The sequence below is a fragment of the Dermatophagoides farinae genome, chromosome 4, assembly GCF_024713945.1.
Source record: "Dermatophagoides farinae isolate YC_2012a chromosome 4, ASM2471394v1, whole genome shotgun sequence".
Taxonomy (NCBI): domain Eukaryota; kingdom Metazoa; phylum Arthropoda; class Arachnida; order Sarcoptiformes; family Pyroglyphidae; genus Dermatophagoides; species Dermatophagoides farinae.
Window position 1 is genome coordinate 505499 of NC_134680.1, and position 272108 is coordinate 777606.

Below are 272108 nucleotides of genomic sequence, written 5' to 3' on the forward strand. Positions count from 1 at the left end.
ATCGTCATCAATCAGAAAAAAAAATGAAAATTATTTCTCTCTCAGCAACACATTATTTTATTATTGTAAACAAAAAAAAAACGTGTTTGATGACGATCCGAATCTTTCGTTTTTTTCTTCTGCCTAGTAACAAAAACAACAACAACAACAACAACATTGACGACAGAAAAATGAAATATCAAGAAATCATTTTCTTCTTAAATAACCGAAATATGATTCTGATGATTCGGACTGAATTTCCCACACATAATTACCATATGCTGAATTTTATTGGGGAAAAAATAGATAGAGAAAATGTACTGAACAAAGGTCAGACCGATAAATAAATGAATGGATGAAAAAAAATTGAATTGAAATATTAATTTAATCGATCAAACCAACGCCCCCCCCCACAATCATTCATTCATTAACTGATCGAATCATCATCATCATAATCATCTTTCATGCTTCAGCATGAAATGAAGTAAAAAAAAACGCCCATCATTAATGAGTGAGAAAAAAAGAAAAAAAAATTCACTTGACAATGAAAAAATGTCAGCATTTTTCTCACACCACCATCAACAAAACACGCACACACACACACCACACGTTTAATTCTGAATTCAAATGTCAATCAATCAATCGTTTCTCATAATCATCATCATCACCATGAATGATTACATCTAACCTTGAAATGTGATCGTCATCATCACCTAAAATCAAATAAAATGATCAATCGATTGATCGATCGATTGATTGATTAAATAAATAAATGATTGACAACATACTACGGCAACTTCATACATAAAAAAAAAGAAATTATTTTGTAAAAAAAAATAAATAAATGAAATCATCATCATCATTCCAAATGGGAAAAAAAAACACGATTGTATCACCGAATGAAATCGGATATGTCATTGTACAACGATCGATCGATACATTACAATAATGAAAATAAATATTGAATATTGAATCTACAAGGTTAGTTGTTTTTGATTTTAAAATAAATAAATAAATAATCGAATCTAATCGATAAAATAAAATCAGATATATATTGCCATTAAATTGATTGATTTCATCATAATAATTTTTTTTGTTTAAATATAATAATAATAATAATAACGGAAATCAATCGATTTATCATTTCATTCGGTTTTTTATAAATATAAATTTTTTCTAGATACGGTCATGATAATCAAAGAGCAATAGAATGAGAATGAAGTTGATGAAATCAGTTCACTGGCATTTCTGAGGAAAAAAAATTTTTTCGTTCATTTCGTTCGTTTAGTGATTATTTTTGAAAAAACCTGTGTGAACACATCAATCGAAAGTCGATGTGATGTGATGCAACAATAAATTTTTAGAGAGAACGAAAGAGAGTGAGTTTCTCTCTTCTTTTTATTTTTAGGTTTCTATTTCTTCTTCATTTAGCATTTAGGATTTTTGAATTGCATCGATGATTCATTCATTCATTCATTCATTCAGCCATCCGGTTCATCGTCATTGAATGATTTCTATTTAAGAAAAAAAAATTCATTCATTCATTCATTCATGTATGTGTGTAATATATACATTGCGATCAAATGACATCACTGATTGATGATTAATGATGATTCTTTTTTTTCAATTTAAGATTCATAAGAATAAGAATGGTATGTATGAATGTGATGATGATGATGATGATTGGTGGCTGGAAAACAAACAAACAAACAACAAACAAAAATATTTTCATTTCAATGATCATCAAAGATTTGTATAAAAAAAAAAATGAAAATTCTAAATATAAAAGAATGGGAAAAAAAAACTTTTTTTTTTCACAATCGTAAACACACACTCACACACACACAGAGAGAAAGTACATGTGTAGCTTAAATTTCAAGAAAAAAATTTTTAAATTTAAATTTTCTTTCTTGTTTTTTCAACATTTCGTCATTGTAAATGAAATAGAGAAACACGCACACACACACACGCAGAGAATGATTTCATTCGACAAAAATTGAATCATCATATTCATATGGTTGGTTGGTTGGTTTGTTGTTTAAAACAAAACAAAAAACAACAACAACACCCATTTTCATATCATCTCAGAAATATGTAAAAAAAATGGAAAACTTTTTTTTTCCTTTATTTATTCTCAAAAATAAATCTTTTCACTACCGTAAAAGTTCTTCCACTGGTACCGGAAATCACTTGCTACAAGAAAAGAGCAACAACAACAACAACCAACTCCAGAGGAAAGTTTTTTTTTGCATTTTTAAAATTTTCCATCTACCACCACAACCACCACCACCCCTCTCCAAACAACTTTCTGACATAAAGTTTGATTTTCAAGCCGGATTATGATAATGATGGAGATGATTTTTAATATTAAAAAAAATCCAAGGAAATGAATATTTTTTTTTTTTGATTGAAAAATATAGAGAATATTTTGGGTTAAAAATTCCTCGATTTATTTTTTTTCTAATATTAAAAAATTCAGTTCCATTCGTTGAAAACAGAATCAGAATCTTTGAAATTGGAACGGCTACGTGTTTTTTCTACTTTTGTTGTTGTTGTTGTTGAAAATGTGGTAGTAGAGAATCAAGATCATTCACAATAACATCATCATCATTGTTAATTAAGATGGGCTAAAAGCGTCAAATTTTTACAACAAAACAGCTACATTTATATTTAACCAAGAAGAAAAAAAGTGCATGAAATTGACAATCCAAACAAAAACAAAACAGAACAGAACAGAACAGAAAGAAAAAAACAAACACAATACTTACCCATTAAACAAACGGTAAATTTCATTTGAAATCCATCATGCAAACAATACATATTCGTGTGTGGAGGATTCATTTTCGTTTTTTTTCTCTCGTCATCTTGATTTTAAATAGACGAAAAATAGAACACACACACACAAAGAGAGAAAGTGAAAGACACCTTTGGAGAATAAGAATAACATAATTTCATTTGAAAATTAAAATATTTTGTTTGTCCAAATAGATGTTTCCAGGAAAAAACTTGTTATTTTTACTTGGTAGAGAATGATTCAGAATCTAAAAATGGAAAATAAAGAAAAAGAGAAGAAAAAAATTAATCAACCCTCTCTCTCGCTCTCAATTTACCTTTAATGGTCCAGAGTTTTTGTCTTTAATTGGTGATTTAGTTTTTAAAGGTAGTAAGAAAAAATTACCAATTTCCAAGAAAAAAAACGCGATAATTGTAATAAGAAATTAATGTGAACACAAAACAGGCCATTTTCTCATGAATCCGATATATGAATTTTGGTTGATAATTTTGTTATTACGTTGTTATTACCCAAATTAATTTTGACAAAATTTGTGATATAAGAACCGAAAAAAAACGATTTCATTAGAAATTTGGCTGTAACCAATATATAAAGATTAATCGGTATTCTTTGGGTAAACTAGTTGGAAACAAAAAAAATTTGCTCACAAAAAGGATTCGAATGGTTTGTTATTGTTATTGTTTCGATATATCGGTGAGTAAACAATCGATATTTCGGTCTATCATTAAAAAAAAAATACGGGTGGCAATTCAATATTTACGACTATTTAATCTAGAATCGACATTTTTTTTCTCTTTTGGTTATTGATTCAATGTCAATAAGGATGACGACGACAACAACGACAACAACAACCACAGAGTATCATCTTGTGTTTTTTAAATGGCAAATTGATTGGAATTGTGAACTTAAAAAAATGAAATTTTTATCGGTTTTTTTTCTCTTTCTAACAGACTGGCTGGTTTTTTTTATCATTTGACATTTGTCGAAAATGAACCTCGTTCTTTTTCTGGAATCATTGATGTGAATGACGTGTGTGTGTGTGTGTAATAGCCAAATTGTTCATGATAATGATGATGCAAGATGTGCGAAATCCGAAATTTGCAATTTGTGAATGTACCTATGGAGTACAATTTTTGTTTTGTATACAAAGTGAAATGTTTTTTTTTCCTACTTGGATTCATTGAAAATTTTTTCTTTCGAGTTTTCTATTATCTATTTTATTTCCAGTCAACCGAGTTATTTTCCCCTTCTCTCTCTCTCTTTCTATCTATCTGGAATCTAAAATCCAAAAAGAAAAAGATAACCGTATTCCCTTACGTGATCCATTTCATCTTTCCAAGTAAGTTTTATTGATTTATACATTCAACAAGAATATTTATTTCTTTTTTTTCATTCATTTTCATACCAAAGAAAAAATTGTCAACAAAATATCCATCGATTCTCTCTTGAAATGAAATATATTTCTCCACAATAAATACCATTGGGAAATCAGAATTCTGATTCAATTGGCAAGAATTTTTTTTTCTTTTCTTTCGTTGTATTGATTCAATGATTTAATGCGGGTGACAACAACAACAACGACGACAACGACAACGACAAAATCTGTTTTCTTCATCCGATCTACAATCATCAACAAATAATTGGCCTAAATTATTTCTTGTCATTTTCGTTTGATTTGGTTTGGTATTTGGAATGACTAAATTGGTAGCCAAGGGCCAAATAACAATGATGAAATTAAAAACAGAAATACAGACGTTAATCCACAGGCAACACTATCATCATCATCATCATCAAACATTTCATCCGTCGCCATTAGCGCCTAATATGGCGCCCTAACAATGAATGAATCGGCTCTGTTTTTTTTATTGCCATATACAAAATATATATCAAATTGCCGGGTTCATCATCATTTTTTTTTTTTGGAAAATTTTGCAATATTGCTGCAATATATTGAACATTCATTTTTTTTTGTCTTGCAAGATTGCTTTTCGGAAATAAATGATGATAATGAAATGAATGATGTGTTTATTGATGATGATGATAATATCTAATAGCAAAATTGTACGATTGGCGTCAAAAAAAAATTTTTCTGTATATGTGTGTGCGAATATATAAGACAAAAATGGCAGAAGACAAACAGACAGACTGACTTGGCTATATTGTTCGATGATCATCATTACAAATATATAAACGTTGATTGTAGCTGCGGCTGCGGCTAATCGTCATTTGTACATTGGTTATATGGTGATGGTAGTAATGTTGGTATAGTTTATTATATTGCTGTCGTCAGTATTTTATCATCATCATCATCAGTTATTGCAGTCGTCGTAGTTGTCGTCGTCGCGAGATTATATAAATACCAGTGGAATAATTGTGAAAAATTTCAATTCATAATCCACACTCAATTTTTGCCATTTTTGTTGACTTTGTCGATTTTTTTCAATCTCTCTCTCTCTCTTTTTTTCTATTTTATTTTCACTTTTTTTTCTATCGATGTGTTTGCCGATATTTAGGAAAAAAAAATTTCAACAAAATAAAATTCAAAAATGGCGCCATCATCAACAAGAATATCCACTACAATGACCAAAATGACTGGTAATTCAAACGATGACGATATTCAACATGTCAAAATGAATGAAAAAACATTTAGAAATTATTCTTCATCACCATTATTATTGTTATCATCATCATCATCATCATTGAATCCAGAATTAATTCATCAACAGAATCATCTTGAAAAGCAAATAAATCAGAATCATCACCAATTTCAAACATTTCATCATCATCACCATCGTCATAATCATTGCCATCATAATTTATCAAAAAAATTATCAACAATTACCATGGCCATTTTAATGGCATTAATATTTGAAAATGCACCATTCATATCATCATCACCATTGCCACCATCATTAGCGCCATCTATAATGAGAGGTGTATATGTTACGCCTATATTTCATCATCATCAAAATGATCAATCAATGATAAATCAATTATTGATGAATGATGATGACGATGGCGGTGATAATAGAATTATTGGTTGGACAAATTATCCATCATCAGCAACAAATACAAATACATTCCATAATGATGATGATGGTGATGGTGATGATGATGATGATGATTTAGATGTAGATTTTGATGGCCTAAATAATTATAAAGAACAGCCATTAAAAACATCAACAACGACAACAACAAATCAGCAACAGTTATCACCACAAGCGGTGCAAAAAAGATCAATTCAAATGGAAAAGAAAAATAATAAAGAATCACTGTATGATTGGTAAGTGTTTGCTTATATAAAAGAATATTTAGGTCACACAATGATGATGATTCTGAGTTCAGTTTGATTGATTGATTGATTGATTGATATCAAACTGTGATTTGATTTAGATTCAAATGAATCCATCATCATTGACATTGTTCACAAACAAAAACAAAGCAAATGATGATTGTCGATTCTCTAAAAATAGAATTTTCATTTTATTCTACCGTCATTGATGACAAAGAAAACAAAAAAAAATGTGCGAAATGATATTTGATAATGAGATTCACTATTCGTAATTAATCAATTTTTATTTCCGATCAAAAAAAAAAAAAAAAAAAAATTCCGTATTCCGTATTCAAAAAAATTTTGCCACTTTTCTTTGTTTTGTAATCTGATATTCTTAATACAATGAGAGTGAAAATGAGATGTAGATGATGATTCTTTCAATTCTGGTAATTTGATCACATTGAAAATGTTTTTCCTATTTATTTTCAACTGCCTAGATATCGATTTTCATTTTTTCCAGTGTTTTTTTCGACTATTTCAATCCAACAAGTGACATCAAGTAAAAAAAAATCGGAAATTGAAAATCAAAACATTTCCATCATGATGACTACAAATAAACATTAGCAATCTATTTACCATAGACCATCGTATCGATTCAAGTGTTTGCTTTCTCTCTCTCTCTCTCTCTCATTTCATTTCATTTTTTTTTTTTTTGATTTGTTTTATTGTGGATAATAAAGTTTTGTTTCCATTCAATGATTTCAATTTATATTTGTCATTTTGTCGTCGTTGTTGTTGTTGTTGTTGTTGATTTCAATTTCAATTTCAAATCAAATGTCAAATGAACGCCAATACAAATATGAAATCAGAAAATGAAAATGTGATCAACACACACACACATACACACGCACACCACGCCTTTAATCTAATAATATTTCTGAAGAGATTCTGAAGATGATTATTCATTTCTTTGATTTGATTCTGGTGATAAAAAAAAAGTTTGTGTTTTCAAAATTTAAAGGAGTGGCCGCTATTGTTTTTGTTGTTTTTTCCTGGTTTTCTTTTTTCTCACTTTTTTTCTCTTGTTTCTGTTTGGTTTATTTGTCCATGATTGATTTAATTTTGTTTTTTTTTTTGATTTGTTTTTTTAATTTTCAGGCTGATTAAGAATAATAACAACCAGAATATCAAAAATGGCCGCATGAAACGTAGTGGTATCGCTGATCAACGTTTAGCTGAATTATTAGAATTGGCACGTTTAGATATGATAAGGAAATTAGTACGTGATAGTACAACACATCATTCATCAACATCGATTGATGAAGATGTTGCATATGGATTGATTGATCCACATGTTATGTAAGTGTTTTATTTGATCAATTTTCATGAATCTGAATCTCTGAATGATCTAATTTTCTGTTCTGATTTTTTTTCCAATTTCCTAAACAACAGTGGTCGAAGACGAAGACGTAGACATTATGCAGAATCGGTTGATGAACAAAAACATCGATCAACAACGCTGCCGAATGAACAATTGCAACGGAAAATCAATGATAATCGTCCAGTACGATTATTGTTATTATCACGTGAACAGCAGCAAAAAAATCTGATGAACCATGATCATCATCAACAACGGACAAATGAAGACAAGAATTGATGGAAAAATTTTTCGAATTTTTTGTTTTCGTCTTAAAAATGGATCAAATATTGAAATGAAAATTCGAATACCGATCAAAACATCATCACTATATTACGGAAAATCGATCACCACCATCATCATCAATCAATCAATCAATCATACAATGGATGGATCCAGAATTTCATCATCAACTAATCTAACTAAGCAACCGGATGAATAACGCCTACTTATTATCAAATAGTTGATTTTGGAAAGTAAAAAATGACAAAGTTTAACACAATCTACAAAATGTCATTTGGTTCATATATTCTGAACCAGAAAAAAAAATTTGAAAATTCACAAAAAAAAAATTCCTTTCCACCACCACCACCACCACCACACACACACACACATAGACACGAATCTTTTGCCATTTAACTCTTTGATATAATAACAAACAAACAAACAAACAAAGATAAACAACGCCAACGCCCATTAACATCATCATCATCATCATTATTATTATTATTATTACCATGATTGGCGAAAAATGTTCAAATCTACATCTAGTCACATCGAAATACGCGTGCACACATCATACATTACATACATTATTTTCATTATTGAAACAGTATTAATATATAGCAGCCACACTATATCTACCTGAAAAAAAAATATTCATTTTGATCAGATCAGATCTGTTGTTTGGATCTGATATTTTGATAAATTTTTTTTTTTTTTTTTGATATAAAAAGAAATTCTTTTTTCGTTCTCGTTGTCCCTAAAATTAATTTTGTTGTTGTTGTTGTTGATTGACCACTACTACTCTACTTTATTGATTTGATTTCAGTACACACATGCACACACACACACATTGATAAATCAATAGAAACCGGAAGCCAGCCACAGCTACACCACTGATTTGATTATCTCTCTCTGTATCTCTGTGTTTTGATTGTCTGTCTGTTTGTTTTTTTGTTTTTGTTTTTTTTTGCACTCAATCTATCTATTTTTCTCTTTTCACAAACTTGTTGTTTAAATTGAATAAATTTTCATTTTTTTTCCTTCAAAAATATCGATCATTATCAATTTGATTGGTTCTTTTGCTGCATCTTTTTTTGTTTTGTTTCCTGTTGGTCATTTATGTAATTCTCATGTTGATGGAAATTGAATTAGAGTTTCAATTTTTAATTAAAAAATTTTAATTAATTGAAATAAAAAAAAACAAAATTCCATAATTAACGGCAACCATTAAGTGTACAGAATAATCAGTACTCATTCTTCGGCCATTTGGGATCCATTTGTTGTCGTTGTTCCAGACACATAAAAAAAAATTTTTATTTTTTTATTTTTTTGAAAGAAAAAAATCTCAAGACTTTTTTTTTGTTTTATTCATTGAATATAATCCATTAGTCTAAGAAACTATAAATGAATTAGTAATAAGAAGCGAAACATACATTTGGCTTATTACCACCACCCACTAAACAGAATTTGTCAACCAAAAAAAAAAAAAAAAAAAAAAAAACAAAATTGAATTTTTTACTTGTGTGTAATGTTAATGGGCAACAAAAAAAAAAAAATTCTTTCATCGTCCTCGATGGATGCGTATGTTATATGGATGATGTGATGTGATTATCAATATTGATGAAAATTCAAGGGCTACTACTACTACTACTACTACTGCACTAGATAGATAGATAGATAGATTTTTTTTATTCTCGAATTCTGTCGTTTTTTTTAAAGGAAAAAACCTTGACATGAATCAACAGAATAATACAAAAAAATGTAGTACATTCTATTCAATATATAAAAATTCTGAATTAAAAATGAAACCCATGACGCCATCTATGGATTTTCACTGTGAAACAAAATTTTTTTAAAATTAAAATATAAAAATTTGCGGCAAAATTTTTGTGATACAAAATTTTTTTTTTTAATCACTGCATATGAATATGATTGATTGATGAAAAAAAATCGAACTTTTGGATGTGGACGATAATTGAGAAACGCACTAATGAACATTCTCATCATTCATGTCCGATGCCCGAAGCTTTGCTTTGCTTGTCGTTCTCGACATTTTTTTTCTCCAATTTTTAATTAAGAAAGTGAATGATGAACATCCGAATTACAAATAATATCAATAATTGATCTAGTTTTCGATGAAAATTTCAAAAAAAAAAATTCAGTGCAAGCAAAAAAAAAATCAACAACAACAACAAAAACTAAAGTGTAACCTACAGCAAAATGACCAACAGAAAGAAAAAAATCAGTCGTCCAAATTTAAAAATAAATCAAAATTCAAACAACAAAAAACGAAAAAAACTGCCCGAATCCGTTAACGTTGTAGATCCGGTTCATCAACAACACGGTCATAGATTATTTAACCATTCAAAGGCGACAAACAATTTTTTTTTGCGATGATGATTAATACACGAGTTAATAGATGAGAGATGGACTTACATGAACATTTACAAAATCGCAATACTATCGATATATTTTGAGGCTATAGTCACAACAGAACGGAACACCATGATTCTTTCTTTCTCTTTCATCATGATTATTGGCTGAAAGAAAGAAATGGCCAAAACAAACAGAGAAAAAAAAATTAATTATCACTACCACCACCACTAATGATATGTATTAACGACAACCAACAAACCAGAGCCAACCAACTAATCAACCTGCTACTAATACATCGCGTTAGAGACATTTATTATCTAGATAGATTTGTGGTAAACATTTATTATCATCATCATCATCATCAATGAAAGCTACAATTTATCGGTGAATAGTAGAAATAAAATAATCTTCTGTGGTGGTTCATCATTATCATCACATATATTTAAATCAACCGATCAAGCATGTAAATGAATGAGTGAACAAAAAAAAAATTTCATTTTACAACTGCTACTGGTTGATTTTTTGTTTTTTCTTTCTAATTCACAATTTTTTTTCCACTTTTCCATCAATTATATAGATCGATTGATTGATTGATTGATTAAATTGATTTAATTTTTTTTGTCGTTGTTGTTGTCAACTTTTTAATCTAATAATTTGCAAGTTCCTGTTTTGTCTATGTGTCTGTGTGCGGTTTAGTTTTAAGCTAATTTTAGCCGGTAGTGAAAAAAAAAGTTCATTTCATTTCATCACTACCGCTGTGTGTAAAATATTATAATCCACACACACACACACACACACCCACAGTCAAAGACAGACATTTAAATGATCCAAATGAATCGAATGTCAATCGATTTCCGTTTTTTCGATATTAAAATTGATTTAATTGTCACCATCATTAATGATAAACTAAAATTTTAAATTTTAAAAATTCACCGGAAGAAAAACACCACCTACTACTAATACCGTGGTAAAGTCAGTGATAATCAAATCCATCAGCGCTACTACCGTTACCTACACACACACACACACACACACACTGGGTGGATGATAATTGTTTCCGGCTAGTTTTGAAAAGTAAAGCAAAAAACAGAAAAAAACAGAGCAAAAAAAAAACAACCAATGCGTCTATTGATAATGACTACTTTTTTTTTAATTTTTCTTCTTCTGTTTTTTTATCTTGTTGAAATAAAGCATATATAAAACACGCAGACACACACACACACAGGAAGATAATTAGATTTAATTAGCTAGATCATAAAAAACGAAAACTTTTTTTTTTCTTTCCTCATTATTGTGCATATGATCCTGGAACGATTTTTTTTTTGCTTCTTCATTTCTCAATAAATAGGTAATTGCATTGAATTTTTATTTTTCTTCTATTGTATTTTTATGTATATAACGTGTATAATGGTAATATATACAAAAAAAAAAACAAACGGAAACGTGAACACGTGCATTTTCATTATTAAAATGAATGAATGATAAAGTTCAGATTATTTTGTGGTAGAAAAATTTTCAGACAATTATCAAATATATCAATATATTGAATGGTCATCTGTGTGTTTTTTTTTCTTGTTCCATGTTGACAACAAACAGATGTCCATTACATATATTATATTTGATTTTTGAATATATGAATGGTCAGTGGTATATAATTTTGTTGATATAGAATCACGTGAACAAACATACTATACTCAAGTACTACTCTTCTTCTCGGCTTCTCGCTACAAATTACAGGTGTGTTTAATCATTAAATCCTTAAATAGCTGCTGATATCGGATTTTCGTTTGTTTTTTGTTTTATTTTGCCCCTTTCGCAAATCAACGAAAATATGTAATTAGCATCTCTCTTTCTCTCTACACCAAAAAAAAAAAAACACATCACCAGGATGTCAAAATGAAAAAGAAAAAAAGAGATTATTTTTGGCCCAACGATAATAATTTGTATATGATGATGATGATGGTCATTTAACATCTCGATGGACTACGCCGCCGCCGCAAGGCTAAGCGCTACTGAATCTATTTTCAACTAAAGAAAATGTAAATGATAAAGGATATTCAAATCATCACACACCATATGCAATGGTCATCATTATCATCATCATCATCACATACGGTTATTATTAGTTACTGGAGATTAACACACGAGAAAGAAGAAAAAAATAATCCGAAAAATCATTGAATCGATCATCATAGGTGTTTTTGGGCTGTGGTTGATTTTTAAATTTTATTTTATTTTTTTTTCTCCAACGATGATCTGGAGGTGGTGGGTGGTTTGATGGATTCAGCACAGAAAAAAAAAATTTCTTCCCGGGAAATTTTTTTTCAATTTCCCGAAAAAGTTTTCCACTTTTTTTCTCAATCAGGATTTCAAAAAAAAAAAAATTTTTTTTGTTGTTGGTCAGATTTTAGATGAAATTGGATTTTTTTTTTTTTTTGAAAATAAAAAACGTACATACATTCAATCAATGAACAACGTATTTTTGTCAATCAAATGAAATTCGATCCACGATCAATGATGAACTGATCCAAATGATGATGGTGAAGGAAAATTTTGTACGATGAAATAGAAAAAATCATGGCAATAATTTTGATTCTCGTTAAACTTTCGACCTTTTCTGTTGATTTTTTTTTCTTTTCCGATTATATAATATTTGATCATCATCGTACTCATAGGTGAAAATTCCAAACATTTGTTACAGATTTTGTCACATATAAAAGATTTTGGCTAAATGAATTCGGCAAAAATGTAGTGATTCACAAGATGATCAATAATTGATTTTTTTTTGAGAAAGAAAAAATCGATTTTCAACAACGGTCAATCACAACATTTGAAACGACATACTTTACATTTGCCAGCCAATCTACTGTTTACTGTTTGACGTGTGGACTTGATTTGAATTTTTTGTTTTTCTTTCCATTGTTTTCATTTGTCGTTGTTGTCGTACAGTATAAAATACAAACAGATTTATGGCCATTGATGGATGATAATAGTACTTAAAAGTTAAATCAAAAGACAAAACAAGAATCGTATTCAAATGTTTTACATGATAAAAATATGACGGAAATGTGATTTTTTTTCCTATGCATAATTCGCGATAGTATCGATATTCTCGTACACACACACACACACACAAAAAAATCATGTTTTATCTTCATCTTTGTGATCAAGATAAAACGAATGAATGAATGACAGCTTCACTGGTTGATTATTATCACCATCAAATCAAATCAGAAAAAAATACTCATGTATTCATGGATCGATTTGATTCATTCGATCAAAAGAAAAAAAAATGATTACAATGAAAAAGAAAAAAAAAGAACATTTCCACCTAACCTCGAAAAAAAAAATTGGATACAAACAATCGATAGTATCGTTTCGATTGAATGTTGATTGTTTTTTGTTTTCTTTTTTTTTTCGGTGACCACAACAATTTTCGGACATTCAATTTTAAAACGAATATATACGACACAAATTATCTTTGTGTAGTTCATTCAAACAACAAAACAAATGGATGGATCAAGATATGTTCAATGTTTTTTTTTTATTTACTGTTTTTGTAATAATGAAAACGCACACAAAATTTCGTATATCCAAATCAAGTAAGAAAAAAAATCAATGTGATAAAAAAAATGATAAAAACAACCACTTGTTGTTGTTGTTGTTGTTTTGAGAATGTAAATGGAACGACAAAATCTTTGAGCACAAAAACAAAACAAAACAAAAAAAAGTAGATCGATCCAAACAACATTGGTCCAGTAGCAGCAGCAGCAGCAGCAGCATTTGTTCCAAATTTCAAATCGAACTCATAATGAAAAACGAGAAAAAAAAACATTCGTGATATTGAGACATAATCATCATCATCATCATAACAACGACAACAAGTCATGCAATGTCAGTGATCCAGTTTTTCTTATTCATGTCCGATGATGATGATAAACATTTAGACTTTTCAAAACAAAAAAAAAATTGACCATTCAAATAAAATGATAAAGAACGACCCGTTATGATTTTTGTTTTGATGATGATGATGATGATGATGAAAAACGAAATTAAACGGTAATCATTTTCAGAGATATGTGAAAAACAAATTTGATGATAATAAAGATTTTCTTGTTTTGCCACAGATTATTACAAATTATTGAATCAATAAAAAAAAGGTGAAACTTGATATTGATCGATCGATCCATTAGATAGGACCGGCCATGTTATAAAAACGCATTCACATGTAATAATGACGATGACGATAACGATGAATAAAATTGAATCGATAAAAAAAATGGAACCAAACAAATTCAAGGTTTTTGTGAAACCTATATAAATCAGACAATATCGATCAATAAAAGAAAACAAAGAAAAAATGTTCCGTAATCCAAAAATCCGGTAAATCAAATTATATATGATAATGATGGTGATAATCGACCAATTTACAATCCTTTACAATCAATGAGTGTGTGTGTGTGTATGTACGATTAATGTTATCATTATCCAGAGATAATCGTTTTGGATCAATATAATCATTATCATTGAATGGCAGCCACGATCATCTAGATATAATTGAAATGAAAGAAAAAAAATAAATAATTAGATAATCTGATTGAACAAAAAAAAAAATAAATAAATAACGGTAACATGACCTGCATATAATTCACGAAACACGACACGATGCCTACAATACAGAGATAAATCTTTGATCCGGTCAAGTAATCGATACCATATATCGGGTTTATATTGGATTTTAATTCAATTTTTGTTTTTCCGCTTGTCCATCCATTTTTTTTTTATTATTGTCATTGTGATCATACACCGAAACACGATTAGCTTGAAGCATTGAAAAAAAAAAAAATTTTCCCCTTATCATTCGGCTTTGTTTATTCAATCGTTATCGTTATCGTTGTTGTTGTTGTTGTTCCAGAAAAACATTTTCAAATAATAATTATTATGATGATGATCGATAAATAAGAGAAAATGATTTTGATCTAATTTTTTTTTTTTGAATTAAATGAAAAAAATTTTCCGCTTGTCGGTCGATTGATTGGTGTTTTTGGTCGGTCGGTCGGTCGATCGTTTCGGTTTTTTACTTTGCATCAACATCATCATCATCATTAATTGAGATTAGTGAACATCACTTTCCTTGTTCATATGACATGTCTCTTTAACAAAAAAAAAAGAAAAAATTTTTTTTGATCTTCATTTTTTTTTGTTTCACAAGAAATTTTGCTCACCAATTGAATTTGACAATTTTTCAAAACATTCGAAATGGAATGATGATGATAAAACAGTGGCGGCTATGTCGACACTGTTGTTGGTAATTGTGTATAGTGAAGAGATTTTTTCGAACGCGAATACGTTCATTCACTGCTTGTCATCCAATTTTTTTTTTTTTTTTTTGGTTTTCTCTTCATTTTCGCTACTTTTTTTTGTATTCATCGAATTTCTTTGATTTCTCCAACAACAACAACAACAACAACGACAAAAAAGTTTTCATTTTCATTTTGCATTTTCATTCTTCGTTTTCCACATTTGAGAACCATTTCAACATTTCGCACCTTTTTGATTTCACTCTCAAATTTCAATCTTCAATCTCTTATATGCACATTAAATCATCAGGTGCATATAAAAAGCTTGATGATATAGATTTTGTTCCCCAATATATTTTTTTTTCTTCTCCACCGTCTTTCAACGTCAAAGACGACAAAAACTTTGTCGTTTTTCTCTTTGTTTTGTGTGTGTGTGTTTTTTTGGTTTTTGGTTTTTGTTTTTCATTCGAAACAACCAACCACAACATTGTGTTCGATCTGTGTTTGGGTGCAGGTGTGTTTGTCTGTCTGTGTGTTTATCAATTTTTTTTTGTCGATTCTGGATTCATAATTTATATCCAGATTTTTCTTTGTTGTTATCGAATATTTGTCCTTATTTATCTGTAAGTAGAGCCTTTCTTTTCAATGTCAAAGTTTGTTATGAAAGTTCAAATTTTTAAATTTAATTTAATTCAATTATGATGACCATTTTTTTTCGTTGAAACTATGTTAATGGATTTTTTTTTTGTTTCTCCAACAGATTCGATTCGAATCATTCGTGTGAACCACGACCACACACATACACACACACACAAACAAATGTTCAAACACACTACAATAGTTCATCATTCGTAATCATCAAGTGATTATCATCATTATCGTGAATTTCGTTTTTCATTTTTTTTTATTGCTGTGAATGTGACAAAATCGAATGACGAAAAACAATTTTTGTATTTGGAAATGTTGACGAAATATCTATCTATTATAACGATTAAAACATAAAGTCCTTGATCTTATTTTAATTTTTGTCATCAGAAAATTTATTTAATTTTAATTCAATCCTTTTCTGTTTCATTCATCATTATGGTAAGTAATTTTTTTCCCACTTTATATTTATGTAATTCTGTAAATGACACATTTTTTCTTTCTTACAATCTCCATATCATAATCAATCAGGCTTCAAAACAGAACATAATCATCATTTTGATGATTGTTTCATTGATTAATCTATCCATTGCTATTAATAATCATAATAATGATGAAACATCAACTATTCCATCATCATCATCGACGACAACAACAAAAACAACGATAATGAATGATGGACATCAACATCAACACAATCATGATCATGATCATCAACATCATCATCATCATAATCATCATCAATCTGATCAGATAGCAAGTTCATCAGATCAGGTGATGGATGAAACAAGTAATGATAAAAGTCGTGAATCATCATCGGTAACTAAACCACAACAACGAACCGGATCGGTTCAACCGATGGCTGAAGCATTAAGATCTGGATCAAATAATAATCACAATAATAACGTTGTTGAATCAACAAATTCACAACGTTTATTACAATTATTACGATCAACTGAACCTGGTCAATTTATACCAATAACAAATCGTGAAGTTGGTGAAGGACATGTTACAATGATTGGTTACACAACACCTATTGTTAAAGTAGGTGATCCAATACCAATTGAACAATATCTACGTGAACAACGACTGATACATGATCGTAATCAACAACAACAACCACATCAACAATCAATACAAACGGTATCGTCGAATGTACCACAATTAATACCGGCATCACCAACATCACAAGAAGAATTTGCACGGATTCTACAACGTTTAAGTCAAAATATTCATAATCCAAATTATGTCCAAAACAGTAGTCCATTGGTAACAGAATCATCATTGACTAATTCAGCACAAGAATCAACAGATATTCCACTTCGATTAGTATTTACACCTAATCCATCAGTTCCACAACAACGGCAACAATTTGTTGATGCTCGTGGAACATTATTCACATTGAATGATGTCAATGGCATTGCATCTGGCACACAATCTCAAATTCAACCGGTCACTCGACCCGAACAAGCCAACACAATTGATGCTACAAGTAAATTATTGAATATTCAAGATGGTAATTCAATTATTGTTGATAATACTGCAAACGGATTTCAAAGTGGTATTCCCGATTTTTGTAAGTTTTTGTTGTTTGAATATTTTGAATTTTTTTTTGAAAATTCTTTTATTTTTTTTCATACATAGTGATTAGAGGAGCTGCACAATTGGATGCTCAACTTGCACAACATGAACAACAATTGACTGCTTCTAGTGGATCTCAACAACAACAACAACAACAATTATCATTACAATTACAACAACATCCTGTTGAACAACAACAGCAACAACAACAATTTGTACAACCATTGGAAAAACCACGCCCATTTGTTGTAATGAAACCAGGTTTTCGTAATAATCAAAAATTATTACATCAAATTCAAATTGAACATCAACAACAACAGCAACCTCAAACTAACGGAATATCATCATCACAATCAACATCGGAATCGGAAAATCCATTTTTACGATTCAATCCATTGATTGGTGGTCAATTGTTACGTGCACCACATCATCATCATGGTGTTCAAATTCAAACACAATCACATGTAAATCCTGTACCTGGTTCGTCACCAGCATTTTTTCAACATTTTTCCGCTCAACTACCTGTTGGGCAACCACTTTTCCATCCAATTCAAGCTGTTAGTCGTGTAACTGGTGGTAATGTTGGATCATCACAAAACTTGGGTCAAGCACATTCATCATTCCTAAGATCGGCTACACAAAGTTTTCCTCCATTAACACCTTCAGGTGGTTTCCTTAGTACTGGTTCACAACAACAATCTCCATCATCATCAACATCATTAATCCAGCATTCAGCACCGCAGCCATCAACATCATCGTTTCTAACAGGTAGTAATACTGTATCACAATCAATGCCACAACCATTTCATGTTGCCAAGAAACAAACTGTACAAGTGGAAACAGTAGAAGGACCACCATCATCAACGGTAGATACAAAAGCTGAATTGCAAAATCAAATTAAACATATATTAGCATCATCACCGAATCTATCGGAAGATTCACGTGCAAGACATCGTGAAGCCATTTTTAAAGCTGTTCATTCGTTAGTTGAACCAACTGATTCATCATCAAGTCATCATCATCAACAACCACAACATCAATCAACCGATTCATCGTCATTATCATCACCAGTCCCAAGATCACCATCATCCAATATCGATTCAACGAATCGTTTTTCAGGTTTCGAACCATTTCATCCAAAATCGACGCCATTCAATTTTCCAGTTTCACAAACACAATCGCTTTCTGGAGCACCACAACGATTAAGTTCGACTAGTCGTCAACTTGGTGTTACGCCATCTACATTAGCTGTATTAGGTGGTCCTAGTCCAGGATCATCATCATCATCTGCACAGTTTCAACAAGCTGCAAATGTTGGCCAAATTCGTCGACCATCACAAATTCAAATGGAACAATTTACATTGCCACCAATACAACCATCGGGTAAATTACCATTGAATTTACTCTCAAGATATCCATCATTATTACCTGGATTTCAACCACCGATGCTTTCATCACAAGCCGATACCGGTAAACAAGATCAAACGAATGAACAAAAAATTCAGACTCAGATTCAAGCCTTCCTTCAACAACATGATCCACAGCGACTACAATTGACGCAACAACAACAATCACAACAGCCAACTTTATCACAAGAATTTCCCGGTGGTTCATTCATCATTAATCAACCAATGTTTGGCCAACCACAATCACAACAAGAACATTTGAATTCAAATCAACGATTTCAACAACAACAAAATGGTCAACATATGGCCAAGATTCGTTTGGCACCAGGACTTATGTTAAGCTCTGATGATTCAACATCATCATCTTCTGGTCAATCGAATAGTCAACGACAAATACATACACAAGAAGGTGGTATTACTATTACACGTGGTAAACCGATTCCAATTCCACCGGAAGCAAATAGAATTTCAGTGGCTACACCAACCGATAATAATGAGAATAATAATCTAAGATTCCATGTTAATAGTATGCAGGCTAGCCAACAACAACCACATCATAATCATCAATTCCATAATCATCATCCACATCATAATCGATTTCAAACATTTCAATCAGAAGCCAGTATGATGACACCAAAATTAAGTACTCGTGAATTTTCTGAATGGTGGAAAGAACGTGCAGTGGCTCCATCCGATATTGCATCATTGACAATGTTGACACAATTGCCTGCTTAATTAGATAGGAAATGTATTTGTTTGTTTACGTGTAGGTGTTGCGGACAATCAATTATTATCATTAACAACAACATTATACTGGATTATAATGTGAGTGGATCACTAAAAGAATCGAATCGATTTTTTTTTCCCGATGAAAGTAAACATCAACATAGACGACCACTATCGTATAGATATATAGATATGATGAATGAAATTTCAACTTTTTGTTTTTTTTTTTTGCTCTTGATTTTTTTCTCTCTCTTTCTTTATCTATTATTAATTTTGGCCCTCATTATTATTATTATCATTATTTGTTATTGGCCATTTCGATTTTAAATTGAAAATAAAAAAAAAATGTACTGTATAATTTCATTACCTAAATGATATAAAAATGGTTTATTTGTTTCATTTGAACACATACACATTTTGAAAAGTTTTCAATCATCATCATCATCTTTAACAAATACCGCCGGTAATTATAAATTAAAACACGAAAAAAAACCCACAGCAGTCCAGCAGTTATGTTTAGAAATGTTTTTATTTATCAAAAAAAAAAAAAAAAAAATTTAATTTAATTGAAATTAAAATCAAAAGTTTTAAGAACGAGGTCATCATCCATGCATTGATCCATCCATCCATCCATCCATCCATCAAAACTCATTTGGATAATAAACAAAACAGAACAGAAAAAATGGCCAAAAGTGACTAGCGGTGATGATGATGATTATTATTAGGATGATTATCAGCAATGTATCAAAGCAAATGATGATGATGATGATTAAGTTTGAAGAGAACCATTGAGTTGAGAAAAAAAAGAAAGACAAAAAAAAATTAACATGAATGTTAAAATTAAAAGACACACACACACATATTGGAACAACAACATATGAAAAACACAGACAGATAAACAAAACAAAAAAAAAAGAAGATGAAGAAACAAATATACTGTGACGAAATAGTAATGGTGTTTTGTAAAATTTGTAAAACTAACTAGAGAGAGATAAAGAGAGAGATAACTAAAAATAATTTCCGATTTTTGATTGAGCATCATCATTATCGACAAAAAAAATTGTTTCAAATCATTTTTTTCATCATCATCATCGGAAATTATTTGGGTTATCATCAGTCTTTTTTTTTTTGATTTATATAAATTGTTTATATTATAATAAAACGAAATTGTAATGGACGTTTTATGTTTGATTTGTTAATCACCTAAAAAAAATATCATTGGTCAGTTTTATGTGTGTGTGTGTGGGTGTGTGTGAAAGAATCAAAACAAAAAGGAACCGGGTATTTTGCTTACCAGATAATTTCGGACTGTATTTTCTGTGTATATGTATGTGAAAATATAAAAATTATAAAATTTTTTTTTGTTTTGATGAGCAACAACAAAATAAAATTGATATATATATATAAATGTATAATAAAATGATGACAAATGAGAATGAATTGTATGATGATGATGGTGATGATGATGATGATGATGACTATTTTGACTGACAATCAATTTATTTTTTTTGATGACAAAAACACATTTTTTAAATTAAGAAAAAAAACTAAATAAAATGGCATTAATAGAATGCTGAACACATTGTCAAATATCACAAACATTGAAACGGAACAAACATCAAAATGTTTTGTGTGTGTGTGTGTGTGTGTGTGTGTGTAAACTATAGAAAAAAAAGAAAAGTCAACAAGAAAATGAAATCATAATTTATCGTAATATACACAGTAGTAGTGTGTCAGATCAATCATCAGAATCTTCACGTTCAGTAATAGATGGTGATGATGATAATGATGAACTTCTTTGTCTTCTTCGTTTTTGTCCAATACTGTTGGTATCAATCAATTGAGTATTTGGCCGATCATTAGATAGTTCTTCTGATTTGTTATCATCCACTATTCCACATGGATATTGTTTGAGTGTGATTAATGAATTAGGTTTATCAATTCGTAATTTTCTTGCCCTTTTTTTACCGATGTTTAAATTTAATTGATTTCCATCAACCGTATGTCCACCATTTTGTTGTTGTTGTATACAATTATTTGATGTCAAAACTTTTTTCACTATTTTCGTTGTAGTAATCGGTGGTGTTTCAATTGTTGTTGAAGAAACTGTATTCGAATCATTCATCAATAATTGTTGTTGATCATAATCATCATTATCAGTATCATCATCATCATCATTATCATCATGATTATTGATATGATTTGAGTATGAATGATATTGATCCTCCTGTTGCTGTTCGAATGATGATTCCTTTTCAAGTGGACAATTTGATTTAACAATTAATGATTCATCATTTTCAATCTTGGATTTTTTAACACAATTTCTAATTAATTTAAAATTTGGATAATGTGTAAATTGAAGAATATCGGAATTTGGATCTTTGAAAAAAATGGAAAAATTACTTTTTAAAAAAAGAAAAATAAATTATGTTGAACACAACCACATACTTTTTTTACAAGTATAATTGGTACCAATATCTAATCGAAATAGATGATTTTTTTGTTTTACAATAAATTGATTTGAATTTTCCAATTTAATCCGCACGCCATCCAACATTAAATGATGTTCTATTTTATTTTTTACATGAAAAATCAAATCAGTTTTAAATACTTTTAGTTGATCAGTATTATCATTCTGGTGATGATTTATGGATTGTGATTTTTTCGATTCCAGTGGCAATACATTTGATGCATGAACAAAAAGACGATCCTCGATTATAGCATCGAATAATAAAAAACCGGATTCATGTTTTGCTATCTATATCATCAGTGAAAAAAAAACCAAATGATTAAAACATTGAAAAAATTCTTTTCAAATTTACCTTCTTAAATTGTTCGCTTAATATGGAACCAAATTGAAATGATTTATAAGTGACATGAATAGTCAACTCTAATGGTTGTTGTTTTTCGTTTTTAAATTCAATAGACGATACAGTATTATTATTATTATTATGATAATTAAAATTATAACGTCCATTTCTTGCATTATCGAATATTCGTCGTAAATCAGCTTTTGTACAAGTGAATCCAATTGTGGCATAAATTTTTTCCATATTATTTGAATTCATAATTTTACCACTAGGAACATATAATAATGACACAACAAATGGATCACAATTCATTTGTGTATAATCAATGAGTTGATCATTGAATCTGGTTCTATTGGGTAAAATTTGTAAAAATTTCGAACGTTCTTCTGGATGTGTAGCCAAATATTTGTAAACATCATTTTTAATATTCATTCGATTAAATTGTTTATCACAAATTTCTATTGAATTTTATGCAAATGAGAAACAACAAAAACAGAGAAAAATTATTCACAAATCACAAATGAATAGTGGTGTTCAAAAAATATTCTTACCAATTTCAATGACAATTTCAATTATTTCCTGATATTGTAGAAAAACTGTTTCAAATTCCAATTCAATACCCTCATTCGGCGTGTGTACGTAATCGGCAATAATTGTATCTTTTGAATTCAAACATCGGCGTGATTCAACACCGGTTATAATTCGTGTAGTGAATTGAGCGTTTATCATATTGACGCTATCAGCGTAATGATTTTCATTAAAATCAAAAGCATTATGGCTTTGTGGGATTTTTTCTAATTTTGTTGATGAATATAATGCCAACATTGATGATAATTTACTTGTACCATCATAATTGTATTGGCAAAAATTGGAATCAAATGTTTTGAATTTGTACAGTTGATTTTTTTGACAAAATGGGTCAAAAAAACCACGTTTTAAATCATAAATTACCGATGAATTAAAATAAAGAATTAGAATCTAAAAATGAATTTTTCGTATAAAAAAATTAATGATTTTTGTGAATATAAAAATGGTATATATACTATTCACTCACATCAGCTGAACATCGATCAATTAATGACAATGATCCACATGCGCCGAAATAATATGTTTCAAAGATAATATGCAATGTACGATGATATGTGTGGGTACATTCCAATGGTCGACATTTCAAATTTCTGGATGATATCTTATCATCATCATTCTTTGGATCATTAAAACGACAAAATTGAAAAGATGATAAATGCCATTTAATAGACATGACAATTTGTAAATTTTCTCCACAATTGTCCGTCCATTCGAACGAACCGATCCATGGACGTTCATAATGGACATGAAGATTATCATCATTAGAATGTATGCTAAAAAAATTAGCATTTTGATGATAAAGGGACCATTCTCGTGCGATTCTATCAGTCTTTTCTTCATTATCCAGCACTGTTATGTGAATGATGAAATCATTTATCATTTCTATATATTTTATGAATAGCAAAATAGATGAACAACTTACCAAGTTTCACTTTTGTCATATATCGTGATATAGCATTGCCATTATACCTATGTTTTTTACCTCTTTCTATACGAAAACAATTTTGTTTATCAAATACGGTGACAAGTATATCACGCGTAAAATCATTGGTGGAAATTTTGTAATTATCAATGGTCATGGAGTAACGATAAAAATCATTGATTTCTTGCATTTTCTTGAAACAAACAAACAAGCAAAAAAAATTTCGATATTGGATGAACACAGAGAAATTTGTAGGCAGGAGATTGGAAGTTTGTTTTGTTTTTTTTTTTTTTTTTTGGATCAGGCAAAATCATGAAATTCGATTTTCAAAAAACATTTCATTCATCTTTTTCGTTTTCAGCGTAATGGTAAAATTAGTGTATAGAATTTTTCGTTTTTATAAACATTTTTTTTAGAGACTAAAATACGTTTCTCCACAATTGAAATAATAATAGAATAGAATTTCGAATTGATGATGCTGATGAAAACCATGCATGTGTGTGTATGCGGCTAAAACAATGAAAATCGAAAAGTGTTACAATTAACAAATTGCATTTAATTCGTATACATACCAAAATGATGAACAAGAAAATTTGAACAAAATTTAAAATCAAAAGAAAAAAAAAGTCGAACAAAACAAATACTTGGCTTGATTTTTGGTTTACACTAAAAAAAAAACAAGCGCCCAAAACATCGAAACCTGGCTCACGTTCGACAACGATTTCGATACAATCGATTGTTTTCGATATGAAAAAAAATTATTCAAAAAATTTTTTTTTTAATTTTATTTTCATCACATCAGATTAAAAATTATAAATCAAACGATAACTAATGAAAAGAATGAATGTAAATAATAATAAAAACAACATGATCATGGTAAATATGATAAATTTTGAACATTTCAAATCGATTGTTGCTCGATGTTGTTTTCGTTTTTCGTTGCAGGCGGCCACCATAATCGGTAATGATTCATTCAATTTGGAATTTGTTTTCGTCGCAATCATATTATTCACCGATGTTGTGGTAGTAAAAATTTCCGAATTTTTTCCAAATGTTGTTGATTCAGATGATCGTTGTTGTTGTTGTTGTCGATTACCATCATCATTCAGAATCTGTACAGCAGGTAATGATGAAAAATTATCCGTTATCTTTGCTGCTGTTGGTGCTGTTGATGCTGCGGATATTGTATGATAAACATGATTTGTCTGTACATCCTCGATGGACGAATCAAAACTTTGATAATATTGATGAAAATATTCCAATTTATCAGCCATCGATTTATATGATGATTTTCGTCCATTATCAATTTCGATTGATTTATTATCATCATGATGATTCTGATTATTACCACCATTACGACTGCCACCACCACCATGATGATAATAATCATCATCATCATCAAATAAAACATATTTTGAACGGCTTGAATTCGGTTGCCAGAATTTTATTTTTGGCCACATTTTCAAATCGATTCATTCAATTCGAACGAATTGTTGTAATGATGAAAATGAAAATGAAAAAAAAATGAAATCATTTTTTGTCCATCTGTCCATCATCATCATCATCATCATTGTACGTGATATCAAACGAATTTTTCTTGTCAAATCAAGCAGCATCCATAACGAATTTAAAAAAAAAAACAAAAACATACTACACACTGGTATGACAATTTGAAGTATTTTTTTCCATTTTTGATGACTGAAAACTTTTTTTTTTTTCGTTTACCAAACAGGTATATGATGTGTCCATCATACTATATATACTGTAGTAAATTGATTGAAAGCCACAGATTTTTTTTTCATGGTAATGGTAATGGTGTGTGGTGTACAACAACAAAAAAATGAAAAGTTTGGTGATATTCTATTTTTCAAACAAACAAACAAAAAATTTTGACATTTATTTTTTATTTCATTTCATTTTTTTGTGAAAAGGAACAGAATTTTTTTTTTTACAAATCTGGCCATTCGATCATATTGTTGGATGATATCGATGTGTAAATGATCTCACAAATTTTGCTAATGGATCATTGGATTTAATCCATAATTTTAATCGACTAATTCGTTCATTATTTTCAATCATTTCCATATTCTGTTTCGAATTATTGGCCATATTGTAGAACATTTCATTCAGCCATCCAAATCGTTTAATGATTGCATCCAAAATTTTTTTCGGCAATTGCATTATCATATTCAAAAAATTCATTATTTGACCATTATTATCGGATGTTGGTACATCATCATCAGCATCAACCAATAATGATGATGATGGTGATAATGTCATCATAATGATTACGATGAAAATTGGATGAAAATGTTTGAAAATCATTATCGATTGATTGATTGATTGTTGGATGGATTCGATCGTTTCGACTGAATGATGTCTTCAATCAGACTGCCAAGATATGGATGCGATTAATTTATTCATAGCAAAAAAAAATCAACGATTTTTCGATGAACCAAACAAATGGTAAAGGTTTTTTTTTATGTCATTCGTTATGGATCAGAATTTGGTATTCATATCGTTCGACATCTGATAATTGAATCATTTTTCATCGTTGAGTTTTATGGATCAACAACAATCAGATGAATAGTTTCACCCATTGAACCAAGAATCTGAATGTCAAGATCAATGCAATTTTTTTATTTTCAAAGACAAATCATCATTTATTATTTATTTAATTTCGCAAATATTCAGATAATTGAATTTAAAAACAAAAGACAAAAATTCAATTAATTTCCAATTGATTGGCTGCTGGGTGGATCATTGACGATTCGGTCTAAAATGTATTCCATTTTCATCTCTATAAACTATAAAACTGAATTTTTTTTGATTTTCCGGTTCCAGTAGTACTAGCCCTGAAAACAAAATTGATTATTGTGAATGAAAAAAATTCATCACACACACACACACATACCTGATGGACAGTCATTTTGTAATCGTTGTTGCATATTATCCAAATAACGGATAAATCCTTTACAAATACTATTTCCTAAATCTTTTTGACAATTTTGTTCATCCATTTCATGTTGTACTGATTCAATTGTATTACGTATATGTTGACATTGTTCTGGATTCAAATTTGAAAGTGAATATGGTTGCCGTTGTTGTTTAATTGGTCCAATATTAATATGGAAAATTTTTTTATCTTTATCATATGTGATGAATGGTTCTAATGATGATGATAATGATGGATCATGAACAATTTTTTCAATTTCATCGATTGAAAATTCCGTTAATGGATCATTGACAATATGGTGAATTTCATCGATTGATAAATCATGAACAATTTTTTTGATAACTTTAACAGATAATTCTGATTGATTATCATTGATAATTTTTTCAATTTCATCAATTGATAAACCAGATAAATTGTTGACAATTTTTTTAATCTCTCCAATTGGCAATTCCGATATAGCGTCGATAATGTTATTGATTTCATCGATTGATAATTCAGATAATCTGCCATTTTCGGTTACATGGCTAAATTATTATGTTTGTGAATAAAAAAAAATGAATATGAATTTTCCATGTTTTTTTTCTAAAAAAAAAAAATTGAAAATTTACCGAGAAATAACCAAAGATGGTAAATTAAATATCAAAACGATTGCAGTGGCAAACAAAATCGTTGATTTAGAAATGAAGTACATGATTGATTGATTGGAAATTTGTTATTCACCAAGGGATGATGATGATTGTTGATTTGATTGACAAAAAAAAATATTTAAAAATGATCACCAATTTATATATGAATGAAAATGTGTTCAATATATTTAAATTCGAATATTTTGGTTTCATAAATGTCACGACATTTTTGAATGTCACACTATATAATGTTTTGTTTTTGAATAAAAGAAAAAAAATGTCAACAGTCATCAATTTTGATTATTAATCGAAAAAAAAAAAAAAAAAAAAAAAAAAAAACAAACAAACGAAAAATGAAACATTCGTCTATCCTATGTATATTCCATTTCGGGAGTAGTTTGACCCATTGGTCCAACGAGAGGCACCCACACACACACGCACACGTTATATATGAAAGGTTATGTCACAACAAACACACACACATTTGTTCCTGTGATTTGTGCTCGATGAGTGTGTATGTTGATGAAATTAATTTTTTTACTTATACATTTCCATTTTTTCTTTATGTTCAAATGAAAAAAACGAACTCATTAAATTACTCATTAAATACCGAAATAAATAAATCATTTGATTTTGCTCCATTATTAATAATAATGGCTTTGATACTTGTGAATGTTGTTGTTGATTGTTCACTAAACTTGCTGTCCGAGATGTATTTGTTTGATTGATCATTGATAAATGTATATAATAAATAAATCATTCAATTCTGAATTTTAATTTGATCATTGCATGTGGAATGCAACAAAAAGATTTTGTCCGAACTTTACTTTATTAAGGTAGTTTAGGTTAGGGGGATGAACTGCACCGGTGGATTGTCGAACGAATATTGACGAATCAAAAATGAGTAGTTTAATTTAATTTAGTTTAGTTTAGGTTAGGTTAGGTTAGGTGGTCTCGGTTCATTAGTTTTCTCCAAACCTCACCGAAGGTGAGGTTTGGAGAAAACTATTGTATTGACAAACAATCTAGAATAGAGATCAAAGTCTAAAATACTATAAATCGGTTCATCGGTTGAATGTATATGTATTTTATGTTCGAATACGATTCATTTTGCGCCAATTAATTTCGCTGTTTTTGTTTTTTTTTGGCTATTTTCAGTATTTGGCTATTTTCTGCCTTGGCTATTTTCAGTATTTTGATATTTTTAGGGTTTGGCTATTTTCAGCCTTGGCTATTTTCTGCTTCGGCTATTTTCAGATTTGGCTGTTTTCAGTATTTGGCTATTTTCAGTATTTGGCTATTTTCAGTCTTGGCTATTTTCATTTTGGCTATTTTAACCCACAATCATTTAAAATACAAATACAAGAAATAAGAAAAATTCCTATTAAATGAAATGCAATCAAATCATCGATTGATAATGTGTACCCAAATAAACAAAACAAAAAAAAGATCCAAATTAAAGAATTTTACACTAATCATTATTATTGGATTATTGACTAGGTTTAATCGATCATAATCCAAAAATTTTTTTTGTTGTTGATTTTTGAGTAATTTTTTTCACCATTTTGCAAAACAATTTATATACCCGACAATAGTCGCCAATTGTCTCATAAGTTACTTGCTCAATTCATTTTTTTTGTGAATCAAATCAACAACAAACGACAATAAAGCGAAAAAAAATGACAAAATTTTTTACCGTTTTGGCTGTAATGGCCACAATTCTACTTCCAGCTACCATTAATTCATTACCAAAACATTCAAATGATCAAGTTTGTACTAGTGAACCATTGGTTGAATTGAAAAATGGTGGCCGTGTTCGCGGTCTTTGTAAAACCGGTTTAAATGGACGTGAATTGCATACATATCTATCGATTCGTTATGCAAAGGCTAATCGTTTTGCTCATTCCGTTGCCGAAGGACCATGGGATGAAGTTTATGAAGCCACCCATCAACGTGAAGCATGTCCACAAGAAGATCCAACTGTTAAACATTCGGAAGATTGTCTTTATCTTAATGTTATTCAACCAATTGACAGTGGAGATAAGTTGAAACCAGTCATGGTTTGGATCTATGGTGGTGGATTCAATCTTGGATCTATTCATGGTGTTGCCAGTATCATATATGATGGTTCAGTTATTGCATCATTAGGTGATGTTGTTTATGTCAACATGAATTATCGTTTAGGTCCATTCGGTTTCTTATATAGTGGCACAGATGAGGCACCAGGTAATCAAGGTGTTCATGATGTAATAATGGCATTGCGATGGGTTCATGATAATATCGAAAAATTCGGTGGTGATCCAAACCGAGTGACAATCTTTGGCGAATCAGCTGGTTCATTTATGTCTTCGATGTTGATTTTATCACCAATGGCTAAAGGTCTATTTCAACGTGCCATAATGCAATCTGGTGCTGTAAGTGATCTGAAAAATTTGTCACCGGAATATTCATTAGAAAAAACACGAGAATTTGCAAGAAAATGTGGCTGTAATCAAGATGATGCTGATGAAATGGTTGAATGTTTGAAACGAATGCCAAGAGCAAAATTAACTTTGCACGCTGGAGGTTTAAATTTTATAGCCATGTTCACAGGTAGACAATTAGTCATAATGCGGAATGATAAAGCTGGTATTTTGCCAGATCTGCCATCAAAAATTATTCGAAAAGGTCAATATAATCCTGTGGATCTTATGTTTGGTTTTGTTCATGATGAAGTTGCTGAAATACTCGTCCTATTGGATTTGGAATTACTAAATCCACTGAAATTATATACACGTCACCATCTTAAAAAGAAATTATATCCAATAATTAGAAAATTCACATTGGATGGACACGAAGAAGAATTATTCAAATATTATTTTAAAGATGAACATCGTGCCCTGATAAAAAGTGATACAGTAAGACGTAAAATGACCGATATGTTTTCCGATCCAGTTATGAACTGTCCAACTTATCTATTTGGACAAAGATTAGCAATGGCAATGGCTAAAAATTCGTCAGCTACAAACCGTAATCGTTTCTATTCATTCCGTTTCGATCATCATTCACCATTTATGGCATTTATTGGTTGTGAAAAATGGATGGGTGTATGTCATGCCATGGATTTACCATTCACATTTGGTTTACCCATACGAAAAGATATTGTTAAATTGGCTTTCACTAATAAAGATCGTCATATTAGTGAAAATGTTGTCCGTGCTTGGACACGATTTGCACATACTGGTAATCCTGAACAAATGGGTGATGTTGAATGGCCCGAATTCTTTGGTGATAATGGTAAAACGATGCGTCAAATGGCAATTGATCTTAAACCTCATGTTTTTGAAAATGAATATCGTGATCGATGTGAAAATTTTTGGATTAATCTTCTATTACCACAATAATTTTAAACAATAAATCACAATCAAGTCGAAATAGTTTCGAATCATACAACAACAATATTTACAACCCATATGGTTAGCCAATTTTTTTTTCTAATTTTCCATTCATTTATCTGTTATTATGTGAATTTGTTTTTTTTCTGTTTATTTTTTCTCTTGTTTTTCACAAATCAATCAATATAACATTCAATCAATCGATTTTTTTTTATAAGTTTCGATTGATAATCTCTTTACATTGTTCTTGTTTCAATTTTCTTTTTACATTAAATCTTAGTCGTTTTAAATGTTTACATTCAACAGTATGTTTTCGGTCATTATCATAACATCTCATTATATTCACCAATTCATTGAATGTACGTTTTGTAGATTTCAATCCAACACATTTAGCGATACAGGTATCAAGATCATTTAATTTATCCACTGCTTCTTCAAGGATTTCAACGAATATTCTTCCTTGTAGCAATTCAAAGAGCTTACGGTCGAGTACTTCCAATTTCTCTGTTGTTCTAAATTATAATCAAAACAACAACAACAGCAACAAAAAATGGTGAAATTAAGAAAAAAAATGAAAAGTTTTTTTTCATACTCAAAAAAAATTTACCTAGAAATAACCAATGATGGATAATTAACAATCAAAATGATTGATATGGCAAACAAAATCGTTGATTTAGAGATGAAGTACATGATTGATTGATTGATTGGAAATTGTTTTTTTTAAATTTTTCGTTGAAAAATAATGAAAAATTTCCATGATATTTGATCATTTTATATAGGGATCATTGTGTATCATTTGCATCATATAAAAAAAATTGTCAAATGTCACCCAGAATTCAATGGCCAAAAATTTGAATCTAAATATCATCAATATGCCATTCGACATTAACACATGAACCTTGTGTGTGTGTGTGTTTGTGTGTGCAAAATTTTGACATTATGGCTGTTATTAACAAAACCCTTATTGATTTCTTTTCATTCAAATGTGCCAATTTTTGCATGGCTCTTTCACGGGTAAGTTTGCATTTGTTTTCTTTTTTTTTGACAGTAAAATAAATTTTTCTAATAAACAAATTTATAGGTCCAGATGATTATTGTTTGATTTTAAATTTTAATGAAACAAAAACAAAACAAAAAAACAGAGAAAAATTAAAATCAACAACTGAGATAATTCATCCACAATAAAATCATCATTATTATCATCATCATCAATGATAACAAACAACAGCCACCACTATTAATCGTCTTCATTAATATTATTGACAACTTCTTCACAATTTTCATGTTTCATTTCTCGTTTTATATTATCAATACGTCGTTGTAAATGTTTACATTCAACAGTATCTTTTCGTCCTTCTTTATAACATCTCATGAAATTCATCAATTCTTCTAATGCATTTGCTGCCCATTTATATGCAACACATTTGGCTATACTGGGTTTCAATTCATTTACTTTGTCCAATGTTTCTTCTAGAATTTCAACAAATTCTCTTCCTTCTTCCAATTCTTCGATATTATGAAATGCTTTATCAAAGGCATCGATGTCAAAATTTTCTTCTGGTCTAAAAAAAAATGTGAAAAAATAAAGAAAGAAAATGGAAAAAGGAATTTTTCATTAGTTGAAATTTGAAAAAAAAAATTTCATATTGAAAATTTACTCAGTAAACTGTGAAAAAACCGATGATGGATGATTAGCAATCAAAATGATTGCTGCTGCTGCTGCAAACAAAATTGCTGATTTAGAGATGATATACATGATTGATTGAAGACTGATTGATTGATAGATTTTTCGTTGAAAAAAAGTTTCCAGAATAATTTTTGTTTTGTTTCAAAATTGATCAATTTATATAGGTTTTTTTTTCTCTGTCTCTTTACATTGTGTATCATTTGCATCAGGAAAAAAAATTGTCAAATGTCAACCAGGATTTGAATCTCCATGGCAAAAATTTAAATATCATTCAAATGCCATTCGACATTATCACATGAACCGTGTGTGTGTATGTGTTGAAAACTAAAAACGACCAAATCGATTTTTGATTATTGGCAAATGTTTGACATTTATTAACAACCCCTTATTGATTTTTTTGAAAAATTTCCATCCCAAAATGCCAATTTTTGGCATGACTGTTTCACGGGTAAGTTTTCATTTTTTTCTCTCTGTTTGATTTTAAATTTCAATCAAAAAAAAAAACAAAAAAAAATCGGAAAAAACAAAATTCATCATCAGCTGATTGTGTATCTAGATTTTTGTTTTGTTTCATTCGCATGTCCTATTTACATTCAGATTTATAGTCAACCAGAATTTTTTTCCAATATCAAAATCTAAATTTGAAACATCACCATCACCATCATCAGAACAAAAAAAAATCATTCTTATCGATTAGCAAAAACAAATTTATTGAATTTTTTTTTTTTTTTGACGAAAGACACAAGACACAAAACAAATTCAACATTGAAAAATTAATAACAAAGAAAAAAAAATTCATTCAACATTCAAAAAAACACCATGTTTATGGACAGTTGGCATATTTTAATTCTCTTTTCAGATTATCCACCAATCGTTGTAAATGTTTACATTCAAATGAATCTTTTCGTTCTGCTTTATGACATCTAATTATATTCATTGCGGCTTCTGTTGCCATCAATTTTGCTTTCAATGCTGCACATCTAACCAAAACATGATCATCATCAATTTCAAGCAAACGAATTGTTTCCGCTATGATTTTAGCAATTTGTGCATTTAATTTACCAGTATTTTTAAATATGTTCAATACATCATCAAAACCAAAATCATCTTCATTTTCAACAATCGGATGTTCGGTCGTTGGTCTAATGGGGTAAAATCATCGTGATAAAGAAAGAAAATTAAAATTTTTTCATATCAAAAAAAAAAATTTCGAAAAAAATTACCCAGAAATAACCGTTGATGGATAATTAGCTATCAAAATGATTGCTGCAAAGAAAATCACTGATTTAGAGACGAAATACATGATTGATTGGTTGTTTTTTTTTTTGGTTGTTTTGAAAAATGATGAAACATTTCCATGTTAATTGATCAATTTATATAGAAATTTTTCCTTTTTTTCTCTCTCTCTCTCTATCTGTATTGTGTATCATTATCATCACTTGTATCAGATAATTGTTAAATGTCAACCATAATTTGAATCTAAATGCCAGAATCTGAATCTAAATATCAACATCGCCTTTAACATAATCACATGAACCCTCTGTGTGTGTGTGTGTGTGGATGGGTGGGTGTGTAGAAAATAAAAAATCTAAATAATGGGCAAAATGTCATTTAAAAATGGCGACCATTTTCCAAGGTCAGTACACTGAAAAAATGTGTTTAACATCAACATCATCATCATGAAAGAAATTTTCACCACCCAGTATGCATGTGTACAATGTTCAAAAAAATTTAAAATTGGCGCCTTTTTATTTTCAGTTTTTAAAAGTGCTGCCATCTTTTAACTGAAAAAATGAACCTTTAGTAAGTATTTTAATTTTTTTTTTCTCAGAAAATTTTTAATTATTTTAAATCATTTAAAAAATTTGAAAGAACAAAAAATTGATCAGAATTTTATTTTCAATCAATCAATTACAATAATAATGATAATCTAATATCGTCATATGTTCATTGTCGACGTCGTATTGGCATTGGCATTGGTGGTTGTCGTTGTTGTGGATGATAAACATTTACATTACGATTCATAATGACAGCATTTCTTCGTTGTTGTTGCTGTTGACGACGATCCAATTCCATTAAAAATTTCAACATTTCAAATGTAAACACTTTCATTGATGGATCAGAATTTTCATTATGGATTACAATTTCTATTTGTTTTGGTTTTGATTGACATGATGATGGTGGTGGTGGTGGTGTTGGTGGTGGTGGTGTCTGTAGTGTTGGTGTTGTCGGTGGTGGTGTTAAATTCGGTTTCGGTGTTGTTTGATGTAGCTTTTTCGTCACTACTTGTTGTTTCTTTGTATCCATTGGTATCATGGTAGAATGGCTATACAATGGTAATCGTGTTGATCGTAATGATTCATCATCATCATCATCAATTGTTGGTGCGACACTGGAATCTTTTCGAAAATATTCAGTTTCCTCATTCTTTGATCCATAACGTTTATAATGGATATATGTAGGAGGTTGATTGTTCTTTACATCTTTAATACGAATATTAAAATCAATATAATGTTGCTGTTGTTGTTCTGGTTTTTCAATTCGTTTTTGTTTGTTTTTCATCGTATTAATAATATCATCAACTAAATCTTCTTCAACATTTTCTGATCTATGACGATAATAATCATCATCATCATCATCGTCATCGTCATCATAATAATCATCGTCATCATCATCAATTGATCGATATTTCGTTGGAAATCGTTGCATTGACCAGGCCATTTCCATCATCATCATCATGGTTATGGACATTAATAATAATTGTATGATGATTATTCGGGACATTTTTGTCATCTTCATTAGTGTGTTTTTTTTCAAACTTGATCAGATGAATCGGTTGTTTTTTTTTGTTGAATATGGATGATTGTTATTGATCGATGATGATGATTATGATGTTTATAATATGTTTTTTTTTTGCTCAAAGTTTTATAATGTTTGATTTGATTTGATATTTTAGCTGTGTAGGTTTTTCAAATGTCCAATGATGATGATGATAATGGCAATGATGATATGGATCAAAGTGGATACCTTTCATATTTGCATGCTTTTTTTCCACATCAGATCCATCAGGATTTAGTTCATTTCATCATCATCATGGATCAATGATTGGAGTTGATTTCATTTTTTTTTAAAAATCAAAATTCCGAACAGAAAAAAAACCACAAACCTTTGACATTTGTTTGCCAAAAGTTGAAAAAAAAACAGAAAAAACATTTCAATTTCAAATTTTCTTTATTTTTAGTTTATGAATTGAGAAAAAAAAATTTAATCAAAATTCAAATTTTCAATATAATCATCATCAGGAATTTGATATTGTGGTTTTTGTTTTTTACAATCACCAAAACCATCACCACAACCACTAATTTGATATTGTGGTTTTTGTTTTTTACAATCACCAAAACCATCACCACAACCACTAAGTTGATATTGTGGTTTTTGTTTTTTACAATCACCATAACCATCACCACAACCACTAAGTTGATATTGTGGTTTTTGTTTTTTACAATCACCATAACCATCACCACAGCCACTATTTTGATTAACATTTTGCCTACGATATCGGCAATTTGGACAATCATTCTTCCTTGGTGGTGGTGGTGGTGGTGATGATGATGATGGATAGATTCGATTGATATTTACATTCGATATTTTCAATTTTGGTTGCATTCGATAATCATTTCGTTGTTGTTGTTGTTGCTGTTGTTGTCGTCGTCGTTGTCGCATGATCCATTGTATCATTTGATACGTTAATCGTTTCATATATCTGGATTCATGATTTATGATTTTAATTTTGATTAAATCATTAGAATTACTTCCAGATACATATGGAGGTGGTGTTGGTGGTCTTTTTACTTTAAACGATATTATTTTTATCGGAAATGCTGCTGTTGCCGATGAATTTTCGATTTTTTCACCATTATCATTTCGATTCTTAGAAATTGTCGATTCTTTGTCAAATTTTATTGTAAAAGATCGATGATCATTATCATCATTCAGTGCCATAGCCATAGTGATCAATGATAATGACAAGAACATTAATACTAGTGGTGATGATCGTTTCATATTGGATAAAAATTGAAAAATCTTCCTGAAAAATTAAAAAAAAGTCGTAAAGTCTGAAAAAAATCAAACAGTTTTATAACTGGGAAATTATCAATGAATTTTACCATTTAACGAATGTTTTTTTTGTCATGGATCGATTATAATCTGTGATATATTTTTTTGGTGACATTTATTTTGATAATAATCATCAATCAGGAACTTTGACATTTTTTCTCCAATCAATCAATCGATTGAGTGATTGATTGATGATGACTATGTTATCATAACAACGGATATTATATTGATTGATTATTTATTGATTTGTGAAAAACAAGAGAAAAAATAAACACAAAAAAACAGATTAACATAATAACAGATAAGTGAATGGAAAATTGGCTGATCATATTGGTTGTAAATATTGTTGTTGCATGATTCGAAACTATTTCGACTTGATTGTGATTATTTTTATTAATTATTGTGGGAATAGATATTTATTCCAAAATTTTTCACAACGATCACGATATTGATTTTCAATAACACCATTTTCAACGTTAATTGCCATTTGACGCATTGTTTCACCATCATCGCCAATGAATTCTGGCCATTCAACATCACCCATTTGTTCAGGATTACCAGTATGTGCAAATCGTGTCCAAGCACGGACAACATTTTCACTAATATGACGATCTTTATTAGTGAAAGCCAATTTAACAATATCTTTTCGTATGGGTAAACCAAATGTGAATGGTATATCCATGCCATGACATACACCCATCCATTTTTCACAGCCAACAAATACCATAAATGGTGAATGATGATCAAAACGGAATGAATAGAAACGATTACGGTTTGTAGCTGTCGAATTTTTAGCCATTGCCATTGCTAATGTTTGTCCAAATAGATAATTTGGACAGATCATAACTGGATCGGAAAGCATATCGATCATTCTACGTCTTAATGAATCAGTTTTTACCATGGCATGATGTTCATCTTTGAAATAATATTCGAATAATTCTTCTTCATGTCCATTGAATGAAAATTCTTTGATTATTGGAAATAATTTCTCTTTAATATGTTCACGTGTATATGATTTCAATGGATTTAATATTTCAAAATCCAATAGCATGAGTATTTCAGCAAGTTCATCGTGAACAAAACCAAACATAAGATCCACAGGATTATAATGGCCTTTTCGAATAATTTCTGATGGCCGACTTGGTACAACACCAGCTTTATCATTCCACATTACGATTGGTTGTTTACCTTCAAACATGGCTGGAAAATTCATACCATCACCTTTCCAAGTTAATTTTGATGGTGGTAATCGTTTCAAACATTCAACCATTTCATCAGCATCATCTTGATTACAGCCACATTTTCGTGAAAATATTTGTGTTTTTTCTAATGAATAGTCTGGTGAAAATTGTTTCAGTTCATTTAAAGCACCAGATTGCATTATAGCACGTTGAAATAAGCCTTTAGCCATTGGTGACATTATCAGCATCGAAACAAAAAATGAACCAGCTGATTCGCCAAAGACTGTCACTCGGTTTGGATCACCACCAAATTTTTCGATATTATCATGAACCCATCGCAATGCCATTATTACATCATGAACACCTTGATTACCTGGTGCCTCATCTGTACCACTATATAGGAAACCGAATGGACCTAAACGATAATTCATATCAACATAAACAACATCACCTAATGATGTAATAACTGAACCATCATATAGGAGACTGGCAACACCATCAATAGATCCAAGACTGAATCCACCACCATAGATCCATACCATAACTGGTTTCAATTTATCTTCACTGTCAATTGGTTGAACAACATTAAGATAAAGACAATCTTCTGAATGTTTAACAGTTGGATCTTCTTGTGGACATGCTTCACGTTGATAGGTGGCTTCATAAACTTCATCCCATGGTCCTTCGGCAACGGAATGAGCAAAACGATTAGCCTTTGCATAACGAATCGATAGATATGTGTGCAATTCACGTCCATGTAAACCGGTTTTGCAAAGACCACGAACACGGCCACCATTTTTCAATTCAACCAATGGTTCACTAGTACAAACTTGATGTTCATCATTATCATCAGCATTTGAATGTTTTGGTAATGAATTAATGGTAGCTGGAAGTAGAATTGTGGCCATTACAGCCATAACGATGAAAAATTTTGTCATTTTTTTCGCTTTATTGTTGATTTGAATCACAAATTTATAATTTTCTATGTTGATTTTTTTTCCTGGTTATTTGCTGACTTTCAATCACAAGAAAAAAAAATGAATTAAGCAAATAACTTATGAGACAATCGGTGACTATTGTCGGATATATTTATATGATGAATTTTTTTTTTAAAATTTTTATCACCAACTGGCTTTTTTAAATTGTCACAAAATAATAAATTACCCTCATTATTTATTGATTGGTTGTTTTGCAAAATGGAAAAAAACTCAAAATGAACCAGGATTTTGGATTATGATCGATAAAACATAGTCAATGGTTTATCCATTATTAATAATGAAGATTAGTGTAAAATTCTTTCATTTTGATCATTTTTTTTTCTTAATTTGGGTACATCATCATCAATCGATGACTTTTGATTGCATTTCATTAAATTGGAATTTCTCTTTATATTGTAATTAGAGTTTGAATGGCCGAAAAGATTAAATAATGCGCAATTTGTGTTAATATATCAATCAATCAAACAATCAATCAAAAAGAAATCAACTAATCAACTACTGTGGATTATCACATTATCGATTGATTGATTCAACCTTGAGAAAATGCGTGCGTGCGTGCTTGTGTGAGTACCTCGCTTGTTGGAACCATTCATTCCAATGGGTCAAAAATCATCTTTTTGGTTTAATTTAATGAAAATTTTATCATCATTTGGTTTAAAATTTTATTTTTATTTTTTTTAATATCATCAAAAAATATATGCAAATGTTTGATACAAATGTTTTTTGTTTTGTTTTCGGTGCTGAGTGAGTGATGTAGACAAAAAAAAAAGACAATGACCAAATGGATTTGAGTGAATGCGATCAGGTGTACAGGAGAGATTATTATCATTATGTTTTTTTCGTCAGTTTTAAATTTTTTCAATCATGAATCAATCAAGGTTTCGTTTTTAATATCTAAAAACAAAAGAATCAAAAAAAAAAAAAAAAATATTAACCCATTTGATAATTTTCATTTAAAAAATTAATTGTATTTACTTACCCGCCGCCATGTCCACCACCGTAACCACCACCACCACCACCATATTTTTCTTGGCCATATCCACCATGATAGCTTTCATAATGTGGAATTTTAATTGGATATGGTACTTTAACATAAACTGGATATGGAATTTTCACTGGAATCTTTACTGGTATAGCTACCGGTACTTTTACTGGCACTTCAATAGTTTTCACTTCTGGTTTTTGTTTGACCATAATTGGCATTGGTACATGGTATGGTACTTCTTTGATAATTTTCATCGGTACTGATACATGATGATGTACAACTTCTGGTTCATCTTTGCCTAATAAATCATCAAGCATATTGGCCATTGTTTGTTGTAGAATTATGGCCAATACTAATAATGATTGTAATTGATATATTCGATTGTTGAAATGCATTTTTTTTGGTTGTTTTTGTTTTTCGGTCAATATGTCGATATTACAAAATGAAACACACGGAACAAAACAAACGAATTGAATGGGATGATTTGAAATGGATGATTGAAGTGAAAATAAAAATCTTGAAGTTTATATACTATGTTTGTGTTTCCATCATTCAGCATTAAAAAAGAAAAAACATTTGAAGAAAGAAAAAAAAAGGAAAAACAAACTGGATCCACAATTTATTAATGATGACGATAACGATGACGACGATGATGATGATGATGATGATAATGGCCGGCCCATATTAGAAAAAAAATTAGAACAAATTAAATCTGTCCGAAAAAAAGAAGTGAAAGAGAGAGAGAAATTTATTTACAACAATCCGAAAAAAAAATTTCTTACCATGTAATCATCAAATGTAATACAACAATGTCATCATGAGAAATGCCTCCAATTATGGTACACGAATGGATCATTAATGGGGAAAAAAAATCGTGAATCATGAATGAAATAATGGAACGCACAAACACACACACAATGAAAACAGATTGATTTTTTGATTATCATCATTATCATCAGTGATTGTTGTTGTTGTTGTCTGAAAAATTATTTTTGCCATTGAAATGATACAGGCATACAATGTCAAGGCCAAAGATTGTTTGTCTGTTATTCAATTTTTATTATTATTATTTAATCTCTCTTCGGTGGTGATTCCGGCAAAAACAAAAAAATAAAAAACACGGTCCATTATCAAATTGTATGGGCCAACCCATCACCATTTAGTATTAAAAAAAAAATCAAATTTCAATCGAATTTGATCCAATTTCAGCATTTTTCGTTGTTTTCAAATTATTGAAATTTTTTTTTATTTGTTCTTGTTTCATTTTTGCTCCAGGCTAACAAAATAAAACTAGAAAATAAAGTGAAAAAAAAACGAACACAAACGCGCGCGCGTTCCAATTTTCATCATTTGTTGTTTATCTTTATAATCAGTGAAAATGCAAATGGTGTGTGAATAGCCTGTGTGTGTGTAAATAGTTATTTTCGAACGTTCCAATAATCCCTCCAATAATAATAACGAGTAAAAGGTCAAACATTTTAAATTTTTTTTTTTAAACAAGAGATGAAAAAATTCTATCGATTTAATCAGAAAAATTGATGAAATCAATTTTCCAATTCCTCAACATCGAAACAGTTTTTTTTTGTTTATTTCAAACAAAATTGTGAATTATGATCATCTTTGTGAAAAGTTTGATAATTATCAAGATCAAGATCAAGATACATTCATGTCCCAAATCATCATCAGCCATGACATTATAACATACTTAAATTGTAAGTGTGTTTGTTAAATTCAAATAATGAGACAAATTATGATTTGTATTTTTTTTTTTAATTTTAAATTTAGAAATTTTAAAATGTAAATGTATAACCAACTTTATGCCAAAAACAAGATCTAAATATTGATGTATATTGTTCATATGATGGCTGGTCATGACAAAATGATTCAAATCTATTGATTGTTGATTGTTTCAATTCCATTGCATATGTATTGTTACAACCTCGTGCAACATCTATTTCACATTGTAATGTATACCATACGAAACAACAAAATCCAAGTGAATTAATATACTAAATAATTATTGTGGTGATATGGTATGTATAGACACGAAATGAGAAAATCAATAAATCGATAAAAAAAATCCAGAAATGAATCATTACTTACAAAATCATCGATTTTTGTACCATAATATCGTAGTGCTTTTATTTCACAATAATCAAATGCTTCTTTCTGTTCCAATGTACATTCAACGGGTGGCCCGTAAACAGGTTTATATGGATAACGTCCACAATCAATTTGATCAATAATCAGCATCATCGATAATATTACTATGGACAACATTTTTTATTCCGGTTTTTGGCAACCACCACCACCACCACAAAAGTGGTTTCTGTCTGGGCAATTTCAAGTAAGAATCAAATTTTTTTTTTGTTTGAAAAAATTTTTATTTAATTATTCTAATGATGATTGTTTTGTTTTAGTTTATTTGTTGTTGTTTAATTGAATGAATGAATTTAATTACATATTGCATCTTTTCCTAATCTAAAATAACGATATGGAATACTGGCCAAACCACCACTAACAGTTAAAAACCATTTCCATATAGTTGCCAATATTTCTGGACAACTATATTCGGTGATTAGAATCACTATAGTGCCTAAACCGCTCCAATACCAGAAATTTTTTGAATTTGCTGTATCAAACATGAAACATTTGGTAAAAAATTTATTCAAACGATATTCATCCAATGTTAAAATCGGTTGACAAAATGATCCAAAATCATTATTCATTTTATAATTTAAATAATATGCAAATGTTTCATTACATTCATGTGCCACAAGTAATTCACATTCACATTGTGCCCAAACAAAACAGCAAAATTTCTCTGTTATTTCATACTTGGATAAATTATTGAAAAAATCATAATCAAAATCAACAAGAAAAAAACTTACAAATTCATCAACATAAATATTGAATCTTTGTTCCATTTGTTCTTGGCAATCATTAAATTTTCTTATATGTGATGGATTACATTCTTCGGGTAAACCATTACTATCTAATAATGATTTATATTGATATACACGACAAGAAATCTGATCAATGTTCATCATCATCATCATCATCATCAATAGCCATAATATCCAGATTGAATTGAAGATTTTCATGATTCTGTTACATTGTAATTCTACTACTCTATTTGTGATTTTATATACATCCAAAATGGAATTTCGAATGCTGAGGAGGTAATAATTTCGAATTTTTTTTCTTTTGAAAAAAATATTTTTATTTAATTAATTTTTTGAATTTTGGATATTTTTTTTTAGGACTGTTGATGCAAACAACAATCTATTCTCTAATGTCATGTAAATATCTTTCATAATTTACATGATAATTAACTAATGGATCCGGTTGTTTAAAACTAAGAAACATGCCAGTAACCTGTGTAAAGATACAAAATCCACACATTGGACCCATCCATATGCCGAAACCGATGGTCAATAAAATGGCAGCTATAATTACTCCACCAAATATCATTAAATCAGTGTTATTATAATAACAAAACCATGAAAATTGTCCATAACCATTTTGTTCACAAAACGGTTTAAACATGTCGATTGATGTTGCCTCCAATAACCTGGTGAAATTGGCCGCATTCGTATTGGATTTTACACAGACTTTAGCAATTTTAATTTCACATGATAACTGTTTCCAAACAAAACAACAAAATTTTTGTGATATTGTATACTATTAACCACCACCAGCATCCATCCATTCGTCGAGATAGAAAAAAATGTTCAACAAAAACACATGATATATAAACAAACAGGAAGAAAAAAAAATACATCATACATACATAATCTTCAACTTTTGTTTTCCAATAATCAGCGGCAAATATTGTACAACTATAGAATAAATTTATTACTTCCAATTCTTTACATAAATGTTCAGGTAATTCTAATATTGGTTTATATGGATAAAATTTTAAAATACTTTCATCAGCACCGGCCACTATTTTAACAGCAATGGCCATCATTAACATAAATGTTGTTGTTGATTTTTTGAAGATAAACATATCAGCATTATTTTTTTTTTCAAAAAAATTTTTCTTTCTTTTTATATTCAATTTTCTAATTATTATTATTTATTCATTCATTTATTTTTTTTATTATTATTACCACTACCACTACCACTATTGTTCTGGATAAATAATTTTCTTACCAACATTAATCATTTCAAATATTAGACCATCTGAATCTGGATGTGGTTCCCAATATTTTTCATTGAAAAATGTATTATAATATTGTGCACCAATATTGTAGAAAAATAGACCAGTACAAAACAATGTAATTGGTCCCATTGGTGTTAAATAGGCAACAATAGCCAATATAACAATGGCAGCCAATGCAAGTATCCATGTTTGTTTGGTTGCAAAACAATAAATATCATCATATTTGATTGGTTTACAAAAATCGCCAAACATTTTTTTAGTTGCATTCATTAAATTATTACCATAATGGGATTTTTTTTTCGTACATCTTTCAACTATATATAATTCACATTTCAATTGTGACCAAACAAAACAACAAAAATCTGATGTTGACATATACTTTTGTGTATTTATAAATATAAAAAAAAAACAAGAATCAAAAATCAAAATTTATCAAATGTATAACACACATACTTACATAATCATCGACAGTGATACGCCAACGTTTTCTTTGTTCTTCTTCACAACGATCAAATTCAGCACGAAATGCTGGCTGTTGACAATCATTATCGGGTAAACCATATACAGGTTTATATGGATATAATTGTAATTGTTTATATATACTAATTGGTTTCGTATTGTTTACATGTTTCGATGCAAACGATCTGAGTTCAATCCATGCTTTAATTATGCTCATTACATCAATTGATTCAATACCATTTGGTAAAATTAAAATTGATAGTAAAAATATATTTTGTAATGATGATGATAACATAAACAATAACAACAAAGACGATGATTGTGTTGAAATAGTCGCCATTCGATTAATCATGTTTTTTTTTTTGATAAATTTTCAATTTGCTCATGACTTTTATATGCAAAAAAAAACAAACAAAAAATGCTAATTTGATTTGAATGAATTTATTTTTATTTCCACATATATTCAATTAAATAATTTTGTTTCAATTAAACGTATCATATATGATTCTGAACAAGTATTATGAACAAATTGACCGATACAAAAAGCAAAAAAAGATACATTTGGAAGCATGATTACAACAGTTCCCATGGATAAAATGGATATTAATAAAAAATAACCTGCATATTGTTGATTCGAACAAAGTATATCATCATATTGGATTGGTTTACAAAAATCGCCAAACATTTTGATGGTTGTATTTTTCAATTGATCACTATAACGTAATGTGGATTTTTTTTTATTACATTTTTCAATCACTTTTAATTCACATGATAATTGTGACCAAACAAAACAACAAAATTCTTTTGTTGATATCAACTAGACCATATATATGTGTGTGTTTGGTGAAAAACAAACAAACAAAAAAAAATTATCATACATAACACACACACAAAACACATTCACTTACATAATCATCGAGTTTAATATTCCAACGTTTTCTTTGTTGCTCTTCACAATGATTAAATTCAACACGAAATTCTGGTTGTAAACAATCATCATATGGTAAACCATATACTGGTTTATATGGATGTAATTGTAATTCTTTTAATAATTTTATTGTTTTTTTCGATTCAATTTTGGATGGAAAAAAAATTAAAAACGATATTAAAAGTAAAAACAGCGACGACCACGACAACGATAATGATTGTGTTGTTGAAATAGTCGTCATTCGATTCATCACGGCTATATTGGTCATTTTGGTTTTCTCCATACATTGGTATTTAAAGTGGTTGGTTGTTTCGAATCAAACAAAATTGGTCAAATGTTTTTTTTTTAATTAAATTTTTTTTTATTTATTAAAAATTTTACAAAAATGAATTGGACAACACACCCATTCACCCACCTACACATGCATGAATATCGAAGCAAAAAAAAAAATTTTTCATTTGTTTGTTAATTTGTTACCGGAAATTAAATTAAATTAGATTAAAACATTCATTTCGCTATAATCGATTTGGAATCGATAAATTTATTTTATTACCACTTAAATTATTTGTCATTTTCGTTGATGTCGATACTAACAATGGTTTTGTTGTCGCTGTTGTTGTCGATAATACACCCGATACAAATCGATTATAACGGATACCTTGTGGCAATAATTCAAAATCACCAATAGGTTGATGATATTGACGATCCGGTAAACAGATTGCCATTAAAAATCCACGATCCATACCAGATTCTTGAAGATTTTCCACAGAAAATGTTGGATTATTCAATAGATTTTCTTTATTCATTCGTTTTAAACCAGATTCCAGGGCGAATGATGCACTTTGATCATATGTACGTAATGTACTACGTATAATGGTTATTTTGGTTTTTGTTGCTGAATTTTCCTGTTGCTGCTGCTGGTGTTGTGGACCAAATAATCGTCTTAATAATTGTTTCAGACCATAGATTACATTCGGTAAAATTGGTCCATTAAAATCCAGCGTTGTTATCGTTCGATTATTTGAATCCATTCCAATGTCGGAAGCAGCAGCGTTCACCGTTTTATGACGAACGATAATTGGACGTAAACATGCTCCATGAAATGCAACAGGTGCCAATATCGTCGGTGGAATACCAGCCAAAGGACCAGAAGTGGAAATACAAATCTTTCGTTGATTAATAAACAAACCTAACAATAATTGTAAATTTGCGATACCATTCACACGTATAAGACTTCGAACTTTGCCTTGAGCACTTTGATCTTCGATTTGTTTTTTTCTTCGATGTTTACCACTACCAGCACCACCACCACCATCCTCTGAACTTGTCATTAATCGACGTCTTCTTAATGATGATGTTTCCAAACTTGGAAAATCTTGTTGACTAAGTCCTAAACTTTCTAACCATAGATTCGAAGATTCTTCATCTTTTTCATCATTATCATTTATATCTTCATCATCATCATCATCATCGCTACTAAAATCTTCCATTTCAATACCTGAAGATGATGTAGATGTTTTGGAATTTTCATCATTTCGATTCCCAATGGTAGTCGATGATGATGATTGATTCATATCATAAAATGGCATTTCAAACGGGATTCCTTCTGTTTCAAGTAAACGTCTAAAACCAATCGTCGTTGGTGTGATTAATGCATGTGCATCATTTGCATTGGTTATGCCGGATGCACGAAATAATATGGTGAAATTATTGGCACAAAGATAAAAATATGGACAATATTTTGTTTTTAGTAATTTAAATAATGAATGAAGAGCTATACAAAAATCTGAATATAATGAATCAGCAATTGAACCTGTTGGTGATATTTGAAACATTGGCGGTTTCATTGATGATACATGAGAGCCTGGTTTCAATTCTGGTTGTCGTGGAAATAGACGCATCCATGATAAATGTGGATATTGCCATACTAAACAATTACGTTGAAGTTCAGAACAGAAATTCTGTTCCGTTTTTGTAGAATCAATAATACTATTATCAATCATTGATTGTTGATCATTATTATTGTTTGATGTACCACGAACAAATTGATTTAAACCATTAGATTCATCTAATGAATTAAATGTACCATTAAATGGTATTGAACGATTAAAAACAATTTTCATTCGTGTTTTTAGACTCCAATCAATTTGTGGTGAACATAATGGATAAAAATCCGAAACAATAACATTCTTCTGTTGATGTTGTTGAAATGAAGGAAATGATATCTGTGCATTTTCATCATTGAAATCCAATACACGTGTGAATGTATTTTTCTTATTATTTCCATTCGATACCTGTGATAATGAACGTCGAACAACCGGGAATGAAATCTGTGAATTATTATTACTACAACGCCGTGGTGAACGCAATAATTTTTTCATCAATGGTGAAAAAGTTCTTTGTTTTGGTGATTTAGTTGATGATGATGATGATGAGGACGAATTGTTGTTGGTGGTAGATTGCTGTTGTAAACATTTTAATGGTGAATAAATTTTCTCCACTGTTTCAATTGGTAATTTACATCTTCGTAAAGCAGCTGTAGCTTTGCTTGGTGAAAAATTTTTCTTTACATTTGTATTCCGTTGCTGTTGCAATCGTCGACGAAATAATTCTGATGGTTTCATAAATTTTGGTGATGATCGTGGCGATGATAATGAATCGGATCGTGGACGTTTTTTTGTCGGTGTTTTCAATGGAGATTTGTCCATGTTTTTTTTTTATTCAGAAATTTCTATTGCAAAACAAAGAAAAAAAATACAGAAAATCATAAAATGGCAATTCTCAGCATATTCTACTTACTCAAACATCAATAAATAAATGAGATCAATTTTGGCTAGATGATCCAGAGAATCAAACTAGGATTCTTTGGATCACTTTGAATGACCACAGCTGAGAAAGCAAGGGGTCAGAAAACTTGTCGAATAAATTTTTGGAGCGCGCTCAAAACACACACACACACACACGAAACTGCTCACACACACAAGTACAGAAAAAAAAACCGTTGATATTCATTTATACGCATGCGCAGTGATTTTATTGCCATCACTTAACCATAAACAGTTGGCTAGCGGTATAAATAAATGAGTGTGTGTGTGTGTGTGTGTGTATGAAACGGCAAATGTAAAAATTCAAATCAATTTTTGAACGAAAAAAATGGCGCCAAAAAAAAACATTCGAAAATTATTTTATTGAAAAAAAATCGAAAAAAAAATCCAAGATAAAATCGACGATATGAACTGAAATTTGATATATTTTTTTTATCGATCATTTTGATAAATCAATAAAACAAACAAACAACGCAAACACACACACATGTTCATTATCATATCATACGAATCAGAATCATTTTTTTTTGTAACTTTCACCATTTTTTCCCTTTTTTTGGTCAGGCTACAAAAGAAAAAAAAGGGGAAAAAAATTTTGCTGAAACAACTACAACGCACAGCATACATTGATTGATGATATGATCAATTTCGATGGATGATAATGTTGATGATTTCAAAAAAAAAAAAAAAAATAAAAAAAATTATTAAAAATATCCAATTACACAGGATGAATGATTGATAAAAAAAATTCATTTTTCAACAAGAAAAACATTACCATCATATATTTGCACATTTTTCGACGAAAGAAAAAAGGCCCATGGTCATGTAATTTTTTTTTCGAAAATTCAAAAACATTTCATTTACAAATTGTGGTAAAATGATGGCCAATAAATCTACTACTTTGGAATCGACAAAATCATCATCATCATCATCATCATCGTCATCGTCATCAACAAAATCTGTGCATTGGATTTATCAAAAATTCTGGTTATTCACAATATTCTGGCTGATTATCGTTATGATTATTGTGATTATAAGCACATCGTTTTATGTTTATTATGGTATTCAAGAAAAAAATGATGATTCCACCACCATTGCCACCACAGCGATTGAATGGCTATTTTTTGGTGATGATAAAAATTGTACAACAACAACAACAACAAATCTCAATCAACAACAACAACAACAACAACAACATAGTGGTACGAAATCAAAACAAAAAGATGGACGTTGGGCATTAATGTTTGATGAATTTGTTGAATCAATCAAATGTTTGGGCAATTTGATTGAAGATTCAAGGCAAAGTATGTGATTGGAAAATTGGAAATTGGCCCAACCAAAAAAAAAAAAAAAAAATTTAATTTTTTTTTTCTCATCAAACCCAAACCCAAACCCCTCTCTCCAAAAAAATATATGCAGATCAAGCTGAATCATGTTGTCGTTATGATGCATTCAAACAGGTGCTTGTTGAACGTGCAATCATACGCTGTCCAAGGCTAGAATCGGAACCAGAAAAAATTTTACATCTATTCACACCATTAAATCGTTATATGAATCATAAATGTAAAGATGTTGATACCGATACATTTGCATGTCAAATGATGTCATTGGTCATGACGAATTGATGATTTTTGATTATCGAAATTTTTTTTTTCATTCCATCCATTTATTTATTTGTTTTGAATGATGGTCCTTTCACAAACAATGTGTGTAATATTTGACTTTTTTTTTGATCAAAAATTTGTGCGAAAAAAAGTAATAAAAAAAAAATTGAAAACAAATGTATCCATTTCACTGGTGATTAGAAGGATAATGTACGTTTTTTTTCATTTCTGTATTGTTGGAACAAATATTTGTCGACACAAACAAAATTCAACAATTTTTTTTTTGTTTGTTTGAAATTGAAATTTGACCCAAGAAATCCTATGATTTTTTTTATGTAATACACCGACTATTCCGATGAAGAAATTTGATCATCAAACATTTCGTCATGTTTTTCAGGTTTTTTGTTTTGTTTTTGTTTTTTGTCAATCAAGTTCAAAGTATCATTTTGGATCAGGATATTTCCGTGGTATTTTCTTTTTTTTTCGAGTCAACAATTTTTTTTTTGATCCATTAATCGTGACACATCAATAGCCCGATAACAAATCAAATACAAATCAACTGTGCTGAGTACGACCAACCAACCAACCTATAGCAACCACAATGGTGGCAATAGTGTTTTCGAATGTTTTAGTTGGCTGGACAAATGAATGAAAAAAAAACATTCGAATTTGAGAAAAAAAAAATCATCATCAATTGTCGTCGTCGTCGTCATCGTTCAATGTCAATCAAAACGGTAATCATAATTCACTTTGAAAGGAAAACAAAAACAATTTTTTTTTTCGTTCGTTGGCAAATATTTATGCATCATTGTCGTCGTGGTCCGAACTGGCTAAAACACTAATTATTCAAATTGTTTCGTCCATTTTTTTTCCTCGTTCATCATCATTCATTTTATTATATATACCTATAGTATGGTTTTCACATGTAAGTTTTTTAAAAGGAAATTGTAATGAATTTTTGTTTTCAAAATTCTTTTATTTCATTGATGATGTGATTAGGTAATTGAGATGAACTATCTGGCAAATGAACAAACAAACAAACAAACACAGTGGTTTTTTTTTCTTTTTTATTTCATCAATCAATTTTTTTTCTAAATGATCATTCAATACAATTGAAGAGATTGGTATAATGTGGAAAAAATCAATATACACTGTGCTCATTGATGATTATATCCATGGTGATAATCAAATCAAATTATCAATGATATTAATCAACATACAAACATCAGCCACAAATTTTTAAATGTCAACATTTGAGCATATCAACAGTCTAATTTATTTTTTTTTTTGTTTAAAATAGCAACCAGTGTGTTTGCCTGTGTGTGTGTGTGTATGTGTGGATAAGGTGTTTTGTTTTGTTTGATTTTTATCAATTATTTCTTGTGGAAAGTATTATATCTCGTCGTATATTATGTTCAGATTTTTTTTTTGTTGTTGGATAGTGAACTTTTTTTTTTTTTTTGATTTTCAATCATCATTTTAAAGAAATGCCAACAACAACAGCAACCACATGTGTGATCTGAATGATGTGAAATTTGATACCATACATTGAATGTAGGTATATCGGTTTTTTTGTTGTCGTTGTTGATTTAAATCAGATTCTTTGAAATCATAAATAAACAAACAAACCAGTGATTCTTTTCTTGATTTTGATCCCAAAATCAAAAGTTTTTTGTCTTCAATCATAATCATCATTCTGCTGATGCAATTAAATTTTTTTTTTCTTCACACAAGGTTCATGTAATCAGTGGTTTTTTTTATAATTCTGAATAACATCTCGAATTTCACATTCGAATATTTTTGTGATTTCATCAAACAAGAACAAGTAAATCATTTCAAATCACTGAAATCAATTTTTAATCATTATCATTTTTTTTGTAATATTTAGCTGATATTAATCTTTTTTTTTCTTGTTACAGGCGTCATCTTGACTATTACTAAAAAATACATCGGGTGTTGTATGGTAGTGGTGGTGGTGGTGGTATTGATTCTCTATTGATTTATTGAAAATTTATACACTAACTCACTCTTATCATCATCATCATTGCATATATATTTCTTATATTTCCATTATCCAAAAATGATAACATCATTGTCATATGAACAAATGAATGGATGATGAATACTGCACATTAACAAATCAATAGAAAGTTTTCGATATAGATAGATAGATGGCAAGAAATCATCATCATACTTAAATATATTCCAACAATCATCAAATAGATAAGATTGTAAATCATCCAACATTTACAATCCACACATAGCAGACTACCAGTACGGTTGGGACCCAAAACAATATTATTGCAAAGAACAAAGAAAATCTGTTGATTGGATTGTTTGAAAAGAGCAAAAAAGAAAATTATTTGGCAAAAAATTGACAAAAAAAATCAAATTTTCTATTCATTACAGTTCATTCTGATTTTATATATAATAACATTTACAAATTAACAAGAGTTGTTCATTTGCAACGTATAGAAAAATGTCAAGAATTATTCCAAATCAACAATCATCAATTTTCATCATTATTTCATTGTTTTTGTTGTTGGCTTTATCATCAATAACCGAAGCCAAACAAAAAGATGGAAAATTTGCCACAATATTGGATGAATATCATTCAACAATTAAATGTGTGATAAATATTGCTGAAGAAACCATTCCAGGTATGTTCTTCTCGAGATGATATAATGATGATGATGTTAATTGATATTTTCTATTTTTATATTATGAATCAAGAATTGGATGATTATGTTGCATGTTGTGGATTTTGGGCCATAAATGATTGGCTACAGAATAAGGTAAGCGAAGAATGTGAAGAAGATAACGTGAAACAAGTACAACATATTAGTGGCCTGGTTGAACCACAAATTCGTCAACATTGTACAGCATATGAACGTGGATCATTCACATGTCGAATGTTGATCATAATGCCAATCGTGATGGTCGTTTTGTTTATATTGTTTGTCATTTCATTCTGTATTTGTGCACATGTATCGTTATTTAAATGGATCCAAGTACGACGTAAATATCGTCGTGTTGTAAATCTTAATCTACAATCTGATGAACCATTTGTATCGGCAAAAATGATGAATGAAAAAACCAAAGGCAATGGACAGACAATGAACAGCAGTAGCAATGATTATGGTCATCATCATCATCAATCATCACGATTTAAAAATCAACCATAGAAAAAAAACGAAAAAAATGCATGTTTTATGTTTTTTTTTTCGATTGTAAATAATTATTAGCTTAATTTAATTTTTATTAGGCTCAAATATAAATTTTTGGAATAAAATTTTTCAAAATGAATAAATAAGAACCGTAATGTTTGCGCATATATATGATTTATATCGAATCTGTAATCTAATAATTTGATTTTAATCAAATTTGGTTGCATCAAAATTAAAAGCCGATGGTAGTTGTGAAACATTTGATGTTATTTGTGTCACAAACTTGCCTCTACCATAGGTTAATGTAATTGGTTGTTCCGTCATATTTTGCTGTTGTTGTGGTACCATCGATGATGATGATGGTGATTTTCCCGAAATTTTACTTATGGTTTTTTTTGATGGGCTGGTGATTTTGAGTTTCGATCCTGGTTTACCTCCCACCGTCGTCGTTGATCGTTTTGGTGATAATGATGATGGTGGTGAATTTCCGAAAATTTTACTCTTTATGATTTTTTTTGGTTTCGTTCGTCTAAATAATTTTCGATATCGTTGTTTACCCGTTGGTGGTTCTTCTGGTATTGTCGACAATGATGGTTTCCATCCACGTATTTCCGGTACATGATGTCTATTAATTTTGCTATAAATCGATAGCTCTATCTGTTTTAATGGCTCCTTCACTTTTGGTACTTTCGGTAATACTGGATTCCAATTTAGCGGAATTTCAGGTAATGATAAAAATTCTTCATATTCAGCTTCTGTCAACATTCTTGGTTGATCGGATTCGGAAAATTGTGGAATTGTTTCAGGAACAGATTCTAAGGCTGTAGTCATAGCCATCATTTCCACCGTTGGCGGTGATAGAGGCCTAGTCACCATTTCCACCGTTGGTTCAACAATTGTTGTCGCATGCGGTGATGGAGGCCTAGTCACCATTTCCACCGTTGGTTCAACAATTGTTGTCGCATGCGGTGATGGAGGCCTAGTCACCATTTCCACCGTTGGTTCAACAATTGTTGTCGCATGCGGCGATGGCGGCCTAGTCACCATTTCCACCGTTGGTTCAACAATTGTTGTCGCATGCGGTGATGGCGGCCTAGGCACCATTTCCACCGTTGGTTCAACAATTGTTGTCACATGCGGTGATGGCGGCCTAGGCACCATTTCCACCGTTGGTTTCACCAATGTTGCCGCCGATGTTGTTGGTTTTGGAATATTCTCAATGGTATTTGTACTATATAAAGTTTGTTTCAAACTAAATGTGACCAATGACAGAATAATATAATTTAAAAAATCAATTTGAATTTTCATTCTTACGTCGTTCCATGAACACTTTCCGCTCCTCCTACAGTGGTGATTGTTGGTTTTACAATTGTTGCCGATGGCGGCCTAGCCACCACCATTTCCACCATCGGTTTCACCACTGTTTTCGTCGATGATGTTAGTTTTGGAATATTCTCCATTCTATGCAAAGTTGGTTTCAAACTAAATTTGACCAGCAGCACAACAGAATAATAAAACAGATGAAAATCAATTTCATTTTTTTTTTTTTGCTATTCTTACGTCGTCGTTCCATGAACACCTTTCGTTCCTAGTTCTATTACGGTGGTGGGCATTGCTGTTTTCGTTATTACCGGCGGCTTAGCTATATTCATCGCTGTTGTTGTTGATTCAACAACTGTCGTCGTCGTCGTCGATGATGGTGGTGGTGGTGGTGGTAGTTGTTTTAACGTTTTGACAGGAAAACCGATTTTTTCCAAATTTTTTCCACCCACTATATTACTACTATTAAAACGTTTTGTTATGCATCCAATTATACAACCAACAATCATCATCAGGATAAGAGCGATTGCAACAATAATACAAATGTCTTTTCTATCTTCGGTAAACCAACAGAAAAAACTTGAACGGCCAAAACTTTTTGATTGACAAATTTGTTCAAACATTTGTAATGTTTTCTGTTCAATCAATTCACTATATTGTTGTTGTTGACATTTTCTTGCCACCGGTATTTCACATTCCATTTGTTGCCACACAAAACAGCAGAATTTTTGTGTTGGATAAAACTAATGATGATGAAGAAATCAATTTGTTGAAAGAATATATCATATACACACACACACACACACACACACATAGACACAATTCTTACATATTCATCCAATGTAATTAGCCACGATTGTTTTGCATAATTTTCACATTCATAAAATTCTTTCCGTAATTCATGTGCACAATTCAAATGATCAGGTAAACCATATATTGGTTTGTATGGAAATCCAGTCATATTAGTGGCCACAGAATAATCACCACCAACATGTATAACAATTGGAATTTGATGCATAGCCACCATCATTAAGGTATTAAACATTAGCCATAATAATATTGTGGTAGACATGGTTTCAAAAAAAAAAAAAAAAAAAAAAAAATTTTGACATTTTTTTCCATACTAAAATCCACAAGAATTTATACATGTTGTGAGAATGAAAAAAATTTTTTTTTTTAATTTTAATTAAATTTAGCCGTTTTTTTTATAATTTTGTTCGTAAGTAGGGTACCGGTGGTCTGTAATTTATACACAAAAAAATGTAATAATTTGATTTTATGATTGTCTTCGTGTTCTTATAATGTCTACATTGGCCAATGATGATAACGATGATGTTGAATGTGATGGCATTGATGATGATAATGATGATGATGGTGGTGGTGGTTGTTGTTGCAAATCTCTTGCAATCATTCGCATAACATCCATTAATATCATCTGATCAATGGTTACATTATTGGATTTTAATGATGATGATGATGATGATTGTAAATGATGAAATTTTGGCACCAATGATGATGCTGATGATTGTAATATCTGTAATGGTTTAGAATCAGAATCCAAATCATCCGTATCGTCATTTTGTGTTGTGAAACCATTTGAATACTGAAAATTAAAAAAAAACAAAATATTTCACATTTAGATATTATTCATTCATATCCATAATCAACATACCTCAAGTGAAGAAAATACTTTACGATCAACAAAACTATTTGATGGTCTCTCCAAATTATGATCATGACCATGAGTATGATTAAATTGTTTCAATAATAATGGTGGTGTCATTGTAGTCATCATTGGTAATTGTTGTGGTGGTGCCATAGTAGTAGTCGATGTTGTCGTAGTGGTCATCGTTGTAGCCGTTGTCGTGGTCATTGAATCAACTGGACGAATACGCAGAATATCTTCGCTACCGAAACCGATATCCGGTAATAAAAGATGACCATTATTATTGAATTTATTCCTTGATTTTGATTTCATTGTCAATGATGGCCATGATATACGTTGATTATATTTATTTTGGCCATTAGAAGTTACAATCGGTACAAATCCACCAGATTGTAGTAACACAGATTTTGATGGCGATTGATTCGAAATAGACATTGATGATTTTATCGGTTTCATCGTTGTGGTCGTCGTCGTTGTTGCTGTTGTTGATGATGATGATGATGATGCAGATGATTTTCGTACCGGTGATAATGATTGTGGACGATATAATTTTGCTTGTGAAGTACTAATTGTCGTACGAACATTATTATTGTTATTATTATTATTATTATTGGGAAATCGAACACCAAATTTTTTCATTACAAGATTTGGATTTGTTGATGATTGATGAAAATTGAGAAATGGTGAATTGTATGGATTGGTAACACCAGGTGGCAATACTGGCACTGATATTGGAAATGTCATTCGATGATTGGAATCATAATTACTACCACCACCAACAACACCATTTTTGCTATTTTCCATGAATGGATCGAATAAATTATCAAAATTTTGCAACATAAATGTTCCAGGTGATGCAACAGCAGCCGATGACATTAGTGGACTTATATTATTGGTACGTTCAATTTCAAAATCTGGAACAGCCATCTGTGGAATAGAAGCCGGGTATACGACATTGAATTTTGGACGAAGTTTTAAAATTGGTGAAGAACTTCGCAATGGTTTCATGTTGGTGGCCGTAGCGATAGGTTTTGTTGATTGAAACATAAGATTTTGTAATCGATTTTTCACTGGTTTAATTATCATTGTAGCACCTGACATATCAGCTTTTGCTTTTGGCAAAATAATATGATCAACCAATGGTAGAGCAACTTGAACTCTAGATGGTGATGATGAACTAGAAGCTAATGGCATCGATTTCGATTCTGATGTTGTTGGTTCATTTGGACATCGATCTACAATGTGAATCTTCCAACCCATAAATCGATGAAGATAACATTGATAATAAATAAGATCAGGTGTATTTTGATCCGGTGTGAATTGAAGACGAGCAGATTGACCTTCAGTATCACAATCAAGAGCAAGAGTTTTTCGAAAATCTTCAAATGTTGGATACGTATTATCAATATCATTGATATTTGTTTCCGATGTAAGGTGCCATTTACAGCTACGACCTTCTGCTATTGGATATATTGTACCGTTCGGTGTGATACCAACACCAGCCATTACACGTTCCAATCGTCGTTCATCGGGTGTTTTATATTCAAATCCACCTTCATCACTGGTAGTCAAATAAAGTGGATGTCTTCGGGCATTATTTTCATGATCATTACCGCCTTCCACCCAGAAAGTATATGTAGTTCCACGTTTCAATACCAATTCAGGTATCATCAATCCATTAATATACCAGGCAACACCCCAACCTTTATGGCCGGTTCTTGCTTGATAACCACGTTTTGGTCCACCTACTGGACCCATTTGTGCCCAAAGAATACCATCCTTTGGACATATAATTTTCGGTATTGTCCATGGTTTTAATTGCACATTTGTAGATTCATGTCGAGTTGTGTCTACAGTTGTTGCATTCAAAACGGATAATGGTGATAGAGTAGCAGAAGTTGTAAACGAATCAGCCGTTGTAACATTGGATGATTCCGATATCATTCTTGCATCTCTCGTATGACTCGCCGATGATGATGTTTGATTGGAATTTGATGCAGCAGCAATCAACTGTTGCCATTTACGTTGTTGCATTAATGCCTGATCTGGACTTGGACAATTCCATTTTGGTGAACGAGCAAAATCTAAATATCGATTACCATATTGGTGATTAGTATGATATGATAATTCATTACGAGAATTCAATGGTCCATATGCCCATATAATAGCTTGTTGACCATCGGAATAAATGTGTTGATCAAGTCGTTCATCTACACCAAGCTGTGGCCGTTTAACGGTAATCATACGAAATCCATTAATAACTGCTGCATGTAATAATGTAATACTGTCAGTGGCACCTGGATGATTCAAGTCCGGACAAACACCATGTTGTCCAACACATGGTTCTTTGGCACTGATATAATAATCTTTAGCATGTCCTTTACCGGATGCATCGATCCAGGCAACTAAAGAATCGGCACCAATCATCAATGATCGACTATCATCACGTGGCCAACCTATCGACATGTATTCATTGGGTAACATACGACCAACTAATTGTATGACAATATCATCGCCATCCAGGATCCAACGCATTTCGAAACCACGAAGATCATCGAAAACTTCACAATTCAATTTAGCTTCTGGTTTCAAACCTAACATTGCCGGCGATGGTGGTACACGTACATGTTGTGGTATATGAACATGACCAAAATCCACCTGAAAATCTTCACACCAAATGCCTAACCAATCAAAATCGTAGACGGTTTTTGTATCTGGTAACATTAACATGACAGTTTCACCATGATAAGCACGTAATGGCCGTACAGAGCCCTTTTCATCTTTCAATCGTAAACCTTGTGGTGATTGACGTGGTCCACGAGTTGCCCACCAATAGGCTGCTGGACCAAGGCCGTCATACCAAAAATTCGGTATCAATATGGTTTGTGCATCAACAATAGTTATCGGTGATGAACGAACTCCGTGTGCTAATGTATTCAGGCCAGGCAGTTCTAATGGTCGCGGTAGATCCACATCTACTGGTATGGTTACATGACCCATTGATAGATGATTATTTCGATTCCATACGGAAAACCAACGTATCTCTCGAATTGTACGACCATCAGGCAGTTTAAGAATCAAATCTTTATTCTGATAATTGCCCAATTGATTGTAACTAAATTGAAAAAAAATATTAATTTTAAGAAATCGATTACAATCAACAGAACAGAAAAAAAAATTATCAATCATTACATACGTTCCTTTATCATCGGCAACAGTAAAACCGGTACCATCAGGTAAAAGTGTTGATCCAGCTTGAAAATAACTATATGGATTACGTGTACCATCAAAATTGAAACCTTTGATAAATATGGTATTCTCATCCGATGCATATACATGACCTGTGGCAGCACCAGGCGATAATGGTCCTAATGGTGTACCATAATATTTATCTGTTACCAATTGGCCACCATTATTTGATGATGATTGACAATGGACAACTAGAAATTCAGAAAAAAAAATTTATAAAAAAAGCTCAGTATCATCAAAATAGTTAAATGGTCTAGTTTAGTATAGTTAATAAAATTTCTCAAAATGTCCTTGGTATATAGTCTCATTTGGAACAAATGTGATGGACATGATGAAATATTATTATTACAAAAACAAAAAAAAAATAGATGATGATGATAATTGTCATAATCATCATCATCATCATTATCATCATCCATTTTAATCACCCAAATTATCATAATCATCATAATGATAATTGTTATTCGAATGAATTAAAAATGGTCCACAACCATTGTATTTAGATAACCACTACTAAAGAAGATTCTGTATATATAAAAATAAAACGCACACACACACAACAAAACCAAAAAAAACATATGAAGCAATTTCCGATGAAAAAACCCAAAAAAAAAGTGTTGCATATATTTTTACCATTATTATTGATGAATACGCCCATAAAATGGAAATAGATTAATAATAACGATAATACAGATGATGATGATAATGGCAACGGTGGTGGTGGTGGTGGTGGCCACAAACAAAACTTTTGTTTTTGTTTTTGTTGTCCATAAATTATTGTTGTTGTTGTTGTTTTTGTTGTTTGTCTTTTATTCATATTTTTGATGATTATTTGTATGATGATTGATATAACAGAAACAATTGACAATAACAATGGTTTTTGATGATTGAATGTAATCGATAACGATGATGATGATGATCTAATGGATGTGGAAATGAATTTTAATGGTTTCATTGTTACTAAATTCAACAATAATAAAGATGATGATGATGATGATGATGATGATAAATGATTGTCCATTTGTCGTTGTGGTCGTCGTCGTAGTGTTTTTTTTTATTGTTTTTGCTGTATATAGATTATCATGTCAGCATCATCCGAATCTCATCATTTCGGTTTGATGATGATGATTATTATTATTTTGATGTCTCATTTATTAATGAATTTTCGAATAAAAGAGAAATCGATACTATTTTCATTTGAAAAATTTCCCAATGTTTCCCAGGGTTTCTTTTCAATGATGACGTTATGATGGCGATATGTAAACAATTGTCTCTTGGATATTTTCACAATTTTTCCGTTATTTTTGTTTTCAATTTTGTTGATAATAATCTCCCACCATCATTGACACACAGGTTAATGATGTTATATCACAAATCAACACGAACCAACAAAAAAAAGTGTTTAATTTTCTCACTCTATTGTCGTTGATCGTTGAGCACAACAACAACAAATTTTCTTTACTTTTTCATCATCAAATTCACTTCCTATGTTTTTTTTTTGTTCATTAAACGATGATGATGATGATGGTGGTGGTGGTGATAAATATCGTTTAAATTAATTGAATTCCATCATCATTATTATAGATTGCGATTCAATTGTTTCCATTCAAATTGTAATGGTGATTGAACAGAAACAAATGGTGGTTATATCGACCAAAAAATAAACAGTAGCGTGTCTGTTTCGTAGATCGATTGTTGTCATTTTATATTCATATAATAATAACCATATGAATTTAATGACGACGATGATTATGATGATGATGAAAAGAAATCCAGGAAATCTTATAAAGTAAACAAAACAAAACGAAAGAAAAAAAAATGAAAACACAGGTGTAATTATATTAATATAATGGATTCAAATTGTTTAAATTTCATCTTTTTTTTCCTGTATAAATAAATAAATAAAAAAAATGAAAATGAAATTATCACCTGATGATGAATGCCAAACACAAAGCAAAATGGATCAAAATAGTTGTTGAAATGATTTTAGGCAAGCAATAGGTGACAATAGTCAAATTCGAATGATGATCATGATGATAAACAACAACGACAAGAAACACACTAGATCACTAGAATGATCACAATGAACTAAATGATCCATCAAACAGAAAAAAAATCACTACAGTGATCATCATTCATTCATTACTTCTTCATTTTACAGATTTTTTTTTCTCTCTCTCTCACAATGTGTCTTCTTTTTTTCACGTAAATCCAATGTAAATTATCCAAATCCATGCCATCATAAACAGTTGTTGTGATTGAAACCAGCTTCTCTTTATTCATTAGATTTTCATTCATAATCTTTCTCTTTCGTTTCGGCCATGTTTTACAATCCTTCAATTTTTATGATTCAGAAAAAAAACAAAGTACAGTACACACACACAAAAAAAAATTGAAATGTAATGAATACGAATGTGAGAACTGACGATACAAATCAATTCATTTCAAGTAATGTTTTTGTTTTTTTTTCTTTTGCTGTTCCAAATTTGATTGATTGAAATTTTAAATTACAACAAAAAAAAAATTCTTTTGATGATAATTATCATAAAAGTGAATGGCGAATATATTGCGATTATGAGAAAAAAAACAATCGATTGTTTTGAGGATAATGAAAACATTCGAATTTTTTTTTTGTTAAATCTAAAGCCGGTATGCATGAATGAATGAATGAATGACTGGACAATCAATTATCATTTTTTTTCTTCTTTTTTTCGAAGGCTTTTTGTACTTGACCCCAATTTATCATCATCATCATCAAGATCAACAAAAACCACACGGTTTTGTCTAAGTGAAAAAAACAACAACAACAATCATAATATAGTAACGTGAGATGAAGATCTTTATAATACGAATGAACAACATGAATAATTTGTATATATGAATGAATAATTTATCATTTAAAGCTTAATATTAACATTTCTGTTATAGTTTTGTTGTTACAGATCGTTGAACATGGTGTGCCGGATGGATTCACTGTAATTCGTGTGTGTGTGTGTTTGAAGGGTTAAAAAATCAGAAAAACTGAAAAAACGAGGTTCATGATTCGATAATAAGTGGGCAGATTATTTAATTCATCAAACCCTTTGATTCATTTTGTCAAATGCATGAAATGATGATGATGATGAAAGTTTTCATGATTAAATATCGGATGATCAAAAATGAAAAAAAATGACAAGATTGAAAAATGTCAATGGCAGACCAGTATATGAATATAAATTATCTGAAGCGGAAGAAATTGAAACAACAACAACAACGACGACGACGATGACCAGAAAAATTAAATTAAATTTGTTTGAACAAGACAAAATTCAACACACAAAACATCATCCGATTTATTGATGATCATCATTGAAAAATGAAAAAAAAACATTCGAAAATCTAAAAATAGAAATGAAAAACAAGATTTAATCATCGAAAATCTTTTCAGTTACTCAATGTGTAAGTGTGTGTGTGTGTTGTTTTCAAGATAACTAGGTTGACCTTGTTCATCAATTGGTTTTCTTTTTTTTTCATCTGCCTGCTTGATGTTGTGGTGGTCAATGTTTTTTTTTTTTACTGTTAAGCATGCTGCATGTTTGTTTAGACAATTATTATCAAAAACATCATTATTATTGGCTGATGTCCATTCATTTAAATTGACATTTTTCTACTTCTTCTTCTTCTGTCATGACAAATCACGATTTCTTTGCAAATACAATATGCGAAGAAACAAGAAAAAAAAACCAGATAGATTCGAATCGAATCATTTGATTCACGATTCGATCGATTGATGATTTGATACGAAGAAAAAAAAATGGATGATGATGATGAGCAAATTGGATTTTGTTAGGTTTTCTTTTCAACTTTTTAGAGAGAAAAAAATTTTTTTTTTTCACAAGTGAATGCTATGTGTGTGTGACATTTGATCATTTCTGGATGAAAATCAATTTTAATCAAATTTTAATCAAATCTGGCGAAAAGATAAGATCTACACACACACAGTGTGGAAAAAAAATCGATGGAAACCTGCCACTACTACTACCACGACAACGACGACGACGACGACGATGAAATTTAAATTACAAAAAAAAAAAACAGTAACAAAAATCAGAAAAAATTTGGCCAATCCATCCACATTGTGTTTGATTCAAAATCGGTAAGTGGTAGAGGCAGATCACGAAATTAGCCCCGATCAAAAAAAAAAAAAAGAAAAATTTTGTTCAAATCAACGATAATAATAATAATAATAATGGCTTGCCGGTAATAATAATTCGATTATCGATGAATAAACCGATAAATTGTATATCGAACCAAAATAAAAAAAAAGTGGCACAAACCTAGAATACCTGGTTTCAATGACCAACAAACAAAAATGTCATTCAATGGCCAAAATGAAAATCACGAAATTAACCTTCGAAAATATGAAGCAAAAGAAAATTAATGGTAAAAAAAATAAATCTAATCCAAATAGATCCAGGTCGATTTTTCTTTCTTCATAGTCTTGCAACAGCAGCAGCAGCAGCAACAAATGACAATAAAGATAAGAATCTGAAATTTTGATGAAAATGAAAAACATTCAGACATTTTCAGCAATTTAGAATTTGTGGAAATTGAAATTTTTTGTCCAACAGAAAACAAAACAAAATTGCATAATTTTGTTTTGTGTATAATTAATACTGAAAATCATGCATCATCATCATCATCATCGTTTGAAAATGATCTTGTTACGTTAAATATTGCTGTTGTTGTTGTTGTTGTTGTTTGTGTTAGTTAAATTTTGTATATATGCATCCCCAAATGAATGAATGGATGATGATGAGCTGTTTTTTTTTCAACAACAACAGCAACAACAACAAATGTTTCAAAATCATCATCATCATAATTATGATGTTGAATAACAACCTGTACGCATACACACATGCACACACACACACACTTGTTGATTAGTGGTGATCATGTACGCCTCCGAATTTGTATGTGAATGGATGATGATGATGATGAAAAGGTCAAAATGTTTTTTTTTGTTTTTTGTTTTTTTTTGAATTTTTAGAATTTCAAATTTTTTTTTTCTCTCTCTCTGTATGTGTGTGTGTACGAGTGTGTTCAAAGATTTTTTTTTTTTTACTGATTGCTTTCCATATGTGTAATGATGAATGAATGAATATTCAGATCAACAACAACAACAACAACAACAAAAAAACTGTTGCACTTTACTGATGATTACCACCATCACCACCACCACCACCACCACTACCACCAACGCACGCACACACACAATGAATGAACACGTTGAATTGAATTGATTCTAAATTTAACCTTCAATAATAATAAAATGTTGATGATGATGATGATGATGACCAACCATTATTCATCATCAGTAATGACCATTAGATATTGAATAAGTAGATGAAATATGGGTGTGTGTGAATAATGATATAGCACACACACACACACATTATGTGATTTATTCATAATCAAATTTTCTCTATGACTAATTTCTCAATCATAATCTAATCAATGATGATGAAAAAATGGTGGTGGTGGTGGTGGTGGCAATTTTTGTTGTTGTTGTTTTTTTTCACTGGAAATAAATAGAAATTAACCAAAAATGAAAGGAAATTACAAATTACAAATTATTATTGATTTCTGTATGCAACAAGTTTGTGTAAATTTTGAAATGAAAAAAAAGATGAGTCAATGTGGAGAATCAACAAAAAAAAAAGTAGAGCGAATCGGAATTTTATCATCCGAAACGAACACTAATCACTAATTCAAATTGAAACGACCAAAGATATCTAGATCATCATTATTTTATCACCGAGTGAATGTGAGTCTGGTGATCGACCAACCGAATGAATGACCAAATGATTTTCGGATTTGAATAATTTTTCCATTTTATTTTATTTTATTTTTTTTGTTGCAAAAATAAAAAAAAAATTTTTTTTCCTCTTCCACTGAAATAAAACTTTGAAAACTTTTTTGCGTTAATTATCCGGTTCAATTTCAAAGAATCTGATTTTTTTTTTCGTTTTTGTTTGTTTGTTAAGGATTAGAATTGATAACCTGATTTACTTTTGTGTGTGTGTGTGTGTGTTCATTGTTTTTTTTTCATTCAAATGATTTTTTTGTATTTTGTTGTTTTTTTTCCACTTCTTTTTTGTGCACAGGAAATCAGGCAATGGATTGAGGATTTCATCAGGAAAAACAAAACGTTGGCCACCACCACCACCACCATCAGCAGCAGCAAAATGTCAACAAAACAGAATAGAAAACGACGAATATCAATCAATAACGAAACCGGAAATGTGCATTTCACACACACACACACACAGAGAGAGAGAGAGAGTGAGAATGGCCAAGGACATTACATAAGAATCAATATAGATAAATACATTTCAATTTCAATTTCCTTCTCACCAATTTAGTGTGATTATCGTTTGTCATTTTTGAATCAAATGACGAACAATATCAATCGTCGTCAAAATTATTATTATTATTGATTATAAGTCTCTCGATTTTTATGCAACACATGTGAACACATCCGCCATATATATATAAAAGTGTATAAAATTCTTGTTCATGTTCATATCAATGTTTCATTCGCTTGATGTTGATGTGTTCAATTTGATTTAACATTGTGAATAATAATGATGACGATGGTGGTGGTGAAGAAACCATCAATTTTCGTACTGTTTGTGGCCACATTGGCTATTTTCTTCATTCCAAATGGTCAATGTCAATATGGTAGCGCCAAAAATAAAGGTGTTGTGGGTGAGTTTGTTTGTTTTTTGGGATTTATTTTTGTTGTTGTTGTTGTGAAAAAATTCTTTAAACATTTCCTTTCTCTTATTTTTTTTTATCTACAGTGGAAACTAGCTATCAAAAACCAGTGATCGAAACAAGTAATTATGAAGAAGAACCAATATGGAAAGAGGAACCAGAATATCAACCGGAAATTATTAAAGAAGAAAAACCAAGTTATACACCAAAAGAGGTGATTGTTAGCAAAGGTAGCGGTAGTGGATACGGTAGCGGTGGTGGTGGTGGTGGATCGAGCAAAAGTGCTGCCATACGTGAAGAACCAATTTGGCAAGAAGAACAACCAAGTTATTCACCAAAAGAAGTTGTTGTAAGTCGTGGATCCAGTAGTGGATATGGTGCTTCGGGCAAAAGCGCTGCCATTTGGAATGAACAACCAAAACAAGAAGTATGGAAAGAAGATTATCATCAACAACCAAAAGTGATAACAAAAATAGTCAAAGAACCAGTAGTTATAACGAAAGTTGTGAAAGAACCGGTAGTAGTGACAAAAGTGGTTAAACAACCAATAGTTAAAGTGATTCGGGTTGTGGAAAAAGTACCCGTCTATAAACAACCTGTTTATCATAAAGTTTGGGTGAAAAAAAACTTATGGCGGTGGTGGTGGATATAATCATGGTGGTGGATATAGTCATGGCGGTGGATATAATCACGGTGGTGGCGGATATAACCGTCAATGGCGTAGACGTCGAAGTATATCGAGAAATGTTGATAATCATCCCATTCAAAAACGTAAATCTAAATGGCGTGAATATAAAAAACAAATTAAACAAGCTAAATATGGAGCAAAACAAGAAAAACGTGAAAAATGGCGTCAATTTAAAAAAGGTGACTTTGGTGGTGGATATGAACAGCCAAAACATCATGGTTATGAACAACCAAAACATCACGGGTATGAACAACCAAAACACCATGGTTATGAACAACCAAAACACCATGGTTATGAGCAGCCAAAACATCATGGTTATGAACAACCAAAACATCACGGGTATGAACAACCAAAACATCATGGTTATGAACAACCGGAACATCATCATCAAAGTTATGGCTATGGACATCGTGCTCGTCGTAGTTATAATGATGTTAATTACTATGATGATGATGATCAATATATTAACGATCAATATCAATCATCATGGACTAAAGAACAAAAATACTATGATGAAGAACCAAAAATCGTACAAAAAGAAGAGAAAATTGTACAAAAAGAACCGGAAATAACAAAAATCTATGATAACGATGAAGAAATATCAAAATTACCAATTGGACAACCAGAATTGACACCAGAAATTAAAGATTACAATGCAAATCAACAAGTTTCCATTATAAAAGATGAAAATGTTTATCAATCACCAGTGGATGAACATAAAAATGGTTACAACGAACCACAATCACAACAAGAAGAGAAAATTATTGAACAAACCGTAAAACAAGAAGAAAAATATGTACCAGAAGAAGAATATACATCAAAAGTTATTGAATCAAAACCAGAAATAATCAAACAACCAGATCAAGAATCTTATCAAGAAGAGGAAAAAAAAATAATTGAATATGAACCAAAAGAAGAATCAATTAAACCGGTAATAGTGACGGAAAAGGTAAGTCAAGATCATTGTAAAAATTTAAATCTCAAATGATTTTTTTTCTTGGTTTCAATCCGTAGAAAATAATTCAAACGAAAAAAACAACGAAAATAATCACAACACCTGTATGTAACAGTATAATGGACAACATATTGGAACATTTACAACCAGAATTCATGCAACACATGTCCAGTTATGTGATAAATAATGTTGAACCAATACGTTTAGGACGTTGGGGTCGAGTACAATTACATGATGGACATTTCAATCATATGGGCCCGATTTGTCGTGGTAATGATTTCCGGTCAACAACGTTGGGCAATGATAAATATATGATCGAAGGAACCATTCAAGTGCCGGAACCAAAATGTGAATTTGAAGCCTGATGCAGGAATGTATAATCGTTTACGTTTTCCGTAATCAATGTATACGATTGGCGGCCAAAGATGCAACGTTTCATGTGGCAATGTTTTTGGATAAAAAACGCAATACCGTTCATGTTGCCGAATTGGAACCACTGGAATTGAATGATTTCCATATGGAAGATGAACGTGGCCAAACCGCTAAAAATGGTGGCATGCGTTGGCCATTCAAACGCATTAGTCAATGGCAACTGGAACCACATCGACAGCAATTTATGCAAATGTTAACACATGAATTGTGTGATAAATTTCGTGAAATGATTCATCGTCCTGAAGTGGCCAAAGAAATTATTGAATATGTTTAGTAGTAGACCAAAAAAAAAACCATTGATCCCTGGGTAACCAGATAAACAAATAAAAAAAATCGATATTTCAAATTGATTGACTGCGCAAGCATGCACAATAATAAATTCTGCATTTGTATTCTGCAGTGTAATTAATCAATCAATCAATTTTTTTCCGGGCTCATGTTAATAATCAGAAGAAAAAAAAAGACTTCCATACACGACCAGAAACAAGAATCATTAATGATCCTTAATTATTATTATTCGAGAGCAAAATGAGAAACATAAACAACTTGAATAGAAATTGTTCATCGAAAATTGATCTTTTATTATTGATTTGGATGACTTTTTCCAGTTCAATAATGATGATGATACGATAATGATGTGATTTTTATTGGCCATTTCTTTGACGACGATGATGATGATGATGGCAAATTATTAATTATGAAAACTTATTCCGAATTGTTTGTTTGTCGATGATTTCGAGAATATTCTTTTTTTTTCTTTCGTAGACCAAACAAATATCTATGGAAATGGAATGAATTGATTTATTCCACATATATATTGATCATCACTATTCTGGTGGTGGTGGTGGATCGGTTCGATCGATTTTTCTCTTCTCATCATCATCATCGTCATTCTGATTTTTGATTATTTTGAATTTCGATTTGGATTCACTCGATGATCCGGAAACGAAAAAAAAATAACAAAAACTAAACAGAAAAAAAGCAAATACGCCCCCTCGAAACACACACACGGACGGAATATTTTTTTTTGGTTCCTAAACCAACTAATGGTTGGAAAAAAAAATAGTAAACCAAACCAGAATAACCATGTGACTAATGGACCATATCGAATAACATATGTCGAGCACATATCATGACCATCATCATCATCATCATCATCATGTCATGAACTGTTATTTTGTCGTAAAAAAAACAAAAATAATTAATGTGTATCTGATTATGAATTTTTCGAGCTAATGAGCTAACTACACATGTGTATGTAATCATAATGATGATGATGATGATAATGGGAATAAAATTGGTATTTTCATAAAATTTGATTTTTTTCCAGGAAAAATTTTTTTTTTTATTTCTCCTGGTTTGCCTGTAGATCAATATGATTGATTGATTGATTGATTGTCGATGATGAGTTTTTTTGAAAAATATGGATCAATGAGGAGGAGATGAAGATGAAAAGGGATGGACATTGTGTGTGTGTGTGTGTGTGTGTCCAAACAAATAATTTGATTTTTTTTGGTGGTTTTTCTGGTTATCCAAACAACAACAACAACAAAAACAAGCGAGCACACGTTTTAATATTATTCTCGTGAATGAATCTCGTAAAACGAAAAAAAAAAAAATTTCCCATTCAACAATCTAATCACGTTCTATTGACAACGAAAATAGAGAGCGAGGGAGAGAGAGAAGGAGTAAAAAAAATAAATACCTCGTGATTGGGATGATTGTCATCAACCGAACCAAAATGATGATGATGATGATCGGAGACAATATTTGTTATGAATTTTTTTTTTTTTTTTTTTTTTTGATAATCGAGAACAAAGAAAAAAAATTACAAGAGAGAGAGAAACTATTCATTATGTAACAAAAAAAAAAGAAGAAAAGAAAAACCAAAACAAACTACTGGCCGATTCTGATCTATCTATATCGATAGAATTCTGTTGAACACGAACAAGAGAGAGAGAGAGAAATAATTATCGAAAAAAAAAGAAAATTTCCAAAAAGATTTCCAAAAAAAAAAAAAAAGTTTTTTGTTTTCCTGAACTTTTTTTTCGGTTTTTTTCGTTGTTTTTTTTTTAATCCAAATCTTTCTCATTTGTTTGGTCTCATTCTATCGTGGACAATTTGATTATAATTTTCATGAAATTGTAATTTCTGTAACAAACACGCATACACATACACACACACACACACACACGATAAATCACAATTAATTGGACATATCATCACCGTATCATTATCGTGTAGTGATCGAAATAAACATTTTGATTCTCCCTGTGTGTGTCTGTCTGTTTTGCAATCAAGATGTTTAATTATAAAACAACAGTAAAGAATCAAAAAAAAAATTGACCGAAAAGAGGATTAACAAAACAAAAGTTTTGACTATTCATTGATGCTGGAACAGGAAAAAAAGCGAATCTGAAAATCCACACACACACACACACACTAATCATTCGAGGTCAGATTTCTGGTATACATCAGGAATATATTTTGGTTCCATGACTTTATTTTCTACATTCCCATCCATACAGTATTATTGTTGTTGTTGTAGTCGTTGTTATTATTATTATTATTAGAGTTTATCAATCATCAATCTCGATTATCGAGTATCGTGCCTGGTTACACAATTTCTAGGTCTGGGTTTTCGTTTTTGTTTCTCCAGACTGGATCCAGGGTCTGTGTTTGTGTTTGTGTGTGTGTGTGTGTGTGTGTTTGAATTGTTTTTTATTTCTGTTGATATAAACCAGATGATTTAGGTTTTTTTTTCTTCTTTCTTTGATCATCGTTGTTGTTTTTAATAATAGTAATTGAATATCGTTTTTTTTTGGTTCCTGAAACAAATCGGCATAATCATTCAATGATGATGTAATGTAATTCATGAACCTTAAAATAAAGGATTAATAACTGAATTTCCGTATTCTTTCTCTCCTGATCTAATGTCAATTATTATTATTATTATTATCTAGGCCACGCCTTATCATAACTATCAACCTATGCTACTACCACCTGTAGACATAGAATATTCACTAATTCTGGATGGGTGGAGCTTACCTTTTTTCAGTGTGTGTGTGTGTGTGTGTATGTAATTTGAAATTGATACCATTATTATTCGTTAGATAAAGAATCCAGCCAAGAATAAAAAACGAAAAAGAATGAAAAAAAAATAGAAACAAAACAAAGAAACTGCAAAAAAAAAAGAATTTGGCGCGCACGTACGCCCATCAAACAAAAAAATAACACCAGGAAAAAAAAACAACCGAAACTGATGTACGAAACAAACAAACTAATGATGATGGTCTATATGTGTGTGTGTTTAGTTTCATTCGGAAAAGAAACCAGTGCATACCACATTGAATTTTATGTCCAGACAAAAAAATCATTGACCACCAACGATAAACAACTTGATGATTTTTATATCAAAAAAAGAAGGAAAAAAATGGCTCAATCATTCTTAAGAATCAGAATCAATCAAAATTATAGACATCGTGATCATTGTTCATCATCAATGAAAAATGACCAGAATTTGATCCAATTGATCAATTGTTGCCTATCACTATACTGGATAATGACGACAATTATTTTGATTATAATGCCTATTTATATGATTGATGGTCATCATTTAATCCAATCATCATCATCATCATCATCATCATCATCGTTTGTTTTAGTAGATAATCAAACATCTATGGAATGTACATTGGCAAATTTTCAACAATGCATTTCCGGTTTATGGTCCACTAGCAATAATAATAATAATAATAATGATGGTAATGGTGATTTAGCATTTCCAATAACATCGGAACAATTAAAATTAACATGTGAAGATCTGAAAAAACGTGTCCGCTGTTTAGATAGCCATTCGGAACGTTGTTTTACACATGAAATGATGCAAGTGTTTGGCCATATTGTTACGAATGCAAAACAATTTGTACATGATCTATGTGATGATAAAAAAGTACAAGCAGGTAAGTGTGAATTTGATCCAGAAACAAGATTCATCATGCTGATGTTTTTTTTTCCTCATCATCATTAGAATATTTAATACATGCAAAATGTTTTCGTAACATTTCATTGGATGAACAAAAATGTGCACATGAATATCGTGATGCTATTGCATTGCCACCGATTCAATCACAGCCAGTTCATTCACCACCATCACAATATCGACTATCGATTGTCGATTTAATCGATTCAAATTCATTGAAACCAAATCGACTATATCGACAAAAACGGCAATTACAAATGAAAGAAATTATAATGCGGCGAACATGTTGGTAAGTTTTGTTTTGTTTTGTTTTTTTTTTTTTGATTTTTCGTTTCCGTTATTTTTTTTTCTCTCTCTCTCTCTCTCTCTCTATGCTCAAAATGGTTTTGATATTTACATTGTGTACATATGATTCAGAGATTCTGAATTGTGATTCTTTTTATTTCTTTTTTTCTTTGTTCATACAATGAAATCGATCATAATTTGCATTGATGTTTGCATTCTGACATTTTTTTTTTTTTTTTTTGTTTTTATTTGATTTATATTCTTTTGGGGCTCGTTGTTTAGGTCAAATTGTTCCATAGTCATCATCATTGTTATTATGTTTTCAAGTTAAATAAACATTGAGAAAACCAAACCAGAATCTGGTTCTTTTTTTGGATTCTGATTTTTTTTTATCCACTACTCCAATGCTGCTGTTATTCGAGATTGTTAGATCAAAATTTGTTCCCGAAATTTGGTGGTTGGTTGGTTGGTTGGTTTTTTTTTGTTTATATTTTCTTTTGTTTTGTTTGTTTGTTGATTTATCTTATTGGATTCTAGGTTCTGGATTCTGGATTCTGGATTCTGGATTCCGGGTTCTGAGTTCTAGATTCCTGATGATTCTGGTTTCCATCAACCATACAAACATTTTATTCTTTGAATTTAAATTTTCAGAAAATCCAGAAACAAAAAAATTTTTTCTGATTGATTTACTCGTTTTTGTTTTTTCTCTCACTGCTGTTTTTTTTCTGTTTTCATCAAAGGTGTAGAAAGAAACAAACAAAAAAAAATTCGTAGTGAAACTCAACTCGTTTTCACACACTCACACACATCATGGTAGTTTCTAAGTGTCCATTGTCCATAATTTGATTTGCTAAGCAAAAAAAAAAAAAAAACAGCCTCAATGATTAGTGTGTTTGTCCAGCTAGCTAGCTAGCTAGCACACACACAATTAGATTTAGGTTTCTCTTTTTTTTCGCAAACATCTCTGAAGAATTATCCAACAATACGAATAAATAAATAAATAAAAAAAAACACAGTGAGAAAATCAAATTGCCTGAAGCCCTTGAGATAACCAAAAGACGACGACGACGACGGCTGAACAAAAAAAAACCTTGTAAATAAATGTGATAAATATCCACATAAGAGCCATGGATGTGTTTAAATTGTGTCCAAAACAAACAAACAAACAAACAAATTGGTTAACCCAAAAAAAAAATCGAATGTTTGATTCTTATATTGTAGTTGTTGTCGTTGTTTTTCTTTTGTCCAGGATGGATATATCATTGGAAACCTGTATGGTGGTGGTGGTGGTTTATTTTCATTTAACTAACACACACACACACAAAAACAAAAAACAAAAAACAAAACAAAAGCCAAAATCGAAAGCTAAACCCAAGTGACTGCTAGGCTAATCTAATTGTAAATTGCAAGAATCCTGGATCGTAATGGTGGTGGTGGTATCACTTTTTTTTTCTTTTGGATCGACACACACACACACATATTGTACCCATGAGAATTTTGCATCTCTGGTTAGCTGAATTTTCTGTTTTTTTTTTTTTTTGTTGATTTTGTTTCTGTTGATTAATCTAATTAAATTTGGTTGATTTTTTTTTCGTTGTTTTTGTTGCAAATGGATTGTGTTGGTTGTGAATGATTTGCCGGAATGTTTTTTTTGTTTTGTTTTGTTTTGCAATGGAATCATTTGAAAAATTTCAATTTAAGAAATTTTTCACAAAACAAAAACCAAAACTATATGAAAAATATTTAACCCTTTAACTTACACACACAGGGGAATAAAGAGAAAAAAAAATTAATTTTAACACTTTTTCAGTTCCCAAAAGAGCTAACCATTGTGTCTATGAATGATGATGATCATTAATGCGTTGAGAGAGAAAAAAAAATAAATAAATAACTTTTTCTTCTGGTGTTGATTTACATAATTTTTTCATTTTCTCTCACACCTTTCTATCACTTCTGAATCCAAAAATTCCTCATTCATTCATTCATCATTTTTAATTTTATCCATCAAAATCACAATACAAAAGTGCCCTACAAGAATTAGTACTATGTAAACGACTTCATGTACGTGAACAATGTGGTCAATCGGCATCGATATTTATGCGTGATCATTTACCACGTATAACAAATCCAGTATTGGAACAACATTGTCAAGCATATACATATGGACCAGGTACTTGTGATGAAGCATTATATGGTATACGTGGTCGTATTATAAATACAGGCAATGATGATGATGACGATGGTGATGATGATGGTGATGGTAAAAATAAAAATCAAAATAATGCCCATCAACAACAAACAACAAAATTTATTAGACCATCACATAAATCTGAATCAACTTCTTCCGGTACAACAATCATTTTACAAAGACTTAAACAACAACAACAGCAGCAGCGGCAGCAGCAGCAACAACAGCAACAGAATCGTTTAATGAAAATGAATGAACAGAATTTACAATCATCAAATGCATCGATTAATTTGTTGAAAAATAATTTATTCATCATCATCATGACAATGGCAATGGGAATGATTTTTTTATTTATTCAATGAACGAATCATTTATTCATTTATCGTCGTTTTTTATATTTGTAATATATAGCACCGGAAATGGCACCAATAACCAATGTAATTGGTATAAATAGCCACCATTTACTACTACTATTATTAGAATTATCACCAATAAAATTTTTTTGTAAATCATAACCATATTGTTGACAAATTTTTTCAGTCTTTGAATCTAAATTATCGAAATTTTCATTTTCATTATGATCAAAATATGGTACATGATGACAAATTTGATCACTTGCCCAACGGAATATTCGACGTGACCATTCAATCAATTTTGATTGTCCAGTTTGATCACAATAATCATGGGATTCTTTTACAATACATTCAATAAAATTATATTCAGCACAGCAAAATATTTCACGATCAATATTATCGGTAAATTTTTTCGACAAATCTTTTTTAGTTTGTTTACGACAATATTCAATATGATTATCACCATTGGCGCCATCTTTTGTATGATTTTTCAAAAAATCTATACAGGTTTTGATTTGTTTATCATCCGCATACGGTAAAAATAATTCCAATTCATGATGATGATCATCGTGATGTAATGCATAATAGGATAAATTTTGACAATGTTCTTGCCAATCAATTTTATATGCAGGATCTTTGCAGAAATATTTGGATAAATAATCACGAAATTCATGAACATATTCAACAAGATGTTCAAATGTTTTTTGTGGACAAAATCTTTGTCCTTGTTGTTCATAACAATGGATTTCATCATATGCTTGGCAACAACTTTCCCATACTGTTGTATAATTGGTATGCAAACGAATTGGATCATAATCAATCAATGCACCGGTTCGACACCATTGTATAAGATTAGCACCGGTCAATGTGTCGATACAATCACGTGCAAATTCATCTGGTTTCACTTCGGATGTTGATTGTGATAATAATGTTGATAATAACAGCAACAAAAAGTGAAAGTGAAAATTTTTCATTTTTTTCCGATTTTTTGTTTTGATTTTATTCACTGCAAAAAAAAAAACACTGGAAAATGGAAATACTTATTCTCATATGCTGCTCTGGTTTTTATACATTTTTTCAATCATCATTGATTCATCATCGATTGATTGGTTATCGATTTTTCAAAAAAAAAAAAAAAAAAACAAAGGCCATTGTTTTTTTTTTTGGTTCCATCCGGAAAAAAAACAAAAAGGATGGGCGTTTTTTCCATCGGTAATTTATTGTTTGCATTTCTGTTGATTAGAGAAACACAGAGATTACTACACTGGAAAAAAAAATTTCCACAAAAATAAAAAAAAAATTACCTGCAAATAATAAATGATGATGATCGTAATAATAGCCACAGGTATCAAAAATTATACAAAAAAAAATTGTTAACATGAATGATGATGGCCTTGAATTAATTAAATCGATGATTGCAAATCACATAAATTGTGTGTACAAAATTTGTGATTCCACAACTAACAAACCAAAACTTGTTAGTCAAGTTATTAGGTGTTGATGATCATTTTTTTTTTTTTTGAATAATTTGATTCTTTGAAAATCGAGAAAAAAAATTCATGGATTTTCCAATTTTGAAATCACCGAAATTCTCACACCATCATTGGCTATAAAAACGGGGCCATACATTCATTCATTTATTCATTCAATTTTCGAGATTTTCATCATCATCATCACCGTCATAATGAAATTATTGATACCATCGATGGCCATTTTGGCCATTATATCGGCCATTTTCATGACCATTATTGGCCAACAAACTGTCGATTGTGGTGGCTATCATGGTGGTTATGGCTATGTTCAACCTATTTATTATCCAGTACATGGTAAAGGTAAATATAAATCCAAAATCAAGATTAAATCAAAATCAAAAGGACGATATTATTATGGCTAAAAAAACAAAACAAAACAATCAATAAATCGATCAATCAATCAATCAAATTACGTGTAATAATTATGCATTTTGTTTGTTTGTAACGAAAATTTTCTAAAATTCAAATTAAATAAAATAAAAATTTTGTTCACCAATCACTATAAATTTAATCAATAAATAAATGTCAATGTTCCATTTTTGTTTATTTTGCGTTTGTTTTTCTGGGTAAAAAAAAAAAATTTTTTCTTCATCTGTACAACAACAACAAAAAAAAACATGACTGATAATGAAATGGATGGCAAGAAAAACAAAACATCCACAATATCAATACGAGCACCATCACCACCACCATTACTACCACCGCCCATATCAATATCACGGCCAACCGCAACCACAACGGCGACGACATCTACCACTATGGATCAATCTACAGTAGCACGAACCATCAATGATAATGATAATGTGATGATAGTAAAACCAAAAAGTCAACAAATAAAAATAAAAATCGATGTTTACCGTAGTCCATCATCATCGAAATCATCATCAAAATCACCATCATCATCACGAAGATCATCACGTAGTAAGAAACAAAAATCACCAATATCAACAGTACAAATACGTCCATTAGTAGCGGCAATAGCAAATGCTATCAACTGTGATGAACCAGCATCATCAGTTGAATTGGAATCGAAAATTTTGGAAAAACAAAAACCACCACCACAACCACCAACGTTACAACTGCAACAATTGAAACCGAAATCATCACCACCGAAAAAGCCACAAACGATGACGATAAAATCAGTCCCACCATTGATGCAACAACAACAACAACCGGCACCATCGACAAAATCACCACCTAAATTTCAGCCAATAGTAATACCAAAACAACCGCAACAGCAGTCGCAACCGCAACCGCAACAACAGCAACTGTTATGTAAAAATTGTCGTAAAATTTTGACAAATGGCGATCTTGATACATTGAATGATGGTGGAACAACATCGGATTTGAATCAAAGTACGATTCATTCATTTTTTCAGCCACCAATTCGACGATCACGATTTTCTCGTGGCCGTCGTCGTGGTTATGGTCGCAGAGGTCGCGGTGGTCGCCGTAGTGTTCGTCGTCAAACATATCGTCGATCACTTTATTATTCAACATCAATAAAACAACAAAGACCACCACCACTACCAAGACAATTAAGATCATCGATATCGATTCGAAGAAATCAACAACAACAACAAGGTCGTCGTAGTCGTCGATTATCAAGCTGGACAATGGCCAATCGATTAGTACGTGATAATAGACAAAGAAGTTTAACATTGTAAACACAACAACAGCAACAATTTTTTTTTATTTAAAATTTATTTTTTTTAAATAATAATGCAAATATATGTGTGTGTGTGGGTGGGTTGTTGTGTATGTATGTGTGATTGATTGATTGATTGATTGATTGTAAAATAAAATTTATAATTTAAATTTTTTTCAACAATCACCCCCTCCCACACACACATACAGCGCATGCGTGTGTGGGCGTTTCATTCACGTTTTATAAATGATGATAATGATGGTGTGTATTTTTTTTTTCGTTTTGCCATTCGTTTCATTTCATTTCATTCATTCATTCATCGGCTTCAGCTTCTTCTACTTCCAATTTATGTCCACCTTTTTTGGCCCAATCTGGTTGATCTTTTGTCTATGGTTGTGTATTTGGATTTAAAAACAAACAACAACAACAACAACAACAGAGAAAAAACTTACATCTTTATCATCATCAACGGTAAATTTAGTGGATTGTACACGTTTCAAATTCTGTCGGAAATCTTGATCAGCTTTAGCGGCAACTTTGGCCATTTTTTCCAGTTTGGCATCATATTTAGAAACCTTTTTCAATGCTGGTTTAAGGCTTTTTTTTCATTCAAAAACAGCAAAAAAAATGAATATTTGAAAATTGGCAGAAGCAAAAACAGAAAAAACAAACAAACTTACAATTTACCACGCATATCGCTTACTTGTACCTGTAATTCATTGATTAGATAATCTTTTTGTCTTACATCATATTCAAGATCATATTTGTTATATTCCAATTTTGAAATACGATCATGATATTCTTGACAAACTTTTTTCATTGCATCTACATTATTTTATATGATGGAATTGAGAAACGAATGATTCAGTAAAAAACAATTTCACTTACCTGCATTCATGCCATCCAAATTTTTTGGCTGACCACAACGTTTCGATAACATTTCACGACGTTCAGCTGCACGTCTTTCCTGTTCACGTTTGACAGCTTCGGCAGCATTTTTACGTAATAATGTCTAATTGATTTATTGATTAAAATGATCTGATGATGATGATGATTGATCAGAAAACAATAATAAACTTACACGTAATTTACGTTTACGTTCCGGTGTCATAAAACCTTTTTTTCCTTTTTTTGCACGTGCCGCCTCTTCAAGACGTGCACGTACTTCAGCTTTTTTACGTTCCTTTTCTTCGGCTTTACGTCTTTCTTCCTGTGGAATTTGTTAAGAAAAAAAATTGATTGATTTATTGATTGAAATCAATGTTGGTTATTTAAAAACAAAGAAAAAAATTTTTTTTTAAGCATTGAAACAAAATGGGATTGGTACACTACTTCAGAAAGACGTTTACGAGCTTCAGCTTGATCACGTCGTCTACGTTCCATAAATGGATCAATATTAGTAGACTTATAGGATTTTTTTAATTGGATCGGTGGACATTGGGATTGATTCAGGAATCCATACAAATGGACAAATGGATACAATTCATGGTTCAATGGAAACAAACAAACAAACAAACAGACAAAGATTAAGAAGGAATGGCAAAAAAAATGCCACTTACCTCGGTTAGATTGGCCATTTTTGTTGTTGTTGTTGTGACCGGAAAAAAACCAATTCTATAAAACACCACAAATGAACAGAATTAAATATTGAGAATTATTTTCAATCACTAATTACAGGATTCTTTATAGAATCACACAAGCTTATTTGGAATCATTTGTGTGTGATTATAACTTACAAACACTTGAATCTTAAGACGACAAAAGAAGAAGAAAAAGAAGAAAAAAAGGGAAAGAATCTAATCTAGGTCAACATATCACATCATTCATTTGGCTTGAAATTCTGATTTATTTTTTGTCATGAATTTTGCTACTTTATTTTTTTCTCTGCCTGTTTGTCATCTTTTCACAACCAGAGAGAGAGAGAAAAAAAATGTGAAATTTTCTTCTTCTTCGTTTTTTTTTTGTTTTCATTGAATCGAAATTTTTTACTGATGAGAATTTAGGCTTTTTTTTCGCTTGCTTGCTTCATGGTGATATGACGCTAACCAATCTTGTTCATTCATTCATTCATTTAATCTAAAACATGAACAAGATTGTCGTTTTGACTTTTACTTTTTTTGTCTGTCGTGTGTTTAAAGGAATCATGAGAGAGGACTTGGCCATGATGGAAATTCAAATAACGAGAGAGAAAGAGAAAGAAGCGAATAAACAACAAGCAGAATTCTGGCATTATTCCAGTATTGAACACAACAGTAAGCGATAAACAACAACATTATCATAAATATCAAAAAAAAAGTGGAGAATAAAAAAAAAGAGTCAAGAATAACACACAAAGAGCAAAACATTTGTTGTTGTTGTTGTTGTTGTTGTTAACATTTCTGCGACACACACACATACAAAAATTCAATTCTAAATCTAAAAAGAACCGGAAGTTTTTTTTTGTTGTTTTCAATGAAAATCAATGTTCAACAATGAATTGAATAATAATGGGAAATGGCTAACTATGTGTATCGATTGATTCGTTTTGATTTTGAATATCAATTTTGATCGATTCATTTATTTTTTTTTTTTGTTTTACACTCAATGATTATCTATTAATTGTCACACACACACACACATACGAACACAAGGCTTTGGGAAATGTGATGCCAAGATATCATCATCATCATTAACGGTGGATTGATGTTGATGATGATAATGAATATATGGATATAGAATGTAGGTGTAAGTGTAACTAAACAACCATAGAATTCTGTAGAATGTGTTTTATTCTAGTTTCTTCTTTCATAAATATTACACACATATTTATATTTTAGAAATTAGAGATTTATACAGACAATGTCATCATATACTTATTGACATTGAATTAGATGATTATTTCTCTCTCTCTCTCTCTCTCTGTGTATGTGTGTGTATTATATATTCAAATTAAGATTATGATTAATGGTATTCTGTGCCCGTGTGTGTGTGTGTGTTCATTGATGCATTCTTAAAAAAAAAATTCAAAAAAGTGACAATCACGAACAATAGATGGCGCTTTTGTTTTTTCAAAATATGCAAAACAAAATTCATTCGAAATTTTGGCCATAAACACAAAATGTGCATGTGTGTGTGTGTTTGTATACGAATCAATTTGATCATCATCATCAATCAATTTACATAAATGTGGGTGTGTTGTTGTTGTTCATCATAATTTAGCATATATATATGTGGCCGATAGAAAAAAAATTTTGTTTGTTTACAAATTTTCAAAATTCTTTTCTTGTTTTTTTTTGAAATCTCAGCATTTTTTTTTCTGTTCACTCAGAATAAACAATCTTTATGTGAACGTTATGATGAGCAAAATTATATATTTACAAACAAACAAACAAACAAAAAAATGAAATTTTTGGCAAATCGAATGAATGGCGAAACGGAAATCAAAACATTATTGATTTATGAAGGTGTGAAAATAAAACGATGACTTACCCCACAGAAAAAAATGAACGTTGAAAGTTCAAAAAAATTTGATATTGATCGAACCAACAAAAACACGAATCGACACTGAATGAATATATGGATCGTTTTGAAAAAAAACAAAACAAAAAACAATACAAGACAAGACAAAAACCGATTTGTTGCTCGTTTGCTTGCGATGATGACGATGATTATGATGATGAATGATGGTGATCAAATGATGGTAAATGGTAAATCAAATCAAAATCGAATACTAAAAAATACAAAACAAAATAGCAATGAATCAAAAGAAGAAAACAATAAAAAAAACAATAAAAAATTATTGTCCAATTTCGATGAATCGAATCGAGTAGAACACAAACGAACGAAAATAAAAAAAAAGAATTTTTTACTGACAACAAAATGTCACTAGTAACAAGCTGTGAATTGAAAAAGAGACAAGATCATGAATGAAGCGTTGAGAAGAAGAAGAAGAAGAAAGGACGAAGTAGAATAACAAAAAAAAAAATGAAATGAAATGAAAAATTCGTCACAATTTTAACAGGCACGAAACGAAAAATATTGCAATGATGATGATGATGATGATTGAATGAATGAATCGGATAAATATCGATGATCAAAACCAACATATATATATATATTGCACACACACAAACAAACACACAAACACACACAGAATAATGTTGATTTTTTTGTGTGTTTTTTTTTTAACGGAATAGAACGGAAATGGAAATTGTCACCATTTATCATTCATTCATTTGAAAGAGTCACTGTGTGTGTTATGTTGTGTTGTGTTGTGTTGGTCGAAATTCTTTTGGCGGGCGTTTTATTTTTTTTTATTTTTATTTTTTTCGATAGAAACACAACAGAATTATAGAATCTATAGTCATATCATCATCATCATCATCATAACTAAATATAGTTCGATATACAATACATACATACACACATGCATACATTTAGGGTATAAATAGAATCGAATCTTGTAGATTTTGTGTGGATTCTTTCTTTCTTTTTTTTCCTACACAAAAGTAGGTGTGTACATCGTTTTGATGATACAAATAACTATTACAAACCGCTACAACAAAACAGAATTTGATACATGATTATTCATTGTGGATTCATGTGGATTCATGTGGTTTATGATAAGGGAAATTTTTTTTTTGCGTTTTCTTGATTCTCGATTTTTTTTTCGTCGTATCAGTAGCGGTAGTAGTAATAGTAGTAGTAGCGGTAGTAGCGGTAGTGTTGCCACTTATAAAGAATTTTAATTTTAGAATTTTGCAAGAAAAATTGTTGTTGTTGTCGTCGTCGTCGTTTTCAGTGTAGATATTTCCATCGAAAAAAACAAACCCAAACCATCAACAGAGAATGATGATGATGATGATGAATAAATAAAAATCAGATTGGAATGAAGATTTGCAATCAAGATTCTTTCGTTTTTCTTTCTATTTTTTGTGCTGTTTTGTTTTGTTTTGTTTTGTTTCATTACAGAACAAAACGAAAAAAAACAAACAAACAAAGATAACCGACGATAATCGTTGTCATTGAATTTTTTTCTTTCATCAACATGGAAAAATTTTCGAAAATTTTTCAACCATTCCATAATAGATGGCAGTAGCTGTTGCGGAAAAGATTTATTTATTTACAACGGAAATGGTGGAAAAAATTTTTTGTTTTTTTTTTCTCTCTCTCTCCACAATAATGACGTTCATTGACATAATCAATGAATCGATCAATTCGTGACCATTTTCATTTTATTCTTATTGATTAATAATAATCGATCTGAATTGATTTGATTACACTTGGATAAAAGTCATTGAGTGAGTCGATGATGATGATGAAAAACATTGTCACAAACAAGATTGTTGCCGTCGTTGTTGTTGTTGTTGTTATCGTCGTTTTCGTTTGATTAGGTCCATTGATTATAGATAATAATAATAATGGTTAATCTATTGATGATAATTGGTAAATCCGACTATAATTTAAAATTTTCAAAATTTTATTTTTAAACATTTATTGACCTTCAAAGAATTTCTAATTTTTTTTTTTGATTGTTGCAAAAATTATCTTCTTCTAGAAATCTCTAAACAAAACAACATTAAAAACAATGGATGGATGTTTACCGTTTGTTTTTTTATTTTAATACTCTTTTTCCTTTAATTTGATGAATTTGATTTTACACAGTTTACACTCTAAACAAACACGCACACAGGTACACACGACACACATCCGATCCGATCATATCGATGATGAGATTCGGACAATTTTTTTTTTGTTTCATTCCATTGAAAATGGCTCATTCATTCATTTTTTGTTCACACTAAATCAATAAAATTTAAATGATTACCATCATCATCATCAATCTGATTCATTGTTGATAGATAAAATTTTCAATCAATTTAGCCATGACCTTACAAAAATCATCATCATCATCATCATCATAAAAACGGATGAAAAAAAAGACGACAACCTGTTTATATTTATTTATTCATTATAATCGATCGATTGTTCACTGACGTTATGATTAAACAACAATTTAACACGTCGTCGTCGTCGTTTGTCATTGAATTATTATTATTTTTTTTCTCTCCAAGAAAAAAAAGGAAAAGAAACAAAAAAAAAAAAAAAAAAATCATCATCACCATTATCATAATCTTTTCATAGCCAATGATAATGTCCATGTCACAATCGATCAAGAAAATGAAAAATTCGGCAATATTTATTGATTGATTTTCTTCTGTTTGTTGTTGTTGTTGTTGTTGTTATTATTGCCTATCTCTATGAAATTGTTAATTTCAACATTTTTTGTTTGTTTGTTCGTCTTTAAAAAAAACACCAAGGTAACCATTGCTGTATTTATGTGAAAGAGAGAATAAATCTTTGGAAAGAAAGAAAAAACAAATTTTTTTAAAAAAAAAATCTCGTTTCCACTTACTTATGGTTACTTGCGCCCCCTTTTTCAAGATGGGCGCAACAACAACAACAACAACGACGACGACAACAACAACGACAACAACAAGTGTCTGGATTGTTTAGGTTTTTTTTTTTGATTGCCCATCGATGACGTCAAAGAACCAGCTTTTTTTTCTTCATTAACTTCAGTACATAAGGATAAAACGAATTTTTCTCCATTATAAATCCAGATTTATACAGGCAGACAGATTTTTTTCGTTTTCATTCTTCTCTCTCTTCTGTGTGTGTGTATGGACACTTGTTGATAGATTGTTGATTCGGCTCTTTCTCTTTTTTTCTGCTGTTGTTGCCAAGCTGTTTATTTGAATTTGAATCTTGTTAAAAAGCGAAAGTTTTTTCCAATTTTCAAGCCAGTTGTTGTTTCACATTGTGTCGTTGTCGTCGTTGTCGTTGATCTGGCTAGATTTTTCCTTCTTCTTCTTCGTGTTTTTTTTTAATAATTTGTGATTTGTGGCTCATCCAAAGAATTTTTCTTGTGTGTGTGTGTGTGTGTCCTGAATCAACATATTGATCATAATAATTTCATTTGTTAATTTTGTGATCATCAACGATTTAATTTTATCTGGCAAAAAAAAATCGAACATAATGGTCAAATATCTCATTATCGGTATTGCCACCATGGCATTTGGTAGGTGAAACAAAAAACAAAAAAAAAATTTCAGAACAAATTTCGTTTTCGTTTATTTTGGGCCAAAGTTTTTTTCCTATTTCACTTGAAGAACAACAACAACAACAACAACAAAACGAGAATAAGAACATGGCCTATTGAAAAAGCAGGTTTTTTCTTGTTTGCAACAAAAAAAAAAAAAAACAGAAACAGAAACAGAAACAGAAACTAGGTTAATTTTTGTGTGATAAAATCAAAAAAAAAATCGACCAACCGACTAGCAAACATACAGACAGATAGATAAATAGATAGATAGATAGCAACTACTTTCCTGAATAAGTTTTTTTTTCAGCAAAAAAAAACTTTCATTTTTACTTGGCTTTTTTTTGAGTGTTAAATTTTTTTTTTAGATCAAAATTTTACCATAGATCTTACTGTGGATGAAACTTGTCAATATAATTTACAGGTCAAACAAGGTCGAAATTTTTTTTTTTCAAATTTTTAATATATACGTCTCTGTGTGTGTGTGTGTGTGTGTGTATGTATGATTCATCCATCCTTTACGTTCAAAAAATTTAACCACATCTAATCCTCCCCCATACACACACATATAGATATTGAATGATTGTGATTGAGATTGAGACATGGAAAACATTTCTATACACACAAACTTTAGTGTATACAAGGAAATGAATAAAATAGTCAAATAAAACAACAACAAGGTCAAGTGTTTGTTTTGTACGTACTTTGAGAAGAAAATTTTTTTTTGTCAAAACAAAATCAAATCTTTGGCCGACACAATCCAGATGATGAGTTGGAATTTTTGTTTTGTTTTGTTTTGTTTTGTTCGGGGAAAAAAATCAGCAAGATTTTTTATCAATCAAGCAGATTTTTTTTTTTGTTGCCATTGTCTTTGCATTCGATATGGCCGATTGATTCGAATAATTGATTTCGATAATAATAATAATAATAATGATTGTCCTCGAAGAAATTGATTGCCGTAATAAATTTTTTAAAAAAATGTTGACAAAATAAATCACAATTTATCACACAACAAGGTTTATTCAGAACATATAACATAATTTCTTGCTCAATGTTTAAAAAAAAAAATATTAATCATTCGAATTCTATTTCAACAGCTGTGGTGATATATGCTCAAAATAGTTGCCATCTACGTGAACTCGATCTTTGTGTTGCATCCGGTCTGGCATCTGGCCAAAATTTGCCTACAACAATTGCCGAAATTAATAAACAATGTCAAGGATTAAAAGAAATGAATGATTGTATTGGAAATTATTCTCGCCGCTGTTCAACAAAATCGATGAGAGAATTTTTACGTTCCATTACAACACAAGGTGATGTACAATCATGGCATCAGAATTTCTGTGAAAAAGATAATTCCGATGAACGGCAACAATATTTAAAACATGCAACATGTTTAAATCAAGCACAAAAAGAAGCCCGTACTTGTATGCGTGATTTGACCGTTGCATTGGATCGTGCCATCAATAATGATGTTGAGAAACGTATACCGGAAATGTGCTGTGCAGTACGTCGTATGCGTAAATGTAATGATGATATTGTTGAAAATAAATGCGGTAAAGAAGGTAAAAAATATATGAATCAAATGGTACAATCGATTGCCGGCACACGATTACCGGAGATTGCATGTCGTGATTTTGATCCAACAAGTAAAAAATGTACATCAATATTACCGGCACCTGGTACAAAACCAGGCAATACACGTTCCAATTCAGTGTTATCACGATTGTTGAATACATATTCAGCATTGTAAAACGAACAACCAAACAACCAAACACACACACACTGACACACACACACACACATTGAAAAACATGATTCATGTTTCAAAAAAAAAACAAATTAATTCTGTTTCAGTTTATGTTTTTGTTTCAAGAAAAAAAAAATTGATTCTTTACAAATGAACGTTACAACAAATTCAACGCAACAATAACATCATCATAATCATAATCATCATCATCAGCAGCAGCAGCAATTTTTACAGATTCTTTCCATTGTTCATCATATCATCATCATCATCAAACACACATACACACACACACACACACACGATATATTCGATTTGATTTGATCATATCTTTCATTCTCATTTACTATTTCACTAATATGTGCTCTATCTATTTGCGCGCGCTTATGTTTTAATTATTATTATTATTATTATGTTAATTTGTCATTATGAAATCTTCATATAATTAATTATTCATCATTTTTTGATTTAATAATTAAAAATATAAAAATTAAAAAAAATAATTTGAATAAACTTTTTGTACGCCATCTGGTGGAGAAAAAAGTTAAATTTAAAAAAAAAAATTTTAAACACAATAGATGGCGTTAAGTGTTAATTAATTTTAGAAAAAAAATGCTTGGAAAAAAAACGATTATAAAACGACGTGTGGATGGATGGAGAATTTTTTTTAAAATAATTTTTTTTCTTGTAAATTGAAAATTTTGTTTTTGATTATATTTGAATGAATATAACATTCAAACAATTTCAATAAACAATTTTCATCTACACTGAATCGAAAGACAACGTGCAAAAAAAAAAAACAAAAATCGAACCTCAAATTTTGTTTCCTTTTCATAAATTACGTTCTGTTATAAACAATTGATGGATAATAATCTTAATATTAATAATTTGCCAAATGGTGATGATGGTGAATATAATGATATAATCAATGAAGGACAAAATATCACCATATCATTTTATGATGATAATGATGAAAAAAATTTTCAACATTTTCATCGTGAATTATTCATACTATCAATATTTAATGCACATTATATTTCATGGATTAGAAATCAAGATTGTCATCAAGATTTCGATGAACGTATTGCATCAATATTGGTTCAAGTGGTTGATATTTATCGTTTACATTTACAAGATATAAGATTATTACAATGGTTAGATGATTGTGATGAAAATCGTTCACAATTTTTAAGTTGGCTTTTTCATCATTCTATTGAGAGTTCATTTTATTTGGAACGTGAATTACAGCTGAAAATTGATGATATTACCATTGATCAAGGTTATGGTGAATTTGATCGCTCAAAACGTTTTCTTATCTATGCCGATTATGATGATGTTGATGGTAGTGGAGGAAATCGGAATAAAACTGAACATCTGGGCCATTATCTTGGTCATTTGGATTTTGTCAAAAATTCTAGTTGTAAACTTCGAATTCCGGTAAGTTTTTCTTTTTTTTCTAGTGAGATTGAAAAATTTCCCATCAATTAATTGATTCAAATTATTATTTTTAGGCAATAGCAAATTTTTCACATAGGGAAATGTTTATCAATCTGGTTCTTGTCGATCATCATTGTGATGATGATGATGATCATGAAAATTATTTACTGATGATGAAATTATCTGAAACACTTGTTTCCGGTTACAAGGGTTGGTCACAAAAATTCAAGTTTGAACAATTCTCACAACGACGACAACAAAAAGAAAATGAATCATCAATCATTGAATTTAAATTGTCGGCAGATTGGTCAATATGGCCAGAATCGATTAATGAAAATTTCATCGATAATTACGCTGCATTGTCGATGGGTGAATTTCTTTCAAGTTTATTTTTACGTATGAATGGTGAATATAATTGGAAGTTTTTTCGTCCATTTTTCATTGGTCGTTTTATACGATCATTTCAAGAAGAATTTGAACGATTCAGCCATCATCAGATGACAAATGCCGTGTTTGATATTGAAGAAAGTGGTATGTAGGATTTTTTTTCTTGAAATTCCAAAATTTTTTTAATTCATTTTTTTTGTTTACAGTACGAAAAACTATAGCAACATTGATGTTGGTGATTGATGAACCAGATGATCAACTATTATTATTCAATAGTGTTTATCGCCATTTTCATTCGAAATTCACAAAACCATTGAACGTAACGGATTTTTTGACATTTATTGGAATTTTTTCAAAATTCCATCATGAAGATCAACTTGAATTTCTGAAAATTTTTGAAGAATTCATTCTTACCAATTCTGTTGAAATGATTATTAGTGATGATCATCGCGGAATTTATCGTTTATTAGCCCTGTTATCTAATCATAGTGGTCAATATGAAACAAAACAATTGAAAAAGATTCTGGCACCATTTCTTATTCGTTTATTAATTTCATTAACATCATCATCATCATCATCATCAACATTGTTATTTAAAAGTATGGCCAACAACAACTACGAAGGAAAATTGAAACGTTATACCAAGATCTTACATCGTCTGATACATAAGACAATATCATTATTGATGCAATGTATTGATTATATGAAACCATATAATTGGTCTATATTATCAATAATGGATGAACCAATGTCATCTATACGCAATGTATTGAATGAAATGATTGACATGTTTTTATTGGCCCAGATTAATCGTAATGATGATTATGATGATGATGATGAAGTTGAAGTTGAAGAAAAACCATTTACATTTGAAAATGATATCGAAACATATCGATTATTATTTATCATTTATATTCGTTTAATTAACGATAATATTTTGGATCGCCAAAAACATTTATTACCATTATTGACTACGAAAAGAATACGTCTTTATTATTATCTTTGCCGTCGTTCCATTCAATATCAATCTACAGAATTAATGAATGAATAAGTGAATGAAAAGATGGTACAACAGGTTTTTTTGATTGTTTTTTTTTACTAAATAAAAATTTTATTGCAATTAAGCGATTGTATAGAAATTGTTTCCACTATATTGTTGTGATGCACCTTTCCATGGTATGATACGAAAACCGATCGGTGTACCATTCCATTGATCATAGACACGGATTCCGGCTTTTTCACATCGAACAAATATGGCTGTATGTTGATGTAAATGTGGTTCATCATAATGATGATTTGGACCCAAAAATGTGGCAATAGCTGTATAGGCTGGAATTTTTGAACAATTATCTTTCACATGTACACCACGACGCCATGAACTTGTAAGACCAATTTGTTTATTACCAGGTTGTCGATGACAATTTGTTTGCACTAATGCTGCACATTCTTGATCACGTCCAATCCAATGTCCAACATGTTTTGATGGATTCTTACAAGGAACATATGCATAACTGGTGGTTGCTACCACCACCAATATTGTTGTGATGGAAAGAATAGTAAATCGAATTGAAAACATTTTTTTTGTTGATTGATCAATTACAAACACTAAATTACACACACAGGTAGGCAATTGCTTATAAATGAAATGTTTTGATCAATTGAAAATCGAATGATCCACTAATCACTTAAAAATCATTATTATCATTAAGTATCAATTTAATTTTTAATCAAGTCACAAGGTTAATCGATCAAATGATGATACGTTTGCGTTTGACAACAAGTGGTTTTCGAAATTTAAATTAAAAATAAATTGTCACAATGTATTTTTACAACAAAAAAAAATTTCAATCAACAGGAAACAAAGCGGTAAATGCATTTTTAATCTCTTGAATCATATCCGTTGTAGTTGTACTACGTGCATGTTTTTGAAATGCTAAACGTGCACAACGTCTTGTTAGCATTGATGAGGCCAAACATGCTAAAATGGTTGGCGAATAATTCTGATATATTGATGATAATGTATCAGATATTTGATTCGATTCAAATGCTTTATGGCTCCAATGTGTAAATGTACCTAATGCACCGGATAATAAATCACCTTGACCACCACAACGACGATAGCTACCTGGTTCACGACATGTATAGGTGATCCGGCCATTCGACACAATATCTTCGGGACCTTTTCGTAATATTGTAATATGACCAAGTGTTCGAGCCAATAATTCAACAGCTGATCGTGCATTATCATCACCGGTAACGGTTTTGTCTGATGATTGTTTTGGATCCGATCGAAATACGGCAGTGTAAAGTCGATCAAATTCAGCTACATTCGGTGTCAATATTGCCGCAGTATAGCCACGAACAATTTCTGGACATTTTGATATGAAATATAAGGCATCAGCATCCAAAACGATTGGCATATTTCGTTCTTTAACCTGTGCGATCACCGTACCAACGTTTGATAATATTTGATCATTACGACCTAAACCAGGACCAATAACCAGTACATGTAATTTAGGTAGAATTTCATTGAAATCATTCAAGAAATTTGGTTGATCCAAAATTGGATAGACAATCAATTCTGGACTATAGGATTTTATTACAGATGCTGAATCTGAATTACAAAAAACATATGATAAATCAGCACCGGTTTTCATTGAACTTATTGCAGAAAAATATGGTGCACCAGTATATTCACGTGAACCACCAATCAATCCAATACGGCCAGCTTGTCCTTTATGAAATTCTGGTCTTAACGGTGGAATGATTGAACAAATCATTTGACGAAATTCACTAAATTCTTCATCATTATCGGCTTCAACTTTTGCTTTTTCATCAACAGTTAACTGTTCATCTTGATGATTCAATTGTTGTTGCTGTGGCTGTTGATTATCATCAGACATTTTTTTTAATCAAGATCAAAAATTTCTACCAATTTCAAAATAATGAAAATTCAATTTTTTTTTGTTTACATTTTTCCCAAAAACACAACAATGGGACTTTTGCTGTCAAAATAGACACAAACAAAATATTCAATAAAATATTCGAAAAGATTTCCCACAAGAGAAAATAGTGAAAAGGTGTTTGGACGGAAATCTGGATTTGAAAAACAATGTTTCGAATCGATTTTTGTTAACATTATTTTTCTTTCTAACCAACCATTACCATTACCATTTTCAACCGATGACTTTTCTCATTTCTATTTTGCGTGACCATTATTTTCTGTTTTTGTTTGTTTGTTTTGCTGTCTTAATTGACATATAATAATAATAATAATATAATATAATTCAAATTAAATATAATGAACTATTTGACAGTTTTATGAGACGGAATAGAAAAAAATGAAAATAAAAATGAAGAAGATTAAGTGCATAATAATTCCAGGTAATGTAATATGTAATAATTTAATTATTCTTTTATGCAGAATAAAAGGTGAACCTTTATTATTATTATTATCTTGTACTTGTATGAATAGAATTTCCGTCAAAATTCGATCATTTTTCATGTTTGAATGACCACAAATATCAACATCGTATTCATATACAACAACAACTACATATATTGTGGTTACAACATCTGAAAAGATTGAAAACAAAACTGAAACTAAAACTGATCATTTAATTTCAAACAAACCAAACGAACAATAAGTTTTGATCTGTGAAACAAAAAAAAATGTTTCTTGATTATGAATCCCGTTTATGGAAACGTTTGATGAAGAATAAATATTATCGTCGTTTCCATAATCATGTATTCTATCTATATTATTATGATGATTATATTCGTCGAAATTATTGTCGACAACAAATGGATACGGCAACAATCAATTCATCATCGAATAGAAGGAAGAAAATAAATGATAATGATGATTATGATCAATTGAAATTGATTGATTATAATCAAATTGATTATGATAGCAACGTACCGTTACGACGATCATTTTGGAATTGTATCGTACCAGGCATAATATCATTGATACAAACATTTGGTGCTGGCCTTTATGCTTTATCACCAAGTTATTTTCAACAATACTCGTTTATCGGTACATTTGCTCGTTTTAATCCACCAGAAGGTCGTGAATATTTTCTGACCGCATGGGCTATAGCGGCAATTTCCGTTGTCATCATGATGTTCATCTGTATACCAACACGAGCACGACAATTTCGTTTTGTTCGCATACTTTTTCTGAATAAAAATGATCGCCATCGTTTAACAAATGAGGAATTTGAACAATTTGAACGATCACGTGATCGTATATTATCGGCTGTTCGTAGTTTTATACTTACACTCGTTTTGGTTTTTCCATTTGGTTTCCTGCCAACGATCATACAGCTAGAAGCATATAAAATTTCAATGTTTTGGACCGTTATCTGGTTCATCATAATCAATACAAATACCTGGTATCTTTTCATGAGTAAGTGATTCCATCAAATTTTTAAAGATTTTCTCATTTTTTTCATTTTTTCCATTCATAGCACAATTTTATTTTCCAATTTTCCTCTTTATGATTCAATTTTATTTCCGTATGCGTTTGCGTAATCTACAGAAACGATTGTTGCGTTTACAACAACGTTTCCATCGTTATAATCATTTTGATTCGGATTCTGGCGGCAATGTTAGATTGAATCAACAATCAAAAATCTGGCGTCGTCAAATAAATAATGAATTTCTACGTATAAATCGCCTTTATGTTGAATTGCGTCGTGAAATTTATTCAAATAGTAATCAATTAAGACGATTTGTCACGACAATATTCCTTGATCTTAGCATGCAATCAACATATCTTATATCAATAGTTTTATTCACTAGAGTAGCACCAGCAATAACATGGGTTATAATGCAAATCACTACAGGTATAACAACAATGTTGTTAATATTTCTTTTTAGTTGTTCAATGTTGGAATTTGAAGATCGTAAATTTTTCAATCAAAAACAAAAATGTCTCAATATTGGCAATGTAAAACGGAATATTTTTACCAGCAAAAATTCTATTAAGGTGAATATATTAAATCCAATTGATTGATTAACATTCGATTCTATATAAATCTATTTCTACCTAGCTTGACACACCAATCGAACAAACAGTTGGTTTTACAATTATACATGATATTACCATTAATTCCGAGTTATCCGTCACTGTTTTGTTAATATTAGCACGTTTTTCTTCTTGATTGCACCACAAATTCGTTGATCATTATAAGGCCAGAGAGAGGACGACGTGAAGTATTTTTGGCAATACTAAATAAGAACGGGACAAAAAAGTCAGAATCAATAAAGTAGATTTTTTAAAAAAAAAATTAATGGCAAAATTAATACACCCACCCGCACACTGTTCCACTCACATACAAATCAAACAGTGTTACAACAGGCATTAAACACTTGAAAAAATTAATCCAAATAAAAAATGAATGAATGAAATAAAATTTTCCATTGAATAGCGTGTGCTTTTTAATTAAAAATAGTCGTCATCATTTTGATAATATGAAATAAAATCATCATCAAGGACAATGGGAATTATGTTGTTTGGTCGACAATTTTTTTTTGTTTCAAAAATAGATTTTGTATATGGATTACAATCTTCAGATAAAAATCAGCGTCAAGAGTCACAACATCTTCATGAAAAGACAAAAAAAAGAGAAAAAATCTTCATGATTTTTTTTCGTTTATGTTTGGAAAGATTTGACGCGATAAATATCGAAAATGAATTACATTCTGGACGTGGAATCCCGTTTATGGAAACGTTTTATGCAAAATGCATATTATCGCCGATTACATAATCATATATTCTATCTATATTATTATGATGATCGTATTCGTCGAAATTATCGTCGACAACAAATGGATACGGCAACAATCAATTCATCATCGAATGGAAGGAAGAAAATGAATGATAATGATGATTATGAACAATTGAAATCGATTGATTATAATCAAATTGATTATGATAGCAATGTACCGTTACGACGATCATTTTGGAATTGTATCGTACCAGGTATAATGTCAACGATTCAAACACTCGGTGCTGGCCTTTATGCTCTATCACCAAGTTATTTTCAACAATACTCATTTATCGGTACATTCGCTCGTTTCAATCCACCAGAAGGTCGTGAATATTTTCTGACCGCATGGGCAATATCGGCATTTTCCGTCGTCATCATGATGCTCTGTATACCAACACGAGTACGACAATTTCGTTTTGTTCGCATACTTTTTTTGAATAATAATGATCGCCATCGTTTAACAAATGAAGAATTTGAACAATTTGAACGATCACGTGATCGTATACTATCGGCTGTTCGTAGTTTTATGTGTGTGGTCATTTTGATTTTTCCATTCGGTTTCATACCGACGATCATACAGCTAGAAGCGTATAAAATTTCAATGTTTTGGACAGTTTTCTGGTTCATCATAATCAATACAAATATCTGGTATCTTTTCATGAGTAAGTACGACGACAATGATTCCATTAAATTTTCCCTACTTTCCATTTTTTCCATTTATAGCGCAATATTATTTCCCAATTTTCATCGTTATGATTCAATATTATTTCCGTATGCGTTTACGTAATCTACAGAAACGTTTGTTACGTTTACAGCAATGTTTTCATCGTTATAATCATTTGGATTTGGATTCTGGTGGCAATGTTAGATTGAATCAGCAAGCAAAAATCTGGCGTCGTCAAATAAATAATGAATTTCTACGTATAAATCGCCTTTATGTTGAATTGCGTCGTGAAATTTATTCAAATAGTAATCAATTAAGACGATTTGTTACGACAATATTCACTGATCTTAGTATGCAATCAACATATCTTATATCGGTAGTTTTATTCACTAAAATAGCACCAGCAATAACATTGGTTATAATGCAAATCACTACAGGTATAACAACAATGTTGTTAATATTTCTTTTTAGTTGTTCAATGTTGGAATTTGAAGATCGTAAATTTTTCAATCAAAAACAAAAATGTCTCAATATTGGCAATGTAAAACGGAATATTTTTACCAGCAAAAATTCTATTAAGGTGAATATATTAAATCCAATTGATTGATTAACATTCTAATCTATATAAATCTATTTCTACCTAGCTTGACACACCAATCGAACAAACAGTTGGTTTTACAATTATACATGATATTACCATTAATTCCGAGTTATCCGTCACTGTTTTGGTTAATATTAGTACATTTTTCTTTTTGCTTGCATCACGAATTCGTTGATCATTACAAGGCCAGAGATGAGGACGACGTGAAGTATTTTTGGCATTACTAAATAATAACGGGACAAAAAAGAATCAATAAAATAGATTTGAAAAAAAAAATGAAAAAAAAAAATTTAATGACAAAATTAATACCCCACATACAAATCAAATAGTGTTACAATAGGCATTAAACATTTGAAAATAATAATTAATCCAGATAAAAAATGAATGAATAAATTGAAATAAAATTTTTCATTGAATTGCGTGTCCATTTTCGTTAAAATAGTTGTCATCGTTTTGATATATATGAAATAAAATCATCAAAAAAAAAAAAAATGGCAATTATGTTGTTTGGTTGACAATTTTTCTTTTTTTTTCAGTGGTGTTTGTGTTGTACACTATAAATCGATCGATGATGGTCTCACAACATGTAATTAACATTTGAAATGGATTTTTTTGTTTGTTTGTTTGTTGGTTTCAAAAATGGATTTTTTTTTGTTTGTTTGTATATGGATGAAACACAATCTTCAGATGAAAATTAGCGTCAAGAGCCAAGAACATCTTCATGAAAAGACAAAAACGAGAAAGAATCTTCGTTTTTGTTTGGAAAGATTTGATGCTATAAATATCGAAAATGAATTACATTCTGGATGTAGAATCACGTTTATGGAAACGATTTATGCGCAATAAATATTATCGTCATATTCATAATCATGTATTCTATCTATATTATTATGATGATCATATTCGTCGAAATTATCGTCGTCGACAACAACAACAACAACAATCACGGCCATCGAATTTTGATCATTGGGAATCAATGGATTATGAACAGATTGATTTCGACAACAACATTCGGTTACGTCGATCATTTTGGAATGTTATCATACCAGGTTTGATGTCCACAATACAAACAATCGGTGCTGGCCTATATGTATTATCGCCTGGTTATTTTCAACAATTTTCATTTTTCAACACTTTTGCACGATTCAATACACCAGAAGGACGGATATATTTTCTTACTGCATGGGCAATATCAGCAGGTTCAGTAGTCATAATGTTATTTTATTGTCTACCAACACGTTTAGAACAATTTCAATTTCTTCGTATACTTCGTATGAATTCTGGTAATAATCATCGATTGAATGCTAAAGAATTCGAACACTATGAACGAACACGTGATCGTACATTTTCAGCTATACGTAGTTTTATGTCCATTTTTGGACTACTATTTCCATTCGGTTTCATACCAATAATGATTGAACAAGAAGCATATAAAATTTCATTATTTTGGACCATTTTCTGGTTCATCATAATCAATATGAATCAATGTTATCTATCAACAGCTCAATATTTTAGTCCAATATTTATTACATTACTACAATATTATTTCCGATTACGGCAACGTAATCTACAGAAACGTTTACTACGTTTACAGCGACGTTTTCATATAAAACAAAATATAATCAACAACAACAACAAGATATGGATACGGAAAATAAATAATGATATTGTTCGCATTAATCGTTTATATGATGAATTACGACAGGAAATTCATTCGGCCAGCAATCAATCACGTAGATTTGTAACGGCAATATTTTTCGATCTTTGTTTACAGGCAACATATCTGATATCGGTGGCCATATTCACATTGGTTGCACCGGCCATAAAATTGGCCATATTGCAGATTACCATTGGCATTATAACAATGTTGGCAACATTTTTATATAGTTCATCAATGATTGAACATGAAGATTGGAAATTTTATTGTCTAAAACAAAAATGTCTTAATCATTTTAGTAATTCTAAACAGAATATTGTCACCATCAAGAATTTGATCAAGGTTTGTCAATAATAATTTATGGCAAAACGAAAAAATTTCTAAAAAAAAAAAATTTTCTTCCACACCATAGCTTGGTACACCGATCGAACGATCATTTGGTTTCACATTGATACATGATATTGTCATTAGTTCGCATTTATCCGTCACTGTTTTGATTAATATTAGCACATTTTTCTTTTTGCTTGCATCACAATTTCGTTGATAGAATGAGAAAAGAGCTAGAAATTAATTAATTTGATAATTTAAATAAATTGAACAATCAAATGATAAATTGTGTGAATTTTAATCGAGTTAAAAAAATTTGTGCAATACAAATCGGTTTTGATTCAATCATTTTCTTTGTCAACATTTTGTTGTTGTTGTTGTTGTTGTTTCATATCGGCGGTGGTCGTTTGTTCAACAACAAAATTGACCAAATCGTTAAAACCATCGTCAGTGATGACCGTTGCATCACAATGATGATCAAACAATGAAGATAACGATGTTCCAATTGGTTGTTCTGCTTGTTGTTTATATGTTTGTAATATTTGTAGCTTTTCTTCTTCACTCAACCTGAAATCTGATTCTTGTGTCTCGTTTTCGTCATCGCCATAATCATCAGCTAATCGGATATTAACGGATAATAATCATCATCATCATTCCATTGAGATGACTGGTCCTGCTGCTGCTGTTGTTCTTGACTTATTCTCGAATCAGTTGGTTATGTAATTTCTTTGTTTCCATGTGTCATATTTGTTTTTTTTTTGTAAAAAAAATAGTAAGAATTAATTGAAAACGAGAATAGTGATCTTTTGAACGACAAAATCATATGACCATGATCAATTTCTTAGAAATGATTATGATGAAACAAATTTGTTTTACATTTTGTTTTGAGCCAAAAAAAAAACAAACAGACGAGATTGTTTATCACTACATGATTGTGATTAAATTAAAATTGATTGAAGTGAATTATGTAAAGACAGTGGTGATCAACGTCATTTTATAGCATTGCATTGCACAAACCAACTCCCAAAATTGTAGATAATAATTTGGTTGATAATAACATTAATCACACGGAGATGAAATGTTTACACACATAAACACCCAATGGTTTTATTACTTTCATATATAAATCGTGTAATAACAAGTGTGGAATATCATCTTTCTTTTTAGAATTTCATTCAAAAATCATTATCTGAATATTTTGAAAAAAATGCCCGGCGGTGATTGGATTCCGGTCCTGTCACAGATGAAATCTTTTGTTCAGGTTATGACCGGTGATGTGGAAGGCGCCCGTCAAACTCAGGAAAATTTTTCTCGTGAATGTCCTATCGTTTCGCAAGCAAGATCTGTAGTAGAATTGGCTAGTGGTAATGAAGAAGCAGCTATAGAAACTCAAAGTCGATGTCTTACTACTATGAACGATTTTGTTGATGGTGTACCTATCGTTGGTCATGTCAAAGGTTAGTGTGGTTTGACGTTCCTCTAATTTATTCTCTTAATTCAACATTTTTTTTTGTCTCACAATAGGTGGAATTCAACATTTGACTGGCGATCATGAAGGAGGCGATCGAGCATTGAATGCTGCATCAAGAATTTCGGTAAATCGAAAACCACAACAGGTAAAAAAAAAATTCAAAATGGGTGTTTTTAATAAAGAAAATTTTCTATTTTAGTGATGGGGGAGCCAGAGCTGTTGCTGCCGTAACCACCGAAGGTTTAAAACTTGATAATAATGTATTTTACATTTTGTTTTGAGCAAAAAAAAAAATCAAACAGACGAGATTATTTATGTCTGCATGCTTGTAGTAGTTAAATTAATAAGCTTGATTAAAGTGAATTATTATTATGAGAAACAAAAACAAAACTTGATAATAATTCGGTTTGCTATAGCAGCATCAATCACACAGCGAATGGAATGTTGTTTACTGCAACAATTGATTTAAGGACCGTCATTTATGAACGGCCACACATATGACTTAAAAACAACACTCAAACAAATCATACCACAGATGAAACAAACAAATAAACAAACAAACGTTCTGTTCTGAAACGGACACATAACGAATTTTTTTCATTCCTTTTTTTTGAGTAAATAAAATATTCTGGCAAAAAGATGCCCGGCTATGATTGGATACCTGTCGTGTCACAGGTGAAATCGCTTGTTCAGGTTATCACCGGTGATGTGGAAGGTGCCCGTCAAACTCAAGAAAATTTTTCTCGTGAATGTCCTATCGTTTCGCAAACAAGATCGGCAATAGAATTGGCTAGTGGTGATAAAGAAACAGCTAAAAAAACTCAATATCAATGTCTTGGTACTATGAGTAATTTTGTCGATTTTTTACCTATCGTTGGTCATTTCAAAGGTTAGTGGTTTGATGTTCCTCTAATTTATTCTCTTAATTCAACATTTTTTTTTGTCTCACAATAGGTGGAATTCAACATTTGACTGGCGATCATGAAGAAGGCAATCATGCATTGAAAGCTGCCACAAGAACTTCGGTAATGATGGGAGCTGGAGCTGTTGCTACCATATTCACCGGAGGTTTAACGGCCATACTTGCTGGAATTGCTGTTGGTGCAGCATTCGACAGTTCCGATAGTATAATCCATAATGAACCAAGAGGATTGTTTGCAGCAGTAGATAAAGCTGTAAATAAACCAACAGGTGGAAATGTTTTCGATGCAGCAATGGGTGTTGTTGGCTATGGTATGGCTGGCTATAGTGGTAGTAAAATTGGAACAAAAATGCCAGATAATAACCAAGTGGTTGAATTGGGATCTAAAATGGCAGCCGATATTCATAAATTAAATGCTGTCATTGGCCTAGCCCTTACTTTTGGCAAAGAGATCACATCTTTGAATTCAAAAATTAACAAAATCACATGGAAAAAAAGCTAAAAATATGGAGACAATATAGTCAAAACTGAAATTTTTGTTGTTTTTTTTATTCTCATTTTTCATTTTTATCAATTAAAAAATTTTCAATAATAAATCAATACAAATCAATGTAAAGTGTTATTTTGTGGAAATGAAATGAAGAACAAAAATAAACAAAAAGAAAAATAAATGAAAAAAAAATGGAAATCAAAATCTTCAGAACAATAATAATGAGAATGATGATGATGAAAAAAAAAAATGTTAGAATTTCAGAAATAATCGTTGTGGTTGTTGTTGTTGTTGTTTTGTTTTTTTTTTCACAAAAATGATAGATAAATTTTACGATCATTTAAATATTGTTTATCCAATGTACGAATTGCATGTTCAACATCGGCACGTGAATGAAATTGTATTTGAGCTTCTTGTAGCTGTTGTTGTTGTTGTTGTTGTATGTCCAAATCTTTTGAATCATTAGACGATGATTGATGATTATGATGATGATCATCATCTTTTATCGATGGACGAATCTTTATTCGATTCGGTGTTATATGATAATCATTGAAAAATCTACATAAATCATCTACATTTGTTTTATGTGATAAATTTTTCATTATCAATGTTAATGATTTATCAAATACAAGTAATGGTGATTGATTTGTTCTAGGTCCTGGTCCACGACGACCACCACCGAATTTTCCGCCACCTGATTTTGATGATGATGATGATGGTGGTGGTGGTGGTTGTAGCATTGATGGTTGTTGTCTTGGTGGCGGTACACTTGAACGTACAATTTCATATGCAACTGGACGTATATTGATACGTTCACCTAATAAACGTGATCCACTCATATCTAATGCACGATTTTGATCATCTTTCGTAAGGAATTCAACAAACGCTTCACCAGCATTCATTTTATCCGTTGTTAACATTATATGTACGGCATATGTATCGATATTGGATTTGGCAAAAAATTGTTTCAAATCCGGTGTACTAACATGTTTTCCAAGACCACGAACCAATACACAATATGTAAGTGGACCCTGTTGTTGTTGTTGTTGTCGTTGATTGTGATGATTATAATGGTTACTACTTCCACTACCACCATATGATGGTGGTGGTGGTGGTCCATTTCCTGCTCCTCTGCCACCACCATTATTACCACGCATAAATTTTGGCGGTGGTGGTGCACTTGGCAAATGATAAGTTGGTCCAAATTGTTCATACAATAACCACGGTATTAATTCAATATAACGATGTCCCATATTACGCATATTATAGCTCATTGCATGATCAACATCTTGACGATCATGAAATTCAACAAATGCATTACCAGTAGGTTTTGATCGGTTATCGAATTCAATTTCAATATGAAATAATTTGATTGGATCAAAAAAATGTGCAACATCTTTTGTTGTACAATTGGCAAATGGTAATCCTTTCATGAATAGAGCATTTTCTTTAAAACGTGGTTGATATTTACCACGATGATGATTGGAATGATGATGATGATGATGAGATGATGATTGTGATGAGGATGGCGGTGGTGGTGGTGGACCCATTCCACCATTAAATTGTGATGACGGTTGTGGAGGTGGTGGTGGTGGACCACGATTAAATGAACCAATTTCTTCTGAAGGATTTCTATAATAATTATTATTATCTCGATATGGATCAGATTGTGGTGGTAATGGACGTTGTCCACCTGTTGAATTCAATGGTGGATTAGCAATCAATGGTGGTTGTTGTAATAATGGACCAGTGTTTGATTGATTTGTCATCGATGGACCATTACCATTGCCGTTATTATTATTATTATTACCAATATCATCCAATGGTTGAACTTGTATACGACGATCACATAGATAACGATTATTATATGTTAATGCTTGTTCCCATTCTTTTGGTGAACCAAAACGTACCAATGCAATGCCTGTTGGAAATCCTTTTGAATCATAAAATATTTTGATATTATCTTCATCAAGAAATAATGGTTGAAAAAATTTTATCAAATCTATCGATTTTACATTGAATGGTAAATCATTCAATTGTAATGTAAACATTTGATGTTGTTGTGGTGGTGGTGGTTGTGGTTGCTGTTGTTGTGGTTGTGGCTGCCGAATTGATTGTGGTATCATCATTGTTGATTGTTGTTGTTGTGGTGGTGGTGGTAGTTGACCATATGCAGATGATTGAGGCATCGGTGGTTGATGAATCGAATCCATTTTTCGGTTATTATAATCAACGACAGATGTTTGTCGATAATTATTATTATTATTCCCATTATTATTATCATTCCATCCTCCTTGTTGTTGTTGTTGTCCTATTCCTGTTATTATTCCATCTCGATCACCATCAATTGTATTTGTATTGTTTGATACACCTGGCATAATATTTGGTTGTTGTCTATATGATGATCCATATGAAGATTCTTGTTGCTGTTGTTGTGATAATTGTTGTGTATAATTTGTTGTTGTTGAATATCGTGGATCTAAATTATTATTATTATTATTATTGTTATTGGATCCAATTAATGTTTGTGGCTGTGATGATGGTTGTAATGATCGCATCAATCCAGTTTGCATTGTATTTGCTGATGATGATTCTAATGTATTGGATTTTATTTGATCAGAAGAATAACGTTGTTGATGACCAATTTCCGAACGATTTATTGATGGTGGACTACGGCTACGACTACGACTACGTCTACGATATGATTGTAATTCTTGACGATCATTTTGTCGATGATGACCATAAGTTGATGGTGGTTGTGGTGGACCACGATGATAATCAATTGTTGATTGTGATGATTGAGATAATTGTTGTGATTGCATGGATGATGGTGGTGGCGGATATCTAGCTATTTGTGATTGAACACCAACACCACCAGCAGCCATCATTACGGTCATAGATCCAGGATAATAACCACCAGTTGGATTAGATAATGGTTGTGGCGGTTGTTGATGTTGTACTGTAGTAGCCGGATATTGTGGTTGTTGTTGTTGTGTTGGATAATTATTACCCGGATGTAATGGTTGTTGTTGTTGTTGATGCTGCTGTTGTTGTGGTATGGGTGGTTGTAATTGTTTTTGTGATACAAGTTGCGGTGGTTGTTGTTGTTGTTGTTGTTGCATTGGCATATTTGAACCAATATTTCCAACAGAACCGGAAATCATTTGTGGCTTTGTTGGTGTTACTGATGCTACTGCTACTGCTACTGATGATAATGCTGTTTGTGGCATAATCGATATTGTTTGATTACGTGCAGCATCAATAACACGTTGCATTTCATTTCTTGAGCTTAATAATAATTTAATTCTTGATCCTTTTATAATATTACCATTACGTTCCATTGCTTGTCGTGCATCTTCATCATTAGCAAATGCAATGAATGCATCACCATTTTCACCACCAACAATATGTACACCACCATCGGGTATTTGTAATCCTTGAAAAAATCTTCGTATATCCAATGAATTTGCTTCCAATGGTAGATTCTGTAATCGTATTATGATCGACATTTTTTTTTTTTTTTTTTTAGTTTCGTTTCGAAAAAATTATTCCATACAAAATGATAATGTGTCCTTCCAATATGTAATATGTTTCAGAAAAAAATTTTTCCAAATCGTTATCGTTGGTTTGTTAGTGTGTGTGTGTGTGTCTGTGTCAATAATAATGAGAAAAAAAATCGGTTTTACAAATTTGGATTGTTTGCGTGCGTGTGTGTGTATGTGTGAAAAAAAAATCAAAAATTTTCCAATTTCAATTATGATTGAATTCGATTCGATCGATAGTGAAGCCAATTGGATCCAAAAAAAAAAAAAATAAAAAAATTTCTTTCCTTCTGTCTTGTTCGATAATTTTTGTTTTTAAAACAATCGATTCTCCTTGGTTGATTAATAATAGAATGTTTTCCAAATTTTGTACGTTTCAAAAACAAAACAAAAAATGATTGAAATCCATAAAAGAAAAGAAAGAAATTTCCATGAAAAATTATTAATTAATGATAAGAATTATAAATGAAAAAATTCCAAACCGCGATCAATGGTGAAATAAAAATTTTTTCTTGTTCATTCATCCATTATCATTATCTATATGTAAATGTAAATGGCAATAATTTTTGTTCCTTTATAATGATAGGATAGGATTTTCCATAAATTATGTATAATCAGATGAAATTATTTGATGATTTTGTTTTCAAGGTGTTCAAAATTAACCAACAACACGGGGATACAGATGTCAATCAATCAATCAATTATTTGAAGATGAAAAAAAAATCAAAGCTCAAAAAAAAAAATATTTCACATGGATGAAAATTCGTTGAATGAACACATGAACAACACAAATGACCATTCATTCACATGGAAAATGTTTGTTCTTTGTTTGTTTGTTTTTCGGTCCAAATCCAAGTTTTCGATATTTTTCTATTCTTTTTTCTATGTTCCTCTCTTGTTTTCTGTCCCGTATATTTTTAATAACCAATATAATCTCAAAGCCAATAATACCCGATAATAATAGTCGATAATGATAATGATGATGAGGATGAGTTCTTTTTCCGAAAGAATCGTTTTTACCACAAGAGAAAAAAAAATTGTAGAAATTCAATTTGATGATGATTTGTTAGAAAACAAAAATGTGAAATAATAACAACAAAAAAATGAGTCAAACAATGAAATGAGTCACAAAGTGAGCGAATGCGCACACAAAAAAAATCGTTCGACCATAATCGATACAATCGATTGTTTTTATTTATTATTTATTTTTTTTTATAACCACCTTTTTTTCTGTTTTCAAATTCAACATTTTTTTGAGTTTTATGTTTTGATGAAGAAAAATAACATGTCTACAAATTCATCTACAACGTTGATGATTGTTATCGGTAATCTACCTACGGATACAAATGTTGATGAAATACGTTCATTTTTATCGTCAATTAATGTTCAAATTCAATCAAATTGTGTTGGTGGTGGTGGTATACGAATAATTCCATCCATAGCTGCTAATAATGATGATCATGATTCATCATCATCATCATCAAAACAACAACAAATGAATGCCTATATAAATGTGGTTAGTGAACAAGATATCATAATGGCCACTGAACAATGTGATAAAAAATTATTTCGAAACAAATATCCATTATCGATACGACGAACAATGAAAAAAGAAATCAATCAAAATATATCACATTATATACGTGAAAATCTACATATGACATGTGAATGGATTGATTGTAATATGAAATTTCATGATCGATCATTATTTTTTAAACATATCAATGAAACACATGTACCAACATTTTGGTCAAATCTAAATAACGGTAATGGCAATGGCATTGATAATGATGATGATGAAAATAAATCCAAATGTAAATGGCATGGCTGTTATGATAATAATGAATTCATGGATTGTGAACATTTTCGGCTACATTTAAGTTTACATGGATTTCATAATCAATTGATGAATATTGGACAGCTTATAATGAATATTACCGTACCACGGTTAACATGTTATATGGATAATCCAGCACGTAATGTAATAACGGAAACATGTCAAAAATTCATTTGCGGTTGGAACGGATGCAATGCCGATTTTATGGATGGTGAAACATTTTTTCAACACGTTGATTATCATGCCATTGAAGATGTTCCGATACCAATAATGGCGAAAGAGAAATTGAAAAATGTTCGTTTCGCACGTTGCCAATGGATGGATTGTCAAGCAGCATTCAAACAAAAATTTTATCTAAAAATGCATCTACATTCACATACACAACGTAAAGTGGTTGCATGTCCAGTTTGTGGTGAATTATTCTCAACACGTATGGCATTTATTAATCATTGTTATCGCCAGGAAACACCGACAATTATTACGGCAACAACAACAACAACAACAAATCAATCATTATCATCAACATCGATAATATGTGATAAAAGTAATGATGATGACCAAGAAGATTTTGTTGCAGTTGATTGTTTGGAAGATGATGATGAACATATTCTTACTATTGATGAAAATCATCGTGGTCAATCATCGATTGTGATACGACTAGCACCTAATATTAATCTACAAACTACAAATGATCCATCCACCACCAATGCCACATCATCATCATCATCAAAATCCACTAATATGGATGAAATGAGTGAATCAATTTTATTGGTAAATTTTCCAATTACCAATAATCAACAACAACAACAACAGCAAGAAGAAGAAATTATACGTGATTATCAATGTAAACATTGTACAAAATCATTTCATACATTAACATTGTTACGTGAACATGAAAATAAACATCTCAGAAAACATCATTGTCCATTTTGTAAATATAAAGCATGTCATAAATCACATCTGAAAGAACATATTCTATTTCGCCATTCGGATAAATATGATTATCAATGTCAATTTTGTAATCAATATTTTAAAAGCCGCCGTTTTCTACAAAGACATATTGAATCGCATAAAAGTGAGAAAAAAATTCATCATTGTACATTTTGTGAACAAAAATTCACCACATTCTATACAATGAAACGACATATACGTATGAAACATTTGTTGGAAGAAATTATTTTTGAATGCCATTTATGTACGAAAAAATATAATCGTGGTAATAATTTATCCAGACATTTAATAGGTAAACATTGTTTGAAAGTAGCTAATGGTTGGACTGGTTTCGAATATGTGAAACAATCATCAACAATAATCAATGTTGATGATCATCAACAGCAACAGGATAAGGATCAATTATCGACAACGACAACAACAACATCGACCAAAAGGGATGTATATCGTATAAATCCATTGAGTTGTATTGAATAATCGATAGTGGGCATTCGAAGAAGAAAAAAAATTCAAATGTCAATCATAAACAGCGATCATACATGATTACAAGACACATGATACTATTACGATGATAATTCCATCAATTATTTTCATAGACCACATGGATTGATTGAAATGTAACACTGATTGATATTGCGGATTATGATTAAGTAATAAATGATGATTGTTTGATAACCTCCCATGGTTGTTTTTTTTTCGATTGATCTGATTGATTGATTTGATTTTTCAAGTACTCTGTTTTGATCTCTGTGTGACATGGATTTTTTTTTAGATTTTCCAAATTGATATTATTGGCACCTGGCGACAACGACAACAACAATGTAACATTTAAAATGATGAACTGATTTCATTTCTGGTATACATTATTATGGTGAGCATTATTACCTTGGTTACACACTGATAATTAATTTTTTTTTGTAATCGATCGCAATTCGATATCATCGCCAATTTTTATTTTGCTATAAATAGGCCAAATCATCAATCCTAGGATCTCAATCCAAATTGAACATTTCTTTTTCTACTGCAAAAAAAACTGAAATCAAAATCAAAATCCAAAAAAATGAACATGAAAATTGCTACCATTTTGATTGTCACCTTGTTCGTTGCCATCACAGTGGCCGATCCAATTCAACGTAAGTTGTCAATTTTTTTTCGTCTTCTTTGATTCTTGAACACAAACATTTCTAACTTCTTGATTGTTTTTGGTCATTTTTAGAAACCTGTCATGATAATGAAGAATGGAAAGAATGTGGAACAAAATGTCCGGATACATGTCTGAATCGTGATATTAAAAATCGTGCCTGCATTAAAATGTGTGTTACCGGTTGTTTCTGTCGCGATGGTTTCATTCGTTTAGGTTATGATATGACCGGCGGTATTGGCCATTGTGTACCAGTGGATTATTGTGATCTGATACCACGAAAATAGATTGTTGTTGTTGATGATGATGATGATGATCCGAGAATTTTCAAAAATAAAAATTTTTTTATGAAAAAAAACAAACATGAAAATGAATGATTTATTGTCATTGAGATTACTTACTTCTTGTCGTTATTTTTTTTTTGTCAGATGTGGATTATCATCATCTGATGTAAACGGGGGTATTTAAAATTGTCGCCAAATTATGTATAAAAATCGTCGGTAATTTTATTTTTCTGACGGCAATGTTGATGGTTTTTTTTCGCAATTTTTACATTTAGAAAAAGTAAAACAATGAAAATGATCAAATTATTATTCATTGTAATGATCATCATATTGATCATCATTATTGATTGTCATTCTGTAATTGGTAAATTTTAACTTGAAAAATTTTGAATTTTCTTTATTTATAAAAAAAAAATTTTCATCATTACAGCTTCATCGAATGTCAGCAGCAGCAGCAGCAGCAGCTACAATTCTGATGAAAAATCAAACAAATCGAATGTTATTCCGTATACATCATTCACAAATGACAAGACAACGGTAATGAAATCGAACGAAAGTGAATATTATTCACATACAATATCGATCAATGATGATGATGATGATGGTGTGTCAGAAGAATTTTTGACACCTAAAGCACAAGGTTTTTGGGGTTGGATTTCGGATTGTATTGTAAAAGGATGGAATTGGTTAATTGATAAAGTGAAAAAATTAATTAATAAAATGTGATTATTTTAATCAATAATGATGATGATGATGATTTTGATGATGACTAAAAAATAATAAATGATCCTGTAATTCATGAACAATTTGTTTTAAATCATAATCATTTGTTGATCGGATATTATATTGTATAAAATGTATCCAACGGCGACATAATGGACATTTTTTATGTCTCATACGTGTCCATTCTTGGATACAATCCCAACAGAATGTATGATGACAATCATAAACAATTGCTTTGTTGATTATATTACCAAAACATATGCAACAATTGTCCGGTTGTTGTTGTTGTTGTTGTTGCGATATTTGGCGACTATTTTCATTCAATTCATGTCTTTGACCATTATTATTACTGTTGTTGTCAATATTCATTTTTTGCTGCTGCTGCTGTCGATTCATAATCAAAAAAATTTTTTTTTTTTCATTCAATTGGCCCACACATTTTGACAACATTTATAATCCACATTGTATTGTATTGTTTTTCACATTAATTTAATTCCATTTTTCAAGAAAAAAAAACGCTAAAAATAACAGCAACAATAGCAACATTTGGATTGTTGTAAAATGGGTGGCAAGAAACGAAAATTGATGGTAATTAATGGGAAATAAATAAACAAACAAACAAAAACCTGTCAAATTTTATGGTCATCATCAATGATGGACGGATTATCCCAAAATGTGACATAAATGGTGTAATATCTGTTAAACCACAACAATAAAACAACAATATGTATAAAAGCCAATGTCAATGGTACAAATAATCATTCATTTAGTTGTTATATATCGAAAACCTTGACATTGTTTTGTTGTTTGTTACCTGTTTCAGTTTTTTTTCTGGCCCAAAAATGAAAATTTTTTCATCATTTATTTTGATTGCTTTTTTGGCCACAAACACCGTAAACGTTAATGGTGGTCGTATTGTTTTGAAAACAAACAACGGTAATTGAAATCTGATTTATTTTTTCCTTGTCTAATTAATTTGTTTATCATTGTCATTTATTAATTATTAGCATCATCATCATCATCATCATCACAATCGATTGTTCATCATAAACATGATGATCATGATGTTCATTCAATTAAATCGAATGTTATACCGGACATGTCAATGTATACAACATTATCATTATCTAATTATGACAATAATCGATACAATGAAAAGCCTGAATATCGTATTCCTGGATTACAAAATGGTTCGAAAATCAATCATCAAAAATTAAACGAATCATCATCATTTGAAAATCGTCTATTTGGCAATGGACATGGACATTATATTACAATTGGTAATGTATCGGTACCAGAGGAATTTTTCTCACCAGAAGCACAAGGTCTCTGGGATTGGATTAAAAAAGGATGGAATTGGCTAACTGGTGGTGGTGGTGGTGATGATAATAAATCTCAAAAAATTGAAAATCACATCCATAACGATAATAAAAACATTATACAAAACAATAATAACAAAGATCAAGGTGGCAATAATAATGGACAAGATAATAATGGTCATAATCTAATCAATAGCAATCAAATTCCATTTATCAATAATATTATCAACATTAGTTTGGCAAAAAAATGAAACAAAAAAAAAAATCTCCATTGAAAACACACCCAAACACAAAAATGATCAAAAAAAAAAAATTTAAAAACATACATCCTATATGAATGGATCTAATCTATTGAATGAAAAAGAAAAAAAAATAAAGACAGCAGTTGTTGTTGTTGTTGTTTAAAGCAGCAGCAGCAGCAAAACAATTTGTTCGAATTTTATTTATCGGCTCAGTATGATGATGATGATTAGCGTGTGTATTTTTTTTTTCTTTTACAATAATTTTTTCATTTTTTCAAAGAAAAAACGCTATTCTAAATTCGAATTTTATGGTTAATAATTTATCATTTGACTTTTAAAACAACCTGAATTGACCTACGAGATTCACTGTTCTGTTCTGTTTGTTGAATGAACATATATATTATATATTCTCTAATTTTATTGTCGTCATCATCATTTTTTTTTCTTCATTTGATGATTATAAATTCCGTGTAAAAATTATATGATTGATTTGAGATTTTTTTTTTTTTGGTTTTTGCTGCTAACCACTTTTTGATCATTATCTTTTATCAACATAGTAACAAGTTATTGTTTCTTTGGGAGTTTTTTTTTTTTTGGTTTTGTTCCATTTTTTTTTTAATATTTAATGATGCTGCTCATGACGGCACATCAGTGGTCTAAAAAACGGACTATTTCATCGCCATAAATCTGGACATTGATTGATTTTATGATACGAGAAAAAAAAATAAATTCGAAAAAATGAAGATTGAACAATCCATTCAAAAACTTAATATTAATAGTACAAATTCAACGACAACAATGACGACGATGGCATCGTCTACATCACCACCATCAACATCGTCATTATATACATATAATGATGTAACATCACAACAACAACAGCAACAACCAATTCATTGGAATCCGAATCCATTTCAACAACAACATTGGCAAACAACAAATCTAGTTCCAACACATTATCCACCTCTTCAACATCAGAATAATTTTCAAGCACAATCATTTTTTATTCAACATCAAGGAATTTTTCCACAATCACCACCAATACCACCGCCACCGCCGCCAACATTTTTGATTGGTACAATGCCCATGATTAATCATCAATCGATTGTGCCACCATCATCATCATCATCATCACAGCATCATCATCAGCAACAACAACAACAACAATCAGCATTTAATAATCAATTTTATGATAAAAATTATCCAGAAATGCCTATGGTGAATAATTCGAATTATGAATTGCAACAACAATTATCGAATTTTTCAATTAACAATAATTATAATATGAATGATGATGATCATATACAACGGCCACAGCAACAACAGCATTCGCAACAATTTAATCGATCCACAGCAACAACAACAACAACAACAAATGAATTGTTGAATAATAAATCAATGGATCAAAAGCGATTACCAACAAATAATAATAGTCGTAAACCTAATTGGACAAAAATAAATGTAAATGATTTATTTGAAATGTCTAAACCAAATTTTAGAAATAATAGAAGATTATTAAATGATGATCATCATCATGCATTATTGCCAACACCATCAACGGCGACTACGGCTACGAATAGTATACATCATCAATATTTTAATAATACAAACACATCTGGTGGTGATTTTGGTGGCGGTACTAATAATGATCGTAAAAATGTGAATAAAAATCGTCAAAAAAGATTGTTTATGAATAAAGATGATGAAAATCGATTGAAATTTAACAATGAAGAACCACGACGACAACAACAACAACAACAGCAAGAACAACAAGAAGAACAATTGAAACGTTTAAAATTAAATCGATTAGAAGATAAACATTTGGAGAATATTTTAGCAAAATTTGGTCATGATCTAATTGAAACTGAATGTCATATACAACGAATAATTTCATCATATTCACAGCGTACATGTACATATCTTTATTCAATTATTTGGATATATTTTGAACATCTTGAACAACGATTAAATTTTCATCATGATAATAATGATCCAAATACATTATCATATACAGACTTATTAGATGGCCGTCAATATCAATATACGGATTTTTGTTCATATGGAAAAAGATTTCAAATTTTTCTTAACCATTCAAATTGGTTTAAACCAATTGAATTGGAACAATTTCTATGTCTTATAAAACATTATGAAAAATTACATCCAAAAGATATATTGGAATTTCGTCAATATTTGTTGCATCTACGATTACAATTACAACGAAATAATAGAAATAATAATAATAATAATTACTTTAATCGTTCAATAAAATTAAATTATTCGATTGATTATCGTTCGGTTACATATGAAACATTTGATCAAAGGTAAGTGAAATTATCGATTTTTGTTTGTTCTATTGATAATAATAATTCTTCCATTTCTTCAGAATGCTTTATAACAACGTGATTCAATTGAATGGTTTCAAAGAAAAATTCAATGAATTTAATTCCACATATTCATTATCGAAAGAATCACGTTCACATATGATGAAATTTGTACAAATGTTTGAACAAATGCTGTACACTCATTTTGAACAATTTCGACCTCGTGTACATACATTTGGATCCATTTCCAATGGCCTCGGTACATCGAATTCGGATTTTGATCTTTTCATACAATTTGAAAAGATCAATGCAGATATATTGGATTTTCATACATCAATGATGGCATTAGAAGTGATTGAAAAGCTGATGAAAATTGAATTTGGTCTACAATTACGTAATGATCAATCAACAATCATACATAGTCGTCGTTGTCCAATAATTAAATTGAATTTTCATCAATGTTTACGACATTTGAAATTGGAAATGCCTAGGCAGCAGCAAATGAGAATGGAATTTACAAAATGTGATATAAGTATAGTTTCAATGTATGGTGTACATAATAGCCGTTTATTGAATTTTTTCACCCGATATGATCGACGTTTCTATGAGCTAACAATGGCATTGAAATATTGGGCCAAAACCAATGAATTGATATCGACACATATGTTCTCCACATATGCATTCACAATGTTGATTGTATTTTTTCTACAGCAACAAGATCCACCAATTCTGCCTACCGTTGGTTATTTGAATCGTTTGGCTAAAAAATCGAAAAATTCCAAAAAACAAATCCTTCATAGATGGGATTTTAATTTCTATGATGATGATATCGAATTGATTGGTAGAAGCAAAAATCGAAAATCGACGCCATCATTGTTTGTTGAATTTTTCAAGTAAGTTTCTCTCATCATTGAATGTTTACAATTAATTATGATTAAAATTTCCAAATATCAAGGTATTACAATGAATTCAATTTTTTCCTAAACGCCATAAGACCACGGCAAGGTGTTCACATCAATAAATACAAATTAGCCGCAGAAAAAGAAATAAATAATTTCCACACGTTCAATATGTCATCATTTTTTTGTATTGAAGATCCATTTGTTTTGGATCATAATGTTGCATATAATGTACGAACAAGGAATGTACATCGATTTTTTGTTTGTCTAAAAACGGTTGCTGATCGTATTGATGAAAATAATTGTCTGGATATATTGTTGGAGAAACAATTATCATGGGATCAGAATCCAGATATATTTCCACCATGTAATCTATATCGATATGAATTAATATTGAATGAAGATGATTGTCAATATGAATTACGACAACGAAAAAAATCATTAAAAACATTTAATGATGTGGATCAAATGTGGCAATTGATAATGAAATTTTTCCATCATATCATTGATCAATTATTGACAAATTATTTTTTCATGCCAACATTCACATTGAATTTATCACAACATGATCATATGATTAGCTGTCATCCACATTGGCCAACATTGGACAAAATTATTCATTCACAACATTGGCAACAATTAAGTCAATTTGTACAGAGTAAAACACCTGGATCAATCGATTTGTTAAGATGTTTTCGTAAACGATTCCGTAAAGAACTAAATGAATTTGAAAATCAAAGAGCCAACAACAACACCATAAACAATTCTGATGATGATAATGATGACAATGAAGAATGGTTCAATATTTCATATTCATATCGTCCAGGTGATTCAAATAATTTTGCCAATTTCAATGTACAAGCTGTACGTTCATCAACATTTGCCGTACTGGATGTGGTTATTGCAACATTACAAACATTTTTTCATGCTATTGATCGTTCAGATCCAATGGAAACATTTGGACAATGTTATCATAGATTTCTATTGAATGCAGACGATGATTAATTGGGACTTATATATATATATATATATATTTTTTTTGTTCAATTTTGCTCACTAAACACACAAACATTGACACACACACACACACGACTGAATGAATCTGCATGAAAATTAATTTATTATATATATCATTCATATGTTCAAAATGTTGTGATTTTTAATTGTATGAATTGTATGGATTTTTTTTTAATTAATAAAAATTAATATACGAAAAAAAACCATTATCGTCGATAACGATAACGTTTAAAATGGAACCATAATTGTAGAATATTATTCTGAAATTGACAACGAAAACCACTTTTATATGAATAATTCCATTCTCTGTTGACAATTTTAAAACAAATATCTTCATATGGTGGACCGGCCGTAAAACGAATATAAGCAAATTCTGGATTATCTTTACAAGTAATGATTTTATATGACGGTGTTGTGGATTTATCAATCAAATCTGGATAGAAAATGTTGAATTTATAACCTTGTACAACTTTTGGCGGCGGATTGTCCACATCATAATGTGTTTGATTATATTTATTCCATTCAAATCCGGTATGTACACGATTAAAATAACGTGGTTTTCGTGGACGATATTTTTCAGCCCAACTATATTTTTCTTTCATCAATAATTGATGATGTTGATTTGTTGCCACAATCGAATTCGATGATGTAATTGGTTCTTCTTCCACTGAAAATATAGCTTCATCATCACCCATACCTTTACGTGCTTCACGAACAAATGATTCTTCAGCTTTTGTTAATTTACGATCATTATGGTCATAATTTGTCATAGCTTGTGGTGGCAGCGTGATATTGGATTTTTGTTTACCATCAAACGCTACCAATGGTATAGGAAATGCGGCTAATTTTCGTAATGTTTCCGTACGTTTTTCTTGAAGATCATGTTCAAAATCTTCGGCAGACATCAGTATAAAATCGGAATTTATATCAATCAATGGGAATTTTCTCGGGCTATAACCACCGGATTCATAATCTTGAATACATTTTTGTCGTAGTTCAGCTTTCGATAAGAATTCCATTTCATCTTTTTCATTACGATTCATCGTTGATGTGGTCGTTGCTGCAGCTGTCGACGACGTTGACGTTGATGGTATCATCATTTCATCTTCTTGATTCGTTTCAATCATATCCATTGAATCCAATGGCAATGGCTGTAAATGTTTAATATCTTTTTGATGTTGAGCAATAAGTGATTTTCGTTTCTTGAGATTTTCATCATGAAATTCACGTAGACGAGCTCTTGCAATCTGTGCTTTTAGTCGTGATAAAAGTGTTTCCCAATAACCAATATCGATACCTTCTTCACGTGATGCAATTTTCTTTTCAATTTGTATTTGTAATGTTTTCAATTGTTGTGGTGATTTTCCTTTCAAAATGCGAGCAATATCAGCCGATACCGATGGATTGATACCTTCACGTCTTCGTTCCTGTTGATCCATATTCGCTAATTTCAATTTGGTCAATTCATCATCGACAATAATTTGTAAATCTTTCCAATATTCGGCATTCACTTTGGAACCACTATCTAGTTCTAGATAGATTTTTATATCTTCCACTAGATCTTCCATTTCACGAATTCTTAATCCATTCAATGTATTATATGGTTCAGCAAGATATGTTGATAGATATCGAATCTTATCCTGTAAATCTTCTTCTTCTTCATCACGTCGTTGTTGTTGTAGCCGCATACGGCTTGAATCACTACTTGCTTCTTCATCGGCAATTCTTTCCAGTTCAGATTTTTGTTCCATTGTTTGATTCTCACCGAACACATTGATATATTGTGCAAGAATATCGATTGGTTTAGCACGACCTTCTTTGATTCGAAGTTTTGAACGTAAACGAGCCTGTTTTAAATGAAAATAATCTTCTTGTTTTGCCCATTCTTTAAATTGTTCGGCTTCTTTGTCTCGTTGTTGTTTGGATAATTCTTCCATTCGTAATTCACGTTCATGTTCACGTTCTAGACGACGTTTTTTCACCTTTTCCAATTCTTGACGATTTTTTATCATTTTCTCTTTATTCACTGCATCAATCTCTTGTTCATCGATACGTTTCATGCCCATTTTTTCATATTTCTTTTTCCAAACAAAAGTTTCATGTAGATTTGAATCACCGAATGGATTATCTTCATTCGTATAGCCCATATATTCATCATCCCAGCCCATTAAACGTTTACGGCGACGTTCTTTTTCCTCTTTTTTTGCTAATCGTCTTTGACGTTTTTGTTCAGGCGTTTCAAGAGCTTTAATCATTTCTTTTTGTCGTCGACGTTCATCATCATTGAATCGATGATTTGATTTTTCATTATCGGCCATTTTTTTGGTTTCTCTGATAAAAATTCCAGATGATTTAAACCGATTCAAATAAAAAACAAATAAAAATTTCGCTCAAAATTCATGCCAATCAATGTAAACATTCGGTAATGAAAAAAATAACGCCATCTTTTATTAACAAATGGAAATAATCATTTCATTATCATTGAAAAAACATCCAGGCTCGTCTTTTTGGGTTTTTGGCATCAACCATCAACAAACACCAATGAGAAATAAACACAGTGTGTAAATTATAATAATTGAAATGAAACTAAAAAAAAAATTTCCTGATTTTTCCGTTCATCACGAGAGAAAGAGAGAAAAAAAAGATAAACATTGTTCGAGAGTTATTTTTTTTTGAAGAAGCAACAAACAAAAATCAAAGATCAAAGTGGATACACTGGTCAAACTGGATACAAAATCCTCAGTCTCGAATCATTTCATTCATCATCAATCAACAACAAGAAAAACAGAACACAACAATTCTTTGAAAAATTCAATCAGTTTTCCATTCAAAATAGTTTGTTTTTGTGTGTGTGATTAGATTCTGTTTTTTTTTCTGCGTGCACATTTTTTTTTCTTATTTGTTTGTTTGCTCGATTTTCATTATCATCATCACCATCATCACCATCATCGAAAAAAATTGCCCTGATTATTTTTCTGGTTGCTCTTCACTGTGTTATTTTTTTCTGTTTATTAAGGATATATATGCTCTTCTTCAGGCATCCTTTTTATAAACAGAACAAAAAAAAACCTCCTCCCACACTTTACCATTTTTGAGTTTGTGTGTGTGTATGTTGCGTATCCATCCAGTTATATTATTCTTGATTCTTGTTCTGTTATTTCAATTCGTTTCATTATCTGGGCCATACATTTTTTTTTTCTTTCCCAAATCATCCATATTTCTTCCCTCTCTCTCCTGATTAAAATTGATCCATTTTTTTTTTGCTTTGGTTGTGTTTCAGTTCATTTTTTGCTTTTGCGTTCATTTTAAGGTTCGAGAATTTTTTTTTTTTTTTGCTTTCGAATAAATTCGTCTAGCAGCATTATCACATTGTGTGTGTGTGTTGGTTGTGTTCCAGAAATATTGTATGTCTGTATTTCAGGATCTGACATCATCATCATCACCATCGCTGCTCTTTTCATATCTGTGTCTATGTTATTACAACGAAATTCTGGATTCTTCTTTGTGTGTGTGTGTGTTTTTTTTAATTCTTTGATTCAATTTCAGAATTTTTCAATTATTATAAATAAATTCAATAATTATGATTATTATAATTTGCTCAATTTGTGAAAAAGAAAACTTTTTTGACATCTAAAAACAATAACTAAATAAAAAAAAACACGAGCAAGAATCCATCAACACTTCATCGTCAATCGATTATCATTCAAACCAAACAACAACAACAACAACAACAACAACAATGGATCGACGTAAAGATTTTTTTTACAAAATTCTTTATGAACGTCCATTTTATGGTACAAATCCGGTTGCCCTTTATAATTCAGCTAAAAGTAAGTGTATCAAAGTAATTTGTTGATTCCATGATTTGATTCATCATTTTTTTTTCATTTTAGATAGTAAATATTTACTACAACGTTTTCGTTGCCTACATAGTCTTAATGCTCATAATGGATGTGTAAGTGAAATTTCTTTAATTCTTGAATTGATTTTGATATAATCGATAAAATATTAAATCTAGGTAAATACAATATCTTGGAATAGTAATGGTCGTTTTATATTATCCGGATCGGATGATCTTCATTTATCCATAACGAATGCATTTACTGGCGAAATTAAAACAAAAATTCGTACTGGCCATATGACGAATATTTTCAGCGCAAAATATCTACCCGGTACTGATGATATGAAAATTGTTTCTTGTTCTGGTGATGGTGTTATTATCTATACGGATTTAAATCGCCCTGAAACAACGTATCAAAATATTTTCGATTGTCAAGATGAAAGTGTTTATGATATTGTTACCGTACCGAATGATCCACATACATTTTTAACATGTAGTCATGATAATACTGTACGTTGGTATGATTTACGTGTAAAACAATCATGTCAAAAACATCGTATTGGTCACAGGCAAAAATGTCGTGATGATGTTCTTGTTAATTGTGATTATCCTGTCACCGCTATTGCTATTAATCATTTGTTGCCATGGCAGCTAGCTGTTGGTTGTTCTGATTCTATAATACGTATTTATGATCGTCGAATGTTGACAACGAAATCATTGCGTGGTACTTGTCCATCAACGGCAGAACAAAATGCATCGATTGTAGCCAAATTCACTTATGATGGTTTAACAGATTTCAATCGTATTACATCGCTAGCATATAGTCGAAATTGTCAACAATTATTAGCATCATATTCAAATGATAATCTTTATTTATTCAATTTATATGAAGTACGTGATACGATAAACATTGGTAATGAATCCGATATGATAAATGATCGTCCAAGACGTTTACAGCCACCATATAAACGTTTTCGTTTACGTGGTGATTGGTCCGATACTGGACCTAGTGCTCTAACAACAGAAGAATTACGTAATAATGATAGTCCTCAACAACAATCATCCGATACAACGGTAACAGCAGCAACACAGCAACAGTCACAAAATCAAACATCATCAAGATCGACAACAAATTCTTCGATTCATGGTGATGGTAGTGGACAATCATCATCATCAACAGCAACGACAACAACAACAACACCACCACCACCACCACCACCAAATCGAAGTAATGATCGATTACGACAATTGAATACAATTTTAAGCATTTTATTTCGTAATTCACTTCGTAATGATATTTTAAATGAAAATGTTGAGGAAACATCATCATCATCATCAACAACAATGACAACGGCAACAACAACAACAACAACAACGACGACCACAGTCAATAATATGTCAACACAGGCGACAAATAATTCATCACCATCATCATCATTGTCATCAAATGATAGTCATCAAAATACACCAAATACTACTGTACGTGAACAGCGAACAAATCATAATCAGAATAATAATCAAAATGATAATCAAGATAATAATTCTGAAAGTTCGTCAGATAATTCATTGAATTATTTTATACAAATATTTGATGATGATATTGACTATCCATATTATTCAAATCGTGAACAAAATAATAATGTTGATAATGATGATGATCCAATGAATAATGATGGCAATGATAATTCAACAACAATGATCGATGGTGATGGTGATGGTGGTGTTCATGATCATGATCATAATCATAATGAAGATGATGATGATTTTGATTCCGATACAACATCTGATAGTGTATTTTTTCACGATATTTCATCAATTGGTTCGAATTCAACAACCACAACAGCACGACAAAGAAGTCGTAGTTCATCATCAAATGATTCACGGCAATCATCACGTCGTAAAATTCGAAATAATACTATTAATGGTAATAATAGGCCAAAGATGAACAACAATATGATTGGTGATCAGAATAACCGTATAACAGGGCTGACATCATTTGATAATAAACGTACACGAACATATAAGATAAAGAATTTTAAAAAATTTACTGGACATCGAAATTCTCGTACTGTGGTTTGTATTTGGATTTTTATGTTGTATTTTTAATAAAATCTTTCTTCGTTTGTATTGTAGATAAAAAAAGCCACCTTTTGGGGTGATAATTACATCATCAGCGGTAGTGATTGTGGCCATATATTTTTCTGGTCAATTGAAACTGGTGAAGTTGTTATGGTGCTAGAAGGTGATCAACATGTCGTCAATTGTTTACAGCCACATCCTAATGATCCAAGTAAATGATTATATTGCTTGTTTATATATTGATTGGTGATTTTTTAATGAATTTTTTCGTTTTCTTTGATTTTTAGTTTTAGCATCCAGTGGTATTGATTATGATATAAAAATCTGGGGTGCTGATTCGGATGACAATCTGTTTGATTTGGAAAAAACTAAAAAAGTAATTTTTTTTTCTATCAAATTTCCATCAATAGCCGATAACATTGATTTTGTTTTTTTTTGTTTTCATCATTACAGCTTATAAATCGTAATAAATATCTGTTACAAGAATCACGTGATACGGTTACTGTTCCTGCACGTTTCGTATTGAGCCTTTTTTCATCTATGCGTAAGTTTCCAAAAACAAAACAAAAAAATTAACCATATCATTCTGTAAATTCTTACATTTTTTTCTCCAAAAATTAAGAACAACGACAACAACGTTTTCGTGATCGACAACAACAACAGCAGCAGCAAAACAGCAATAACAGCAATAATAATCGTAATCAATCATCATCATCATCGACTGATCGTTTGGATAGTGGATGGATCAGTGATGGTGGTGGTGGTAATAGTCGTTTGAATAATAATCGAAATAATGATATCGATATGGATGATTCTTGTTGATTTTTTTGTTGTATCGATATATGTGGATTCTTTATTTAAATTCTGTGATTCAACACACATATATATACACACAAACCACTCACAAATTCACCATTTATGGATATATTTATGAAAATTCATTTCACTATCTCTATCTCTTTCTCCCCCTGTATCACACAGACATGAAAAAAAAATTTGAAAACCAAAAACAAAAATCAACAGAATCATATTTGGGTTTTGGAAATGAATAATATGAATAAATAAATAAATGTTTTATTTTATTTTTTAAAATAATTCATCATTTGAAAAACAATTTAAAATTTTTTTTTTTGATTTTTAAAAAACAAGACCAACACACCAAAAATAAAAACAGATGGATACATTTGTCAACAAAAATACATTCATATTTTGATTTGATTAAGATTTTCATGGCTTTCGTGGATGAATGATGATCAAATTTTCAAATTGGCCTTACTTGAATACTGGCTTGAATCACTGGAATTGGAGTTTGTCAATACACTACATGTTGTATTTTTTTCAACAATTTCATCATCTAAATTGAGTTTATAAATTTGATGAAATTGACTCGAATGATTACTAATGGTTGATGATGATACCAATGAATTTGGTTCAGAATTTTTTCCATCACCAAAATTAACATGATTTTCAACACCACCATTAACATAGATTTCATTACCGGATGCATTTTTTTTCATAAATCGTCGTTTTCGCATTACTAGCCATGCAATTGTTAATGGTATTGGTGTCATTATTGATGCAGCTACTGGTACGGCTGATGCTAAATCTGCATCCGGTTGTCCCAATGATAAACCCAAAACAACAATTGATACGCCGGTATTCTGTACACCAGTTTCGATGGCAATAGTAAGCATATCTTCCAATGGTTTACGAAACATGTATGCTAATATGAAACCAAAAAACATTCCACACCAAACATTAATGGCAGCAGCAACCAACATTTGCCAGGTCATTAATTTAAACATGTAGAAATTTGCATATGTTCCAAATACGATAATAAATATGATCATTATACCAGAAAATGGTGCCAATATTCGACGTGATACCTATATATCATAAAAACAATGGTAAATCTATATGAAACCAAAATTTTAAAAAAAACAATGAAACTTACAGCAGCAACTCGTGGTAAAAATTGTTTTATAAGAAGACCAATACCCAGAAAGATAACCATCGTGAATAATGTTGTGAATATATTTCGAAAAGGTGGCGATGTCGATGTTCCTTCGAATATACTACGACCAATTGTATATAGCCAAAATGGCATCAATCCAATCGATAACATTGTGGATAAAAATGTCATCGTTATACTTAGATTAAGATTACCATTCACTAATACGGTCCACATATTGCTTGCACCACCACCTGGACTACAGCCAAAAATAAAAATACCCAATTTTAAATAGGTTTCTTCAAACAATAATGTAGCCAATGCAAATGATATCTGAAACAGAAACAAAAGATTATTAATGATTTTGAATTGTCAGAAAAAAAATCAACATACCAATGGCATACAAAAATATTGTGAAAATAATCCAATAGCTGGTGCAATAGGTCGTCGTAGAACATCGGAAACGGCTTGCAAATCTAATGCACAACCCATATTAATATAAGATATCGAAACAACAATAGCAACGGAATAGATGAAAATTTTCGAAATAAGATCTTTATCTCGAATAATCGATATAATCAATTGATAATTATTTCTTAAAGAATTTGAATTAATTATCGTGTCCCAAATTGATTCGGATGTTTTTCGTCGTTTTTGTAATTCAATATGACAATAACCAAGAAAATTTCCTTTCACAATAAATTGACCACGATATTGGTGTTCATTATCATTATTGTGAATAATTTTCTTGGGATTAATTTCAAAATCATAACGATCATTACCACCACCAACATCATCATCAATATTGGTGGCAATAATATTTGCTACATCTGGACGATCAGCTACAAATCTATAATGACCACTTAATTCATTGATAAAAGGTGATGATAATTGAAATTCAATCGGTGTACTTTTTCCTTCATGCAATTGAATGGCTGCTACAGTTGCTGTTGCTGGTGTTGTTACATTGAATGTTACCGATATTAATGCAGTAGAAATTTCAATCATTAACATTAGAATTGTGAATAAAAAAGTGAATAATATGAATGGGCACATTGTTTGTTGATTGTGTTGTTGAAACTAAAATTGAATTTGATACGAATAAATAATTATTATCACCATCGATGATGATCTATAAATGTTGAAGAAAATTTTGATGAAAAATTTTGTTTTCAGTACCACAAAAACCAAGAATAGAAAACACAATAAATCAATCAATAGAATAACAAATGAACAAAAAAAAAACTGGAAATAATCGGATCCACATCTGCCAGCCAATATTCTATTTCGAATGATTATTATTATTATTATATCCAATGATGATTGTGATTATTGCACTAGATTTTTGGTAAATAACAAAAAAAAGAAAGAGAAAAAAAACGTGATTAATTTATATATGGTGAGAAAGAAAAATTTCAAAACTATGATTATGATGATGATGATCACTATGGTGATTAGAAAAGAAAAACAACAACAACAACAACAAGTAATTCAATCAATCGATCAATCTATCTGCTCGAAAAGGACTTGAAATCAAATCCAAAAAAAAAGAAAAAAGATTGAACATCAAATCAAAATCATCATCAAATCTAAATCTAAATATAAAGTACATTTAATTACATATATCTAAATTTGCACTTGTCTAATCGTTCAATCTACATGTGGAAAGGACAAACACATCACATGTTTGTGAAGAAAAAGGGTTTTGAATTTCTAAAATGTAGTAAAAAAAAAATCAATCGATATCGATGAATTTATATATTTATCGCAATCGATATTTTTTTTTTTTGTTCAAACATGTGGACAAACAAACATCGGGGGCACAAATTTGTGAATTGTGTGTGTGTGTGTGTGGCCATAAAAAAAATCGATAAATCTCAAATATTTACCCAAACACAGAGAAACACACACGTACAATTTGTGGAAAAGAAATTAGTAATAATTCATCATTTCAACATGAGAAAAACAAATTGAATCAATTTTTTTTAAAAAAAGGTCAGAATAACACAATTTTGATCTAATGATTATTAACATTGTGTGTTATGGTGAAATTCTAACCTTCAAATGAACAAGAATATTCAATATCGACAATTCGAACATGCATTAAATTTTTCATTCTATTTTTATCACACACACACACACACACAAAACAAAACAAACACAATGTTACAGATTCTATGAACAGCTGTAATTTGATTCTTTTTAATTTTCAAAAGATTCGAAATTTTTTTTTGTTTTTAAATCAATTTCGTCAAATTATTTGAATTAATTTTTTTCCTCACATTAAACATCTAAATAGGAAATATGATCAACAATGTATATTGAGGAAATGACATCATCGTCGACAACAAAAGGTCACGTAGATTTCAGATTATAAAATGGGAGAGAGAGAAGGGCACAAAGGAAATGTAATTTTTGATTATGATTTTTTTTCTCTCCCATTAAAAACATCGGTAATGTTTGTTTGTTTGTTTGTTTGTTTTTCTATCGAATCATAAATTAATTATAATTAATTAATTATGTTTGACAAACAAATTGTGATATTCATGGCTATTCAATAACAATAAACACAAAATCTGAATCAAAAGTTTACAATTTCTTTCACTCTTGTCAATTACAAACTCAACTTGAATGAATATCATCGAATTGAAAATGAGAAACCTTGGCAACAACAACAACAACAACAACAACAACAATTGTGTGGTTGGATTAGTTTTCGGTCAAATGAACAACAAACGACGACAATATTAATGTTGATTGATTTGTTGCAAAAAAAAAACACAGAAAATAATACACTGCACATGGCCAAAAAAAATCAATTTTTTTCATCATCATTGGTTCGAAATAATGAAATGCTTTTGTTTCGTTTAGACTACCATACGTGGATTTTTTTTTTGTGTTTAATACAGAAAAAAAACAAATTCAGAAGAAAATTCATTAACTTTCGTTTGTCAAATTGATTGATTTTTTTTTTTGGTGGCCGAATTATTGTGTGTGTGTGTCTGATATATTAGTCTTTGTAGGTCGATTGATTATCGATGAATGACTTTATTGGACTAGATATTCATATACTAGACTAATGTGAAAAAAAGAACTATCAAATGGATGAAAACAATACCGGAACTGAAACAATGATGATGAGAAATGAAAGATGAAACAATGCAATAAAATTCAGTAGAAAAATCATCATATTACACATAGACAACAGAATGAAACAATATATTTCGAATGATTTTTTTTCCGAATATCGTCGAAAATTAATCCACTTACACACTAATAATGATGATGATGATGACGATGATGATCAATGACGAAGAAACTGTTTAAAAATGATCAACAACAACAACAAAATAAAAATAGCACAATTTCATCGATAAATATATAAAATAAAACGAAAGAAAGAACGAAAAAAAAACAGATCACAGCTAATATATAGGACACATGAACTGAGCTGCCACCACTTGTGGTAAATTCAATCGTTCAAACGATTTATAAAAATAAAAACGAGTTGTTTTTTTTTTTTTTTTGGTTCACATTCAACAGGTTAAGACGAAAACGACGTAATATTAAAAAAAAAAAATACGCGAGTATATGATGAATGAAGAAATTTTTCTTCTCTTTTGTTATTGGAAAATCCAGTAAAAAAAAATGAAAGAGAAATTGTTGAATTTTAAACATAAAATTTGTCTTTCATTGACAAACCAATTAAGTATGTCGATGATGAAGATGATGTACAAACAAGATAAATAGTAAAAGGTGAGAGAAACTTGTTTTTGCTTATGTCAGAAAATGATTTTGAGAAAAAAAAATGAAAATGAAAATGAAAACGAATCATAATCAAAATCAAAATCAAAACATTCGATCAAATCACACGGATATTTTCATTTTGATTTTTGTCAACCATTCATATATGAAATGACGTTATTTGTTTATTTATTTTTTTTAAATTTTTATTAAATTTCATTCATTAGATAATTCTGATATTATAATGATAATAATAATCAAACGAAAAGAGATGAAAAATGAATGGTCAAAGATTTTTTTTTGTTTTGTTTTTCAATTACTGGATCACAATAAAGAAATAGGAAAAAAACAAATGAACAAAGCAGAGAATTTTTAGTTCAGATATATTGTTGTTGGACACATCACACAATTTTTTTTGTTTTGTTTCATGTAAATAATGGATCAAATTGTGATAATAAATCTTTTGGTTCATTATTATTGCTGTTGTTGTTGTTATTGATATTATTATCGATTGTATCTGTTGTCTGTCCATTTGTTGTTGTTGTTGTTGTTGTTATTGCTGGTGTTGTTGGTAAAATTGAAATTTCCGATTTAATCATTGTTGATGATGGTTGTTGTTGATCACTATTACCACCATTACCATTCAATGACATTGTTGATAAAATATCAGGTAAACGATCCGATGATGATGTTGTTGATGATGAACAAGAAGATGATTTATCATTATTTTTTGATCCATCATTATTATCATTATTGTTTTTTATCACAGGTGCTGCTGCTGGTATTGGTGTCAATACTTGCCAACCACGTTTTGATTCTTGTTCCAATATTGCAGTAATATTTGTTGCTGGATCTGTAGTAATAACAGGCTGTTGTGGTTGTGGTTGTTGTTGTTGTTGTGGTTGAGGTTGAGGTTGTGGCATACCATGATAACCACCAAGTGGATAGCCAGGATAATTTGGCTGCTGCTGTTGATGTTGTGGAACATTTGTCAGTGTATTCGACGGTGCACCCGGATACGAAGGCATCATTGGTGATGGTACTGCTGGATATGGTAGCTGTTGTTGTTGTGATGGATAGTGTCCAGTTATTTGTCCAGTATTTGTTCCAGCAATCGGTTTAATCGGATAATTGACATAATTTGTTTCATTTGAATTTAATTGACCAGTATTAGCAGTAGTATTAGCCGATATTGATGATTGTGGATAGCCAGTATTATTATAACCGGCTATTGGAACAGAAGTAGCAATAGAATTTGGAATTGAAGTAGAATTCGAATTATTATTATATTGATGATGATAATTATTATATGTTGCTGACGATGATGGAATCATTGATGGATTCGATAAAGTCGCTGTTGATGATGGTGGTTGCGGATATTTATGAAGATTATTAATCGGTAATATCGATGATATTGGTTGATTTTGATTGAATGTAGTGTTTACCAATCCACCAGCAATATTGCCACAGCCACTAACATTTGGATATTGTGGCTGCTGCTGTTGAATATTTGATGGTATTGATGAATTTACCGGTAATGATCCACCACCACCACCACCACTACAATATGGATGTATTTGTGTAGAAAAACCTTGTGAATATGATGGTGGTGGTAGTTGTTGTTGTTGTTGTTGATGTTGTGGTTGTGGTAATGATGAATATTGAGAAATTGAAGCCATGTTATTTCCAGGTGTTATTTGAAGATTATTATTTAAATGGCCATTGTATTGTGATGCAATTGGTTGTTGCTGCTGCTGCTGTTGTTGACCAATTATTGAACCACCAAATGTTTGACCAGTAGCTGTACGAGGAGGAACAACGGAAGAAGGAGGCATTATCATATTTGGTGCAACTAAATTGGTTCCCGATTGTATTGGTGTTGGTGGTGTAGGCGTTAATGATGATGGTGGTGGAGCTGATGGTGCAAATGTGATTCTTGATAATGGCGATGGTGATGGTGAAGGCGGAACAATTGATGAATTACCACCAATAACCGTAGATGATACAGTTGGTGGTGGTGGTTGTTGCATTAAATTCGTACGATTCGATGCTTTCATAAATGGAAGATAATCTTTTAATTTTGCACCAGTTATCGGTATGCCAGCCGATATCATTGAATCCATTCCAGTGGATGGTAATCTATTTGCACCAATATTATTATTTGATGAATTATATGCAGATGACGGTTGTGGTAATGATGGCGTCATCATATGTAAACCTGTTGCCGGTTGTTGAGCCGCCTGTCGCTGTAACAATTGTTGTTGTCGTTCTTCATCCTGTACTTTGATTACACCACGTATTCTGGCATTCAATCGTATTACAATAGATTGAAATTTACGATAAAATTCCAGACCTTTATTGGAATTTACTTGCAGCTCACGAAACACTTGATATGTATATAACAATGATGCGATACGTGTTTTACGATTTCTTTGAATTTCCAACAATTCTTTACGTGTATCGGCATAATTTGCATTACAATTTGTCATTGCTTGCAGTATATTCTGCTGTGCAGATAAATTTTGTTCCAATAAACCAATAATTTTATCATATTTCTGGATTTCAATGTCGAAAATTTTTTCCATCTCATTTTGTGGATGTGCCAACACCAATTTCATTATATTATCATCATTTACTTGTTTAGTTAATTGTTCTTCAAACATTGTACGTTGTTTTTTCATTTCATCAATTTTATCAAATAAACGTTCCATTTCATCAACAATTGTTTCATCATAATTTACATTCTTATTTGATGGCAAAATTGATGCAATTTTCATTGCTGATGATGACATCATTATTAATATATCATCTTTATGTTGATCAAAATTATCCCATAATGATTTATTTGATTCTATTGCTTTTCTATGTGTTTCTTCATGTTTTGTTAATTCTTTTGATAATTCCATTATAATCATCGACGATGGACGTTTACCAAATTTTTCTTGATATTTTTGTTCTTTTTCATTTTCTTCGTTCAATAATTCATTAGATTCTTCAATATATTTTCCAGTATCATTACTAACTTGATCTAATTGTGTCAATATTTTTGCCACTTCTTCCACCGATTCTGGATTCAGGCTAAGTTCAGCACAAATATTTATCAATTCATCTGGTATTGCATCTTCTTTCGGTGTACGTAATTGTTCTTTGTCCAACAACAATGATGACATGAATGATACAAGTTCTTGATTTTTTTCTTCAATTTTCATACGAATATTTCGTAATAATTCATCTTTTTTCGCCGAATAAATGGATGCCAATTCATGTGCTTGAATTGGCACTAATCGTGCAAAAATATCAGGACCAGAAACTTCTGGATCACATACGTTGAATGGAATTCCTTTGACAAGTGAAACACCTTTCACTTGTGGTAATGCAGCAATTGGTGGCACTTTTGCATGATAAATGAAATCATTTTCTTTTTTTGAATTTTGTAATTTAACCATAATAACATCATTGACAAATGCAATGGCTTCATTAATTATGGATACACCACCAGGGTGATCATCCAATTGTTTTGCAAGCAAAGTGGCTAATTGAATTTTTTCCGATGCCGATTCATACCATGCAATACGTTCACCCATTTGTTGTTGATCTTCTAATGCGTTGGCCATATACAATGAACAAATGGAATCATAATATGATAATTTAAATTCAACAAATTTTTTCCATCGTTTAAATAATTTTCCACCAACAATTTCAATGATCGATGATTGTGTTGCACTTGTATTCATTGCACCTTGTTGTAACATTGACATTGCACAACGATAATAATCGACCACTTGGACGGTGATTTTAGCCACCGTAGATGCTTTACGATTATCCAGCATTGATTTTTCCAATATACATTCTTGAGCTTGTGCCAACATTATTTGGATGAAAAATTGTAAAATATCATTACAAAGATCAGATGTACGAAATAATTTTCTATCATCAATTAAATGTTGAAATGCCCATGCGGCACATTGAAAATGTGTACAGGCAATTTTCATTTCATCTTGTGTTTGACGACTATCGGTTGCGGCACCAAGTTCAGCATGTAATGCACCAATATTATATAGTATACATGCTAATTCAAAATCCAAATCACCAATAGTGGTTTGTCCAGAATAAATATCCGCCCAAACACATTGTATGCCAATTGAATTACAACTACTACTATTTTCATCCCCATCAAATGTACTGAAACGATTAAATAGGCTTGATATTTGACAATAATAACGTTTCAATATTGAACATCCAGTTACATCACGTGATGCACGACATGCATTCTGAAATTTAAATTAAAAAAAAATGGAAAATGGATTCAAAAATTTCAATGGAAAAAAATTGATTCACACTTACATTACGTAAATTTTCCAATTCCAATATTTCACGATCATAAATATCACCATCTTCACCATAATATTTACTGATAAACTGTAAATAATGAACAAAACAAAACAAAACAAAATTGGAAATGATTCGAAATTTGCTTTTCTTACCCTTTTAAATGGCATAGCAAAATCCGGACAAACGGGACTGATTTTCATTTCAAATGATAACATTGGTAATCGTGGTACGGCTTCCATATTTTTTTTTGTTTGTTAATGATATTTTGAAGTTAAAAGTGCACAGAAAGTAATTCGAATGTGTTTGTTTGATTGATTGATTATAATTGAATTGTTTGTGTTTGTGTCAAGTTCGAAGTTGAGGTTTTTGCAAACTCAATAATCCACACAAAAACAAAATGAAATGAATCATTCAATTATTGACGCGTATGATAATAACAAACAGAAAAAAAAGATGTTTTTGAGTTTTTTTTTATGATTATGATGATGATTTTTATTTTTATTTTTCTATCGATGGCAACAAAAATTTGTTGAACGATGATTATGATGATGATGATGATTGAAAAACAAAAAAAAATTATAAACGCATCATCATCATCATCATCGACAACAACAACAATATACACAAACACAGCTGCTATAGTAGCAGCACATATATTTTACTAACGACGTTCATAGATGACGTTACTGAAACGGGAAAATTATTTCTTTTCATTGATATTGAAATTAATTTTTTTGCAAATTTTCTGGATTATTGGAATCAAAAAAAAAAAAGAATTTTTTCGTCAAACTAATGTTCTAAACAAGCGTAGTCTGTGAGCTGTAACTTTGACAATGCTTTTGAGAACAGTTAGAAGCTACATTTCTGTTGTTGCGGCTATAAACAGCAATGATTGAACTTACATCATCGATTTAAGTTTCCCTGTCATTGATTGAAAAACTTTTGATTTTTTTTTTTTTTTTGGCCAAGAATTCATGATTCAAACTCATAAATCTGCACTTTAGCTCCTATTCATTTAGGGGGCATAGCTCAGTGGTAGAGCATTCGACTGCAGGCGACGTTAACCTAACCTAACGCACAAGGGTTGTGTGAAAACAAGTCAAGAAATCGAGTTGTCACCGGTTCAAACCCGGTTGCCCCCTTTTTGCTTTGATTAACATGGATTTTTTTGTTCTGTTAAAAATTTTTTTCATAAAGAACGTAAGAACCAAACAACCACACACACTGATGGCTGTGTAACGTCCTTTATGAATGATGGATTTTTTTTTTGTTTGTCCGAACCAAACATCTCATTATCGTTGACGAGAAAAGAAGCCAATAATCAAAAAAAAAAGAAGAAAAAAAAAACGGTAAATAGAAACAATGTTTCCCAACATTTCCTGCTGATTTTTTATTATTATTATCATTATCATTTATTTATTCATTCATAGATCAAAAAAGAAAATGGTGAAAAAAAAAATTCGCATGCGGAACCAAAAAAAAAATGAATGAATGAATGGAATGGCAAAAAAAAACTGGTTTTCCACTGCTGCTGCTGCTGCTGAGTCAGACTATACCAATTTTTCAACACCACCACCAACAACAACTGCTGATGATGAAAAAAAAAAAAAAATATTCGGAAACGACAAAAAAATTTTTGTGTTTTCTTTTGAATTGATTTGTTCCAACTTCAGTAATATTGTTTGATTGTGTGCGTGTCGAAGTTGAAGACAACGACGAAGACGATGGAAAAGAAAAAAAAACTGCCAGGCAGTGGCTGCTAAATGTTGAATTGTCCAAATTTGTACAAAATGAATGAATGAATGAAGAAAGACAAAAACTAAAAATACCTGCAACCCGATTGATAACGGAGATTGATTCAATATATATGTAGAAAGCAAAGTTTTTTTCTTTTGATTTTTTTCCCGTTTTTTATTTAGAGATCCATTCATGGAGTGATTGGAAAAAATCCAGAAGCCCCAACAAAAAAAAAAATAAAATAAAAATTGAATCGATCGATTTTATTTCGAAAAATTATGACTGAATTGGAATTTGTTTGAATTTTTCTGTTACTCTCTTATCCATCAATCATCGATCCATAACAATCCTTCCTAAACATACACAAAATATCAAAATCGATTGGATCCAAAAATCGAAAACAATCAAACAAAATGATGATGATGATGATGATGTATTATTATGGATTTGATAAATCCATATTATATGATGGTCATCATGATGTTTATATCCGTATTATATGAATATGATGATGATGATGATGATGAAAATTATATACTACCTGTTGAATTTATTCACACAACAAGTTATGCCATGGTGGTGGCCATCATCATCACGCATCTTTTTTCTATTTATTTATTATACATGATGATGATGATGATGAATTGGCTGACTTATCATCATCTTCATCACCACCATTATTATTACCATCATTTTTATCGTCAAAGAAAACAAAACAAAAAATCACACTTTCATCAATTGTGTAAAAACAGCCATTTTGTTGTTTTCTATTCAATCGGATATCCGGCTATTTTTTTCAAATTGAATTGTTGTCACTGTTATGGCTGCCTAAAAAATGACACTCGAAAAAACGAACCACCACCACTCAGAGATGAAATTCTGTCCGTGGATGTGTTTCATAATCATTGTTGTTTTTTTTATAAGAAAAAATGATCTTCAAATTTTTTTTAACAAAAAAAAAAGAGTTGAGCTTTTCTTAGCCGAAATCAAGTGTTTTTTTTCCATTATAAAATTGGGTTTTCACTCTTCAAATCGTCATCATCATCATCATCGTAATTATTAAATTGGTGGCAAGTTGCAACACACGAAACAACAACAACGATGATGATGATGATGATTTTTTTTCATTTATACTTCTACTTATCCTCCTCTCTTTTCATTCATTCAGAACCGATAATTGTTCATTGAGTGAAAAAGAGAGAGAGAGAAAATGGAAAAAAAAGACACGAATGATTGCATTTGTTGTATAATAATATATTCACCATGATCATCATCATCATCATCAGTGAAGAGAAACGAAATGAAGTGAAAATAGAAATTTTTTTTTTTTTTTTTTTGACAATCAACAAGGTTTTTGCAAGTTTTTCTTCTTTTGATCATTTTTCAAAATGATGATGATTAAATCAACTTGTTGGTATTTTTTTTTCAATGTAAATTCAATTTTAAACAAAAACAAAAAACAAAAAAAAATTTTTATTTTCACTCAATTAAAACATCTGGAATATCGAACGATCCTGAATTCATCATCATCATCATCGATTCAATATTGAAAAAAAAAATCATTCGAATTTGTGAGTTGTGTTCGAAACGAGCATGTGTGTGTATTGAACACACACACACACACAAAAACACAAAACAGAAACTCAACGTTTTTATTTTGACGTGTGTGTGTGTGTCGACAATATTATTTCCATCCAAATGTTTTTTTTTTCTGTGACAAAAAAAAATGTGACAACAAAATTCTACCGTATGTATGATTTCTGTGTGTGTAATCAAAATTTCACAGTTTTTAATCAATCAATCACAACACGACAACAACAACAACAACAACAACATTTTTTATCCGATAAAATTAACGTGACCAAAAAACATTGATACATAACGTTTGTGTTGATTCATTATTGATGATGATGATGATAATGAAATGAACAACGAAAATTTCATTTTCAATGACTTTGTATACATGTATTATAGTAGTAGTAGACTATATTAATCCTTTATTTTCTGATCAATCAATCAATGAAAATATTTCAACATCATCAAAAAAAAAATAAGACCACACCACCACAGTTACCATACTAATCTCATCAATTAATCAATCTAATCAAAAAGAAGTGGATACTCATCCACTTTATCAAAAAAAAGTGAAATACTTGTTGTTTGTTTAATCTATAAATAAGTTTTATTGTTATTTTGTTGCTGCCACATATATATAATCATTTCTAATCGGATTTTGAAGAAAAAAAAAAATCTGTACAACGAACACGAATGAATGATTTGTTTTGACCAACGACAAGACAAAAACTTAATCTTGACCTACACCCTGTGAAGAAAATTTTAAAAAATCATCATCATCATCATTGTTTTACCCACTCACACACAAACACAAACAAAATTTGATTGATTGGCTGATTGTTGAGTGTTTTTTTTTTGTTCACTGTCTTCAAGAATAATGGAATCATTAGCCATATCATCAAGAAATAATAATAATGATCGTCATTCACATCGATTCATCAATCATCGAACATCATCATCATCATCATTACTATTGTTATCATTTTCATTGTTATTATCATTATCATCATTAACAACAATCAATATAGTTCAAGGTTTTCCCGCATCATCATCATCATTATATTCATCTACTGATTCAGGTGTAAATATTCTTTATACAACAAATATTACAGATTTTATTGTTAATCGTCATCAAGATGGACGTAAAATTCAATTTATACAATTTTTTAATACATATTGTGGTCATTGTCAAGCATTTGCACCATTATTTAAACAATTTTTACGTTCCACCATTAATCGTTGGTCCAGTGTTGTTGATTTTGCCGTTTTAGATTGTGCAAATGATTTGAATATTGATGCATGTAAACATTATAATATTGCATTGTATCCAACATTACGAACATTTTGGCTACGGCCATCATTAACCGATTTGGGACAGGATTTTCCCTGTAAGTATTGAGCAATTATTTATGGGCAATATATATTGATGAATAATTGCTTTTTTTTCTCACTATATTTTTAAATTTTTTTTTTGTTTTTGTTGATCTCATTTTATCATTTTATAAAGTAAATCATTGGACCACGCCATCAGACTTGAGGCTTAGTTTTATTAAATGGCTTTCTGAACAATATTTAAAACGTGATAAACAAGAAATTCCTCAACATTGGCCAAATTTTCTACCATTAAAAGTCGATAATAAACATGAATTGTTTCGAAAACTTGATCTTGATAATAATCATCAGTCTGTATTGATTATTGTTGAAAAAAGTAATTCATTTTTTGGCCGTGAGGTATGTGATTTGTTGATTCATTGTGTGTGTGTGTCGAATTCATTGCCATTGATCTGATTTTTTTTCTCTCTCTCTCTCTCTATCCATAGTTAATGATGAATTTCTCTTCATATACAAATGAATTACGTATTTATCGTATGGAAGAATCTGCAGATAATAAACATTTATTACAATTATCTAATGATGATCCAAATCAATTGGAAGCATTGAAAAAATTGACATTACCATTTTTATATGTTATTACACCGGATGATCGACAAATTAAAGTAATACCGAAACCAATAATGTCCGAAGAAGATGATGGTCAATATATGACACGTTTGATTGCAAAGGATTTTATCAAAAATTATAATGAAGATTTAAATTCAATGTGGATAGCGAATCAAGCAAAAACAAAAGATGTATCTACAACGCCGGCCAAATATTCAACAAGAATTTACATGTCTGATCTACATAATGCAATTCGTTTTGCATTATTTCATGAAGTACCATTAAAACAATATCTAAATCAAGAACAAACCAATAGCCTGATTCGTTTATTGAACGTTCTTTATGAAAGTTTCCGATTTCAAAATGTAAAAACCAAACAATTTATCAAACATTTTCATGATTGGCTTGTGAAACATTCAAATCGTAATGCAAGATTATCATCACGAAAATCATCACTGAATAATGATATGGTTATCGATACAAAAGATATGTTGACCACCATGAATATGTATGAAGAATATTATCATTTTCCTGAACAAAAACCATGGAAAGCTTGTTCAGTGATTTCTGTTGAATATCAACGATCATATCCATGTTCATTATGGACATTATTTCATGTATTAACCGTTGCTGAATATCGTCGTACATTGCAAACAAGACAATGGTTATCATTACATCCAACATTGTATGCAATGCGTGAATATATCAGAAATTTTTTCGGTTGTACTGAATGTTCAATGCATTTTACACAAATGTCCAAATCATTGGAAAATGAATTAACATATCCAAATTCATCGGTATTATGGCTATGGCGTGCACATAATCGTGTTAATGCAAGATTAAAAGGATCAAAATCTGAAGATCCACGGCTACCTAAACGTCAATTTCCAACATTCAATGAATGTCCCGAATGTTATCGAAAACAACCATCAACAGAAAAAGATTCTTCAATCTGGAAAAATGCAACAACATATCTTGAATATTATGATGAAACAAAAATATTACCATTTCTAGTCAATTTTTATGCAGCTGAAAGAATCGTATTGGATGATACAGAATTCTCTGATGATAATGATCAGCAACCACAACAACTGGATCATCCAATAATCATTACTGATAATGATGATACGAATGTTGTTGCTAATCATGCAACAAAACCACGTAGTAAGATACTCATGCTTGTTTCAAGTCCATTCACACAAACAGATATAAATCTTATATTTGTATTTTATGTTGTTTCAATATTGTTATTATTATCAATTTTTGGTTATGTACGTTCAAGACGTAATATTTTTCACAAAGTTTTCAATCTAAATGGTAAACAGAGAGTTTATTGAAAGAATTGAATCGCTTCACGAACAAAACAAAACAAAAAAAAATTACCACCAACAAACAAATATGTGATCCTTCTATATATATATCATTGATACAATTATCTGTGTATTTTTTTATTATTTTTTTTTTAACAATTTTAAACAATTTTCCATCAAATCAATTTTTTTATTTGAAAAAATTAAATTTAAAAAAAAAATTCGTCATTTCATTTATGAATGATTGTGTTTGGGATTCTTTTTTTCAAGTTTTTCAAAACACACTGCAAATATTTTGATGTTTTGATTTTTTTGATGTTTAGAAAGAAAAAAAATGTCTAAATTACCACCGGCATTAGCCTCACGTTTAGCTCAACGTGGTCTATTGAATCGTGATGAGAAACCATCAACAGCAGCAGCAGTGCCAGTCGAACAAGAAGAAGAAGTTATTGCCGAAGATTATGATGAAACACCTAAACAAGAATTTATTGAATTGAAAACAATCGATACGGTTATTGGTTGTCCAAATAAATACAATATTTATCATAATTGTACAAGTTTTTGTTCGAAAAAATATGCCAATGTTCGAAAAGAACCGAATAAACGTATACGTAAAATATTTGCCAGATTGTTGAAAAAATATCCATTAAAAGATTCTGTATGGGAACAGGTTTATGAACCAGGATTGTAAGTATTGAATTGATTGTAATATTTAATATCAAATAAATTAATCACAATTTTTTTTCAAACATATATAGACAAACATTTTATTTTTGGAATACTGAAACTGATCAGGTTTCATGGTTACCACCTAATCATCCAGATGCTAAAATATCGTTATCAGCTGAAAAACTTCGTCGATTAGTACGTGATGATCATCATCATCATGATAAAAATGATAATGAAAGTAGTGATGAAAAAGAATCGATAAAAGATGATGGTTCCAACGATGATGATGATGATAATGATGACGACGACGATGATGATGATGATGATGAAGAAGATAGTGATGATGATAATTCCATTGATGATGATGATAATGATGAACTAAAACAAACCACTGTAAAAAGAATGAGAAAAATGGTCGAAAATCGAAATCAACTAGATCCAATGGACCCGGCTTCATATTCTCATATTCCACGTGGGAAATGGTCTGATGGACTAAGGTAATATATGTATTCTATATAATCATTAATTCATTTTATTGTAATAGAAAAAAATTTGATAATTTTACAATATGATCATGATAATGATGTGAACAATTTTAGAATTTAAATTGATATTTTTTTGATGATTTTGACGTTGACGAACCACTTGACGTTTCCTGTTGTTTTTGATGATCATGTTTTCTACGTTTTTGTTTCGATGCATGTTCAGCGACCATATCGGAAAGATCTTCATGTGGATTTTTTGATCCAGATGTTTCTCGTAATGTTTGTTCATATTTGGCTGCCATTGTTGATGAATCCAAACCGACTCCGGATTCAAGATCGCTTGGATCCAAAGCCACTTCTACTCCATTATTCGATGATGATTTGGATGATGTTGAATGGCCAGTTTTTGATAACGATGCAAAATCGTAAACATGCATTGAGCCCATCATATCTTTGGCGAATCGATCCACCTTCTTCTCTGGTACCACAGTGCATAACTGTGGTTGTTGGTCTCCACTAAAAATGAAAAAAATAAAATTTGTTTGATTAGAGACTGGTGAAAATGAAATACAATTGAATTGAATGACTAACCTTTCCATTTCTGCTTCTATTTGTTGTTTTCGTTTACGTAATTCGATCATATCAGGCGTTTCTAGACCTGAAGGTATACCCGTCGACATTCCACTTGGTGTTACAAGACCTTCAGCATTGACTGATGGCGTTACCAATCCTGATGTATCATCTGCATCTTTCTTTTCACTATCTTCATCTTCTTCTTCTTCCGATTCTTCCTCTTCTTCTTCATCGGATTCCATTTCACCCCAATGTGTACGATCGATTTCTTCATCTGGTTGTATATTGTCACTGATAGCTGAAGTGACACCAAATACATCACCATATAATGGACGACCATATTCATCAACCGGTGGTTTACCCCAACCACCAGCATGATAACCGAAACAACAACCTTCAGGAATCGGGGCATTCAGTCCAGCTATTTTTATATTAGGATATGATGGTGGTGGACCATAACGTTGCATAGCAATCAACCATGGTGGAGGACATTTATGAGCATTTGGTCCGGTTGGCATTCCTAATGCTTGTCGCAATTCGTTGGTCAATTCACCCGGTTTCTTGTCCTTCAATCGTGTCTCGAATTCTTTACCTTCATAATAGAGATCACCATGGATGGTCACTTTTGGTTTTGTTTGCCATTTGAAAAAAGCATCATGAAGCTTTTGATAATCAATGTCGATTTTACCCATTTTCGGACGAATCTTTTCCTTCATTTTTGTTTTCAATGATTTAGCATCCTCTTTTTCCAATACGGCTTCACGCATCTCTTGAATGCCAGTTCGTCGAATAAATTCGGGTAGTTTGAATGGTGGTTTTTCGAATCCACGTTTTCCTTGCAGATATTTTCGTTTATAACACCAATGTCTAGGAACAGGTACTGTATTTCTTGTCGATTTCAAATACAATAGTATAACCGGATCTTTGGCAGTTACATCATGCATTTCGACCAATTCAGGATGATTCACCTGTTGTTTGAGATCAGCAACAGACATTCGTGTCATTTGTTTTAATCGACGTTTGGATAATTTTTGTCCACCAATTTCACCATCTTTATCATCATCATCTTTCAGTTCAAGTTCGACTGGTTTTTTTAATTCCAACAATTTTGCGCGATCATCTTTTCGTTGTCTAGCTTCATGCGATAATCGTTCCTGTTCCAGTCGTCGGGCTTCATCCGAACTGACAGCCGAAAATTTATCGAAAACTTTTAGGAATTGTAAATACACAGAATCTTTGGGCATATGTTCGGGTATATATCTAGAAATGCAAATAAAGTGTTTGTTAATAAAAATTTAAACAAACTTTTTCCAAATAAAACTTACTCAATTTCAACCGTATCGACGGCTTTTTTATTTTCCTTTTCCTTTTCAGCTTCTTCTTCAAGTTGCCGCTGTTTGGCTAATTGTTCTTGTCGTCGTCGTTCCAATTCTTCCAGACGTTTATGTTCCTTTTCTTCTTCCGGTGCATCCTCGTCATCTATATCCATTCTATCATCATCTTCATCTTCTTGTTTCATCGCTTCTTCAACAGCCTTTTCGAGTTCCTTTTTACGTTTACATTCCGCTTCCATTTGTTCTCGTTGTTTTCGGCGTTCCTCTTCACGTATTCGTTCAATTTCATCACGTTCTTTACGTTTGATTTTATTTCGATGTTTTTTCTTCAATTTTCGTCTTTGATTTTTATTCAATTTCGACCATTCTTCTTCGGTCATGTTCAATGTTTTCAATAATTGTTGTTGATCATCATTCATTTCATCATCGGCTTCCACATCGCCATTATCCACCATATTAATCGATTGCTTTTGATCATCATCTATCATTGATGATGATGTATCATCATTATTATTTTGCTCATTTTTATTTTCTATATTATTCCATGTTGCGTCAACATCTTGAATAGTTTCTGAATCATTTTCAATAGATTTCATTTTCAATGTTTCAGTTGATTCCTTTTTTTCCAAATCGAGTGGAATAATTTCTGATCCATTTTCATCAGCTGTTTCGAGCTGTTCATGTAGTCTATTCTCATCATGTTGCTGATCCAATGTTTCTTCTCCTTCATTCGATTCGGATTTTTCTTCATCTTGTTGTTGTTGTTGCTCATTTGAAACAATCGATTCAGGCATCTGGTCATTATTCTCAAATGATTCAGACTCCAAGAATTGTTGTTGCTGCTGCTGTTGCTCGTATTTCAATTCCTCTTCTTCTTGTGGTTTTGAGATCAGTTCAGTTTCTTCATGTTGCACGGTTTTTTCTTCTTCTTTTTCCTCTTGTTGATGCTGTTGTTGGTAACAATAATCGCTATCTTGCATAACCGTATTCGAATATTCATCCATAATAGACTTTTGGTCTTCTTGACCGGCTTGTTGTTCTTGTGAAGAATCATCGACAACATTGTCGAATGAAATTTGTTGATCAATATAATTACCTTCCATTACTGGTTGGAATTCTTGTTGTACTTGAGGTTGTTCTTGGATTTCTTGTTCTGATCTAGATTCTTGAATCATTTCTTCCTGTTTTGATGATGGTGGTTGTTGTTGAAAATATACTTCTTGCTCAGCCAAATTATTAACTAATTGCAATGGCTCTTCAATTAATTGTGGTTGTTGTTCTTGCTGAATTTGTGATTGTGATTCAATACTTGGAATATCAACAATGCTAGGCATTGTTTCGGTCATTTGTTGCATTACAATTGGTTGATGTTGTTGTACTTCCGGTACTGGTGGCTGCACAACAATCGTTCTTTGTGTTGGTTGTACAATATAAAGTTGCTGTTGTTGTGGTTGTTGAGATGGTGATTGTAATTGCGGTGGTGGTTGAGGTTGTTGTTGTTGAATTTGAATTTGATTAAGATATGGCTCAAATTGTTGTTGTTGTTGCTGTAGTTGTTGATATTCTTGAAATTGGGCCTGTTGTTGTTGTTGTTGCTGCTGCTGCTGAATTAACAATTGCTGTTGAAGTTGTTGTTGAGCTTGCTGTTGTTGTTGTTGAAAAAGTAAAATTTGTTGCTGCTGTTGAAGATGTTGATGATTAATCTGGTCAATTGGTTGTTGCGGTAGCAGCACTTGTGTTGACATTTGATTTGTCTGGAATTGCTGAAATCTTTGTTGTTGTTGTTGTTGTTGCTGCAATTCGATCTGATTCAATGCATCTGCAAGCTGTCGAGCAAGATCGGCTTTTAGACCTGTCATCATCAAGTTTATTAAAATGAAATATTAAGTATTGATGATTATAACGATGATGATGATGATAAGGATTAATCATCCAAAAAAAAAAACGATGACAGATTAACAGAAAAGTTATCACTTACCACGAGGTTGTAGACCCAATTCCTGAAGCTTTTGCCTCAATTCGGGTACTTTGAATTTCATTAGATCAGCTTCGGTCACCATTTTGTTTGTATTATCTGTTAAATTTCCACTGATAACCTATATATTGGATTGATAGTGAAAAGTTTTTTATCCGTTTTTTTTGTCAATTACAAATGAAATTTTTCGTCAATCAACAAATGCAATATAATAAAAATAAAAAAGCGGTTTATTCTGATTGCTAACATTCGTGATTCATATGGAACCAAAATTATTATCGAGAATCATCCACACTCACACTCACTCACTATCGATGATTCGTAAAAAAAAACAATCGATGAATTTAGTGATGAGTATCGTCCATAGATGTCAGCACCTACACATTAGTTCAAGTCTTTGTTCTTAGATTATGTTTTTTTTTTTTTTTTTTAATTCTTACACAAACATACACGTCTTCATCATAAATTCTTGGGTGTTGAATTTTTTTTTCCTTTTTTTTGTTTATTTTAAAATCGTAACTAAACGGATTTGATTAAACTGGAAAAAAAATGTTCAACATTCGAACCATATCTAATATAATTCTTGCCATCGTTGTCATATCTATTGTGTATGGTTTAGCTATACCGGATAAAAAACATAATCATCATCATCAACAGAATATACGTGTGATTAAAAAACAATTAAGCGATGAAGAACATTATCGAGATGTTGATCATCATGATGACGATGGTGGTGGTGGTGGTGGTCAACAACAGCAACATAATCGAGATTTTGATCATGAAGCATTTCTTGGTTCAGAAGATGAAGCCGATGAATTTGATCAATTAACACCAGAAGAAAGTCGTTCACGTTTGTCCATAATTGTAGATAAAATTGATTTGAATCGTGATGGAAATATTACTGAAACAGAATTAAAACAATGGATACAACAATCACAGAAACGTTATATTTATGAAGATGTTGATCGTCAATGGCAAGTTCATACAGATAATGATCCAACGGTTCGAAAATTAAGTTGGGAACGTTTTCGAAATAAAACCTATGGATTTTTGGATGAAATCGGTGACAATACAAATCGAAAACGAACCATTGATGATATGAAAACCTATCATGATATGTTACGACGTGATGAACGTCGTTGGTCAATGGCCGATATTGATGGTGATAAAGCATTGGATCATGATGAATTTATTTCATTTTTACATCCAGAAGAATCAGAAAAAATGTATGATGTCGTTGTTGACGAAACATTGGAAGATGTTGATCATGATGGTGATGGTAGAATTTCTGAATCAGAATATATATCGGATATGTATTCATCTGAAGATAATCAATTATCATCATCGTCTTCAGCATCATCATCATCGAATATACCTGAATGGGTACAACGTGAACGTGAACAATTTCATACTTATCGTGATAAAAATGGTGATGGCTATCTGGATCGTGAAGAAATTCGTGAATGGATTGTACCGGCTAATTATGATCATGCCGATGCTGAAGCTAAACATCTTATCTATGAAGCTGATACAAATAAAGATGGCATATTAAGTTTAAATGAAATTCTTGATAATTATGATGTATTCGTTGGTAGCCAGGCAACAGATTTTGGTGATGCATTGACTAGACATGATGAATTTTAAATAAAAAGAAGAAAAACAAACCAAAAAAAAAAAAGAAAAATTCTAATCCGTCCACTACTAGTCTCCACACACACCAAAAAAAAAAAAAAAAAAAAAAAAACGTGCCAATGAAAATAATCAATCAGATCAAATCAAATCATCGAAATGTCAAATTTTTTTTTTTAATACTTGGCAATTTAAAAAAAAATGTAAATAAATCAGTTTCATTTACTCACATTTTATTCTTTTTTTTTTGTTCTCAGTACCGGTAAATAGAAAAGTATTAAAAAGTAGTGTGTGTGTGTGTGTTTGTTTGTTCGATATCAAAGTTTTTTTTTTTGGTGGAAAAAAAACTTTCAATTTGTACCACTGGTCAGTATAAATGAAAATGGAAAAAAAAGATCACAAAAATGGTCAAAATGATAAAAAAATATGGTGATGTGTGTATGTGTGTAGTTTTTTTGTTATCCCGGTGGTATCCAGGCTGTGCATGAGGGGTTTTTTCAATGAAATTTTAAAATATTTTCAAATGAATCAATCAATGATGATGACGATGTTGTTGTTGCTGTTGTCATGGTGGTTGCGGTTGAATTAATTGTTTGTTCATACTCATTTCATGTAGCCATAAGTAAACTTTTTATTTCAGCATTTTCAGCTGCATCAATATAACTCATACCGTCCGGTGTACGGCCATCAATTTTTGCACCATTCGATATAAGTAAACGACAACATTCAATATGACCTTCCCAAATTGCAGCCAATAATGCTGATATTCCATGTTTGTCTAATGACTGAAATCAAAAAAAAAAAAAAAAACAAATTGTTTATCCAAATAGGAACAAACATCAGACACAAACACAAACACACTTACATTAACATTGGCACCTAATTGAATTAAATATTCAATTATTTCTTTTTGGCCATAATCAGCTGCATAATGTATTGGACGTCGTCCATCGATCATGCTGTTTACATCCAATTTCTGTTTTTTTGTGATGTAATGAAATTTCATTCATTGGTTTAGCAAAAAAAAAAAAACAAACGAACCTCATGTTCAATAATTTCTTTCACAGAATCAAGATCACCATTTTTAATGCTCCAAACTAATTTTGATGTATCGATGACCATTTTTTTACGGATTTGTTTTGTTTTATTTTCGATCAATCAATCACAGATCGGCTTGTTTTTATCAAGTTCTTTTTTTTTTTGGATGATGATGACGCCTGAGTGTGTGTGTGGGATGTGAAATGCAAAAAAAAAGTAGATGACAAACAATTTCATAAATGTAAAAAATGTAAAATTCAATGACAAAAATCGATCGATCAATCAATCAAAATCAAACACAGAAAAACAATTGAATCATCATCATTGATTAATTGTGGACAAACAAACGGAAAAAAATTCTTACCGGCTGAGCGTGTGTGTGTGAAGGAGGTGGGATAAACAGACTGACTAATTGAATTTTACAATTTTCTACGCCCTAGTTTATAGTGATGATGATGATGATTCAGAAAAAATCTTTATTTGTTTTTTTTTTACATCAAAATTTCTTTCTCTCTCAAACTTTTCACATTCAGTCTTCTCAAACACACAAAAATACATTTCGTTTGTTGTCAGTTGCTCAATATATTCAATATAAAACGTCATTTATGAATGTGGCGAAATATTGCCGCCTTTTTTTTGGAAAAAACTTTTTTTTTTCAACGGTTTTTTTATGTTCATTCCAGTTTGTTTTTTTTTCTGATTTAAAAAAACATCGAATCGAATAATCGAATAATAGCCATTATCAAAGAAAAATGATGCCCAATGGTTTTAATTCGAATCGTAAATCGACACAAAATCGTGCCTTCGGTTTTGATACAATGTCAACGAAAAAAAATAATTCAAATCATCATCATTTATTTCAACAGCCACAAAAACCACAATTTCAAAGTCATATACCATCGGCCATAAAATCAGCGAGTCGTATTCCAAATCATCGTCCATTCAATGATCATGGTTTTGGTGGACCTAATAAATTTGGTGGCTTCAATTCGGTGCAGAAAAATCATGGCTCAAAATTATCATTTGGTATGGCATCACAAACTAGACCATCCGGATCATCATCATTATATACACCGAATAGAGTTTCAACAGCCATACGATTATCATCATCACGTAAATCATCAATTGCATCATCAAGAAAATCAACATCAATAGATAATCGTCATTTGACGGATCAAAATTATCATCGTGAATGCGCGGATAAAATTATTGATTTTCTCAATATAAATGGCTTTCCAATACAATTGAATCGACAAAATATATTACGACTTTCATTGAGTGATGCATCCAAAATATTTAAATTTTTATTTTCATTTTTCAATGAAAATATTGTTAAAAAAAATGGCCCACAAACCGCATTGAATCAAGTGGTACCGAAACAGATGCAATTACTTGGTTATCCATATTTGATAAAAAATTCTGACCTAACATCATTTATTGGTGGACGACAACTTGGTTTGGTGCTATTTATGTTAGATTTCCTTATCGATGCTATTAACTATTTGAAAAATTCTGATATTAATCGTTTACTTGGTTATAATAGCAATGGATTCTGGTCAGAAAATGAAACAAACATTAAAGCTGATATGGATGACGAAGATGATGCTATTTATATGAATAAAGTGTTACTACGAATATATGATTTAGTATCTAAACTTGATTGGGAAAATCATGATGATGTTGAACGATTTAATGAAGAAAATGATAATTATTTTAAATTATTGGCTGAAAAATTTTATGGCAAAGAAGAACAATTGGATAAATTACGAGATAAAAATGATGAAATACAGCAAAAGGAAGAAAAATTGCAACAAGAATTGTCATATCTGAATGAATTACCAACGAAACGTTTGGAATTGATGGATGAAATTGAAAGTTTGCGAATATATATTGATGAAATGTCTAAACATAAACAAGCAAATCTGGCAATCAAAAATGCTTTAGCTGATGAAATCAAATCAAATCAAGAAGATTTTGAAAAATTATTGGCCAAAAATCGACGTCTTGAATCGATTGTTGATTCACAACAACATTTGGTTATCGAATACCAATGTGCAATCGAGCGTCGAAAACAATTGCACAAAGAAATTGAACAAAAAGAACAAGATTGTCATGAAATAAATATGGAAATATCGAAATTAACATCTGAAATCAAAGATGAACATTCAAAATTAGAATCATTTTTATGTGATATACATGAAATGTTGACGTTATCTTGTGAAATGTATGAAAATTCACAAATCCATGATTTTTTTCCTGCTGGTACGAAAAAATTTACCCAAAATTCTAAATGGATAGAATTTATGAATAAATTTCAGCAATTGAAATCGATAAACATTCATGAAAATTTAGTGGAAAAATTTACCACATTAAAGATAAAAGAAAATATTAATGATTTTCATATGCATATAATTGAAATAAAAACCAAATTGAAAACAAAAATATCATTAGATATTGTGTTAGAAAATGAAAATAAACAAAAACACTACCAACAACGGCAACAAGAATTTACCGGAATGAAAAATCAATTTGAACAATTGTGGCAACAAAAAAATGATAATCAAATTGAATATCCAATAAAAATTGTTGATTTGAATAAAGAAATTGAGCAGTTAAAATTGGAGAATATTGATCAAGAAAAATCCATTGAAATGATTGAAATGGATGAAAATAAATTGAAAAAACAAATCCAAGAAATGGAAGAAAAAATTTTTGAGAAACAATCTCATTTCATTGATGAATATAAAAAACGTGATCAAGAATTTTGGTCAAAAGAATCAAAACTATTGGCGGAAGTAGGTGAAAAATATCAAACTATTGAAAAACCTAAAGGTAAAATGAAAAAAACTTTGACAAAAATGAAAAAACGATGATGAACTTTCCACGTTTCCTTTTTTATTTTTTTTTCTATCTTGCTTTTCACTTTTTCACATTCATTCATCTTTATTCAATATTTTTTTTTATTCAATTCTGCTGTTTTTTTTTAAATAAAACAAAATTTAGACTAGAAATTAAAGTTCATTCGATTTGTTTGTTGGTTAAAAAACTGTGTGTGTGTGTGTGTGTGGTGTGTTTGACATGTGGTTTATTGTTTGTTTTTTTGGGTTGGGTGATGAGAAGGTTATGGAATATTTTCTTGAGAAATTGATTCATTTATTTGGTGTTGTATCAATAAGCTGCTGTTGAGAAATCGGTTCTGGTACCGATTGATATGGCATATTGACAATGGCTGATGCTGCGGTTGTTGTTGTTGTTGTTGCTGTTGATGATGGCCCATTTGATTGTTGTGGTTGACTATCTAGATCTTGATAACCAGTACGATTACCAAATACATTAAATTGATCATGATTTGGATTATGGATACCGGAACCTGATGTTGTTGTACCGCCACCATATAATGTTTGTCGAATATCACGATCACTATAGATTCGTAATAATACAAATGTTGTAAATGGACGTACCAGTATATTACAGATAAGTAGGCTAAAGTATTGTGAAAGAAAAATGAGAAAAACACTGATTATTTATGGCAAAAAAAAACTCACAAGATACTGAATCCAAATCCTTCACGATAATGATTATGATTAAAATTAGTGGACATTGCTATTATATCGAATAATATGGCCAATAAATTAATAATAGCAGCAAATTGTATTGGTTCAGGATTCTCTTTCGATTCCAATGCCCATAATAGTGTGAGAAAGAATAAAAGATTATAAAGGAAACAAATCTCCGGTAGCCAATTTACAGTTAACATTGAACTGGAAAAAAATCAAACATGAAAAAATGATCCAATTAATAAGAAAAAAAAATCATCGATACTAACCATGTGAACAATATGAAATGTAAAAAAAATGTTCCCTTTATAGGTGATCGTTGAAATGAATTAAATGGATCCATAATGATAGGCAGAAATAAACGATTTAAGCTACGTGAAAATGATTGAACCTGATTATCGAACGTATCCATTCACAACACATACACGATGATAATGAAGAGAGTAAAAACCAAACCAAATCAAAACAAAACAAATAAACAAAAAAAAATTACATCAAAAATTTATCTGTAAAAATAAAATAGAAAAAAACAAAAATTAAATTTTGATAATTTTTGTCAAGACAAATAAATAAATCGTTATATTATACATACACGAAACATGGGCTGTTATTGTTTTTGCAATTTTACCAACATATAAAGAATGTGTTAATCAATGGAAATTGATAATCAAATTGTTAGTGAAGATAAGACGACGACCAAAAAAAAAAAAAAAAAAATAGAAATCATGGATGAAAATCAATGGCCAAAAAAAAAAATTTGATATGAAAACAAAGTAAATTCCAAGAAAATTTTCTTTCAAAAATTTTTCTGAGAAATTTTTTTTCGAACTCAAATTCGAATTTCGAATCACACACACACAGAAAAATTGTGTGGTGTTTATTGATTTTTTTTGTTTTATTTCTCGCTAAAAATATATCATTGAATTACCGGATTTCTATCACGAAAACGATCTCATTATTATGGCTGAAAAACGTAAACAAAGTGGTTATCAAAAAAAATGTTCATTGTGTCAAGCTGTTCAACGAAAAAATCCGTATTCAGTAAACAGAATAATCCGTTCAGAACAAGATGTTCAAAATGCATTTCAATTATTCAATAAGACTGTCAATATCAATGATACAATTTGTCGTTCATGTTATTTTGAGCTTGATGAAAAACTTAACTTGGAGAAAAAACGAAATAAAAAAATCGAATTATCATACCCGAGTACCGTTGAATCAAGTGAATGTTGTTTCATTTGTTCATCAACAACAAAAGATTTGAAAACGATTCCTTTCAAAGCAAGATTTCAAGTTTTTTCGAAAAAATCTATTTTCATTCCAGAAGCAAATCAATGTTGCGCCAATCATTTGATCTGTGATCAGTTATATGAAAATGATATTGAAAGAATCAGAATCATTAGTGATAAATGTAAATTCACTAAAGATGATCTTGTAAAATTTATGCTAGAAAAATCATCGATTTCAAATAGATCCACAATGGGATTCAAAAGTACAGTAGAAACTGAACAAAATTGTTTCATCTGTTTATCTACTATGAATTTGGTGGCCATTTCTTTAGAAGCACGATTAGATGTTTTTTCTCGTAAAGAGATTTTTATACCGAAAGGAAATCGATGTTGTTCACATCATTTAATCAACGATCGACTTGATGAAGATGGTATGAATGAAATTAAAATTGTTTCATCAACCTGTCAAATCGATGATGATGAATTCATACCATTTGTTATGAGTCCACATGATCATTGAACAACTGTATTTTCAATCATTCGAAATTGTCATCTTTTTTCACGAAAAAAAAAAATTAATAACCAACTTCAATGATTTCAATTGATTTCTTTTTCTTACACATTTTCATATACAATAATCTTAATTAATTATAATAATAATAATAAAAATCTTAATAAAAAGTTTTCAAAAATTTGATCAAACAATTTCATTGCCGAAATGAAAACAATTTTAGAAATTTTTTTCTAGCAAAAGAATTATTCTGGAATTTTCATTCACACACACACAGCACAGCACAGATAACGATTTTATTTTTGGTTTTTTAGTTTTTATTCTTTTATCTTATCGAAATTGTTCCAGAATCTTTGCCAATTTTCTATATGATTCTGATCGTTTAGTTTGATATGTAACACAATCACGAAATACTTTAGGATCCATATAAATGTAATGTCGATTACTACTGACACGTATGGCACAATGACCACCATTCGATAATTCAATTTCATCTTGATGATCCAAATCCAAACATTGTGCATCGGCAAATGGTGGACAACGTTCAATTTCATTTACGTTTGTTGTTGTTGTATTGATTGACAATTCAGATTGTATATTACCACCAAAAAGTATACAGGTATTTCCTAATAATATTATCTTTCGACATAAATTACCGGTAACTTTTTGTATATTACGATGACAATACATTAGATCAACATTGGCATGGCTACCAATCAAACGTATAGTAATAAATGTTGGATTTGTTACGTACAAATCCTGTCAATGTTCGTATTGATTCTGTCTGTGCTATAGGATTATCTGAATGGCCATTTACATTAGCTTTACGTAATAATATACCACGTTCAGATATAACATAGATTGAACCTAATTCTGTACCAATAGCATAAACACATTCACCACCATAATTATTTCCTGTCGTTGTTATTCCTACTACTATACCACCGCCACCACCACCACCACGATTTGGTCGATTACGTCGTGCACCACCAATGAAAGAAATCACTTCATCCATAATAATGTATATATATTGATTATTCGTTAGCTATTAATAGTCAAGAATGACGATCAAAATAATTTTGTTCAATGTTTAAATCATAAAATATTTGGATTCATTAAAATATAAATATAATTTAATTAATAAAGAAATTTTTTTTTCTTGTTTAATTATCAAACACAAACGGATTATTATTTACAACATTATTTCATATAAAAAACTGACTAGTTTGATTAGATTAAAAATGATTTTTTGTTTTTGTTTTTTTTTTTTGGTTTTGGTTTTTTCATTCATTGATGATCAACATGTTGCTGTTGTTGATTGTTAGATACACCACCACCACCACCACCACTATTAATTTCTTCACTAATTTTTGTCCATTTAATCAATGTTTCAGGTGAACGATAAAGAAATATTAATTTTGCATATAAATCTTCTTCCAATTCAAATTCACGACTTTCACGTACAAGATAGATATCCAAACATAATTGTAATACACGATCAACATTTGGCATACGTGTATAGATCACTTTAAATGATGATTCTGAATTAAGTCCACGTACCCAACGTGATACTAAAAATACGAATGTAGTATAGATACCAATTATACCATAACCGGATAAAAATGCTAATAGACCAATAAAAACTTTATCATTGAATACAATAACCGGCAAATATTGACAACGTTCAGTAATCATCATATCGTTAAAGAATGGATCCAAATAATCAATATTCTGGCAATCATCGTGAATTTCCCACCAAGATGTCATTGAAAAATTATTATTCTCATAATTGCCTTTTTTAAGCAATATTAATAGATTACGAAAATTCATTGATTTATTTGTTGCCACAGTTTGTTGATTTGCAGCATTAAAACTTTTCTTCACCAATTCTGTCACAACAATTGGTTTGCCTTTTTCCGGAGCACGAAGATAATTTGGAAATATATGTGGTATAATGGCAGGATTCTGTTCTTCACTTTGCGATATCATATCAGCCAATTTATGACGTAATTCATAATCTTTCAATGGATGTAATTCAATAAAATATTCATCATAAATTGTCGTATCCATATCTTGTGTTTTGGTTTTTTTCCGTGTTAGAAAATAGGTGATTTTCATGTACAACATTGTTTGATTTGAAATTAATTCATTTTGCAGAATTTTCAGACTTGGTGGTGAAATTCCCCACACAGCTGTTGAATTACCATTCAAATTGACAATGTAAACATCTTGTTGATCATAACCATTGATGAATGTTTGTGCTACTGGATCACGATTAAAACTTGAACCAAGTTTTGCCCATTTTTGATCATTTATTGGAACTAATCCACTATCGGTGACACTCATTTTGAACAATGGTTGATAGCCACCGATTTCTAATTCGAATGTTGCACCAATCGGTGGATTTATCTCACCAACAGCACGACCAAATGCAAACAATACTAGTGGTCCCCAGATTAAAGCTATGGTGTGCGAAAAAAAACACAAAATTATAATTTCAATTCAACACACTATTATTGTCAATCATACCGATAATGATAATCACCCAAGAACCACCAATTAAATATTTGAAAAAACGTTTTTTAGCACGACCTCTTGGTTCAGGAAATTCTTCATCCAATCGAAGTTCACATTTACGTTGATAAAGATTGACAAAAATATCTTCCATCAATGACCATTCATCCAGTACAAGACTTGTATCGGTCCAAATCCAATCCATATACATACGAAGATCATATACAAACGGAATAAGCATGTATCTGTATAATGTTGGGTGAAAAATCAAACATGGATCTTATTTTTTTTAAACAAAATAAAAAAGACTTACACTTTGAATAGATACCAATTGACAAAATTATATTTTTTACAAAATGTATTGCCCAATATACGTGTTGGATAACCGCTACGTATTTGAAATGCGGATAATAAAAGATAGATACATTTAAAAATGTACCATAATTTTGGTGGCAAATTTGTTTTATCCGTAAATGCTCTATTTAAAAACAAAACAAATGAATTAATCGATGAATGAATTAAACAATTACTACTACCACTTGTATTGCAACTTACTTATCGGTCATGGCGGGTAATGCAAAAAATAGCCACAAATGTGTAAAGATTACAATGAAAATTTGAAATAATAGTTTTCCTTTAATATATTTTCGTAGATAAATAGCTCGATCAACGATAATCTGTGCAAATTGTATCAACAATGTAATGAGAAAACCAATTGGAATTTTATTCTCTTCAAGAAATCTGGCAACATCTTCACTGCCAGAATAACCACTCTGTAAGGAAATTCAATCAGAAAACCAATGGTAAACAATAAATAGGCAAAAAACCAAAAACTTACCCCAAATGCATAGAAACCAAAAACCAAAATGAAAAAATTGATAAAATCACAAAGAAACATTAATGAATATACATCATGTGTAATACGATATGGTGGATGAAGAACATTATGAAAAAATTTATACACTGGTCTTACAATTGTCGAAAATCTAGAAGAAAGTAAATTTTTTTTTTTGTTACAAATTCAAAATCATACATTAATCATTCACGTTACTCTTACCTTTTACGTGTACGTGTAGGAATTTCCATTAGAATATAAATAAAATTTATCTCATCTCCTTCAGGTTCATCTCCATCGTCTTCTTGCTGCTGCTGCATCAATTCATTTTCATATAAATGCTGTTCAGGTAATGGTGGTGGTAATGTTGCTATCATCAATGCTGAAGAATTAGGTTGATGATGATGATGATCAGCAGCTGGATCATTAATTTGTACATCATTTGAAATCGATTGTTGCTGTTGTTGTTGTTCTTCTAATTGTTTTTCTTGACTAGATTTTTGTGTTAATTTATTTTTCTTACCACCACCACCACCACCACCACCATTAGTAGTGGATTTTTTCTTTGAATTTTTCGATTTTTTACCATTATTATTCATATTCTGTGGATTCGAATCGGACAAACCATCATTAATATCTTCAATACGTGATTGAAATAATTCTGCATTAGTCATATAGGCTTTGATTTCGGTTTCACTTAGATCCCAAAGGCCCAAACTTTTTAACATGAAACGATGAAAAAATAGTACCAACAATAGAATCAAATCATAATTGGCATAATTATCTTTTTTCTCAATGCCCAATAAACGTGGCCACCAAAATGGTGATGGTTTTATCAATTCGGTCCATGGCCAAAAATGAAATTGAAATACATATTTCAATACGACAACAATTTCAATATAAGTAATACAAGTGACCCAAAATGATTTCGATGGCCGCGGTACTGATAATGATCCCCATAGAAACGTTAACATTGGCAATGGTAACGATAGAATTGAAGCCGATGTAATTTGATTAATAACAATTATTATATAACAAATAACTTCTGAACGTGATAGTATAGCGTAGAATATTGCACGAAAAAAATGTATATAAATACTTGTTTCCATGTATCGTGGATCCAATGAAACATGATATAAATGTTTATTTGCATCCAATGATGTTGTATCTAATTCATTCCAAACTCGTAGCACATCTTTTGCATCACTTTTAGCAACATTTTCTAGATTTTCTTCAGTTAATTTCGATAATTTTGCCAACGTATTTTTCTTCCATATTTGATCGCCAATAAAATCATGACCAATACCTTCAAGTTCGTTGATTTCAATGATTTTTTTCAAACATTTTTTCTCCACAGCCAATCGTTTAGCAACGAAACGATAATCACGTGATACGGCATTCAAATTTGATGTTGAACTAATGAAAATACTTTCAGTGAATGTTTTGATAAAATCAAACCAACTACGAATCTTTTCCATAAACGTTGGTTCTTGTTCATCATCACTTTGTGATTTATTCGATTGTTCATATCCTTGTTGTTGTTGTTGTTGCTGCTGCTGCAGCTGCTGATGTTGTTGTTGTTGTTGTTGTTGTTGATCTTCACAAATTGGTTGAACAATTTGTCCTGCAGTAATATTACTACTACCACCAGTTAATGATGACATTGCCGATAAATCAGTGGCTTGTGAATCCGGTATCGAAGTCATCGTAGTTGGACGTGATGAATCAGGATTACGTTTAATTCTTTCTACTGATACAATCGGAGAATCATGACTAGATTCACCTACATCTGTAATTTCAGCTGAAACAATAGCAGCTTCAGATGTTTCTTCACCTTTAAATATTTTCGAACAAAATGCTGTAAATCCTTTCGACTTGGCAATATTTCGTATTTCATCGCCTTCTGGATCCGGTATCAATGATTCTCTGGTCTTGGAATTCAAATCACAAACATCGGTATCACCTTCTTCGAACATATAGTAACCACCAGATTTTACAGCTAGAAAAATTAAAAAAAAATCAAAATTATTAAACTGGTAATTGATAGATGAACCATTGCAAAAATCATTAATCAAATAAAAAAAAGCAGAGCAAGAAAATCAACCGAACCAAAAAATCATCATCATCATGCAATCAAGAAAAAAAACCAACATTCGAAATAAATAAAAAAAAACAAACAAACAAAATATTCATCCATCACATTCAAAATTGAATAGGCACAAAATGAAAAATCGTTCACTTTACATGAAGCATGAGACATTCGTCGTTGATGTTGTTTCGTATGAATTGTTGTTGTTTTTTCTTCTTCTTTTTGTTGTTGTAATGGTACACGTATGGATGTTGGTGAAATTGAAATACGACGATGAATAGAATCGGTTCGTATATTCCGTGTTGTCAATGATGATGATTCACGTGTTCTAATCGATGATCCAGTTTGTTGATGACCATATATTGATGGTGATGTTTTTTCTTTGGTACACGAAACAGCAGCACCACCAGCAGCAGCAATCGAATGTTGACCGGAACCAAAACTGAATGAAGCAAACGTATTCGATGATAATGATGATGCATCGATTGGTCTTATTGGCCAAACATTATAAACTTCAAAATAACCCGGTTGAAGTGATGTAGCCGATTGTGGTGATGTTATTGTTGGTACACTTGGTGTTGGTGAATAAACCGTTGGTAATGTTTGTGATAATGCTGAGAACAGATCATCGGTTTCTGATGTTTGTGATAATGTTTCATCATCACCACCACCAACACCACCAACATATGGTGATATGTCATAATCATATTCATCTTATATAATATATAGCAAACCCAAAGAAAAAGAAATGAAAAATTTTGTCATCACAAATACACACACACACACAACCACACATCAAAACTCAATTGAACACGTGAAATAAAATAAACAATGAAAAAAAATAATAAACATTGATCATCTGATCTGTATCCACTCACCTTGTTTATGATATTTAATACTACGTGCTTGATTGGCAAACATTCGTTGTTGGGCTTCTTTAATTCGATCCATTTTTTGTTTAATTTTTTCCATCACTTCACGTTCAGCAATTTCTTGTTCAGCCACTTCTTGTGCTTGAATTTCATGTATTAATTCAGCACCACGTGCAGCCAAAAATTGTTGTGCTTTTATTTCACGTATTAGATATTTGAAATAATGGCTACAAAATATACGTTTCTGTATCAATAAAAATGTAAAACAAATACCATCCCAAAGTAGACCAGAATCAGTGGATGGACATTTAGCCAATAATTCCATGGTTTGTTTATCAATTGAACTGGATTCTTTTTGATGATAACTTAATCCCATCAATTGTACGGCCCAACACATATTGTTACGTAAAAATGTGAGTACAAAAACCTGTAAAATTGATTTCAATAACATTGCCATACACGTATAACCGATTATAGTTTTCCATGATTTGAAAATCATTCTGCTTGGTTTCAAATAGAATTCATTACCATTCCAAAGGAAAATAAAACTACCCAATACATATCCAAGACCGAATAAATTGATACGTGTTGTGCCGGCCAAAAATAGTACGGCCAAAGTGATCCAAAAGAAACAGAACAAAAAATATGATTTAAATGAATCGAATAATGTATTGCCAAATGAGAAAAAATCAAACACATTTTGTGGTGTTTGTTCTTTCGATGCTTCCAGATTTGATCCACCGTAAATGATTAATTTTGATTCCAATCTATGAGAAAATTTTTGAATTAAAAAAAAAATCTTTCCAACAAACAAAAAACTTACCGAAAATAAAAAAGTTGTCGACAAAGAAAAAAGAATAGCAAAAAATCTAGATAAAGTTTTTGTTTTGGCAATTGATGTTTGAAATCCGGTAGAAAATACCAATCAAAATCAGCCGGTGGCAGTTTATGCCATGGATAAAGCCAACATAAACCAGGTGCAATACCTAAACACATTAGATATTGATATGGTAATACTATTGACATAAATCCAACCAAATATGACCAAAAACGGCGACATTCCGAACGATTGAATAGAACAAATGCAATAAGAAATAGACAATAAAGTACACTGAATATATCGCCATGATTGCCAATAGTTATGGTCATTAATATTAGACAAATTTCAACACCAAATTTGTAGAAACCAAAATTGAGTAGATATTTGAAAAAATTTGCAAAATCTTTATCGGCCATTGCACGATCAACATCGGGAAATATAACACCATCAAGTAATGGACGATTACCATATTCATGATTACGATATAGATATTGTCGTAAAAGTATTACTGTACGAAATACTAACATGATGATCAATGCAATATATTCCCAAATATAGGAGAAAATATCATCAGTCTTAAGAAAACCGATATAAGCACGATTATCGACCACTTGAACGGTATTCGTACTATCAAACGTTGTACAAGTGGTATTCCAATCGATTTTTTGGGCAATTTTCAATTGAAATAACATTTTCAATAGTATCAATAATCCAGCCCATAATGCAAACATGAAACAGATCATTTTTTCGAATCGATTAAATATCATCAAAATAATTGTAAGTAATACGAATATAACATTAACAACCGATACATCTTGAATGGCAATCAGTACCGTACAAAGACAGACAGCTTTCATGATGTGAACTTCTAAAAAACGCCAAAATACAATCATCCATTGGTCAATAATTGTACGTAAATGATGAATACATTTGAAAAATATTTGTAAAATTTCTTCTTTAAATGTTGGTTTCATTGTTGATGGTAATAATAATGTAGATTTTGATTCACTTCTCGCCATTGATGGTGAACGATAATATCGTCGATCCATTGTAGGTTTTATATTACGTTTTGAAATAACCGTCTGTACAGATATTTCTTCAGATTGACTTGGTTGACTTTTTGAACGATCTGTTTCTGTTGATACTGGCTGTTGTTGTTGTTGTTGCTGCTGCTGTTGTTGTTGTGGACAATTATCGACAACAATTGATGGATCTAACGATGTATCGGATTGATGAATTCTGTTTCTGGTTTCTAAACATAAATCTAATGCAACAGAATTATTAAGACTTGGCGATGTAGCTGCCAAACGATCAAGAATTTCATCAATATTACTGGATTTTAAAAAATCTTTATGTACAAAATGAACTTGAATTATGGTGATAATGATGAAAAATGTTGGCGTAAGAAGTTCTTTGAATAAAATAAAAGCATCATCATCGTAAACAACGAGCCCAAGATCAGCTTGAAGATCTCTATCGATATAAAGATATTGTTCCCAATATTTTGGAAAATTATTAAATTGATACGTATAGATGGCAATCAATATGATCATTGAATAAAGAATGACAATCAACCAAAATGGATAGATTAATTTACGCCACCATTTCAATGAAAATAGTAACAATAATGTGAAAATAAGAAATAGAAACATATAAACAATACGATAGATGACCACTTTTGAACCACTTAATGACATCACCATCAACATGATGGCTACGATCCAAATTAAATATTTGATCAGAATTTCTTTGAAACATTTTATCATTGAATCAAAAATTTCACTTTGTGATGTAAAACCTTGCTGTTGTGTTTCAAAATGTTGTTGTTCGGCGGCTTGTGTTTGTACAATAGCTGCAGTAGTAGTAGTAGTAGTAGTAGCACGTGGACCAAGATTAAATAATGGTGATAATATGCCCGATGATGATGATTGATAATCACTAATTATTGGATCCTTAAGACTTTCAGTATATTGGCGAAGTGTAATCCAGAAAAACATTGTATAAAATATCTTCGTAAATAATGGTTGATAAGAGAATTGGCCATATTTTTTGAAACCAATTTCTCCAATACTTATTGATCCAATTGTTATTGGCAATTCAGTGTCATTAAGATTTAAACTATAAATATATTGTCCAATAACCAATGCAATGGCATAGAAAACAAGAAATGGTGATGATCGTAGACAAGTTTCACGTGAATTTGGTGTCATCCATATTATACATGATAATAATAATAGAACAAATGATAGCCATGAATGATATGTAATTGACCATGTCATCATAACGATTAATGTTATAACATAACTAGCACGTTTAACCATAGTAACAAATTCAAAACAGAATAATGAAAATTGATTTGATTGATCACGACTTGTTGCTGTTATTGATTGTTTCATTCCAACACCACCACCACCACCACCGCCAGGCAATACAGATGTTGGTGTTGGCGATAATGGCATTGGTGATGGCGGCAATGATGTTGACATTTGTTGCTGTGAATGTATATTGGTTAACAATTCATCATTATTACGATCATGATTATGTTGCAATGTTTGTGGTTCAATCATTGAATCGGCTCTACCACGTATAGAATGATAGGTTCGATTTAATCGATTTGTACGTAATAACTGTGGGGACGAAAAAAAAAACGAAAAAATAAAAATAATAATTACAATCCATCATCAAATGAATATAAATAAATAAATAAAATTGTAGTGCCAAAAAAAAAAAAAAATCAAGCTAAAATGTGCAAAAAACATACGGGTGTATGAACATTATTATTGCTTCTAATATCAAAAGCATAATTCATGTGCACTGATTCTGACAACAACATTGGTCTTCTTTCATCATCATCATATTCCATATAAACGGTGTTTGGTGATTTTCTGCCATGATGTTCATCATACGTATCTGTACGCACTAATTGTTGCTGTAATTGAATGAATTATTTGTCCATCATTAATTGGAACAATCAATCATTATCATCAATTTTTGTTTTAATGTCATATATATAAAAATTATGATAGACAAGATTTATGAAGCACAATGTGTTAATGAACAGAAAGAAAGTTGCACAGACACACACAACACAAACACATAGAGACAGGAAACATTTTTTTTTTTTTTTTTTTTGAAACAAAAACAAAAAGGAAAAAAAAGGAAAAAAATGTAAACAACACTTACCTGTGATAATTTTTTATCAATCAATATTGTTCGTATTAATTGAACGGAAACGAAATATAATATGAGCAATACTAATGGATGTAAAAAACGTACAAAATGATAATCATTAAGCTGAAAATGTCGTACATCCGAACAGGTATTGTTTATATAACCAACAAGACCAAATAGACGTGCATTAATATCGGTAGATGGAATTAATGGATAAAACATTGAAAATTGATAGAAATATAATAATGAAAAATGTAGGGCAACAAAAATGGCTATAAATAAACGAAAATAATGATAACCAGTACCAAATTGACGATCCAATGCAAACCATGAACCAATAAATAAAAAATAAAGAAAATATATTGATGATATTAATGATGGTTCCAATATGGCTGATGCACATAATGAAATGAAAAAGATGAATTCACTAATATAATAGCTAAGACGTTCGGCTTTTTCTCTTTTTAATCGCCGTTTACTTGGTGCTGCCATAGTCGATTGTCTATTGGTGAAACGTCTACCAGACATTTCACCAACATAACTAACATCGGTGAATCTTCGTTCTTGAAATCGAATATCCTAAATAAATGAATTGATTTTTCAATTTTTCTGTATTTGTTTTTTTTCGAATAACACTTACATTCGTAATATTATCACCAATTGATGTATCCAATTTGGAATGATAGGTATGCGATGAGAATGCCAAAACTAAACAAGTTATCAACAGTACAATAAAATCCATACAACATAATCGTATTATATTGAAAAATGATAAATCATTATAACGATGTAGACCGATCAGGTTCATTATTTTGCCAATATTTGTACAATAATCAATTGATGTTGAATAATTGAATGCGGCCAATAGAATAATTTGCGTAATAATATGCGCTGAATTGGCTATTGAACTTAAAACGATTATACTCTTGAGATAAATTCCATTGATACCGTTGATAACATTTTCCGGTGTTGGACTAGGTAATATTGGCGCCAACAATAATAGAATCAAATATATTCCTGATAGAAGATTTTGTCGTAACAAAACGGCTTGAGAGAATGAGAAGAAAAAAAAACGAAAAAAAAAACAATAACAAATTAATCAATCAATCAATTATAATGTCGAAAAAAAAGTTGTTAAGTATGTAAACACACACAATCCAATTCACATTCTCATTCATCAAAAAGTCTGGTAAATCAAAAAAAAAAGAAGAAAAATCATGCTTTCAAACGAAATAAATCATCCACACATATGCCAGAATTTTATAGAATCTTTGGTTTGTTTGTTTGTTTAAGTTGTTTTTTTTCTTGATTTATGCATCGAAAAGCAAATAAATTTTCTCGTGTTTGTTTTTTTTTTTTTTTTTTTGTTGTTAAATAAAATAAACTCTACACACATTGCCTGTTTTATTACCATCGATTACTATAATTGAATTCAAAGGATTTGTTCACTTACCTGCAGCCAATGTACATGGTATAAGAATTCGTTGCAAAAGATAACATAACGTAAGACTTATATCCATTGTTTTATTGATATTAGCGGTCGAATTAGTGGCCGCCGCTGCTGCCGCCGTCGTACTAGCTTGGCTTGATGTTTTTTGTCTATTTTGTGTGGCAATCGTGGTGGGTGTGTTGCCGGTTGTTTTGGTTGTGGTCGTTGCCACCATTGTTGATATTTTTGATACATCATCCATTTTTTTTTATTATTATTATTCTGTAGATTCTTTCAAGATGATTTGATTTTTTGTTCGTAAAAAAAACTTTGTTCTTTTCAATCAATCAATTAATCAATCAACCAATCAATCGAAATCCAAATCCAAATGCTTGATTCAAAAGATTATGCTGATGAGATTATTATACGAATTTTTTGTTTTGTTTGTTTTCATTCGAACGTTTTTAGTCATCACTGTTGACGTTGCTGTTGCTGTTTGTTTGTTTAATCAATCCTATACTTGAGAAAGAGAGAAAAAAAAATTTTTAGATTAAAATCAAAAAAAAAAAAAAATCACGAAATGGCACTGAGTTTTTTTTGCACTATTTCATCATCGATAAAAAAGACATTAACGCCTCACACATACAAACATCTGTTTGATTTTTGTTTTGTTTTGTTTTGTTTTTTGGTTGATATTTACAGAAGCCATGGCATTCTGATGGTGGTTGGCAAATTGTTTATTGAATGTGAATGAGAATTTGAGTGAAAAAATACGGAAGAAATGATTCGGCGTGTAAAATAAATAAATAAATAGTGACAGAATAACAAAACAAGTGGTGAAGAAATTTTTTGGGAGAAAAATCATCAATCGATTGTTGTTCGAATCATTAAAGATCAATCAAACGAAAAATGAAAATCAATCGATCTTTCGGAATCTTTACTGTCTGTCTGTCTTCGGAATTCTGATCAAATCACAGAAGAAAAACGAAAACGAAATTTTTTTTTTCAACAGATTTCAGCAGATTTTTTACTATCATCATCATCATTCGAAAAAAAAACTCAAAAAATTCTTTAAACACACACACACACACATATATCGTAACCGGGGTAATGATCACAATCTGACACATGATGACTGATGATGACACACAACTAATCACACCAATTACAATTTTTTTGGTTACATTTCGATATATGGCACGCAATGTCAATATCCAAAATATCCACAATATGAGACATACATCCACCCACGCCATATACAAAAAAAAAGTGTTTAGTATTTCTGGTTCATCATCAAATAATCACGCGTTCATTGGCCGTTATTAAGATTGAAGAATTTTGTTGATGATGGTGGTGGTGGTGGTGGCAGGTGGGGGGACAACAACAACAACAACAACAAAAATGGATCGCGATTCATCCGGTTTGATCCATTTCAAAGCAATCACTGATTGACTGTATATGGACAGGTAAATGTAATGTTTTTATAACAACAAAAAAAGAAAAAGAAAGAGAGACTAACAGCAGGAAATTGCGTGGCAAACAAACAAACAAAATTATTATTACCTGAATATATTCACATTATTATACACATGGACATTTACTTTTCAATTCGATATACGATAATGACGAGGATGATTTTTTTTTCTTTTTTTTTTGGTTGAAATCAAACACCACCGAAAGTGAATTACAAAAACTTGCCGAATGAATGAATGAATGAATGTTCGAAAAGTAGAATGAATGTAAATAAAGATTGTCGAACTTTTTCGTTTTTGTTGTGGCAAAATTAAGATGAAGGAAAAAAATTGAGTTCACATTCACTCAAAAATTCTTAAATTTTCCGCATTTTTGTCGCAGTTCATCATCATCGAAATTCTTTCGAATGAATAAATTTTTTTTGTTGTTGTTGTTGTTGTTCTTGCTGATTCTTCTTCTATAGAATTCTGTGGTAAATTATTTTATCGTAGAAAAAATAATCGACAAAATTAACGCATCATTAGATTGATGACAATTTTTTTGGTTGCACGACACTAATATAACAAAATAATCAAAAATGAATTAAACCGCAGACACACACACACACACGCAAACCGAGAAAATGAAAAATAAAATTCTACATCAGAATCTCATGTTGTGTGTGAATAAAACAAAGAATCTAAATTGTTGCCAAATATATCACTAGACTAGATGTGACAATTCTTCACATTCATTACATTCAGCCACCATGATGAATGAATGAATGAATGATGATGATGATGAATAAGCGAAATCGAATTTCAGATTATCAATGGCAAAAAATGACAAATTTGATGAAAGAAAGGTCATTGAAACTTTGGTAAAATTTAATCAATGGCGAAAAAAACAAAAACATCATTGCATTTGATCAAACATTGATCAAATGCACAATGAAAATATATGAAACTGATGATAAAACCTACCAATGAGATGAAAACAAAGAATTGAAAATTAAAAAACCAAGGTTATAAACAACAACAACAACAATAAATCATCATCACAAGTGACAACTGACAAATTATTTGTGTTTGTGTGTGGCGTGTGTGCCAGAAAAAAAAATGGAAAACAAACAAAAAATCATATTTAAAGTGTACGCATTTCTTTTGTGTGTGTTTGTGCGGACACATTCCATATAATGGATGAAAATCAATCGATGATTTGCAATCGGATAAAAAAAAACATTTAAAAAATTGAAAATCTTACCTTTTTTTCCCTTCCCAATCAATGTAATGATCGATGATTCAAAATTATCGACGATATGATTGATTTGTTTTGTTGGATCGTAAAATTTAATTTAATTTTTTGTTGTTGTCGGATTAATCATCATCACATATACGCACATTATTATGTGTATATTTTGAGACCAAAACAAAAGTTTTTTTTTGGATGATTGATAAAAATTTTTTTTTTTATCAATCATTCCTCTCTGTGATGTCAACCATCATCATCATCATCATCATCATAAAAATTTTTCAATCATCCATCAAGGAAAATAACCACAACAGTGTGTGTGTGTGTGGAATGTAGAAATTAATCATTCACATAGTGGTTGATGATGATTGTAATCATCAATTTGTAATGGATGTTGCAATGGTTTAAAAAAAAAAAAAAATTTCATTTCAACGTTAATCCATTGTCGTTGTAGCCGTAGCCGTATTCATAGTCATCACCATCGTTGTAGTCGTATAAATGTTGTGATGTGATAAAATGGTTATCCTGATTATGATTTGGTGTGCATGTGTGTTTTTAAACGGCCAAAAAAAAAAAAAAAAAAAAAACAACACTGAAATCCATGGCTGCCGATTTAGTTGGTTGGTGATCGTTTTTTTTTTTGTTTGATGTAGTTAACCATTACCATTACCATGGCCATCATAAACATAAAAAATGGTGGTGGCAGTATTGGTAGAGTTTGCATCTTCTTCTGTCATTCATTTGATTTTTTTTTCTTCGATAAATCTTTGATTGGGCGTTATTTATTTTTTTTCCAGTTGCAATTCTCCACATATTGAACAAATTGAATGTGCGCAGCAGTTGCTGGAGCGAAAATAAATAAATAAAATAAAAAATTCGTGTCGTTGTTAACGACTTTTTTTCTAGGCAATAGGTTTCAGATTTACCTGTGAAATATTAAAGTTTTCGGATTTCAATTTGTGATCCCCCCCCAGTCGATATGGATCGTTTATTATCATTTTTTTTTGTCTAGCCATAAAATGATCGGAATCAAAAAAAAAAACAAACAGAGAAAAAAAGAATGTAAATTCTGCATTATTCTGACATTGAAAAAACAAGACAAAAAAAATTATTCATTTATTCTCATTGATAGAATCTCAAAGAATTCACACAAAAACAGAGAAAATATAAATTCAAAATTTCCATTTACTTTTCCGTTGAAACAACAGATGTCGCACTGTTGGCCACTACTGCTGGTGCTGATGTTGTGATCATATGGCTTTCTCGTTTTCGAATTTCAATCAATTTTCGACGTAAATATTCAATCATCATTTTTCTTATACGTACTTCTACCAATGTATTTCGTATTCGTTCTAAACATTTATTTTGATCATCATCATTATTATCATCATTTGTAATAAATTCTTTTATCATTTGTGTATTAGAATGTAGAATATTTTTAATTACCGTCAACATTAATCTTCGACGAATGGCTACAATGAATGATACTTTTTTTCGTGGTACATTTTTCGAATCAGAGAGAAAGAGAGAGATATATAAAAATTATAAATCAATCAATAATCCAAGATAAAAAAAAACAATTACCAAAAATCGTCAACACTGCCATGATAATGGTCATCCATATTAGTCGTGTATCTAGCATATTTGTTTTTTTTGGTTACCAAATTCCAAATTTTTCTGGGTGAAAGAAAAAGAATTAGCAAAGAAAAAATCGAATGTTTTCTTTTATCAAGTTTTTTTTCGATAAATTTTTTTTTCATTTATTAATTCGAAATTTTTTTTCCGGTTTTAGAATGAATTCAAAGTCTATAATGGTTATTGAATAACGTTACGTTACTGTGGTTGGATATTTAGAAAATTGATTGATTGATTAATGATAATGGTGACGGATAAAAAATCGATACATTTTAATCATCAACAAATCCAAATTATCATCATCATGAAATTTCAATTTAAATCATCAAAGAACACCATTTTTTTTATTTGAATCATCATCGGAAGAGATTTTCTTTATATGTACAATTTTGTACATTGATTCGAAGTGATTTGAATTTTATTCATTTTCTCAGATATATCACATTACTTTTTTTTGGTCAAAGAAAAATTTGAATTTTAGATCATTCACATTCATCATCGTACGAATTTTTTTTTTCTACCGAATCAAACCTTTACATCAATCACACAATATAAAATCAATCAATCATCATCGAATCATAATGTATGAAAAAAGGTTGAAAATTTCCATGTTTGGCATTGTTACTAACCGCCATAAACTTTGATACATCAAATCAAATTGAGAATCTAAAGGTGTCCGGATGTAATGATGATGATGATATACTGTAGAAAAGAAATACATTTTCAATGTCACACACACACGCAACCAAATGGTAATCATCATCATCATCATAATCATCATGATTTACATTTCATCATAACATAATCATAAAGAGAGCAAAAAAAAAAACAAAATTTCATATTCAGGAAAAAAAAGTGCCAAACAAAAAAAAATCAACATCCGACAATTGAAGAAACAGACGATAAATAATAACGAAAAAAATTGGGTCAAATACCCTGAATAATAATGGATCGTAAACAATGTGGTTAATTATGACCATTATACAGTGGATAATGTCGATAATCGAATTGTCAATCAATCAAAAAAAAAAATTGAATGAATGAATGGTGAAATGATCTCAATTTTTTTTCTTTTCGATCCAAGCCATTTGTAGTATTTCAAACTGAAAAAAACTAATTAACAAATTTTAATAATAATAACCAAACGATCGATAGATTTTTTTATTATTCTTAATGATGGAAAATCGATTGTTCACCACCACCACCACCACCACGCAACACATTGAATCATCATCATCATCAAACAACAACAACAACAATACAAAAGAGAAACTGGCATGTTATTAAAGATGTAAAACATCATTAAACATATGATGATGATGATGATGGAGAACAAAACAAAACAAAACAAAAAAAACAAATCTAAATGATCGAAACATTAATAATGATGATGACTAACTACCCCCATAACAGATGTTCATTTTTCCATCACACACACACACACACACCTAAGAATCATAATCAAAGCGAATCATCATCATCTTTTTTTTGTTTTGTTTTGTTTTTCAATTTCAAATCCAAAATGATTTGTATTGAATTTTTTTTCGATGCAACAACAACAACAACAAATATGGATACAGCTCTCTTTGGATCATCCGTTTGATTAATGCGAATCATAAAAAAAAATAATTTCCGAATATTCACATTATAATAATGTAATTAATTAATTTCTCGCCTATTTCAAAATGTGAAAAACCATCATCATCATCATCATCATCGACAGCAGAAGCAGCAGCAGCTAAACACAGAAAAAAAACCTTAATCAACAAAACAGATTGCATTCGTTAATCATTAATAATGGTTGGCCCTTATTTTAATTGATTCTCTTGCTCTCTTTCTTCATCTTTCATTCCCAAACACACACACACACAGTGGATGCCTTGAAGGTTTTCAAAATCGATTCCCTTCCCCCCACTAATACATAATAATAATCGGTAGTCGAATCGGTCACGATTTTTTCTCTCTAAAGTTTGGTTTCAATGACCTTAAAATTCAGAACACACACACACATACACACACAGACAAACCACAAAACATCAAAAGCCAGAAAAAAAATGCAACAATTATCGATTTGTATCTGATGGATCAACCAAATAATGATCGTTATAGCGAATTCAATTTTTTTTATCATTGAAAAAAAAAATTAAATTTCGAATCGAAGCATCGAATTGGATTTGAATTGAATGATGTTTTTTTTTCTGGTTCAACACACAAATCTTTAATCATCACCATCACCATCACCATTCAATTGTTTGTTTGTTTGTGTCGGTTCAGATTTCGGATGGTAAATATTTTTTTCATTTGTTTAACAATTGTGAAAGAGTTATATAGTAGTATATGAGTTTTATTACTTTCAAGTGTTTTGGTGTTCACAAGTTTTTTTTCTCTCTTTTCATTCATATATAAATCCTATTTATCGCATATGCACACACACACACACACAAAAGTTCAAAGTGCAAACAAACTTTTTTTTCTATTAAATTGAAATGAAAAAAAAGAAAAAAAAATGGAAAAGGAAATCCTTTCTTTGATGATTATGAAGAAAGAAATCACAACCATTATCAACCATCAATTGAATTGAAGAACCACACACACACAATAACCAATTGAATTCAAATGACGACCTCGACGAAACCACTGAATGACATTCAATTGACCTTTATCAATTGGTTGTTGTATAACCCTTTTTTTCTAGCTCTCTCTCTCTCTCTCTCTCTCTCTCTCTCTCTCTCTCTCTCTCTCTCTCTCTCTCTCTCTCTCTCTCTCTCTCTCTCTCTCTCTCTCTCTCTCTCTCTCTCTCTCTCTCTCTCTCTCTCTCTCTCTCTCTCTCTCTCTCTCTTTCGGACAAGGACAAATAGAAAAGGATGTAATGAATGGATGGAAAACATTGAATAATTTTCATTTCGAACGTTTTTTTTCTGTTTTGTTTTGTATATACAACACACTCCTATTTTTTTCCCCTATTGTTGTAGTGTGTGTTTTTTGGACTACGTTCACACACACACACACACACACACACACACACACACACACACACACATTTGGTGCTGGTAGGGTTATTATTATTATATAACCTTCAAGGTTTCATTTAACCTTTCATTTTTTTTCTCCGTTTGCTATTTTTGGTGATTCAACTAATTTTCTTTCTCAGAAAGGATGTTGTGCATCACACACACACACACACACAAACACGAAATTTTAACCTTCGAAATGAAAAAAAAAGATAAAGATGATGATGATGAAAAGATCACCAGAAAAAAAGGACATGTAACCGAGAAAAAAAACAAAAACAAAATGTGTGTACGTGTGCCTTTCAATGTCATCCATTTGAAAACAAATGAACGATTAGGGTGACGACCTTTGGCCAATTTCTGTGTGTGTAAAAGAAACAAGCAAAGTATTGAATTAATAATGTGTGCATGTGCATGTTTTTCAACGTTTGTGATTTTGACACATTGGAAAAAAAACCACCAAAGGTTTATTTTTGTCCATTTTTTTTTCTTCTTCTTCAAAGACCTTGAAGATGTTCTGCATGTGTGTATAAATGTTCACGCTGGTCGATTTATAAAAATGACGACCGTGAACTAAAGGGTTGAAAAAAAATGTATGAATGATGATTTGGTGAATAATAGAAAGGAGAAAAAGAAGAAAAAGACGAAGAAGGGTTAATAGTAGTAGCAGTGGTAGTAGTAGTTATATAACAAAACGAATCAAGTGATCCGAAACGAAAGTAAAAACAAAAAAGAAAAAAAAAGATGAAAAAAAATACGAAGGTCCCATGTGTGTGTGATGTGATGTGCAAAATGTGATTATATAACACATTGATGAAAAGAAAAACAAAACAAAACAGAAATAAAAATCTTATTTATGCGATCGACAACACAAAACATTTGACATTGGATCAGAAAAATGAATGAATGAAAAAGATTTAGATTTTTCTTGCAATTTTTTTTTTGACAGATTAACTGATTTGCCATAGTTTCGAAAGATGATTCATTGATTTTTTTTCGTTTTTGTTTTTGTTTTGAAAACAACAACAACAACAACAACAACAGCATAAAGAAGATGAAACGGCATGAAGAAAAGAGTTAAATCTTTTTTTTCATCATCATCTTCTTTTTTTGTCAAATCGAAATTCACGTTCAATCATTTTTATTAATCCTAATGATGCCTAAAATACATACATGCGCTTGCTATAGCTGTGTATTCAATGTCAAGATCCCTAATGTTCATATTTCAGATAATATGATTTACTAGTAGACCTTTAGGTCATGCTTGTGTGTGTGTGTGTGTTTGACCTTATTTGTGATGTTAAGGTTAGCTAGGTACGTATCATCATGATCAGCATCTTAGGGCTTGGCGGCTTTTTTTTGTTGTTGCAAAAAATTTCACATACACACAGAAATCATACCAAACTGATACGATCAACGAAAGAATGGAATATGTAAATGGCAAAAGGACCAATTCATCCGATCCGATCCATTGATGGCCAAACCCTGTGTGTGTGTGTGTGTGTGTTAATGTCAGATTTGACAAGAGAAAGTAATGGAAAAGGGTAAAATAAGAAGAAAAAAAATTAGAGACAAAAGATGACGATGACGACGACGACGACAAAGTTGCCAAGATTCACACCAATTGATGCGTTGCATACACACACAGATGCGTGCATAAAACATCCTTTTTTTTGATTGTCAGAAAAAAACAACAACAACAACAAACGATTTGAAATTAAACGGTCCGTAAAATATAATTTTTTTTTCTCTGTTTTCTTCTTTAACAATAACCTTGAAAAAAAAATCCAAACATATCAATCTGTCGATGTGTCTGTGGGCCCATCACCGTTTTGAATGGTAAAAATTCTCATTCTTTGTAATTTTTCGTTATTTTTTTAGAAATTAATTTCAAATCAATCAGCATACAAACAAACACCAGAAAGATTAAGGTGTGACCATGTTGTTGTTGTCGTTTGATGTGTATCCATCCAAATGGAACAAATGAACCAGAAAAAAAACTAAAACAACAACAACAACAGAGTCAAAGTAAAATTGTTTGCCAACTTTGTTTTGTTTTGTTTTTTTTATAAAGCCAGGAACAAACAAACAAACTAAAAAAAAACGAGAGTCAAATTATCATTCAAAATTCATTCATTATTCAAAAAAAGGATTCATTTGTTTTTTTGGATCAATCGATCGATCGGTGATTCAGAATTTTTCACTGTTTTACAATCAAATTATCATTCATTATCGTATCATCTATCTATCTATTGAACCAAAAAAAAAACTCATAATAAATCCCAATGGTTGAATCGAATCATGTTTATACATGGTGGTGGCAAATGACAATGAAAACGTTTTCAAACAACAACAACAACAACAGAGCATTTGAAAAAGGTTTTTTTTTATAGGACCAGAATAATAGCGGATAAAAGCTAAACAAATGAAAAAAAAACTGTGACCCGATTGGGTGTGTGTGTGTGTTTGTATGCAAGTGAATGAAACACGTTCCTGAATCGACATTATAGTTTCAAAAAAACAAAAACAAAAAAAAATTTAAGCCGTTTTGAAATGTGAATTTTGTTGAATTCAGAATTAGTCGAAAAAAAAATCATGACCAATGTCGAAAGACCTTGACCAAATTTTTTTTCGTTGTAATCCATTTTTTTTGTTCTCATCATCATTATCATCGATAATCATCGATGAGATTTTTTTTTTTTTTTTTTTTGGTAACTTTCACTTGTTTTTCTCAAATGATAATCGACCTGTAATTTTTCTTGATTTTTTTTTTTTGGTAATCGATGCCGACAGTTGATGCAGGTGCATCATGATGAATGGTCACGCGGTCAACAACAACAACGTGATGTTGCAGCAACCTTGTTAAAGATGATGAGATGCAACCTGAATAAGAGAGATGCCAGAGGGCCAAACTAAGTTTTTTTTTCATTCCACTTTTTCTTTTAATTTCGTGGGAAAACATCTGTAATGGTGTTTGTGACTATGGTGGTATGTCGGTCATTCAGAAAAAAAAAATTCATCGACCTGTATATGTGTCATGTGATTTAAAATTAAAATTTGAAAAAAAATAACAGAATCGAACGAAATAAAAACGAGAACTGGAAGAATTGAAGCCAATCAATGGATGATGAACACAACAAACCAAAATTAACCAATCCTCTAATCAAAAATGTAAATGATGTTGCAACAAAAAAGAGCGAGAGAGAGAGAGAAGAAAAAATCTCACCAAATCAGAATCCGATTTTTTTTTATTTTGCAAATCAAAAATTCTCTATACTTGGATCTTCTGTGATTTGAATACCACCACCACCACCACCAGAACCCTTGGCGGTGGCGGTATTCATTAATAATGGCCACCAGCCGATTATTATTATTGAACAAAACAAAATGCTCTGAATGTAGGATTTTTCAATTAAAAACTTTTAAATATATGGAATATATTTTCGTTTTATCAATTATGAAACACGCACGCACACTTATACCCACTTTACAATGATGATAATTTATAATAATCACACACAAGTACCAAATATATATTCCATTCTCATAATGATGATGATGATGAAAATCTATTGTTCTAAAATGAATAAAAGACAAAGAAAAAATCGGATAGTGTTAATGATTTTTGGTGGTGGCAGTGGCAGTAGTAGTAGTAGTGGTGATGGGCAAGAATATTCCCATTCCAATGAAAAAAAATGAATGAATGAATGAATGAATAAATAACAAAAATCACAATGTTCAGAACATAAATACAGAAAAAATTAAACAGCAAAGAAAAAAAAATGAATAAAATAAGCCCATCATTACTTGGTTAACGGATGAGAAAGAGAGAAAAAAAAACTTTGAAAACCCATGTTCGTTTGTTTTCTCACTCTCTCTCTCTCTCTCTCTCTCTCTCTACTATATAAATGTGTCATTGAATAGAATTTGAAAGAATAAAATTCAATTCATTCATTTTCATTATTCATTTTTTCTTTCTTTCTTTCTTTCTCTCGAGTATTAATAATAATAATAATGATCATCATTATTATTATCGTTAATGATGATGATCATATTCATTTTTTTCTCTAAAATATTCACAGTGCATGTGAAACAAAACAAAGCAAAAAAAAACATTAACAAAAGTAAAAGAGTGCAAGAATATTCCACGAAAAAGAATGTTGGAAAAAAAACTTACCCATCACGCAATCTTCTATATATAAAAAGAAACTAAAAAAAAAACAAACAAAATGAGTCATTTTTTGTCGTTGTTGTTGTTGTTGTTATTTTTACTTCGAAGTTGCTGAAGAGTGACGGTTGATTTCTTTTTCTTTCCAATGAGAATAAATTCTGATCTGGACTTGAATTCTGGATTTGATGGAAAACAACAACAACAGCAACCAAATCTTTTCGAATCTTTTCGAATAAACTCAAAACTCAAAGTTTCCATTCATAAATTATGTATATATTTGATGAAACTGGCAGAAAAAATGCGATTAAACTCAAACTCAAACAAAAAAAATAAATTAAAATTTACTTTTCTCATCGAAAAAAAAATTGTGAGATAAAAAAGGATTAAATCACGAAGATTGTCTTTTTCAATCAAATCGATTGAATTTTTCTGCCGAAAAAAGAGTGCGAGAAAAGATTTTCTTCTCTATTGTTATCATATTCAATTCAAGTTTTTAGTTTTTTTTAATGATCCGACCGTTTTTTTTTTCACCATAAAGCTTATGGTTCATCAATTCATTCGTTTGGTTCGAAATAATAATTTGTGTTTTTCTAAAATTCAAAAACGATAAAAAAAAGAGTTATTTCAATCCATTGTCATCATCGTCATCATCATCATCATCGTTTTTATGTTCCATTATCATCATGTGAATCATAATCGATCCTGGAACACACACACGCTGGAAATTCAATTGTTTTTCTCATGTGCGTGTGTGTGCGTTTGTTCTCTATTACCCTCATTTGTATTACCCTAATAATTTGTAACACTACAAAGAGAAAACTTTTCCATTCAAATTGTTCGTCTAAAAAATTAATAAGAAAATCTCTAGATAAAATCATCATCATTGAAGTAGATTGATTGATTGATTGATTGATTTAATAATGGGAGATTTTTGTCATTTATCACTCACACACACACACACACATACAACCCGAGTCCTTATGATGACCGGTGATATGTATGTATATAATGATCGATGAGATACATAATTTTCAAAAGGCAAAAGAAAAAAAAAATTTTTTGTAAATGTGTCACATACATTAATAATAATCCTTCATATACTCTCTCTCTCACGTCATCATCGTCATAAAAAAAGTCAAATGAAAAGAAAAGAAAAAACTTCATAAAGAGAGATATGATCAAAAAAAAAAAATAGTGGATAAAGACAGAGAAATGAATGCATCAATCAATCAATCATACAATCGTTTGTGTTGTTGTTGTTGTTGTCTGTAGATCATCATCGGTAAAAAAAAAAATTCAAGAAATCAATCAGAAACCAAGACCTTGAAAAAAAAAAGATTTAACACTGGCCTAGTTCCACATACACAAACCTTAAAAATGAAAATTATTCCAACGGTCAATAATGATGTTGATGATGATGAACCGGTTGAATGAACGGGAATAAACAAAAAATGAATTTATCAGAATTTATGACCCAATTCATTTCAATCATCAAAAAAAAAAAAAACGACAATGTCTGGATTCCATTGAAATTGTCATCTACTGCGTTTGGATATGTATCTAAATCAAAATGAATAAATCAATTTCATATTTATAATAATTACCTCTTAATTAATGATGATGATCATCATTAATCAAATTTATTCGTCGTTCATAATGTCTTGTGGTTGCAGATCATATTTGACCTAAATAAATCGTTGCCATATCGATGATGATGATTTTTTTCAATTGAATAAAAATTTGAATCGTGATTTGTTTTGTAGTTGACATACGGACATTTATGACTACGAGCATGGTATGAAGTTCCTAACTAACTAATTGTGATGATGATTATAAATATTTCTCAGATTTTTTTTTAGTAAAACGGTAATCAAATCTGATAGATTTTTGAATTTAAAAAAAAACATAAGATGATTATCAAATTATTACCGAATTACGAGAAATTATCGTTAAATCATCATCAACTGTTTAATTTGTTAAACTGGCTAGGAATCATCATACCTAGCTTGCTGTCATTGTCCAGAAAACAAAAAAATGATCATGTTGTTGTTCCAATACACGTTGTGTGACAATTGGAAACAAATGATGATGATGATGATGAGTTAGAATTTTCGGTTTCGTTGTGCGCCATCATCACTAGATTTAAAACAAAAAAAAAAAACAAAAATCAATAATTATAATTTACAATCGATGAATGAATGAATGAATGAAATATTTGATGATGACTTTTTATTTGAAAATTCAAATCAAATTCATTCATTTCTAATTAGAAAAAAAATGTGACAAAGATATATCTTATTATACCGAATGATTGATAATAATAAACATGGGCGGATAGATGATGGGCGTTGTCATATGCACTAAATACAATCGAAATAGAGAGAGAAAGAGAAATGAAAAAATGAACGTATTCAAATTGAATATACATAAATGACATCATTCATCATCGATGAGAAAAATCGACAAAAATGATCAAAATGATTCAAAAATTATCATTATCATTTGAAATCATTTGAAAATTTCAAAAATTTTCTTTCTGTCTCTCTCCTGCTCTCTTCGATCATCATCATCATCATCATTCGTCATTCAATAAATCATTGGGAAAAAACCAAGAAAAAAAAATTGATAACACGATGATATTGATGATGATTATTGTAATTTTTAATTCCAATCATCATCACCATCACCATAATCATCGGAATTGATAATTTGATGCTAAAAATATAACGACAACTTGACAAATCATTCGATGTGGTTATCAAAAAAAAAAAAAAAACAAAAAAATATCATCATCATCACCATCATCAGAGAATTGAATGCATATATTGTAGACAGCATAACAGACGCACACACATACCAAAATGGAATATATCAAACTAAAAAAAAAATAAAGAAGAAGATCAATAACAAGAAAGATGGAGAAAAATACAAAAATAAAAGTTGCATACATTTGCAATTCGTTGCTATCTGATGTGAATAATCAAAAAACACACACACACACACACACAAACAGCTTCGTCAACTAATCAAGAAAAAAAAAAACCGTTGATACTAGTAAATGATGAAAATTTTAACCAGAATTGTAATAAACAGAAACAAAAAAAAAACAAGAGTTAATTGCAAAACAGGTTCTATATGATGTTGAACCAAATGGGAAAAAACTTACCTTAATGTGCAGTGTAATCAAACTGAATAATCTGATGATTCGAATATTTTGTTGTGATCTGAAAACAAACAAACAAAAAAAAAGAAACAAAATTTAGATAAAGAAACATTGGAAAAAAAATAAAATCAATTCAAACGGATATTTCTGGTTGTTCAAAAACAACAATTTCAGATCATGGCCATTTGGATGCTGTTTGAAAATAGAGCTGCTAAGAAATGGCTTCATATTTCATTTTTTTTTTAGTTTTCATTTTCTTGTCAGTTAAGCTTGTTATATTCATTTCAATGATGATGATGATGATGATGATATCAAGACAAAAATACAGAAATCTTCGTTTGTCCGTCGGTTGGTTTTTTTTCTGTGTTTGCTATTATCATCATCAATTTATTTGGTGCTTGGTTGATGATGATGATGTTGTTTCTTTTTTTACTTGTACACTCTCACTTGGTGATCAACCGTGTTTCTTTTTTTGTGTGTGTTTGTGTTTAGATGAATGATGATGATGTCGACAACGACAACGACGACGAACGACGAAAATGGTGGCGAAGACGTCGATATAATGCTGCAACGATGATTTGATGATGGTCGGGTTTTTTTTTACTACTTGCTTTCTTTTTCTTTACTTTTTGGTCATCATCAACATCATCATCCTCAACAACAACAACAAGTGAAAATATCATCCAGAAAAAAACTAAGAGGTTTTTTTTTGATTGAAAGTAAAAAAAAACGATAAAAAAATCGAATAACGAACGAATGAAAGAAACGGAAAGCGTTGTTGTTAAGAATCTCGTCGGTTGTTGTTGTTGTTGTTGTTGATCGTTGTTTATATGATTTTTGTTTGATCGGTTTGTTTGTTTCGTAACGTGTAAAAGAAGAGAGAAAAAAAACGAATGATTATTATCAGTGCAAAAAAAAGAGTGTATAGAGAGACACAGATTGAGAAAGAAAAATAAAGAAAGAAAGGATACGACAACAACGATCACAAACAAACAAAAAAAAAACTTACCCATTTAAGATATGCAGACAAATATCAATTTTTTCTTTGCTTGTTTGCTTGATTCGACGTTGGGTTATATATTCTCTCACACAGACACAGACTATCATTTCATTATCATCATCGTAATCATCATCATCAAAAAAAACCTCTTCGATTTGAACGATATTATTAAACCACATTGAATATATATATTCGAATTCGAATCAGATTTAAATCAGACCAAAAACAGCCGATAGAGACCCCTTGACGACAAAAATCATAAAGATGTTGCTGCTGATTGATGGTAATAATAGTAGTAGTAGTAGTAGTGCTGTTGGCTATCATAGTGATTACCAGCTATCATTAACGATGCTACTACTACTGTTGTTTTTATGATGATGATGATGATGATGATGATGATGATGATGATAATGAACAATTCGACCATCGAAAAAAATAAGTAATTAAAAAAATGGAAAAAAAAACATTAATATGATTATTATTACATTGATATATATATAATTTATAGAAACATTTTTAAATCACACAATCATCACCATCAATAATAATGATGATCAATCGATCGAACAAACGAATCCATATATATCAATCGTTTCAATCAAAGTTTACCGATCGATGTATTTGAAGGTTAAATTTTATATATATGTCATAAATAATATTCGATCGACGACGATTCGATGTTTAGCAACAACAAAAACAACAAACAAACACCCATAGTGTTAAAATAGTGTTGTTTTTAGGTGTAAACAAACAAAGATTAGATTATTATCACAGAATTAAGATATATACACCGATATATTGATGAAAACATTATCTTTAAAAAGCAATCAATCAATCAATCAATCTTGATTCAATAAATCAATTGATTGATTGGCAAAAACCAAATATACCACTTACCATTGTATATTTGTATATATGACAAAATGTGACAATCATGAACTTGATGTTCTTGATGATGATGATGATTCAGGAGCAATAAAAATAATTCTTGATGAAGAACCACCAAGTTTTGCCACACCAAACACTATTGCTATGGAGAACCAACAAAAAAAAAGAGTAAAAGAAATCTCTAACAACAGAAAAAAAATGAAATCAAAAAAAAAAAAAATTTCTGATTGGAACAAACAACACAACAAAGTTGAATGAAGAAAGAAAGAAAAAAAAATGTTAACAAGCCAAACCTCCTCCTACGTACGTTTTGGTTCGATCATCACCCAAAAACAGTGGGCCAATCATTGAATCTTTTTAGATCTAGATGGGCTGTACACACACACACACACACACTTGTGTTTTATGGTGCATGTTTTTTTTGGGTAATGGGTAAAAGCAAACCAAAAAAAAACAGCCACAATGGTTCCCATGATCCAAACACACACAGTGCACACAAAAAAAATAACCAGAAATTTGTCCAACCTACTCTATTGTTGGGAAATGCGCAATGAAAAAAACACACAAAAGGCATGCATGTATGCATTTTTCTGGTATCGATCGATAGGCCAGAGACCGTGGCCAAAAAATTTTTTTTTTTTTTTGAAATGACTCAGGTCCATGTATCACACACAGTAGTGAGATAATGCCGGGTGTGTGCCTAATATGTATGTTTCTCTCTGCTACAACTACAGTGTACGTATGGAACACCATTTTTTTTTTGCGGGTAAACCAACTACTACTATAGGATGTAAATGACCTTGGATTTTTTTCTGGTGTTTTAGGTTTTTGTTTGTTTGGAACATCCCATCACCATTACACACACACAGAGAGAGAGAGAGACAAAGTTGGGGTCAATGTCAATGGTAAAAAAAATGTGCATTTTGGAAACCGAGAGGGGTCACACATCCATTTCCTTCTTTCCATATATATCCAAGTCGATGTTGGCCCCGACATCTATCGATTGAAATTAAAATTTCGAATGAATTCAAATACAAAATTGTCACTAACATCAACACTGGAGGTCGCCACCACTTTATTGATTATCATCATCAGTATTGAATTTTATCAATTTGAACAAAAAAAATCAAATTCAAATAATTTGAACCATCATCATTAGAAAATCAGAAAAAATTTTACTACCACAACAACCACTATACATACACACAATAGGGCAAATCGACTACTCATACACAATGCTATGACCAATGGTCAAGTAGTCAAATGTTGTACACAGCCAATTTTTTTTATATATATAGCGTCGTAAACCCGCCCAGATTTATTTTGGTCAATCGAATTGAGCTATTATTGCCCACTGAAAAAAAAGACAGTGATGCCTATAAGTTCCACACCGAAAAAAATCCAAAAAAAATCAAAAAATTAATCTTTTCTAATCTAATCGATTTATCCAAATCACCCAAAATGTTTGTTTGTTTGTTTGTTTATTCACATTTGTTGTTGCTATTTAAATGGTTGAAAAAAACAAACAAAAACAAACAAAACAAAAAAAGAAAAAGTGAAATTGGAACAAACGAACGAAAAAAAAACCACAAAAAAAACAATTTAAATTTTTGTGGTTTTCGTTTTTCATTGTTGTTAATATCAGGTTTGTATATACCAATCATTGTTGATAATAATCTTTGGACGCAAACACTTTCCATCACCTGTATTGATGTGTTCGGGGTTAAGTGGAAAAATTTTTTCTTTGAAAAAGTAAATGGATGGATGGATGACAATTGTCATTGGTCATCATGATCAATTGGAAAAATGTAAATGGATCAGAAAATGGATTACTGATATATAAATGGAGAAAACCCTGGCATATTTGAACCACCGGGTATTTTTTTTTCTTTCGAACAAAAACAATTAGTGAGAACATTTTCAAGAAAAATCAAACACGCAAACGTTACGCAAGCTATCACGAGCTGGCCTCGCCTTTACTTTCATTCATTCATTGATTTCACGATCGCGCAAGTTTTTTTTTTTAATCGCCTACCTCTTTACATCCAAACGTTCCATCATCATCATCATCATCATCATTTGAATTTCATTTCTTCAAAAAACTAAGGTTGGGTACCTATTATTATGAATGAAATGAAAAAAACTCTTTTCACATTTCTTAGGCTAGGCCCTCATTTTCGGTTTCATTCAATCTGGCGTTGAAACTAAAATTTTTTTCTGTCGTTGTTGTTGTTGTTGTTGTTGAATTTGATTCAATTGGATTTGACAAACAAATCATTTATTATTATTATTATTATTAACATGAAAATGAATGAATAGATTGAGAAAAAAAAATCACCTACCTTTTGATGATGATGATGATATTGAAAGGCTAAAGGCTAGGAAATGACATTCAAAAAAAAGGAACAGAAGGTTTGCAAAGATAAAGAAAAGAAAGTTATGTTCCAAGGACGATGTGCGCTATTACGTGTGAAAAATTTGTATGGGAAAAAAAATGTTCGGTGAGATGTTTTTTTTGGTCGTTCGATAGATCGATTCGTCCGTTCGATTAATGGTTCGAAAAAAAAGAGTTGATGTGTCAAATAAAGACAAGAAAAAAAAATGATGTCAAGGACAAGAAAAAATGAATTTTGAAGTTTTTTTTCATGGTTTGATCTAATTGATTGAAGAAAAAAAACGACCGATGATGATGATGATCGTTTTCAAAGATTCACCGAAAAAAAAATTTTCCATCATTTCAATAACAAAACCCCATACTTACTATTTGACTGATGATGATGATGATGAAATCTGAATGAATACACATTATTCTATAACGCCAAAACGCCGTGTTAAAAGGGTGATAATGATGATAAACACAAATCATCATCATCATCATCATCGAGATTAAATTGAGCATGTTGAACATGTCATTTGTCTTTTTGCACCCAGACACAGACACACACACAGAGTAAATCATTGTATCATAATCATGATGATGATGATGATGATGAGACCCATTATTATGAGATTTATTTCGGTTTTTTGTTTTTGTTTTTGTTTTTTTTCAAATTTGATTTAAACAAACCAAACGTTTATGTTTATGTGGGGCGTATTTATTCGATTTTTCTTGGCGGTGGTGGCAGCAGTGGTCACAATTCGAATCTTTTTTTATCAATTCATAATTGGTGGTGATGAGGTGGTGATGATGATGACAACAACAACAAAAACAAAAATGATGGACGAATTTAATCAGGTTTTTAATTTTTAAATTTTTAAAATTTTTTTTTGTTCACAAAATGAAAATAAAAATGAGCAAAAAATTTTTTTGCATGGAACATCATGTTTAAAGTTTTTTTTTGATGGTGGTGGTGGCATTGTACTTGAATAGTGTAACAGAAATATAGAGAAAGGGGCGAGGAAAAATTTTTTGACCAAAAAAAAAACTCATCATCATCAATGATCAGAGTGAATGGGTTGATTATTTAGGAATGAATGAATATGTGTGTATGCGATAGAAAAAAAAGGAGAAAACATCCAACAAGAAGCAGCATATAAAGATGAAAGCCAACAAAACAAAGATGGCAACTCTCGATTCATTTTCCATCATCATCATCATCATCATAATGAAACCAAAAAAAAACTGGGCGCATAATAGATTGAAAGAGAGAGAGAAATTAGTTGTAGCATCAAATAATAAATGTAAATGGCGGCTATTCGGTACACACACCACACACACAGGGGCCTTGTTGTTGTTGTTGTTGTTGCTGGAACCAAAGTTTCTTTGTTGGTTTGGTTAGAAAAGAGTTAGTAAAAAAAAAAAGCTAAACTTTTGACTATTATTATACAGCATCCATACTAGACACACACACACACACACCAACCAACCAACCATAGTTGAAGAGTTGAAACGGTTTACTATTAGAAAAAAAAAAAATGAAATGAAAGAAAAAGTTTGGAACCAACCAAACCAAAATCTAGCTTGATCGTTGAGATATCAAAAAAAAAAAAAAAAACGCAGACACATGCACACACACACACATCGATTGAACTTTTGTTCAGTTTTTTTTTTTTGATCAAAAAAAAATTTTTGAATTCTGTTGTGGTGGTGGTGACTGTTGTTGTTGTTGTTGTCGTGTTATAGGCACAGCAAAAATTGAAAAAAAATTCAGATCTATCAAATTTCAAAAAAAAAAAAAAAATTTCCTAAAATTCTGCCGGAATCTCTCATCATCGTCATCGTCGTCGTCGTCATCATCATCGTCTTCTACTAAATGTCACACTTGTTTTAACTCTTTTGATTATCCATCGTTTCTTGTGTTTGTTGTCCCCTTTGTTGCACACCGAAGCATAAATGAAGAAATCAATTTTTCAAAAAGAAATTTTACTTTTTTCCTTGTAAAATAAAATAAAGTAAAGTGAAATGAAATGAAATGACAAGAATTTATTATTATTCTTGACACCCAAGTATTTAACATCTACAACAACAACAACAACAAAAAAATAACATGAAACAACAGACGACGAAAACGAAACGTTTTGAATCCTAATCGTATGTATGTATATATTATTTTAAGTAACTACATTGTAATAAGTTTTTTGTTTTCATTCTTTCAATTTTTTTTGTAGATTGTCTCCATTCTCATAAATAAAGCCATAAATCTAACCAGACAAATCCTGTTGATGATGATATCGTCATGTTTTAACGACAGAAACAGACACAGACAACGATGAAGATCAACCAGTAAACAACGACAACAAGAAAGATTTATATTTGCCAAGAATTTGAATTTTTGTGATTGTCAATCTTGATAATTTTCTCTTTCTTTCTCTTATTTTTGATGTAATGGAAATACAAGCATTCTGAAACGTTCATTGACTTTGTTGTTGTTGTTGTTGTTGTGTGGTTGTTTTTCTTTTTGATAATCTTGATACATGAACATCAGGTAAATGTAATTTGATTTGTTTTTTTTTTATTGTTGTTGTTTGCTGATTTAATTGTTTTTTTTTCTTCTTGATATTTAGATATCAATGGAAATGGCTTCGTTCAAAAAAAAAAATTCTTGATTGTCACCATCATCATCGTCGTCGTCGTCGTCGTAGTTGTAATCGTCGTTGTTAATTCTTTCAAGAATTCTCATCGTTGACATTCTTCTTCTTCTTCTGTTTATGTTGCTGAATTGCAAGTACGAAAAAAATCCAAAAATATCGAAAATCTGATGAAATCGATGATGATGATGATTAAAGAAGATTCTTAAATACGAATCTTGCAACAAAAAACGGCATTAATTCCTGAATTCATTGGGATTCATCTGTTGTTGTTCATTCATGGTCAATTCATGAAGATCATATTGAAAACGAACCAAAACCAAAAAAAAAATCATCTGAATCTTAACCTGAATAAAAAAACAACGATGAATGAATGGAAATAAAAAATTTAGGCCAAATTGGAATTCTTGGAAATGAAATAAATAAAAAAATTTGGAACACCGACACACCAAAAAACACCAAAAATTGAAACAAACAAAAAACAGAAAAAACGGGTTATATTAAAGTAATACAAAAAAAAATTTCAAACGAAATGCAAACATTTTATTTTCTAGGAAAAAAGAAAAATTCTCCAAAAAAAAATTGGGCCAACACACAAACATCATCAACAGCAGCAGCAGCAGGAAGAGTTTGAATTTTTGATTTTTTTTTATTTCATTATAAAAATGAATAAATGCGTGTGATAATCGAACATACACACACACACACACACCAGGGGCCAAAGGGTCGGTATAATTTTTTTTTGTGAATAAAAATGAATGTGTGACGAACTAACAAAAATTGTTCATTCGAAATGGATGTCACCGCCAATCATTGAATGAATGAATGAATGAAACTACCCCACTACTACAGAAACAGAAAAAAAAGCTAGGCCAAGGACTTGTCAAAATGTTACTCGAATGAAAACTTTCTTATAAAAAAAAAGAAAAAAAAATTTGTGACTTATAACCAACTCCACACACACACACAGCGGGCAGATCGGGCAATCGGTTTTGGTTTTATTTTTTTTTTCAATACATGTCACATGCTATATGGTGTATGTGTGCGTGTGAGCGAGAAAGATCGGGTATTTATTTCTTCGAAGAAGAAATTTTTTTTTGGCCGAAAAAAAAATTGTCAAAAAAAAAGAAAATTTTCAGGAAAAAAAATCAAGAAAATGTCAAACAAAACAAAACCGATATGCCTCATCAATGCATCCATCATCATCGTCATCATCATCATATATCCGAGGTTATGATCAAGTTTGTTCCAGAAATCAGCCAGCAAAAAAAAAGGGCTATGATGCAGGACATGAAGGTGTGCAAATGTCATAATGTCATTCAAAAAAGTGTATGAATGACGATGTGTGACAAATATATATATATATCTATGAAAGAAACAGAAGAAATGAAAAAAAAAATTTTAAAATTTAGATCATTTGAACCAAATGATTTGTCACTTGTCCATCATACAAATGCAATTGAAATTGATGATGCATAAAATCGACAATGATCACAGGATGATGACAATTGATCACAGGATGTTTCGGGATTCATTCATTCATTCATTTTTTTTTTGATTTCCGATTTCATCCTGGTTTTTTTTCAATCAATTCAATTCAAAATTATCATCATTATCGACAATTATCTATCATTTTTTTTTCTTTTTTGGGTTGGATTTTCTATTTTCTCTTTTAAATGGAAGAAGATCAAATTGTTGTTGTAAATGGTTGTTGTTGTCGTATTTGTTGTTTGTTGTTGTTGTTGTTGTCGTCGGTTATGCTGATTGTGTGTTTTGGATGAAAAGTCAAAAAGTTATGAATGAAAAGCTGAGAGAGAGAGAGAACCACATCACACACATCTCAATTGGTTATCAGATTGGAGGGATTATCGTTTATCAAATTTAACGTTAAAAAGTGAATCTGAAATTGTTGTGTGTGGTTGTTGAGAAAATACCACCATTATTATTAAAAAAAAAAAAAAAAAAAAAAATGGAAAAATGAGAAAAACAGAAAAAACAACGACATAATAGGGCCATTACCCAATGTGATGGTATAGTCACTGTGTTTGTGTTAAACAGTGGGTTAAAAACATTTACACACACACACAGGGTTCAAAGTTCACTATAGCATATACAAGTGGGTTTCATTTCGTTTTTTTCGTTCAATAAGAAAGGTGTGTCAACAATACACTCATACACACAGAGAAATATGGCACAAGGCCACTACTTTTCACTGTTGTTGTTGTTGGAAATAGTGAAGAGAGAAAATCATTGATCAAAATGAATAATGGGTTACCGATCAAAATGATGATTATTGTTGGATGAAGAAAAAAAAACTACAATACAAAGAACAACCATCATCATTTATATGGTATATCGAATTCGGCATATTGAACATCATCATTGAATAAATGAATGAATGACACACCTCTTTTTTTTGGTCAATGAAAAAATAAAAATTTAGGTGACAATCATCATTAGTGTATCGATCTCGATCAATCGATCCATCCATCCATCCATTATTATCGGGTTCTTTATCCCTTTTTTTCCCGATATTCAGGTATTAACATCAAGGATGAAGAAAATGAATCAATCATTTATCGATGTTTATCTCACATGTTCAAATCGTGGTTTGTTTGCTTGGTTGGTTGGTTGTCAACTTTGTTACAAGGTAAAATGTGAAATTTTTTTTTTTATTAACCAAAATTTTAATTCATTCCTTCATTCATTTTTTTTTTAGTTTCTGATTTGTGTTTGAAAATTTTTAAAGAGAAAGACAGAAAAACAAGAAAAGAAATTTTAAAGTGAAAATAAAAGTAGTAATATGACGTGTATAAATGTTGAAATTATTATTCTATATATCTGGGATAATCATCATCGTTTTTTTTTCGTTGCATAATGAATCGAATTCCAAAAAAAAAAACATCCAAAATTGAATTTCCACCAAATTTCGTTTCTTTCGATTTCATTTTCGACCACCATATCAAATGGACGGCTCTCTTCTTTTTCGACAAATTTCGATCCATCCAAAACGAACGGCGGTAATTTGAATGTGTACCATATGTGAACAAGACTATTTGAAGCCTTACTATTTAGTAGTACACAGTGTTGATCAGGTCACACACATATCGACGACAAACGGAAGAATTCAATCAAACCCAGCTAAAGAAAAAATGATTAAAGAATTAGAAATTAAAGAAGAAAAAATAATCAAAACTTACCTAGTCCATCCTTCATACATACGTGAAAGATTTTCCATCGATGTTGATTCTTTAATCAAATGATTAACCTGATCATAGATGGATAATCGTCTGTTTGGATCTGGATCACGGCCATCTAATTTCATACGGATACGTTTCCATACAGAAAATGCATAAACATTACGTTTATTATGTCTACGTGTTTCCAACATTTGTTGCTGATGCTGTTGTTGATTTCCTTCATTATCATTATTATTACCCGATGGTTTATCCAATATTCGTAAATCTTGTTGTTGATGTTGATGTTGCGGTCGTGGTGGTGGTTCATTATCAGTATTAACAATTTTAGGCCAATCACTATTACGTTGTTCAACAGATTTCATCAATTGTTTTAAACGTTCAATTGCATCTTGATTTTCTTTTTCCATTTGTTTTTTCGGTATAATTTTACCTTCACTGGCTAATTGTGCAATTTTTGCACCACCATAAATGGCTCCAGTGAATCCTTCTTCATGTTCCGGTGTCCAATCAATCAATGGATCATAAACAAATGCTTCCAACAATGTTAATAATGTTTCTTTGCCTTTACGCAATATTTTCAATACATTTTCGCATGCAATACGAAATTTACCATCCACACCGGTCACACCGAATGTGTTGACAATATTTTGTGTCAAACGACATAACACCATTTCTGGTACACGTAATGTTTTACCTTTTTCAAAACAGATATTATAATCAATATGAATCACTTCGCCGGTGGTCAAATCCAACAGGATATTATCCAAATGTCTATCACCAAGACCAAGGATGTAGCCAATAACCGACATAATTGCATTGGATGTGATAAAATTCTGTTGCAAATTCCAATGATCAAATGAATTCACCGATGAACACCATAATTCACGTACAATAAGATCATCAGGTGTTTCATTGGATAATTCATCAAACACTTTATGCAATATGTTCATATTCCAATCGTTACGATTTTCTGTCGTTATTCCATGTTCAGCCAATTTCATTTTGAATATTTCATTAGCTGATACACGTTTATTGATCTCATCCAATGATATATCACGATTTGAAAGCCAACGTTTATAAAGATTATACAATGCATGACCACCTTCAACCCATTGAATCAGACCGGATTTATTGCCCAATGGTGTTACTGAATAATTCCGAGCTCGGATAAACATTCGATCATAATTAATATTTGAATTATTATTCTGTTGATTGATTGTTGGTCCAAATTTACTAATCATTTGATTAACTATAGATAAAAATTGCATAATACGTTCATCAAGATGTAAATCTTCATGGCCTTTAAAAAGATATGAATAATTACGGCCATCTGAACCGATTAAAATGATTTTTTTCGGTTTCGTATACGTATGCAATACGGAAACAGTTTTGAATACACCTTTCAACATTACATTTGAACCATTCAATCCTGGCAATGGTATAACGGTATTTTCGAGCGTAGCTAAACGTGGACTAATATCTTGCATATAGAATCGGTAATTATTTGCCGCCAATGATCGTTTACGTATTGTTTGAAAAAGATTTTGATAATTAAACAAAATATTTGATGGTTCATAATAATTTTCTGGACAAGCAATCGATTCAATTAGTTGTTGTATTAATTGATTGAAATTTTTTTGAAACCATTCTTCATGCGGTGTTTCCGGATTATCCGATGATGTTAACATATTCGTTAATTGTAATGAATAAAGTAGACGACGGAAAAAAATGTTATGCTGTTCTTTTATGAACAAAATTTTCTCTTTTTCATAAAGATTCGTATTATTTCTAGTCTTTTCAATCTCTTTTTCCAATGCCACTACTTGTTTTTTCATTTCATTCATACTATGTTGCATGATACCGATCCATAATTCATCCCATAATACAGTTATTCGCCGTAATTCGTGTACAAATAATTTTGTCTGCACAATCAGATTTGTATCACGTTGACTTAATGTATCCAATAATGATTTATAACAATTACGAACCAATGATTGATCAATATCGATTGAATCAACATCATCATCATCATCATCGTCGTCGTCGTCGTCATCATTATCGTTGGCATCTTCGCCATCGTTTTTATTTTTAGCTGATGTATAATCAAAATTTTTCGATTTAATCTGATCATCCAACAGTCCGGTAATGGCTGGAAAAATGATCAAATGTGGTGAATCGGAACCAATACGACATAATAATTCACTAATACTTTGTCGTACATATGGTTCATGATGATTTAAACGTGAAAACAGTTGTAATGTTATATTTTTCCACGGTTTTGTTGGTGTTTCTTTCAGACCGATTTCCAAAATTTCCCGTAATTCTGGTGCATGTTTCAATATTAAACGAAGTAACCGGAGCGTAGCATCAATATCATCACAACTATTATGGCCATTAATATGTAAAAATCGAATATAAGAATTTGCAGCCAATTTATAAAATTCAATAATATTGGCTTCACGTCCATTGGTATCTTTTTCAATGTCTTCACTGACCATTGATGGCAACTGTTGTCGCTGTTGTTGTTGTTGTTGTTGTTCACCAACATCAATATCTATATCACTAAGACGTCGGCCCCATCGATAACACCAATCACCCAATTGATACCATGCTTTTGACATTGATGGACAATTATTGACAGCCATTAATAATAATTTACCACTAATATTATCAAAATGATTTAGATTTTGAATACAGGAAATTTTTTCATCAATTTCAAGCAATTTTGGATTCCCATCCAGTGTTATAAATTGTTCACGACAACATTCATATGATTCTGATTGAATATAATGAACCAATTTTAGAAACATACGCGATGTACATTCAGCCATTGTTTTGTTATTATTATTTCCATCCATGGCTGCTGATGACCATTGTTTGGTTTCAAGTAAAACATTAACACTTTTCAATAAAACATCGACAGCCATTTTCGATTCCTGTTTATCATGTAAATATTCAGATGTTTCATAACAAAAATCCAATAAATTCTGATTCAACATTGATGATGATGATGATGCGTTATTCAATGAATTCTGAACAACAGAAATTAATCGATCCGTATTATCAGGAATCGTATCGACGTTCAATGTTGTTGCTTGTGCAAATTGAAACAATAATTTTTCAGCCAATTCAATGTTTTGTGTTTTTCTTGCTTTACGTGCCGTTTTCAATAATAATCGATTCAATGAATGTTTCATACGTACAGGTTCAATATGATTGGTTTTTTCATTCAATTTAGCATACACTCGATACCATGATAGACCATTGATTAATTGATCTAAATTCATATCTTCCCATTCAAATAGATCGAAACGAATTTTGTCCACAGTTGTTGTCGTTGATGTTGGTTGAATAATGGCACGTAATTGATGTGATATTTTTTGCAACATTGCAAAATGATTTTCCACTACCATACCACACATATTGAATGAACGTATCAATGGATTGATTCGTTGCACAATTAGATCATCAAGTTGTTCGATAAATTGTTGTTTTGAATTTGTATCAGTGGATGATCGATTGAAAAATTGATTTGCTAATTCAAACAATTTTGATTGAATTTGATGATAACTGGATTCAATATCGAAAAACATTGATCGTTGTATCAACGGCAGTGGATGATCGATAGATGACGCTAGATTATTATTGTTGGTCAATGTCGGTTTCGTCATGTTTTCGTCATGATCATCATCAGCAAATGTGGATAAAGATTTTAGATATGAATAATCAATATTTGTTGAACCAAACAAATTACATGCCATTTGATGGACATTGGTTTTATTCGATTCACGATTAGCAATTTGCCACCATTCCAATGCATCATCATAATTTTCAATATTAAGCAAACAATTTAAAATTCTTTTACGAAAAAAATTGACCGTATAACTATTGCAGATGAAATTTTTGCTTGAACTAATCAAATTCAATGTATTCGGATTGTTTTTGTTGCTGGTGGTGGTGCTGGTGGTATTGGTATTGGTAGCGGTAGTGATTAAAGATTGTTTGTTGTTGATTGATTCCATTATTATTATTGGCCATAACTTTATTTTGTAATAAATTTCGATATTGAATCAATGCACGTTCATAACGGCCATTAGCTTCATCCGTGGCTGCTTTGATCCATACAAATTTTACGCCTAGATATTGTTTAACCCAATTATAATAACCACGTATTGTTTCCGATGCTTTCATTTGTATCAATGAATCAATCATTAGCAATAAAATAAATTCAATTTCATCCAATGTGAATAATGTACGATCACATTGATAATTACGCAATAATTCTTGTCCATGATGAACAACAATAGTTAATTGTCCAACTTTCGATGCTAATACCATCAATGATCGACGATTACGATTCAACCATTCTGAACAGGTGGCACGATTTTTTTTGAAAAATTGTTTCGATAATTTCGATGAAACATAAAGCCGTAATGAATTTCCGTGTATGGCATTGTAGATTAATTTATCAAAATTATCCATAATCATCAATAACATATGAATTCGAATTGTATTTGGTTTAGTAGCGGCAACATTAGCCGAAACACACGAAACATTAACAGCCAATCGATTTACATTTGAATTTGATGAAATATCAGCCACAAACATTTTGATTAACGATTCAATCTTTGTGAATGTATCCTGTGGTTTTCCTAACGGTGTTTTCAATCGATTCTCAATACAATGTTGAACAAATTCAAAACAAATCCAAAATATAGCTGTCCAATAATTATATTGAAACATTTTCATTAGATCCAAATTATTATTCGATGATATGAATGGCAAATAACCAAGTGTTGATCGTATCTGATTCGGTATTTTCATTCGTTCATCATCAATAGATGCATACAATGTACGAAATAGCCATTGTAATGAATCATCATCGTCATGGCCATTTTGAATGAAATCAAAAAATTTTTCAAATGCCAATGATGAAAAATGTTCAGATGGTGTTTTATTCATCACACATACAATAGTAAGATGTGATTCTTCTGGATGTATAAAAATTTTATTCTGTACACTATATGCTTGTTGAATTGTTTTCATCATCGTTGTTGAACGTCTATTTGATGATGATTTTTTTGTCATCGAACAAATCGGCAATGATGATAATAGATTGACATATAATTCACTAATCTGTTTATCTGTATGTGCAATATTGAATTCACATGCACGACGATAAATTTGCATTGTTTGCCAATACATTGGCAATGATTGATCATCGATTAATGGCAATAAATTCATGATGATTGAACAGGTTAATTTACATATTGGATAATTATTGGCGAAACTATATTCCGATACAATTTCAATCAATACAATAAATTCATCCAAAGCAATGACAATGGATGCTTGTTTTGATTGATTGGATGTTCCACCACCATAATATGTGACAATATTTTCCACCAAACGTAAACAAATGATGATTGAATCAATTTTCAATTTATTCAATGATAAAATTGATTTTAAATTCTTCAATATGTCCACAAAATAATTGCTTGCATGTGAATTTGGTGAAAAACGTAATGATGATGGATTGTGGCTATTGCTCATTAAATTTGATTGGACAGTGGTCATCGCTGATGATGATGATGATGATGATGATTTTGAGCCAATATTGAATAATGGAAATATTGAATTACACGATAACGATTGTTGATTATTATTACTATTACTATTGCTGATGCTGCTTGCTAGAAATAATGAACTTTGTGGCAGAAAATTATGATGTTTTTGACAATATGAACAAAACAAATATAGCAATGAATAATGAATTGAAGAATATTCATCAGCAAACCATTCATTGGCCAGATTTAAATGATACAACATTAGTTCAATAAAATTCGGTGACAATGCCAACATTGCAATCAACGAATGTTTTGTATTGGCAATTTCGGCCAATAATATTATATCAACATATAATGAAATCAGACATGTTTGTTCATTAGTTATGATTGACATATAACCAGAATTTTCTTGTTGTTGTTGTTGTTGTTGTTGTTGTGGAATTGAATCATCAAAATTCTTTACAATTACTGGTGATGAATCATTTTTTTCGACATTTCCATTCTGTTTATTATTATATTTACGTTTTATTTTGTGTAGAAAATCAAATGCAATTCGTATCTGTGATAGAATATGACGATATGATTTGTCAATAATTTCAACACTTTTAATCTTCAACAGACAATAGAATAGCGATATGAATGATTCCAGTACTTTTTTATTCAATGAAAATTTTAATGATTGAAATTTTACATTGAAAAACCTGTCGACAATTTCCAACGATATAGATTGTTTTGAATTTTTTATGAATAATTTCAAAAAATCCATTGCCGTTATTATCGTTTTTGGTGATGAATAATGAAAAATTTCATTATCATTATCATCAATGACATTGAATAATAATTGACAATAATCATGTAGTTCATTTTCCAATGATAGAATACATACATTTGATTTGAATATGGTGGTTGATGTTTCCATCAATATGATTAACGATTGATTACATTCAATCAATAATTCTTCAGACATTGATAATGATTTATAAAATGGCCATAAATTAATTATCGTTTTAATCATAATGGCCATAGAATCGATACAGAATCTGGAATTTTGTTGTAAATTATTAACCATCATTGAATTTGGATGTTCAATTAAAATTTTACGATAAAATATGGCAAATAAACGTATACGTAATGCTATTGTATGCAATTGTTGATTATTATCAATCGTTTCATTTGATTTCATCATCAACAATTGCGATGATGTTTGTGCATGTTGTTGATGATGCTGATTCGGTTTTATCAAATTATACAATGATTCTTGATAATATTTTTCAATATCTTCAATAAATGATCGTAATAGCATGTGAAAAAATTGTAGATTTTGTTTGAAATCAAATGACAATATTATATTTTCAATCAAATATAATGTCATTATTGTTTGTGTACCGTCCATATACCAGCCTAAAAGTATGTCCATCAGATCTTCAATATGACGTCTTAATGAATTTGGTGAACGTTTTCCAATAGTAATGATCAATTGAAAGATTTGTAAAAATATTTCAATATTATTATTCGCTGTTGTTGTTTCCAATGCTTTTTTCAATTTTGTTTGGATGAAAAAATAATTATCAATATTGGTGGCCATTGATTGACAATCAATAATTATCGATGACAGACAACGTAATATTATCAATTTATTTTCTTCACTTGTTGATTGTTGAAAATAAATCTTATTAAATATCCAATCCAATAGATTTGATTGCAATGGTTCCGATACGGAATCGAATAATGTGGCCATACAAGTGACCATTTCTTCGACAGTATTTTTATACAATTTTTCTTTGAATATTTTTTCAAACGCTCGTAATGATTCATTGAATATACGATCCATGAATTGTCCATTCATACGCATAGATCTGGATGATAGATAAAAATTGGTTAAATCTTTGAACGTGTTTGGCCACGATTTTTTCTCCGTTAGATTCATAAATGGACGTATTATGTTGTGAAAATTTTGCAACTCATTTTGACATTGTATCGACATTGTTGCCGTTGTTTGTTGTTGTTGTGATTGATTATTTGGATTCTGAAAATGAAATGGATGTTTTCCATGTGAAAAATTTCGATTCTTATTCTTATTATTAATATTGAAACCATTCGATAAATTCATTTCATCTAGGTCATCTTCATCATCATCATCATTATTAGCATCAACACCATTATTACGTTGTTGTTGTTGTTCATTAGAAATAATTTGTCTTCGACGAAAACCACGATCATCATAATCATTATTATTATGGCCAATTTGAATCCCATTTGAATAAAAAGATTTTATTGGTGTCGATGAAGAATTTGTATAAAAATTTCTTTCTGTTCGATTATGATGATGATGAAATTGATTATTATAACGATTATAATTTCCACCACCACCACCACCACTGCTACTTTGGCCATGGCCATGGCCATGACCACTGCTACCGCCAATCGTACTGGATTCACGACGTCCAGACATCACTATTTAACTAGAATCCTATCAAGATAATCAAAGAATGAATCATCAAGCAAAAAAAAAAAAAAAATACACAAAATTCTTACCATATGAAAAGAAAATAGAAAAAAAAACAAAAGAAATGAGCAATGAATGAAAAAGAAATTGGACCACACACACGCACAAACACACATATATAAGGCAGAATAGATGTTCGTTCGATCGAATTTCACATTTTGTGTAACCATTTATTGGTACACATTTTAATCGATAAAATTTTATTTTTAGATTGTACCATCAAATGTTGTTGGTGTTTTTTTTTGGCCAGGAAATTCTCTGAAAAATTTTATATTTTGTAACGATCACAGAATATAATGATGGTGAAGAAATGAATTTTTTTTTCTCGTCATACATAAATTAATATAATATTTTCATTGATTGATTTTTTTTTTGTTTTTTGTTTTCGAGGACAATTTTTTGATCAAGAAAATAATAACAACAAAAATCACGTGATAAAACAACAGGGTGGTTATTTTCACTCATGTAGGTATATGTATGTTGAATTGGACGTCATCACAATTTTCTTTTCAAATAAAAAAAAATCTGTATGTATGTTCGAATATTGAGCAATTTCCTGTTTTATAATACAGGTATATAAATGGTGGTTGAAAATTTAAATTTTTTTTTATTTAAATTTATTTTAATTTTCAAAGTTTTTTTGAAATTATGTGATTGTCATGTTAATTTCGATTGTGATTGTGATTTGAATTTACATATATTGCAATTAACGGCAATGTAATTAGCGAATCATCAATTTTTTTAAAAGACAAAAAAAAATTTGATTATATCACACACAACAACAAAATTTGAAAGAAAAACAGCAAAAAAAAAATCAAAATTCACAATTACAAATTTAATGTTCATTTATAGATCGATTGATTTATTTTAAATTTTTTTATTATTATTTCGATTTTATCGATCTATATTGGAAATTTTTGTTTTTTTTTCTCTTAAAATTATACTATTGCACGTACACAAACAAACGCACACACACACACAGGGAGGATATACGTGTATTAAATAAATTTGAATTTTCATTGCAATTGATCCATTCGATCACATTGATATATTAAAAAAAAAAATAAAATAAAAGATGATGATCAAATCTAATTATCATTTATTGATAATTTATCGTAGACCACGCATATTGACCATGGCCGGTGTCGGTTGTTGATGATGATGATGATGATGATTATTATGATTATGATGATTAAGATTATTACTAGCAAATGCAGCTGCATAAGCTGTAGGTGATACCGGTGGTGATGGATATGGCCAATAAACTAGATTAAATGGATTAGTATGTTGACCATAAGATGATGATGATGTTGTTGATGTTGATTGTAAACGAGATGCGGCTGCTGCCGCAGCAGCAGCTGCCTGTACCGCTGTATGTGGTTGTATCGTAGATGTACCATTTAATGATAAAACTGGATGTTGAACATTATTTGAAGCGGCGGCGGCGGCTGCAGCAGCTGCAGCAGCCGCTGCCGCTGTTAATGTGACCGGATGACCAAATGAAAATGCTCCAAATGGTGGTGGTGGTGGTGGCAATAATGGTGTAGCTAAAAATAAAGAACATAATTAGTTCATTCATTTCAATCATCATCATCAATTTCAAAATTCAAACCTGATGATAATAATGATTGTCTTTGTAGATTAAAACCACCACTTGTTAGATTCATATCTTCTACGGAACATTGAAATACTTCAATATAACGTTGTTTTTTACCAAAAATCATATAACGATGATGGCGATTTTGTGCTGCCAATAATGCTGATTGTTCCGAATCCATCTGTATGAATGCTTCACCTGATGGTTGGCCCTAAATTAGATTAGATTACAAACAAAATAAATTTAAAATTCAAATTTAAATCCATCATCAATGGGATAGATAGTTAGGTATACCTGTGCATTATAAACCATATGTACACCTTGAAAGACAATATTTTTTGAATGTTCACCAAGAAATTCTAATATCTGTTCTACTTGTGCTTCATATGGTAGACCACGTAATTTAATACAATCTTTACGATTTTGTTGTTGCTGTAATGGATGATTATGATGATGATGAAGATGATGTTGAAGTTGATGTGGATGTGAATTTTGTGATTGTTGTTGTTGTTGTTGCTGCTGCTGTTGTTGTAATAGTGATTGCGTGACCAGAGCTGGTAATAATGACTGTTGTTGTTGTTGTGTATTGACTTGTAATTGTTGTTGTTGTTGATGCTGCTGATGATGATGTTGATGTTGATGTTGATGATGATGATGATTATGATTATGACAATTTATTAAACCATTTAAATCGGCATAGATTCTTGCCTCCATATTTCTATTGAAAACCTAATTGTAAAAAAAAGAATCAAAAAAAAAAATTAATGAAAATTCTCAGGGTCATCATCATCATCACCATTAGCACTATTCCAGGAAACCAGAAAAAGAATCTACTTTAATTTTCTCATTCTTTCTCTCTCTCTTTAGCTTTATCATCATCAATTGACATAATCATCACCATCATCATCATGATAATCATAAGTTTTCAATAGATCATCATCATGTTTTAGAAAAAATGAAATGAAAAGTTAGTTCCATGTCTGTAATGGATAATTTCTTTTAAATATATAAAAAAATGAAAAGATTTCAATCATCATTTTCTACTGTCCACACACACACTCAAAAAGCCATGTTGAATGATTTTGTGGGAAAGAAAAAGAAGGAAATCTGTAAAAACATGTTGTTGATCGTGGATTAGGATCGAAGATTAACACAATGGTAATGATGATGAAGCACACATGCACACACACACACAAGCATACCTGTTGAACTTCGGCCGTTGTTGAACGAAATAATTCAATATATCGTGAACCAATTAATTCTCGATGTTTCTGTAATGAACGTACAGCAATATCTTCTGTTTCAAATAAAACAAATGCATCACCAGTTGGACGGCCATCCGGTTTTCGTACAAATAATACACCTTCATCACCATTCATTACATCACATTTATGACCATTTGAAGCGAAAAAATCAATCTATATAAATGTAATTCAATTTTATCTATATGTCATGTACAACAACAGGAAAAAAAACGATATGAAACTTACCACTTGTTGAGCTGTACAATCATATGGTAAGCCACGCATACGAATTATTGCTTGGCCACCTTTCGATAGGAATGCTTGTGCTTCATTATTATTGCCTTAATGTTGAGATTTTTAAACAGAAAAAAATCGATGATTAATAAATTCAAAATCTGATCAAACACATACCACCTGCAACATTAAGAAAATCATCACCGGATGCACGATACACTTCAATATAACGTTGTCCAATATGATGTTTATGTCTTTTTAGTGCCATATCACGATGTTCTTGATTAACGAATCGTATTAATGCTTCACCATTTCTTCTTCCTTGTACACTTAGACATAATGCAACACCACCTCTATAAAGATCATCATTAATGTTATTAGATATCGATATCGATATTAGAAACACACATACTTGATAATATTTAATCCTTTGAAAAAATTTGCAATATCCTTATCTGATGATTGCCATGGTAGTCCACGTGCACGTACCACTGTATTATTATCGACCAATTCATTTTTACTACTATGAAAACAATAACAATGAACAATTGGAACAAAAAACAAAACAAAACAAAACAATCAATGAATGAATAATGGATTAGACACACACACACACACACACAAACGATACGATGGAAATGGAGCATTTAAAATACAATGAAAAATCAGATTCACTTACCATATTCCTGGTTCTAATTTATCATTGATAATTTGTAGCTCATCAAATCGATGTCCTAAAGACAAATAGTCGAACATTAAAATTATTATTATCAATCCATAACGAATCACATTTTATCATTTTGTTGTATATGCGCCACAAACATGTGTAAACAATAGTTTGACAACAACAACAACAACAAGAGCAAAAAAATAATGATCAATTGTTCGATGATGATGGTGATTTTTTTTTTTTGGTTTCAAAATGGAAACCAATTTTAAATTTCGAAACAATAAACAATAATAATGATCGGAAATCAAAAAAAAAAATCAACGTCCTTCAAAATCGACCATTACTATTTATATAAGGGCATTAATACCTGTCAAACACAACAAACAAACAAACAAACGAACAAACAAATAATCATCGATCATTATTCAATCGATCATCGTCATCATCATCATCAATGATAGATAATCTATTTGAATCAGAATATAATTGAAGGGTCAAGGTGTCCATCCATTCAATATAGCCTATTGGCCGATTGAATAAACCGGAATGAATACAAACATTCCATTATTCAAGTTTGGTGGAGAAGAAGAAAAAAAATTTTTTCTTTCAAACAAACAAACAAAAAAAAACTAAGCTATTACCCCATCATCATCATCATCATTATTCTGTCGTCGTCGTCTTCGTCTATTATTCTTTATTTCTAAAAGAATTAAAGAAACAAAAAAAAAATACGAAAATTGTACATTTTTTTGCTATACAAACGAACAAAAATCATCATTATCTATCTCTCTATCTATCTATGAACGATTATTATGATGATGAATCTGTCTGCCTGTTTGAAGATGATGATGACGATTAAGACGACGACAATGACAATAATAATGATTATGATAATGATGATGCCGGTAAGGAGAAAAAAAAGGGTTCGATGTACGGACGAAATGTTTGTTGTTCTGGTTATATTGTTTCTTCATCATAGTTTGACCTTCGTATAGAGATTGAGATGGATTACCATTATCCCTATTCTTGTGTTAATGATGACGATAATCATCTCACGTTCACTTTCAAAAAAATTTGAAAAAATAGACAGAAAAAAAAACAAAATATTTCCATATTGATAAAAGTCATCTGCTGACTAATTATTATAGATTAGACGATGACGATCGATGTTCAAAAAATGAACATTTTTATTCAAAATCAATTGATGTTGAAATAGTTGAAATTATCATCATCATCATGATTTGATGATAATCAATTGAATAATCATAAAAAGTGTCGTTGATTTTTATTTTTCACTTCCTATTGTTTTGTTGAAATGAAAAAAAAACTTCAATAATAATCAATCAATCAATGTACAGATAGGCCGAACATCATTGTGAATGATATTTTTTTTTGATGATGATGATCACAACACATAAAAAAACAGGAAATCAATCAGGTAAAAATCATCATCATCTTCATCGAAAATAGTTGTCCAAATCGTTTGCAAATAGATTGTAATGATCAAATCCATTGACAACGAACAGACAACGGATAATCATGTAAAAAAAAAAGAAAATCTAGCTATAGATTAGACCTGGGTGTAATACGAAAATTATCTGGGAAAGCAAAACTTTAGGTACATTCTTTCTTTCTCACTCTCGCTCTGAGAAAAACTGGACATTCAAATAATAATAAAATGATGATGAACGAATCTATTGGAAAAAAAACTTACCATCGATGAGTAATCGATTAATAATGGTTACCATATTGGATAATTTCATTTGTACCAATTCTAATTCATTAATCTCTTGTTGTGGTTGTTGCTGATTCATTGTTGTTGTTGTTGTTGTTGATGATGGTGATGGTGGTGATGATGTGGAAGCCGTTAATGATGCATTACTGTTGGTGGTCATTGTTGTCATTGTGGTCATTGTGGTTGTTGTCGCTGTCACTGTCGATGTCGTTGAATCATTATTTTTAAATGATAAATAATCAATCATATCATCCAATGTTTTCATATCATTATTACGATAAAATTTACGAAATTCTTTTCGTAAATCAAAAAATTGATAAAAATATTCCGGTAAATCTATTGATTTTTTTACAGCTTCAGGATGTAATACTTGTCTTAGATGTAATTGTCCATCGGTTATCAATTGTATACCATTATAATGTTGTTGTTGTTGTTGTTGATCATTACTATTACTGTTGTTGTTTACATAATGACCATTGGTCATCATCATTATTCGTTCTTTATTTGGATAATCCGTTTGATTATTATTATTATTATTGTTCATTTCATCATCATCATTATCATAATCATCGTTTGTAGGCGGTGTTGTTGATGTCGATGTCGATGTCGATGATGATGATGAACAACATGTATCTGTGTCGGTATTTTCAAAATAATTATCCGAATGTTTTGGACATTGTGTTGTTGATGAAGGCGGTGATGGCCGAAGCTGCGGTTGTTGATTATTCAATTTATCACCAATCAAATGAGTATTTATGTATTGATCCATCTTCATTATGGTATATATGTGTAAGGATAATTTGCAAATTAAAAACAAAAAACAAAAAACAAACCTGATGGATAACATTTTCCAATGTAGATGCGTATTTAATTTTTTCTTCACTAATACCATATGAATCACGTGCAGCTTCCGATAAAATATTATCATTGATATCTTTATTTTTAGGCCGTACATATTCAAAACGTTTTTCAAGTACCTAAATGGAATGTGAATATGGAAAAAAAAATTTTTTGAATTTGTTCGGTTATTATCATGATGATCATCATCATCATTAATATTGATCTGCAAATCTATCTCATTTTCAGTATGTGTGTGTGCGCGTGTGCGTGTGTGTGTGTGCAAAATGTGTCAAATTATCATATTGACCTCGAATCAGTTTTTTTTTTACTATAATAAACCTGACCTGGAAAAAAAACTGCTGCCAATATGAGATGACGAAACTTTGAAACTAATCTATGCGACAGCATCTATGTGTTGGTGTATATGTTTGACAACAGTCAAACATCACATTCAAATAAACGTTTGTTTCCGGTGAACAAACAGGCGCAATTATTTGGTAAATTTTTCATATTTTGAAATGATGTTGTTGCAGCAATAATTATCCATAAATTGAAATAACAACAAAAAAAATTGTGACTTATTGAGTCATACAACAAAAATGAGCAGCAGCAGCAACAACAACAACAAAAAATAAAGAAAACAAACAAACCTTCAATATGGTGGTATCGATGACCAACCATGCAAACAGTACAATCTCTTCTTCATCGCTACCAAGATCATCATCTTGTTGTCCGGCTGTAACAACGTGTACGACAATCAAATAACGGCAATCATTTTGTTGATTATTCAAATGCTGATGGTGATGATCGACCATATTTTTTTTTCTTTTTTTCAGGATTATTCAAAATTACCGGTAGTTGATAGTGATGAATGCACTAGTAGTAGTTGATTTGTTAGGAACTTCTTTTTTGTTTTGTTTTGTTTACTGGAAATTTTTTTCGTTGAATGATTGATTTGATTGATTGATTGATTGGTTGGTTGATCGAACTGATGAATTTTTTCACATTTTTCAAAGATTAAATGTCATCATGTTGTTGTTTTGTTTTTGTTTTTTTTTTGTTGTTGAAAAATACACATTTCCCATGAGAAGAAATTTTTTTCGGAAGTCAAAAAAAAAACGATTCAGAGGTAGATCGATCGATGGAAAATCAGATCAGAAATTGAAGAAAATTATACGGAAATTTCATCATTTGAGAAATAAAACAAAAAAAAAATTTCAGATTTGTTATCAAAATCAAAAAAAAAAAAAAAAAATTTGAAACAAACCAAACAAACCAAACCAAACAGAACAGACAGAACATTCGAATCTGTCTGCTGCTGTTGCTGCTTTTGGATGTTGTGATGATGAATCCACCTTTATCTTCGCTCTCTCCATCTTTGTCTCTCTATATTTCTCTTTCTCTATTTTTTTTCAATCTCAAGACACATACAGGTGGAAACAGGTGTTTCTCCTTCTTCTTCTTCTTTTGGAATTTTCTCTTGTCTTTTTTTTTCTTGAAGAAAGAGAAAAAAAACTCTCGCTAGATTCTTTTTTTTTTTTTTTTTTGATCAACAACAACAACAACGATCACAGCAGCAGCAGCAGCAGATTTTGTTGTTCTGGTCGAATCTTACCAACACACTTGTTGAATGTATATAAAAGTGGACATATAAATATTCACCTGTGGCTGCCATCCATTCATGTAGCTCAATATTCATTCATTCATATAAACATACACTGAACATCTTTCGGTGATTTTTTTTTGCCTTTGGTAGAAACGAAACAAATGAAACGTGGCCATACCTGTTTTTTTTCATCATCATCATCATCATTGAATGTCGTCGTCGTCGTCGTCGTCATCATTATCATAATCATCGAACATGGACAACACACACACAGGTTTTTCTACTACTTTTTCTACATACACACACAACTACATCATATTAAAAAATTTTTTTTTGTTGTTCATTTCAAAAATTTTGATTTTTTTTTGTCTTGCAGCTACCACCACAAAACAATAATGATGATGATGTTGAAAATATGGCAAAGGTGTGGAGGTGGTAGGTAGGTTGGTTGATTGGTTGAATGATTGGTTGGTTAGTAAGTTGGTCGCTTGGTTGCATGGTTGGTTTGGTGGTCAGGACAACATTTCACATCATCATCATCATCAATTATTTTCATTCAATTTGATTCAGGTTTTGTTGTCGTTGTCGTCGTCGTCGTTTTTTTTGATAAATTTGATTCAAAAAAGAAAAAAAATTTTCATTTCAAACAAACAAGTGAGAGAGAGAGAAAAAAATCTAAATTCAATTCAGGATTCAAATATATTGAACAACAACAACAAGAAAACGATTAATGAATGTCTCTGCTTTGCTCACAGTGTATGACGACAACATTCTTTCAACATTTTTTTTTCCTTTGTTCAATATTATATCGATCGATTATGTAATAATCAGGTTTTTTTTTCTCTGCCACCACCCACCCACACACACACATACGGGTAAATTCCCAAAATTCATTAAAATGGAAAAATCGTAACAAAGAAAACACAAAGAAAAAAAATCCGGACATATACAATATATATGGACGGCGGAAATCCTCTATTTTTGATATAGAGGATATCGAATATTTGATTATAAATTATTTAAATTACATCATGATGATGATGATGATTATCTAAATCTTTTTTTTTCTTACCATTCAACAACAACAACAACAAACAACAATAATCATCATTATCAATCAAAGAAAAAAAAATTTCCAATCGAATCGAATTGAAAACGATATCAAATCATCATCATCATCATCATTCAAAATTCGTTCATCATCATCGATTTCGTTGAAGACAACCGTAGGCAAAAATGATTGGTGAGTGTGTGTATGCGTGTATTATACGCATTTTGTTATTAAGAATGTAATGGCCACAATTATGATGATGATGATGATCTTGATTACTTTGATACATGAATCCAACGATTTCAAGAATTTTTTTTTTTATTTCTCATCAACGATAACAACTAATCTTTTGTTATTTTTTTTCAAGTTCATTGCACATTCTTCATATCCAATTCATTCATTCATTCAGAATGATTGCCAATTGTGTGCATATTAGAACTTGCAGGTTGAGTTTTTTTTTTCTTTATTTTCAGAATTCATTATGATGATGATTTTTTTGATTCAAGTTAAATAAGTGCATGTGGTGTGTGTGAACGAAGATCCTGATTGTCCAGACATTTTTCTTGAAGAAGAATCGAATGAATGAATTTGGAATGAACAGCAGCAACAACAACAACAACAACAACAAGTGGAAAACAAGTTTTTTTTCATTTCATACAAATAATAATGATGGTGATGGTGGTGGTGGTGGTGGTAGTTATTACCATTCAATCGTATCGACTCTCGTTCCGACAACGATCATGATGATGATGATGAAAATCAAAAAAAAAATGAATAACTTTTACCATGACTTTTTGTTGACTATCGGATGCACTCGAACACACACACACACACACACAGGTAAAAAATGAAAAAAAAACTACAGACAGATGGACAGGTAGGTAATATACCCCTGATGATATATACACACACACACACAGTATGTCTATTTACACACACTATGAAATGAATCGAACGTTTTTTTTTCTGGATGATAATCACGAAATGTTTGTGTGTGTATGAATGATGATTATATAGTCGGATTTCTCTCTCTCTCTCTCTCACTGAAAAAAAATGATGATGCTGATAATAATGATGATGGGATGAAATGAATGATTTGATAAGATTTTAGATGATGATGATGAGGTAAGATGTGTTTTTTTTCTGATCAAATACTTACCCTGTCTGTCTGTCTTTTTCTTTCTTTCAGTCACTTTTTCTTGCTTGAAATGAATAAATGATTCTGGTATCGTTCATTGTATTTCGTAGTTGTTGTTGTTATTTAAAAGAGAAATAAAAAACCAGAATTCCACAAAAGAAAACGACAAATTCTATGATGTATTATTGTGAGGCACATAAAACGATGAATTAATGATTGAATGAATCAATCAATCAATCAAATCGATCGATTAATGAATATCGTCGAAAAAAAACAAAAACGTTGGTTGAGAAAAAAGAATCAATTATGACTGTGTGTGTGTGTGTATGTATGTGTGACAATCGATATCGATTGAAAAAATTATCATTTTCTATTTCATTCCATTTTGTTTTATTTTTTTTTTCGTTTTCAAGGCTCCATTTTTATATTATAATAATAATAATAATTATAATTAACATTGTTTTGTTTTTGAATACTTATTAACAACAACAACAACAAAAAAGTACATGTAAATTGTAAATTGTATATTGTTGTTGTTGTTGTTCTTGTTTTTCGCATACTGATCGTAACAAACGAACCAAAACGACGAGATAAACAAATTAATTATAAAGATTTTTTTTCTCTTTATCATTTAGATATATTGACGACATTGAACAAATAAGATGAAGATAGAGAGTGAGTGAGTGTGTGAGAGAGAGAACGATAAATTAAAATAATAATAACATGGAAAATGTCAATCATGGTATTTTGGAAAGGTAAATTGAATTTTTTCGTTTTTTTTTGTTTTCGAATGTTTAAATGTTAATCGATTTGAGCGACATCTTTTGTCCAGAAAATGCATGTTTTTGTCATTTTTTTGTTGTTGTTGTTGTAAGAATCATCATCTGATTTTTTTTTATTATTTGTATAAACAGGAGAAAGATCCAAATGGCCCAAATGATCCAAAAAATTGATGATTTAAAATTAATTGTTTTCGATTTAGGTAAGTGATATCATTTCAATCAATGTGATATGTGGATAAAATTTTTTTGTTTTGTTTTGTTTTGTTTTCAAAATCAAAGATTATACATTATGGCCATTCTGGGTGGACACTCATGTTACACCTCCATTTCATCGAAAGTAAGTGTTTCATTATGGTCGATTGCATTCATGATTAATTAAATTCATTACCATTTGAATATAATACAATTTTTATAGTGGAAAATATGTTTATGATGTTCATGGAGCATTGGTGAAATATTATCCCGAAGTACCGGCCATACTAGAACGATTAAAATCATTAGGCTACATGATTGGTATTGCATCACGAACCAGTGCTATACAAGAAGCGAATGATTTATTACAATTATTAAAATGGAATCATTGGATTGATTATAAACAAATCTATCCTGGTTGTAAAATTCAACATTTAACACAATTATCAAAACAATCTGGCTGCCAATTTGATCAGATAATATTTTTCGATGATGAACAACGGAATATAATCGATTTAAAACGTATAAATGTTTGCAGTATTCTAGTGAATAATGGAATGACATTCAAATTATTAACCGAAGGTATCGATAAATTTATCAACGATAAAGCAAATTGAAAATTGAATTATTGAAGGAAAAATTTTTTTTTTCAATTTATTAGTCATCATTCATTATTATTATAAAATTCGTTATTCAAGTCAGACCTATTTGTATTTGTATTCGTGTGTGTTGTGATTTGAAAATGATAGATTCTGTTATAATTCTTCCATCCCAAATTTTTTTTTTCATCTTTCCAAAATTTTTAAATAAACTTATAAATAATAAACAATTTGATTGATTGATTTGATTTGATTAATAATAATAATTTGTTGTATATGTATACTTGCCGTGTGTGTGGGTGGGTGGGTGTGTTAAATTGAATTGTTGTTGTTGTTGTTGGTTTGTTTGTTTGGTTGTTATTTTTGTAGTAGAAATAATGTTGAACAAGCGTCTTAATGAATAAAATAATAATAAAGAGAGTAAATAATATTTACATTTTTTTTTAATTATGAAAATTGAAAATCCAATACATCAACATTTTTTTTTCTTATTTTTTTTTTTTGGTATTTTCCATATGAAAATTTTCAATTTCTATTCTTTTAATGATGAAGTTGATGAACTTGATGATTTTGATGATGATGATGATGATGATGGGATGATTGGCGCAAGGAATATTCAATCGATATATATAGCTTTATAAAGCTTTAAACGAATGGATGTAGATGTGTGTTAGCAAGTATAGATTGAATTTTTCTATACATATTTCAACCCCAAATCTTTTTTCAATTACCATTTGCTGACATATCTAATGCAGCCTTTTTTCTTGGCGGCATCGATGATGATGATGATTCATTATCAGCTGTATTATTATTATTTCGTTTGACCGATCCACTATGTACCATGTATACATGATTTTCAAATAATCTATAAAGATTAAATGTGGCTGAACACACCGTACATTTGTAGCTTAAATGTGCTGGTTTTAGATTGATTTTATGGGCCTAAATTGATGAAAAAAAAAAAATTTTTTTTTATTAAAATAAAATCATTTGAATTACAAATAAAATCCTTACATGATTCATGTGAGTAACCAATTTATTGGAGAATACACGACCACAAATCGTACAACGGCCACCATCTTCATTACGATTAACCATTTCTTGCATATTCGATGTAACAAGACCATGTGAACCTAATAAATGACGTTCAAGGCCTTGATCGGTGAAAAATCTCCATTGACATTTTTGACAATTCAATGGTGGTCTACTGGCCAACATTTTCGGATGAATTCGTACCTGAATTGTTCAATAACATATGTTTTTAAAAATCAGTTCCAGAATTTATTTCAATTTTTATATACAACATACCTTATGGATCCATTGCATATGTGTACGTAATTGTTCCAAATCTTTGATATAACCATCACAAATTTCACACATAACAAATGAACCTTTTGGATTATTTGCTGCAGCAGCTGAACCAACTGTTAAATTATTCGGTTGTTGTTGTTGTTGTTGTTGCTGCTGTGAATGATGATGATGATGTTTATTTGATATGATATTTGATTTACTACTATTATGACGACTGGATGATGATGATGATGAATGTTGTGGCTGTTGTTGTTGTTGTGGTGAGGCCGATAGACCACCACCACCAACAGCAGCTGTACCGGCAATATTCTGTAATTTGGCCAACATATGTGTTTTATTCAATAAACTAAGTGCATTTGGTGATAGACCTTGTAATCCAGCAGCGGCAGCTGCTGCTGCGGCCGGATTCTGTAAAAATTGTGCCGCAGCCTGTGTATTGGCCAACATGTTATACAATTGTGGTGCCGCAACATTACGCAGATTCAATCCAGCCAATTGATTTACATTGGCAGCAAGATTAGCAGTGACAGCATTATTATTATGTCGATTCATTTTATTTGCCGATGATGATGATGATGATGTATGAGCCATTATGGATGATTGGCCTAATGATTGTTGATGATGAGCTTGATGATGAGCATCGAATGGTTGCTGTTGATGATGATGATGTTGTTGCTGTTGATGGTGATGATGATGTTTTTTAATACGACCTGATGATGGTCCAATTCGATTCATTTGTTGTTGCTGAACAAGATACATTTGTTGTTGAAGACCTGGCGGTAGACCAGCAATCTGAGGAACCTTTGTTTGTGGATTCAATGCAGCAAAACGTAATGCTTGTAATGTAGCTTCATAGATTTTTATATCTTCCTGTGTAATTGGTTTCGGTGTTATCGTTGGAAAATAATCATCTTTATTGACCAATAATTTTTCTGGTAGAAAAAATTTCAAACATTTTGCTATATGTGTTGCAGCTTTTGATTTCACACCAGATTCATATGGACAAATTGGACATTCATATAGCTGTGGTGGTAATTCAATCATACATTTACGTTCATGCATACATTGTACATGATCAATAATAACTTTTGAATCACGTGTAGAAAATTGACAATAATTGCACTTCAATTCTTTACGTGATGTTTGATGTGGATATGCCATATGATTTTGTAATACCGATTGAAATTCGGTACGAAAATCACAATGTTCACATTTTATCGTTGGATAAATGTATGATGAATTCGCTACACGACAACAATTTAGATATTCTTGCTGTTTCTTTAGTTCTTCCATCAAATCTTCGGCATCACCTTCTTTACGAATCTGTTTTCGTACTTTGTTAATAGCATCTTTATGATACCATTGTTTAACACGACTCAGGCCAATACCGATTAAAAATTTTCCCACTGAACTGGAATAAAAATCCGATATGGTCAACATATTTTTTGTATTATTCGTCTGTGTAGATGGTGGTGGCGGTGCCGGTTTCTGTGTTGATTGATCCAAATTATCTTGTTTCAATTTTGTAGGAAATTTATTTGCCCGTTTTACGATCAATGGTACCACTTGTGATGGACAATCAAGTATGGAATAATCTTTATCAATATCGATATCACTACGAGATTTTTTATTTATCGCTATACAATCACCTAATGTGAGAACATTTTGGAAAAATTTCGGAAAACCAATCAATTCATCGGTCAATTTAGGAATCAAATCTTCAATCGATGTTTTTTCAGCAACAATAACCACATCATCTACGCTATCATTATCTTTTGATTTTTGTTTCATTTCTTGTTCTTGTGGCTTCTGTTGTTGTTGTTGTTGTTCTGCTTTTACATGCTTCGATGTTGATTTATTATTTGTTGATAAATCTTGCACTTCATCTTCATCATCCATATCGTCATCATCATCATCATCATCTTCGATGACAATTTCTTCAGTAATTTTGTTATTATTGATTGATTGTTGATTATTTTTCACAGAATTCAATGATGATTTCGTAACCAGATTCTGTGGTTTATTCAAAATGTTATTATTAATGGAATTTAATTTATTTTCATTTACCATATTCTTTGTTGCAGAAGCGGCTAATGAATCTTCACCATCATCACCAACACCATCTTCATCCACAATATCATCATCTTCATCTTCACTAATCATAATTTCATCATCAATTGCTGTACTAGCTGTTGCCGATTGTAAACCACCATCATTAATCAATGATGATGAATCACCATTTATAGAATTGATCATTTCATTATCTTGATCTTCATCCACATCCGCATCCGCATCATCATCATTATCAAAAGCTTTTGAATCAGATTCATCACCATTTTCGATCATTTCAATTCCTTTATCATCTTCTTCATCAACATTATTGATTGGTGATTCTTCATCTTGTTCTTGTTGTACATCATCATCGTCATCGTCATCATCCTCTTCTATTTTAAAAAACGGATAAAAAAAAGTTAAAATTTGAGAAAATCGATGATACCAATAACTTACCATCATTTGAAAGATCAATCAATTCAACATTATTTTGTTGTTGTTGTTGTTGATCATTTTCATTTAAAACATTATCATTATTCGAATCCAATTGTTCAATATCATCATCGTCATCGGCATCGATAACAGAATTTGATTTTTCATCATCATCATCATTCTTCTTTAATTGTTCTTCATCATTATCGGCCACGATTGTATCGGATACCGGTGTTGTTGAATCATCCATATTCTTTTTTTCGATTATTTACTGATTATTCAAAATGGGAAAACAAAACTATAATGAATAAACAAAATGAAGACGAAAAAAAACTGATTAATATATGTAACCACACCGAATACAAATGACGAAAAACAACAACAGGTCCGTGTATGCAAATGTGTTTGACAATTGAGTCAATGCAATGAACAAAACAAAAAAAAAATTACCAAACATATAGACACACCCCCAACTTTTCAAGAATATCACAAAATCAATTTTTTTATGCAATTTTATTAATCCAAATCAAATAAATCATCATCATCATCATAATCATCTATTAAATACACAGTACAAACACACCTACAAACAAAAAAATTCTACTCCTCCTCCCTGTAATTTTTTTTTTTTGATATTGAGCTCTATCTATCTATCAATCTGTGTATGTGGTGTGTTTATAATGTTCAAATAGGACGCTCTTGACGATTATTATTTTGGCTCAATCGTTGTCGTTTTTCTCGTATTTTTTTTTATATTTATTTATTATAGTCGCAGGAACGAAATCGACACACACACACACACAGGGCACAAGAAATGAAAAGAAACGAAAAAAAAATTTGCCTAGAAAAAGAGACTAAAGGCGTCTCGAAACTTGGTGTGTGTGTGTGTGTGTGTGTGTTGTTTTTACAGTGATTATTCGGTTATTATTCCAAATGTTAATGAATGAAACGAAAGATTCATCAATTCATGGAACGATAACATAATTCATTCATCAGAAATCTGAATGAAAAAAAACCGGTCGTTACATTCTCTAAACACATGGAAAGAGAGAGAGAGAGAGAACGAGATATGGTTTGCAATAAAATACAAATTACAGAATCAGAATCAAATACAAAAATAATTCAGATATTTACGAAAGAAAAAAAAATGAAAATTTTAATCAACGGGATTCTAATCAAAAAAAAAAAAATTCTTGACTTTAAAACAAAAGCGTTCTTATACAAGAGTATTGACTGTAATATTAAACAGTACAAACAACACACACACACACACACCATTTAAGATAAAAGCATCACATACGCATGCTCCATCACCATTAACACCACCACCACCAACACCACCACCACCATCACCGCCACCAACCACCATCATCATCATCATCAACCTTCCAACCAACCAAGCTGAAACAGCGGTCGATTGTATGCGTGTGTGTGTCTGTATTTTTTTTTCTGTATAAGTCTGTTTTTTTGTAAAAATGTTGAGTGAGCACTAGTTGGCCATCGCCGCCATATTGGCTTTTTTTTTGACGACGACAACGATGATGATGATGAAAACAACGACAAAGGATAATGAAAATGGATTCGATGGTAAAAAAATAAAATTCGGTTGGATAATTCCTGAAAAAAGAGATAGCAATAAATTCCATTCATAAGAAATGAGAAAAAATGGCATCGAATGGGAGAAAGATAGAATTCAATAAACTGGCCACTATATTTTTTAGCTTTAAGAATATTCTGAATATATCACAAGAATAACCTAACCGAATAACATAATAGATTCAAAAATCAGCTGATTATGTAAATTGGCCAAAAATCATATTCAATTTTTTGTTCATTTATAATAAATGAAAAAAAAATCGCGCGCACTACATTCAAATTGAATGGCAACAACAAAAACAACAACAAAAAAAAATCATATAAACAAATACACATGTGTGTTATTTGTGTTTAGTTTGTCTTAACATTTGACAATCATCATCATCATCATCATTCATTCACATACATACACAAAAACACACACGCATAAATTAAAAACATATATGTCACATATAAAGATTTCGATTAATTCAACACTTACTTTTTTGATGGTTTAAATAGTTCGAAAAATCAAAATTTATAGATTATTTTGATCACCAATGTTGAGATTCGATTTTGATGGTCGATTTAGTCGATATAGGAAAAAAAATAACTAACACAGACACACACAAAAATTCAATGATGAACGAAAAAGTGTTGATGATTCCAAGTTAAGAGAATTTATTTTGAATTTTTTTTTTTCGTCAATATTCACACACACACACACAAAACGGAATTAACAATGATGATGACAGAGTGAAGAGAAAGATAAACAACGTGTGTGCTCAAAACTGAAAACGTACAACTATTTTGATCCAATTAGGTTATAGCCGCACGAACAAACACAACAATGATAATAACGAAAGGAAAAAAAATCGTTCCGTTTTTACAATGATGATAATGCAGACACACAGACAAATACACCAAACGAATTCGAATCAGATCTAATTCGAAATGAAATGAAAAAAAACAAAGTCGTTTTGAATTCCAATGTGAGTAGCGAATTCAGCACAACAAAAATAAAGTGAAACAGAATAATTTTGAAATTCGTTTCAAACAAAACGGAAAAAAAATTCACACGTGAAACTAAAATTCAGGTTCTATCTGTTTACCAGAATAATGATATATGGATTGCGTTTTTGATAAAAATTGTGAGCACGAGAATAATATTTTGATCAAAGAAGAAAAAGAAGTAAATTTGAGGAGGCGGTGGCTGGCTCAACAAATATATTGAGTGTGGATAGAAAAAAAAGTGACAGGCACCAAAACTGATTTCGGTGGGGTTTAACTCTGTGTGTGTTGTGTTTGTATGCAAAGAGAAATTGGAGAGAGATTATAATAAATGTTGTTGCATCGTCGATATGAACCAAACAACCACTACCATCGTCATCATCATCATCATCATCACCTTCGACCACCTTTGTGTTACTTCTTTTTGTTCTTCAATGTAATTCCAATTGTTGACGATAGTGGCGTATTTGTCGAATGTTGAATAATATATACGGGAATAGACACAACAAAAAAAATTGAATTTTGTTTGAAGTATAGCAATATCTTCTTCAATGAATGTTTGTGTGTGTGAAATGAGCAAAATTCGATAGGGTCGATCGGTGCGCTCTAGTTTTTGTTGTTTCTTCTTTGCTCGGCTTATTTCACATACACACACACACAACATCGATAAATCCGATACGCCCCTATGCACACACACACACATACTGATAGAAACGGGAAAAAGAAACAACAAAAGCGCACCAAACGATAAAATTTGGAATTAGTATAAATGAAAAAAATACAGGGTGATGAATAAGAAGAAAAAGAATGAAACGGGATAATAATTTTGTTTGAACACCCGATATGATATGATATATAACCTTCACACACCCACACACACACACACACACACACATTTTGGGTATATATAGAATCGAATCATTTTTGTGGTCATATAATGGGTTCAATCATTCATCGATTATAGTGAAAATCAATTAAAAAAACGGAAATGGCAAAAATATGATTGCCGTTTCGAGAGAAAAAAAACTCATGTAATTTATTAATTTATTAATCTTTTTAATTTTTTTTTATTTTAAATCCAATTCGATTAATCAATGCAAACAATGAATGAATGAGAGAAAGAAATAAATATACAACAAAAAATGTTTTGCCAAGATGTTTTCTGGATGATTTGATTTTTGAATAATAATCATCATTTGTGACCAGAGATAAGGAAAGTGGTGAAAAATCAAAAAATCATTCCGGTAATGAGGGTGAAATCACAATGAAACAATAAATAGATGAACAATACAATATAAATGTTTATTCTCCCAACGTATATTAAAATATTGATCATTCGTTTGATTCCAATAACAACGTGCTGTTGCAGAAATACCGGCACCATTTTTCTGTACAATTGAACAGGATACAATATATTTATATTGGTTACCATTCATCTGCATTAATCGTTGTACAATTTGTTCACAAATCGAATCATTCCATCCGGCTACATCGGAATGTTTATATGGTTCATTCATCGATATAATTGTTTCGATAACATTTTTAGCCATCGAATTGATTTCATCATTATTTATTATTGCTTCAGGCATTGTTTCTTGATTTTTTTTTACAAATGTCTCCTGAATCAATGTGTGGTGAAATTCTTGACCAAAAAAAACAAAAAAAAAATTTCAATCAAATCCACATATCAGCTGTGTATGTATGAATGAATAATTCGTGATGAGTCGATTGTTGGATATTTTTTATACATAAAAAGTTACTCTCAACCGAAAATTAAAGCTCTGTTTATACAATGATGAGAGAGATTTTCTTTTTAAAATCAACCATTGATTATTGATTAATCTTCACCATCATCATCATCATCATCATCGAATGATAATAGGCTAGAATTTTTCACCTTTTTTATTCGATCTTTATCAACCAAATTTGAACGAGAAAAATTCTTTGTTTTCTTTGTCGTTTGAAATGTCGTCGTTGATGATGATCCTGATTGATCATCATCATTAGTATTTGATTTATCTGGTTTTTTAAATATGATTCGCTGTTCAAATGATTCATTATCTTTTTGATAATCTTTCTCTAGTTATTTTTATGGTGAATAAGACGAGATTTAAACAATAAAAAAAAAGAATAACACGTGTATGGCACAAACCTTGTTTTGTTTTCGCTTTAAACATTTCCAATTCTTTTTCACTGATTCCTGATGATTCATCCACTACATAAACTGGTTCTTCATCACGATATTCGAGATCTTGTTTATTGAGTTTTTCTTTCTATTGATCATCATACCATTAAATTAGAGATCGATCAAAATTTCATTTTCAAACCTTTGTATCGATGGTGACAAAATCTTTTTGGATTCCCATTTGATTTTTCATTTTTTTCAAAAATGATGGCTCTTCTGGCCTTGAAAATTCAATGTTACGTTTTCGTTGAGCCATGTCTTTTTCACGAAAAGCGAAATCGAATTCTGTGATTGCCGCTCAACCAAAAAAAAAAAAAAAAAAATTCTGAATAACAAAAATCATCAATGTCTAAATCGGCATTAATATGTCAGCTAGGATGAAAATAGTGTTACGAAACAAAAAATTTTATTCAAAAATTTTCATTTTTTTTTTGTTTGTTTGTTTGTCACAATATTATAAAGCATTTTCAATTTATTTCGAATTTCATCATCAAAATCCGAATTTTTCATACCGATTTCCATGGCTAAAAATTCAGCCAATTTTCTACAATTTTTTTGAACATCATCATCATCATTTTGTTGTTGTTGTTGTTGTTGAACATATTCATTGAAAAATTTTTCAATTGCAATGGCAAATCTATCCAACCATGTACGACGATTATGTATGGGAACAATTAATAAATTATCGATAAATTTTTCAATCAATGATGACCATAATTTTGATAAATGTTTTTGGAATATATTCAATTCATATATACAACTTATTGTATAAATTGAATATGATTGCACCTTATGATTGACCGTATTCAGGAATGTTTGATATAATGTATCCATAATATGTTCAATCATATCCACACCACATAGTTTGATAAAATTTTCCATTGGAAACAGATATGAAAATCCAATACAAATATTCCATTGAAGTTTATATGATTTTTTCTTGGCCAATATTTCATACATATGTTTGATGATCATTTGAATATTTGATTGATCAATTTCATCATCATTATGGGATTTATTCCGATGAAACATGGCTAAATCTGAATCAGAAAAACAATGAGAATTCTGTTTACACAATATCAGATAGATGATTATCGATGAATTGCGAACCAAATTAATGAACATATCATCAGTATGATGTGTGATTTCTGTATAAAGTTTTTCCATAATATGACCAATTCTAATCAAAAATGAATATTCCATTATTGTTTCGAGTTGATTCTTTTTTACACAATCTAAAATATTTGCCAATGCCCAAAGTGTATGTTCAAAAAGAAATATTTGCTTCTTTTTGGCCATCCGACGATACGAATGATTCGATTCATCATCATCATCATGAAATACATCCAAACATATATCGATTAGATCCATAATCAATACAAAATCTTCAACAAAACAATCATATGATTGTAGTATACTTAAACATCTGATTGATGTAGATTTTGTATAGATCCATAATTCATTTTCATCATCATCATTATCCACTGTTTCTGGCCGCTGTTGATTATCATCATGATCAATTTTCGATAATGAAATCAATATCGATATAATATTGAAACGAATTTTCTGATCAAATCGGACAAACACTTTTTCCGGTATCAATGAAATAACATTTATCATTGTTATTTGTGATGAATTCTGTACAATGGCCATATCTTGTTCAACTAATGCTTGATAAAATATTTTCGAATCAATAATTTTTAAATACCATTCTTTAATGAATTCTATACGTGATTCGTGATTGGGAAATATTTCCAATTTATCATCAGATGATAAATCCTTTAAAAATGTTCCAATTGTATGAATAAATTTACACATTAATGTTTGCAAAACAGAATTATTAAATGCTTTGTCCATTTCAACTATTCGAATCGACAGGTCCATACATAATGTATGTATGTTGAAATTTATCGTTTTCATCGATAATAATCGTATGGCAAACTGTGAATGTCGTAGAATCGATATGAATAATTTAATTGATTCAATAATCAACAGTATGTAATCTTGATTATCAATAAATTCATAACATTGTATGAATATTTTATTCATAGTATCACAGCCAATTTTCGTTTCAATTATCCACAATTCAAGATATGATGGTATCATTTGCATACTGAAAATCTTCACATATAATGCTAATGATAGATTTTTAATCTGTGTCACTTTATTATCAATCAGATAACTATTTTGACTGAATAGTTGATTTAGAATATTATCATTAATTTTATGATATGGTGTTATCGATACAATCAATGACAACACTTTATAGACCAGTATTAATATTGAACAATTATTCTCTTTCATTAGGATATAATGAAAAAATCGATGCAATTCTTTTATCATTGTTGCTAATGATCGTGATAATGATGTGAATGATAATGATGTTGTTGTTGATGATGACGATGATGATGATGATGAATCTTGTACCAAATGTTGAATATATTGTTTTCCATCATCAAGAAAATTATACATAAAATTCAATGCCGATGATCGTACACGATTGGATGTATCATTAGAAATTGTTGTCAACAGACTAAATTGTTGATCATATGGCCATGATGAACTGGAATCAGGAAATAAAAATGACCAAAATCCGAATATAGTACGAATATCGAATACATCCAATGATGTTCGTAAACATTCATAGGCAAACATTCGAATCTTTACGAAACTTTTCTTATTCTGAAATTCTCGTCTTATGGTCATTGTATCTGCTGTTGTGGTCGAAATTGATTCATCCAATTCTGATGACGAATATTCAGATGTCGATAAATTCGGTGAATTGTTGTTGTGAATTTCATCAAAAATTTCATCATCATCAAATCGATTACTATTGTTTCGTCGTTTTTTACTATTCAAACCACCATTATCTTTCATCATAAATTGACTGATAGGTGATGGATATAAATTTACTGGATATGATTCTAAATCATATTTGTTCAGGCCATAAAACATAAAACATCGTAATATACCGATTAATTTGCCGGAAACATTTGTCTTTCTCAAATTATTACCATATGAAATGGTGAATTTTGAACAAAGTAAATAGATACATTTCAATAGTAATAAACATGATTGATTCAATGTAACGATAATATTATCATCATTTCGTTGTTGACCGAATGATTTACAAATAATAATCTTCATTTGGATTAAATAATCAATCAAATGTTCAAGAATATCGCCATATAGTGGTGATTCATCAATAATTTTGGTCGTTTTCAAAAGAATATTAAATGATTTCAATAATAAATTCTGTAACCGGAATAGATCACAATGATATTGATAATTTTCTACATTATTATTATTCAATAAAGTTTTAATGTCGAATAAAAATTGATTTAATCGAGATAATTCTTGACTAAAATCACCGAAAACAGTACCATTATCTTGTTTGGTGGTTGTGATTGATGATTTATTCATTTCCATTAATGAATGTAAACTTTCCAATAAAGCAATAATTCTTTTTGAATCTTTTCCATCTTGTACGGAAAGATTATTAAGACCGGTAAATATTACTGTCAATTCTTCACGTAAAAATGATGATGATGATGATTCACATTTTTCATTCGATTTTGGTGATGAAATATTCTGTCGAATACGGTGGCCACCACCACTGCCACTGACATGACGACGACCAGCTCCCCATCTAGATCTGTGTCGGTTATCCGGATGATTATTCATTTCAATCACGTTTATTCAACAAATGTGAAAATAAAAAAAAAGAATTTTTAATTGACACAAAAAAAATCATATGAAAAATTGAGCAACATGTGTGTGTGTGTGTGTGTATGCAGATGATTGATGTACGAATATAATCGATATATCGGACTAGAATTTTTCTATTCCATAATCATAATCATCACTTTGGCACCAAATTAATTTCATTTTTGAATTCAATATGCTAAAACCATATAGATTTTCTCCGGAAAGATTTTTATAATGTTCATTATTTGTTCCACACCAACATTGTGGACAATTTTCAAATCCATGTACAATAATTGCATTCACCATATTTGTGTGAGAATCTTTTTCAATGTTACAAATATATGGTTTAAGTATTTGGATTAATTTCTTTACATTTTCGTGAATGAAAAAGCCATTGATTTGTATGACATAAATATTGCCATGTTTCGGAATCGATAACGATTGATCCAATTGAAATGTTGATACTTCTAGATCGTTTGTTTCACATTTTACATGAGCCATTTGTGCACAACACCATTCAATAAAATCGGCAGTTTCATTTTCATCAATGTTTGGATTGTTTAATAATTTATCCATGTTGAAAATATGGTCAACTTTCTGAAAGAATGATTGATAATTTGGAATACATTTATGTATGGTCATTTTGGCGATTATTGGATCATTTGAATTATGTTGTTGTTTTAAATGTTGAAAATATTCTTCCAATGAATCAGGTGAAACATTTGTCATTTGATTTGGTTGCCATTTTAGAATCACATCGAATGTTAAACCAGATCGTCGTAAACATTCATCAATACGTTTATAATGACGTTTATCTGGCCGAAAAAAAGGCTTGTCCAAATCAATGAGAACACGATATTTTGGCATTAAACATTTTTTACGATTCATGGTTGATTCTGTGCCAATAATTCCTAATCGATGATATGTTTGTGAATTCAATGATAAAATAATACGTTTTCGATCAATAATGGCCATTGTGTTTTCAGTATTGACATCTCGATTGACTATATTATTATGAAAAAATGATTAAAAAGGTGTAAAAAAAAACTGGCAAAAAACTTACCCGAAACACCGTGAACGTAACCATTATTCCAAAATGTACGAATAAATTCATCTTGAATCAAAAGATAAACAGGTAGATTTTTGACCAATAAAAATGCCATTTCATTATGATTGATGAGAAAAGTTTTCATTTGTTGTTGTAATTGGCTATTTTCAGAAAATATCTGTATTGAACGGCCATATAGATGATTATCGATAATCGTATAATTTCCCGGTCATTATCGGTAATTTTAATCAATCTGGAACTTGATTTTGGTGGAAAATTTGACCAATATGAATCGGTCATTTTATTTATCTAATATATAGAAATGGAAAATTGACAATTTTCAATTTGCGATTTTTTTTGTATTTTATTCAAATCAAACCATCACACATGGTAAATATGGAATGTTTATAAAATTACAGCTTCAAGCCAATAGATGGCGTAATAGAGAACATTTGTAACAAGAATTTCGAATTTTATTGCCAAGAATTTTTAACAACAAAAACTTTTTGATTTGATTTGATTTGATAATTTTTCTATTGCAACTATCTAATCCGGTGATAAAACTAGTAATGATAATTATTATTATTGCCATTAGAATTTCAAAATCATGATTGATTATCAATATTTTTGATCATATTGATCAATGCATTTGTTGAACAATCATGTGTATCAATCAACAAATCTTTTGATTGTAGCTCTTTTTCAATTGTTTTAGCCAATTGTTTGCCCAATTCAACGCCCCATTGATCATATGAATTAATGTCCCAGATAACACCTTGAACAAAAATTTTATGTTCATACGATGCAATCAATGCACCAAGATTGAATGGTGATATAACGTCGAGCAAAAATGAATTTGTCGGCCGATTGCCTTCGAATATTTTATGTGGTAAAATTTTTTTAATCTCTTCATCATTTTTGCCTTGATCACGAAGCTCTTTTTCAGCCTGTTCGCTACTTTTACCACGCATCAATGCTTCCGTTTGAGCTAAATAATTGGCCAACAATATTGTATGATGAAGACCACCACGAATTGGATTCAATGTTTTGATCGGTGCAATAAAATCACATGGAATAAGACGTGTACCTTGATGAATTAATTGATAAAATGCATGTTGACCATTTGTACCTGGTTCACCCCAAACAATAGGACCAGTACGATAATTTACCGTCTGTCCAGAACGTGTTACATATTTTCCATTGGATTCCATATCACCTTGTTGAAAATAAGCGGCAAAACGATGAAGATATTGATCATATGGCAGAATTGCCTGTGTTTCAGCATCATAGAAGTTAACATACCAAACACCTAACAATGCCATTAATACAGGTAAATTTTGAGCCAATGGTGCACGACGAAAATGTTCATCAATAAAATGGGCACCTTCTAACAGCTGTTCAAATTGATCGAAACCAATGAACAGACAAATGGACAAACCAATAGCGGACCAAAGTGAATAACGGCCACCAACCCAATCCCAGAATTCAAACATTGAATTTGAATCGATACCAAATTCTGTCACTTTTTCTTTATTCGTTGATAACGCCACAAAATGTTTGGCAACATGCGATTTATCATGGGCATGTTTCAGAAACCAATCACGAGCCGATTCAGCATTGGTAATTGTTTCTTGTGTTGTAAATGTTTTCGATGCAATAATGAATAATGTTGTTTCTGGATTCAATTTTTTCAACGTTTCATGTAAATGTGTTCCATCAATATTCGATACAAAATGAACATTTGGACCTTTTTGATAATGTTTCAATGCTTCGGTTACCATTACTGGTCCTAGATCTGAACCACCGATACCAATATTGACAATATCGGTGATTTTTTTGCCACTATAACCAGTCCAAACACCATCAATGATTTGTTGAGAAAATTCTTGCATTTTATTCAATACACGATTAACATCGATCATAACATTTTGACCATCAATCATGATTGGACGATTTGAACGATTCCGTAAGGCAATATGTAAAACGGCACGATTTTCAGTGAAATTAATCTTTTCACCCATAAACATACGATCACGCATCGATTCAACACCACGACTTTGAGCCAATTCCAACAATCCTTTCATGATTGTATCATCGATAAGATTTTTTGAATAATCAAACAATAAAAAACCATAATAAGGTGTGGACAGCTTTAAACTATAGTGTATGGGGGAACAAAAAAAATTTTCTTTAAAATGGACAAATTCATTTTTGTTCACTTACTGAAATTTTTCAAATCTTTTCGGATCATTATCAAACATGTCATTCATGACCATTGTGTTGGCACATTCATCATGATATTGACGAAGTTTTTGAAACATCGGATCTTTTGTCAAACAATTATCGGCAACCGTTGATGATCGTTGTCCACTTTCGATCAAACCTTTTGGACCAAACATTAATAGCTGTGTATTGCTTTTGTTTTCCATTTTTTTTTTTTTTTTTTTTGCAAGAAAATCGAATCGAATCGAATGATGATTATTATTGCTGCTGATTGACAATCGAACACAGACACAAATGACAGATGAAAATTTTTTTGTCGTCAAGCGATATATTGTTTGTGGTCGTCTCGTATCTATGGCATATAAAAAATGTAGATGTAACGCTGTTTCTGATGATGAAAATGGAGAAAAAAACAGAAAAAAATCTTTTTTTTCCAAATAATCAAACAAACAAACAAAATGAATAAATGCACAGGAAAAATCACAATCGATAACGATTTTTTTGGCCTTGTTTTATTTTTTCTCCTGGTTTTCGAGGTCGAAGCTGCTAATAATAAAAAAAAAAATTTCTCGTCATATACAAGCCATGCATGACAACAACAACAACAACAACAAAAAACGATGAGCTTAAGAAACAAAAAAAAAAAAAAAGGAGATATGCCCACACGGATGCGCAAACTCCAACTATATCAATCTTGCAATCCATAACGCTGTAGGTATTGCATAATAATAGTTTGAATGCCACTAATGTGATAATAAAATGAATATAAAACAATACAAAAAAAAATCTGGACATTGATGTTTAGAGTGTGATTTTTATTTACAAAAAAAATCAAGTTGTATTTGAACCACATTGATTTAAAACAATAATTAACGGTTTTTTTTTAAATCCGAAATCAAATTAAATCAAATTTTAAATCAAGAAAGAATTTGGCGGATCGAAGTTGCCTTGATGGTGTTGCGATTGGCCAAAAGGAGAGCTGGAAAATCTTCCGATTTAGTCCTGTATTTGGCAGTATTATCGGAATCCAAATACAAGGAAAAAATCTGCCCCGAAACAAAGATGGCACCTTGGTGAGTGTAGAAGCTCGTGGCTTTGATGAATGAACGTCCATCTCCCATAACAGCCCGGACGATGTTATGTCCCAATGAGAACGGATGGAACGTTTTTGCCAAATTACGCGATTCGAAAGGCAAATCTTGGACTAATGAAAATTTTAGTAAAAGAACTTAATTACTACTAAACTTACCAGAAATCCAGAATTTTTTTTATAAACAATGACTCCTGATGAAGACGAGCCAAAGATTTAGCAACGTTCCTGAAATTCTTGCTGTGTTTATAATGCTGTTTCAAGGAAGCGTGCTGCCTTTCGAATCGCGCTGTAGAATATTTGAATAATTGGCCATAATATAGCCACAAATCCAAGTAATGACTTAGGAAATGTGACTTGGCCGTTCGGATTTGGTTGTTCCAACAAAACTAAAAAATCAAAATTTTTATTTTATTGCTATAAAGAACATATATATAAAGTCAAAGATAAAAGACACTTACATGTTGAACTTCCAATATTGCTGTCCGAACTCTATCCAGATTTTCTATCCTCGAAGCCGAATACATTGAGATCATTTTTTTTTTTTTAAATAAACTTTATTTACCCCTATACCTTAACAAAAATAGGGGGAAAACATGTAAACATTACAAAAAAAGAGAAAGAAAAAGAAAAAAAAATAAACAACAACAATTACAATAAGTTAAAAATATTAGAAAAAAATATAAATAAGCGATCGGGGAAAAATTGAATCCAATAAGGCAGATTATCTTCACATAGATTGAGAAGATCATGTAAAGGAAGTTTCGATAGGCTCGCGAAGCTTCGTTCTGATCATTCATCAATGTCGGGAATAGTTCGACAAGACGGCAAAAAAACTCGAATTTCTGAAATAAACTAGAATAAGTTAATTTTCTTTACCATTTAAAAACTTACTTGCATCGCCTTTTTCCGTTATTATGTAATTCGGCTCGAGTTCCACCGCATAGTTGACCCATCGGATGGATTTGATTTTCCTCCTGAGTTCTCTCTTTTTTACTTTCATCCCAATCAAAATTGATTGAACGACATCAGTCAGAATACCTTCCTGAATGTCATGAAAGAGGTCGGGAGGGGCCAACGTGAACAAATTGCAGTTGAGTTTAAAAAACTCACTGCTTCTCATAATACCATATTTTCCAGGATTAAGTCTGGCTTCAGAGTAATTGCTAAAGAAATTACGTTTAAATTACATATATTACAGATGTCTATTGAATATTTATGAATATTTATCTAGTATTTACATGGTATGTATGTTCAGCGGTTTAGAAATCACTGAATGATCTTTATATTCACGATAAGTGGCGCCGCAAAATCTTTAAAATAGTTCAATTATGTAGATAAAACATAAAAAGAAAAAAAATCAATTACCGGCAGACGAAATGGGTGGAAAAATTTTGTTTAAATCCCAACAGTTCTGACACCCCCAAATTATCGCCTATCACAAAAGCCAATCGGACTTTTATAGTGATGCCACGTTCCCGGATGAATAGTCCTCGGTCCTGGAAATCAAAGTTATTAAAAAAATTATAATAACTTTGCAAAAACATACTTCTAGCCGCTTCAAATCTGATACCAATGGTGAAAGGATTTGGCGGATCGAAGTTGCCTTGATGGTGTTGAGATTGGCCAAAAGGAGAGCTATTTTCATTTTGGCTATTTCAACCCACAATCCTGGAAAATCTTCCGATTTAGTCCTGTATTTGGCAGTATTATCGGAATCCAAATACAAGGAAAAAATCTTCTGAGTGCAACGTCCAAAAGGATTCGCGAAGCCAAAATCATCACCATACAATATTAGTCGCAATGAATTTAACATATTGCTTTCCAATATGTATGGTGAAACGTCCTCGGGCCGTTCATTCATTATATTGCTGAGTAATTCGTCCAACAAAAGATGCGTTCTTATTAAATCTTCCACCGGAGAATAATAAAACTTGTGCAAACTTTTGTCTGTCGAATAATTATGAATCAGAATTGGTTTTCATGATCAATTTCCACTTACCTTTAGAACACTCAGCAGTTAATTCCCGAGGTGGAATAAAGCCATGGCCCAGCATGATGAACTTCCGTTGAAGATACATCGACTTTGCGAATTGTATTTCGCAATTTGTTGAAGTCTTCTTCTCCAGGATTATCCACGCTGGTCATGGAAAATCTTCTATTTTTGTACCAAAAAAAAAAAAAAAAAAAAAAAAAAAAAAATTAAATAAATAAAATAAGAAAAAGATACAGTAGTGCTTGGCACTTCGCATTTATTAAGGTTTCAAATAAATAAATAAATACCTTTCACCTGCCGTTCAACGATTTTACGAGCAAATGTCTGGAACCTTTCATATTGATTTAAATTATCTATGTTCGTGCCGTTCATCTGCCGTTTGGATGATTAAACGATGTCTGAAATCGTTCATATTGATTCAAGTTTTCAGCACAATGTTTGATTTTAATAAATTTTCAAGATCAAACTTTTTGATTCTATAAAGTTGAAAATAGAAATAGAACCATTTCGAAATTGTTGTAAAGAGGGAACGTGGTTTATATGTGAATGAATGAATGAATGAATGTGAGACCATGCTTTTTCCGAACAAAAAGCATGGATTTCCTTTCTACATCTGTACAATTTTTTAACCGATCAAATAATATGTTACTGTACATAAAAAGATACGGCAAAAAAAATTCCATATTTACACAATTCAAAGTTATTTTTTTTTTGAAAGTTAAATTACTTTCAATGTATGAATCAGTCGTTTTTTGTTTTGAATGAATCTTTTTATTTTTATTTCAAATTTTCAATTCATTGAAAAAAACAGAGAGAAGTAGAGAGAGAGAGAGAAATTAAAAATTCTCGGATCATCATCATCAACAACAATCTAATTTCGTTGTATAAGATCACAATAATCGACTGGTACACAATGGCCAATACCGCCGGTCATATCATAACCTAAACGAATGAAACCATCGCGACAGAAACAACCGGCAACACACATTTGAACGCAGCCACGATGTTTAATATCACGATTCAGACATGTATCTGGACATTTTGTTCCACATTCTTTCCATTCTTCATTATCATGACAGGTTTCTAAAAATGACCAAAAACAATCAAGAAATTAGAAATGTGTATGTGTTCAAGAATCAAAGGAAGAAAAAAAATTGACAACTTACGTTTAATTGGATCGGCCAATGTGATGGCAACGAATAAGGTGACAATCAAAATGGTAGCAATTTTCATGTTCATTTTTTTGGATTTTGATTTCGGTTTTTTTTTGCAGTAGAAAAAGAAATGTTCAATTTGGATTGAGATCCTAGGATTGGTGATTTGGCTTATTTATAGCAAAAAAAAAATTGGCGATGATATCGAATTGCGATCGATTACAAAAAAAAAATTAATTATCAGTGTGTAACCAAGGTATTTTTTTGGCACCATAATAATGTACACCAGAAATGAAATCAGTTCATCATTTTAATTGTTACATTGTTGTTGTTGTTGTCGCCAGATGCCAATAATATCAATTTGGGAAATCTAAAAAAAATCCATGTCACACAGAGATCAAAACAGAGTACTTGAAAAATCAAATCAAATCAATCAGATCAATCGGAAAAAAAAACAACCATGGGAGGTTATCAAACCATCGTCATTTATTACTTAATCATAATCCACAATATCAATCAATCCATGTGGTCTATGAAAATAATTGATGAAATTATCATCATCATGTGTGTTGAAATCATATGATTTGTTGTTGTTTATGATTGACATTCGAATTATTTTTTTTGAAAAAAAATGATTCAGAGTTCAAAAAATTTTCCAATTTTTCAACCGATGTTAATGTTTTTTTCATCCACCCTTTTTTACCCACCCGGAACACACTGATAATAATTCGAATAATAACGTTTCCGTTTCATCAAAATGTGAGTAGGAAACGAAATTTTTTTTTGTTGATGTTCCAGAATTTTTTTTTCATTCATTTTCTATTCGTTGAAACTAGAAACTAGACCAAATTAAATTTAAAGAAAAAAAAATCAATCGATCCATGAGCCATATTATTATTGAACATCATCATCATCATTATCGTCGTTGAATTTAAAATGATGAGAAACAATAATAAAAAAAAAAAAAAAAATTACCCAAAAGGGAATCCATTTACCCTGAAAAAAAAGAAAATTAAATTCCTTATATATACTCATCATCATCGGTTGAATGATTTTCCAGTCGAGTGGAAATATTTTTTTTTTTTTTGGCTCGGTTATCTATATCAGGGCACCGGTAATTGTGTGATCTTTATGGCCCAAAAAAAAAAAAATTTTTTTTTCCCAGACATAATGCACACCGCGCGCACTACATTCACATAAGACGTTTCGTTATCAATGAACAGATAGAAATAAAACAGAACAGAAAACAGAAAATTTTATTTTGTGTGTGATACATATCTATTGGTTTCAAAACACATACTACATACCAAGCAGAATTTCTTTTTTCTATTTACTATTTTGTTTGCAAATCTAATTATTCATGATGTACCTATTTGATTGATTGATTGATTGATTAGCATTAAAGATGATGATGATGATGTTCTGGTTACTGTTGTTCACTTGATGATCATGATGATGATGAATATAAATTGAAATTGTCAAAACAATGGCCAAATAGTGGGAAATATTTGAATTTGTTTTTATGGCTGCGGTAATATTAAAAGAAATGATGATCACTACTACACTAGTTAGAAAGCTTAGGTATAATAAAACAAAAAAAAATGTTCGCGTGTGTGTGTGTAGTATAACAATTGTATCAATTGATTGATTGATTGATCGATCGATCGATCGATTGTGTATGTATTGTGTGATTTCATTCAAAAACAATAAAGAAAAAGTGAAAGCAAAATTCGTTGGTGGCAAAATTTTGGTAGTTGGCCAGAGTTAATCAACATAATAATGGGTGGTCTCTCTTGATGATCATTTTTGTTTTTGTTTTCATTTCTGAATTCTTGAAAATTTGACAGATTTGTTTCCGATGAATCAGAAAAAAAAACAAAAACAACAAACCAATTGAATCGAATTTTAAAAAGGCGATGATGATTTACTCGTCGTAGATTATATGTGCAAAAATTAATTCAGGTTAACGAATAATAATAATAATAATAACTGGTATGTGGTTATCATAACAAACAAAATTGGATGATGAAATAAATCAGAGATGAACATCAGAATTTATTCTGTTGAATTGATGATGTTTTTTTGTTTTTGTTGTTTTTGCTTCCTCTGACATTATTAAAGCAAACTGTGGTCGATTCATAAATTCTGTATGTGTTTTCGTTTCATTGATTCATTTATTCATTCATTATCCATCTGGTGAATGTTTTGACAATGCCAACAAAATCATTGTCAATTCTTTTTTATTTATTTTACCATCTTTATTATAATCGCAGCCATGTAATATTGCCTTTTGAAATTCAGCTAAATCTTGAGCATCATAATCCTGAAATAAAATGCACAAAAAAAAATTCAGCAATCGAAATTAACACTACACTAAACATTTATATTACCTTTTTGACTAATTCAAGTAAATCTTTAAGAAAACCTTTGAGCTCTTCATTTTCAATGGTACCATTTTCATCCTATTATTATTATTATTATTTGACCAAGAATAATTGTGGAATAATAATAATAATAAATGGAATTTGTTGATACATGGACCAAAAAAAAAAAAAAAAAATGAGAAAGAATTAGAATTATAATAAGTAATATAATAAATGAGGGAATTATTATTGATGATGATGATGATGATGATAATTCAATTCATTGGATGGTTGAAATGAAACTGGAAATCCTATCATATATACACATTGGATACAAGAATATAAGAATAAAAACAGAATCCAATACTGACAATCCAATTAGCCAACAAACAAACAAACAAATTTTATATATGAAACCGAATGTTTGTTGTATGATATGATATGGTGGTGATGATGTAAACCAGATATGATTCTGGTATTGATGATGATGATGATGATGATGACAACGACATATATTCCTCTTTCTTATTCACGTGAAATTTTTTTTTTATTCCAAGAATTCAAATTCCATAATAAAGATAAATGTACAGCGTAGATTCTGTTTGCAAAAACACACACACACAGATACACAATAAACATACAATGTGTTTTTTCATTGGCCAAACGCACCCATTAATTCTCATTGTTTTTTTTTATTTTTTTTCATACTTTCATTTTGGACAATCAGATTAGATTATAAATTATTGTGGCTCTATTTTTTTTGATTGTTAAATTGTTTAAAACAAACAAAATTCTTGTGACTAGAATAATTGATTAGTCAAGAATAATCAGTCTGTTTGGCCAATTTTTGTCCATTGTCAATTGTATTCGTGTGTGTGTGTCAAGGCATTCCAGGTCAAGGTAAAAAAAATAAAAATGTGAAAAGCCATAAATCAAAAGACAAAAACAAAAAAAACTGCAGATGTGTGTGTGCATGTTCAATATCTTGTTGTTATCATCATGAATAAATGATTATGATGATGATGATGATATGGGCAAATTGGGATTTCGATACCAAAATGGAAAGAATCGCTTCTTCATCGTGTCTCTATTCAGTTTTTTTTTCTCATTAATGGTCTATATATATATAATCAAATGATGTGTACCATATATATGTGATGATGGTGATGAGGATTTTTTGGTTCTAATGTAGTGTGTGTGTGTGTGTGTGTGTGTGTGTGTGTGTGTGTGTGTGTGTGTGTGTGTGTGTGTGTGTGTGTGTGTGTGTGAAATGAATCGTGAATATTCTTTTTCTTTCAATTGTTCTCTCGTGTATACTCACTACAGTAATTGAGTAAAAAGTGATTGAACTGATGATCGTGATGTGTGATTGGCAGAACCACTATATATTAATGAACATGAGCTTTATTCATTTTGTTGCCTTAAGGGTTTTTTTCTATTATTTCTTGAAACTTTTCTCTTTATTATGATGATAAAATTCTGAAAAGAATCGTTATTCTTTCAGAAACAATAATTGACCATTTATAATTGTCATTTTCATTTTGTTGGTATTTGTCAAAATCAAAACAATCGAACAAAAAAAATTCACATCATTTATGAACAGTGTTCATGCGTTGTCCGATTCACTAATGCGGTGTTTTATTTTAGTGAACATCCTCATATATCTAAAAAGTAAACATTCGAAAATCGTGATAATAATAAATGATGATGGTGGTGATTGAAACAACGTAAAATTTTGGGATTTTCATTTTCATTTTCAATGACATGAACAAACTAAAGAATATCGTGAATCGAAAGAAGAAAGAAAAAAAAATTCTGTACTCGACAATTTTTATTTTCCACAAAACAATAAATATCCCGGCTTTGACGTTTCCATCGGGCAAAAAAAAAATCTCACTCGTTTATCTCTCGCTCATTTTTTTTCCAGATTCTGGATCCTAAATATGGACTGGATTCAACGACCCCAACCGATGAGTTAGTGAAATGAAAAACAAAACAATGGACCATCGTTTATCATCATCATCATCATCATCATCATCATTTCTATTGTCCGTATGATTATCCCTATGGACTGTCATTACCATGTCATTGAATTGCAAAATATGTCTTTTCAAATTCAATTTTTTTATATTATTAATAATAATAATAATAATCGGATCATGCACAGAATAAATTGATGGAGGGAACAAAAAAAAAATCTATTTACACATACCCGATCGTAGAGTGCAAAAACACGTTCAATATCGTCTTTAGTCAATTTGGTGGCTCCTTTGAAATGATGAACGGCAAAGAAAATTTTCTTTAACTGGCAATAATCTGTTTTTGTGTGTGTGTGTGGATGTGGGAGAAAAATTGAATTATTATCAAGAATTCTCTCGATTTAAATTTTCGTTTCAAATTTTTTTTCCGGTGACAAAATTCACGATAAAAAAAATGGCAAAATTTTAAAATTTTAAACAGACAAAAAAAATGTTGGCTTCACTGTCGTAATTCACAGACACACAGGTTGTGTGTGTGTTCATGCATGCACTGGGGAGGTGGAAAAACCCGTAAAACAAAAAGAGAGAATCACACACACACACACACACACAAAAATTATGGGAAAAAAGGTAAATTCCACTAAACGAGCAAACAAAACAAAGCAAAGAAGAACAAACGAAATACAAAAAGACTGATTGCATTTAATTATTACAACGAATAAATTGGCTATTTAGATGATAACAAAAAACGAACGAACAAATGATGAAAGAAGAAAAAACACACAAAAAAGACAATTACCGTTTTGCAAGATTCTTGAGTGTGTGTTTGTGTTTGTAACAGACAAACAACCAAAAACACATTAATACAAATTACAAAATAATAAAAAAAACGGTAAATAGAGTAGCAGCCATTTAGATTGAAATGGCCAAAAAAAAAAAAATGAACTAAAAGATTTGTAATTATGTTTCACGACGACTACTTACTACTACTATCTACTACTACTACCTATTTTTATCTTTGTTTTTGTTTTCAAACTTGCCAAAGAACACACACCCACACGCGTGTGACAAACAAAAATAAAAAAAATTTGACAAACTACCACACAACACTTACTTTGCCATTTCACTTAGCTGTAATTTACCATCTTTATTTGCATCAAATATCTGTAATAATGTATCCGTATATTCAATCAATTTATCTTCATCGATTTGTTCACGTTTTGCTTCACGTAAAAGATCTTTTAAAAAATTCTTGATTCAAATTGAATGGTGGGAGGGGAAGAAAAACATTAAATTATCAAATTATCAACCAATCAATAAATATAACTTGCTTTTAGTTCATCTGCTTCGATAAATCCACTGCCATCGGTATCATATTCACGCCAAATCTAAATCAATCATAAATCAATCGGCTGGTGGTGATTTTTTGTTTTGTTTTTTTCCACTAACCTTCATAAATTCAACCGATGATTCCAATGGATTATCAAAACGGAACAAAAGAAGAAAACTTTCATCCAATGGTAATAATTGTGCTAGCTGTTTATTTGTTTCAGCAACAACAAAAAAAAACAGAAAAAAAGGAATGAATTATGAATCAAGTTGTGTGTAGAACCACCATAAACTGAAGAAATATTCTCACAAGAGGCAAAGGAGATGGAGAAAAGTCGTCATAAATTTTACATTAAAAAAAAACACAAAAAGCGATCATGTCATGTTTTTTTCAAAGCCAAACAAAAACACTGGATGGTTGGATGGATGCATTGATGGATCATCATCATCATCATCATCATGGATGGAGAAAAATGAAAATGGTCCAGGAATTTTACCTAAATTCTATCCATGTATGTGTATTTTTTTTATCTCTTTTCAACTTTTTTTTTTTGTTTTTGTTTAGGCCACATATGTTTTTTTCTTGTTCAGAGCTAAAAAAAATAAATAAAATAAAATGGATTTTCGCCGTGAACAACAACAAAAAAAAATGTTGATGATCAGATGAGAATTTTTTTTTTTGAAAGAAAGAAAGAAAAATGAACAAAAAAAATAGGTAGTGTGATATGATGATGAACACTCTGATGACTCTGTTTCTCTCAGTGTTTGTATGTGTGTGTGTGTGTGTCGCTAATGAACGGGTAACATATTTTTTTTTTGTTGCTGCTCGGTAAATTTTACACAATACTTGATGGTGATCACCCACCCACACACACACACACACACACACATACGGAGATAGAGAGAAAGAGACAAAATGGCGGAAACAACATCTGTTTGCTACATACAGCAAACAACGTTATGTTTTCCGTGATTTGTTATATTCTGTCTATCTATCTATCTCTTTTTATTTCATTGAAAATGTAATTCTGATTGTTGTTGTTGTTGTTGTTGTTCAACATTCGATAATGATAATGATGATGATGATCAAAATGATGTAATGGCAAGTATTTCAAATGGATTTTTTTTTTGTTTCTTCTTTTTTTTCGTTTTGCTGTCCAATTTAATGCTTAGGTAGGTGTATATTATATGTGTGATCGAACACACAGAGAGAAAAAAAATGTCAAAAAGAATAAAGAATGTGACAGCCAAATAACATGTTAAATCCATGAAACTTAAACACAATACACACAGAGACAGCCCAAGAGGAAAAAAAACATAAAGAATGCCATGGTAGACAGAAGGGAAGTGAAAAAACAAATCAAAAAATGTTTATCGAATACTGGAATATATGGAATAACAAAAACAACAGAAAAAAGAAAGAACAGGAGAGAAAAAAATGAATGGACAAATTCGATTAAGGTAAATCTTGGTTATCATCATTTTGCACACACACACACACACGGGCTTGTTTGGTTGCTGTGTGATTGAATGATAAAAAATAATGAGAATTTTTTTCCCCCTGTGCTTAGAATCGAATCAAATAAACACTGAATATTCTGGGGTTTTTTTTTGCACACGATAAAAAAAACATGTTTTTATCGTGTGCAGATATTGGAAAGAAGAAACAAAAAAAGTCATTTTCTTGAAAATAATCGATTTTCTCGTCCATCTCTTCATGTGTGAATGTAAAATATGATCAGTGTTTTTGACCAGTGGTGGTTTTATAAGAAAACAACAACAAAAAACAAAACAAAAAAAAACACATACCTCACGAATATCAATTTTACCATCTTTATTTGCATCAAATGATTCCATAAAACATTCTTTCAATTCGGCAAACATTGAATCGGTAACCAGCTGCAAAAATAGTAAAAAAAAAATCGGGTATTAAGAATTCTAGCCAAGAATCTAGGAGATTTTCGTTTTTTTTGTCGTCATAAGATTAATGTGTTTCACGACATTTTTTTGTGTGTGTGTATGTGTGTGGAAATTGTCGTTTTTATTTTTTACCAGATTAAATCCTCTCATAATAATTGCACACACACACACACACTTTATATATAAAAAAAATTTTTTTCTTACCTCTGCTCCAACATCAGTAGTATTGACTGATGATACAAATTCACGTAGAAAATTGTCCAATTCACGTCCTTCAATGTAGCCATTTCCTAATTCGAGTTTGTTGCATGGACCAAAAAAAAAAAAAAAAAAAAAAAAATGAAAGAAAAAGAAAAATGAGAAATTTGTCAAGCAAAAAAAAAAAAAATTTTTCTCCTAGTTGTGAACATCAATCATCAATCTGAACAGAAAAAAAAGTTGCTACGCAAATGCAAATGGAAATATTATTATTATTCGATCAACCAAAAACAAACAAATAATTGATTCTTGCCAAATTCATTGATCAAATCAATCATTCGAATCGAATCGAATCGAATCGAATAATGAAATTGTAATTAGAATTATTCGAACCAGAATCGAATCAAATGAAATAACTTTTGGCCAATTTTTGAATAATAATATTGTAAAGAGAACAAAAAAAAAAGTTTCTGAAACATCCATATGATTATTGATTGATTGATTGATTGATTGAATTGTAGAACTTTTTGTTGTTGTTGTTGTTGTTGTTGCTGGAAATTCCAAAATTACAACATATAAATACCGTTATACACATTCATTGGATGGATAATTTTACTATTTGTTTGTTTGTTTGTTTGTCTGTGTTTGTGTGTGTTATCTGGCTTTTTTTTTATTTTATTCGAACTAAATTGAATTCAATTTCAACGCGTGTAATTTTTTTTTTTTTTTTTTGTTGTTCGTTTATCGTTTTCTTCTACCACACACACACACACCACTACTACAAAGACTATTTATTAATTTTTGTTGACTATCCAAAATAATGATGATGATGATATTGGCATTGTTGTTGATCATTTTATCATTGTGGACAGTAACAATAATCGATTGTACTGTTGTCGATGTGGCCACTTTATCCAATGATGTTATTACAGAAATTGCTACAATTAATGATGATTCAATCACTTGTGTAAATCGATTTTTATTTTGTAAGTTTAATTTTGTTATTATTACCACTACACCCACACACCTACTTATCTACATAATGATTTTTTTTTCATCATTTAGTTATTCTTGTAATTGGTGATATCGCATCAATAATGACCATTAGTTATCTTGTATTTGATTGTATTCGTTATTTACGTAAATCAAAAGCTCGTCTAAGTAAAAAACCATATGATAATGTCAACAAATCATTGTCACCATTTAAACAAGCATTGGAAAAAAGATTCGGTTCAATCAAATCAAAATTGACACCTAAAGCAGCAGCAGCAGCAACGGCAGCAGCAGCAAAAAAGACTAAAACAAAATCACCAAAGTCAAAAACAACAACAACAACAACAGCAGCAGCAACGACATCAGCAATAACTATTTCAACAAGCGGTAAAACGGAATCGACGATAACACCTATTCCTGCACCTACACCTACACCTACAACAGAAGCAACAGCAACTATAAGTGAAAAAACGGATAAAATTGTCATCCATATTCATGAAACACCGAAAACATCAACATCTATTGAACCATCAACAACGGTGACAACAACAACTCAAACAGGAAAAATTAATGTACCTATACCTATTGCTGTTAAAATAGCTCCACAACAACAACAACAACAACAACCGGAAAAGGCAACAATTACTGTTAGCTTTAAAGATGATGATAGATTAATCACTACTGCTAGTAGTGGTAGTGAAATTAGCAATGGTTTTAGTGGTGGCGGCGGAGGCGGTAGTAGTACATCACATGAATTTGCAGGATTAGTAAATGGTGGCAGTAGTGGTGGTGGTGGTAAAATGAATTTGAATACAATTGGAAAAACTGTTGCACAAACCATTCAGATACAGATAAAAGATGATAAAACTCAACAAAATAATGTGATAAAAGTTCAAGCACCACCGCCACCGCCACCACCGCCACCGCCACCACCACCACCACCACCATCAGCAGGTACTGGTAAAGCATCATCTACTACTACTACTACTGCTATTCAGATTAAATCGTCAAATATTGAACCGGTAAAAACTCAACCACCAACTGCTGCTGCTGCTGTTGCTACCAACAAAATGGCTAAAGGATTATCATCAACCGGAAGTAAAAGTATAATTAATAGCAGTAGTGATATTGTTAAAAGTAAATCTAAATCTTGATTTGCTTTTTTTTTATTATTTATTTATTATTAAAATTAATTGTTTGTCTGCGGTGGCGCTGTTATCATATGAATGTTTTTTTTTTGGAATTAAAAAAAAAATTTTTTTTTTTTTTTTGCAAAACTTTAATTCATTTTCATTTTTGATTCTGAAACAAACATACAAACGAGCAAAACAGAACAAAATCTTCATTATGATGACAAGCACCAATGAGAGAATAGTGTAAGAATTAGGAGAAAAAGGATTATCATCACCATTCGTGACAACGAACCAATGAACAAACGAACGGAACAAGAAAAAAAATGATGTGCGAAAAAAAAAAAATTTAAGCCGCTTAATTTTTCACACATTTTCTTTTTTGGATCATGAAGAAAAATATAATTAGAACATGTGATTTTTTTTTTGTTAATTAAAGCAGCATATTAATAAAATTCTCCACTGTACGTGCATATAATGTCACGCGATTCTAGTGATTATTAACAATGAAGAATATAAAAAAAAATATTTTGATAACTTTGACTCATTAATGATAATTTATTCATTCAAATTCTTGATTCTTGACTTTTTTTTTGCACTTGATGATGATGATGATGATTAAAAAAAAGATAATGCAAAAGAATAACAAAAAAAAAACGCATCAAATAGATCATAAACATACACACACACACACACACTTACCATCATGATCATAATGGCTCCATACTTCCATGAATTGTGTTGATGTTAAATTTTTCAATTGTCGTGTATTTTTATCACGAAATTGTCTCATAAAATTATCGCTGATGGTCTTATTGTTGCCACCACTTTGGATGTTTGATGACATTTTTTTTTTTGCTCTGGTTTTCCTTTTCAATCAACAGCTAAATAAATTCTTGACACTGAAAAAAAATGTTGTTTCTTGACACAAAAGAATGAAATGAATTTATTTTTTGGCTAATTGTCAAACGTTGATGATGACGATTCGATGATATTGAAAAGTAAATTCTGTCCATTAACGATAATACGATCACACACACACAGACACACAACACAAGTGATCAAAAAAAATGATGAATTTTTCTGGCTATTTATTAATGATAAATTGACGATGATGATGATGATGATGATGATGATTGAGAAAATTGATTCGAAAATTGAATCGAACGTGACACATGAATTGAGAATAATAAGTGATCTATATTTGTTGATGATTTGCAAATTGGTTTTTTGTGCAAGAAAATTCCAAACGATTACTTTTTGTCGAATGAGTGAATGAATGAATGAATGTGAATGAATTTCAGTTCGAAAAAATTTTCTTTTTTTTTTGTTTTGTTCATCAAAACCTCAACGAAAATCGAATCTGCGTGCGTGCGTTTGGTAATGTTTTATCTACTAAAATGGGCGGCACCTCTGTGTGTCTGGCACACATCATGTTGTGTGTTTATATATAAACCAGAATTACTGGATTTTGAACATTCGCTAGAATTATTCTGACTTGAACCGCCAGTATTCGTATTCCATCAATTTCAATATATCAAACGTAGGTATACGGCGCGTATACCTACACATTTTACACCGTTGTATATATTCTGTTTGGCTAGTAGTGGACAAAATATATTCTCTTTCATTTTAATCATACATAAAAAAAATTCTTTAGATGATGAATAAGAATCTCACGGGATGTTTGTATTTTTTTTTATCAAGAAAATTATTCTTTAATCTGAAGAGAGAATTCACAATTTCGTCGTTGGAATCAATCCATTTGCTTGGAACATTTGCAGAATTTCGTCGTAGTTGCCGTTGCTTCTCATCATTATAAGTGGAATGGATTAAAAAATGAAATGCAATACAATTCGAAATGTTTGATAATCCAACAATCGATTGTATCGATTCCAACTAATTATTATAATATAAAATAATCTAAAGTGAAACAACAACAACAACAAAAATTTAATCGATCAAAGGAAATTATTTGTGACATTTTCATTTTTTTTCACCCATTCTGGATCAAAAACAAAAATTCAACTTCTTAATTCTGACACTTGAATCAACTTTGAAATGTGAAAAAAAACAACAACAACAACAACAACAAAAACCAGAAAAAAATTCTATTTCAAATTCAGAAAAATGAAGAAAAAAGTTAAATTTTGTAATTTGATTTTCTTAATCAAAAACAAAAACACAGAATCGAAATGAAACTTTTTCATACTATATATATAGTTGGCACCTGGACACACACACACACACATCTCATTGAATTTATTATACAGGTGAAGTTGACAGGCTGAATTTATTCTGATGGTAGCCTGGGGAACATTCTTTTTATATATATAATGATGATAATAAAATGAAAATAAACCACATCATCATCATCATCATCATCATCACAGGTAAAACATTTCATCTCAAAATAGAAATGATCATCATTTGCCAGTGTTACTTTGTAAAATTTTTATTTTTATTTTTTTTTTTTTTTGCACATTTCACCAAAATAGAAATTCTTTCTTTCATTTGCACTCATTCTCAATCCCGTTATTCTGGTCGAATGAACAAAGTATAACCTGCTGGTGGGTCAAACAGGGGAAAAGGAAAACAACAAAAGACCACCATCATCAATAGCAATCGTCAAAGGAATAGACCAAAAAATATGTTGGTGAATGGTGTATGTAGATCATGACAATGAAACCGAAAATGGAATAGAAAATCTCAAATGAATGAAATGGAAATAGAATCGATGAATAGAATGAATAAAATAATAGATTTTTCTATACTTGGTTACTAATTTAATAAATGGAACCTACACACACACACACATGGGAGGTCCAGAATTTCTATTAAACTGAATTTCTGATGATGATGATGATGATAAACATGCCATTGACACGAATGAATTTGGAATTTCTTTCTGTTCTTTTTTTTTTTTTTTTGATTCTACTGAATTCCATTATTATTCGGGTTCAACATTGTGGGTGTAAGCTTTGTTTATGGTTTTCATTTTAGAAATTCTGAAAAATGAACATCAACAACCATTGTTTGTTGCTGTTTTCATGATTTTTTTTTTTTTTTTTTTTTGATGTGTGACAATTTTATGGAATGGAATATGAGTAAGAGAGAGAGCGAAATTCTTTCTTTTTTTTATTTCTACAGAATTTTGAAACAAAAAAAAATCATTGTTATGATTGGATTATTCTCTTTCACTCTGTGTGTGTGTGTGTGTATGTGGACAGAATTGTGATTTATTTTCATTTTTTTCTTTAAAAAAAAGATTCTCATTCAATCAATTTTTATTTTTCCAAAACAAAATCATCATATATATATGAGATTATTATTGTTGATCATCAAAAACTTTTTCGAAACAATTCGAATGAAATGAAAAAGAAAAGTTTCCAGCAATGAAACAAAACAAAAAAAATGTAACCAATTCGTTTGCGAATTTTCAAATGTGAAATGGAAATTTTTTTGAATTCAAAAAAAAAAATGGATAAGTTGTGAAAAATAAAAATGTAAAAAAAATCGATATTTTTAAAAGTGAATATTGTGCAAAAAGAATCGAACACGAAACACAAGTGAATGAATGTGAAAACGCATAAAAAAAACCTATCAATCATAATCACAATCTACGTCTTTTTTCGAATATGTATGAATGAAAAAAAAAATCAAATCTTGTAAAAGATCAGTGTGTATATATCAGAGATGAAGAAATAAAAAGTCATTCATCATTTACTTATCACAAAATACAGCAACTGTATACCAGCCAAATACCATTCTCGATATCGCCCACACGCACATACACACACATGATCGAATGTTCTGCATTAAGAATAATTATTTTTCAATTATTTATCTTTTTGATTCCTTCAAGTTTGTTTTTGTTTCCAAAAAAAAATCCAAATCAAAAAGAAAATTCATTAAAGAATGTTATCATCATCATCATCATGCAAACATTCGAATTCTATTTATTTTGTGTTTAGTTCAATATATATTAAAGAATTCAATTCCATGATGTTGTGTTTTTATTGACTTTATCAATATCACATGCTTGAATGTGAATTCAGAATTGATTTTTTTTGTTTTGTTTTTATTATCTTTCTAATTATTTTATCGGGAAATTCTGGCAACAAAAAAAAATCATTCAAATTCAATTACATAGTATATGAATGGCTTTTCGTGTAAAACTTTTTCCAATTTCTTGGTTGTGATAATAGAAATTCCAACCATAGACAAACAGACAGACAGGCAGATGACAACCAGAAACCATAAAATCTTCGTATTTTTTTCAACATTCATTTGAAAAGAATTTTTTTTTTGCTTTTTTGTTTACAATTTCCTGTCATCATCATCATCATCTTGATCATCGAACATTACTGAAAATATCGATTTTTGATGATGTTACAACAACAACAACAACAACAACAACCAAAACAGCAGCTACAGACGAATTTCTTGAAACAAACAAAATAAATAAACACATAGCTGTCAATAGAAGAATAATCTTAAAATGTGTCTGTGTGTGTGTGTGTGTTTGTTGTCATGATGATTTTTGATCACTATCATCATGATTCTTAATTTGTTGCGGTTGTTGAAACTTTGAAAATAAACAGAACGAAATGAGAGAGAGAGAGAGAGAGAGAAAAAAAAATAAAAATCCGATCCAATGACAAGTAACAATAAATGAATGAAAAAGATTGAAATGTATTGATATTCTCTGGCAACTTTTTTTTCTTGTATCAAATTATGTAAGTGTAATACAGAATCTTTTTTCTTGTTTTTTTTTCACAAGATTCTTATATATTTTTTTTTATTGATTTTGATTGATGATAGTATAATTGGGTGTGGGTGAATTTTTTTTTTTTTTTGTTTGCATTAAATCATTTAAGAAAGATCGACTACCACTCGTAATGCATCACCAGAATGCAAATAATCAAATGCTTTGTTTATATCATCGATACCCACACGATGGGTAATATGTTCATCAACCATTAATTCACCAGCCATATATTCTTCAACTAACTTTGGCACAGATTCACGTGATTTCCATCCACCAAATGCTGAACCTTTCCATACACGACCAGTAACCAATTGAAATGGTCTTGTGCTGATTTCTTGTCCACTACCAGCAACACCAATAATGACCGATGTTCCCCAACCTTTATGACATGCTTCTAAAGCCGAACGCATCAATTGAACATTTCCAACACATTCAAATGTATAATCTAAACCACCATCGGTCATTTCGATTAAAACATCTTGTATTGGTCGATCTGGATAATCTTTTGGATTCACAAATCGTGTTGAACCAAATTTCTTTGCCAAAGATTCTTTCTTAGTATTAATATCGATGCCGATGATTTCTTTGGCACCACGTTTTTTAGCACCAAAAATAGCAGCTAAACCAACTGTGCCCAATCCAAAAACGGCAACTGTTGAATCTTTTTCAACGTTTGCCGTATTCAATACAGCTCCATATCCAGTGGAAATCTGAAATAAAAATGAAAATTAAACAATTCGAATTGAACACGAAATAAATTCCAAATTCTACTTACACCACAACCCAACAAACAAACACTTTTCAATGGTGCTTTTGGATTAATTTTGGCCAAAGAAATTTCAGCCACAACAGTGTATTGGCTGAATGCTGATACACCCATAAAATGAAAGAGTGTTTTACCTTTACAAGTAAAACGTGATGTTCCATCAGGCATAACACCTTTACCTTGAGTGTTACGAATCTTTGAACAAAGATTGGTTTTTGAGCTTCGACAAAATTTACAATCATTACATTGAGGAATATAGCATGGAATGACTGTATCACCTGGTTGTACGGACGTCACACCATCACCAACACTTTCAACAATACCAGCGCCTTCATGGCCAAGAATACATGGAAACAATCCTTCTGGATCGATACCGCTCAATGTATATTGATCAGTATGACAAACACCAGTATATTGGATACGTATACGAACTTCACCAGCTTTAGGAGGTGAAACCGTTACTTTTTCGATTGATAATGGTTTTTTAGCTTCCCATGCAACGGCAGCATAACATTCAATATCCTATCGATGGATTCAATTATTAACAAAAATTTAAAATTTAGAAAAAAAATCCATACTCACTTTACCAACTGTTGACATGACTGAATTACAATCAATCAATAACGAAAAATTTATAACCGAACAAAATTAAAAATGACGAATGATAAAAGTTGTTAACGACGGGAATGATTTTTATACGATCACACAATCTCAATGTACAAATTGATAAGCAAAAAAAAATCGAAACTTTAATCAATTTCGAATATGATCATCATGATCATTCGTCGAATGCGTGCGAATCATTGGTATTCTATATTAACCGAAACGGATCACCAGTATCATAATATGTGGAAAAATACCTAAACAACAACAACAACAAATCTATTTCATTGACAAAAAACAATTCGCTCAAAAACAGATTGACAAGTCGATCCAGAGATTTATTTATTTATTTTTTTCTCATCCCAAAAATAATTGCTGAAAATTATGTGCAATCATTCGATTAATTTGATCTAGGAAACTATCTTGTTTTGTGATATAACCTCCGGATTTTTTCAACAACAAATAAAAATGGATCTGACCAGCTGTCTTTTCCAATGGGTAGTAATTTATTTGTGTTTTTTTTTTACTAATTTTTTTTTCTTCTCATCAAATTAGCTCAAAACTTTTGACCTAAAAGGTAAATGTGAAAAACCACAAGATCTTTGTGATGGTGTGGCCATCACTCATGCTTTGGTTCAAATGTAAGTATTTTTTTTTTTTTTTTTTGATTGATCCACCCACCTATTTATCATCATATCGATATATATCATGAAAATAGTGCACCAGAATATTTTTCCACCGAAATATTATCGAAAATTGAAAAAGAATGTGGAAACAATTGGTTTTTACGTGTTTCGAATCTACGACGTATCTATCTACGTATTGTTGATTATTATGGTGAAATTCTAGATCGTACAATGCCGGATAAATTACAACCAGATTTAGAATCAATAGCACGTGATTATAATCTGATTAGTTTAGGCAAATTATTACAATTAATATTAGGTTGTGCCATTAATTGTGTGAATAAAGAAAAACATATTGAAATTATGACAACGTTAAGTCTTCAGGTGAAACAAGCGTTAAAAATTGCCATTGATGAATTGGAAAATTTTGATGAAAACAACACTGCAACGGCAAGCACCGTATCGAATATTAATGAACCAACGAATCAATCATTTTCATCTAATATAAATTTTCCCATTGATCGTCAACATACTATTGAAGAATTTAATCGTCTACAAGAAGAATTATCAATGATAAATGTGTTGAAAGAAAATGCCTTGCAACGATGTTCGGATCTTGAATCAACCATTACAAAATTGGAAGAAGAAAAACGTAATCTTAAACAAGAGAATGAAAAATTATCAAAAAATAATTGGTCATCATCATCATCAAGAAATAATCAACGGCCATTCGATTCAATTGAAAATGAAAATCTTTTTCAACGATTAAATGGCCAATTGAATGTAGCACAATTAGAATTGAGCCGTATGGAAGAACAGAAAGAAGATTATAAAATTCAATTAGAAATCAAGGAAAAAGAATATCAAAAATTATTATTACAAATAGATCAATTGCAAACAAAATTGAATGAATTCAAACATGATCGTGATGAATTGGATCGTTTGAAATATTTGAATGAAGAAATTATTAAATATAAAAACATTAATGATGTGCAGAAGAAAAAATTGGAAGAATTTCAAGAACATAAAAAACAAATGAAAATCATTGAAGATCGTAATGCATCGTTGATCAAACAGATTTGTGAATTAGAAGAAGATAAAAAATCCATTACAGTATATAAAAATCAATTGGATTTAATCCGTAAACAACGTGATGAATTGCGTTCAAAAATGAATGAAGAAACATTTCGTGCTGATAAAATGGCCGATGAATTGAAACGTGTTTATAAAAAATATAACGATATTGGCGAGGAGAAAGAAAAAATGCAACTAGAATTGGAAAAAATTCGTATGGAATTGTCGCAGCTACGTAATAATGATTCTGGTTTGATTAATGTTCCAAGTATCGATATGGATTTATCAGCATCATCATCATCGGCGACAACAGCAACAACGACGAATTTAATACGCAACAACAACAACAACAACAACGCTGCATTATTATTGAATGAAACAACAACCAATGTTGTAAATGAAAATGAAAAACTTATCCGTTTGGAATATGAAAATGAAAAATTGAAAAAACAACTTCAAAATTCAAATGATGAACGTATTCGATTGCTTGAATCACAGCTTGATGATGAAAAGAATCGAGTAATCAAATTGGAATCAATGAATCGAACAAATTCACAAAAAATTATTGAATTAGAAGGTCGATTAAAAGATTTGCCCGATACCAATGTTGATATGGACGGTGGTGCTGCTGCTGCTGCTGCTAGTGTACAATTTAAATCGAAATTAAAAGAATTACAAATTGAAAATAATAATCTGAAAACAATGTTGGAAAAAAAGAATGAAGAATTAGCCGAACGTGAAGAAAGATTTAAAAAACATTTGAATAAAGCAAAAGAAACTTATGGTATATTGGAAACACATATGAATAATGCAAAAATATCAAGCACATCATTACCATTGGATGGCGGCAGTACGAAAACGATAAATTCATCCGATGATAGTGAATATTTACGTCATTTATGTAGAGAAAAAGATAATGAAATGGAAAAATTACGTCAAGAATTTCAACGAACAAATGCCATACGTGATATTGAAGAACATTTAATGTCGGTCAGTTTTCATAAAATGGTAAGTTGAAAATTTTCAACGACAACAATAATAAAATTGATTTTTTTTTCTTGAAAAAAAATCATCCACAGACATTCAATATGCAACGAAAAGCAGCCGAAGATCGTGTTTATTCGAACAATTTTCCAGCAAATTCCACAACATTTTTGTCTAGACAACGACAGGCTAGTTCAAGAAAATTTATCATTCCATCCAGGTATGTGGCATTGATTTGTTTTTTTTTTGAATTTATTTTAGATTCAAATTAAAATTTTTGTTTTCCGTTTCATTTAGTGATTTAGTCGAATGAATAATGCATGGCATTTTTTTTTTTGTTTAATTTTGATTATTGATGAATATGGTTAAAAGAAAAAATTTGACTTGTGAATTTTTTATTTCTTTATTTCCATTTCAACGTTCAACGTTTAAATCTTAAAAATTCTACAATGTAGACATTGGTATGCAACAACAAAGAATACAAGATCACCGAATTAATTTTTGGTTTACAAAGCATCATTATCATCATCAACATCATGTTTGTCATTCGATTCTATTCAATCCGTCCGTCCATCCATCCTTTCACACATCTAATCCAATTTATTCATATGTGAAGAAAAGAAAATTCAGTACAATATTACCATTGCACATTTATATAAACATTGTATTCCTGTAAAAAAAAAATTTCATTTTCAATTTCCATTCTTATTTTGCATGTCACCATCATCAACATTTTTAAGATTAAAAATTTAAAATTATAAAAAAGCGAATCAAGAATTCATCATGACATACAGAATTGTGTCATGATGTTGTTGTCAAAAGTTATTTTCAGGAATCCATTGTTCATTCATCATCATCATCATCATCATCAACATTCGAATCAGAAAAAAATCGAATATCTGAAAAGTCAGATCATCCGCAACATTGAATGAATGAATGAATACGGGGAATGGAAAAGACAGAATTTCGTTTGTAGAATTTCGTTTTTTCTTTTTTAAAAAAATGGGAAAAAAACTTTTCTTTTTATCCCAAATTTTCTAAAAATATTTCTTCAGTTAGATTTTTCATTCATATATTGGATTATTATTTTAAAAGATTTTTTTTTTGTTTTTCGTTTTGTTTTGAATTTCACTGAATGCCACTATCGAAATTTTGTCTTTGTGGTGATTCGAATGAACGATACTTTTTTGTTGTTGTTGTTGTTGTTCATTTTCCATTCGACTTTCATTCGTGATTTTTGATTTTTATTTTTCATTCAAATTATAATCATAATTCATTGTTTTTTTTTTTGCAATTCTCTTTGGCCGTAAATCAATCAAATTAAATCGAATCGACCAGCCAAATCAAATTCTTGAATTGAAAAATGCTCGAAGGTCGAAGTTTGATATCGAATTATATCATTCTAATCGTATTATTAGTGATACTTTGGATCATTTATACCGGGGTAAGTGATTTTTGTGTATTTTTTTTTTGGTTCATTTTATTCATTCACTTTTTTTTGTGGTAAAATATGTGTGTGACACATATTTTTCAATTCATTCAACTTGATTTTTTTTTGTCAATTTTTTTTTGTTGCTGTTGTTTAGTCATCATCCACTTATAATGATAATCATCATTGTTGTTGATCATTGGACCATTGCATGGTAAATAACAGCTATATACACCCACATTCACATACACATACAACACACAAACACGAACACACCTACGTCAATATAGAAGAAAAAGAAAAAACATTCGAAAAAACAAAAAATCATTCATCAGAATGGATCATTGATTATTATTAGAATTTATCATTATCATCATCATTATCATTAATGAATAATGGGTGTGTGTCTTTTTTTTTGGCTTAAAATTATTTCAAAAATCTCAAGATTTTTCCTATTAAATGTTTTTTCTCTTTCTTTCTTTTCTACCACAATTCTTTACGGTGTTGACATTTTTCATCGTCGTCGTGCCCTTTTCATTTTTATTTTTTTTTTTTTTGTTTGACTTGACAAATTTTTCCGCTGATGATTATATTTATGATGATGATGATGATTTTTATTTAGTTTTATTCAACACTAATAATAATATATAATCGACCATAATCATTAACCTAAATTTAGATTCTAATTTGTTCATACGGCAATAGAAAAGAAAAAAATAAATAAATAAATCATCAATTTCCATTCAATTTGATTGTCAAGCACAATATTGGTGAAAATAGCCATATAGAAATCGAATCGAACGAAAAATTTTTCAAATCATTGAAATGTGTTTAAAATAACCATTTGGGTTTTTTTTTCTCTGTCTAGAATGGTGATCATCATTTTTAATTATTATTATTATTCGCATCCGTTGCTGTGTATTAAATATATTTGACATTGAAAAAATATTTTCATCATCATTATCACTCTAATGGATTTATTCCACATGTTTATGAATTTTTTCACTAATTCTAATTTTATATACTGCCACCACCACCACCACCATCATCATCATCATCATCATCATAATTTGTTCAACAAATCCGAATCATTTATTACAAGACATAGCTAGAAAATTCTTTTTTTTCCTTATAAATTTCGAGGTTTTTTTTTCCTATAATCATGATGATGAAAAACAAAACAAAAAAAAAATGTAAATCATCATACACAAGTGCGTTGCAATCGTTGCATTAATACTTCACACACACATACACAATTGAATGACGCCGACGACAACGAATTCAAACAGAATTTGAAGCCAAAAAGACCAAAAAAATATTCTCGACAGATGACGAACAGATGCTATGAGAAAATGAATGAAAGGAAAAGAAAAGGGGACAAAGAAGAATGAACAAAAAACAAAAAAAAAAATATTTCTATGGCTATAATTATCATTAAACTATTGAAATACAGAGAAAAAAATGTAGAAATTCTGTTAAAGATCAAAATCTTGAATTTTTATAAGAAAAAAAAAATGCCGCCACCACCACCACCAAGAGAATATTCTCGCATCATTCTAATTAACTTTTTATTTTTGCCTGGTATGATGATCTAGTTGTTTGTTTGTTGGTTTTTTTTTGTCGTGTTGGTCGTTCGTTGTTGCTTTCACTTTGTTTTTTATATATTCGTTTTATTTGGAGACATTGTGACACACACACACACACACACAACAAACACCATCTAATTCGACATTGATTTGTGATTAATGTAAAGAATACTCGTATTTGATTCATGTTTCTCTCTGTGTGTGTGTGCATTGATTGTTGATATCAACGGTTTATCGTGAATGATAGGATAATCCTAATAATCCGGTTTTTTTCTGTTTGTTTCCTGAATTGATTTTACAACACTCCATTTATATTTATATATAAAAAAAACGATAATCCATTCGAATTAGCGAAAGAACCAGATCAAAAAAAAAAAACGATGGCCGAACGAAGAACAGAACGTCGTCGTTCATCAATAGTTGAACAGATGCAAGAAAAAGAAGCAAAAAGTTTAATGGTCAATTATTTGATCCTATTATTATTGCTTGGTTTATTATGGACCATTTATGTTGGTTTCTGGTAAACACCACCAATTAATGGATAATCGACCGACCGCACCAATCAATCGCATCATCACATACATACGTTTTACACATCATTTCATCGATCAAACAAAAAAAAACAAAATTTTTCAAATTTAACAAAAAAGAAAAAATGTTGTAGTCATCATTGATGTATGAATGAAAAAAAAAAAAATGAATTTTCGGAAATTTTCTCCAACCTACCCAAGCATTCAAAAAAAAAAAAAAAAATTTCCATTTCCCATTCGAATATTCAAGATTCTTAATTGTTTCGTATCGCATATATTTTATTATATCTTCTTTATTTCAGATGTAAATACTAAAATGAAAACCGATTATAAAATCAAATCGAATGGATCACGATCGATTCCAACATCATCATCTTGATCATGGCTTGCCACCACCACCACCACCGCCACAACCTCTGTTCAACAACAACCAAAAATCAATTCAATAATGGAATGAAAAAAAAAATGAAAAATGAAAAAGTTTCAATTCCCTCCAGTCCAGTTCCACCAATATATTTTGATTAAAATTCTATCCGTTTATTATATAGAATTAAAAAAACAGAAACAAAAAAAAAACTTTCAACTTTTATTTTGTTCATCATTCAATAATAAATTGAAAATCGATAACAACCAAATCGAATCTTTTTTTTTTTTTTTTGTTCATTGCACAATATAATCTTTATAATGTTTTAACAATTTCAATTGTCGTTTAAGACGTTTAACGAAACCATATGGTTGTACGAGGATGGAAATCTCTTTACCTATTGCATTCAACAAGGTTTCAATTTCATTATTTTTAAAAAATAAATTCAATGGACGATTATTGATTTCGGTTAGAAACCAATTCTGATGTTGATTTATCACCATATTCATCATTATCATTGAATGTGATGGATTAGCATCATCATCATCATCATCATTGTTATTATTATTATTATCTGAATAGAATTGACAATGTGATGTTAGACCATAACGATATGCAACACTTCCTTCGATTACTTGTGTTATTTGTCCAGTACCTTTTTCACGTTTCAATCCAAGATCTTCACCATCATAGGAACGTTTCAAACAATATATCTGTCCAAATGGTACACGACGTATAATAAAATCTAAATGTGTTGATGTTGTTTGTTTCTTGATAAATTGTTTAGCCTGTTGAGCGGTTTCAATGGTAACACCATTAATGCTGATTAATTTATCACCAATATGAAATGTATTATGCAGATAGGGATGATCACGTTGTTTCCAGCCAGCAATAAATACACCATATGGATCCAGATCAACAAATGCAATAGAATTATAACAATCTTTTTTTCTCACTTTCAATAAAACACCATTTGTTTGTTGCATTTCTTTTCGAAATTTTTCCACTTGCATCTCACGAAATGATGGCCGATGAATGGTGATTTCATCATTAGCACCAGTTGAACATTGATTTATATTATTTGTCGATGTTGTAGGAGCATTGGTATTAGTAAAAATACATTCATATGGTGGTGGACCTTCATCCGACGGCATTACCGGATGATTCAAAGATAGTCGACGAATTTCTTCAGATAGATTAAATATCGGTTCATATAGTTCATCTGTTTGATTAATATTTTGAGTATTAGTGGAACTATTATTATTATTATTATTGTTGTTTATGTTTGGCCGTCTTGGAGGTAATATTGGACTTTTTGAATAGAAATTTTCTGCCGGTTGAAGTATATTCATTTCAATCAATTTTGTTCGTAATGAACCAATCCAATCCCACATTACTTCATCAGTGTCGGCAGCCAAACGTATCACATGTGTTGATAATGTAATAGAAAATTCATTATGTCTTTCATCATGATTTGTTTCAATCACAGCGTTTATATAGCGACAATTAATCAATGAATGTTTTGATACTGGTCCATCTGATTGTGGTTGTTGTTGTTGTTGTTGTTGTTGCTGTTGTTGTGGTTGTTGATGATTTGATTGTCGCTTTTGATAGAATTCTAAATACGGTGTTTGAGATCCATATACGGCAAATACAACCCAGAATTTATGATCATCCGATGATGAATATTTCTCCGCAAAAGGTATGTATTTTAGCCAACCTTTTTTAGAAAAAAAATATCAATTTAAATCATTGAATAGAGTGAATAGAATGAATTTACCAGCACGTTGTACATCACGATTTTCGAAAAAAATCTGATTTGTACGCAATACAATCGGCCTATTAATCGAATGTTGTTGTTGCTGAGTAATGGTTGAATTTCGTTGAGTATTATTATTGGTCATCATCACGAATTTTTTTTTCTTTAAATGAAGAATTTATGATTCAAATACAATTAAAACAATTACAAAAAAAACAAACAAACGAACGAATGAATGAATATAGATGAGATATTTTGATGATTTACGACACAATCACAAAACATTGTAAATATCGCCAAACAGTTTTCGATGATTTTCGATGATCATCAATAGATTTTACTGGTCGAATAGAGAGAGAGAGAAAGAAAACATACAGGAAATGAACAAATTGAAAAATTGATTGATTGATCATAAATCAATTAAACAAGAAAATTAATTTTCAAACAAATAAACTCTTTCGACAATGTATCATCATCATCATCATCATCATTGTTCACAATTAATTCAATTGCGTAGTCATTGTTTGTGATTGTGATGAATTCCATTCACAAAAAAAATTCTTTCTCTTTCACAAATTGTTTTCTCTTGTTGTTGATTATTACAATTTCTATAGAAATATTTCATCACCATCATCATCAACTGGTTCGGCATTCACAAAATGGGCTGAAGAAAAAAAAATCCTGTTTTTCATCTCGTTCGATGTGTATGAAATCGTTTATTCGGTCTACAAATACAAACACAAACACAAACATACACACACCGAGAATGTATGGGTTGTACTTTTGAATTTTCTTTTTTTTTTACAATTCACCGCGAAATACATACGAATAATGATGATGATGATAATAATTTAATCGAGCCATCGATCATCCAAATCCACCGCGGTTGTTTTGGTGGTGGTGGTGGTGGCCAAATATTTTTGTGTGAGCCACGGTGATCGAAACAACAAATCCAAATTGGCCAATAATAATAATAACAATTAATGAATAGAATAAGTTACGAGCTGCCATCTACCGAAAAAATTAGATTAAATCTTGATTGTATTCGAATTTTTAATTTTTTTTTCTTTATTGTTTTGTTTACAACGATTATAAAAATGACCATTATTTTTTTTCACATAAATCTTGTAAGTATCGTTGATTGTGTTATTAGAATTTTTTTCAAATTGATTATTTTTTTTATATCTGTCCATCTTATCATCATCATCATCATCATCATCATCATCAATTATGCCATACTTTGATCATCAAATGGCTACAAGCATATCGGATTCACCATCCGATTCACAATCATCAAAATCAATGGGTTCGAAAAAAGATAAAATATTACGAACAGTGGCTTGTTCGAATAAAAAAACTGAAAAAATAACTCACAAAGATCCGGATGCATCGATAACATCAAAATATAAACAAAATATTGATCTAAGAAAATTAATGTTTATGCGTAATTTATTGAAAGCTGAAATTGAAACACTACAAAAAACAAAAGGAGCTCTACCAAGTGATAATAATCCCAATTATGCGAAATATAGTTATGATACGAATAAATCATTACAACAACAATGCGCTAGTGATTCACAATTCTATGAGGCACAAAATACCGATTATCCAGCACAGCCACTTTGTTGTCAATTATATGATTCAAAATCATCTGGTATTGAATCAAATTCTTTATATCTTCGTACAATACGTCATCTTGGTAAAAAACATCAATCAATCGTACAAACATGGGATTTATTCATAAATTCATCTGGAAATATTGAAATATTCCAGGAATATTGTTCAGCTGGAAATCTTGAACAATTTGTAGAGAATAATACATTGAATGAAAAACAAATCTCATTGTATGCATGGCAATTATTACGTGGATTAGATTTCTTGGGTGATATTGGTATCTCACATCGTGATATACAACCACATAATATTATGTTGCGGCCAGCACAGAAAGATAATTTTTTGAAAATAACAAATTTCCATAAATCAATCATTTATTGGAATGTAACAGAAAATGATGTTATCTATGTTCAATGTGAACCAAAAGATAAACAAGGTGATAAAAATTATCAAGCACCAGAAATATATGGTGATCCATCGAAAGAAGAATTTGATCCAATAATTGCCGATACATGGTCATATGGTGCTGTTATTCATTTTATGGGCTCCAAACAATATCCATATAATGTTGGTTCGAAATCAGATGATCTGGACAAAGAAATTGCTGATAATGTTGATAAATTAAAATCACTATCAAAGGATGGTAAAGATTTATTGAAAGCAATATTAAAAGCAAATGCAAGTGAACGAATGCCTATTGGTCTTATTGAGAAAAGTTCATGGTTCAATGATGCTAAAAGGGTAAGTGTCAGTGTTTTTTTTTGTAAGTAAATACTTTAATTTTTTTTTCTCTTCTCGAAAGGCTAAACTTAAAATTTTGGTGGATAAAAATGCACCTGTAGCAAAAGGAGGAGCTGGTAAAGTTGCGGATTTTGGTAAATCCAATATATTTGCTCGACCATCTGAATTTAAATCAACAGCATCAACAAAAAAAGAAAAATCTTCGTCATCGAAAAAATCAATTTCAAAATCCAAATCATTGTCAAGTAAATCGAAATCTAAATCAAAAACAATGGCTGATAATGATGATGGTGAAGCTTCGGATCAAGAAGCAAGTGCTTCTGGCGCAGCATCACAAGAAGAAGGATCACCGCAAGGAGAGACAAGCAAATCTAAAACCTCATCCAAATCAAAAACTTCTGCTTCTTCTTCAAAATCATCATCAAAAAGTGGAGCCAGTTCATCAAAATCTGGCGCTGAAAGCGAATCAGGAAGTGGAAAAGACGAAGAAGAAAGTTCAAAATCAACATCAAAATCAAAATCTTCATCTAAAAGCGGCAAAACATCAGGAAAAGAAGATGATGAAGATGGAGAAAGTGGATCTGAAGGAGATGGCAGCAGCGGTAAAGATGATGAAGCATCTGGATCGCAATCAAAATCTGGAACCACATCAAAATCAAAATCAAAAGCTGATTCATCATCAAAGTCAAAATCCAAATCTTCTGCATCATCTAAATCAGGAGCGACATCGGGTGAAGAAAGTGGTTCAGAAGAAGGAGGTGGTAGTGAAAATGATGGAAGTGGTAAAGATGAACAATCAGGATCATCATCGGCAAAATCTTCGGCAAAGTCTACATCTAAATCTGATGCATCATCAAAGTCAAAATCCAAATCTTCTTCATCCTCAAAATCAGGAGCAACATCTGGTGAAGAAAGTGGCTCAGAAGAAGGAGGTGGTAGTGAAAATGATGGAAGTGGTAAAGATGAGCAATCAGGATCATCGGCAAAGTCAACATCTAAATCCGGTGCATCATCCAAATCAAAATCCAAATCGTCTTCTTCCTCAAAATCAGGAGCAACATCAGGTGAAGAAAGTGGTTCAGAAAGTGATAGTGAATGTAGTGAAAGTGGACAATCAGGATCTTCCGCAAAATCAACATCGAAATCTGGTGCATCGTCCAAATCAAAATCCAAATCTTCTTCAAAATCAGGAGCAACATCGGGTGAAGAGAGTGATTCAGAAGAAGGAGGTAGTGATAGTGAAAGTGGACAATCAGGATCCTCCTCAAAATCTTCTGCAAAGTCAACATCGAAATCTGGTGCATCGTCTAAATCAAAATCCAAATCTTCTTCAAAATCAGGAGCAACATCTGATGAAGAGAGTGGTTCAGAAGAAGGAGGTAGTGATAGTGAAAGTGGACAATCAGGATCTTCCGCAAAATCTTCGGCAAAGTCAACATCGAAATCCGGTGCATCATCCAAATCCAAATCTAAATCTTCAAAATCAGGAGCAACATCGGGCGAAGAGAGTGGTGCCGAAGGCAGTGAAAATGATGGAAGTGACAAAGAAGAACAATCAGGATCATCTACGGCAAAGTCAACATCAAAATCTGGTGCATCATCCAAATCAAAATCAAAAAGCAAATCATCAAAAAGTGGCACTGATGATAGTGATGCAAGTGATTCAACAGCTGCCTCAGAATCATCATCTCCTACATCGAAAACCAAATCAAAAACACTTTCCACGAAATCAAAATCGACTGCGGTTTCATCCAAATCGAAATCAAAATCGGCAACAGATTCTACGTCAACGTCGGCAGCATCGTCGAAAAAACTTAAATCCAAATCGAAATCTGTATCGAAAAAATCCAAAAAGAAATAAGAAAAAATTGAAGGAGATTTTAACGCATGGTAATGGAAAAAAAACAGCGCGAAAAAATTAAAATTAAATTTAAAAATTGAAAATCCTCATCAATAATGATGTGTGTTACATTCTATTTGAATAAAACTGAATTTATTGTTCGGCGCGCTCTTTTTTTCAGCGCATTTATGCATGTTGACATTTTTTGAAAGTTTCAAAAAAAATAAAATAAAATAAAATGGGAATTCTTGGCCTTTCTCGTTTGATAGCCGATGTGGCACCGGAAGCAATCAAAGAAATCGAATTGAAATCATTATTTGGTCGTCGTATTGCTATCGATGCATCGATGTGTATCTATCAATTTTTAATTGCCATACGAAGTAGTGAATATACGATGACCAATGAACAAGGTGAAACCACATCACATTTGGTCGGTTTATTTTATCGAACAATCAAATTGCTTGAGGTATGTGTCATTTGTATTCTATGAAAATTTCTAATTCCGTTTTTTTCTTTTTATTTTAGACTGGAATCAAACCGGTATATGTTTTTGATGGTAAAGCACCGAAACTTAAATGTGGTGAATTGGAAAAACGTGCTGAACGTCGTACTGAAGCTAAAGATAAATTGGAAGAAGCAAAAGAATTACAAAATGTTGAAGATATTGAAAAATTAAATAAACGATTAGTGAAAGTAACTAGAAAACATACGGATGATTGTAAACGTTTGTTGGTATTGTTGGGCATACCGATTGTTCAGGCACCATCGGAAGCCGAAGCTCAATGTGCACAATTATGTAAAGAAAATCTTGTATATGCTGCTGCTACAGAAGATATGGATGCATTGACATTCGGTTGTCCTCGTTTGATTCGAAATTTAACATCCGGACAGAATGAAAAAGTAAAAGAATATCAAATTAGTAAAGTTCTTGCCGGTTTAGATGTAACGCAGGATCAATTTATCGATTTAAGCATTCTAATGGGTTGTGATTATTGTTCAAATATTCGTGGTATTGGTGGTAAAAAAGGTCTGGATTTGATACGAAAATTTGATTCGATTGAAGGTATTTTGAAAAATAAATTCGGCATTGAAGAATATGTTGATGTAGAAATTGAATATAGTAATCGAAAAATTGAACCAAAAAAAGAAGAACAAGAAGAAGATACCAATGGTTTAGCAAAGAAAAACGGTGATCATCCTGATGAACCAATTGTATCGGAAATGGACACCACTACTGTCACCGAAATCAAACAAGATGATGATATTGAAGGTGAAAATGTTGAAATACATTCTAATCATTCTGATGATCAAGATGATGATGGCGACGAAAACATGGAAAAAGAAAAGACACCGGATAATTCAACAAAAAAAGTTCAATCAAATAAAAGACAACAAATGGTGGTGCCAGAAAATTGGCCATTTCGTGGTGCAAGAAAATTATTTCAACAACCATTTGTACTCGAAAATGAAATCACTGAAAATGATTTAAAAATGAAAGATATTGATGAAGAAGGTATGGTAAAATTTCTTTGCATTGAAAATGGTTTCAGTGAAGATCGTGTACGAAAATCATTGAAACGTGCACGTGAATCAAAACAAAAAGGTGCACAAACTCGTATCGATACATTTTTCAAAATGATGCCATCCGTATCATCATCAATTAGTCCGAATAAAAGACCATTGGATGCTAAACATTCGAATGGAAAAAAAAATTCAAACACCAATAATAAACGTGGACGTCGTGGTCGATAATTTTTTTTTTATTTTCATTTCGCATAATTTTGAAATTTCTAATTTTTTTTCAATAAAAGAAAACAAAAGTTACAAAAAAAAAAAAAAATTTCACTTCATTTATTGTGTATTGCACATTAAAAAAATCATTTAACAAATTGTTCATTCAACATTTTCCATGCACGTTTCACTTGTTCCATAGTGAATTCTTCTTCCCATTGTGTACAGAATACAACATTTGCATATGGAATTTTTTCACTACATGGCATTAATTTTTCAATTCGTTTCATTGCATCCGATTCATTGAGCTGATTACGGTCCATCAATCGTTTTATGACTTCTTTTTGGTCCAATATTGTTAACCATACCTGATGTACTTGATCCATTCGATTATTTTCAATTAATAATGCAATTTCCAACACTATTACACGATATTTGATTTTCATTTGATCAATTTCCAATTGTAATAATCGCCTTACTTCGGGCCATACAAAACTATTGAGCAATTTTAATTTGGCTTCATCATTGAATACGATTTGTCCTAATTTTGGCCGTACGATTTGACCATTATTATCGAGAATATCGTTGCCAAATGTTTCGACAATTTTCTTATAGGTTGGCGTATCAGAATTTTGATATGTTTTATGAGCCAACATATCGACATTGATTATACCGGCACCTAATTTTTCCAATTTTTTCGCAATAGATGATTTTCCACTGGCAATCATACCGGTCAAGCCTATTAGATATGGTTTATCGGGCAGATTTGGTCGTGGTTCCGGCAGTTTGAGCAATGTACCCAATTTACGTATACGTAATGATGATGAAGAAACTTTATTCTCTTCAATCAAACTTTCTTTATGATCATCTTGTAACAATTTTATCACATCAATTTTCAATGGTTTCATTCCTTTGGATTTACGTATTTCATTAATTTTTTCACCACCACGAATAGTTTCTTCACTAACAATTATTGCCTCTAATGTTGGATCCACTATGGCTGGTCCAAATGGATCGGAAATTTCACAGACATTATAATGAATAAATGGATCAACATCATTCAGATATTCATTCAATGATTGTATACGTTTTTCACTGGTTTCAATTAATTCACGTAATGTTTTTGTCTTGAGCATCTGTTCATTTGTCACACCTATCGTTAATGATTGATTACATTTTAATTGAGCTGTTGACAACAATATTTTATGTCCATTATGAAGATTATCAAATGTACCACCGATACAAACATTATCATAAATTTGATTAGAAATATTGGATGATGATTCATGATTGATTGGATCCGATGATTGATCAGCTGATAATGAAACGATTGCCATATTTGTATGATCATCAGTTAGATTTAATCTGCTAAGATATTGTTGAAGTAAATCATCTTTCCATTGTTCATTAGTAAATAGTATTTGTGGTCGAAATTGTAGCGATCGTTTTGTGGACATTATACCATTTTTACAATGATAATAACTATGATGAAGAACACGAACATCAAGCAATGGTGCACGTCGATGTGCTTCAACATAGATGGCTGGTACAATTTTTTGCATATCATCATTACGATAATCAACAACATTATTATTATCGTTCGTTTCCAATGATACATACAATGTTTTGGAAATTTTATTACTTGCCAATCGTATATATGAACCGACTTGGGTGAGCAATGATTTGGTCGTTTTTGGACCATAATTTAATATCATGAGACCATGTTGAAACATTGTTTAATTTCGATTGTTTTTTTTTATTCTGAACAATTGATCTGGAATGATGTTGAGTACAAATTGAATCTTTGGCACACAAACACACACACACATTTGGGTAGAAACATTCAGGTGTATATAGCCATCAAAGAAATAAAAATACGGAAATGAATTTTCGGAAAAAAAAAGAAAATTTATTGACGCGAGACAACCGATTGTTTGCTGGCTACATTTCATTAAAATTTGTTATTATTGTTTCATGTTTTGAAGAAGATTGTTTTATGACATCGAAAATCAATCAACCATAACCATACGGTTATAATCTTATCATCAAATGTTGTAGATGACTAAATTTAGCCATTTCATCTAATAATCAAAGTGAATGGTGATGAAAAATAAAAAAAAAATGAATTCGAATGAAAAATTCGGCTATCATTTCAGATTTGCAAGACAATGATCAATAACAATGATAAATCAATGGATAAGTTTTTTTATCTTTATGGTTTGTGTTTGTGTTTTCATTTTTATTTTTTTATTCATTTGTTTATTTTTGTTTTCTATTTATCAAGGTTTGCATTCATTGTCTTTTAACGGCAGTTGATCATGATGATGAAGACGATGATGGCTTTACAACACTTACAGATGATTATGGTCATACTATTGGTCATATAAATCAAGAACCAATAACTAATCGAAAACATAATGATGAACGGAATGATGATGATGATGACAGCACCGACGACGACGACGACGATGGCGATAATGATGATCGGAAAATTCAGGTTAAAAAACGAAATCGTAATAATTGGAACAATGATGATAATGATGACGATGATGATGATGATGATGATATGCTTTCAAATGATGAATCAATGACAAATCATCGAAAATTTCGTCGTTCAAAAAGAAAAAAATCTAAAAAATTACATTCAAATGACGATTATCGATCAAAAATCAATATGGATGACAATAATAATAACGGTGATGATGGTGGACAGAAAGAAATATTAAAAACTCAACAAAAATTAGCAACAATGAATCGTGTACCTGATGTACATAAAAGTCTTATTATTAAAGTATATCGTGGTCCAACCGAACATCAGGATGATAATCGTAAATCATTTGCATCATGGGGTTATTTCATTAAATTTCCAAATGTTTAAATGTAAATTTTCATTTTTTAAAACAAACAAACACACACGCACACTCAATCAAACATAAACATTCGATTTTTTTTTTGTTATTGGAAACACACACACACAATAATTTTGTGACACTTGTTGTTTTTTGTTTAAATTTTAATTTGAAAAGAATTTTTTCGATAAAATTAATGACAATTTATATTATAATAATAATAATAAAATGAGAATTTGTTTTTGTATCAATCAAATAAAATGATGGTGATCAAAAAAAAAAAAAAAAAAAAAAAAAAAGAGAAGAGAAGAAAATATAAAAGATGTGTAATTTACTCATTCACCAACCACCCAGCCACATTTCACAATGATAATAATAATAAGTGGAATTATTCTGTTTGTGTGTGTGTGTAATATGGGTAATGAAAAATATAAAATAGAATTGTTTGTAGAAAAAAAACACCAAAAAAAAAGAATCGAATCTTTGAAGAATTTGAATATATGTGGGCGGCTGTGTGTGTGTGTGTTTATGTTATGTGGATCCAAAAAAAAAACAAAAACAAAAATGGCTAAAACTTGACAAAATACATGAAAATGAATGTTTTGTTTTGTACGGATGGTAGAATTGTGTGTGTGTTGTACTGCAAAACAAAAAAAAAATTTCGATGTAATAAACATGCAAAATTAGAATATTTTACTAGAATTTCTTTTTTCTTGGTTGTTTTATATATCTCAAACAAATAAATGTTCAAATGTGAATGAGAATTAATTAATTGAATGAAATTTAAATCAATAATAATAATAATGATGATGATTGATCTAATATAAATGTTAATGGTGATGTTCAAATGAATGAATGATAAAAAAAATGATCAAAATATCTTTCAGAATGTGGATAATTTTTAAAAAAAAAAATTAATGATAATGATGATGATGAAATTCGAGGAAGAAGAGGCAGGAAAAAATGTTGTTGTTGTTGTTGTGCTAGAAGCCTATTGTTTGTTTGTTTGTTTGTTGGTTGCGTTTTCTCTGGTTTGATTTGATATTTATATAAAAAAAATGATAATGTGATGGCCTTATTATTATCGATTGGATGCTTGAATTGGTTGATTCCATAAAGGATATGCAATGCCATTCACAAATGCAATGATGATCAATGGATTCGTTCGATTTTTTTTTTTTTTTTTTTTTTGATACGAAATTCTTCAAAATTGATAATCAGGACCAACCATTTCAATGGCCCAACGAAATTTATCACGCTGTGTTTTATTGTAAATCTTTTCAATTGGAACTTCCCATTTTTTGCACCTTAAATGAAACAAATCAAAAAATTAATTTAATTTAAATCAGAAATTTAAAAAAACAACTTACCATGCAACACTGATACGTGGATCCAAATAATTTAGCTTCGAAGTGCCCAATGCAATCTGTTTATTTTCTTCTTTATCAACTTTGGCCACTTCCAATTTTTTCAATTGTTCTTCCAATGTTTTCAATTTCTTTTTATATTTTTCTTTAGCGCCAGCATCATTTTTTGTTTCTTTATATTGTTTTTTCAATTCTTTAATCTGTGTTTTTTTATCCTTAATTTTACCATTAAGATTTTCCATTTGTTTATCATGTGTTTTGGAAACAGATTTTTGATGATTACACAACAATGCAACGGCACGATTTGCACGATTATAGGCAAGTATCTTTTCCGGCATTGTCATATCAAGTTTTGTTAATTCATTTAGCTGTTGTTGTAGAGTATTGGATGCATTATATGTACGAAATACTTTGGCCGTCAAGCCATCCATCAAAGAATTTAAATACTTATTCAAACTTGATGTATTCAGACGATCAAAAAGATCATCACCTGGACTTTTATCGACGATAAAATGTTTTAGATTTTTAAACACACGTTTCTCCACCGATACTGAATTCACATAACGTATGGAATCTTTACCCAAAAAATCAAAATCAACAACATATTGTTTGCCATCTTTTTCTGAATGTAATGTAATATGTTCAACACGTAATGAACAACAACCAACAGTGTCAGCGGTTTCACCTTCTTCTTTTTCATTGCCGGCTCTCAATGCTAATTTATCAATAAAATATAATGCAACAGCACGTTGTCGTTTCATCATTTCACGGGATTTAAAATCAGCCCTATAATCGGAACGGATTTTATTCACATATTTTTTCAATTCACGTGCTTTTTCATATTTTTGCCAATCTTTTATACTTTTCAATTTTGATGATGGATTCAACATTATATATTTAACATTGCCCATAATGTTTTCCGTCCACGATGCTAACCATGTAACAGTATTATCATGACGTACTTCTTTCCATTTATGACCAGCCGGTGGTGTCGGTATTTTTACTTTTTCACCAATATTAATAATTATATCTTCTGGTTGTACACGTTTTTTCAGTTTACCCATTTTAGGATGTTCACCACGGCCACGAAACAATCCAGGTGGTTCGATACGAAAATTGCCAATTTTTTGTTTATGGCCATCAACAATACAATAACCATATTTATTGACAATTTCTTCATTTTTCAATTTAATTTGTTGTTTTTCTTCTTTTGTCATCTGTTTACGTAATTCGGATTGTTGTTTAAAATATTCATTCAATTCATGAAAATTACATTTTTTCAAATCAGTAATCAATTCACGTTCTTTTTCATTCATTGTTTTACGCCAATCTTTGAAGAAATTTTTATTGAAAACATCTTTCGATGTATATTCATGTTCCAACATTCGTGCATAAAATCCGGCCACTTCTTCGGCTTCTGATGATAGTTCGAAATGTTTTCCATCATAATAGAATCGTACCTTCTTTGGTAATGGTTCATAATCCGGTGGAAATACTGGACCATTATGTTCCAATGTTTTCCATTTGATACCTTCACCAGGACTTTCTTCTTCCCACCATTTCCAAATATGTTCATCTTCTTCTTCTTGTTTCTTTTTTCGTTTCTTTTCAACTTTACCATCTGACGATGATGATTCTTTTTTAATTTTAGATTTTTTATTATTATCTTTTGATGATTTTGAATCTTTTTCTGATTTTGTTTTCACCGTTTTTGTTTTCATTCCACCATCATTCATTGCCAATGTCGATGTTGATGATGATGATGATGATGGTTTGTCTTTTTTATTCTTTAATTTTTTCTTATCACCACCACTGCTATCCAGATGTTTTGTTTTGGATTTTTTCAATTTTTTCGATGATGATTTATATTCTGAATCACTATAATCGGATTCATTATCATTATCATCATCATTATCAATATCATCATCGTCACTATATTCACGTTTGATTTTTTTCTTTAATTTTGTCGTTGTTGTTGTTGTTGTTGAGGAATCATTATTTGAATGTTTTGTATCGGATTTTTTAGATTTTTTCGTCTTTTTAGGCATATAATCATCTTCATCAGAATCATTATGTTTACGTTTTTTCTTCTTTTTAGATTTATTATTATAATTATCATCATCATTTGAATCACTTTCTTCTTTATATTTTGAATGATGATGATTATTTAACATTGAATTATTATTATTATTACTACTACGGGTATTATTATTATTGTTGTTGTTATTGTTCGATACCATTCCAAATGAATCATCTGGTTCAGATTTCATCTCTGAACGTTGTGAATCATCATCATCATCATTATTATAATCTTGACTATTGTCATTATCATCATCTTCATCATCATCATAAGAATCATATTTTCCATTACCATTACGTGAATGATATTGTTGTGAATCATCATCATCATCACTTTGTTGTTGTTGTTGTTCATGTTGATCATCCGATTCATCAGCCGATGATGAATTGGCCATCTCGTTTTTTTTTGTTCTTAATATAAAATCAAATTATTGTCGATGATAAATGAATTGATTAATTTGTTTGTTTTGTGGTTCCTGTTTCAAATTTGAAAACGAAAAAAAAAATTTATTTTCATAATCATCAAATGTAAAAAACTTACTTTGGGTTAATTAGAAAAAAAAATCAGTCTAGATAGATAAAATTGTCATCGTTGTTGTTGTTGTTGTTGTCGATTTTGATGTGCCCAATGTTAATAACGACAATAACGGCAAAAAAGTTGACAATACACACACAAACTTTACATAAAAGGTAAGAAAAAAAATTATCTATTTACAAGCACATACACAATTTACGGTCGTTGATTGTTTAATTGATGATGATGATGATGATGATGGTGATGGTTTTAAAAACACCGGTCACAGGATTTTTTTTTAGTCGAAACGAAACAGAATCGTCCAATAAGTCACTCGATAAACACACAAACACACACACACAAAAAACAGAATTGATCAAATTCGTCGTAATATACCCGAGGTAGAATGAAGATGAGAAAAAGTTTCGGTAAAAAACAACCAAAATTCCAAATGAATAACGATTCGATTTCGCGAAAAGACGGTCGAGGTTTGTTTTCGAGATTACTGTTTTTCCGGTGTATTGAACAAAAAAAAACCATCAAGATTGATTTTTCTAAATGAATGAAAATGTGCTACAAATAATCGAAGAGAAACAAACAAAAAAAAAAGAAGCCAAAAAAAAATCCTAAATGAAACCCCAATTAATGATGAACACAACGACGACGACGACGACGAGAAAAAAAAAAGACCAACAACAACGGCAACGGCAAAACGAGACGATGGCGAGTTGGACTTAGTTTTTTTTTCAGCCTTTTTTTTCAGAGTTTAGTTTTTTTTTCTATCTATTTGTGCAACTTTGTGTGTGTTTATGCTGTGCTATGTAACCATTTTTCAATGCGTTTTTGCCATTAGCTACTTTTTTGTTTTGCAAAAGAAAAAAAAAAGAAAGACTCGACAATCATCACCATCATCATCATCGAACAAATAAAATACTGAGACGACAATGGAGAATAATGTGAGAAGATATAGTGAGAGATTGTGAGATTTTGGGAGGGTGAGTTACCGCACACACACACACACACAAGTTAATGCTACTACTTTTTATTGGTCATACAACAAACAAACAAAAAAATTTTTTTTTTTTTTTGGCCATTTTGTCCCGCGAGGTTGAATGGCTGAATAATGATGGTCTGTGCATGAGTGGAGAGAGAGAGAGAGAAAGAGGGTGAATTTTGTGTGTGTGATAAATACCACTAGAAATTTAGACAGCAACGCCGTCTGGTGTTGAAATAATTTTTTCAAATTTTTTTTCTCCAAATTATTAACAGATGGCGATAATAGCAGTATTGGGATATTCAAATTGTTTTTTTTTTAAATTTTTAAATTCACAAAAATTCATTTCATTTTTCCAATAAATACATTGAATACAATTTTTGATGATCATGTTGTGAAAATTTTTGATTAAAATTAACAATAAATTGTCGATTACATTCATCATCTTGAAGTGATTCGAATTTTTTATTCTGCGAATAAATGACAACATCTGGTACGGATTTATGTATACCAGTTAGTTGTCGAAATTTATTATTATGAAAAATATGTTTCAATGAAAGTTCAAAATGGAAAATAATCCATTCATAGCCATTTTCTTTGCATAAATTAATCCATTGTTGACGTGATTTTCGTTCAATATTTGTATTATCGATCACAATATTACGTTGTTCTTGTATTGATTTTTTCATCAATTGTTGACATTTTTGTATGGTTTTTAGTTGATCATAATTTACATGTACATAATTTAATGGTTGTAGATAATTTTCATAAAATGTTGTTTTTCCTGATCCCGATATACCACAGAATATTATACAATGAACACGTGTTGGTAATATTGATTCGATATTGGGAATTTTCTCTCCAGTTAATCGATTTGTAAGCAAAAAATTTGATTCTTTCGTTTTGTCATCAACTTTGAAACATTTTTCTGGTAATGAGGAACTATATTCGAATTTTTGTTGATAATCGAATCCATTATATTTGGCGACATGAATGAGGAATTGTTCGGGTGTCAGAAAATTCACACCAATATTCATTGCAAACAAAATATCCGATGCACTAAAATCAGCTTTTTTCAATGCACTTTTTGAACGGCCAGCTGCATCACCTACATAGAAACTTTGTTTCAAATTAATTTCTACATCTGGTTGAATATTTCTTACAAGATGATTCCAAAGACCAATACATGGTTTACGATAAATATCATCTTTTGTGGCCACCAAAATCAAACAAGGTATTCGTTCAATACATAAATCTTTCATTGAATTTTCGAAACGTTTTCGAACCATATCCACCGTAACTTTACCTTTCGATATTCCCAATTGATTAGAGAATATAACAAACCGGTAACCTTGTTGTTTAACCAATTTTTGAATGAATCCTGTAAGTCTTGGATCAAATAATTTCCAATCATTTTCATCACTGGGAAATGATTTTCCAGTTTTCGTACAGACCAATGTAAAATCGAAATCAAATCCAGCAATTTTATCGGATTTACAATCGTAGCCACCAAATATTGAACCAATCATAACATTACCAGATTCTAATTCAGTCCATGAGATTTCATCATTCATTACTTGGGCCATTGTTGAAGCATTTTTTGAATCATGAATCATACAAATTCTATAGGAAAATCCAGGACCATTAATGAATTCACCAGATTTCATTTGAACAGTACGATCATCTTTTAAATATTCAACCAATAATTTATTTTCATTCGATAATAATTGAATTTTACAATAATTTCTTGAACAAAATAGATTTTTAATTTTACATTGTTGATTACGACCAATAATCAATGTTTGGCCGGCTTTGATTATCTGATCAGGAATCGAATGATCGGTACTAATCAATTTACAGGTTATCATCATAATAAAATAAAATAAAATCAAATCAAATTTAAAATTTATAGATAGAACGAAAAAAAGTTTTCAATGTCACAAAAATATTACAATAAATTCAAAAAATTCACCGAAACAAAACTCACATTCAAATCATCATCATCATCATGAATTTGTGTGTGAAAAAAAAACGACAGACGAACATCATTCAAAGATGACGAAATTCGAAGATTTAAATTTTTCATTCAAAGATGACGAAATTCGAAGATTTAAATTTTTTTTTCTTGTTTAAATAAATAAATAATAATATAAATATTTCAGGAATATTGTTCCATAAAATTTAAATGAAATTGTTTAAATTTTTTCATCATTGCTTCAAGTTTTTCATTTTGTGGTAGAATTGTTGTCCGAAAATGATAAGTACCGGGTATTTGGCCAAAACCGGATCCAGGCACAACACAGATACCAGTTGTTTCGAGAAGATTCATTGCATAGAAAAAATCTGCTGCTTGTCCAAGTTCTGTGGCTTTTTCTTTAGCTTTTTTCGGTATATCTATCTGTGGAAATGCATACATTGCACCGGCTACTTTGTTCGATTTTATACCCGGTATTGTATTGAATGTATCGGCCACCAATTTTGCACGATATTTTAATGCTGCCAATACATCGGATTTTTCCTGATGATATCGTTCATATGATTCACCATCAACATCCGGTGGTTTGACAATACAATCTAATGCAATCTGTCCAAGTATTGATGAACAAAGACGAGCCGAAAGCATTTTAAAAAACATTGCTTTAACCGATGGATCAAAGTTTACTAGTTCACAATAACCACCACGTAATCCACATTCACCCATAAAACCTTTCGATGCCGACATGACCGATGCTAATTCAATGTCTTCATTCAATTCATGAAGAATTTTTTTGAATGAAAAAAATTCACCATCATAAATATTATGTTGATAAACTTCATCGGCAATAATGAGAATTTTATTCTCTTTAGCAAAACGAATAATATCTTCGATATTTTTTTTGGTCAATACCGAACCAGTTGGATTACCCGGATTGATAACAACAATTGCTTTTGGTTTACATTTCACTTTGGCTTCATTCAATGAACGTTTTAATTCATCAATATTTAATGACCATTGATTATCTAATTATGGTGGAAATAATTCAAATAATCAATTGTGGTAAATAATCATGATAACTAACCTTCATCAAGATAATAATTAATTGGATACATTCCATATTCAGTAATAGTGGCAGAATAAAGTGGATATTGTGGTATCGGTATCATAACACCGGACGGTAATGAATCAGTTGAACAGGTATTGATTAAAGCTAATATAGAACGTATACCTTCACTGGCACCAGTTGTAAGAACAATATCACGCCATTCAGATTCAATACCATCACGATGGCTAACATATTCTGCACAATGTTTACGTATAATTTCAACACCAGCTGAATCAGAATAAGCACCAACAGATTGTCCACCACAATATTTTAACATTAATCTTGTCCGTTCTTTAACATCATTTGGATAATGTTGACTAGTCAAAAGGCTATCATCAGATGAACATGCCAATACTTGTCTTAAAAATGTTAACGGTCTTTGACCCATTGCATGACAATCACCAATATTTGCACGTATTACTTCATTAAATAATCTTTGGTTATTGGACGATGATGATGATGATGATGATGATTGTTGTTGTTGTTTCAATTCATTTTCAATAACACCGGCACGTATCACTAATGGACCACGTACAGCATATTCTAAACGTTTAACATTATCATTTATATTATCCAATGTTATTGTATGTCGACAACAATTATTCATTCGAATAAAACGTTGTTGTTGTTGTTGTTTTTGTGAATAATTAATATTCAATGATGATAAATAAAATAATCGTCCATAACGTTGTGAATTCATGATCCAATTTTTATTATATTGGAAGTAAGACAAAGAAAACAGCGTAGATTCTTTCGAATCAGAAACAAAAACCGTTATGAGTGGATAAATTTTCTTTTTTACATTACTTTACTTTACTTTACATTCGAACAATGAATGTATTCATCATATAATTTGAATATATGATGAGAAAATAAACTTTGCTACCCTAAGAACAAATTGTTTGCTATCAATCGTTCATTTTTCCACTGTTTAATTTGTTGTTTTTTTGTTGTTGTTGTTGTTGTTACTGCTGATAACTTTGATGTTTATCATCAATTCATTTATCAAAACAAAATAGGTGAAAAAAATCCAAAAGTTAACAATAGATCCGTTAGATGGAGCCAAGTGATGAACTGATTCAAATCTGGTTTATTTTTTTTTAATTTGAAAAATTTTAATAAAAATTTTTTTTTCTTCAAATAAATTATTTTTTCTTGATATCAATAATGTATATATATTGTAATTAACACTAAATAATAAAATAAAATCAATAAAGTTGATCACCAAAATAATTTCCAGTCTGTCGTTGTTGTTGTTGAGAATTAGTCTGCTGTTGTTGTTGTTGTGAGACAACCTGTTGATTTTGAATTTGTATTGTATTCTGAGAAATTTGTTGCTGCTGCTGCTGTTGTTGTAATCGAAATTGTTGTTGTTGAAGCATAATTTGTTGTTGTTGTGGTTGAAGATTCTGTTGCGTTTGTTGTATATTTAATCGTTGTTGTTGTGTAGCTGGATTCATTGTACGCATCTGTTGTTGTTGATGATGTTGTTGTTGTTGAAGAAGATAACGTAATTGTGTTGTTGTTGCAGGTGTTGCAACAGCTGAAACTGGTACATTATTTGTATTATTATTCATTTGTTGTTGTTGTTGTTGTAAATTAATATTTCCAGCCTGATGTTGTTGTAATTGTTGTAAGTGAATATGTTGTTGCTGTTTTTGTTGTATTTGTTGTTGAAGATGATGGCGTACACCATTCTGTGATTGTTGTTGTTGTTGTTGGATAGCCTGTTGAATATTTTGATTATTAGTATTCGGTTGTTGTTGTTGTATTGTAACCATTGTAGCTGTTCCAGTATTCATAGCATTTGATTGTTGCTGTTGTTGATTTATCTGAAATTGTTGTTGCTGTTGTTGTTGTTGTGGTCCAGATTGAACCTGTACAAATGAATTGATTGAAACCGGTATACAACCGGTACTGGTTGTTACCATTGTTACATTTGAATTCGGTATCTGAAAATTTTTATTAACATTAGCCATTGTCGTTGATTGTGTTGTATTTATCATCTGTACATTCGATGGAATTATATTTGATGCCATTGATGTCATTTGTTGTTGCTGCTGCGACTGCTGCTGTTGTTGTTGCAGTTGATTATTATTCAATGTAGGTATTTGTACCTATTTTTACGAAAAAAAAAATCAAAAAAATTAAATCTGTGAAAAAATAATTCCTTTTTTTCATTACTTGAAACATTTGATTGTTTGAATTATTTCCAGTTTGAATCATTGTCGTTTGTGGTTGTTGTTGTTGTTGTTGGCCACCATGTTGTTGATGGTGACCTTGTTGTTGATGAATAATCTGTACAATTTGATTACCGTTTGGTCCGGTACTCATCTGATGAACAATCTGTTGATTTGATGGTTGTTGAACTTGATTTGGCATTAATGTTGATGGTCCAGCGCCACTTCCACCACCACTATTTGAATTTTGCTGCTGCTGCTGTTGCTGTTGTTGTTGTTGCATTTGTAAAATCTGAGATGAAATGAGTTTGATAAAAAAAAAACATTATAACTATGTGTTATACAGAAAATAAAAATGAATTTCGTATTTCTTACCATTTTTTGTTTAACATTTTGTTCTTTTTTATGTGTTTCAACCAATTCTTTCATCGATGACATAAATTCTTCTTGATTATGGGGAATAAATCCAAGGAATAATCTATAGTATTTTGAAAACGAAAAAAAAATTGAATTTCAGAAAAAAAATCCGCCTTTTTCTTACTTTTTATCGGGCAAATAAAAAACAATTATGATACGTATGTTTGCTGGTGTTGTCAATTGTATACAACCAACCTGATGATGGGAAATTCAAACCAAACAAAAAAAAACAAAAAAATTAATAAAATTTCAATTGAAATTTTCATACATACCATCGAACCCATAGCTTTACAAAGTAATTGTAAACCTTGTGATTCATTTGGAAAATGAAAATGAACCTGATAGGAATTATTTTTGAATATTGGTGACAGACGATTCATCAATGTTTTAGGTACTGTGCACAGAACCAATTTATCGGGCCATTTATCTGCTTTGAATTCTGGTTCATTATTATTTGGTTGATAAGTTATCTGACATTCCAATGAATAGCTAATTTTCGACAGTGGATTAGCCATCGATTGTGCTTTGTCCGTATATTCAATAACACCATTCCATATACGTGTACGTTGATGATTTTGACTCATCAATGTTGACATTGTTGTTGGTGGCATTGTTGTACCGGAAATATTCATCATTTGTCCTTGTGATACAGCTGTATTCATTGTAACTTGTTGTCCTGGTTGTTGTTGTTGTTGTGGCTGCTGTTGCTGTTGTTGTTGTTGTGTATGTGGATGATGAGACATTTGATTCATTTGTGATTGTTGTTGTTGTTGAATGAATTGTTGTTGTTGTTGTGAAGGTTGTGATTGTGACATTGGTGATTGTACCGGATTCATTGGTGACATAACTGCCGTTCCTCTCATCATTGGTGATTGTTGTGGCTGTGATGGTGATGGTACAGCCGTTTGTGAAAATGGTGATGGTTGTGGACGCATTGTATTAACACCATTTGAAACGGGTCTAATCATTGTTTGTGGTTGTTGTTGAGGAACATTCATTGGACGTACATTTTGATGTTGTTGTGGTGGTACTAGGCCCGGTAATTGTGTTTGCTGTGACTGCTGAGCTGTTTGTTGCTGTTGTTGTTGATTCATTGACATTTGATTAGCAACAGATGATGGTTGTGGTGTTGGTACACGTTGTCGAACTGATTGTGGTAATTGTGTACGAACCGATATTTGTGATACAGGTGATGGTACCTGTTTGGTTGCACCATTATTCCAATGACCACCAAGCGATGGTGATCCAACTTGTCGTATTCCTAGTTGTTGTTGCTGCTGAGACTGTGGTTGTTGTTGTTGTTGTTGTCCAAATTGTTGAACCAGATTATTCGATTGTTGTTGTTGTACAGTTTGCTGTTCTATCTGAGGACGATTAATAGCCATCATTTGATTCGGATTAGTCAACATTGTTTGTTGTGGACCTAAAAGTGTTGATTGAGAAGTAGGCGGCTGTGGTTGTGATACTGGAATAGTTTGATGCGATGATGATGATGATGACGGAGATAATGGTCGTTTAATTCCCTGCACAATCTGTGACTGTTGTTGTTGTTGTTGTTGACATTTATCTTGTTGCTGTTGCTGCTGTTCGATTGCTGGTACAGGCTGACTTGATGATGGTGGTTGTGACATTGGACTAATATCTTTTTCCTGTAATTGAATACCATTCAACAGGACTAAATGTCGTCGATCTTTAGCAT

At 30.6% G+C, this 272108-nt stretch overlaps 75 protein-coding genes, 2 long non-coding RNA genes and 1 other non-coding gene across 109 annotated transcripts in view; 32 read left to right on the plus strand and 46 right to left on the minus strand.

Annotated features, from left to right (window-relative positions):
* Nucleotides 1-4915: 4915 nt before the first annotated feature.
* LOC124500300 (uncharacterized) lies at nt 4916-8433 on the plus strand. The gene is made up of 3 exons (XM_075730492.1): nt 4916-6056; nt 7206-7406; nt 7500-8433. Exons 1-3 carry the CDS (start codon nt 5320-5322, stop codon nt 7702-7704), a joined length of 1143 nt encoding a protein of 380 aa, XP_075586607.1. The 5' UTR covers nt 4916-5319; the 3' UTR covers nt 7705-8433.
* A 6774-nt stretch (nt 8434-15207) lies between these two features.
* Nucleotides 15208-20106, plus strand: LOC124491263 (uncharacterized). The gene is made up of 4 exons (XM_075730577.1): nt 15208-15988; nt 16126-16451; nt 16542-17586; nt 17655-20106. Exons 2-4 carry the CDS (start codon nt 16449-16451, stop codon nt 19730-19732), a joined length of 3126 nt encoding a protein of 1041 aa, XP_075586692.1. The 5' UTR covers nt 15208-15988; nt 16126-16448; the 3' UTR covers nt 19733-20106.
* Nucleotides 20107-20233: 127 nt separating this feature from the next.
* Nucleotides 20234-24743, minus strand: LOC124500321 (uncharacterized). Of its 2 annotated transcripts, XR_012832206.1 has the most exons (8): nt 24616-24743; nt 24044-24553; nt 23588-23970; nt 23085-23511; nt 22546-22991; nt 22172-22481; nt 21018-22102; nt 20234-20419 (listed from the first exon to the last, which is right to left on the minus strand). XR_012832206.1 is itself a non-coding variant. In XM_047064379.2 (7 exons), the coding sequence occupies exons 2-7, from the start codon at nt 24231-24233 to the stop codon at nt 21462-21464; spliced, it is 2397 nt and encodes a 798-aa protein (XP_046920335.2). In that variant the 5' UTR covers nt 24234-24553; nt 24616-24743; the 3' UTR covers nt 20234-21461. The 2 variants fall into 2 exon arrangements, 1 of the variants encoding a protein (XP_046920335.2); XM_047064379.2 differs by having other exon boundaries at nt 20234-22102.
* A 1934-nt stretch (nt 24744-26677) lies between these two features.
* LOC124500624 (uncharacterized) lies at nt 26678-27769 on the minus strand. Its single transcript, XM_047064718.2, has 3 exons — nt 27608-27769; nt 26958-27523; nt 26678-26898 (listed from the first exon to the last, which is right to left on the minus strand). Exons 1-3 carry the CDS (start codon nt 27688-27690, stop codon nt 26804-26806), a joined length of 744 nt encoding a protein of 247 aa, XP_046920674.1. The 5' UTR covers nt 27691-27769; the 3' UTR covers nt 26678-26803.
* Nucleotides 27770-29239: 1470 nt separating this feature from the next.
* LOC124491320 (uncharacterized) lies at nt 29240-31747 on the minus strand. Its single transcript, XM_047053968.2, has 2 exons — nt 31607-31747; nt 29240-31511 (listed from the first exon to the last, which is right to left on the minus strand). Exons 1-2 carry the CDS (start codon nt 31687-31689, stop codon nt 31211-31213), a joined length of 384 nt encoding a protein of 127 aa, XP_046909924.1. The 5' UTR covers nt 31690-31747; the 3' UTR covers nt 29240-31210.
* Nucleotides 29305-31240, plus strand: LOC124491319 (acetylcholinesterase). Its single transcript, XM_047053967.2, has one exon. The coding sequence runs from the start codon at nt 29305-29307 to the stop codon at nt 31006-31008; it is 1704 nt and encodes a 567-aa protein (XP_046909923.2). The 3' UTR covers nt 31009-31240.
* Nucleotides 31748-32090: 343 nt separating the features above from the next.
* LOC142597481 (uncharacterized) lies at nt 32091-32973 on the minus strand. The gene is made up of 2 exons (XM_075730491.1): nt 32658-32973; nt 32091-32561 (listed from the first exon to the last, which is right to left on the minus strand). Exons 1-2 carry the CDS (start codon nt 32753-32755, stop codon nt 32237-32239), a joined length of 423 nt encoding a protein of 140 aa, XP_075586606.1. The 5' UTR covers nt 32756-32973; the 3' UTR covers nt 32091-32236.
* A 402-nt stretch (nt 32974-33375) lies between these two features.
* Nucleotides 33376-34027, minus strand: LOC124489768 (uncharacterized). The gene is made up of 2 exons (XM_047052152.2): nt 33910-34027; nt 33376-33828 (listed from the first exon to the last, which is right to left on the minus strand). Exons 1-2 carry the CDS (start codon nt 33987-33989, stop codon nt 33510-33512), a joined length of 399 nt encoding a protein of 132 aa, XP_046908108.2. The 5' UTR covers nt 33990-34027; the 3' UTR covers nt 33376-33509.
* A 1877-nt stretch (nt 34028-35904) lies between these two features.
* On the minus strand, nt 35905-37105 carry LOC124491286 (uncharacterized). Of its 2 annotated transcripts, none has more exons than XM_047053925.2 (2): nt 36853-37105; nt 35905-36773 (listed from the first exon to the last, which is right to left on the minus strand). In XM_047053925.2, exons 1-2 carry the CDS (start codon nt 36915-36917, stop codon nt 35951-35953), a joined length of 888 nt encoding a protein of 295 aa, XP_046909881.2. In that variant the 5' UTR covers nt 36918-37105; the 3' UTR covers nt 35905-35950. The 2 variants fall into 2 exon arrangements, with proteins under 2 accessions (XP_046909881.2, XP_075586694.1); XM_075730579.1 differs by having other exon boundaries at nt 35905-36801; nt 36853-36988.
* Nucleotides 37024-39245, minus strand: LOC124490671 (acetylcholinesterase). Its single transcript, XM_047053211.2, has one exon. It carries the CDS (start codon nt 38919-38921, stop codon nt 37200-37202), a length of 1722 nt encoding a protein of 573 aa, XP_046909167.2. The 5' UTR covers nt 38922-39245; the 3' UTR covers nt 37024-37199.
* Nucleotides 39246-39595: 350 nt separating this feature from the next.
* LOC124491287 (uncharacterized) lies at nt 39596-41248 on the minus strand. The gene is made up of 3 exons (XM_075730581.1): nt 40749-41248; nt 39961-40678; nt 39596-39875 (listed from the first exon to the last, which is right to left on the minus strand). The coding sequence occupies exons 2-3, from the start codon at nt 40359-40361 to the stop codon at nt 39869-39871; spliced, it is 408 nt and encodes a 135-aa protein (XP_075586696.1). The 5' UTR covers nt 40362-40678; nt 40749-41248; the 3' UTR covers nt 39596-39868.
* Nucleotides 41249-41756: 508 nt separating this feature from the next.
* LOC124491289 (uncharacterized) lies at nt 41757-42307 on the minus strand. The gene is made up of 2 exons (XM_047053929.2): nt 42070-42307; nt 41757-41975 (listed from the first exon to the last, which is right to left on the minus strand). The coding sequence occupies exons 1-2, from the start codon at nt 42244-42246 to the stop codon at nt 41757-41759; spliced, it is 396 nt and encodes a 131-aa protein (XP_046909885.2). The 5' UTR covers nt 42247-42307.
* Nucleotides 42308-42372: 65 nt separating this feature from the next.
* Nucleotides 42373-43142, minus strand: LOC124490677 (uncharacterized). Its single transcript, XM_047053217.2, has 2 exons — nt 42858-43142; nt 42373-42803 (listed from the first exon to the last, which is right to left on the minus strand). Exons 1-2 carry the CDS (start codon nt 43068-43070, stop codon nt 42420-42422), a joined length of 597 nt encoding a protein of 198 aa, XP_046909173.2. The 5' UTR covers nt 43071-43142; the 3' UTR covers nt 42373-42419.
* An 80-nt stretch (nt 43143-43222) lies between these two features.
* On the minus strand, nt 43223-43978 carry LOC124490675 (uncharacterized). Its single transcript, XM_047053216.2, has 2 exons — nt 43760-43978; nt 43223-43650 (listed from the first exon to the last, which is right to left on the minus strand). Exons 1-2 carry the CDS (start codon nt 43976-43978, stop codon nt 43252-43254), a joined length of 618 nt encoding a protein of 205 aa, XP_046909172.2. The 3' UTR covers nt 43223-43251.
* Nucleotides 43979-44089: 111 nt separating this feature from the next.
* Nucleotides 44090-45763, minus strand: LOC124490673 (uncharacterized). Its single transcript, XM_047053213.2, has 3 exons — nt 45502-45763; nt 44592-45410; nt 44090-44512 (listed from the first exon to the last, which is right to left on the minus strand). Exons 2-3 carry the CDS (start codon nt 44943-44945, stop codon nt 44096-44098), a joined length of 771 nt encoding a protein of 256 aa, XP_046909169.2. The 5' UTR covers nt 44946-45410; nt 45502-45763; the 3' UTR covers nt 44090-44095.
* A 95-nt stretch (nt 45764-45858) lies between these two features.
* On the minus strand, nt 45859-48682 carry hd (humpty dumpty). The gene is made up of 2 exons (XM_047053210.2): nt 48321-48682; nt 45859-48252 (listed from the first exon to the last, which is right to left on the minus strand). Exon 2 carries the CDS (start codon nt 48227-48229, stop codon nt 46037-46039), a length of 2193 nt encoding a protein of 730 aa, XP_046909166.2. The 5' UTR covers nt 48230-48252; nt 48321-48682; the 3' UTR covers nt 45859-46036.
* Nucleotides 48683-49079: 397 nt separating this feature from the next.
* Nucleotides 49080-50127, plus strand: LOC124491291 (uncharacterized). Its single transcript, XM_047053934.2, has 2 exons — nt 49080-49650; nt 49766-50127. The coding sequence occupies exons 1-2, from the start codon at nt 49224-49226 to the stop codon at nt 49969-49971; spliced, it is 633 nt and encodes a 210-aa protein (XP_046909890.2). The 5' UTR covers nt 49080-49223; the 3' UTR covers nt 49972-50127.
* Nucleotides 50128-50501: 374 nt separating this feature from the next.
* On the plus strand, nt 50502-53289 carry LOC124490674 (uncharacterized). 3 transcript variants are annotated; one of them, XM_047053214.2, is made up of 5 exons: nt 50513-50875; nt 50950-51504; nt 51685-51775; nt 51870-52610; nt 52684-53289. In XM_047053214.2, exons 4-5 carry the CDS (start codon nt 52430-52432, stop codon nt 53133-53135), a joined length of 633 nt encoding a protein of 210 aa, XP_046909170.1. In that variant the 5' UTR covers nt 50513-50875; nt 50950-51504; nt 51685-51775; nt 51870-52429; the 3' UTR covers nt 53136-53289. The 3 variants fall into 3 exon arrangements, with proteins under 3 accessions (XP_075586825.1, XP_046909170.1, XP_075586826.1); XM_075730710.1 differs by having other exon boundaries at nt 50502-50875; nt 50950-51775; XM_075730711.1 differs by having other exon boundaries at nt 50950-51690.
* A 35-nt stretch (nt 53290-53324) lies between these two features.
* On the minus strand, nt 53325-55509 carry LOC124491296 (uncharacterized). Its single transcript, XM_047053942.2, has 4 exons — nt 55267-55509; nt 54678-55180; nt 54432-54599; nt 53325-54369 (listed from the first exon to the last, which is right to left on the minus strand). The coding sequence occupies exons 1-4, from the start codon at nt 55507-55509 to the stop codon at nt 53325-53327; spliced, it is 1959 nt and encodes a 652-aa protein (XP_046909898.2).
* An 81-nt stretch (nt 55510-55590) lies between these two features.
* On the minus strand, nt 55591-61475 carry LOC124490827 (protein Skeletor, isoforms B/C). Of its 3 annotated transcripts, XM_075730583.1 has the most exons (5): nt 61282-61475; nt 59986-61133; nt 59300-59543; nt 56110-59218; nt 55591-56040 (listed from the first exon to the last, which is right to left on the minus strand). In XM_075730583.1, the coding sequence occupies exons 2-5, from the start codon at nt 60371-60373 to the stop codon at nt 55714-55716; spliced, it is 4068 nt and encodes a 1355-aa protein (XP_075586698.1). In that variant the 5' UTR covers nt 60374-61133; nt 61282-61475; the 3' UTR covers nt 55591-55713. The 3 variants fall into 3 exon arrangements, with proteins under 3 accessions (XP_075586698.1, XP_075586697.1, XP_046909339.2); XM_075730582.1 differs by having other exon boundaries at nt 56110-59543; nt 61282-61452; XM_047053383.2 differs by lacking the exon at nt 61282-61475 and having other exon boundaries at nt 59986-61264.
* A 3072-nt stretch (nt 61476-64547) lies between these two features.
* LOC124491165 (uncharacterized) lies at nt 64548-68595 on the plus strand. The gene is given in 6 exon segments (XM_075729951.1): nt 64548-64596; nt 66198-66747; nt 66782-67748; nt 67814-68116; nt 68118-68144; nt 68146-68595. Coding segments are annotated over 6 exon segments (2211 nt in total). The 3' UTR covers nt 68461-68595.
* Nucleotides 68596-71524: 2929 nt separating this feature from the next.
* On the plus strand, nt 71525-75982 carry LOC124490870 (uncharacterized). Its single transcript, XM_047053435.2, has 3 exons — nt 71525-72148; nt 72217-72457; nt 74478-75982. Exons 1-3 carry the CDS (start codon nt 71620-71622, stop codon nt 75001-75003), a joined length of 1296 nt encoding a protein of 431 aa, XP_046909391.2. The 5' UTR covers nt 71525-71619; the 3' UTR covers nt 75004-75982.
* LOC124490872 (uncharacterized) lies at nt 74927-76026 on the minus strand. The gene has a single exon (XM_075730585.1). The coding sequence runs from the start codon at nt 75966-75968 to the stop codon at nt 75021-75023; it is 948 nt and encodes a 315-aa protein (XP_075586700.1). The 5' UTR covers nt 75969-76026; the 3' UTR covers nt 74927-75020.
* A 2272-nt stretch (nt 76027-78298) lies between these two features.
* On the minus strand, nt 78299-82502 carry wupA (troponin wings up A). 5 transcript variants are annotated; one of them, XM_075730586.1, is made up of 9 exons: nt 82027-82502; nt 81643-81883; nt 79734-79788; nt 79507-79578; nt 79256-79384; nt 79063-79186; nt 78855-78999; nt 78627-78771; nt 78299-78561 (listed from the first exon to the last, which is right to left on the minus strand). In XM_075730586.1, exons 3-9 carry the CDS (start codon nt 79749-79751, stop codon nt 78487-78489), a joined length of 708 nt encoding a protein of 235 aa, XP_075586701.1. In that variant the 5' UTR covers nt 79752-79788; nt 81643-81883; nt 82027-82502; the 3' UTR covers nt 78299-78486. The 5 variants fall into 5 exon arrangements, with proteins under 5 accessions (XP_075586701.1, XP_075586702.1, XP_075586704.1 ...); XM_075730587.1 differs by having other exon boundaries at nt 82023-82502; XM_075730589.1 differs by lacking the exon at nt 79507-79578 and having other exon boundaries at nt 82027-82495.
* A 2266-nt stretch (nt 82503-84768) lies between these two features.
* Nucleotides 84769-87502, plus strand: LOC124490874 (uncharacterized). Its single transcript, XM_047053439.2, has 2 exons — nt 84769-85234; nt 86353-87502. The coding sequence occupies exons 1-2, from the start codon at nt 85192-85194 to the stop codon at nt 87006-87008; spliced, it is 699 nt and encodes a 232-aa protein (XP_046909395.1). The 5' UTR covers nt 84769-85191; the 3' UTR covers nt 87009-87502.
* Nucleotides 87503-87655: 153 nt separating this feature from the next.
* LOC124491302 (uncharacterized) lies at nt 87656-89946 on the plus strand. The gene is made up of 3 exons (XM_047053948.2): nt 87656-88439; nt 88514-88970; nt 89033-89946. Exons 1-3 carry the CDS (start codon nt 87864-87866, stop codon nt 89875-89877), a joined length of 1878 nt encoding a protein of 625 aa, XP_046909904.2. The 5' UTR covers nt 87656-87863; the 3' UTR covers nt 89878-89946.
* On the minus strand, nt 89799-90402 carry LOC124491199 (domesticated amidase effector 2). The gene has a single exon (XM_047053827.2). The coding sequence runs from the start codon at nt 90400-90402 to the stop codon at nt 89947-89949; it is 456 nt and encodes a 151-aa protein (XP_046909783.2). The 3' UTR covers nt 89799-89946.
* A 125-nt stretch (nt 90403-90527) lies between these two features.
* On the minus strand, nt 90528-91871 carry Naxd (NAD(P)HX dehydratase). Its single transcript, XM_047064415.2, has one exon. The coding sequence runs from the start codon at nt 91727-91729 to the stop codon at nt 90671-90673; it is 1059 nt and encodes a 352-aa protein (XP_046920371.2). The 5' UTR covers nt 91730-91871; the 3' UTR covers nt 90528-90670.
* Nucleotides 91872-92316: 445 nt separating this feature from the next.
* Nucleotides 92317-94149, plus strand: LOC124500626 (uncharacterized). Its single transcript, XM_047064720.2, has 3 exons — nt 92317-93237; nt 93299-93819; nt 93884-94149. The coding sequence occupies exons 1-3, from the start codon at nt 92499-92501 to the stop codon at nt 93992-93994; spliced, it is 1371 nt and encodes a 456-aa protein (XP_046920676.2). The 5' UTR covers nt 92317-92498; the 3' UTR covers nt 93995-94149.
* A 671-nt stretch (nt 94150-94820) lies between these two features.
* Nucleotides 94821-96103, plus strand: LOC124500574 (uncharacterized). The gene is made up of 3 exons (XM_047064661.2): nt 94821-95265; nt 95327-95847; nt 95912-96103. The coding sequence occupies exons 1-3, from the start codon at nt 94821-94823 to the stop codon at nt 96041-96043; spliced, it is 1098 nt and encodes a 365-aa protein (XP_046920617.2). The 3' UTR covers nt 96044-96103.
* Nucleotides 96104-96673: 570 nt separating this feature from the next.
* On the plus strand, nt 96674-98069 carry LOC124500653 (uncharacterized). Its single transcript, XM_047064749.2, has 2 exons — nt 96674-97867; nt 97938-98069. The coding sequence occupies exons 1-2, from the start codon at nt 96704-96706 to the stop codon at nt 98067-98069; spliced, it is 1296 nt and encodes a 431-aa protein (XP_046920705.2). The 5' UTR covers nt 96674-96703.
* A 746-nt stretch (nt 98070-98815) lies between these two features.
* On the plus strand, nt 98816-99713 carry LOC124491316 (uncharacterized). The gene is made up of 3 exons (XM_075730591.1): nt 98816-99309; nt 99377-99468; nt 99523-99713. The coding sequence occupies exons 1-3, from the start codon at nt 99060-99062 to the stop codon at nt 99523-99525; spliced, it is 345 nt and encodes a 114-aa protein (XP_075586706.1). The 5' UTR covers nt 98816-99059; the 3' UTR covers nt 99526-99713.
* On the plus strand, nt 98816-100853 carry LOC124491317 (uncharacterized). Its single transcript, XM_047053964.2, has 3 exons — nt 98816-98898; nt 99939-100212; nt 100278-100853. The coding sequence occupies exons 2-3, from the start codon at nt 99963-99965 to the stop codon at nt 100745-100747; spliced, it is 720 nt and encodes a 239-aa protein (XP_046909920.2). The 5' UTR covers nt 98816-98898; nt 99939-99962; the 3' UTR covers nt 100748-100853.
* Nucleotides 100779-105388, minus strand: LOC124491117 (uncharacterized). Its single transcript, XM_047053730.2, has one exon. The coding sequence runs from the start codon at nt 104242-104244 to the stop codon at nt 101044-101046; it is 3201 nt and encodes a 1066-aa protein (XP_046909686.2). The 5' UTR covers nt 104245-105388; the 3' UTR covers nt 100779-101043.
* A 119-nt stretch (nt 105389-105507) lies between these two features.
* LOC124490837 (uncharacterized) lies at nt 105508-107740 on the plus strand. The gene has a single exon (XM_047053401.2). The coding sequence runs from the start codon at nt 105548-105550 to the stop codon at nt 107540-107542; it is 1995 nt and encodes a 664-aa protein (XP_046909357.2). The 5' UTR covers nt 105508-105547; the 3' UTR covers nt 107543-107740.
* Nucleotides 107741-108037: 297 nt separating this feature from the next.
* LOC124490838 (chymotrypsin-elastase inhibitor ixodidin) lies at nt 108038-108568 on the plus strand. Its single transcript, XM_047053402.2, has 2 exons — nt 108038-108198; nt 108282-108568. Exons 1-2 carry the CDS (start codon nt 108126-108128, stop codon nt 108491-108493), a joined length of 285 nt encoding a protein of 94 aa, XP_046909358.2. The 5' UTR covers nt 108038-108125; the 3' UTR covers nt 108494-108568.
* A 1200-nt stretch (nt 108569-109768) lies between these two features.
* Nucleotides 109769-110969, plus strand: LOC124500634 (uncharacterized). Its single transcript, XM_075730602.1, has 2 exons — nt 109769-110149; nt 110221-110969. The coding sequence occupies exons 1-2, from the start codon at nt 110056-110058 to the stop codon at nt 110781-110783; spliced, it is 657 nt and encodes a 218-aa protein (XP_075586717.1). The 5' UTR covers nt 109769-110055; the 3' UTR covers nt 110784-110969.
* A 16-nt stretch (nt 110970-110985) lies between these two features.
* On the plus strand, nt 110986-115214 carry LOC124500632 (uncharacterized). Of its 2 annotated transcripts, none has more exons than XM_047064726.2 (3): nt 110986-113095; nt 113158-113988; nt 114051-115214. In XM_047064726.2, exons 1-3 carry the CDS (start codon nt 111513-111515, stop codon nt 114997-114999), a joined length of 3363 nt encoding a protein of 1120 aa, XP_046920682.2. In that variant the 5' UTR covers nt 110986-111512; the 3' UTR covers nt 115000-115214. The 2 variants fall into 2 exon arrangements, with proteins under 2 accessions (XP_046920682.2, XP_075586707.1); XM_075730592.1 differs by having other exon boundaries at nt 111107-113095; nt 114090-115214.
* Nucleotides 115092-117329, minus strand: cactin (cactin, spliceosome C complex subunit). Its single transcript, XM_047064727.2, has one exon. The coding sequence runs from the start codon at nt 117327-117329 to the stop codon at nt 115218-115220; it is 2112 nt and encodes a 703-aa protein (XP_046920683.1). The 3' UTR covers nt 115092-115217.
* A 173-nt stretch (nt 117330-117502) lies between these two features.
* On the plus strand, nt 117503-122026 carry LOC124491309 (DDB1- and CUL4-associated factor 6-like). Of its 2 annotated transcripts, none has more exons than XM_075730593.1 (7): nt 117503-118841; nt 118905-118966; nt 119030-120925; nt 120986-121142; nt 121219-121307; nt 121385-121475; nt 121554-122026. In XM_075730593.1, exons 1-7 carry the CDS (start codon nt 118751-118753, stop codon nt 121751-121753), a joined length of 2586 nt encoding a protein of 861 aa, XP_075586708.1. In that variant the 5' UTR covers nt 117503-118750; the 3' UTR covers nt 121754-122026. The 2 variants fall into 2 exon arrangements, with proteins under 2 accessions (XP_075586708.1, XP_075586709.1); XM_075730594.1 differs by having other exon boundaries at nt 119030-120922.
* LOC124500485 (uncharacterized) lies at nt 121989-126704 on the minus strand. Of its 9 annotated transcripts, none has more exons than XM_047064562.2 (4): nt 126153-126704; nt 123276-124219; nt 122886-123215; nt 121989-122817 (listed from the first exon to the last, which is right to left on the minus strand). In XM_047064562.2, exons 2-4 carry the CDS (start codon nt 123936-123938, stop codon nt 122185-122187), a joined length of 1626 nt encoding a protein of 541 aa, XP_046920518.2. In that variant the 5' UTR covers nt 123939-124219; nt 126153-126704; the 3' UTR covers nt 121989-122184. The 9 variants fall into 9 exon arrangements, with proteins under 9 accessions (XP_046920518.2, XP_075586713.1, XP_075586716.1 ...); XM_075730598.1 differs by having other exon boundaries at nt 126001-126439; XM_075730601.1 differs by having other exon boundaries at nt 125544-126328.
* Nucleotides 126705-126806: 102 nt separating this feature from the next.
* On the minus strand, nt 126807-131568 carry LOC124491311 (tyrosine-protein phosphatase non-receptor type 23). Of its 3 annotated transcripts, none has more exons than XM_047053960.2 (3): nt 131111-131568; nt 130971-131045; nt 126807-130897 (listed from the first exon to the last, which is right to left on the minus strand). In XM_047053960.2, exons 1-3 carry the CDS (start codon nt 131195-131197, stop codon nt 127052-127054), a joined length of 4008 nt encoding a protein of 1335 aa, XP_046909916.2. In that variant the 5' UTR covers nt 131198-131568; the 3' UTR covers nt 126807-127051. The 3 variants fall into 3 exon arrangements, with proteins under 3 accessions (XP_046909916.2, XP_075586575.1, XP_075586574.1); XM_075730460.1 differs by having other exon boundaries at nt 130976-131045; nt 131111-131524; XM_075730459.1 differs by lacking the exon at nt 131111-131568 and having other exon boundaries at nt 130976-131020.
* A 408-nt stretch (nt 131569-131976) lies between these two features.
* On the plus strand, nt 131977-132100 carry TRNAC-GCA (transfer RNA cysteine (anticodon GCA)). The gene is made up of 2 exons: nt 131977-132012; nt 132065-132100. It is a non-coding gene; the product is annotated as a tRNA-Cys (tRNA).
* A 1164-nt stretch (nt 132101-133264) lies between these two features.
* Nucleotides 133265-137697, plus strand: LOC124491312 (sulfhydryl oxidase 1). Its single transcript, XM_075730605.1, has 3 exons — nt 133265-135658; nt 135778-136001; nt 136091-137697. The coding sequence occupies exons 1-3, from the start codon at nt 135148-135150 to the stop codon at nt 137546-137548; spliced, it is 2193 nt and encodes a 730-aa protein (XP_075586720.1). The 5' UTR covers nt 133265-135147; the 3' UTR covers nt 137549-137697.
* Nucleotides 137698-137814: 117 nt separating this feature from the next.
* On the plus strand, nt 137815-138928 carry LOC124490756 (uncharacterized). Its single transcript, XM_047053307.2, has 2 exons — nt 137815-138208; nt 138280-138928. Exons 1-2 carry the CDS (start codon nt 137856-137858, stop codon nt 138689-138691), a joined length of 765 nt encoding a protein of 254 aa, XP_046909263.2. The 5' UTR covers nt 137815-137855; the 3' UTR covers nt 138692-138928.
* On the minus strand, nt 138700-142834 carry Sf3b2 (splicing factor 3b subunit 2). Of its 2 annotated transcripts, XM_075730604.1 has the most exons (5): nt 142561-142834; nt 140809-142434; nt 140574-140769; nt 139267-140508; nt 138700-139191 (listed from the first exon to the last, which is right to left on the minus strand). In XM_075730604.1, the coding sequence occupies exons 1-5, from the start codon at nt 142640-142642 to the stop codon at nt 138786-138788; spliced, it is 3552 nt and encodes a 1183-aa protein (XP_075586719.1). In that variant the 5' UTR covers nt 142643-142834; the 3' UTR covers nt 138700-138785. The 2 variants fall into 2 exon arrangements, with proteins under 2 accessions (XP_075586719.1, XP_046909260.2); XM_047053304.2 differs by having other exon boundaries at nt 140574-142434.
* Nucleotides 142835-142836: 2 nt separating this feature from the next.
* Nucleotides 142837-144415, plus strand: LOC124490755 (calumenin-B). Its single transcript, XM_047053306.2, has one exon. It carries the CDS (start codon nt 143107-143109, stop codon nt 144199-144201), a length of 1095 nt encoding a protein of 364 aa, XP_046909262.2. The 5' UTR covers nt 142837-143106; the 3' UTR covers nt 144202-144415.
* LOC124490959 (myotrophin) lies at nt 144403-145777 on the minus strand. Its single transcript, XM_047053547.2, has 4 exons — nt 145589-145777; nt 145228-145403; nt 145052-145162; nt 144403-144971 (listed from the first exon to the last, which is right to left on the minus strand). Exons 2-4 carry the CDS (start codon nt 145306-145308, stop codon nt 144795-144797), a joined length of 369 nt encoding a protein of 122 aa, XP_046909503.2. The 5' UTR covers nt 145309-145403; nt 145589-145777; the 3' UTR covers nt 144403-144794.
* Nucleotides 145756-148229, plus strand: LOC124490958 (kinetochore protein NDC80 homolog). The gene has a single exon (XM_047053546.2). The coding sequence runs from the start codon at nt 145977-145979 to the stop codon at nt 148095-148097; it is 2121 nt and encodes a 706-aa protein (XP_046909502.2). The 5' UTR covers nt 145756-145976; the 3' UTR covers nt 148098-148229.
* LOC124490831 (uncharacterized) lies at nt 148167-149522 on the minus strand. The gene is made up of 4 exons (XM_047053394.2): nt 149374-149522; nt 149051-149287; nt 148770-148985; nt 148167-148707 (listed from the first exon to the last, which is right to left on the minus strand). The coding sequence occupies exons 2-4, from the start codon at nt 149191-149193 to the stop codon at nt 148374-148376; spliced, it is 693 nt and encodes a 230-aa protein (XP_046909350.2). The 5' UTR covers nt 149194-149287; nt 149374-149522; the 3' UTR covers nt 148167-148373.
* Nucleotides 149523-150789: 1267 nt separating this feature from the next.
* LOC124490832 (uncharacterized) lies at nt 150790-151619 on the minus strand. The gene is given in 2 exon segments (XM_047053395.2): nt 150790-151268; nt 151270-151619. Coding segments are annotated over 2 exon segments (684 nt in total). The 5' UTR covers nt 151537-151619; the 3' UTR covers nt 150790-150851.
* A 7-nt stretch (nt 151620-151626) lies between these two features.
* Piezo (piezo type mechanosensitive ion channel component) lies at nt 151627-173884 on the minus strand. The gene is made up of 19 exons (XM_075730607.1): nt 173778-173884; nt 166539-166631; nt 166401-166441; nt 166144-166306; nt 165881-165962; nt 164967-165797; nt 162276-162765; nt 161463-161869; nt 160835-161401; nt 160413-160580; nt 157655-160278; nt 156838-157598; nt 156115-156672; nt 154093-155869; nt 153874-154021; nt 153591-153808; nt 153349-153513; nt 153051-153280; nt 151627-152983 (listed from the first exon to the last, which is right to left on the minus strand). Exons 7-19 carry the CDS (start codon nt 162511-162513, stop codon nt 151809-151811), a joined length of 9036 nt encoding a protein of 3011 aa, XP_075586722.1. The 5' UTR covers nt 162514-162765; nt 164967-165797; nt 165881-165962; nt 166144-166306; nt 166401-166441; nt 166539-166631; nt 173778-173884; the 3' UTR covers nt 151627-151808.
* A 5573-nt stretch (nt 173885-179457) lies between these two features.
* On the plus strand, nt 179458-184560 carry LOC124489773 (uncharacterized). Its single transcript, XR_006958799.2, has 3 exons — nt 179458-183357; nt 183431-183747; nt 183827-184560. It is a non-coding gene; the product is annotated as an uncharacterized LOC124489773 (long non-coding RNA).
* Nucleotides 184561-186513: 1953 nt separating this feature from the next.
* LOC124491132 (serine/threonine-protein kinase SMG1-like) lies at nt 186514-195505 on the minus strand. Its single transcript, XM_075730608.1, has 5 exons — nt 195153-195505; nt 193094-195087; nt 191055-192997; nt 187051-190978; nt 186514-186991 (listed from the first exon to the last, which is right to left on the minus strand). The coding sequence occupies exons 2-5, from the start codon at nt 195067-195069 to the stop codon at nt 186982-186984; spliced, it is 7857 nt and encodes a 2618-aa protein (XP_075586723.1). The 5' UTR covers nt 195070-195087; nt 195153-195505; the 3' UTR covers nt 186514-186981.
* Nucleotides 195506-195706: 201 nt separating this feature from the next.
* LOC124491133 (RNA-binding protein fusilli-like) lies at nt 195707-205741 on the minus strand. 2 transcript variants are annotated; one of them, XM_075730613.1, is made up of 11 exons: nt 202094-205741; nt 201437-201580; nt 200583-201372; nt 198878-198932; nt 198611-198718; nt 198376-198551; nt 198211-198305; nt 197923-198138; nt 197015-197449; nt 196736-196931; nt 195707-196670 (listed from the first exon to the last, which is right to left on the minus strand). In XM_075730613.1, exons 1-11 carry the CDS (start codon nt 202256-202258, stop codon nt 196234-196236), a joined length of 2817 nt encoding a protein of 938 aa, XP_075586728.1. In that variant the 5' UTR covers nt 202259-205741; the 3' UTR covers nt 195707-196233. The 2 variants fall into 2 exon arrangements, with proteins under 2 accessions (XP_075586728.1, XP_046909704.2); XM_047053748.2 differs by having other exon boundaries at nt 198611-198721; nt 202094-205740.
* On the plus strand, nt 204958-206839 carry LOC124500317 (magnesium-dependent phosphatase 1). Of its 2 annotated transcripts, none has more exons than XM_047064376.2 (5): nt 204958-204977; nt 205874-205993; nt 206153-206220; nt 206300-206357; nt 206436-206839. In XM_047064376.2, exons 2-5 carry the CDS (start codon nt 205962-205964, stop codon nt 206827-206829), a joined length of 552 nt encoding a protein of 183 aa, XP_046920332.1. In that variant the 5' UTR covers nt 204958-204977; nt 205874-205961; the 3' UTR covers nt 206830-206839. The 2 variants fall into 2 exon arrangements, with proteins under 2 accessions (XP_046920332.1, XP_075586729.1); XM_075730614.1 differs by lacking the exon at nt 204958-204977 and adding an exon at nt 205311-205325.
* Nucleotides 206840-207349: 510 nt separating this feature from the next.
* MEP-1 (zinc finger protein MEP-1) lies at nt 207350-213880 on the minus strand. 4 transcript variants are annotated; one of them, XM_075730611.1, is made up of 6 exons: nt 212684-213835; nt 210631-210904; nt 210190-210566; nt 208120-210135; nt 207826-208047; nt 207350-207753 (listed from the first exon to the last, which is right to left on the minus strand). In XM_075730611.1, the coding sequence occupies exons 2-6, from the start codon at nt 210854-210856 to the stop codon at nt 207535-207537; spliced, it is 3060 nt and encodes a 1019-aa protein (XP_075586726.1). In that variant the 5' UTR covers nt 210857-210904; nt 212684-213835; the 3' UTR covers nt 207350-207534. The 4 variants fall into 4 exon arrangements, with proteins under 4 accessions (XP_075586726.1, XP_075586727.1, XP_075586724.1 ...); XM_075730612.1 differs by lacking the exon at nt 212684-213835 and adding an exon at nt 211057-211408; XM_075730609.1 differs by having other exon boundaries at nt 208120-210566; nt 212684-213880.
* A 347-nt stretch (nt 213881-214227) lies between these two features.
* Nucleotides 214228-214781, minus strand: LOC124490146 (dynein light chain Tctex-type 1-like). The gene has a single exon (XM_047052606.2). It carries the CDS (start codon nt 214779-214781, stop codon nt 214452-214454), a length of 330 nt encoding a protein of 109 aa, XP_046908562.1. The 3' UTR covers nt 214228-214451.
* LOC124490144 (uncharacterized protein KIAA1143 homolog) lies at nt 214228-215707 on the minus strand. Its single transcript, XM_047052604.2, has 3 exons — nt 215520-215707; nt 215345-215465; nt 214228-215271 (listed from the first exon to the last, which is right to left on the minus strand). The coding sequence occupies exons 1-3, from the start codon at nt 215631-215633 to the stop codon at nt 215030-215032; spliced, it is 477 nt and encodes a 158-aa protein (XP_046908560.1). The 5' UTR covers nt 215634-215707; the 3' UTR covers nt 214228-215029.
* A 632-nt stretch (nt 215708-216339) lies between these two features.
* Nucleotides 216340-219178, minus strand: LOC142597487 (uncharacterized). The gene is made up of 2 exons (XM_075730615.1): nt 216488-219178; nt 216340-216417 (listed from the first exon to the last, which is right to left on the minus strand). Exons 1-2 carry the CDS (start codon nt 219059-219061, stop codon nt 216412-216414), a joined length of 2580 nt encoding a protein of 859 aa, XP_075586730.1. The 5' UTR covers nt 219062-219178; the 3' UTR covers nt 216340-216411.
* Nucleotides 219087-220503, minus strand: LOC124490142 (ribonuclease P protein subunit p40). Its single transcript, XM_047052602.2, has 2 exons — nt 220149-220503; nt 219087-220089 (listed from the first exon to the last, which is right to left on the minus strand). Exons 1-2 carry the CDS (start codon nt 220276-220278, stop codon nt 219209-219211), a joined length of 1011 nt encoding a protein of 336 aa, XP_046908558.2. The 5' UTR covers nt 220279-220503; the 3' UTR covers nt 219087-219208.
* Nucleotides 220504-220584: 81 nt separating this feature from the next.
* Nucleotides 220585-222981, minus strand: Pgi (glucose-6-phosphate isomerase). The gene is made up of 2 exons (XM_047052601.2): nt 222357-222981; nt 220585-222290 (listed from the first exon to the last, which is right to left on the minus strand). The coding sequence occupies exons 1-2, from the start codon at nt 222560-222562 to the stop codon at nt 220739-220741; spliced, it is 1758 nt and encodes a 585-aa protein (XP_046908557.2). The 5' UTR covers nt 222563-222981; the 3' UTR covers nt 220585-220738.
* A 1061-nt stretch (nt 222982-224042) lies between these two features.
* Nucleotides 224043-225593, minus strand: LOC124491318 (uncharacterized). The gene is made up of 6 exons (XM_075730635.1): nt 225449-225593; nt 224996-225396; nt 224815-224945; nt 224688-224759; nt 224341-224612; nt 224043-224291 (listed from the first exon to the last, which is right to left on the minus strand). The coding sequence occupies exons 1-6, from the start codon at nt 225525-225527 to the stop codon at nt 224239-224241; spliced, it is 1008 nt and encodes a 335-aa protein (XP_075586750.1). The 5' UTR covers nt 225528-225593; the 3' UTR covers nt 224043-224238.
* A 597-nt stretch (nt 225594-226190) lies between these two features.
* LOC124490148 (chymotrypsin-elastase inhibitor ixodidin) lies at nt 226191-226765 on the minus strand. The gene is made up of 2 exons (XM_047052607.2): nt 226609-226765; nt 226191-226525 (listed from the first exon to the last, which is right to left on the minus strand). The coding sequence occupies exons 1-2, from the start codon at nt 226679-226681 to the stop codon at nt 226314-226316; spliced, it is 285 nt and encodes a 94-aa protein (XP_046908563.2). The 5' UTR covers nt 226682-226765; the 3' UTR covers nt 226191-226313.
* Nucleotides 226766-227826: 1061 nt separating this feature from the next.
* Cbp53E (Calbindin 53E) lies at nt 227827-238466 on the minus strand. Its single transcript, XM_047052603.2, is given in 10 exon segments — nt 227827-228919; nt 228987-229058; nt 231172-231232; nt 231234-231275; nt 232053-232189; nt 232270-232326; nt 232388-232474; nt 234077-234166; nt 234392-234477; nt 237211-238466. Coding segments are annotated over 10 exon segments (915 nt in total). The 5' UTR covers nt 237356-238466; the 3' UTR covers nt 227827-228781.
* Nucleotides 234994-236587, plus strand: LOC124490145 (uncharacterized). Its single transcript, XM_047052605.2, has 2 exons — nt 234994-235371; nt 235451-236587. Exons 1-2 carry the CDS (start codon nt 235206-235208, stop codon nt 236530-236532), a joined length of 1248 nt encoding a protein of 415 aa, XP_046908561.2. The 5' UTR covers nt 234994-235205; the 3' UTR covers nt 236533-236587.
* Nucleotides 238467-241183: 2717 nt separating the features above from the next.
* Nucleotides 241184-242854, minus strand: Fdh (alcohol dehydrogenase class-3 Fdh). Its single transcript, XM_047052165.2, has 3 exons — nt 242628-242854; nt 242055-242567; nt 241184-241989 (listed from the first exon to the last, which is right to left on the minus strand). The coding sequence occupies exons 1-3, from the start codon at nt 242643-242645 to the stop codon at nt 241384-241386; spliced, it is 1137 nt and encodes a 378-aa protein (XP_046908121.1). The 5' UTR covers nt 242646-242854; the 3' UTR covers nt 241184-241383.
* A 39-nt stretch (nt 242855-242893) lies between these two features.
* Nucleotides 242894-246097, plus strand: hook (hook microtubule tethering protein). 2 transcript variants are annotated; one of them, XM_075730158.1, is made up of 5 exons: nt 242894-243146; nt 243204-243289; nt 243367-245356; nt 245428-245552; nt 245630-246097. In XM_075730158.1, exons 1-5 carry the CDS (start codon nt 243117-243119, stop codon nt 245643-245645), a joined length of 2247 nt encoding a protein of 748 aa, XP_075586273.1. In that variant the 5' UTR covers nt 242894-243116; the 3' UTR covers nt 245646-246097. The 2 variants fall into 2 exon arrangements, with proteins under 2 accessions (XP_075586273.1, XP_075586272.1); XM_075730157.1 differs by having other exon boundaries at nt 242920-243146; nt 245788-246097.
* Nucleotides 246098-247634: 1537 nt separating this feature from the next.
* On the plus strand, nt 247635-250867 carry LOC142597488 (uncharacterized). The gene is made up of 2 exons (XR_012832207.1): nt 247635-249022; nt 249180-250867. It is a non-coding gene; the product is annotated as an uncharacterized LOC142597488 (long non-coding RNA).
* LOC124491294 (uncharacterized) lies at nt 249451-251919 on the minus strand. Of its 2 annotated transcripts, none has more exons than XM_075730619.1 (3): nt 251827-251919; nt 251022-251340; nt 249451-250961 (listed from the first exon to the last, which is right to left on the minus strand). In XM_075730619.1, the coding sequence occupies exons 2-3, from the start codon at nt 251146-251148 to the stop codon at nt 249538-249540; spliced, it is 1551 nt and encodes a 516-aa protein (XP_075586734.1). In that variant the 5' UTR covers nt 251149-251340; nt 251827-251919; the 3' UTR covers nt 249451-249537. The 2 variants fall into 2 exon arrangements, with proteins under 2 accessions (XP_075586734.1, XP_046909895.2); XM_047053939.2 differs by having other exon boundaries at nt 251022-251163; nt 251230-251915.
* A 106-nt stretch (nt 251920-252025) lies between these two features.
* LOC124491292 (uncharacterized) lies at nt 252026-255306 on the plus strand. 2 transcript variants are annotated; one of them, XM_047053937.2, is made up of 3 exons: nt 252026-252127; nt 252263-253355; nt 253417-255306. In XM_047053937.2, the coding sequence occupies exons 2-3, from the start codon at nt 252303-252305 to the stop codon at nt 255214-255216; spliced, it is 2853 nt and encodes a 950-aa protein (XP_046909893.2). In that variant the 5' UTR covers nt 252026-252127; nt 252263-252302; the 3' UTR covers nt 255217-255306. The 2 variants fall into 2 exon arrangements, with proteins under 2 accessions (XP_046909893.2, XP_046909891.2); XM_047053935.2 differs by lacking the exon at nt 252026-252127 and having other exon boundaries at nt 252152-253355.
* A 49-nt stretch (nt 255307-255355) lies between these two features.
* Nucleotides 255356-258707, plus strand: Fen1 (Flap structure-specific endonuclease 1). The gene is made up of 2 exons (XM_047053941.2): nt 255356-255661; nt 255721-258707. Exons 1-2 carry the CDS (start codon nt 255434-255436, stop codon nt 256945-256947), a joined length of 1455 nt encoding a protein of 484 aa, XP_046909897.1. The 5' UTR covers nt 255356-255433; the 3' UTR covers nt 256948-258707.
* On the minus strand, nt 257025-258659 carry Ppat-Dpck (Bifunctional Phosphopantetheine adenylyltransferase - Dephospho-CoA kinase). The gene has a single exon (XM_047053938.2). It carries the CDS (start codon nt 258657-258659, stop codon nt 257073-257075), a length of 1587 nt encoding a protein of 528 aa, XP_046909894.2. The 3' UTR covers nt 257025-257072.
* A 313-nt stretch (nt 258708-259020) lies between the features above and the next one.
* On the plus strand, nt 259021-259804 carry LOC124500276 (uncharacterized). The gene is made up of 2 exons (XM_075730620.1): nt 259021-259143; nt 259211-259804. Exons 1-2 carry the CDS (start codon nt 259108-259110, stop codon nt 259802-259804), a joined length of 630 nt encoding a protein of 209 aa, XP_075586735.1. The 5' UTR covers nt 259021-259107.
* Nucleotides 259805-260445: 641 nt separating this feature from the next.
* Top1 (DNA topoisomerase 1) lies at nt 260446-264541 on the minus strand. The gene is made up of 3 exons (XM_075730617.1): nt 263763-264541; nt 261146-263697; nt 260446-261082 (listed from the first exon to the last, which is right to left on the minus strand). Exons 2-3 carry the CDS (start codon nt 263614-263616, stop codon nt 260980-260982), a joined length of 2574 nt encoding a protein of 857 aa, XP_075586732.1. The 5' UTR covers nt 263617-263697; nt 263763-264541; the 3' UTR covers nt 260446-260979.
* A 421-nt stretch (nt 264542-264962) lies between these two features.
* On the minus strand, nt 264963-266600 carry PNKP (Polynucleotide kinase 3'-phosphatase). The gene has a single exon (XM_047053682.2). The coding sequence runs from the start codon at nt 266598-266600 to the stop codon at nt 265077-265079; it is 1524 nt and encodes a 507-aa protein (XP_046909638.2). The 3' UTR covers nt 264963-265076.
* Nucleotides 266415-268804, minus strand: LOC124491074 (alanine aminotransferase 2-like). The gene is made up of 2 exons (XM_047053683.2): nt 267789-268804; nt 266415-267729 (listed from the first exon to the last, which is right to left on the minus strand). Exons 1-2 carry the CDS (start codon nt 268510-268512, stop codon nt 266888-266890), a joined length of 1566 nt encoding a protein of 521 aa, XP_046909639.2. The 5' UTR covers nt 268513-268804; the 3' UTR covers nt 266415-266887.
* A 103-nt stretch (nt 268805-268907) lies between these two features.
* Nucleotides 268908-272108, minus strand: part of LOC124500285 (uncharacterized) — a 4672-nt gene continuing 1471 nt past the window's right edge. Inside the window, exons 4-8 of the mRNA XM_047064342.2 lie at nt 270682-272108; nt 270534-270604; nt 270368-270470; nt 269997-270284; nt 268908-269929 (exon numbers count right to left, since the gene is read on the minus strand). The exon at nt 270682-272108 is cut by the window's right edge and continues 392 nt beyond it. Of these exons, the coding sequence (XP_046920298.2) occupies nt 269021-269929; nt 269997-270284; nt 270368-270470; nt 270534-270604; nt 270682-272108 (2798 nt within the window). The 3' untranslated portion in view covers nt 268908-269020. The remainder of the gene's footprint in view (nt 269930-269996; nt 270285-270367; nt 270471-270533; nt 270605-270681) is intronic.

Coding starts and splice junctions, on each gene's coding strand:
- LOC124491302 (XM_047053948.2), top strand. CDS start 87,864: ATGGATAATAATCTTAATATTAATAATTTGCCAAATGGTGATGATGGT. Junction 88,440..88,513: donor GTTGTAAACTTCGAATTCCG/GTAAGTTTTTCT, acceptor TATTATTTTTAG/GCAATAGCAAATTTTTCACA. Junction 88,971..89,032: donor GTTTGATATTGAAGAAAGTG/GTATGTAGGATT, acceptor TTTTGTTTACAG/TACGAAAAACTATAGCAACA.
- LOC124500276 (XM_075730620.1), top strand. CDS start 259,108: ATGATAAATCAATGGATAAGTTTTTTTATCTTTATG. Junction 259,144..259,210: donor TAAGTTTTTTTATCTTTATG/GTTTGTGTTTGT, acceptor CTATTTATCAAG/GTTTGCATTCATTGTCTTTT.
- hd (XM_047053210.2), bottom strand. CDS start 48,229: ATGGACAAATCTCCATTGAAAACACCGACAAAAAAACGTCCACGATCC.
- Fen1 (XM_047053941.2), top strand. CDS start 255,434: ATGGGAATTCTTGGCCTTTCTCGTTTGATAGCCGATGTGGCACCGGAA. Junction 255,662..255,720: donor GAACAATCAAATTGCTTGAG/GTATGTGTCATT, acceptor TTTTTATTTTAG/ACTGGAATCAAACCGGTATA.
- LOC124491312 (XM_075730605.1), top strand. CDS start 135,148: ATGGAATCATTAGCCATATCATCAAGAAATAATAATAATGATCGTCAT. Junction 135,659..135,777: donor TTTGGGACAGGATTTTCCCT/GTAAGTATTGAG, acceptor CATTTTATAAAG/TAAATCATTGGACCACGCCA. Junction 136,002..136,090: donor ATTCATTTTTTGGCCGTGAG/GTATGTGATTTG, acceptor CTCTATCCATAG/TTAATGATGAATTTCTCTTC.
- LOC124490671 (XM_047053211.2), bottom strand. CDS start 38,921: ATGACAAAATTTTTCATCGTTATGGCTGTAATGGCCACAATTCTACTT.
- LOC124491296 (XM_047053942.2), bottom strand. CDS start 55,509: ATGTCTACCACAATATTATTATGGCTAATGTTTAATACCTTAATGATG. Junction 54,600..54,677: donor GGTGTTCATGGAACGACGAC/GTAAGAATAGCA, acceptor GGTCAAATTTAG/TTTGAAACCAACTTTGCATA. Junction 54,370..54,431: donor GAAAGTGTTCATGGAACGAC/GTAAGAATGAAA, acceptor GGTCACATTTAG/TTTGAAACAAACTTTATATA.
- LOC124491199 (XM_047053827.2), bottom strand. CDS start 90,402: ATGTTTTCAATTCGATTTACTATTCTTTCCATCACAACAATATTGGTG.
- LOC142597487 (XM_075730615.1), bottom strand. CDS start 219,061: ATGAATAATCATCCGGATAACCGACACAGATCTAGATGGGGAGCTGGT.
- LOC124491132 (XM_075730608.1), bottom strand. CDS start 195,069: ATGTCTGGACGTCGTGAATCCAGTACGATTGGCGGTAGCAGTGGTCAT. Junction 192,998..193,093: donor AATGTCGAAAAAAATGATTC/ATCACCAGTAAT, acceptor GTCAATCATAAC/TAATGAACAAACATGTCTGA. Junction 190,979..191,054: donor TAATGGAATCAATCAACAAC/AAACAATCTTTA, acceptor ACAATCCGAATA/CATTGAATTTGATTAGTTCA.
- LOC124490146 (XM_047052606.2), bottom strand. CDS start 214,781: ATGCCTGAAGCAATAATAAATAATGATGAAATCAATTCGATGGCTAAA.
- Top1 (XM_075730617.1), bottom strand. CDS start 263,616: ATGGCCAATTCATCATCGGCTGATGAATCGGATGATCAACATGAACAA. Junction 261,083..261,145: donor CCACGTATCAGTGTTGCATG/GTAAGTTGTTTT, acceptor GTTTCATTTAAG/GTGCAAAAAATGGGAAGTTC.
- MEP-1 (XM_075730609.1), bottom strand. CDS start 210,856: ATGGATGATTCAACAACACCGGTATCCGATACAATCGTGGCCGATAAT. Junction 210,567..210,630: donor GATTGATCTTTCAAATGATG/GTAAGTTATTGG, acceptor TTTTTAAAATAG/AAGAGGATGATGACGATGAC. Junction 208,048..208,119: donor ATATGCAATGGATCCATAAG/GTATGTTGTATA, acceptor TGAACAATTCAG/GTACGAATTCATCCGAAAAT.
- LOC124500634 (XM_075730602.1), top strand. CDS start 110,056: ATGAAAATTTTTTCATCATTTATTTTGATTGCTTTTTTGGCCACAAAC. Junction 110,150..110,220: donor TGTTTTGAAAACAAACAACG/GTAATTGAAATC, acceptor ATTAATTATTAG/CATCATCATCATCATCATCA.
- LOC124490837 (XM_047053401.2), top strand. CDS start 105,548: ATGAAGAAAAATAACATGTCTACAAATTCATCTACAACGTTGATGATT.
- LOC124491292 (XM_047053935.2), top strand. CDS start 252,231: ATGCCATACTTTGATCATCAAATGGCTACAAGCATATCGGATTCACCA. Junction 253,356..253,416: donor GGTTCAATGATGCTAAAAGG/GTAAGTGTCAGT, acceptor TCTTCTCGAAAG/GCTAAACTTAAAATTTTGGT.
- LOC124491133 (XM_047053748.2), bottom strand. CDS start 202,258: ATGGTCGATCATCACCATCAGCATTTGAATAATCAACAAAATGATTGC. Junction 201,581..202,093: donor TCGATACCACCATATTGAAG/GTTTGTTTGTTT, acceptor CATTCCATTTAG/GTACTTGAAAAACGTTTTGA. Junction 198,306..198,375: donor TTTTCTTAATGTTGCAGGTG/GTATGTGTTTGA, acceptor CTCAACATTAAG/GCAATAATAATGAAGCACAA.
- LOC124491289 (XM_047053929.2), bottom strand. CDS start 42,246: ATGTTGTCCATAGTAATATTATCGATGATGCTGATTATTGATCAAATT. Junction 41,976..42,069: donor GTACAAAAATCGATGATTTT/GTAAGTAATGAT, acceptor ATAATTATTTAG/TATATTAATTCACTTGGATT.
- LOC124490870 (XM_047053435.2), top strand. CDS start 71,620: ATGGCTCAATCATTCTTAAGAATCAGAATCAATCAAAATTATAGACAT. Junction 72,149..72,216: donor TGATAAAAAAGTACAAGCAG/GTAAGTGTGAAT, acceptor CATCATCATTAG/AATATTTAATACATGCAAAA. Junction 72,458..74,477: donor ATAATGCGGCGAACATGTTG/GTAAGTTTTGTT, acceptor ACAATACAAAAG/TGCCCTACAAGAATTAGTAC.
- LOC124490874 (XM_047053439.2), top strand. CDS start 85,192: ATGGTCAAATATCTCATTATCGGTATTGCCACCATGGCATTTG. Junction 85,235..86,352: donor TATTGCCACCATGGCATTTG/GTAGGTGAAACA, acceptor CTATTTCAACAG/CTGTGGTGATATATGCTCAA.
- LOC124491287 (XM_075730581.1), bottom strand. CDS start 40,361: ATGCATTTCAACAATCGAATATATCAATTACAATCATTATTAGTATTG.
- LOC124491311 (XM_047053960.2), bottom strand. CDS start 131,197: ATGGAAGCCGTACCACGATTACCAATGTTATCATTTGAAATGAAAATC. Junction 131,046..131,110: donor TTGCTATGCCATTTAAAAGG/GTAAGAAAAGCA, acceptor CATTATTTACAG/TTTATCAGTAAATATTATGG. Junction 130,898..130,970: donor AATTGGAAAATTTACGTAAT/GTAAGTGTGAAT, acceptor TTTAAATTTCAG/AATGCATGTCGTGCATCACG.
- LOC124490148 (XM_047052607.2), bottom strand. CDS start 226,681: ATGAACATGAAAATTGCTACCATTTTGATTGTCACCTTATTCGTTGCC. Junction 226,526..226,608: donor ATTGGCCGATCCAATTAAAC/GTAAGTTGTCAA, acceptor GGTCATTTTTAG/AAACCTGTCATGATAATGAA.
- LOC124491117 (XM_047053730.2), bottom strand. CDS start 104,244: ATGTCGATCATAATACGATTACAGAATCTACCATTGGAAGCAAATTCA.
- LOC124491074 (XM_047053683.2), bottom strand. CDS start 268,512: ATGAATTCACAACGTTATGGACGATTATTTTATTTATCATCATTGAAT. Junction 267,730..267,788: donor TAATTATTATCTTGATGAAG/GTTAGTTATCAT, acceptor CACCATAATTAG/ATAATCAATGGTCATTAAAT.
- LOC124490677 (XM_047053217.2), bottom strand. CDS start 43,070: ATGAAAATCTTCAATTCAATCTGGATATTATGGCTATTGATGATGATG. Junction 42,804..42,857: donor ATATTTATGTTGATGAATTT/GTAAGTTTTTTT, acceptor AATTTATCCAAG/TATGAAATAACAGAGAAATT.
- Sf3b2 (XM_047053304.2), bottom strand. CDS start 142,642: ATGGTGACCGAAGCTGATCTAATGAAATTCAAAGTACCCGAATTGAGG. Junction 140,509..140,573: donor GTCGATACGGTTGAAATTGA/GTAAGTTTTATT, acceptor TTGCATTTCTAG/ATATATACCCGAACATATGC. Junction 139,192..139,266: donor ATAGAAGCAGAAATGGAAAG/GTTAGTCATTCA, acceptor TTTCATTTTTAG/TGGAGACCAACAACCACAGT.
- LOC124490755 (XM_047053306.2), top strand. CDS start 143,107: ATGTTCAACATTCGAACCATATCTAATATAATTCTTGCCATCGTTGTC.
- LOC124490827 (XM_075730582.1), bottom strand. CDS start 60,373: ATGGACAATCATTTATCATCATCATCATCATCATCATCATCTTTATTA. Junction 59,544..59,985: donor CGTATTCATCAATAATAATG/GTAAAAATATAT, acceptor CTGAATTTCTAG/TTGTCCATTGTCAATCATCA. Junction 56,041..56,109: donor AAGTATTTTCTTCACTTGAG/GTATGTTGATTA, acceptor TTTAATTTTCAG/TATTCAAATGGTTTCACAAC.
- LOC124500653 (XM_047064749.2), top strand. CDS start 96,704: ATGCGCAATAAATATTATCGTCATATTCATAATCATGTATTCTATCTA. Junction 97,868..97,937: donor CCATCAAGAATTTGATCAAG/GTTTGTCAATAA, acceptor TCCACACCATAG/CTTGGTACACCGATCGAACG.
- LOC124490838 (XM_047053402.2), top strand. CDS start 108,126: ATGAACATGAAAATTGCTACCATTTTGATTGTCACCTTGTTCGTTGCC. Junction 108,199..108,281: donor AGTGGCCGATCCAATTCAAC/GTAAGTTGTCAA, acceptor GGTCATTTTTAG/AAACCTGTCATGATAATGAA.
- LOC124491291 (XM_047053934.2), top strand. CDS start 49,224: ATGATGGCCAATAAATCTACTACTTTGGAATCGACAAAATCATCATCA. Junction 49,651..49,765: donor GATTGAAGATTCAAGGCAAA/GTATGTGATTGG, acceptor AAATATATGCAG/ATCAAGCTGAATCATGTTGT.
- LOC124490872 (XM_075730585.1), bottom strand. CDS start 75,968: ATGAAAAATTTTCACTTTCACTTTTTGTTGCTGTTATTATCAACATTA.
- Naxd (XM_047064415.2), bottom strand. CDS start 91,729: ATGTCTGATGATAATCAACAGCCACAGCAACAACAATTGAATCATCAA.
- LOC124491318 (XM_075730635.1), bottom strand. CDS start 225,527: ATGTATCTTCAACGGAAGTTCATCATGCTGGGCCATGGCTTTATTCCA. Junction 224,946..224,995: donor CAGATTTGAAGCGGCTAGAA/GTATGTTTTTGC, acceptor TTTGATTTCCAG/GACCGAGGACTATTCATCCG. Junction 224,613..224,687: donor CCGCTGAACATACATACCAT/GTAAATACTAGA, acceptor TAATTTCTTTAG/CAATTACTCTGAAGCCAGAC.
- LOC124490145 (XM_047052605.2), top strand. CDS start 235,206: ATGATGATGATGATATTGGCATTGTTGTTGATCATTTTATCATTGTGG. Junction 235,372..235,450: donor TGTAAATCGATTTTTATTTT/GTAAGTTTAATT, acceptor TTCATCATTTAG/TTATTCTTGTAATTGGTGAT.
- LOC124490958 (XM_047053546.2), top strand. CDS start 145,977: ATGATGCCCAATGGTTTTAATTCGAATCGTAAATCGACACAAAATCGT.
- LOC124491317 (XM_047053964.2), top strand. CDS start 99,963: ATGCCCGGCTATGATTGGATACCTGTCGTGTCACAGGTGAAATCGCTT. Junction 100,213..100,277: donor TATCGTTGGTCATTTCAAAG/GTTAGTGGTTTG, acceptor GTCTCACAATAG/GTGGAATTCAACATTTGACT.
- Piezo (XM_075730607.1), bottom strand. CDS start 162,513: ATGGATGATGTATCAAAAATATCAACAATGGTGGCAACGACCACAACC. Junction 156,673..156,837: donor TATTAAATATCATAAACAAG/GTGAGTGGATAC, acceptor ATATTATATAAG/ATGAATATGATTATGACATA. Junction 153,281..153,348: donor AATTGGTATCTATTCAAAGT/GTAAGTCTTTTT, acceptor AACATTATACAG/ATACATGCTTATTCCGTTTG.
- LOC124490831 (XM_047053394.2), bottom strand. CDS start 149,193: ATGGATACGTTCGATAATCAGGTTCAATCATTTTCACGTAGCTTAAAT. Junction 148,986..149,050: donor CATTTCATATTGTTCACATG/GTTAGTATCGAT, acceptor ATTTTTTTCCAG/TTCAATGTTAACTGTAAATT. Junction 148,708..148,769: donor GGATTTGGATTCAGTATCTT/GTGAGTTTTTTT, acceptor ACAATACTTTAG/CCTACTTATCTGTAATATAC.
- hook (XM_075730157.1), top strand. CDS start 243,117: ATGGATCTGACCAGCTGTCTTTTCCAATGG. Junction 245,357..245,427: donor CGGTCAGTTTTCATAAAATG/GTAAGTTGAAAA, acceptor AATCATCCACAG/ACATTCAATATGCAACGAAA. Junction 245,553..245,787: donor AAATTTATCATTCCATCCAG/GTATGTGGCATT, acceptor TCTACAATGTAG/ACATTGGTATGCAACAACAA.
- LOC124500626 (XM_047064720.2), top strand. CDS start 92,499: ATGTTTCTTGATTATGAATCCCGTTTATGGAAACGTTTGATGAAGAAT. Junction 93,238..93,298: donor TACCTGGTATCTTTTCATGA/GTAAGTGATTCC, acceptor TTCCATTCATAG/CACAATTTTATTTTCCAATT. Junction 93,820..93,883: donor CCAGCAAAAATTCTATTAAG/GTGAATATATTA, acceptor ATTTCTACCTAG/CTTGACACACCAATCGAACA.
- LOC124500317 (XM_047064376.2), top strand. CDS start 205,962: ATGGAAAATGTCAATCATGGTATTTTGGAAAG. Junction 205,994..206,152: donor AATCATGGTATTTTGGAAAG/GTAAATTGAATT, acceptor TTGTATAAACAG/GAGAAAGATCCAAATGGCCC. Junction 206,221..206,299: donor ATTAATTGTTTTCGATTTAG/GTAAGTGATATC, acceptor TCAAAATCAAAG/ATTATACATTATGGCCATTC.
- LOC124490673 (XM_047053213.2), bottom strand. CDS start 44,945: ATGATTAATCGAATGGCGACTATTTCAACACAATCATCGTCTTTGTTG. Junction 44,513..44,591: donor GTATCACTGTCGATGATTAT/GTAAGTATGTGT, acceptor AATACACAAAAG/TATATGTCAACATCAGATTT.
- cactin (XM_047064727.2), bottom strand. CDS start 117,329: ATGGCCGATAATGAAAAATCAAATCATCGATTCAATGATGATGAACGT.
- LOC124491320 (XM_047053968.2), bottom strand. CDS start 31,689: ATGTACTTCATCTCTAAATCAACGATTTTGTTTGCCATATCAATCATT. Junction 31,512..31,606: donor CCATCATTGGTTATTTCTAG/GTAAATTTTTTT, acceptor ATTATAATTTAG/AACAACAGAGAAATTGGAAG.
- LOC124490144 (XM_047052604.2), bottom strand. CDS start 215,633: ATGGCTCAACGAAAACGTAACATTGAATTTTCAAGGCCAGAAGAGCCA. Junction 215,466..215,519: donor TTGTCACCATCGATACAAAG/GTTTGAAAATGA, acceptor GATGATCAATAG/AAAGAAAAACTCAATAAACA. Junction 215,272..215,344: donor TAAAGCGAAAACAAAACAAG/GTTTGTGCCATA, acceptor AAAAATAACTAG/AGAAAGATTATCAAAAAGAT.
- LOC124500321 (XM_047064379.2), bottom strand. CDS start 24,233: ATGCAAGAAATCAATGATTTTTATCGTTACTCCATGACCATTGATAAT. Junction 22,992..23,084: donor TGAAATTGTCATTGAAATTG/GTAAGAATATTT, acceptor AAAATTCAATAG/AAATTTGTGATAAACAATTT. Junction 22,482..22,545: donor TAAGCGAACAATTTAAGAAG/GTAAATTTGAAA, acceptor CTGATGATATAG/ATAGCAAAACATGAATCCGG.
- LOC124500624 (XM_047064718.2), bottom strand. CDS start 27,690: ATGTACTTCATTTCTAAATCAACGATTTTGTTTGCCACTGCAATCGTT. Junction 27,524..27,607: donor CCATCTTTGGTTATTTCTCG/GTAAATTTTCAA, acceptor ATAATAATTTAG/CCATGTAACCGAAAATGGCA. Junction 26,899..26,957: donor ACAAAATGACTGTCCATCAG/GTATGTGTGTGT, acceptor TTTTGTTTTCAG/GGCTAGTACTACTGGAACCG.
- LOC124491263 (XM_075730577.1), top strand. Junction 17,587..17,654: donor AAGTGGTATTCCCGATTTTT/GTAAGTTTTTGT, acceptor TTTCATACATAG/TGATTAGAGGAGCTGCACAA.
- Ppat-Dpck (XM_047053938.2), bottom strand. CDS start 258,659: ATGTTTCAACATGGTCTCATGATATTAAATTATGGTCCAAAAACGACC.
- Pgi (XM_047052601.2), bottom strand. CDS start 222,562: ATGGAAAACAAAAGCAATACACAGCTATTAATGTTTGGTCCAAAAGGT. Junction 222,291..222,356: donor AAAAGATTTGAAAAATTTCA/GTAAGTGAACAA, acceptor CATACACTATAG/TTTAAAGCTGTCCACACCTT.
- LOC124491294 (XM_075730619.1), bottom strand. CDS start 251,148: ATGATGACCAATAATAATACTCAACGAAATTCAACCATTACTCAGCAA. Junction 250,962..251,021: donor TCGTGATGTACAACGTGCTG/GTAAATTCATTC, acceptor TTTCTAAAAAAG/GTTGGCTAAAATACATACCT.
- LOC124500632 (XM_047064726.2), top strand. CDS start 111,513: ATGAAGATTGAACAATCCATTCAAAAACTTAATATTAATAGTACAAAT. Junction 113,096..113,157: donor TATGAAACATTTGATCAAAG/GTAAGTGAAATT, acceptor CCATTTCTTCAG/AATGCTTTATAACAACGTGA. Junction 113,989..114,050: donor TTGTTTGTTGAATTTTTCAA/GTAAGTTTCTCT, acceptor CCAAATATCAAG/GTATTACAATGAATTCAATT.
- LOC124491316 (XM_075730591.1), top strand. CDS start 99,060: ATGCCCGGCGGTGATTGGATTCCGGTCCTGTCACAGATGAAATCTTTT. Junction 99,310..99,376: donor TATCGTTGGTCATGTCAAAG/GTTAGTGTGGTT, acceptor GTCTCACAATAG/GTGGAATTCAACATTTGACT.
- LOC142597481 (XM_075730491.1), bottom strand. CDS start 32,755: ATGTATATCATCTCTAAATCAGCAATTTTGTTTGCAGCAGCAGCAGCA. Junction 32,562..32,657: donor GTTTTTTCACAGTTTACTGA/GTAAATTTTCAA, acceptor ATTTTTTTTTAG/ACCAGAAGAAAATTTTGACA.
- LOC124491286 (XM_047053925.2), bottom strand. CDS start 36,917: ATGTCACCAAAAAAATATATCACAGATTATAATCGATCCATGACAAAA. Junction 36,774..36,852: donor AAAAAAACATTCGTTAAATG/GTAAAATTCATT, acceptor TTAATTTTTCAG/GAAGATTTTTCAATTTTTAT.
- wupA (XM_075730586.1), bottom strand. Junction 79,000..79,062: donor TTTGGATGGCATGAATGCAG/GTAAGTGAAATT, acceptor AAAATAATGTAG/ATGCAATGAAAAAAGTTTGT. Junction 78,772..78,854: donor AGCGATATGCGTGGTAAATT/GTAAGTTTGTTT, acceptor ATGAAAAAAAAG/CCTTAAACCAGCATTGAAAA.
- LOC124500300 (XM_075730492.1), top strand. CDS start 5,320: ATGGCGCCATCATCAACAAGAATATCCACTACAATGACCAAAATGACT. Junction 6,057..7,205: donor AAAGAATCACTGTATGATTG/GTAAGTGTTTGC, acceptor TTTAATTTTCAG/GCTGATTAAGAATAATAACA. Junction 7,407..7,499: donor TTGATTGATCCACATGTTAT/GTAAGTGTTTTA, acceptor CCTAAACAACAG/TGGTCGAAGACGAAGACGTA.
- LOC124490756 (XM_047053307.2), top strand. CDS start 137,856: ATGTCTAAATTACCACCGGCATTAGCCTCACGTTTAGCTCAACGTGGT. Junction 138,209..138,279: donor CAGGTTTATGAACCAGGATT/GTAAGTATTGAA, acceptor AAACATATATAG/ACAAACATTTTATTTTTGGA.
- PNKP (XM_047053682.2), bottom strand. CDS start 266,600: ATGATGATAACCTGTAAATTGATTAGTACCGATCATTCGATTCCTGAT.
- LOC124490674 (XM_075730710.1), top strand. CDS start 52,430: ATGTCAAGAATTATTCCAAATCAACAATCATCAATTTTCATCATTATT. Junction 52,611..52,683: donor TGCTGAAGAAACCATTCCAG/GTATGTTCTTCT, acceptor TTATGAATCAAG/AATTGGATGATTATGTTGCA.
- LOC124489768 (XM_047052152.2), bottom strand. CDS start 33,989: ATGTATTTCGTCTCTAAATCAGTGATTTTCTTTGCAGCAATCATTTTG. Junction 33,829..33,909: donor CCATCAACGGTTATTTCTGG/GTAATTTTTTTC, acceptor TTACCCCATTAG/ACCAACGACCGAACATCCGA.
- LOC124490959 (XM_047053547.2), bottom strand. CDS start 145,308: ATGGTCATCGATACATCAAAATTAGTTTGGAGCATTAAAAATGGTGAT. Junction 145,163..145,227: donor AAGAAATTATTGAACATGAG/GTTCGTTTGTTT, acceptor ACAAAAAAACAG/AAATTGGATGTAAACAGCAT. Junction 144,972..145,051: donor AATTAGGTGCCAATGTTAAT/GTAAGTGTGTTT, acceptor TTTTGATTTCAG/TCATTAGACAAACATGGAAT.
- LOC124491309 (XM_075730593.1), top strand. CDS start 118,751: ATGGATCGACGTAAAGATTTTTTTTACAAAATTCTTTATGAACGTCCA. Junction 121,143..121,218: donor GCCACATCCTAATGATCCAA/GTAAATGATTAT, acceptor TTTGATTTTTAG/TTTTAGCATCCAGTGGTATT. Junction 121,476..121,553: donor GAGCCTTTTTTCATCTATGC/GTAAGTTTCCAA, acceptor CCAAAAATTAAG/AACAACGACAACAACGTTTT.
- LOC124490142 (XM_047052602.2), bottom strand. CDS start 220,278: ATGAAAACTTTTCTCATCAATCATAATGAAATGGCATTTTTATTGGTC. Junction 220,090..220,148: donor TTACGTTCACGGTGTTTCGG/GTAAGTTTTTTG, acceptor ATAATAATATAG/TCAATCGAGATGTCAATACT.
- Fdh (XM_047052165.2), bottom strand. Junction 241,990..242,054: donor TTTGTTTGTTGGGTTGTGGT/GTAAGTAGAATT, acceptor TTTTTATTTCAG/ATTTCCACTGGATATGGAGC.
- LOC124500574 (XM_047064661.2), top strand. CDS start 94,821: ATGTCAACGATTCAAACACTCGGTGCTGGCCTTTATGCTCTATCACCA. Junction 95,266..95,326: donor TATCTGGTATCTTTTCATGA/GTAAGTACGACG, acceptor TTCCATTTATAG/CGCAATATTATTTCCCAATT. Junction 95,848..95,911: donor CCAGCAAAAATTCTATTAAG/GTGAATATATTA, acceptor ATTTCTACCTAG/CTTGACACACCAATCGAACA.
- LOC124490675 (XM_047053216.2), bottom strand. CDS start 43,978: ATGTTTATCTTCAAAAAATCAACAACAACATTTATGTTAATGATGGCC. Junction 43,651..43,759: donor AAACAAAAGTTGAAGATTAT/GTATGTATGATG, acceptor GGTGGTTAATAG/TATACAATATCACAAAAATT.
- LOC124500485 (XM_047064562.2), bottom strand. CDS start 123,938: ATGTGCCCATTCATATTATTCACTTTTTTATTCACAATTCTAATGTTA. Junction 123,216..123,275: donor AATATTTTTGTATGCCATTG/GTATGTTGATTT, acceptor TTTCTGTTTCAG/ATATCATTTGCATTGGCTAC. Junction 122,818..122,885: donor TTTTACCACGAGTTGCTGCT/GTAAGTTTCATT, acceptor TATGATATATAG/GTATCACGTCGAATATTGGC.
- LOC124491319 (XM_047053967.2), top strand. CDS start 29,305: ATGACAAAATTTTTTACCGTTTTGGCTGTAATGGCCACAATTCTACTT.